Raw genomic sequence first — 230117 nt, 5'->3', positions numbered from 1 at the left:
ATTCTTCTACCAATTCGCCTCATTCTCCTCCTCATCCTTCTCGATCTTCTTTTCCCATTCCTCTCTACTCTCCTTCCTTTTTCTACCTATTCTTCTCCCCATTCTCCTATACCTTCTTCTTCCTCATCTCCTGTCCTTCTTCATCCTCCACATCAGTTGTTCCAGTAGTTCTCCCCTAGTGTTGTCTGATGGTTTGGTCACTGGCTACTGCTAGTTTTCCCCTGAGATTTAGCTTCCTCACTCCCTCTCTGGTCCCCTCCTCTGTCAATCTGTCATGGGGAACGGCAGGCAACACACGCTTGTCGCCGAAATCAATTGCGAATTGCGAGTCTGTTCGTACTAACTCGCAATAAAACTTGGCCATCACTCTTTCATCCTCTCCCCTCTCCTGCTCTTATAAACTCCCTCTCCTACTCTCTCTTATTCAGTCCTCCTACTATCCCACCATCCCCTTCTAGTGTCTTGCCGTATCTAGATACAAAATTCGGTAACTTAATATGAATTTTTATGTTGTATGAGCGTTATGGAAACATTAATCAAAAGTATTGGCTACTATAATATTGCTTTACGATTCATATCTAATGAATCATCGAATCTGAAATCGATATTATAAATTTAATGGAATTCAATGTATTATCAAAATTCTACTTCGTCATAGTCTATTACTTGATTGTTTTCTTGTTTTGTGAGCAATGAGTTTAGGAGATATCCGTTAATTGTCATTTATCGCCAACGTCTCGTCTGCAAAAATTCTTTAGTGTCACAAAACTCACAACAGTATTTGGAAATTAGTTGTAGAAATTGTTGAACAATAATAATTATTACATACATTGTAATTATATAATTACATACATTAATAATAAAATACACAAATGAATTGGTAAACATCCCTCAGCTTCTGTACCACAATCGCACTAAAGCTGCGTTTACACCAAAGTTATTAACAAAATGTTAATAGCTTAATCCTCATAAATTTCATACCGGAAAAACGGAAATGATTTAGATCTTCAAATTTTGCACATAGATTCTAAAAATATCAATCTCGTGCACCTCAGAGCCCAAATTTCAAGTTTCCTTCTGGATTTTTCAGAATTAATATTCAAATTTCATTCATGGGACATGAATACATACCAATGATACCATATGTCAATATAGAACTATAGGTAATCTAGATAGTCTACATCTTCGAAACAGATAGTTAAAGTTGGCAACTAAATTAATAACCAGTCCGATTTTTAAGTTGAAGTTTAAGTTGAAGTTTTTTAAAAAAGATTTGTGTTCTGTCACTTTATCAGGTTAGCAACAAGTTGAAGAAATTATCTATACTATAATAAAGTAAAGAACTGGCTTATACTCGCACAGGATAGGAAAATTATGTTTGATGCATCATCATGTATGAATTACTGGACTGATCAACTTGAAATTTTGCATATAGATTATTAATTAACCACGGATGGTTCTAGACCTATTTGAAACTCTTCAAGATTCCATTGAATCAAGATTTCAGTTTGTCAAGCTTTAAAATAGACCCTTGCGGAGCACGGGTTACCTGCTAGTGCTCAATATTGCTCAGCTAGAAGTAGTAGAAATTATGTCTGATTTTTGTTGAAGTCTGAAGTCTGTCGGTTGATTGGTTGTGGCTGGAGTTGGAGAGGGATTATTTTCGTGCGAGTCGATTGAGAAGTCTTCCGTGTTGTTGCTGCTTAATTGCAAAGCAAGTCACGTTTTGGGTCTCCCTTTTCTGCTGCAAGGGCACCCTCGCCATTAGAGGCACAGCCACCGTCACACCAAGTCCCCAAAATCCACCAGAGTACATCTCTTCTTCATTTCAACTGTCCTTCTATAGAAAGTTCAGTACTATCATAGATACCCTCTACGGTAGCAAAGAGGATATGTACTTACAATAAGAGAATATCTTCAACTACCCTTCTATAGAAAGTTTAGTACTATCATAGATCCCCTCTATGGTAGCAAAGAGGATAATGATATTCTCAATAAGAGAATATCTTCAACTGCCCTTCTATAAAAAGTTCAGTACTATTATAGATACCCTCCACGGTAGCAAAGAGGATATGTACTCCCAATAAGAGAATATCTTCAACAACCCTTCTATAGAAAGTTCTATCATAAAGTTAAAGTACTATCATAGATACCCTCTGTGGTAGCAAAGAGGATATGATACTCTCAATAATAGAATATGATACTTTTCCAAGATGGTAGTCAACTTAGTTTCACGAAAAGCAAGTGATAAAGTTGGTTCAACATTCATTTTATGGTTATAAGATCACAAGGCAAGTCGTACATGATGTCTATTGAATCATGTTAAAGTGGTTCAAAGTGTCTAAACTTAGCCACGTCATCTTATAAAAAAGTCATTTCGTTTTATTACATGATAAAGTTTATACAATCGAACAAATATACTAAAATTACATATCAAAATAATAGAAAAAATATTCGAGAATGCAAGAATGTACACATTGATTATTGCCAAAACGTACCGACAATAAATGAGAACTTTAGTTAGTTGAGAGATGGAAATCAATAAAAAGATACGATTATTAAGTACAATTTTTATTTTTAATTTTCAATTAAATTCCAAGATATCACTAGATCATTCACTTTATGCCTGATTTTGGAGTCATCAATAATAATTGATTGGTTTTTTCTGGATGCCAAACAAGGAACAACAACTATTTCATACAATATAGATAATTGAAAAGAAAGTGCCTACTGTAAATCCTTTAAATCCTGAAATAATACAATATTTTACTATCAGAAATACAATGGATTATTACGAATTCAAGTTCCACATTATGCTAAGAAGTACTATATATGCTAAAAGAAGAATATGTGCTAGAAGTAGTATATTATGCTAAGAAGAAGTATAGGCCAATTATTTTAAGAATAACTACTATATGCTGTTTTTTGTCAAGTAGCCTCATTTTACTCAGTTCTTGACAGTATAAATTCGCAATACGAATTAACATCACATCACTCACTTATTATCCGTGTATGTACATTACTTGAACGAAATATAATGGTTGTTATTGTGTGTGTGTGTGTGTGAGAGACGGGCGTCGCGCGTGCGTGCACCATGTCAATGCACTAAACCGGAAGTGCGTAGCGCTGATTGTCACGTCAAAAACCGATCGGTTAGTGCCGAAAAAACACCAACCTTCTGAAGCAAAATTATTTTTCTAAGGACAAGGTGGACCTTGTCCGCACTCAAGACTTTACTGCTTGACTGGCGACAACTCTCTCACATACCCTCTCTGGCTCTTTCTATCTCTCTCACACACATATATTATACATTGATCATCAGACAGCACGCGCGCACGCGAAATGATGCGAGCACGCACGTGACTTGTTAAAACGCATAATATAAACAAGGCGGCTGGCAAAAGGTCGGTGACCTTTGTTGAAAAGTGCGCGGAGTGTTTTGTGAGCTGCGGCGCGGTTCCCACAGTTGAGAGAGTAGTTGCAACTTGACTTGGCACTGGAGCAAAGTTGGACAGGTTTCGTTAAATTTGGTTTCGGCTGCTTTTCTTCTGATAACATGAGATACCGGCAGATGACGACGGACGTTCAAAAGTATGCCGCATATGTTTTACCATGAAGGAGACATACTCAATTCCTAAGCTTATTCTATGGGTTCAGCCGATAAGCATATCGGTTTCAATAGAAATTCTATTATAGATTTTTCAATTTTCTTTTACTAATAATATCAATATTGGAAAATTTCTTAATCATTTATCTATTTGTCTCCAGATTCTAAAAACTTACAAAGGCTAAAGGATATTATAATAATTCCTTTCAAATTAATAAAATATAAAACTGAAATATGACTTTATTGAATGAAGAATAAATTCCTTTCAAATTAATATATACACAACTAAAATATGACTTTATTGAATGAAGAAGAATAATAGATGAATCTCCAAACGAGAGATTGTTCAGTATCTCCTGTGATCAATTACAGAAGAAGGTGCTCTTGAATGTTGTTGAGCTGGCTGCATCTGAACGTGGGTTCGAATCCCGCATGGGATTACCAGGGCATGGTTGTCGTTTCATCATTTCGTAGAATGAGAGCTTTTCTCACGAATAATAAAGTTTTGTGGTTAATTGTAGGCAAATTTTTCCACTCGTATGCGTATGTTATATAAAAAATGAGAAGCAAGTTTATTCATTTTGACACATTCTAGGGAATAGTTTATTGGAAAGTGCCAGTACACAAATTCTCAAGACTAAACATAGAATTAGTATGTTCCTGGCAAGATACACAATCATGCATGTGTTAGCTAGCTTCTAGTTGGTAACCAACATGTTCAAACATTGACAAATCCAAGTAGCCATCCAGCAGCCTTCTCACTCTTACATCCACTACTTGGCCTGCACACTAGAGCAACTCAGGCCTCCACCCCTTTCTGCCTCCATTCCCGTGAGGCCGATAAGACTTGCAACCCCCGGTTGGCTGACAATCCGATAAGTTGTAAGTTGGTGTCCGCTTGCTTGCTCTTGACTCTCCTTGGCTTGAGAGCTGTCATCAGTCCTCTTACCACCCTCTCTCTCTCTCTCTTCCTTCCCCTCTTTGGCTCTTCTCTACCCTCGCTCTTTACTGAGCACTTCACTTCTGTCAGCCACTTTCTACCCTGTTGACTCTTAGCCTGATGAAAAGTTGAGTGCAGCCCATAAAAATGTTATGTGTATGTGTCAGACTAGGTAACCTCAAATTTGTCATTGTCTTTTATGTTTTATCGGCTGCAAAATATGATTCGCATTTTTTTTGTCACTGTTGGTTTGTAGGGGCTATGTTGGTTGAATAGAGCGATTGGAAATTGTTTCAACCATTGATGGAAAAATGAAAGGAAATATAATTTCTATTATGGTATTGAACAATTCATAACTTTCAGAATATTTTACTGCAGCAGCAATTTGCTATATACGTTCCTGGTTACTAGTTGGAAAATAGTTTTGACACTATTGTCACTTCCTGGTAAATTTATAGATTGTTCATCATTGAGCAGCAGAATACTGTGCATAGTGCAATGTTTTGTATCTGGTTGATGGTTTGACTTATCGTGATTTGTCTCGGACAATGGCTGACTTCAGCCTTGGTCTGTCAACTACCAATTATATTCTGAAAGCTGAAAGCTGATGGTTGTTGAATTGATGACACTGTTTTAAGGTAATTAGTTGTGTTAAAATAATCTGATCTGTTCTAATAGATAGAATGAGATCTTCATTTTTTGTCATGATATTATTAAATATTAAAATACTATTCAAAAATTTTTCATTCAACTGAGGATGATTCCCACTTGAGCTTTATTGAAAAGCTACACAATCATTGAAACAGATTTAGAATAACATTTGGGAATAGCACTTCCAATAATATATCATTTGTAGGAAAAATATTATTCAAAAAGTTTCCATTCAACTGAGGGTGATTCCCACTTGAGCTCTATGCTTAAGGGTGAGGAGTGGGAGGGATGTCGACGAGAGATTATCTTCTGTTTTAGGTAGGTTTCCAATCAACGAGAAATTATTTGTTTTCAGCTCATGTCAAGTATTACATTAGCAAGTAATTCGATTGAAAGATTAAGATAAAATAAGATTAGAACTGAGTAGATTGAGGAGTTGATCAGGAGGAGAAATCAAAGCTCAACTAGCCAGTACAACTTATCTACAGAATCAAAACGAATTTTTTTATCTACAGTACTAGATACGAATATTGATGTAACTTAAGCACGGTATCAATCTAATAAGAGCCTCAGGCCTCAGATATCAATATCATTTGGTTCCTTCTAAATCAAAACAACATGAATCCGAGCCAAATCAAGTCAAACTCTGAGTGGGCTAACCCAATGACATTTGACCTTTGCATTGAATAAATTTGCCTCGTGTTGCTTGTCTGGAATTTCAATTATTCCTTACTCCAAAATGATGTTGTGGGCGATTATTTTCCCATGAAAAATCCTGCTTCCCACTTCTATCTTTCCTCAAGTTTGATTGAAATATAAAAACTGATTGATTTGGGATTTGATCAATGAAAATTGAATCATCGATCCTCCTTTGAAAATTGAAATATACAGGGTTATTCTTAATTATGGTAAAATAATTCAATACGTTATAGTAGGGGTAAAAATAAGAAAAAAGTTCTTATAAACATATATCCATAAACGCTTCATTAGTGAGCTATACAGAGTGAAAGTTTTCGTCCGGAATTCAGTTCCTCTGGTGAAATACACCGATGCTGAATTGTTTGGGGACTAGTTTTTGAAAAACTTATGCTGGATTCATATGGAAAAATATCTGAAAAATTGAATAAAACTAGTCTGGAAGCTGTAGTGTGAGTAGTTTTTAGAAAAAAGTTGAAATATGCAAAAAATCTAAGTAGAAAGACACAGACTTCTACGTTTGATGCCCAATAACTTTCTTTAATGACCAGTAAACAAATAACGTAGAAGTCTGTGTTTTTCTACTTAGATTTTTTGCATTTTCAACTTATTATTGGTGCATACCTGTATTCATGACGAGCGTTTTAAGGATCAACTAGAAAAACTATAGTTGATTTTCATTATTCTCGATTGAATATATGGTTACTGATAATCAGTCACCAACTATCTTTTTGACTTCCTTATTGGTATTCTTCAATTTCTTCACGAAAGTAGCGGTAAGAATTATTGATCACCTGTTATTGAACCCAATGGTGATTCATTATATTTGGAATATTCATGCAACTACCACTGAGCTAGAGCTGTGGTCTGAACCCAGCATATTTGCGAGCCGGACGGCCTTAACTTTTTGCAAATTTATTTGCAATCTAGGGATCTTAACAACTGCTCCTGTATATATCAAATATACCGCACCACAATGTTTATAAGAACTTTTTTCTTATTTTTACCTCTACTATCACGTATTGAATTATTTTACCATAATCATGAATCACTCTGTATAATTGAAAAATTCGAATTACCAACAAGAGTGCTTGAATTAGGCTATTGTATCACTGTTTAGTGTTTTGGATAGCACGTATCACCAAAATAAATATTATCATCCATAATTCGGAAATTTATCCACTGATATACACTTTGGAACACCGATGGCTTGATGGATTACCCGATGGATTATGAGACTTGGAAGATAATTTATTGAATAATCATCATACATAATTGAATAAATATATGAATATTACCACCCTCACCCACTTATCGATTAATGTGATGGGGTACCCCCCCACAGTTTTAATGCTGCCGACGATAATGCTCCACATTAATCCCGTTTAGAATCATATTTATTGTAATATCTCTCTCATTTCTCATTAGAGAATGGCCTGAAAGTCACTTTTTTCCGATTAGGTTTCTTCAGCATGATGATATTCGTCTAGGAACATTTCAATTTTTCCAAGTGAAAAGTGAACACTTTTCACTCATGAGCTACTCTATATACCCTGTACATCAAGCAAGGTTAACCATTCCAATTACCATTCTAAAGTAAGTAGAATAATATGAATATTGCACTGACGTTTCCAAAATAGGTCGATCGATGAAGCAGAACTACTTCCTGTATGAGCCTTCAGTTCCCTTAACAGCCTCATATTCAGCACTTATTTACGTATTTTATTGGTCATGAAATGCATTTCTCAAAGGGTAGCGCTTGCAAGCGAACGATATCCAGTTGAAAAGGTATTATAAATAAGAGCAAGGACTGGCTGCAGCTTATTTCAAGGGGACAAATTCAAATTAATGCTTGCAAAGCCCCAGACACTACCACCGAGCTTTTTGCACGTTTTCTTATTACTTACTTCTCTTCAATTATCTTAATTGCAGCGGGAGATTCATAATTCAACGACTAAAGATTGTTCCCAGTCACAAATTCTGCTCCTGTCCCAGTAGTGTGATAATTATTATTGAGTAGCGTGAAACTCATCTCTGGAGATTATTATATTACGGTACTTGGTTGCTCTGTTGTATAGTACTGCTAACGTCTAAGTAACTGAACATGCAATACTGTAAGCTCTTAACTTAAATCCTGACATGCAAATTATTCTGACACTCGCAAATTATTTTGGATAGTGCTTTCTATTTAGCATTTAGTATTTTTTGGTTTAGTATTTTGGATTATTTTAACATTTTAAATTAGCTGATTCATAGATTAAGTTTTGAAAATAATAATAATACGTATTATTGTATATCAAATAAACCTTAAATCGTTCTAAGTAAATCTAAACTGAACAGAATGGTTAATAATTTTATGCTCAGGATGGCCGTAGGCGTTGACTTTTGAGTCGGTAATAGGAAAGATGATAATAAGAGATGAGTTGGGGATGGATTCCGCACCATAAAGCAGTTATTTTGAAACTGAATGTAATTTTTTATTGAAGGAGGCCAAAGAAACTGTTCAACTGTCCAACAGAAGTATCAATCACCTGTCACTCAACAAATTTAGTGACTTTAGGTGTCAGGTTTGTAAGAAAAAAGACTTGCATTGTAAGTTACAAGACAACTAAACCTGTATAAACCTAGCTTGAAAAAAACTCTTAAATATAAAATATTCTCATAAACTTTAAAGGCTGTTTTGGATTGGCATCTAATATTCGATTCACTCCAATTTATTTAGATCAGTTGTTTAAATTATATATAGTTAGTTTATGTTCTATAGCTATATAGTCCATTTTCCAAGTATGTAGTGAAATCTCACTTAACAACAATACATTACAAAACTTGTATTGAGATCCCTTATTCAAAAGTTTTAGCCCATTGAGTTTCTCTTAAGATGAAGATGCATTTTTATTTCAATTCAGATCCATTTTATAGAATTTTCAGCTTTCTCTATCGAAATCTGTAACCTGAGGATTGGAGGCTTCTTGTAAAATGTATTTTGTATCCACGTGAGTGTGCAATTTGCTATGTGATAGGAGGGAGCTTATAATAGCATGTATAAGCGTATAATGCCTTTCTTGTTTGTCAGGGGGTTTGCATAATCTTATGCAAATGAAATAGCAGAAAATCTCACGCCTAATGGGTGGTTGTTTGGTTTTGTGGTTGGTGTAACGTCGTTTTGCAAAATTTCAAGAAAACGTCCCACCGGTGAGCAAACATCCAAACGTGGCATAACATCCTTACGGTTATGAACTTAATATTACAAGCATTGAACCATTATTTCTTATCTCACTTTGTTTTTTCTTCAATCAAAAAACAATATGACAAGGTAGTATATCGGTTAGATGTCTAGAGTTACCTTTCAAAATTTCCCTTGTTTTCAACCTTTCTAGCCAATAGTTTCTGAATATAATTTAGAAAAATTGTACCTTTCTAGCCAATAGTTAATTGTACTTTTCTAGGCTATAGTCAATTGTAGCCTTTCTAGCCGATACTTAATTGAATCGTTTTTAAAAACGACATTCATAATTTCTTGAGAATGATGCAAATGATGAACATCTAATTTTACTTGAATCAAACCAAAAAGTAGTTTATAATGCTCTTATCAAAAGTTTTGGTTTTGATGTATGAACACATTTTTGTGAATGTAAGAAGAAAGTTTATTTGAGGGATGGATTTTGCAGTATTACATTGGTTAAAAAATAGCGTTGCGTGTAAGTCTGTACGCAGCTTAACAGCTGTATTTTTTTATACATTAAATAACTACTAAATTTTCAAATGATCTTTAAAACTGTACTCATCAAAATACGATCATTACAGTGTGAAGATTTATTTCCATGCTTTACTTCTTAGCTCGCACACACACATCAATAATGTGCCTGTTATCTTCAACTTTCCAAAATAAGTCACCCTGCCAAAACAATGGGATTCGCCCTCAATCTCATTGAAGAAGTTGAAGCTCCCCTTCTCTCTTTCAAATAACTGATGACTCATTGTCGTCATCTAATCATTTTCTCAAATTTATTACTAAAATACTTGTAACAAGAGAGTTCATTACTTGATAACAAGATATCTTATAGGGCTATACCTCATAGACCTTTAAACTTTATAGGGTACCTTATTAGGTTCAAGTGTGTATACAAGATGAAGATGCTTTAAAGTTTAAGGGTGGTTTCCTCGTAACGTAATTTGTCGCCTAAGGAAAAATAGACCGACAAATAATACTCGAGAGGGTAGTTTGGAGGCCTGAGTAGAAAACATATTATATATTTATCCTCCCTTAAGAGCACTGTGTCTTTTGGTTTTCATGCTAGAGCGTTTGAAAGTACGCTAAGATAGTCACAGCAGAACAATCCATTCACGTATCTCTGCTCCCACAGTGGTATCAGCTTTTTATTTAATTTGAATAGTGAGATCTTAATGAGTTAGTTCTCTATTTTTGAACTATTTCATGAATTTGAAAATTTAAAATGATTTATTCTAGGCTAAAATAATTATCGAAGGTAGGCCACTAAGCCTAATCTCACCTAAGACATAACCGTGTCTCAAATTTGCTCTAAATGATAATAATGTAATTTTTCTATAAAATTCTATACATGTATGGTATTAAAATAAATTCAATTCAATTCTTTATTGCCAGAATTTAACAATGCAACAAATAAATAGATAATGTATTGAATGATTCCATTCATTCTTCATAATTTGCCAAAATCAATTCAAACCCCGAAATTCATGTTTTCGATTTATTTGAATTTGATGGAGACCATCCCTCGATCTTGTCTAACTTCAAACAAAATCCATAGTTATCAATTAAAATATCTAACAGAAATTTAAGAGTGGAGGAATTCGTATGCTACCAAGATGAGAAATTCAATAATTGAAAAAATAATCTTTTTCTCAATAGTTGATGTATTGGCAAATATGAATTCATGAACCATTTTAAATTTACCGAAAATATCCAGTATCTTTTGCTTGAATACCGGTACATCCAGTTTTTATCGATATTTTTCCAATGGAAATTTAATTCATTGAATATTGTTTTGAAAAGTTTATCCTGATCTATCTATCTTCAACTGCTGAACCAGGATTTACCATTACTGGATACCAATCAATTGTAGAAAAACAAATTATACCAATAATCAATTTTGTGATTGATTATTTTGAATGATATTCAAGTATGGATATTAATCAAACACCAAATGGAATCGATAATTAGTCAAAAATAGTGTGAGCTCTGATAGGCTAATGCCCATTTAAATTTTTACTTAACAGTAGTTCGATACTTTTTAAAACTACTTATTTCGTGCAATCGTTTCAGGAGTAGTACAGCCCAAGTGGCGTGGGTAATGGTAGAGGGTAGAGGCTACGCAGCATCTGCTCAGCACCATTCTGCAGCTCGTGCCCATCTTTGCACCTGGTGCTCCATCCTTGATTATTGTGAGATGGAGTTCTACTGCTTCTGTTGTAGGTGGAGTAGTCCCCTTCCAAATCCCCTCACCCTGCAAAAGAGGATTCTGGTCTGTAGAACATCGAACGATTAAGAAGGGCAAAACAACAATGACGAAGTAAAAGAAGAAGAAGAAGAAGAAGAAGAAGAAGAAGAAGAAGAGAAGAAGAAGAAGAAGAAGAAGAAGAAGAAGAAGAAGAAGAAGGAGGAGGAGGAGAAAATAAGAAGGAGGAAGAAGATGGAAAACAAGGAAGTACAAAGGAGCAAGATGTGTAATCAGACTAATGTAGTGATGTCAGATCGTTTAGAGTTTAGAGAGTCGTCGGTTTGTGAGGGGGCTCACATCACGCACCCCCTCCTCTCCCCTCACACACCATCACATTGGATCAGTGGATTGCACAAGACTATTCAATTCCGATAAACCGAATAGTGGACTTTCTGAAAAATGGGCTGAAGTTTATTTTGTTGTAAAGACTATATAATTACTCCATAGTACTGGGAATGAGGTGACTGATTTTCAATAGATTGGTTGGTTCCAACCTAACCTAACAATACTATATTCAAAAGATTAACCTAACAATTATGTTTGAAAATTATGAAAAATTGTGGCTTTGATTACTTAAGAAATTAACAACAGAGCTCCCGGACGGATCAGCTAGAGTACAGACAAGTAGACTCCTGAAACTTAATTCAATTAAGTATGACTTCATTTCCACTTTTTCAGCAGCTCGGTTCAATACTGATCATTTGAGAACATTAGTTGTAAGGACTAACAAACATTGTAATATTTTACCATTTATTTGCATTCACATACATTGAATTGTATCATAGTTCACTTCTATTCTCTGACGATATTGGGTTAGGAAATAATACAGGATAGATTTTCTTATGGTTTCACCATCAAGCAAACTGGCGATACAGAGGAAGAAATAAAAATCAGTTTGTCACAGACAAGAAGTTGCATAAGACAGTTGCACCCCATATTATGGAGTCGAAATATCTATAAGAAAACTGAGCACAGATATTCAATACCATCGTGAGAAGTGTAATGACTTACGGTGCAGAAGTGTAGGTGACAAATAACGAAACCATAAGTAAAATAAAAGCTGTCGAATGGAGTTTTGGAGAAGATGCTGTGCGTTGACCAGAATGGTTGAAGGGAGGAATGAGATGATCAGGGACAGAATGAAGGTGGGGTATGATATAATGAAATTCATAGAAGACAAGAGGTTGATGTGGCATGGTCTGGTCAGTGGTCATGCCAGAAGAGCTAGTACCAGTAAGTGGATTGGAATAGTGATAGATTGGAGTCAAGCGGCGGAGAAGGAGAGGAAGACCAAGAATCTTGGAGAGATGAAGTGGATGACGAATGAGGAATTTGAGAGATGATGAATGGAAGGACAGACAAAAATGGAGGACTCGGCTAGAATAAGGAAGACAGTAAAGTACTGTAAAATCCTAAAATATTTATAAATTTTCTTAAGATTGATCTCAAGAGACTTCTTAAAAACTTCTTCAACTTCTGCTAGAGAATCTTCAAGCTAACCGCTAACTAAATAAATCTTTGAAATTTTCCAAATTTCATTATTTGTTATATTGTTGAAATTGATTGTTGGCTATTTTAATTTGGCTAGCACTCTTCTAAATTTCGCACCAAATTCAAAATTTAAGACATGTGGGTGAAGTGCCCAAATTACGACTTGGAATAGGAGTCGCCCAAAAATAATGAACTTTGGAAAAGTAAGGGTTGCTAGTTTTAAGATTGGAGTGTATGGGCAGATGAAAGTATCTAAAAGTTGCAAGTAGAGCAACTTTGATTTCAGTCCTGTGGCCAACTTGGAAAAGCTTTCAACATCTGTCCCATGGCTTCTCTTCATCACTGCTTCTCTCACTCTCAAACTTATTGAGCTCATCGATAATAATACTATAGCGGCTTCTCTCTCAAACATACTGTACTTGTCGATAATACTATAAAGAAACTAATTTAAAACTGTCAGCGTTTCTTATGAATAGCATCGGAGAATCCCAGTCTTTCACTACATAAATTCAATAAGAACCTAAAAATGCTGTTCCATGTTTCTATTTCCGTCTTGGTCCAAAGAGTAGCCCGTAATACGCGTATATTCCCTGTCTATGTCATTAGATTGAAATAATAATGCATTGTTCAAAAAATTGTTAATTCGTTATATTATGTGGACCAATAATATGAAGGTACAAAAATAAATAGAATAAGAGAATTAAGTTAAATTTAAACTATTATAATAAATCAAATTTGAGAATATTCTATTATTTGTTATGAGACAAAAAATGACATCTAGTAAGAATTTTCACAAGAATAGATGAATCAATAAAGTACCAATTGTCTTCCAATGCAGAGAAATTTCCCACTCAAAAAGAAGCTTTAGATCTTTGAGGCTGTTTCAAGATCTATAGTCTGCTACGGAGCCCAAATCTGGGCAGGAAGAATGATTGAGGATGAATAAAATAGAAAATATATTGAATAAATTCAATTTAATCAAATTTAATTATTGTAATAAATCACATTTTTAAGGAGGTGGGGGAAGGTGCAACGATTATTTCTTAGCTTGCCAGTGTGGGCACCAGACTACTGCTTGTTCATGGAGACAGGAGTGAGATCGCTGCTGCTTTAAACATTGAAGCTGCATCTCAACTACTTGCATCGATGCATGAGGCTGCCTGACCACAGATATCCCAACTTACAGCTGAGTGAAATCAATGAGAGAAGAGAATTCTTGCATAACAACTGGATGGATTTGCAAAGGGTGTATGGGGTTCCTGCCATAGGCCTAACGTGCGATACTCAGATCAGAACCTTAACAGATGTTCATGAGGGTCTACAGCGCATCTTCAATTCTAGGAAGATTGATGAGTAGTAATATATGCGCGATCTATCCACAACTTGCAGATTTCACCGAGTATGTACATCAACCGGTTGACTTTATACCGGTGAAGTGGTTTTTGAAGGCAAGGACAGATCTGCTCAACAACTATGGTAGACTACTCTTTTGGCGGGGAAGTGAGGATTTCTCTCTCTTCAATTTGAAGGAGGAAGATGTACCGCACTTGATTGCCAGATACCCTGTCTTCGCTGAGAGTCGGAGAAGGCACTTTGAGAAGAGTATCTACCTGAAGAGGAGCTGCTGCCCCATCGGACTGGCAGGTAGTGAGCCGCTACTGCAAGGATGCATGACAGTATACTCGTAGATTTTCCTGGTTCAGCAATTCAATTTCTAATCACACTTAATTTGAACTCTAATAAAAGTATAATGCTATATTTCTTCTTTATTTGTATACTAATTTGCTATTTCCAATCAACTCACCGGTACTTTGTCATGGGGAAAATGCCTACAATGAATTACTTTGTCTACACTCTACAGTTTTTATGGAATAATAGAATAGAAGAAATTCATTTATTTAATAAATTACGATTTTAAATCAATGAACAAATTATCGCAAAAATAGACAGACACAGATGACAGAATTGTATTTTGGGTTCAAGTTGTTTGTTGTAAGGAAATTTCTCGTTTTTACTTTCCTTGCCCTATTACCATAGGTAAGGAAAGTATTGCTTTCCGAAAAAAATTTAGGTACCCCAATTTCTAAATTTCTATACGTTTCAAGGTCCCCTGAGTCCAAAAAAGTGGTTTTTGTGTATTGGTCTGTATGTGTGTGTGTGTGTGTGTGTGTGTGTGTGTGTGTGTGTGTGTATGAGTATATGTGCGTCTGTGTACACGATATCTCATCTCCCAATTAACGGAATGACTTGAAATTTGGAACTTAAGGTCCTTACGATATAAGTATCCGACACGAACAATTTCGATCTGATGCAATTCAAAATGGCGACTAAAATGGCGAAAATGTTGTCAAAAACAGGGTTTTTTGCAATTTTCTCGAAAACGGCTCCAACGATTTTGATCAAATTCATACCTAAAATAGTCATCGATAAGCTCTATCAACTGCCACAAGTCCCATATCTGTAAAAATTTCAGGAGCTTCGCCCCATCAATGCAGATAGATTCCCAATTATCAGGCTTCAGATACAATTGAAACGAAAAAAATCAAGTGGAGTAGATTGAGCATGAAAATCTCTACAATTAATGTTCAGTAACATTTTCACCTAAAATTGAAAATAAGCTTTAAATTCGAGAAAATTTGATTATTCAATTGCAAATTATTGTTGATTCTATTAAATCATTCACTATGAAGAGATAGCAGACCTCATGTGTGTCTCCAGCGTTATTGCCCTGTCACCAGCTGGCTCGAATCTTTGAATAGTAGAATTGAGATGCGCGGGAACACTAGCGTCAGGTGATCAATTTTCATAACGGCAAGGAAAGTTGTGTGAGTGCGCCACACCAGATTTTTTCAATTCCGATTCTCCAAAACTTCATTTTCACATCCTTCTAATTTCATTTTACATTTTGATTTGTAGAAACAACGAAGTCACTTATATCAGAAATGTAAAGATTTTCTAAGAATAATGTCGAAAATATAGTTGAATTAATAAATTTATTCCCTTCGAATATGTCAGCAAATTAATCCTAGAAAATATCACGTCTTGTGGGGGACTTGATTGTTCCGAACAGATTTCCAATAGCTATTCTGCTTCTCATACTTGATTTTTATAGTGTCTTTTTTTCTTTAGGGCTACTCTTGAATATAAATAAAAATAGAAATCCAAGTACCCTTCTTATATTGTTTACTCACAACATGTTTCGGCTCTATGATGCCATTATCAAGTGATTTTCATAGTTCTGGCTTGGTAAGCCAACGAAAGTAGCAACAACAAAATTGAGCCTCAATGAGCAATTGAATGAACAAATGAAAGAATGTACATCTTTCATATAGAAAGTTACATTGTTGTCAGGAAAGTCCAATCCGAACATTTTTCACATGATTAAATTTTTCTTCTCTTGCCTTTTTTATTATTCAACCAATAAAAATAAGCCACACCTATTCAAATTGCAAGATTGTTTATTCAGAATAGTTAAAATCTCGAATAGGCTACGAAATTGCATTGTTTATATTAAAAAAAACCAGTCCTTCAATTTATTCATGTAATTTTTTTCTCCTCTTACATGTAATTTAATTTTTACTATTATCTCTCTTTTTACATGATTCGCCCACCAAAAACACACCACACACTACATTCTGAATCGCAAGATGGTTGATTGAGTCTAGTCAGCTGAACCAAGAATGAGGTCGCGGTGTGTGAAAGAGCGGGCGCTATGGAACTGGGTAGCCAGTCAGTGCTCAGTGTTGAGGGTGTAACACTGGTGTGCTAGTGTTGGCGTGTCGAGAGGCAGCGTCAGTGAAGTAGTATGTTGGTGTGTGACGTAAGATAGGTGTGAGGGGGTTGTGACGGAAGGGAGGGTTGTGACGAAAACGGGTTGTGACGGGTGGGGGGTTATTAGGTGGGTTGGGGGTTGTGACCAAGAGCCGCCGACGACGACAGTGTTTTGGCGAGAGATCGTTTTCGGATAGTACAGTTCCTTCTGGGGAACGGTAACGGGAACGGCGCTGCTCTGAATGGGAATGGGAACGCTGGCTGAAACAACCACACCCGTACCGCGCCTAGGTCGCCTCAAGTTGGAGTATACGCCAGTTAAACCCCCCCCCCACCCCCTCACACCACTGACATGGCAGCGTCGTTGCAAGGAAATTCGCGCCCTCAGTTTTGGGGTTGCTCACTACTTGCTCTCACACAATCTCTCTCTGCCACACTGTCTCCCACTCCCTCACTCCTTCTTAACAGTCTCTTTCTCTTTCTGTTATGTTTTTACAATCAAGAATATGTTTTTCGTTTATGCATTCTAATGCAATAGGATTCTCAAAGTACAGTATGTGAATGAATAAAACAAACAATCGATCTTTCATTCTCCCTTACGCTCTTCCTGTCTCTTTCTATAGTGTACTATCTCTATTCTTCTATCTTTCTATCTCAATCCCCCGTCAAGTGTTTCTGGGAAGGATATCAGTATATATATCATTTCCGTTGAATAGTCATCTCATTGGTATACGTTCGCACATCACGTTTTTTTAGTAAAACACAATATTACATCTTTGTTATTATCACCAAATAGCAAGTTATCTCCAAATCGTCCAATGAGATTGTTCAATAAATAAACACTTTTTTAAATTAATTGACTAGTTCGCGTATTGTTGTTTACCATAAACTAGACTCGAAGACAGCATCATTGTAATTTACCATTACATGAGTGATTAAAAATTTTATCCAATCTCTCTCTCACCTATAATTTCTCCCAAGTACTCCCTTTCTCTCACAAATATCCTCTCCCTCTCATATACACCCTCTCTCGCACATACCTCTCTCTCTCTCTCACACACATACATACACCCTCTCCTACACATTCACCCTCTCTCTTACATATATACACTCTCACACATACCATCTCTCTCAGATATATACACCCTCTCTCTTACACCCTAGCTCCATCAAATACACCCTCTAACTCTCTCCCTCAGACCCTCTCTTTCAAATTTAAACCCTCTCTCTCACATACACCCTCTGCCTCACACACACCCTCTCATCAACCCCCTCATTAATCTAATCTACTATGTGAGTGGGTGCTGTCGACGGCGGGCGTCGTGGCTATCCAGCATAGCACAGCACAGCAGAGCAGCGTCGCGACGCCAATCAATACTTGTGGTCTGGATAGGGATGCGCGCGCACATGTTATGCCCTGCTCTGGTCTCAGTGTGTCGTGACGTCGTGACGCTTCCTAGTCGCTCGACTCAGCGGCAGACGCCTTTTGCAATGCGATTGCACTGCAGATGCGACATGCCTCAAGCCTCATGCCTACACTACACTTCATCGCTTCATCACCCACCATCCCATCCCTATTCAATCAATCAAGCGATAATTTTATTCGATTCAATACTATATACACAAAGGAAATCAAAATACAAAACAACACTATCAAAAATTAAATTTCTAATAAAATCATTCATTTCAGGCTTCATATTGGGATGTGCAAAGGAAAGGAAAAAAGGTGGAAGAATAGCCAACTAGCCAACCTAGCCAACTAGCCAACCTAGCCAACTATGGTTTCCCATGCAATTTATTTATTCATTTTCTTTACATTTTATGTAATAGGCAGGTAGAGGGTATAAAAGTAAGAGATGAAGGGTGAAGAGGAGCGCAAAAGGGAAGAATTGGAGAAAAAGATAGGAAAAAGAGATATTGTAATTGACTTACGAAAACCTGTACAATAAAGTAAGTGAAATGTGATTGGAGGTACATACTCAATTCATTTCAATCCTCTATTTCCAAATTAAAAATACTTTACATTACAAAATAAAATACTATGGGCCGACATGAAACTGTCAAGTGCATGAAACTGTACAATTAAGGAACGTATGCACCATAAACGTTTAACCACAGACAACCAAGCTTTATCAGTAGTTTAAAGATAATTTACGATTAAATAAAGGCATGGTCGCAATCAATGTAATACAATCATGATGTTTCATTCCGTGCAGCAGCTGATATATCTTCGCTTGAATTGAAATGGTGCATATTATATGGGTTCTAAAGGTGCGTACAGAAATACGCGCCTCCAACACGCTCCGCGCACGTTCCGCACTCGCTCTGCAATCGCTCCACGCACGCTCCGCACTCGTTCCGCAATCGCTCCGATCATGAACGTTACGGGAGATGTTAGCTCTTCTCGCGTTCCACTGTTGCTCCCCGGTCGATCATCAATCGATCTGCTCGAGTGACGTTCGATTGCGGAGCAGAGCGAAAGTCTGTACGCACCTTAAGAATGAAAAAGATCAACTTATTGAAAAACTAACAGAATTCAAACTGAGATGGTGAATATGAGCCTAAGAATTAACAGAATTCCCGGCAGGTCCCTGTTGTATAAAACGGTCATCAGGTCAGAGATCCTAGAATTACGTGTGTAACTTTACGATCCTGACAATGTAAGCAGACCTGAGCCTGGTCATTAGAAATTTAGTCATTCTATTCATATAAATAGTACTCTTCAATAATAAAATGCATTACATTAGATATTATAAATCAATACATTAGGTATTATATTGTAGGTTATATTATTAGTCGTAGCAAATATATGTATAAGAGTTTCCCTACCACCTATCAATAAACAAATTTTAATCCATACCAGTTAAAACATTTCAATCATCTCAGTACATCCCTAAAGTATAGTTGTCAAGATTAATAAATACTTAATTGTTCGTTCCACTTTGGAGCAGAGAGCATGCATATCCTACTCAGCCTCCACAGGAAACCACATTCACTCTCCAATTTCCTCGTTAATTCAAAACTAATAATCATTTTCCAAATTTTCCTCTCCTCTTGAAGTCTACCTGCTATACTTCCACTCAATTTGTTTACCTTTGAAGGAAGAACTCCCCTATTTGTTAATTGGACGGGATCCGTATCTCAATTGGAAAGGAAACACCCTTTTATTAGTTAATTGCAGTAACCCCTTTGTTATTCTTTGTCTCTGCGCCACCTTTTGTTTTCCCATTATCTCCTTAGTTTTTTGAATGGGAAATCGCTTTTTCTCGTTAATGAACAGTTTTCCTTCATTTTCGAATTACAGAGGTCATTCACCTTCCATTTAGAGTTAGTTCCTCATTCTTTCTCAGCTATACTTCAACACATTCTCTCTATTCCACGAATTAAAATTTTTCCTGGTTCCTGTAATTAACTCTTGAATATCTTCTTCAGTAAAATACGTTCGCTTGCCCAACCCTGAACCATCTGACTGAATACTCAAGTTTCTTCATCTTTCTCTAAATATGAATAAATTAATTACAGAATAGCAAAACTCTCATAATTTGTACCTTTTTCCAGACTGATTATTGTGTGATTGTTTTTTAATAATTGATTATATTTGTACTCACTACATTTAAGCAACAAATGTTTTGTATTCATGTAAGCAACAGTTGTATTGATAGTACTATATCAAGTCAGCATTGAGAAGTTTATTATTATCACAGCATATAATCTTCATTATACTAATTCAAACTATCACGGGTAATAAATAATTGATTAATCAGTACATTATCGTAATGTACAAATAATAAACCCCTATTACACTTGTTCATTCATTATCATAAGTATTATTGTAATGGTTTTTTTTTTTTAATATTTGATGGCATTAAAACTGATTGTTTAATATATTTCCATTGTTTATATTGTGCTAGTTAATTGTAATCAACAACTTTAAATTCATTTATCTTAAACCTCTATAAATTGCAGAAATTTATATTTATATATTTGTCAATACTTGTACAAGCGATTTAATAAGTAATGTAATAGCAATGTCACTAACTATTCAATTTAATGATTACTATTACAATAAAATTACTTTTAATCATTGAATTAGATTACAAACATATTATTATCACCGTACTATTTTAATAATTTTAATAATACTGAGTAATAACCATAAACAAATTCCATCACTAATGAGCAGTAAATAGCTAATAACGTAAAATTGATAGCGGAAGTAAAAATGTAAGTTATAAAAGCCAACGCCCACAAGTATTGATAAACTCGCGTTTCTGTTTTATATTAAGGGTAGTAGAGCGCCGAAGATGCAATGAGCCAGTGGGAGAGAGAGAGAGCGAGAGGGCTCCGAGTGAGTGGAGAGGAAGAGCAGAGTACGACCATAATAATAATTGACTGCTATCCTTGTCCAACTCACCCCCCCCCCCCATTCACCGACACGAGTATACAAATCCGTCAACAGACGTGGATTTCCATTTTCCATGGCGATCGTAGCCGTAGCCGCCAAAATACGATCCGTAGCCAGACAAACATCCCCCCCCACTAACCCTTGGGGGTGCCCCAACCACAACATCCCCCTCCACCTCCCCAACGAGGCTGCACCCCTCGTGACTTGCGCACTAGGTCACCGGGATACTCACGTCGCTTGCCTGCAAACACATTTTCCTCTGCATCTGAATGTGCAAAATACTCGGCTTTTTCCCGGAAAATGGTTGAATGTTGTGTCCCATTTCTGTAAGCAAACTGGAACAAAAAAAAAATCCCTCAACCAATGTATTCTCTGTGCCATTCAAGGTTAATGTATATTGTAAATGTTTATTTCTGCCCAACTTACACAGAAGTAAGGCATATAAAGTATATCTTTCAGTAAAAGATTTAATATTGTTTCTCTATAGGGCTTCAGGATATCGAATCAGTATTACTGACTGATATTATCACTGTATTAATTGCCATATTGATGCTACAAAAAATAATAATCAACTGTATCCATGTACCGTTTCATAAATATAAAAACTGGTTTTAAATTTGCTTATCTTATTATCAGTGATAATCACATCACTGTTTCAGTAAAGTTCCATGTTGATGCTTTCGTACTCAAACTTAATGATTTATAAATATGATTGTCTTTTCAACTTTCTCCATACATTTCAACGTCACTGATTGAATTGGGTTTATTTGTAAAAGAGTAATCGAATATATTTGCATTTATTATAGAATACATTTATTACTCATTAATAAAACAATATTAAAACTTGAAGTACCCTATTATTACAACGACTAGTTTCGAACTCAGGTCATTTTCAAGTTGAAATGTGGAAAATAAAATCCAAATGTTGAAACTCCACATTTCAACTTGAAAATGACCTAAACTTGAAGTACCCTTTATTATTTAAAATATTACAACGACTAGTTTCGAACTCAGGTCATTTTCAAGTTGAAATGTGGAAAATAAATTCCAAATGTTGAAACTCCACATTTCAACTTGAAAATAACCTGAGTTCGAAACTAGTCGTTGTAATATTTTAAATAATAAAGGGTACTTCAAGTTTCAATATTGTTTTATTGATTTGTAATAGAAGCCCATTCAAGTGAAGTGTTTTTATTTATTACTCAAAATATTTTTTGAAATGAATATACCCAGAGAGCTCACTAGTTAAATAATTAAACAATGCAAACAGAAGATTCGAATCATTCACTGAACTAAATCAATCGAAAACACTAACTAATTTTGAAACTTTTCATTCCACTTGTCAAATCTATTTCGAAGTGTAAAGGATCTCAATATTAATTTAGGATTTCATTTGCCTCTTTGGTGAACCGGTCTAGAGAGAGAAGTGAAGAGACAGCGAATCAGGGACTCATAAAAGAGTAGTGCACACGGGCCAGCTTCCTCCTTCTCTTTCTCCTTCGTCACTTCCTCTCTCTCCTGTCCTATTTCTCCTTCCCATCCGCCTCCTCTCTTCTTGTCACTTCCTGTTTCCCATCCAGGTCTGTTCAGGAAACAGTTGCACGCGTGTCTGCTGCCAGCTACAAATAGATGCTGCATCTTTGACAACACGAAATCGTGTCATTCAATTATTTGGTCGTTCGAGAAAACACGTTTCAATGTTCAAATTCAGCGCAGAAGAAGATGTGAAACAACTATACTATATTAAATCATCGTTTCATTTTCAATTTAATTTCAAAATGAATGATTGAATGCTAAATGTTTAGCTCAGCCCAACTGACAGATATATTCAAATCATGATATGGAAATCATAATAATATGAAATTTTTCATTGTTTGTAACACTTCCATCCTTATTTTTTTTTCAAATACTAATGAAAGTTAGAAATAATCATAATCACACAAAACAAGTAACACAAAAACTTGATACTACGTACTTGTAGAAATTACCATTTTAAAATCGCGTAGAATTTAGAATTTTCCTTCAAGAATTGAATCGATTGAACCAATTCCAGGAGTAAATTTTGAATCCAACTTCAACGTTTCCAATATTGTTCTGTTTATGTATGGTTATTTCTTTTTTCAATTGAGATAACATTGGATTTAAATAAGATTACATATTCAATTGTTAATATTAAATAAAAATTACAAAGACATTGTCAAAAACAACAGATTTATTGATACTTAGAAAGACCGGTTTCGGTTGTCAATTCATTGTCAATCTCTGATCAGTTTATCAGAGATTGACAATGGTGTAACAACCGAAACCGGTCTTTCTAAGTATCAATAAATCTGTGGTTTTTGACAATTTCTTAGTAATTTTTATTTAATATCAATAATTACCACAATATCAACTTCTCAACTACACAAAAAGTGTAAAAATATTCAATTGTATTTAAGAGTAAGAAGTTAAGAGTTAAGATTTAAAATAGAAAAAATATTATTGTACTTGAGATACCATCAAATGTAAATTAGAAAATAGTAGAAGGAAGATCCTACTAAACAATAAAAACCAATTCATACGAAGCGTTTTTAGAGTCTGCAGGGCAAAAAGCTCTAAGAATGCCTGAAAAATTCTTCGTATGTCTTGGCCCTTGTTGTTATTATAACTTCTCGAATAAAATTGAACGATTTTTAAATATAGTATTTTTAATAGTATATTACGATTCACTTGAATTGCTCACTACTTATTCACGTTCAACTCCTTTACATTACACATAGATTTCCATGTCTCTGCCGACCGTCTCTCGCTCTCTCTCTCTCTCTTCTCTCTCTCTCTCTCTCTCTCTTTCTCAATCAATAAAAATAAAGTACTCAATCAATCAATCTCTCTCTTCAACAGTCACATTTTCACATCGATGTCATATGAGTTTGTGCAGTGAGCAGTGTTCATGTGAATATTGTGAGAATGCATCCATTGAAATGCGATTGTCAGCCTGTGAATTACAAATGCTTTACAATTTGTTTGGGTTGGCAGCCCTAGCAGTGCTTCTGTAGCCAATAAAAACACTTTTCCGTAGTGGCTGTTGTTGATGTTGTCATACTCCATTTCGTTAATCAAATCTCAGAGTTGCGCCATGTAACTTGTGATAAAGTTCCAATTTCCAATCTCTGAAACTCAGTGGACAAGAGTTGCAGTTCTTGTAATTTACGAAATAGTATATTTCGCACCTAGAGCAGAAAAACATTTTTGCCCGTGGTGCGAACGCTATTTTTCACAACACACAAAAATAAACAATATATATATATATATATATATATATATATATATATATATATATTATATATATATATATATATATATATATATATATATGAGAATAGTTGTTTACTAAGCACTTCCGAAAGCAGAAGTGGAAGGTGATAGCTCTAGCAAATCTGAGGTAATCTGAATATCAGGAAATTGTCCAAGTATTTTTATTTTTTATTCTGATTAGTCTAAATAACCTAAAAGATGATGTTCAATTATGTGGGAGGTTGAGTTTATACTTTTTTATTCTTTCAAATGACAATAAGATGATATTATTATAAATGTTTTAATTATTGAATAATGAAAACAAATAATGAAAAGTTTTTTGATCAGCTGTTTTTTGATCACCTTTCTTAGTTCCATGTTAGCGGCTGGAAAGGGTACTCTTTCCGGCCTAGGCCGGAAAGAAACCTGTTCTGACGTCAGACGAGAGTCGTCTGCAAACAATGTCTTTCAGATCTACGTAGGGACTGGAAAACAGCTGCTTTCTGTGCAGTGCGGCAAAAAAATACATTGAATACGTAAAACGATACATGTCCATCGGATATCGAAAAACATAAAACCATCGTAACATGAGCAACTTGCTCATGACCATCGGATATCATAAAGCATAAAGCATCGTAAGCACATTGCCAAATAACTATTCATTGATATCTTTGAAGGCACTCTACATAGAAAAGAACATTGATTGATACTATTAAGTCTAATCTCTTGAAACATCAAACATAAAATCCATTTGTAATGAGTCCCTGTACTAAGAGGACTGCAATAGCCCAGTCAGATAAGGCGATAGTACCGTTGATAGACTTTTAACTAAATCGACTATTGACTAAATCCCATGAAGCTATTTGATTCATTTCATTAACTCACTATTTGTACTTCATTACTCAAGTACAATCAAGTATACTTACCTATCTAGTAAAAAATGCAAATCATATATTTTAGGCTATTATTCCTTAGATATGTTCTAACTGGATGTCATCTAAAATTCAAAATCTACTCCTATCAGTGAGTTACAAATCCGGTATCATGCACGTTGAATATCTCTCATTTGTACGGTATTTATCATAAACCATATTCTGTCCCAGGCTATTTAAATTCCCCAATAGGGAAAACAGTGATAATTACTCTGAAGCGCAGTTTTGCCAGCGAAATAAAAGATCCGCGATGTTTGATATGCATGACCACTCCAATCAATTGAATTGCATTACCCTGCAGACCAATACGTATTCCACCCACCCCTCTGCAATTACTCGTTGTAATTCAATCCCAGGTGATTGGTGTTTGTCAAAATACATGCGCTACACACGTGTGCGTGTGCGTGCGTGTATGTACTTACGCAGTGCGTTTATTTGCGCTCATTGGCCAGTGCGTGCTGCACAGGGGAAAAGCTATACGTAGTTTCACTTCAAACTGTCAGTATCCATTGCATTAGAAGCGCCTGCGTTAGCTACTAGGAATGCTGATAGTTCAAAGTGCATTTCTCTATAGATTTGCACTATGATGACGTCATGCTGTTAATGGCAAATTTTAATTGAATAAATGGATGCGACTGATTGAGCGAAAATGTGCGTTTATGATTGACACGATCTAGCTGTTCAATAGAGGGGGAATTTCGGTGATTTCGCTCGTGCGGTTTCATGGAAAATTGAAATGGTGAATGAGTGATTGAATTGTGATGTATATATTTATATATACTTTGCAAACTGGTGTGTTATATTTGTTACAATTTTCCTGTAATAAATCTCTATCCCCATGTATGTTCATAAAATTCGAAGTAATCTTATCTCTATTTGTACCATACGGTGTTTATTCGAAATTTGTACATCTCTAGCTCATAACTGGGATGACCAAGTTACAAGAGTTTACCCTCTACCAATTCGGTCACTTCATTTCTAATTTTCAATTCATCACTTGAACGAAGATCGTAGATTAAAAAAGCGCTTGATTAAATTGCATATTAGCCCCGGGACGATTTCTACGAATAGTGCAGCAGAGCCAATCAAATGACTTCATTGAGTGGCCATTTAATGTCCGTTGGCTGCTTCATCCATTGACGGCCATTTAATATCCATTGGTTGCTTGATCCTTGACACCGATCACGGCAGAGTTTGGACTGCTGCTGCCACCTTGATTAATATTTATGGCGTTCGTAGTTGTTAATATGATGCCACATCGCTCCAGAAATCAGCAAATGTCTACCAAGACGAAATTGAAGTTGCTCGTGTCTCATGAAGTACCAAGGCCGGGAAAACCCGGCTAATATCGCAAGACAAATATAGTCAAGGCCATATTACGATTTTGTTTACTATTGATTTTCCTATTAAACCAATAAGAAATAAGGAACTAATTCCTGGAGTGTTAGTGTAATAGATTAGATGGAATATTGGCTCCCTACCAAAGACAGTTAAGTAGTCATGTAGCCTTGTAGAACATAGGGTATGATCCGAATTAAATGATAAGATTGGATAATGGAATAGAGTATTTCCAAATTTCATAGTAGAACTTTTATTGGAACTTTTCCAAATTTCATAGTAGATTGAAGATAATTGACTGAAACACTGTATTCACTTTCTACGGTTGCGTCTTGTCACAGAGGAGAGAACACTATTCTTTTTTCTGTGGTCTTGTTCTCCATCATCTTCATATGTCATTTTCGGTTTTTCAAATGTAGTCTACAATTTGAAGCATCAGACCGCTTTTCTTCAACAAGGTCTTTGAATCTAGGATTTCCTAATATTTTCCAAAGATCAACAGAGCTCATGAATACTAATTGGAACGTTTCCATTTACAGTCTTCAACTCCTGAACATATAGACAAAAAATTCCTAACTTTTTGTTATCGAAACTATCTACTATAGAGTATGATACTTTTTCTAGTCCTATTCACGAGTACAGTAGGTACATGGTATTTTTCCGAACATGTGTCTTACCATTACCCGTTTCAGCCTATATGATAACAGTATAGTAGTATAATAACCATAATTGTTTTCTCACCATTAGTGACAATCTATCAGCTACTATCGACACATAGTAGCAATACGTGTAAGCGAGCCACTAGGCTACAGACAGACTTCGATCAAAGAAAATAGAAATATCAAACTTGATTAAAAATTTAAATTAAATATCGTATTCTTATCCTCTTTGCTAAAATACATATATGTATTTACTACTATTAGCACATCATAATTATTTAAGATTCAAGACAAGCAAAAGTAAGTCAATCGAATTGTTGTTAGCATTTGAAGCAGCTCTATACAATAAACCTATTAATCAACTCACTCAATGTCAATGATGTAAATGCACTCCTACACTTTGATCATTGTACCAAAAATCTATGATGGTTTTTTATAATTCAATTCAACAAAATTATTGATGTGATTTAAAATGCAACATACAAAGAAACAAGAATTGTTTTCACCAACAGAAGGATTGCTGATCCACTATCCTGTTTGTTAAAAAAATCTAGTAGACTCTACAGCTGTACACTTCAGGTTACGAGAAAAACCTGCAATAATAAGATGATAAGAGTAGTCTATACTGTTATACTGGACCGAGAAGCTCAATTTTCTGTGTACTATTTCAATTGCAACGGGTTGAGATGTTATTATTGTTTTATTATCGATGCCAACACGGGCCGATCATATCACTACGTCACGTACAATCAGAGTGGCATGATTGTTTTTCTGATTGTTTGCCTGTGTGATTGTTTTCAAGTGTCGAACTTTGACCCGCAATATATTGGTGCTCTGGCTGGCTCACTATTGGCTGTGAATTAATATCAATTGCTTGACCGGGCAGACACCAGAGAGCAGCACCGCTGTTTCGCTCCCAATTGCCTCAATGAGTGAGGGCGCGACCTCCTCAATTGCCAGTCGATGCTTATTGTAATATACTTCACTGTATTTCGAGTTATTGGCATTCGTTGTCTGCTGCGTAGTCTCATTCAATTGGACAGACTGATTGACTAGATTTGATTGATGCTAGTGGTACTTCTCTGGCGGTAATTTTGAAGTCTTTCTTTTTTTTCTGCTTCTACATTATCATACTTTTTCTTCCTTTCATCCTTCATATTCTTCGGATTCAACTACATCTACATTTTCATCTTCTTCCTCTCCCCAATTTTCACTTCATCCATTTTCATCCTTCATCCTTCCTCTGTATTTTGATTTTCATATCCATCATTCAATCCTTCACCATCCTCCATCTTCATAATTCGCCTTCTACCATTCTCCACGTTTCTCCTTTGTTGTATTCTCTCATCTCTATTCTTATTCAATCTCCATATTATTTTTCAAACTCAAACTTGATTTTCATTTACAATCCTGAATATTTATCTGAATTATTCTATCTATTCTATTCCTCAAATTTCCTCTACGCCTCTTCTTCTTCTCAACTTTATTCTTCTCCATTGTCTTACCTTTACTATCTTCCAATTTTTTCGTATCGTTTTCCATCTCCATCTTCTTATCCTCCTCCTCCCCCTTCTCATATCCCTTCTTGTTCAGCTCCTCCTTCTTATTACATCATATTCTTCCTATTTCATCTTTATTTTGTTAGTTGTTCATATTAATCGATACTCGTCTCCCTTATTCCTCTTTCTTCGATATTCCCTCCTACTTCTTTCTTCCATCTTGATTCTTATTTTGTTTTCTTCTTCGTCCTTCCTTATTTATTCCCTCGGTCCCCTTTTGTCGCCATCTTCTTCCTTTTCCTTTTCCAGTTGAATTTGTTGAAAAAGATAGTTGAACAGCCAGATAAGTTGATTTTGTGCGTCTCTCACTCATATCGATAGATGACTAGATCACGATAATGTTGGCAGAACTGGTTTTGTTTTGACACACACCACAGAGATGATAGAGTAGATATTCCTTCTACTTTGTGCACACACTCACACACCAAATTGCGATACTTTGGCCCGAGGTAGATTCCACTGTTTGCTCATCCTCGTCATTATTTTCCTCCACTAATTTTACCTGTAATATTCATGAGTTGTAGTTTCTCTGCAGGAGACTTCCTTATGGTGGCTTTGAATATTATCTTAGCGCGAGAAATAGAAAAACCTCATTTGTGAGAAAGGAAAATGCATGAGATGCACACAATCATTACAGTGCATAGTATCAAGAGCTCATTATTTGTACAGTTTCAAATACTTTACAATAATAATTGAGTCTCGTGTACATAGAAAACGTTCATAAGAATAACCATCTCTCACGGTTTTCATTTGATTCATAAGCTTCAAATTTGCTTCCTTGTAGTTTGGGACTACCCTAAAAATTCAAATTTATCCATCAAGTTCATTATCCTCACCCAAAGTGCTTATATCGGTATCGTACTTAGCAAAAAGAAAAGCCGATTGCTTTTTGAACATTGGAAAGGTGAAAAAATAGGTTGAAGTTTCACAAATGAATTATAAAACTTTTTATAATTTAACAAATAAATTATAATAATATCAGAGTTGACAAATATTGTAGATTGACAAGTATTCTTTATACATTGTAAACGTAGAACGTTTTTTCACTTAATCTTTCTTTCTGCATTTGTTCGCAATCTGCTTTGAATTTTGCTGCGTTCTAGCTTCTTCACAATATAGTGAGAAACTACTCCCCTAAATCTGGAGATTTACTTCACAATTAGTTGGAGAAGGGTACAATAACAAAACAAATTTATTTAGTGCTCTACAATAACAATAATTCTCATCTCTTATTGAAACAGGCCAAGTCTCAAGAGACAAATGTGAAACCTATTTTTTTAATCACCGTGATTACCAACAGGTATTGTCGACTGTTAAAATCACTGATCTCGAGTCATCAGAAAGTATTTTTTGGTCTGTGACTGTAAATAATCCATTCAATTTTTCACTTGAATTATACTATGGAAGTCGCCAATGTATTTTCTTGTTTCAAATTTATCAAGTTTTTTAAATATTTTTCAATTTTTTAATGTATGTTTAAATGTGATAATTATTCCTTTCATCTTTCTGATCAACCCAGATACAAAACATGTTTAGTATAATGTATATTTGTACTGTGAATTTTTGTAATTTTCATAAAAGTGTTTACATAACCTCATTGGAATTTTTATCAAAATTAAGGAGAGAAACAGTTTTGGGTTTATCCTATTGATTCTCTCCCAATAATTTATTTTATATTGTGATTGTGAAATGAAATGAATAATAATTAAAATGATGCGTTTACAACTTGACATCCAGTCAATGTGGTCCATCCATGTACAGTATTTGAATAATTGTGGTCATTCTTAAAATAAATGGAATAATATTGATACTTTTATTTGGAATTCAGGAGTATAACTAAAATAAGTATAGATCGAGTCATCAGGTCATATTAATTGTGATCCATTGCATCACCAAGGATTCTCCCTTACAGAGAAACAACAATAACAATCGATTTGATTATCTTTAGTATATTGATTGTGCTGTATTGCATTTATGAAAACATTTTATAATTTAATAAATTTGGGAGTTGATATGGCAAGCATTGTTTTGGTGCGTGAGCGTGTGTGGGCTGTGGACACACGTGATCGTGAGTGTGTGAACGGAGATGAGAAGAGTTCGACGCAAAAGGAGATCACGCAAAGCAGAGGAAATAGGTAGGCGGACGCCTTACAGCCTCTCTCTCCCTCCCGGCGGCACAATAATTTCGTTTATTCGGCTCTGAAATAAGGAAAATTTTCGACGTAACTCTTGTTTTCGCTGTCGGTTATTGCTTTCATAACCTTCAGGACCTCCTCCTGTGTGTCATAATAACATCAACCAGCTTGTTCCGCTCGCAAAACATAGACAAAACTGCTCCTTTTACGCGCTAACTTTCGTTATAGATTTCCAGCAATTTCATGAAGTCAAAGAGAATCATGTTGACTAATGACTACTAGAAAATGAAAATATAATCCTACTTGAAAATATATCAAAATATAATGAAAATATATCAGAAGGACTTGAAAAAATACCAAAGAATTATCACGAGATATAAAAAGGAATGTGAAAAAAACAGCGTGAAAAAACCAAAAGGACTTTCTCAAGACGTAATCCTAGTATTTCGTCCAAGTAGTGGGGAAAGTTACATGATAAGATTTGTGAAACCTGCCTATATTATATTAGAATTGATAGAATCTAACAAAAAGGTAAAACACATTAAAGTTACGATAGTCTCTTATACAGTTATATAGTCGAAGTGATAAGTGATCAAGTTGAACTTTGAAGAATCAATAAAACTCGATAAAATAGTGTACATGAATTCATTAAATGTTATCAGTTACAAAAACACCAAGGGTAACCGGAAACTCCTGACTGGCATTTGGTTGTACAATTTACAACTGAACATACAATTAGACAAGCCATGAATTTCCCCTCCTGACTGATTCTGAGCACAAGCTCCTGTAGTAATTTCCATGTTTGAAATAATTGAATGCCAGCAAGTAGTAATCGGTTTGTGTATGTATGTGTGTGTGTTTGGACGAGCATGCGCGTTGGTTTGTTGTTTTTGGAGTTTAGTAAAATATGGAGGAACGTGAACGTGGGTTGGGCTTGGAGCTTGGACTGTACTTGTACCAAATTCCAATTTGGTGTAGCAGTCTGTGCTGGAGCCGACTTATTAGCCGGTGGAAGAGTTGATAGATCGTAAAATTTAACGACCAATAGAATAAATATCTGATAGATAGATTGACCTTGGAAATATTTGGCCCGGCCGCTGTGAAGGTGCACTGAACCAGGCATGCCCCGTGTGCAAGCGGCCAGTCACGCCTTGTGTGGCTGTACGGCTGTACACGTGTGTAACGAGTTGTGTAGCAAGCAATCTGTGTAATGGAGAAACAGGGGGGGGAGAAATAAAGATAATGGATCACAATTGATAGTGATTGAGTAGATGAGAAGACAGAAGGAGAAATATATCAGGATATTTGACTTGGTTGAATGAAATTATAGAGGAAGGATTCCAGATAATTTTAATACTCATTTATCGTAATCGTAATTGAAATTGAAGGTGCAGGATGCATGAGCAGAAGTATTTGAAGTTAAATTATTATATATTTGAAGAATACAATAATTTTATTAGAATTTATGACCACTGATGTGAAATTCTATTATTATTATCTTGTCTGTCTTTTGAAACTTCAAGTGTCAATATTGCAAATGAGATAATCTACTCCTACTGTATAAGTGGAAATGGATAGAACATAACACTACTACTGGAAAGTAGCCCACAGCACAACCCCCGTAGCCTACTTATGAATAAACCACAACCTCCTCTTCAATCTTCTTCTTGAACTGTGGAAGTTATCTTGGAAGTTCCACATAAAGTTGAGACGCTCGCGGTTTTTGAGCGTTTTCCTGCGTTTTCTAGGCCTTCTCCGCCTTCTCAAGCACTAATTGACCGATCATGTTGAAATTTCGTAAAGAATTTCAGCAATGGTCTAGAAATTTATTCTTGGACTCAGAACTACGCCAAAGATACTCCCAAGATACTCAGAACTGCGTTTTCCTAGAGTTCCCTATCAGTTTTTGTACGTTTTCTCACATTTTGCTGTCACTAATCAGAGAATATGTTCAAATTTGGTACACAGGCTCAGCTGAGGTATAAAAATGTTGTATTGGGAGGGTCTTGAATAACGCCCAAGTTCCACGGGTTTTGAGCGTTTTCTACGCCTCCTGAAAAACTAATCGACAGATCACATCCAGAATAAATTGATACAGTAGATCAGCAAGGGTCTAGCAATTTTGTCTTGAGAGGACTTCATAATTACGTCAAAGACACGTTCAAGATGGGTGGTTTTACTGCGTTTTCCTTGCGATCCCTTGCATTTTTTCTGAGTTTTCTCAATTTTTTCAAGAATCACTTGAGAGAAAATGTTCAAACTTGGTACAGATGTTCAGCTAGGGTCTAGAAATTTTGTCTTGAGAAGACTTCAAAATTACGCCAAAGATACGCCCAATATAGGCAGACGCTTTTTCAGCGTTTTCCAAACGTTCCCCAGCGTTTTTAAAAGGTTTTTTCAATGCATTTGTCTACATTTTTCTAGCAAATTCATACTTGAGAGAGTTAGATATGGATGTTTGTTAAGTTCTCCATATCATTCCTGTTTCAAATTTCAAAGAACTGTTAGACTGAAATGCGAAAATTCTCATATCCTAACCAAGTCTCTAAATGAGAAATAACTGAATATTTATTAATTCTGATGAAAATAAAGAGTTTTGCACCCTGCAATAGATAATTCAAAGAAAACTGGTGATTTAATCGAGTCTGAAAGTCTCTTTTGCCTTGAGCGAGCCTGCTGATCCTATTTCTAGATGATGAGGCGGAGCCCCCGGCCAGACAGGAGAGCGAAGCGAGCCTGCCGGCTGATAATTGATCATTTCAAAGGAAATGTTCAGTTATCCCCAGATTACATTTCTTGTGATAGTAATAATAATATAGTGACTAAACTCATACTGTTCCATATTGACAAATTCAAACTCTACCCTGTTACTCTCTTCCTCGGTCAGATTTCTCATACTCTGCTTTCTGGAAGCGAGTGGGCAGTGAATGTATGTGTGTTGATGGTTGTCTCAAATAATTTTGTCATTAATCAATAAGCGATTCACCAAGACTAAAAATAGAATATGGAAAAATAAGCAAATAATAATTAATTTCACTTGTAAAGCAGAACTTCCTGAACTGTCACATGTTGATACTGTCAAAATTGGAGCTTTGGTGTGAGGATCGATAACTTATTTTTATCCCAAATTTGATTGAAATCTAAAAATAGAAATTGTTTCAATCTCATATTCTACCTTGATAATAAATATGACGACGTGTGACGTGAACGCTTTCGACGTGAACAGAGTTGTTACATGGTAGGAAGTGTTTTTGAAAAATCACTTCACTTATATGGGCTTTATTCAAATTAATAAAAACAATATAAAACTTGTAGTACCCTTTTATTTATTTAAAACATTAAAGTTCTTAAAATGTTTTAAATAAATAAAAGGGTACTACAAGTTTTTGTTAGGTGTTTTGGAAATATAAAATTCTGTAGGTAAAAATATTAAGTATTCCATTTAATTTGGATTTCCGTTTAATAATAATTATTCCAATAGACTTGCTTGAAGATGCATTACAATATACTTGGTATATAGCCTACATTTATATCGATGCTTGATATTTGACCAACTCGGAGGGTGTATAAAGACTACATCAGCTTATGGTTCCAAAGTGCACAAAAAGTCAAAATACGATGGTCATTTTTTTCAACATCCGATAACATATTTATCTGAAGACACAGAAACGCCGTAGGGGAGTGATTTCCACAGAGGTGAACAGCTTGTCATTACCACCAAAAGCTTTGTGATCTGTGCGGCCAGATCGTCAATTTTCGAGTTATAGATCCTGGAACATGGCCGCCGGATCACTTGAGCCTCTCTCCCTCGCCAAGTGCTAGTTGCGTAGCGTAAATCGTTTTTGCAAACATAAGGCAAAACATTATTATTGATTATATTGTAAGTGAATGGTGTCGCAAAATTAAAGACGTCAGTTGAAATGACTTCCAGATTCGTTGTGATCCCTGACAACTCAGACTCTCAGTGCTGGTGCAACTAAACGGCTTCTCCTGCAAATCAAACGGGATATTTTCGATCTCCCATCATAACAAACCTGACTTGGCCACTAGTAACGTTAATATGACGTTGATTTTTGGACAATTTCTATCCATATTTGGGAAAGGAACAGTTTTGGGTTTTAAGCCTGTTGTTCCTTTCTCAATCATTCATAGTTGAGAATGATATTGACTGTATCTATCAATGTATAAATAAATAAATAATTATTTCTTGCTAAACTCATGACATAACTGCCAGCAGAACTCACAAGCTTACGAGAAGCTCCCAAACAATGTCGCATAGCCCATAAACTCATTTTGCGGCAGCATTTTATGATTAGAGTTTTGGTAGGCTAGCCCACTAGTATGAAAATTTCCTCAACTTTTAAGTAAGTGTAAGTAACTTGGTGAAAAAAAAAATTTATATACATTCATCTTCTATTTATTGCCGATCGGAGGTTGTAAAAAATGACCGTCGTCTAACAGTACTGTATTCCAATACTTTATTATAGGCGTGGACCCAGTTATTTGGCCTGTTATTTCAATTATTATTATTATTGAAATTTTAAACATCCATCTCTAAAGTGCGTGCATATTTTCACTTGATTCATATCATTTGATACGATCGTAAATTATTTTTGAATTACAAATCACTATAAATATAAAGTACATGCACATTTTTTCTTTATACTTGTTATTTGAATGAATTATTTTGAACATTTTAAAGAAAGTTTATCCTCAAAGTTGATGCACATTCGTACTTTATAATATATCCTCTACTTAAGGCTTATTTTTTACTTTTTCATGTTAATCTTTTTCCTCAAACCTATTTCATACCTCATACTATATCTTTTGACAAGACGATTGACGCTGGACATGTAGAGAGAGAGAAAGAGTGTGTGTGAGAGAGAAAGAGTGTGAGATGCGCACCGCAACTATTTCAGACAAGCCGGCCTGTTATTGTTTTCGTCGAAGATATATTTAATTTGGGACCTGTGTGAGATATTTCGGACGTGTATCCTGTCTAGACCAGACCCGCATTATAACCTAGAAATAATGACAGGTCATCGCACCCAGCATAGCAATGGGATGCACGCTCCAAGATAACAGGTCGTGGAAAAGTACTTCACCATCACCGTCTAGGATAGATTACTCGACTATCAGCTGCTAATTCCATTCCAAAAGTGACACAAAATGAAGAAATTGAATGTCATTACTAATTCTCATCATATTGTAGTTGGTTCATTTTGACATATTGATCAGAAATGAATGTTGTTGTCTTTGATTCCATATGAGAATAAAATTGATTTATTGATTACGAAAACTACATTACAGCAAAATGTCTACTGTGATAGTATATTATGTCACGAGACCGCGAAGTATAAGTTTACAGGACAAGCATGATGTTTCCAGTTGAGTTTTACCGAAACTGGAATTTCATGCGAGTCCGTCACAGAAATTCTTCACGGCAAGTCACGTACATTATTTTTCGCCACTCAACCTGTAACTAATATGAAAATAATTAAACAACAAAAACAAATAACAGTATAACATAATAAAATACTCAACTATTCAGAGCAATAGAAATGGCAGCCTTTAGACGTTTAGAACAAGTGAGACGAAAACTACCTAAGCGATAGGCTCCTCAAAAATTCTAGAATAGGCAAAAGATTATCATGGATACCAGTCAACAAGTTCCGAATGAACTTGATTCGTTCTAATCAAATTGTAGCAAGCAAGCTCTAGTAATAACTGTCAACTGAAACTACCGATCGCGAATGAACAAACAGCAAAACCGAAGTCCGCCTCTTACCCCTAAACATAAGTACACATACTAAAACATATCCTATATCCTCAATGTGTTTGAATTTGTGAATAAAAACAACTGATCAACTAGAAGTGATTGGTTGACTTTAGTAAGTACACGACAATAAGGTCTCTGATTTACTGGAAACTACGAATTGACATGAAATTTTAAACTTACGGTTCTTATACCATGAGGATTCGATCTGAAGAAATTTAATAATACTCGATAGAAGTGGATACTGAGTCACAAATTTTGTTTTTTCGGTTTTATCGAAAACGGCTCTAATTATTTGTTAAAATCATACCCTTAATTTGTATAAGTAATATTCAATATAATATAAATACGATATAAGTACTATAATAATGTGTCTTGATATTTGTAAGGCACTATCAACTGACATGAGTCTCGTTTCTGGCATTTGGAGTAGCACCTCATTATTCTCGAGGTCCAGAAAAATAGGTTTTCTCATATTTCTTTCAAAATCTCAAAAAAGACTTGATCGAATTTCTTAAAATTTATACCCTGGATAGTTGATTATTCTTGAGCTACATGAGCTGGCATGATTCTCGATCATGTGAAACTAGCAGTGAGCTCCGCCCATCTCTCATGATCGCTGATAGGCAACCTGCAATACAAATTCTTGTTACACACGTATATGGCTCCGTTCGGTACGGTTCGTTTTCGGCCAACTCCTACAAGTGTAAAACGGTAATTCGGTGTAGAATAGAAACCGAGCACCCTCTCGACATGAGCAGGTTTCATTAGGTTTGAATTCGTTTCCAGGGAACAGCAAACAAGTGAAGTCTTTCACACACACACACCCACACGGTTAAACCTGACATCAAGTGGATCTGTTCAAAACTCTTCCAAGTCAAAATCATTTTATCAATTAATTCTGGCAGTCTTTTTTAATTACAGTTAATCTATTGTATCAACTTTTTTACTTTAATGTAGTAGTCTGCCAGATGTTGATATGGATATGGATCGGTTGATTTCGTCAGTGCAATCAAAACAGTGCTGCGGGACAAAGCTTGTAAAAAATATAAAATGAATAATGTTGACAACCTGACTGCTCTCCATTGATGATCAATATTCACTATGAGAGGGGCGACTACTAAAGCATGTTTTTAAAAAGTACTTGTACACTACAAAATGCCTTTAAAATCCTTAGAAAAACCCTTTGATCGCTAATTTAGTGGGAAACGACTCAACTGGTTTTGTGAGAAAGTGAATGAATAGGAATATATTGAATATATTTATATATATATTATAATAGTTATTGAATACTAACTAAATTGTTCTGTTTACTTATATTGCTGATATTCGATCACTTGGTTTCATAAACCTGTTGGAATCTGAAATTTGTTGTCTAACTTACGGGAAAGAATATGTTCTGAAAATACTTTGGAACGACTATTCTGCCTCTATTGACGAATGGAACCGGATATAGAGCCAACTGGTTAGAAGTTAGACGGTACAGGCGAGCGAAACGAGCATGACAACTATTGGTAGGTAAACCACAGATTTCTATTGCTTTCTCTCAGTTCATCTATTTTCCTCAATGTTTATGACTAATTGATACTTTTCACACTGTGCTGCTCACTTGAACGTGATTCACTTTCTACACTAATTATTAGTTTTACATTTTACATTTAAGTATTTTTGCTGACAGGGCGTATACTCACTACCTCCGTAAACAGTGTAAAGTGTTCTATACCACTTCCTCCATAAATGTATACGTAAATTGTTTACGTCACTTTAGACTGTACTAAAAAAAGTAGTACAGTAGTTTTCTTATGATACACATGCTGATTTCAGTGAATTAGTTCATCCTTTCCTTATAAAAGTGTAGCATAATCTTAATAGAAGACTACTCACTCATCAAATGTTGATACTTTATATTATTCTCTAATCCAAGAAGTCGATAATCATTGGTTGTATTCTTCAAGTAAAAGTCAGAGAGGCTGAGTTCTTGTTCGCGGCAACTGCCGTTGCTTTAAAGTCATGTACACCGACAAAATTTTTGGCTGGCCTTGTGATACGTTGTCGTTCGTGTGTTGTTCGGGCATTCACCAATCCAATTTTCTCAAATTGGTTCATCACATTGCTCTCGGTAGGACGTTTATTTCGAACGTAAAATGGGTGAAGCTCTTGTAACATTTATTGCGCAGACGAATAATTATTTTGAATCATTTGTGTACTCGCTGTTGGACGCTGTAACTTTTCATAGTAATTTGCCATGACAATACATGTATTCTATATAGGTACATTAGGTAATTTGAAAAGACATACTGGATAAACAAACAAGAGTTAGCAAGATTATATTGAAAGTCTCGGACTCATAACATGATCCCTGGACCGTCAAGACGCTACTATGAGTAGCAAAGACTTTTGATTGCTGAGTTTTTCCAGCTATTTGAGTAAAGAGCTTAGCACGCCGTAATTTTATAATTTAGGAATACAGCAGTCAGACATACACAGTTGACTTATTTTAACTTCCGCCCGCCCCCGTAATAAACAACTAGGGATCTTCTTATTAGACCATATCTGTAGAGAGGACTAATTTGACACTAGACTTACAGCTTCATCTATAAGGCCGTAACCAGCTGTCAAAGGTTGGAAATGCAACCGACTTGAAAAACACAATATTACATCGTTTCCAGCTGGTTAGGTAACGTACATCCCATTGGAGATAGCTGTCTGCTGTAGTGCTACTCGCCTTGGGTAATTATTTTTTGGTATGTTATTGAATTTACGTCAAATTACTACAGTGTTTACTAAGTAGTAATAATAGTAGTGCATGTTGTAAAGGTAGCACAGTAGGCGTTGTAGTGAGTGATCTGATCTCGGTAAAGGGTTGTGCTTTGTCGTGAGGATGAGGAAGCAGGTGGATGAAGCAGTGGCAATAATAGTATAGTATTGAGTGAGTGAGTGAGTGAGAGAGTGTGAATGGGTGAAGAAGATGAATGACGCGTGTTGCCCTCCACCCGTCGCCTGACCCAATTTCAATGTTGTGACGGGCTACGTTGTTTGTCTCCGCGTTACGTCACGTTGCCATGGCAACGGGTTTTGGTGTGACGTCACAGTTGCGCAGAAGCGCTGCGCGCTGGCCGCCAATCGACGGCCGTCTCGACTTGGCCGCATAGCTGCAGTGTAGCCTGTAGTGGGAATTTTTCCTGCTGCGGGGAATTTCCGATTCAGAGTCGACTGCATGGTAGGAGGGGAAAAGGTGGTGATTTAAACTCCGTGGGGTATTTAACTGTGCTAGAAACAAGAAACTATCAAATCAATGATCAGTGAAAAACAATTATGCATATTCTCGTAAAAAATATATAAATGACTTTTTACTTTCATAAATATTCTTGAAAAACTTTTTGGGGGATGAACCCACTTTTTAATGTAATGAAGTGTTTTTAAAGTTCACTTTTCATCATGATGGTAGTATTCCATACAACCAAACTACTCGTAATTTCTCAAAATGTTTTAAGACTACTCGAATCTAAGGTCCAAAAACTATTGTCAAACAACCAATCCCCCCTCCTAGTCAAAAAATCTCCCTTTCATATATTAAAGAGGTCAAGTCTGCAATCTAATTCTTATATTAAAAATTATTTTTACATTGTCCTATTTACATGTGGGTTATAACAAAAGGTTAGCAAACTTATGCAGGTTTCATTTCCTTTTAAATTGTTCATTTTGTGTTGGCATTGTAACTGTTCTATTCTCATTTAGTTTTATATGCTTTATCATGTTTTGTAACTGAATTGAATTGATTGAATTGGATCAGAAATATAATTGGCCTATAATTATTAGCCTACGTGGGAAAACAGTTATGTATGAGAAAAAATACTGCTCATGACAACGAGCCTACAGTTTTCTAAAATCAGCTAAACAGCAGAGCTTATTATAACAAAACTAGCAGGGCACCCGTGCTTCGCTATGGGAATTAAAAGATAAAATTATTTTTGTGAAACATTTATAATCTAAATCCTACCAAAATTGTTATAATCGTTTTTGAGTTTAGGCCACAACTTGGCATGAAAATTATAAAGTCAAATCATTCAAATAATTAATTGATGTGTTGGAAGTGCTCTGTAGAAGAGTAGTCTAATTGCAGCGAATCTTGTAGGATATGGGGCGGGGCTTAAGAGTCGCCCTCGACTTTATTCATTGGCAATTAATATTTCCCATTGACAGTTATCAAATTAGCAGTGATCATGTTATTTTTGCTTTGGCAATTGAAGATTAAATTCCAAATTAGGTTGATTCGGAATTTAATGACTCTGGTATCCATGGATCTCCTGCTTATTATGGAATCTTTGGCATAGCCTGTTGCTTACTTTTCGTTTCACTCATCCAAAAGTCTAAGAGCAGCCAATCCATTGATTCTTTCTCCCATGGAAGTCCATTCATACATAAGAGTCCATTCATAATAGTATAACATTTATTGTGGCTGATTTCAGATGTCCTAAACTCTACAATCATAAGTATCGAAGTGGTATCATTTTAATGTGAATTTGCATAAATCTGAATAGAGTTTATTCAATCACTTTGATTATTGACTACCATTATATGATTTCTTTCTTTGATCTTAGCTTGAAACCAAAAGCTTAGGGATAAAGATTTGGATGAAAACTAACATGTAACTCAATTTAATTTCTATCTAAATTGACAACTTTAGAATTTACTTGTAATCTATCAATATCAATAGGGTTGTCTTGTGTCATAATAACATCATGAAAGGAGCAGCTGATGGAATATTATGCTTTTTTTTATTTAGTTTTTAGCTGATTTTGAAACATGAAAAAATCAGGTCCAGTAGCACAGAAGTATGTTCAATTTCAATCAGGATTAAATGTCATGAGAATTAATCAGAGCAGGGTTTTTTATTGAAGGCTTCTCTGATTGGTTCTTGTGGTATTTAGTCCACATTATGAATTAACAGACAGTGCAACTGTCTCTCTCAAGGCCATGTCTGTGTACAAACATAGAGCAACAGAGGAACCAATACAACAGAAGCTGAAGAAATTAGTCACATTTCTATCACCTCACAATGAACATTACATTTAACTACTACATGTTTGGAATGATCGATTTTGAATCTCTTTTGCTATCATTCGGTCACTTTCTGAACCTATTCTTCCAGATGTTCCATGAATACTGCAATGTTTTAAAAAAAGGTCGCCAAATTTGGTAACTCAACAACAGCTATTATAATGTTTTTTATTTGCTCACACTTTCTTACATTTTCAACAGACTATGGAAAACTTTTTTCTGATCAGCTGCTACTTGAGGGACCAATAATCCTTTCTCTTGACAATTCAACGAATTTTCCCAGAGTTGAGACCTGTTCCAAAATAATGTTTTTTGTCGCAAGCACAATATATTCCTGATTTAATCAAAATCGTTGGAGCCGTTTTGGAGATCCGTCCGACATAGATACATATATCCACAAACACACATATTCAAACAAATTGCTTTATTAGTATAATTATTGACTTCAATGATTGTGATTTCATTTAATGAGAGCTTATTTCACATAATAATAACAGCTGGCATCAAAAGCAGAAATGTCAAACATAATTTAAATTGAAACAGTAGTGATCATCAACATTATTTTCTTCATCTGATCTAAAGTAACCAGATTATAGTAAGATTCACATTAATGTGTCAGCATTGTTTGAAAGGAACAACAGGCTTGGCCCAAATCTATTCCATTCCCAAATTTTGATAAATTAATAAAATGTCCAAAAAATAGGTTATGTTTCTACTGTAAAACGTTCAAGTTCAATTTTCGTCCAAAAATATATATAAGCTAAACATTTTGAATTTAGAGAAATTAAAACACCAAACTATATTTAAATATAACACTTAATTATCACTTCATATTGAATTAATCAAATTATTTTATAAAATTTTGAACCCAAAAACACACACAATTTCTCTCACTAAGCACATGATTACAAAAACATGAATTTCCTCATTCTTTACAAACAGATTCCACAACGGACACTTCTGAAGTTTTTAAAATACCCCTTTAAGCAGTTTTCGCGATCTGTCGGATATACAAACAAAATTAGTCTTGAAATCTTGATAGAATATGATCAATTATTGATAGAAGCAACTCCCGTCATAAAAGTTTGTTTTATGAAAAACTAGCCGTCAGGCTCGCTTCGCTCGCCATATCCGTATAGCCAGGGGGCTCCGCCCCCTGGACCCCCGACTGGATCGTCCAAAAAAAAGATCAGTGGGCTCGCTTCGCTCGCCTGCATTTTCCATTTGAGCATGCTTCATTCCATCATAAAGTCAAAGTACTGAGAAAACGCAGAAAAGCTGTGGAAAAACGCTGATTTTGGGCGTATCTTTGATGAAATATCAAAGTCATCTTATTACAAAATTTTTAGACCCTAGCTAAACCTCTGTACCAAATTTGAACATTTTCTGTCTATTACTTGATGAAAGAACTGAGAAAACGCAAAAAACCGCTAATTTTGGGCGTATCTTTAGCGTTATTTCAATCAAATTCCTTCTAACGCAACATTATTACACCCTAGCTGAGCTAAATTTGAACATTTCCTGTTTATTTATTCTCGATAAAGCTGAGAGAAGAACGCTAAAAAAACTATGGAAAAACGCAGATTTTGGGCATATCTTTGGAAATTTTTCCAAATCCGTTCTTAGTGCGCCTCTAAAGGGCCAACTGAACATACCTTCCAAATTTGAAATTTTATGTCTAATTTTTATCATATATTAGGACGATCCATGTGAAAATGATGGAGATCTTGAGGAGCACAGGAATGGATGAGAAAGATCTTCAAATAATTCAAAGCCTGTATTGGAATCAGTCCTCTACTATAAGGATCAGTGCAGAGGAGCAGACCAATGCGGTTGACATTCTTCGAGGCGTTAGGCAGGGCTGCATCCTTTCACCATTGATATTTAATCTTTATTCAGAGGAAATCTTCAGGTAGGCCCTTGAGAATACTGAAATGGGAGTATTGTTAAATGGAGAACGCTTGAACAACATCCGATATGCAGATGATACTGTAATTTTCGCTGACAGCAGGAGCTTGTGAACAAGATAGGAGGCGTCAGTGAACAATATGGCTTGGAAATCAATGTAAACAAAACAAAGTTCATGGTGATAAGTAAGGGAGTAGTGGGAGGATGTGACTTGATGCTTAACACCAAGCCGATAGAGAGGGTGCAACAGTTCACGTATCTGGGAATCTTGATCGATGAGAAATGGGATCATTCTCAAGAGGTAAAATGCAGAATAGAAAAATCTGGTGTGGTACACTCACACAACTTTCCTTGCTCATTGATCTATAAGACTCATTCTTAAACAAGGATAATTTAGGGGAATAACATTATGCCGATTGGCGGCTAAATAACTACGATTATACTATTGTTATTGTGTTCAGAGTACATTTTCCTTTGTTTGAATTATGAAATTTCAGGATTTTTTGAAAGTTGTCAAAACAGACAGCTGTTCGACAAATAAAATATCGACATGTGTTCTTTTGAATAAACTGCTCTACCTACCTACCTCACGCACGAGAAAAAGGTTACAAAGTAAATTTCTCAGGGATGGGGTGGACCCCCTGTTAGTTTCTCAGGGAGGAGACTCATTCCAGTGAATAGCGCTGATATATAACTATACAGGGTATGCATTTGAAAAAAATCGGTCAAGTCATTTTCGAGAAAATCGTGATAGAAATTTAACAAAATTCATTCTTCTCAGGAATATTACGGAGCTCCTGCAATTTTCCCAGAAATGAGACTCATGTCAGTTGATAGGGCTTATAAATAGCTATCTATGGTATAAATTTGAAGAAAATCGTTAGAGACGTTTTCGAGAAAACCGTGAAAAACATGGTTTTTTAGTAATTATCCGCCATTTTTCTCAAGAATATTACGGAGCTCCTGCAATTTTCCCAGAGATGAGACACATGTCAGTTGATAGAGCTTTTAAATAGCTATCTATGGTATAAATTTGAAGAAAATCGTTAGAGACGTTTTCGAGAAAACCGTGAAAAACATGGTTTTTCAGTAATTATCCGCCAATTTTCTCATGAATATTATGGAGCTCCTGCAATTTTCCCAGAAATGAGACTCATGTCAGTTGATAGAACTTTTAAATAGCTATCTATGGTATAAATTTGAAGAAAATCGTTAGAGACGTTTTCGAGAAAACCGTGAAAAACATGGTTTTTTAGTAATTATCCGTCATTTTTCTCATGAATATTATGGAGCTCCTGCAATTTTCCCAAAAATGAGACTCATGTCAGTTCATAGGGCTTATAAATAGCTATCCATGGTATAAATTTGAAGAAAATCGTTAGGGCCGTTTTTGAAAAAATCGTGAAAAACATGGTTTTTTAGTAATTATCCGCCATTTTTTCCGCCATCTTGAATTTAATTTTATTGAATTTCTTATTGTCGTGTCCTCATGGTATAAGGACCTTAAGTTTAAAATTTCAAGTCAATCGGTTAATTAGAAATGGAGTTATCGTGTTCACAGACATACACACATACACACATACACACACACATACACACACACACACACACACACACACACACACACACACACACACACACACACACACACACAACACACACACACACACACACACACACACACACACACACACACACACACCACACACACACACACACACACACACACACACACACCACACACACACACACACACACACACACACACACACACACACACACACACACACACACACACACACACACACACACAGACCAACACCCAAAAATCATGTTTTTGGACTCAGGGGACCTTGAAACGTATAGAAAACTTGAAATTGGGGTACCTTAATTTTTTTTGGAAAGCAATACTTTCCTTACCTATGGTAGTAGGGCAAGGAAAGTAAAAAGCGAGGGCTGCATTCAATCAGATGGCAAAACTGTTCAAGAGTCACAACCTTAATATGCACATCAAAATCAAACTCCTCCACTGCTACATTTTCTCAATACTCTTCTATGGTATGAAAAAAGACTCGAGGCTTTTGAGATGTGGCTGTATAGAAGAGTGTTGAGAATTACATGGATGAACAGAGTGACCAACAAAGCTGTATTGTAGCGAATGGATAAGGATTTGGAAGTGATGAACATCATCAAGAGCAGGAAGCCTGCATATTTTGGCCATATCATGCGCAATGAAGAAAAATACGGCCTGCTGAAATCCGTTCTCCAAGGAAAGATCTATAGCAGAAGAGGACCAGGAAGAAGGAGAATATCATTGCTGAAAAACCTGCTTACCTGGTTCTCCAAAACTACAACAGAACTTTTCAGGATGGCTGTAAATAAGATATCCATAGTCAGGCTGATCGCCAATATTCCGAACGAATAGGCACTAGCAGAAGAAGAAGAACGATCCAGTCGGGGGTCCAGACTAAACGTCTGGCTAAACGGATATGGCAAGCGAAGCGAGCCTGACGGCTGGTAATATAATATAATATTCCCAGGAATAGCTCTGATTGAAGTAGCAGTGCCCAATCAATTTTTCCGCGATAAATGCATTTCAATCTTCAACTTGGTGCCAACCTAACAAAGTCAACACAACTTAATGCCAACCTCAACTGAGTTGTGGTCGATGTGTTTTTATTTCTTAATGCCAACCATTAAAATTATTAATTTAGTTACCAGTTAACAACTGTTTCGAAGAGGTACTCTCTCTCTAGATTATGGTTCTATATTATCATATGGTATGGACATTTCAATTATAATTAAGAGATTGGAATAAGAAGAATATACATGCTAAAAGACGAACTTTAAACCCTTAAAAACCACCCTTGGAGTTAAATTTTTTCCAAATCCGTTCTTAGTGCGCCTCTAAAGGGCCAACTGAACATACCTACCAAATTTGAACGTTTTTGGTCCGGTAGATTTTTAGTTCTGCGAGTGAGTGAGTGAGTGAGTAAGTGAGTGAGTGCCATTTCGCTTTTATATATATAGATAAAAATTATCTATACTCCCAGGAATAGCTCTGATTGAAGCAGCAGTGCCCAATTAATTTGTTCTCGATAAATGCATTTAAATTAATTCCTCAACTTGGTGCCAACCTAATGAAATAATCTCAACTTAATGCCAAACTGACAAAATTATTAATTGGTCGCCAGTTATCAACTGTTTCGAATAGGTACTCTCTCTAGATTATAGTTATAAAGTAACATATGATTTATGGACATTTTAATTATAATTAAGAGATTGGAAGAAGAAAAATATGCATGCTAAAAGACGAAATTTAAACCCTTAAAAACCACCCTTAGAGTTGAAATATCGCCAAAAGATTTCTTAGTGAGCACCTAGGACGTATGAGGAAGCTATATTCTAAGTTTTGTTGCAATCCATCCAGTAGTTTTCCAGAAATCGTGACCAGTGAGTCAGTCAGTGAGATAAGAATTTTATAAGTATAGAGAGAAGATACCGTATACTATCTTAGTAATTCTGTGAACAGTACATCTCGCGCAGTTATAAACCACAGCCTTCTCTAATAAAGTACATCAGAGTGAATTCTGTCCTGTCCTGTCGTGTAGGCGAGATCTCGGTTTGAAAACGGCCAATGGCTCATTTTGCTGTTTGGGTTGATGTATCGACAACATCTGCTGTAAACAAGTACTATCATCAAATGCTAATTTCCTATCATAGCTAATCAGAATCTCATCGAAAGCTAAGACATACTGGTAACTGTTCAGCCCGAGTTGAAAGCAAAGAAAGGTCGAGAGAAATTTCAAGTTTCTTTGACTCAACAGATGATTTATGAATGATTCTGTAGTCTGATTTTGGCGTATGAACAGAACTCCTTTTCTTTTCATAATTATTATCCTAAAAAATCTAAAATGTCAAAAAACCTTAATAGCAACGACACGCAATTTAAAAAGGATCATATCTGTCAAATTTCATGAAAATCTATTGCCGCGTTTCACCGTAAATGCGGAACATAAATATAAACATACTGGTTAAATGGGTTCTCTATATTTAATAATTAGACATGAGTTAATTTCATCTGGTCTATTTTATTTTGTGGGTTGTTTATTTGATCGTTTTAGTTCACGAAGTTTATTTTTAATAAAAGGTATAATGAAATACATGAAGAGAAATGCAAAACCGTCGACATGAATCTTAGACCGTAATTCGCTCGGTGAATTAGAATATTTCATTTTTAAATCAATACTTTGGATAGAAATGTTTTCAAACTGTATACAAGAAGAATACGGAAAGGCATTCTTGGCATTGGCTGGCATTTGACATCAAAAATATTTTATTTATCCTTAATAATAATAACAAAAGATAAAAAACCTAGACATTAGAGTAATAATCTACAGTACTAAAATTAAATAATACAATAAGGAATAAGGAATAAGGAATAATACAATAAGGTTAAAAACCTGTGCACAGAGGCCGAGTATCTAAAAAAATTGTTTACATTTTAAAAGGAATTAATTTTCTCTCATAAAACAAGCAAGCCGCGCTATGCGCTGTGCAGGGATTTGAAATTTGAATGTTTATCATTGAAAGGATAGTTGGAATACAGAATGAAGAAATTCTTGCTGAAGTAGGGAAATTTTCATTTGGTGGTGGGAATTATGAGCGACTGGTGTCTGGTAACACTGCAGTGAGCTGAGAAGTCCGTTGTCGAGAACAGGGCCGCTATTCTGTTGTGAACGCGGTCGATTTGTTGGTTCATTCTACGCCCAAGTGTTGTTGTGATATTCACTTTGACAACAGTGTTTCAGTGCAAAGTTTAAAATTATTCGATAACAAATAAATAGGTGCAGTGTTGTGTCAAGATCTTTGTGTGATTAAAGTGCTAATAGTGAGACGGTAGACGTCTGTTTTATGAATGGAAGCGTAGTATTTGGGAGTGGCTTACTACGTTTTCGGCCGCTATAGTGCGCTAGGCCCGCCATGCCTCTCTGGCTGTTGTAAACAATAACAGTCTGATGTGATATCCTGTTGTTGTGATATCCTCATGGAGGATTCGGCCTGTCCTGGCTGTTCACTTCGTCCCACTAACGGTAAGTACATTACTATTCACATTCACTTGAGTCAAATTATAACTTTTTCTCTCAAAACAAAATGCATTCAGTGAACGTAAATTCGATTGCCGCCATCTGCTTTGTTTGTGTCTGGTTTGTTTACGTCGGCTCGATCTGCCTACCGTCTGGCGCACCTATTCATTCAAAATTATATCTGTCATCGTCATGTAACGTGTAAATTATGACCGAATCACAACTCGAAATTGTTAGCTTGATTAGATTATGCTATTGTTGACTTCATCAGTATAGTCATGTATCGTAGAAATGTTGACTGAATTATTTTTCAATATTGTTTACATAATTATTGGTATGTCATCAGCTGTTGTAATAATGAATGAATCGCCTTTCAATATCGTCTGCTTGATGAAGTTTTGGTAATTTTCGGTGTACCTTGTCATCAAGGTATTAAAATTCTATAATAAATTATTAAAACTACCATTCGAATGGTGACTTCTGACTTGTCAATACTGTAACTTATTGTGTTTTTGATCAGTTTACAATGTGCCTGACTTGATCAAACATCATTTTAGAGAGATCTTGATATTGGATCAAACGTTGATATTGTATATCAGTTTTCATATTGTTAAATTCATTTTAATATTGTCATTAATTAGTTTTTAGTGTAAATGATTTGGTAACAATCAACAATAATCACCTCAAATTGTCAGTTACCAATATGGTTAAATTTGAATCTTGAATCAAAATATTGTTTATATTATTTGCTTTTGATATTGTTGAAATTATTTTAATTTTAATCAGTTGTCAATGTAGCCATAAATGATGCTGGTCAACTATCAATATTGTTAGGTATCTCTCTTTGTCAGTTACCGTATCTTTATTTTCATCTGTCAATATTGTTGAATATTGTTCAGCCATCAATTTCAACACAAAAGTTTTGCCTTGGCCTACTTTATTCAGCTTATAATTTTGTACACTTATAAAAAGACAGTATTAATCAGTCTGATAGGATTAGATCCTTTCAGGAATGGAATGAATATGATTTTTCAAGATTACAAAATTGTCAATAACTTTGACTCAACATTTCACATCCATATCTATTTTATTCTAGTCATTGTTATTGCTTGTCGTAATCTAATTTTGCTTCATTATTGAGCCTTCCTCATAAAACTAGTTAGACTCCTTGACAGATTTCAATCTCCTATCAGATCTGAATAAATTCCGATTCATGAGATAATACTTTGAGTATTTGGCAATGACTAAAACTCAAATATCATGTAAGTTACTTTATAGGAAGATTTAAAAAAAATTGTATTAAAAGCCACAGACATAAAAATTAATCCATTTCCTTAGATTCGAATATTTTGTACAGTAGAAAGTCGAGAACTTGAATTAATTAGGGATGGACTCAATTTAAATTACCGAAATAATCTTGAAAATGGGCTAGCACGCACTGTTTGGGTTGTTCATTCTCTATCATAAGCAGGTACAAAAAATGGTCTGAATGATAAATTGTAATGCTATAAATATTATTTTATACCAATTATAGACCTACCATCTCCTTCATTCATTAACATACCACACATCGATGGCGTCATCTTCATCTAGTAAGTTTTTAGTTTGGATTCGTATTGGAACATTGTATAGGCCTACTGTAAACTCTGTATAAGTCACTATTAAATTGACTTAATATTCCATACATACAAATGAAACAATTATATTACAAACTTATTGAATTTGGTTCTCGTTGAATTTCCATTACTTTGGTTTTGGCTATAGGATCTCTACATGAAAGTTTTCCAGTTGAACTGTTCCCTGAGAGGCGATATCAATGATAACAGTTTTTGTGGCAGATAGAGTTGTTTGTTGAATGGAAAATTTTGGCTGTCTATCTATCTAGCATTTAGTGAGTTTTCAGTTGTTGACTGTTATTCGAAACGATAGAAATTGTTTCTTATCCCTCGAATAGGATATTATTTGCAGATAAAAACTGTTTACCGCTTTCACCTGTTATCATAGCTGTCTACTGGCTGACACTATCACAACGCGTGTACACAGGTTCACTTCCTTTAACTGTTCCTTAATGTTCAAAACAACTTTCATATTATATGCTTTGTTACAATTAAAAAAATACAAAATTGCAGTGACAAAAATTGTCCTCGTAAAGTAAGTTCATTTTCGAATTCTTGCAAAAATACCTATTTATGTTATAATGTTGATCACTGATGCAAATACACCTTATTATTAGTTAGTTTCTATAATCAGGATCTATTTCATATACAGTTTCTAAAATTGAAATCTATTTCATATACAATAAGAGTTGACTAGGGAACTGGAGTGATGAGTCAAGTGGTGGCTGTAGTGTGCAATGCTATCAAATTTTTATGGTGGCGCTACCATGGAAGCTCCCGTGGAAGCGCTTCCATGGTAGCCCAGTGTGCAAAGGGCTTGAATGAAATCATACAAAATGAATTTAACCATTTGAAATTGTCACAGCCACTTGATTGAAACATTATTATATTATTCCAGTTGTTACATTATCAATCAGTAGAGAATTCCGAGCGTGTGACATAATAAAAATTTGAAACCAGTAGGCCTAGTTGATTACCTGTGTACTTGATTACAATAATACATTTCTACGTTATTAGTTGATCAATATGCTCAATAAGATTCACTTCAGAAAAGGTATAATTTGAAACTTTAATGTATTTAAAATGTTATTCTTTTTTGAAATATCCAATTTTAAATTAAAACAATTCTTTAATATTAGGCTATTTGTTCAGCTTCGTTAATTTGTATTTCATTGAAATTCAGAAGCCCATCAAACAATTTGTGAATAATTCAAGAACTATTATGATCAAAATAATCAATTTTTTTTCAACGTAACCTATTAATGGTATGATTTATTACAGAATTTGTATGCTGTACATTTGTATATATACTATTAAACGAGCAACTTCTGTTTATATGTTAATATGTTTGGATGTTTATATGTTTGTATTTCACCAGATCTCGAAAACGGCTCTTAACGATTCTCACGAAATTCATAACATAGTAGGTTTATAATATAAAGATTCGATTTCACCAGGTTTCATACATGGGAAAACTCGCTGAATGACATTAAAAGGATAATAATTATTATTCATCCTTGGAAAAACAGCTGATAATAATAATTTCGTCGTCTGTTGATGATTGAAGTGAGTGAGTTCATGTGTGTGGGACTGTGTCAAAATTATGACTCAGCTGTTGAACTTTTGTAATCATTCAATCAGGTACTTGGTGCCGGTTGCAAAAAGCCGGGCTATTTTTAATCCTGATTAAATCTGGTAGGTCCATCTTTTTGAAATGGTCTTCTCTGATTTGATTCACGTTAAGTTAATCAGGATTAAAATTTAACCGGCTTTTGTGCAACTGGGCCTTTGTGAGGGAAATTTTTTCATTCCTCTGGGAATTAGTCTCAATTTACTGTGATTGGATAGAACATTTCTGTATGAATGTTATTATAATTTCTTCTTTCCTAATACATTTTTTATGCTTTTGTACTCCAGAGCGAAGCTCGGTCCCCGATATATTTATAGGCTAATCACAGAGAAAACATGCACTATGCTTATACTATCGTATGATTCACAGTAGGACTACATTACATATTTTTGGATTACTTATCTTTATGTTTTTCTGATGATTCATTTATTCCAACAAATTTTCTCAAGTTTGAGAAATGTTTGAGAAATTGTCGGTTCCTTACTTTGAAACTAAATTCATATGTTAGCTTTTTTTAAATCATGATATTGGAGAATATAATTGCATTTTCTCTGTGGGCAAGCTTAAGCCTTCTTATATTTTATAAATTGTAATTATTTTGAGGATAGACTTCAAAATAAAACATAAAGTTTGTGAAATATGGCTCTCAGTACGCATGAGGTCCTGAAAATTTATTTCGCACATTATCCTCATTCCATCTTGCTTTATCACTACTCTTCTCACTCACTTCTTTCCAGTTTTTCCCAGCTTCTTTCTTTTTCTCGTCATACTTGTTTTGTACTGCTGTTTACGTAAAATCAGTTGAACTTTATCTCTAGGGAAGGCTTTGAACTTTGGTAGAAAATTTAAATGTTCAATGTGAAATCAACAGTCGAAGTGTTTCTACAAGCATTGCATATATGCATGTGTTTACCAGCAGCGTATGATGACAAACAACCCATGTCTACTGTAACTGACTTCAATTTTTCTTGGTACTATTTTTTATGCTTGATATTTGTATACCGTATTCGTGCTATGTTGGTGTCTGTTCAGTCTCTATGTGCAATGTTTGAAATACTGAGAACTGTTGTTTTCAATACGAGAATACTTATATTGAATTGTTTTCTAAGAAATGTTTTTTCAGAAAATCCTTTGAATACTGATAGTGCTTCCATGTATTAGGCTATAGCGTCCATATCAATAGAAACTGAGGCTAGTGCTTGAACATTAGGTGTTTGGTTTTCAATTTTGGTCGGCATAACTGAGTAATTCAGAAGTTTCATTTCTGAAAGCTCTTAATCAACATAGGTTCGAAATGGGTGGCCATAGAGAGTTCAAAATTTCTGTATTTTCTCATTTAGGGAATGATGTGGCCTTCACAAGCTTCTTCTGAAGCACTTTCGACCTGAATCATTACAGACAAGCTATTATTATCCTTGGTTGCTCGTTGCTCGTTCTATCTACGTAGCAATCTATTTATCTTGTATGTAATAAGTTTGAGTGGCTGATGCAATGATACAAATAATAAAGCCTTGTGTTTACCCCTGCGATTCGCCTGATTGAAGGCAACAGGAGCGAGAGAATTTTTAACCCGCGGTGAAAATTATGGTTGAAATACATTATGTACAAATACAACGGTACAGTACACATTCTCTAGATCTATCGTGACAATTTTTAGGTTGCATCTGATAGATGTTCTCAATTTTCTTATGTTGTTCACAGCTCACAGCAATGTTTTCTTGGCTTATGAGAGCAGGAGGGTGATTTTTTTTATCTTTGAAGGAATTTATTTGGGGAGGTCGTAGTTGAGAGTTCCGTGGTGCAAAAAATGCGGCCAAGTGATAAATGAGTGACAGAACCTTTTAATGGATTTGGTATCAGGATTAGTGCAACAAAAAATCCGCATTGTTCACCATTCCTTGGTGAGTGTTATTGTGTTGCTAGGGGATGTTCGCCATCTTTGGATATTTTTTCCAGTAGGCATTAGCTTTTTGCGGCCCTATTTTGACCCACCGGAGTGCTCCGGATAAAGTTCTCTGAGTTCTACAGTTGGACATTTGTATTTCCCGCCATTGAAACAATGGCGATGCAATTAACACAAATAATAATATTTCTCTATATATTCAGTTGCTGGATTTGAGGTACCCAATTGAATTTATTGTTTCAAGGTAACCCTCTATCTGAGTATCTATTTGGAGTATCTGAATTCTTCTATACGTTCAACAACACGGCAGTTACAGGTATCCGACCGCGGGTCACCTCACCACACATGCAAGCGCAGTTCTCAGTAGATAGATTGGTAGATGCCTATTGTATACTTCTTCCCAGGAATTCCCATGGGTGAATGGATATCGACAGATAATAATGGCCGGGAGACACAAATTTAGGCTCCAAAGAAATGTTGCACCGATCTAACAACCACACCTGCTCTATTCATGTCCAACTGGCTGAGAAAAAAGGGACAATGCATGTTTTTGCAGTGTCTTTTGAAGAGAGAAGTTTTTGTTGGGCGAAACTATCTCACGCTAGCTTCGGTGTCCCAAAATAAATCTCAACCACGTTGTCTGCTATTAGGGGACCACCCTACCAAACTTCACTGTGTATTTGCTATCGTTATTTGTTCAATTTTTCCATCGACATTCTCAATTCTCTATTAAATTATGTTTCATCACGCAAATAAGTGTGTAACTGTGTAAATTTTCGAAATTGCTTCCAAAAAATCAAAACAAATTTATTCTACAAATTCAGGATACAAAAGTAGAAAGATTCAATCCACTCGAGCTATTCCATTATTATTCCAATGTTTTGAACAACTATGATTTTTGAAAAATTGAAATTTAAAATATTATTGTTCAAGTTTACGTTTTTAAGAATTCCGGAATAATTAGAAACTTCAGGTCTAGGAGACTGAGTGTTCAGTCTGAAAGAAATGTGGAATTGAGGTAGATTAAAAATTTCCAAAATAGTGGTTTCAATTGATCAAAACCTGTAGCTTACTAGTGTTGAGATAACGTGGAATTGTGATTTCATTATAAATGTATGTCTCCGAATAATGACTCTTCACATTTATCCCCTGGTGATCTACGCACGTTTTTTTCATGATTACTAAAATACTGTATAGTATACCATGTAAACATAGCAATTTTTATATATGTATTTGATTTGAAGAAACGATTGAAATTCTATAGGATTACGTTACACGTGTGGATGATCTATTGAATATGCATCAAAAATTAATATTTATTGACACATGTCTCTTGACTGTTGTCATAAGTTAAGTTGTGCGTCAGTGTATCACCATGCGACAAAGTAGTCTGCATCTGCAACATGTATTCTTAGCTATTGAAACATTGCAGTGCGCCTGATGATTATCCAAATAACAGTTGTTTGAATGCAACTTGCATAATGCATTGTTAATTATTAATTGCAATAAAGCAATGTGTTGTATCCGGTATTATTTCATGTGATAGATACAGTAGTTACTATGTATTGCATTGTATACAAGTGTAAGCTGAAATAATGCATTCATTATTTTAATGCATTCAACTATGACTTCTTATCACTTTTACGACGATCATATTTTTTATTCGATATTTATTGGACTCTTTGACCCTTATAATAGACAGAAAGGTTCATATATATTGTATAATGTAAAGGTGATTACTGTGTGATATGAACTATATTATTATTTACTATTACTTTTAATTGGATGCTAGCCAATGAGCTAAATTTATATTATCGGGAGTTTCTTTTAACATACATTGAAATTTATGGTTCACAGTCATGCATTTTCTTTAAGTAGGTCGTATTTTTGCTATCATCTTACGTATTTATTTTTTATGGGAATTTCCCTCTTATTCTAGAATTAATTTTTTAATTGGTCCGATCATTTTGCTATGTTGTTGACAAATTATCATCTTGTTGATAATTTTCCCAATTTTCGCCGGGGCCACACCTGTCATGCAGCGTTCCGATCCGACTAATGTCTGATTTTTCTGTTTGGTGGTGGGACAGATCATATGACGGATATGTGTGACCTGCACCATTCCCAGTCGTTGTTTTCCGGATCGGAGTGGGATCGAAACGCTGCATGACAAGAAGTGTGTCTCCGGATTTATAGTCTGAAGTAAACTTTAATTCTCATTCTCAAAGCAATTACATCTGACTTTCACATTACATAGGCTAAAATCAACTTTAAAGTGAAAGGCACATTAGAAGAATTATATTCTTTTGAAAAAAGTAAAATGTTGAAAACTGGATAAAAACGACCATTCCCCTAATTTTTGGGAGCCCATGTAAAATAATTATTCTAGTGTCTAGTTAGATAATGGTTCCTATTAAATAACTTCTTGTTATGGACATAGCTGTGTAGCCTATCTCAGTATTCTCTAATGTGATTTGTGGAAATATTTTGAGTTGTCCCATAAACTACCGATAATTATCGTCCCGTTATGTTTGTCTCCTTGTTTTTCTTTCTGTAGCACCCAGCCTTCACTAGTTTTGACCGAAATTGCTCAATTTGTAGAACTGTAGAAGTAGTTGCAACCCTTGTGTTTGTCTGTCCTTCTATAAGTGAACTGTATACCGGTAGTTGTAAGGTCAAGTTAGCAGTTATTGTACGAGCTTTATTCCAAACATTTTACAAATGCTGTTTTTGTTTACAGTACCGGTAGGTTGTTTTCATGTTCAGTCGTGGTTTAGAACACTACCATCTATCTACCTAGATCTTTAGGGATATCATTGAAAATGAAGGTAAGGTAGTTTCAGAAATAGAGAAAATTTGAGAATTTAGATTTCAAGAGTTTTATTTCGTGTACGAGGTTTACTGAAAACATGTTACTAATGCTGTTCAGGTTGTGTTCATCTTAAAATTAGCTATGGCGTGGTAGTAGTCTACCTAGGTCTTGAGGGATATCATTGAAAATGAAGAGAGTTTCAAAAAGAGAGGGAATTTTAGGGAGAATGTTACGAGAAGAGAGTGTGCTACAGGAAGAGAGACTGTGCAGTTTGAGAGTGTGCTGGAAGCTACTGTATTTGCAATAAGTAACTTACAGTATCCATAATAATTTGTGATAAATATAGAGTCATAATTTTATGACAATATCGTCCTTGTAAATTAAATAGATTGGTAAAAATAGTGTTACAGTCTTAAAGTACACATTACTATGAAACAAGAATTTGAGTGATTTTAACAGTAGTATCGAGATAGAGTAAATAAGAATATAGGCTAAGAAGAGAAAATGATGAAAAAGAGAGAATGAGTTTTATTGATAGATTGGATTGGATGAGAGTGATCATTGAGGCAGACGCAATTTGAGAAGATGTGGTAAATGTGCATGATGGCCGGATCATATTGTGATGCAGTCGCGTCTTGTGTCATCCATCGGTGAATGAACGCTTCGTCGCGTCTGGCCGGCGTCTGTTTGTCTCTTTTTCTCAGTAATCTCTGCAATATTGCTGACTAATTAAGTATTGTCTTTGCCTATTCCGTATGAAATATTTAAAGTAGAATAAAATGATAGTTATATTTTGACAAATCTCCAATGTAGATGTTGTTTGTTTTTCAACTACTGTAAGTTATATAATAATCAGAGAGTATAGAATGTATGTAATGTTACACTCTATACTCTCTTTAAATGATTACACATAATTATAAGTTCAACTTATAAATTCGGCAGCTCAGGGTCCTTTGCTATTTATGCCAGTTTAAACCTTATCTGAAGTGAAGTGATGCAGGTGGATTTAATCAAGATAATATCTAGTAAATGATGCATCTTGATTTTGAGTTTGAATCATGAGCTGTATGCTGTATGTGTGTATTTTTCGGTTTCCTTCTAGTTCATATTCTTTGTGCGAACACAAACACTTTTCAGTTAGAACGCAAAACTAACTTAACCAGAAAATGATGTTCATGGTGTCTGAAGAATAAACACTCACATCAACCGGGTAGTTGAGCATGTGACAACTTGTTGGCCAGTTCTACAAGTATTACATATAAGTTCTACATAAAGTAGACAAGTAGAATAGTATACAAGTTCTACATAATAATATTGAAAACACTTACCTCAGGACAGGCATCTATAGTGAAGTAATCACCCTTTGTCTTGCTACGGCTCATCCAGGAGGAGATGAAACGTTTCTAATTCCAATGAAATATTTGCTTTCACAGTATTTAGAGGTTTTATGTTAGTGTGCACCGAGGTACCTAGAATACAATGTGTATTGCACCATTTTAAATATTGATAATAAACCAAGATTGATCAGCTGTTTGAAGTTTGAATGTAATTGATTATAATAGATGCAAAACATAGATTATCGTAAAACATAGATGGTGCATATTTCCCTTAAATACGTTTTCAATTTTATACAAACCATTTTAGTTATTTTCGTTACTCAATAATACCTATACCGAACAAAGTATTATTTTCTCGGAAGCCAATAATCACCATTGTAAAGAGCAGAATCTTGACTTGTTCGCTGGAAGCCCGTATAGTCTTTTGGTCTTTTTATCTTATTTTGGAATAAACTTTTTCGGCCAGTTGATGTGCGCGGGCCCGCTTCAAAATAACGGGTTTACACTTGATGAGGCACGACCTTTGCTTTGCTGTACGGCGGCAAGTAACAGTCTATAGTCTAGTCAGATTCACTTCACACTGTCAGCATCCTATTATGAATATCGTCGATGCTTCCTATTTGACCAATACTGAGTGAGTTTCACTATAGCAGGAAGTGTATCACGTGACCTTGGACCTTGGCATTGAGTGGAGTGTGGAGCATTTCTACGTGCAGTGAAAAAATGGTGGAGAATGTGAAGTGTGAATGGAACTGCCGCCATTATTGATTTGGTCGATATGAATGAGTGCTGAGAGTAGTAACCTACTACTACTAAGAGTATTACATTTTTTGTAGTTTATAAAATTACTTTCTTGATTTCTGGTGGCAAATACCGTTCAACGAAGAGTTTTTACTTATTTTTTAAGATTTTATTGAATGAAACTCGTTTATCAGTTTGGATACAAAAAACTGAGTGAAAATGTTCCGATACAAAATGACTGAGTAAATATTGGATACTAATGTTGAATACAATAGCATAAACTCAGTAAACAGATCTGTGGCAATATATATATCAGGATAATATATTATTTTGAATACAGTAGATTTTACGAAAAGTTACTTTTTCGGTTTTAATTCTTTAATAGAACATTTATTGACAGAAGGCAGATTAGTCATTAATTATTAATAGAATATTTATTGAATTCTTTTTTATTAATTTCTAAAGTAAATACTTTCTCCAGTCAGATGCACTTTAAACTGTCAGCATTTTTATCACATATCGATATCATCAGTTCATCATTTTGAAAACTTGTTCATATATGGGCTTCCTATGTCAAAAAATATATATTGCCCTAGTGAATATTGCTATTTCTATAAATTTTTATTGAATTTTGAATAAAAATACATGAAGAGGTTACTTCGATTTTCATCCAGTTAACTAAAAACTTTTGTTATTGATAAGGTTTAGTTTCGGTTTGGTATGCCATCCATTAGTAATTTACCAATCTGAATTGAACTCGGAGTACAACTTGAGCTGTACAGTAATGAACAATAATAACTATTACAGTTCTCAGTATTTCAAGTTTTCCTACCCAATATCGAAATCTACAACGTTACCTGCTCTACTACCCAGAAAGTTGAGGTAGTTGTAAAGATTAAAAAGTAATTCATTCAATAACTGATTTGTTTGTATTACCTAGATGGTAGATGATTAGATAATGAAAATTTTAATCTTGTTTTCATTGTAGAATATTTTTTTTATAAACTCTTCTACCTGACTGTTGTGCTCTGAGGTTTTTAGACATAATTCTGCTGTACATCACTTTCCTTATCTCTACTGGCGCCTACTGGCTTTTAATTTCATGGCCCGATAAGTTTTTCATATTTGCTTACGTAGGGTGCGTATTAATTTCATGCTTTGTATTGCACACAAGTGCTGCAAGTGGAAAAGTAGGCTACTGTTTATACGCAGTAGCTTTATTTTTATGCTCCACAACTCTTTGGCTTGAAAGCAATAATCACTTTTCCTATGACTTTTTAGATGACGGAGTTTACTCTTCAAAGTTAATAACTAACTGTGTTGTTTTCGGTGTTTATAGTTTGATTTTATGTGTGTTTTTATGGGTTTCATTGGATAGTTTATGAATTGTTTTTGATAACATTTGCTAAGTTTGTATTGTTGGGATGCTAGTACTACATGCAACATGCTCAAGACGGTTTTATATTGAAATGTTCTCGTATTGTGTTCTAGTCTTTCCTGCTAGTATTTCATGAAGAAGTCGTCTTCATAATGATTTTTTTTTATATAGTAACTGTTATGATCCTGTTATAAGAATCATCAATAATTTGCTACAGGAGGATAAAACTAAATAATACATACCTTTTTTATTGTACATATTCAAGCCTAAAGTTCCTTAAATGTGTCATTATATTATAAACTAAGTTAAGATAACTTGATAAATCTTAGTACTTGAATGAAATGATATTCATTAGATTAGGGTATGGGCATATTGAAGATTATATATATGGATTTCTATTCAAAGAGGTGTATCGTGTATGCCTAATGTAATGGATAAAATTTGATTCATCTGTGAAAAATTGATAAGTACAGTTGATCTGTAAACAAAAAAATTTACTTTTTAAACAAGGGTTTAAGAGCTATAACTCTTGAGATTCGAGTAAAACGTTGAAAACTAGCTTCAGTACTTGACTTTTCCCACCAGAGATTCTCCTCGAAAAACGCCATAAACCCAATGCATAATATTTGTATTAGAATCTATTATTATTGATATTTGAACATATTCCCAAATCCTGTAGGTTATTCCTTTTTTATCACAATATTGTTCAAGAAACAGAATATAGGCCTACAGATCTGAGAGAAAAGTTCAGGCGAAATATCATGGAATCATTATACAGTATACTTGATAGTATACTGAATTTAGTAATGTAGGTAATAAAAATGATAAGATATAATACGCGTGCATAGACAGTTTTTGTTGACAACATGAGAAAGTAAGCTATTTTAGTGATGAGCGTTGTACCATAATATTACGTAGCTGCACTGTCATTATCATCAATAATGAATGGATAGCCTACTCTGTCAATGACGGGCCGTAATCCTTCTTTGGACTTGGCTCACTATTTCTGATCCGCTCTTTTCTATTGAAGAATAAATTACGTGGAGTAGAGTCAACATTGTTAATTACGGTGTTCGGTGTATGAAAGGCTGCATGATTGAGGAGAGGAAACTAGCAATTGCCAAGTGAAACACGTAAAAAGAAGTAATTGAGAAGTGAAACATTCATACAAGAAGAGTAGTGTGAAGGATGAGAGTTTTCATCAAATTGAAGCGCTTTTCGACATGTATCGCACGCTCAGGGTTATTTAGCAAAATATACTTTTCCAAGGAACTTGACCTTTCTTCTCTAAAAATAGGCTCCACTACTAGATTTTCATTGTTGTGCCGATCATCGATCATCATCATCTTCATCAATCATATTGTCGAATTGGAGCATATTTCAAAACCCATAACAATGATGAGATGATTACGATGAGAGTAAACTAATAAAGTGTGTGGTGCGTTTTTTAACGGCTTCACACATGTAGAGAGATTTGCCAAATCATATAGTGCTGAATCTAAATGCCTCACGTTGGGCCGGCAAATCATGTGGTGCGTTTTTTGATGGCTTCACACATGTAGGGTGAATCTTGCACTGAGTCAATGGTGTAGCGGCTATAAATTTTGCAATGGCGTGTGAGGACGCTGAGTGAACACCAGACTGATTGACTCACTACAAGACTCAATACAATTGTCGGAATCGCGGGAGGCCTAAACGCTCGCTCACCCTTGATTCTTCTAATGACAAATTGTATAGTGATGAAATTTTTATAAGCAGTGTAGCGATCGCTAAACACTGAAGACGGATACCTTAAAATTATTACCTGTGAAGAATGAGCATACAAAATCATACAGGTCGAGCAAAAATCCCGATGTAGATAATTTACGGGACTGCGTCTCTAATAAGTTCTGAAGGATTAAAATACGGTATTTGAACCAATATCGTTCAGAATATATTTCGAGAACAGAGTCTTGTCGGGTTTTAAGCTCTATTGTAGGAATTTATATGATCTATGGCTGCATCTGCTGTACAATTGATGTGTTCGCTCCTAAGTCGAGGTAGGTAACAGATAAAAGCTGATATATGAGCAGGTAAGGACAAAGAATAAATATCTCGATCTGACCCCACTCGCTACATCCACTTAGACCTGTTCCAATATCCAGCTTGATTCAATTATTCCAATGATCGTATTCGATCGGTTCTTGATGATATAGAACGTATCAGACACAATAATTGACAGGCTTAAGAAATAATCGAACTCAGAAAGCGAATTAACAAAACTGAAATATATTACAATAAAATATGCAATCATACAGTGCAGGTTCAGAATTTGATTTACAGGTTGATAATAATTTGGCATTAACAGAATAGTTAAAAATTTTCTTGTGCTTGCATGATACCATGCGTGATTCAACAGAATTTTACGATTGATAAAATTGAACAATTTTGAAAAAATAGTGAAAAAATGAATTATAAAAAATATTTTTTAGAAAAATGCTCGGGTCGTGGTTCAGGCAGCGGAGGATAGTTAATCAACTACAAATTCTTATAAATTTAATATGAATAAATTCTAGACTCTTAAGTGCTAAAGCGCTTGTCGGCGTGGCCAATAATTTAACGAAGAAAAATTTATGTTTTTCTGCACTGAAATATTTTCCGAAGCGTAGATTGGGGCCCCTTTTAAAACTTATAACTCACGTGAATTTCCTTGGCGGTCGTGGTTTTCTTCTTTAGATCAAAAAATCGTTTGATCGGCAGCAATCCAGGCTTCGGTTTCAGCACGTGGGGAATTTTAGTTTAAAATATCTCCTTCACCGAATTAATTAAGGGATAATTTACTTTAAACTTTTAAATTTATCGATTGATGAAAACAGAAATTTACGAATAACAAATAAATTGGCCTAAAATATCGGCTCACAAATAGAACATTTAAAATCGAACAAGAAGTTTTCACAAATAGGTCTTTGGTAACTATAAAAAGAGATCTGCACGGTGAGGATTTCAAAAGGGAAGTGCTGCTCTTTTCTCTAAGCTTTTAGGCTAGACCTTGCTTCTCAGAATCTCGATGTAATAATTTGCATAAAAATTTGCCATTGGTAGAACGCTTGTGACGTAAACATGACGTCAGTGGCAAGCAGTAGAATACAATTCCTTTAATTACAATAATAATTTAATTTATGTAATTCTCAAAACTGCTTAATCTTATAGACATAGTTCTTCTCATACAATGTACATGTGCTAGCGTAAATGATAAGGCAGGGTTGGTGTCTGATAATAGATTAACATGTGTTGCTTTCAAACGATCACCTTCTTGGTGCTATTTCTATGCACTGTGATTGGCTTAGACCTGCCATAGAGATTTAATTACCATGTGGTTCAGTTGAATTAAATTATTAATAAATTAATATTCTTGTACAATTTTTATTAGGTTTGAGATTATTATAATTAATTTCTGCCATTTTATCAATAATATAATTTCATGCTATGACCTATTTAGTTACAATAAGACCTGACATATAATATAATTTCTTAAATAATAAATAATTTCAACGATAACACATACATTTTATTTTTTTATTTGAAATTCTTGATCCTTTATGGATAGTTTTGATTTTTAGAGATGGTATTATATCTTACGTGAAGCCAGTGTGACATTTGACGATACTTCGAATCAGTCAGCTGCGTTCGAACTGTTTTTAAAAACATCTGATCAATAGTAAACAAAGTGTAACCTCAAAATCAGTGAGCGATTCATAAACAATTTGTGCTTCCTTTGCAAAACAATTACGATTTTATTGAATAATTTTTCTAGAAAAATATTCAGTACAGAACGGTACTCTTATCAAATATACAGTTATTGATAAGTAAGCTTTATCGCTCGGTCGCTAACTATTCCTTTAGCAAATTCTTTCATTTTAAAAGGTAATCACAATTTTTCTCTCTTTTCATGAGATCTATTTGAAAGATTCATCACACAAAAGCCCCCAGGATATTTTAAATAGGTAATTGGGAGACGAGTCGAAACAATGACTATTTGAAAAATCCGATATTGTGATGAATACACTATTTCATCTCCTTACTTCTACGAAAACTCCACACTTAACACTAAAAACAATATATCGTGCACTTTTGGCTACGAGAAAATAAATAATTGATTGTTCCTTCCATTGGATACAATCGAAATACAATAATTAATGAGGTCTCTTAGGATCCTTCATTAAAAACAACTCCACAACTTCCATTCACGGGTGGCTTATGAGCAGACCCATAACTATAACAAATATACAAAATTTCACATATTACTTCTTAAGATTTGAATAGTATTTGCAACAAATATAGACTTTCATCATTTTTTCATGGTTATTACAAGTTTCGACTCTTTGGTTTGGCTTTTACATAGATTGGGTGAGAATGTGATTTTACTTCGGTGACTTGACAATCGTCTACCGTTTGACTCGAGCAATTTCTTATTTGCGCTTAGTACGTTGCGTACAAACGGGGTTACACTTGAAATGGCTTTCTTGATTTTTATCAATGTTGGTTACAAATATTAAGTCTTTAAGATTACATTTATCGATTTGAATTTCAATTCATGATCCTTTGATGCAACAGTGATAAATTTCACATTTGAAGGTAAGAATTTCATTTTCTTTTTAGCTTTTTTTTAGCAATACATTTATATGACATAGAACATGCGCATTTCGTGCAAATTAACATAAATATATATTTTTGGTTGCGTTTTTTACTTATAATTCCACATTAAATAACAGGTTACAATAATTAAATAACGATATTGCTTTGATTCTATACATTGACTCTATGATTTCGCACACATTGGTTGGTGTGACGAAGAAAATTATCGAACAGGCTTTGACTCTGAATAGATTTTCTTGATCGATTCTGTATTTCGAGGTTAGATTTACATATTTTTTCAAATAAACTTTGTTTATTTTCTTTCCTCCTATTCACTACTAATTTCATGTTATTTCTAATTTATAATTATTTTCTGTGGATAATTTAATTCTTGTTTCTGTTTTTCAGTTGTGCGGCTTGTACCAGGCGATTGTTTCTGTGATGATTGTAACATGAGGCGGATGGCTTGATTAGGTTGGTAATTTTTTAAAGTTGTTTCGTAGTTTTATTTTCTTCTGTTATTAAAGTTGATAATAATTTCTTCATTTGAAGTGGATTGTTGTTTATTAGATGAGATGCGGCGAAGTTTAGGTTATGTTGATTATGATTAGGCTGCAGTAAAAAGATGCTAGTCTGCAAAGTAAATGATTCGGTAGGTAGGCTGTGACCATGAAGTGTTTGATAACTGGTGTATTCCACAAATGCAATTTTTCAGTTAATCCGAAATTATTTTCTCCTCAAGCCCCCATCTAAATTTGATTTCTGATTTATTTCAAGGTTTCCGTTCCGATTTGCAACTATCCGTTTTATCAAACTTGGCTTAAAGCGGATGTGCCGGTGGTGTAAATCGATTCTTACAAACTCATTTCCTCTTTGTTGGCCGGTAACATGCAGTTTGATATCCTTAAATCTGACATGCCGGTGGTGTCTGTGTGTCTTTCCAAATGATATTTTCCTTTTTTGCATGCCGGTGTACAGTCTACTTGATTTTAACCGGACATGACTGCGGTGTGAATAGATTCTTCCTGAGACTATTTTTCTTTTTTCTTGCATGTTGGTACAATGTTTGATGTAGGATTTCAGCCTAACATGACGGCGATGTAGATAAAATTTTTCTTGAGACCATTTTTCTTTTTTGTGGAGCTGCTATTTTACTTGTGTGTGGTTTTGATTTAGAGGTTTTTATTTTCAGTTGTGATTTCAATTTGTTGTGGGTTTCTGTTTCATTTCTATTGTTTAGGTGACTATCTTCATGAATGCTGGGTTTATATGTTGCAGGCGCTGTCCTCGGTGGATGGACGGTGATGTGGGCGGTCGGCGGTCCGGGCTGCTCTTCTACGCGGCGGGCAACGTCCTTGGACTCCTGGTGTCCGGCGCGCGGTGGTACGGGCTGTCCCTCTACCTGATGGATGTCGTCCTCGGCCTGGCGGGTGATGTCGGCTGGTCCCTCTCGGCGTTCTGCGGGGTGCGGCGTGACTTCGGTATTAATACTCTCGGTAGGTTGGCCTTCCATACATGTGTCATGTTCGCTTGCTTGTTTGACTTTAACCACCTTTATTGTATCCGTCTCCACATGTATATGTTTTTTAATGCTGACTTCGACGTTGATTTTTCCCATATGCATATCTTCGGATATCCTATCCAATCGGTTATTTGTTTCTAAAATTGATTTATCCAGACACTCAGCTAATTTTTTGATGGTTTTATCTGTGTCACGGAATGCTCCATCCATCCGCTGACTCAATTTCTCCAAACCCTGTTCATTCGTCTTCTTTGCTTCTTGAACTTCTTTATTCAGCTTGTTTATTGCTTCATTGGTTTGTTTGTTGTCTTTCTTTACCTCTTGAATTTCCTTCTTTAATTCTTCCTTTGCTTGTTTATTGTCTTCTTTTAATTCTTCCTTTGTTTGTTTGTTGTCTTCTTTTAAGTTGTTTATTGCTTCATTTGTTTTCTCATTCATCTTGGTTATTGCTTTCAGGAGGGTGTCCATATCCATGGCGGGATCGGGTGTACATCTAACGGTCATCCGCTGGTTCTTCATCCGAGCAACGGTACGAGAAATGGGAGTTCCTGTCTCGGGGGCGTCGTCGTCCGTATGCTCTCCCGATGTTTCGTCCTCCGGCTCTTGGGCAGCCGATGGATCTTCCACCAGAATGCAGCTCTCCTCCACCTGCGTCGAAGATAAATCATCCAGTACATTGGGATGGAAATCGGCGGATGCGGTGGCAGATGCGGATGGCGGCGAACAATCGGGTGAGATGTCTTCGGTGTCCGACAGACTTGGATTGACCTGGTCGTTTCCTGCCATGGTTTGTGAGAAAGTAATGCGACGAACGTGTGCGGTGAATAAAAAGCGTGAAAGTGTTGACGTGATATATAAAATAATTAATAAGAAATCCAATAGAAATTGTTATAGCTTCGTAGTGAGTGAAATACAGAAAAAGTGGTTTAGCAATGTGTTCAGTGATAAAATGAGTCAAGTTAGCAATATCGTTAACATAAAAATGACACGAACATACAGGATACACAGTGAACACTTATGCGGTAATACAAGGTACGCCTCTTATAATTTATTATTACTACTATTATAAATATTTTATTCTTATAATTTCTTGCCGCAATTATATATAGGGCTAGTATTCTTCGCAAAATTTTATATAAAAGCAGTGATACTCTGCTTAAATTATTCCGCAATATATCCGTGATTTAATTTTACTTCCCTCTTTATGTTTTAAAAACTTTTAAAACTGTAAATAACTTCAATCCTCTTTTCTGTAAATATTTATAAATTGTTTCAATATAGACCTAATATTCTTCAAATAATATGACCTTTCTTATGATATCTCTTATACCTATGACTTATGGTATGACCAATTTTCGAATAACACGATAATAAAATTCTGAGTTCGATTTTTTCTCTAAAAATTCATCAATCGATAAATTTCTTTTCTGTTCAAAAATTGGGTATGGTACTTCTTGTTATTTTATATAACAGTGAACAGTCAATATCAAAATTCGAAAAAATTCACAACCATAAATTTTTCAAAAAATTTTCCCGTTGTCAGCGCTATAGTATACTGAGCAACTAAATAATCCTCGTAGTCGATTATCCACCTCTTCAATGCCTATCACTGTTGGGCGCCAAATCATGTGGTGCGTTTTTTTAACGGCTTCACACATGTAGAGAGATTTGCCAAATCATATAGTGCTGAATCTAAATGCCTCACGTTGGGCCGGCAAATCATGTGGTGCGTTTTTTGATGGCTTCACACATGTAGGGTGAATCTTGCACTGAGTCAATGGTGTAGCGGCTATAAATTTTGCAATGGCGTGTGAGGACGCTGAGTGAACACCAGACTGATTGACTCACTACAAGACTCAATACAATTGTCGGAATCGCGGGAGGCCTAAACGCTCGCTCACCCTTGATTCTTCTAATGACAAATTGTATAGTGATGAAATTTTTATAAGCAGTGTAGCGATCGCTAAACACTGAAGACGGATACCTTAAAATTATTACCTGTGAAGAATGAGCATACAAAATCATACAGGTCGAGCAAAAATCCCGATGTAGATAATTTACGGGACTGCGTCTCTAATAAGTTCTGAAGGATTAAAATACGGTATTTGAACCAAATATCGTTCAGAATATATTTCGAGAACAGAGTCTTGTCGGGTTTTAAGCTCTATTGTAGGAATTTATATGATCTATGGCTGCATCTGCTGTACAATTGATGTGTTCGCTCCTAAGTCGAGGTAGGTAACAGATAAAAGCTGATATATGAGCAGGTAAGGACAAAGAATAAATATCTCGATCTGACCCCACTCGCTACATCCACTTAGACCTGTTCCAATATCCAGCTTGATTCAATTATTCCAATGATCGTATTCGATCGGTTCTTGATGATATAGAACGTATCAGACACAATAATTGACAGGCTTAAGAAATAATCGAACTCAGAAAGCGAATTAACAAAACTGAAATATATTACAATAAAATATGCAATCATACAGTGCAGGTTCAGAATTTGATTTACAGGTTGATAATAATTTGGCATTAACAGAATAGTTAAAAATTTTCTTGTGCTTGCATGATACCATGCGTGATTCAACAGAATTTTACGATTGATAAAATTGAACAATTTTGAAAAAATAGTGAAAAAATGAATTATAAAAAATATTTTTTAGAAAAATGCTCGGGTCGTGGTTCAGGCAGCGGAGGATAGTTAATCAACTACAAATTCTTATAAATTTAATATGAATAAATTCTAGACTCTTAAGTGCTAAAGCGCTTGTCGGCGTGGCCAATAATTTAACGAAGAAAAATTTATGTTTTTCTGCACTGAAATATTTTCGAAGCGTAGATTGGGGCCCCTTTTAAAACTTATAACTCACGTGAATTTCCTTGGCGGTCGTGGTTTTCTTCTTTAGATCAAAAATCGTTTGATCGGCAGCAATCCAGGCTTCGGTTTCAGCACGTGGGGAATTTTAGTTTAAAATATCTCCTTCACCGAATTAATTAAGGGATAATTTACTTTAAACTTTTAAATTTATCGATTGATGAAAACAGAAATTTACGAATAACAAATAAATTGGCCTAAAATATCGGCTCACAAATAGAACATTTAAAATCGAACAAGAAGTTTTCACAAATAGGTCTTTGGTAACTATAAAAAGAGATCTGCACGGTGAGGATTTCAAAAGGGAAGTGCTGCTCTTTTCTCTAAGCTTTTAGGCTAGACCTTGCTTCTCAGAATCTCGATGTAATAATTTGCATAAAAATTTGCCATTGGTAGAACGCTTGTGACGTAAACATGACGTCAGTGGCAAGCAGTAGAATACAATTCCTTTAATTACAATAATAATTTAATTTATGTAATTCTTAAAACTGCTTAATCTTATAGACATAGTTCTTCTCATACAATGTACATGTGCTAGCGTAAATGATAAGGCAGGGTTGGTGTCTGATAATAGATTAACATGTGTTGCTTTCAAACGATCACCTTCTTGGTGCTATTTCTATGCACTGTGATTGGCTTAGACCTGCCATAGAGATTTAATTACCATGTGGTTCAGTTGAATTAAATTATTAATAAATTAATATTCTTGTACAATTTTTATTAGGTTTGAGATTATTATAATTAATTTCTGCCATTTTATCAATAATATAATTTCATGCTATGACCTATTTAGTTACAATAAGACCTGACATATAATATAATTTCTTAAATAATAAATAATTTCAACGATAACACATACATTTTATTTTTTATTTGAAATTCTTGATCCTTTATGGATAGTTTTGATTTTTAGAGATGGTATTATATCTTACGTGAAGCCAGTGTGACATTTGACGATACTTCGAATCAGTCAGCTGCGTTCGAACTGTTTTTAAAAACATCTGATCGATAGTAAACAAAGTGTAACCTCAAAATCAGTGAGCGATTCATAAACAATTTGTGCTTCCTTTGCAAAACAATTACGATTTTATTGAATAATTTTTCTAGAAAAATATTCAGTACAGAACGGTACTCTTATCAAATATACAGTTATTGATAAGTAAGCTTTATCGCTCGGTCGCTAACTATTCCTTTAGCAAATTCTTTCATTTTAAAAGGTAATCACAATTTTTCTCTCTTTTCATGAGATCTATTTGAAAGATTCATCACAAGTGTTATAATTATCTATCAATGAATACATGAGTTAATTTATTATTAAAAACCCTAAGGATACAACAGAATGACCTTTCAATAAATAATCTAGAGCTTGGGAAATGCACGAATGTGTGAGATAAATGGCATAAGGCATTTATAATATTTCTTAATTTTTGTAAGATTAAATTCAATGACTTGAAGATGTGAAATTCACAAACTGTCATTAGGAAAATAAGTGAATTAGAAATGGAAAAGTTGAAAAAACTATTAGTTCTTAACATTGTTTGAAAAGAGAAGTTAATATTTTTGGTAATATACAATATTATATTTTGATACAATATTTCACTAATACAGATTGAAAAATGAATTATGGTGATTTTTCATGAGAGGAGTTTCATATGTATGTATTGTTAAAAAAATTATTATGATGTATTTTTCTTTTAAAGAAAATCGTATATTCATTCATTAAATTTCAACAGAATTAAATTTCTTGAGTATAATAATGCTTTAGAACAGCTGTAGGAATATCCCGTGCATAGCCTACTTGCAATTCTCAAATCAGTATCTTAGCAGTTCTTGTAGAATCTCCAAATTTCCTCAAGATTTCCGCTTCTGCCGTTGAGGAAAGTAATGATGAAAATTCGCAGAACTTCATATACAATTCCTCAATAGCTCTCACTTCTTAAGAAATCTTAATATTTAACAATTTTGTTTCAACAAACTCTTCTGAAGATCTCGATGCACATTAGGCTATCCCAACATAAAGCGAAGATCTTTTCTGTGAATTGGACTGCATCTTTATGTTTTTCCTTGTAAAAAGCTTACAGTGACAGATGAAGTCATTTTGAATTTCAAATCAGCATTGAATTTTAAATTTCCAAGTAGTGAATGTGTTATTCATGTTGCCCCTTTTGAAGTTATGTCTAGTGTCTATACTGAAATTTACCCTTATAAATACTGTATTTGTCATCTTTCAAGAAGAGAAATTTGTGCCTTACCCTTGGTGAAATGATGGACTCCAATCCAAAGTAATCCGTCAACTCCTGGAATGATAATCAATGAAATTCTGAATTATAAGTATAGTTGAAAAAAATTTGGTAAGAGAATGCTTTATTCGACATAACACATCACTATAGGATCATTCTTGAAAAGTTCAAGCAGTTAAGATAAAGCATTTATTTACAGCTGTATAGGGTATTATAGTTCATTAGTAACTAGTGACACCCTGGGTTGAAGAACTCGCTCATGAAGTGTTGTATTCCTCTCTGAAATCCGCAACTTGTGATTATACAGAGTTGGTGAGAATTACTATGGAATCAGCTAAATATTTCTTTTGCAAGTTTGATATGACAGTAAGTTCCGTGAGGATCCTATTCCAATTGAAAAAAAATCTACTTTCTGTCGCTTCAAAACTTTTGCCCGTCATCTTGAAACCGTCATATGGATCCAACTCCATTTGTAATCCAGTTTCATTTTGAATCCAACTTAATTTTTTCAAATGGGAACGTGGTCATGTGATACATGATTTCGATACAGAATTTCAAAAGAAAAAAATTAATGGCGAAACCCGCACATCGATTTCTCAAACCGTTTCAATGATTTCAACATTTAAAGATACTAATAAGTGATACAAAAATATAATAAATGAGTACCTACATGGAATAATAGGTTCCTCAGTACAGCTGATGATGCGTTGGTTAACTACGTGAAACCATGGTTCTGTTTTAAAGTTTTTAATAAATTTTTAGTGAAATTTGACAATATCTTTGTTTTCTTATTATAATAGAGTGAGTGAAAAAACAAATATCATGACTAATCTTTCAATTTCATAGCAACTGTTATAACAAGTAGTATTATCACGTGTATTCTACAGGCAGACAGATGTTAACGGAAGCGAGTTAATAAATATAACTTATAAATTGAATATGTAGTGTATTATTCAGCTGAAATCATGTGTCGGCGCATAAAAAGGACAGTCTGTGTGATAACTCCCAAATAGCATCTTCTTTTTAAAGGAATGTAAACATTACAGAAATAGCATGCAAATAATTCCAGCTGACTAAATAATAAATCACAACAATTTTTCCTCATGCACTTTCAATTTTATTTTTAAATCCTGAAAAAGGACAAAGGAGTGAGTCAATTTTGTTGTCCAACGAACTTGACCAGTAAAAAAGTTTGTAGAATACGTGTTCAAAATCTGAAGCTGATTCTTTCTAGATCAATTCTTCCTAAAGTTATTGTAGAAGATACAAACAGACGGACAACGACTTTGGCCTTGAGTGAGTCAAAAGTGAGAACTCGCTAACGCTTGTTCAATTATTCTAGTTCACGTTAAATTTTTTAATTATGTTATGTTCTTGAAAATTTCCTGACTTTTGCATTCTTTTGTTTTTGAAATTTCAACTTTTTATTTGTATCAAAGCGTTCACATTGATAAATGATTACTACTTTTATTGGAAGGGATGGGGAAATTTTGATCTTCCAAGATGGAGACTGTGGTGATTGTTTGAATAGGTTTTACGCATCATCTTTTCCTTACATGTAGAATAAAATACATATTGATGAAAAAAATGATGATACATACTGTAATATGAAGCCATAATGTTAATACTCCAACTTGAATCACTTACATTTATCATTTTGTGCGTAGTATGTGAAGGGTGTTCCACTGGTAATATTATATTTGTGAGATTGTATAGAATTTCAAACTAGGGAAAACCATGATAAATTTCATAAAATAGTCCATTGTTTGAAATTCGGTTTCAAAATAACTGAAATGCAATGCGCGAATGCGATTAGTCAGTGTCTAGACGACTTCAACTGAAGCAACAGGAAACAACTGCCTGAAAAATTTGATATAAAATTGAAATTTATTGTAAGTTGTCTATCATTGGCAGGATTTATGAGTCTATTCAGCGTCTGGTCGCGCCAAGGTGCTCTCTGGTGATGTGATGAGATTCACTTATAATATCATAGATGCTTCTCCTTCAGCCAATGCTGACAGTTTTAAATGAAACTGAAAATCGATTTCCAGTGAGCATCATGACACTGGCGCCGTCTGTCTCGGTTTCAGTAATCTATGCCTATTTGTTTGTGAAATCATATCTGCTTGTTGACATAACTTAGCTTGAGTGCATTTGTTTTAATGCGTTTCACTCCTCGTTAATAATAACGGGGTTTTTAATGATGTAATGATTAGTATAGTGAAGCTTTGCATCCTCACAAGTTACGGTCAGAGAGTAATAATTACATTCTCTGCTCTGTGGTTATGGTTACTCCTCATCTTGTGGGCTTGACTAATAAACTGCAAAAAGCGACGAGTATGTGACAATTACTTGATAAAACATTGAATGATCTGCTAATAAGTTACATACTATATTACTGCAGTGTGTTTTGCATTGGACTGTCCTCGATTACTCCTCATGAAGACATCATGTTGAATAACGAAAAGCCAAAGAATCTACAGAACAATTCAATCAATCAATCAATCATATTTATTCATCAAATGTACAAGTACATTGAATATTGTCACATACACATGTTGTCACATAAAACAGAGAAAATTAAAAGAACATAACATCACACTAATACAGTCAATGTCAAAATAGCATAAAATTACTCCTGAACAAATTCCTGAAAGGAGTACAAAGACATTCCCACCAAATAGTCCTTCAGATGAGCTTTGAAACATCTTATATTTTCTATAGACTTCAAATTACTAGGCAGCATGCTAAAGTATCTATTACCCATATAAGTTGTCCTCTTCTTAAAGATTTCCAAGTTATGTCTTTGAACAATTCTTCCTGATCGTGTGTTATGACAATGTGATTTACTATTTCTGAGTTCAAAATCAGTAGATTTTCTATAGTACATTATAACATCATTAATATATTGCCCATAAATTGTTAATATGCCTAGCTGGGGGAAAATATGTTTAACAGAGTCATTCCTTTTGATTTTCATAATAATTCTTAGTGCTCGTTTTTGTTGAATTAGTATTTTATCGAGATTTCTCTTGGAAGTGCTGCCGTAGATACATAGACCGTAAGCTATATTCGAATGTATCAATAGCATGGTAAATTGATCGGTTAGGTTCACATTGGGGGAATTGATTATATTCGTTTTTTCAAACAGATTCTTTAGTTTATCATGTTATAGAAAATTCTACTTTGTCATTCCAATAAACACATTTTTTCGGTATTACAGTATGTGCAGTTGATCTTCACTTGACTTTGTACATTCTAAGGACGTTATTTTTTGGGACAGCTGAAAGAGATTGCAGTGTCCTGTTCTATTCCAGTACACAAGTTTCATTGGAATATGAAGTGGTGTTGCTCTAGCTACTTTGAAAATATACCCTGAAGCGTGACCACAAATCTGAGATGATATACGCTCGCATCAAATTTGAAATCAAAAACAAATAACACAATGAAGAAAAAATCATCTCGAAAATGGATAAAGCCTATTTTTTCTTAAGGTTTGCTGATTATGATAGAATTAAGGAAGTAAGCAAGAGGAAGAACACGTAGCATGGTGTGTATATAATCATATGTAGTCTACATAGTTATTTAGTTACTGTAGTTGAGTAGAGCAGATGCATGATACAAGACTGGCCCTGGTAGACGGCAGTGGCGATGGGACACGTGTCTAGCACCCAATTCCGAAACGGTCGACCAAAATGAAGCGAATAAATTAATGATCTGTACGCTGAGGCCACGGATGAAATACCACGTGAAATAAATAGCCCTGTTCCTGTTTGCGGGCGGAACACGACCCTAGAAGATAGGGGAGGAGAAAAAGTGGAATAGAGAGATAGAAGATGAATATTTAAGGAGAAAGGAAGAAAGAAAAAGAGGACAAGAGAAGAAAGAAAGTGAGGGTAGATGGCAGAGGAAGAGATTGAAAAGAAGAAGAGTTTGTAGAGAAATCAGAATAAAGAGGAGATAAATGAGGGTAAAGTGATGTAAGAAGAAGAGTTTGTAGAGAAATCAGAATAAAGAGGAGATAAATGAGGGTAAAGTGATGTAAGTGAGAGAAGAAGAATAGTTGAGAAAAGAGGAAAGAATAGGGAAAAGAAGAAAGAAAAAGCGTGAAAGTATTAAAAATATATATATCTGCATGTGGAGAAGGAATAGGAGAAGAGAAAGAAGAAACAGGATAATAGTGTGAAGAAATGTACATATCGTTTTGTGAAAGAGGAAATGAATGAACAGTAAGACAGAAAGGGAGGATACGTATATTGATTGATAAGGGAAGAATTATAGCAGTGTGATGGAAGAAAAGAGGAGAACAAATATTTTTGAGTGGAAAGTTGAATGTGTGTGAGTGTGACAGGACGAGTAATGTGCACCAGCTTGTGGTCTCGCTATTTAGAGGCAGAGTAATTAAAACACTTTCTGTTTCCCCTCCCCCCTTTCTTCCATCAAATCACCCATTTCATTTTCCACCACCACTTCCGGACAAAATTCCATGTGTGATTTCCAGAATAAAATCGAGATGGAAGAATGTCAAAATTCAGCTGCCCATTTGTAACCCTCTCAGGCATTAGAACGCTGTTCATCCGGAAGTGAATACAATAAAATAATTTCAAAACCGATCAAGGGTGTATCCTCCTCTCTCTTTTATCTTTTGTTTTATCATCATCATTATCATCTCTTTTTTTTGTTCTAGAAAGAGAAGAGCAAACCCATTTTTCATTGATTGTTTGACAATGAACGGATCGGTGACATGCTGCATTATTATTTTAACATTTTTATGGAATGGCATTGATCATCTTTCCATACTCCAATGTGAACACAGATTTGCTGTCAATTTCGATTTAGATAATGCCATTTTTGGCATTGATCATCTTTCCATACTCCAATGTGAACACAGATTTGCTGTCAATTTCGATTTAGATAATGCCATTTTTGGCATTGATCATCTTTCCATACTCCAATGTGAACACAGATTTGCTGTCAATTTCGATTTAGATAATGCAATTTTTGGCATTGATCATCTTTCCATACTCCAATGAGAACACAGATTTGCTGTCAATTTCGATTTAGATCCTAGCTGTAGATAGTGTGTAGCTGTGTACTGCATCAGTAACAACAAAAGTTTAATTAGAAGGTCGATCACCCTGAAGCTACCCTGGCCTTCTATATAGATATCTAATTGAATATCAGAATAATTGATATAATATCAAGTCGGCAGACTCGCTTCTTCAGCCTCAACTGTCAAACCAAGAGTCTCTGCTGTCGGCTGTCGGCTACCCACATGAGGTTCAAAACTATGAAGAGATTATCCGTCTTCCTTCACTCGCCTGTGTATTTCTTCCCAACATGTTTCTGCAGATTATCCAAACCCAAAGGATTATGTAGGATTGTCTGTCTTATTTTCCTCATATTTAAATGTCGAAGTGATTGTTATCTTTTTCACGATAGTTATCAGAATTACTTTAATGTCGAGTATTCTATTAAGGAAAACTCGTAGTTCTCCCTTGTATTGTTTCATGGTCCATCCAAATTAATAAAATACTCATTTTACCAATTACTGTATACGGACCAATTTATACAAACCTTCAAACTTATCAATGATGTTGATCCTTTCTGGTCAAGAACAGTCGGTAGATCGAAGAAAGCTATAACCACAGATGAGAGAAAAATTTGGCTTAGTTTAGTCACAGATGAAGGAACAGTTCGTATCGACTCTTTATAGAGATGCATGATATATAGTTCTATAGTTCTTTACTCCGTTAGTTTTAGTTTTACTTGACGATTCCTCGTTACTGGAAAGTACACGTTTTCTTTTTTCAACTTGAATATATAGGCTTTATTTCCCTTCTTGTCGTGAGTCATGGAATGGATGAACAGAGAGATGATTTACAATCTCAGGTGTGCTCTATCTCTGTAGCATTTGTGGCAGTGTTTGTAAAAGAAACTGTTATTTAGTAGTAGAACTAATTCAATGTTGATTGTTTGAAGTGGATAGTGTAGCAGCCAGCAACCTTGAGTTGTTTGTCACCAAAGTGAGACGTAGTGTAGACTGTCCGAATTTGGCCTGAAGAGTCGCCCCGAAATAAATAGCTATAGAGCAGAGCAGAGGCACTACTACTCTGGCAGCACATCAAACGTTGTGACGTAACATCTCGTCTCGCCGCTATTTGTTCCTCCTCATCGTATCCTTTTCCTTCCTCCTTCTTTTTTCTTCTTCTCCTTATACTCTTCCTCCTCCTTTCTCTTCTCCTTGTTTCTTTCTTCCTCCTCTTTTTTCCATTACTTCTTTCTTCTTATCTTTGCTCTCCTTTTCCTCCTACTCCTTCTCATCCTCTTTTTATGTTCTGTGTGCTCCTTGTTTTTACGTTCCTTCTTGATTGATTTTCCTCTTTTTTTGGCTTCTTCTCATTATGATCTATTTGTTTCTTCCTAAATTCAGTTCTTCGTCTTCTTCATTTTATGCTTTATATGCTTTATCATATTCTTCATTCGCCTTATTGTTCTTATAGTTGATGTTATTCCTTTTCGTTTTGTATTGTATTTCTCTTCCCATTTTCGTTTTTTTTTCATTTTTCTATCCATTATAGATCTTTTGCATATTCACCCTCATCTTTTCGCTTCTAGCTCCTATTCTCCATTTTCCATTTTCATGCTCCCAGCTTTCCTCCTCATTTTTATTCTTCTTCTTCTCCACCTCCTCCTCTTTCTCCTTCTTCTCCTCCTCCTTTATGCAAGATTTCCTATTCTTTCTTTCTCCTTCTCCTCCTCCTCCTCTTTCTCCTTCTTCTCCACCTCCTTTATGCAGGATTTCCTATTCTTTTTCATCTTCTCTTTCCACAGTTCTTCACCATTTCATATGCACAAGCTTCTTTTTACTTTTCATATTGATTTTTGTCGTTCATTAAAATTCTTTTCATCTTTCCCTTCTCTCTCCTGCTCTTATATATTCTTTTTCTCTCTTGTTTTCCTATTTGTAAGGTTCTCTTGTCTCAATTTTCTCTATTCCTTATCGTTCATTGTCACTCCCCAACTCTCCAGCACCAGCCGACAACTGGTGACGTTTTCATGATGGAACATGGGAGGGTGAGAATGTGGGAAGGTGATCATTGCTTGGCAATTTGGTCACACTTGCGACTTGCGTCGTATCGTCTACCTTTGATGCACTGTGCTGAGGCGGGAGGCGGGCGCCGGCTCACTTTTATTAGGACCATTCAAATTCGCCACGATCCCATGAATGAGTCGTGAAATTTTAATGACTTGTTCGAATCTCGTGTAACATATTCTAGAGCCGTAGTGCTTCATCAAATTCGTACGAGTCAGAGAAGCAGGACTATTTTTGTAGCTGCTGTTGTCTCACTTTTTGGTTGTGAAAGTAACTTTTGGCGTTTTTAAAACTGATAACTTAGAGAAACTTGACTTAACTTTTATTGATGTATTCCATAAAGTATCAGAAACGTATTTCATTTTTTATATATATAACTCCCAAGTTATAAAATTACTGGAATATTCTCATCTTATTCTCGAGCTGCAAACCTACTGTATGTTAATTTATTATCAATGACAAACTGTACACAATCTAGATCTACATTAATTATTGCTCTTTCCATTTTGACTTTGAAAGATACGCTAAACTCTATAATAATTTCTCTAATTCACGGTGATGTTTTTCATTTGTTATTTATCATCTTATTACTGTACTTAAATGGAACAGAATATTTCTTTTTGCGGACACTTCAATAGGTTACTGTGATGTGTGATCCTTCCATAGGTTAATGTTACAGGAACATACTCAATATTAATATTATGTTCTTCTATAATTATCAAGTTTGAGTGACCGGTATCAAGCTCATTGAAATATCGTTAGCACTTCAACTTCTCAGGGATAAGGATAAACACCAGATATAATTTTCACCTACCTACTATTTCAGTCCCGTATAAAATTACAAATTTATCGTCATCTATTTCTATCAATTCACACCGATTGATTGAAACATTTTATTATAAAAGTATACTTTGGATGATTATTGGAGCTGGATTGATTTTATGATTTAGCCACTAATAGTACCTACTGAAATAATTATTACCACTGTATCTGTGGTTTATTCACGTGTAGATATGCTAACTTTTAGTGGTAATTACAAGACAGTTGTAATGTAATGCTGGCTGCATGCACCCAGCACCCTGCAGTAATGCCAGTTGCCAAGCTTTTTTCCTAACATTCAATTCAATTAATGTTGTTGACTTTTGTTTAGTGCATTGAGCGAGCATTGCTGCATGTCTGCTTGTAGTGGTAGGTTGTTGTTGGTTGTTGTTTCTTGTGTGAATGTGTGTGTGTGTGTGTGTGTGTGTGTGTGTGTGTTGTGGGATGTATTTTTGTTCAACGTTGGAAATATGCTATTGAAGAGCGCTTACGGCATTCCAAAGAACGGGTTTGTTGGGCTTATAAAAACAAAATGGCGGCTTGCTTCCAGCATAGCCTCAAAGAGTATGGGGCTCAGTTTGTCAACATTTGAATAAATGTGTTTCCTTCCTATGTTATCGTGTGTCTGTGATCATAGGACAACAGAGAAAGTATTAATCTGTCATGTGCTTGTTTTAACAGGGACAAATTTGTATAAATTTGAGTCCTAACGATATGCAGTCAAAACATGAACAACAGACTGTTGGTCACCTCTGTGTAGATCCAATATACTGCATTAAATCATATTTTTTTCGTTGGGGCTACTCTTGAATAGAAATAAAAACTTAGAAACTAAAAATGGAAATCTTAGTACCTTCTCTTAAAATTGTTTGTTTCGACATGTTTTGGCCATGATGGCATTATCAAGTATTTGAATAAATTATTTTTTATAAACAAAATAAAAAGAAGAGCACATGGATTTTCATTTTTTATTTCTAGTATTAAATCGGTATTTTATTATTATATGATATTCACATTATATTTATGTCCTCTTGATTGCAATTGTATACCAAACCGTGACATGTAAATGATGTGATTTAATAAAATTCATAATATTCAAAGTTCATTACAGCACACTTAAGGTAGGCGCACACAGATCGTCATCGGACGGACGGGCGGATCGGACGATTAGATTTGATGCATTGTTTTCAATTAGGCGCATACCTATCCGCATCCAATAGGTTTGCGCACTCCAATTGAAAACAATCCATCAAATCTAATCGTCCGATGCGTGCCGTCCGTCCGATGACGATCTGTGTGCGCCTACCGGAGATAATTCATAATCTTTACTTATTATGTATTGATGGAATTAAAAATTTGATATTTAGTGGAAATTAAGGAAAATTTGTATACTTGAAGTAGTTCAACAACCGTATTTGGGCAACTATAAACAAAATGAGAGCTCAATATGTTTGTTGAAAATTTATTAGTGGTGTCAGCCTTGAAATAAGATGAAACGAGTACTAAGGGCCGTTTTCCGAGCTCAGGATTTGGCTAAGTTCTAGACTTCAAACAGCTGGAGTTGGAAAATTGGCTTTCCGAAACGGGGCGTAGTCATTGTCATAGTCACGTTTGAATTCAATTTCGAAAAACTAGAAAATTGAACACAAAATAAAGAGAAAATAGTGTAAAGTTTCAACTATTTTGAACTATTTAGCAAGGTCAATTTCGTCAAGTGAAACGTTTCCAATAAGAAATGAGAAAATAAAAACTGCGACTACGCCCCGTTTTGGAAAGCCAGTTTTCTGACTCCAGCTCTTTAAGTCTAGAACTTAGCTGAATCCCGAGCTCGGAAACCGGCCCTTTAAGTGTGATGGGGCGAAGTCTGATACATTCTTTCTCACATATCCAGTGTTTCATACTTGTTTGTCTCTATGGAGAAATATGAAGGAATATTTAAATTCAATATACATTCTCAAGTCCTAATGTATTCTCTCTCAATAGTCAGGGTCCATTTATTTATCATGTAGTAAATAAATAAAATAGTTATTGATGATTTATTTTATCGACTTTTTCGAAGCAACAAATATTTTCAATTTTACAACTATTTATTCTTTTTTTGCAGGTTAGTTGAATCTCACTATGATATTGGTGTACTACTTGTGGCTCAGACTGGCAAGTTCAAATAATTGTAAGTAGTCTACATTAATTTTTTAGTAGCTGTTTCTCAGAGTATCATTTTGATGAGAAGGACGCTTTGAGAGGAATCTTCTTACGTTACGGTTCAGAATCTTCTAAACCTTGGAAAAATTAAATCTTGGAGGGGCATGTCCATTATTATCAACTTAGTAGGCATTCTATGAGAAATATTATTTGTATTATTCTGAACTATATAGCACCTTTTTTATAATGTCAATGTTGTCTTCCGTTGAGGTGGCGGCAGTTTGGAAAGATTGTCGGCTAATGATAACATAAGAATCTAATTTTGAGATATTAGTTGATGGTATTTTCATCTCCAATATTTATTTTTAGAAATGACGAGAAGTCTTATTTACGATCGGTGTTGATGAAATTCTTCGAATACGAAATTCAAGCCACGTGATGAACTCGATAATGGATTTTTTATTCGGCTCTACCCTCTGCTTGCATCGCAACCCCTACTATTTTATTTGCAGTCACTTTTTATCTGTATTCCACTATTATCTTTCATCTTTGGTTTCCCCTTTTCTTTATCTTCTTCGTTCAGCTTCCGTTCTCATTCTCTTCCCTTTACTAGATATTTATCTTCCAGTTCCTACTTTATAACTCTCGTACAGTTTCTTCCTCTCTCCATCTTTCTCTTTTTGCTTCTACATTCTTCTACTCTTCTCTCTATTCCAGCTTCTTTCACTTATTCCTCCAGATTATTTCACTCCTACCTCCAGATTCTGATATTTAGGCTTTTCCTTCTGCAGCTTTTCAGTTTTCTTCTTTATCTCCTACTTCATCTATTACCTTCTTGTCATTCATCTATATCTTCCTTCTTCAGCTTCTTTTTCCTTCTTAATCATCGTATTTTTCTCCCAGCTTCACCAGTTCCTTTTCTACTATCTTCTCAGCCCTCTCCTGTATCTTACTCTTCATTTATTCACTCCTATTATTTACCAATCTTTTTCAATTTCTTCCTCTCTCCTCTTATCCACCTCCAATAGTAGTATATTTCCTGTACCTGCTTTATTTCTCGTTGCTTTCCTGAACCTCACCTCAATCTATACTATTCCCCCCTCATTTTTCATTGCTTCACCCCCTCCTGGTCCTCCACTCTACTTATTTTCGTCACAATTCTTCCTTCCGTCTCCATCTTCCTTCTTTTTTTATTTATTCTAGTTTTCTTCAATTTTTTCCTTTGTAATGTAATTTTTTTCCTTCTCATCTTCCACCTCGTATTCCTCTCCTTCATAGACTTGATCTTTTTTTTTAGTATATCATCCTTTTCTTCCGTACCTCTCTCTCTCTCTCTCACTTCTCTTGCACCGCTTTTCCGGCCGCTATAGACTTTATCGTTGTGGTCTGCTCTTGCTGTGGGGTTGGAGGCCCAGCCTTTTCAGCGGCTTCTCGCTTCTCCCGTCCTTAATCTCTTGATATTCTTTATTAAAAATTGTTTAGAATCTTCCCGTTTCTTTGCTGCCGCCTGAGCTTATCTTCTGCTGCTGGCTAGAGGTTAGAGGGGGGGATTTCGCCGTTCCACAACAATATCGATGGTATTGTGTTGGGGAGGGGGTATATTTTCTACTTTTCCCCTCTTCCATTTTTCCCTCCTGCCATTATTTTTAGTAAACTCTCCCATTCCATCAGATTCTACTCTACAACTTTCTGTACGCCACTCTTTCATTGTTACTACTCGGTCGTCGCTTTTTGTGTGTGTATTTTAATCTCTCAACTCTGTGGAAGAAAGAATGGAAAATGTTTGACTGTTTCCATGGCTCAGTTGGTTGCGGGAGGGTTAGGGGGTGCGCGCTCTTGGAGACTTTTCCAGTTGTTTTTTCTTCAAATGTTTTGCCGTAGCTTTATTATTTTGTCTCCACCTCCTCCTTTCCCTCCTCCTACTACTTCACCTTCTCCTCCTCTTCACTCTCTACTACTTTGTGTAGGCGAAACTCGTTTACATAGATGTAACGTTTATTGAGAGTGAAAGATGCGTTGACTTTACCCCATATGAGTGTTTTCTTTTCCCTATTTCTACAGAAGTTTGAATGTAACTGATTCCTTATTATTCAGCTTGACAAGTGTTACACTGTACTGGGAAAAACTTGGAATAATATTATCAGTTGAGGCACATATCTAATTTTGTTAGTATATAGTTTTCGGATCAAAAGATAGTTTTATCTGTGAATCGAAATCCAATGAAATTTAAATAATAGGTTTTAAACATTTTTCTATTTGTGAATCCGAATTGAAAAGTTATGAAAGTATGTTTTGAAAAGTTATTTGCATGATTATAGTGTGATAAGGTCAGCCGTCTTCTGGAGTAGGTTCACAGATTGTTAACTTTGAAATGACAATAATTGAGCAATAGTAGACAAAATTGATAATAATAGTTTTATTGTGAACAAAATATAAATGGAGGCTACTTCAAAACACGATTATTAGATGAAAGAATTCCAAACTTTACTTCTACATTGTTTTCTGAGAATATTTTCATTCATGGAACAATTCAGTTTTGAACCGTATTATATAAAAAAAACTAACCAAGTAGTACCAAGTTACTTGGTGGAAAGATATTGGATCTCTAATGAAAGAAACATAAAAAGGATAATAATTAGAAATATTTTCAAAGCAAACGATCATTTTTTAAAAATGTTTTTTCACAGAAAAGAAAATAAGATAAATGGCAGAGAAAAGTATTTTTGTTATATTTGTGAATGGTTATTTGATGTAATCTATCAATAAAATTCCTAATAGTTATATTTGTTGGAAAGAACGTTAATCAATGGAAATATACCAAATTTGAGTATGCTGTAATGCTGCATACAAAGAATTTTATACAATTATGCAGTTATACAACTGCAGATATGACTTGGTATTTCCGAAGTGCATCTAATGGGAAGTCCAATTCTAAAATGATATAAATTAACACTTTTGTAGCACTCTGTAGCGAGTTAGGTGAATGCCGATAACGGGAAAACACAGTATTTGTGTCGGTTTTGTTGGAAAATGGAAAGAATAGTTGCAAATTATGTCAATTATTTTGGCGATTAACGAGTAGACAAACGTCTTGAAACTATTCACAAAGCTAGGGAGTTCGGTTGAAATATTCATAAATAGTTTATTATCATTATTGATTATTATAATTATTTATTGGATGTGCAAGATGCAAGAGTTGAAAATAGATTATTCATATATTTATTTAAGATACAAATGACACTGATGTAATAACATTGGTAGATAAAATAATAAGGTGGTCCTTGTGCTAGTTTTATTCCAAATTTATAGGTGATGACACATTCCAAGATAAGGTTAGAATTTCACCTTTACAATTTCAGTCCAAAATAAACATGTTAATACAAAATTTGTATTTAGATTAAATTAATGAATCAATTAATTTTGTTTAGTTAGTTGTTCAATGGAGGAATAGACTAATAGAATCATATGAGGCAGCGTATTATTCGCAATAGAAAAGCGTTAACAATAGAAAATGAAACTTTTAGCATTCATGCACAAATCATGATCAAGGATACTTTTCTCAATCTAATTATTGATAGAAGCATGTATATCAACAATAAAATTCTTTAAAACACTAATGAATCACATACGTTGAACTTTTTAAATCAAACAAACTTGCTTGTAACACTTACATTATGGATTGATAATTAATTATCAATGTAATTAATTCAATATAATTGAATTATCATGTATTGAGAACTTCATCTTTAAAAATAGACTTCTGTATTACCATCACCACATGTTGCAGTTCTTCAGAAATTTCTGAACAATTCAACTTGAAGTTGATCTGTCTTAAATTTATAATTATTGACGTTTATTTTTGTAAAAACAGATTGTAGTATCTTCACATGCTGTCGCCACTCTTGAAAGCTGTAGGACAACTGTGCCGAGCAGAAAAATAACTGACAAAAATGAAAGTTCATGGCTCACAGTTTTATTTGTGGAGTTGCCCTGCCTCTGCCTCTGCCTCTGCCTTGGCTGCTTGTCATCAAGGGTCGTTTATGGACGCTGCAAACGTCCTTGGCTGTCCCTGCACCCCTCACCAACATTCTGACACTGTAAATAAATTGTTCACCACTGTTGAGTGAGGAGTGCTGGAGAGAGTACATTCGAGAGAGAGTGACTGTGGGGTGGTGAGAGACAGAGAGAAGCAGTATAGTGGTAAGAGAAGGAAGGCTTTGAAAGAGGCAGTTGTGATTGGTGAGAGTGGTTGAAGCAAGTGAGAAAAGGGGTAGGAAGATAGAGAATATCGGAGAGAAAAGGAGTTTTAAGAGAGAGAAAAATTGAGGTAAAAGATATTATGAGAGAAAGATGATAGATTAGATTACAGTACTTCTTCTATGTAGATTCAATTTTATAATAACAATGGATATATCGATATAGTTACTATAAAAGTTATAGTTAATAGTTGAATGAATTTCACAAAACATGAACTTGGGAACTTCATTGATCGATATGGAGATGAAATGCATGTTTTTAGTATTGTATTCATTTTTGAAGCAAAAAAAGCTGGGGAATCCTTTGATTCCTTCGAAAACCCGGGGAAACAATTGAATCTCCAATTATTTCTCTCCTGTATTCAGATTAATACAGTACGAGAAAAGTTTAAAAAGATAGTTTCATTGGTGTATGTTAGAGTGTTGTTAGATCAGTTTGATCTATTTAAACAGACTACAATATTATTCTGACTTGAATTCTACTGTATAAAATTTTGAAATAAAGCGAACTATTTTATGCAGTTCCAGTTTATAAACTGTGAAAGAGTAATGAAATAATTAGTAAAATGCAATTAGAAATAGAGTACAACTATGTGTAAGAGAGAGAGAGTGAGAGAGATGAAATGAATCGAGTTTTATGGGGGTAGAGATAGGAGAGAGAGCGCGGGAGCGTATGTAGAGTGATATAGAGAGAGACAGTGTATTAGAGAGTTTGAGATATAAGTGAGTTGGGAGAGAGAAGAGAGAAGTTGCCGGTTGAAGCATCGATTAGTTGTTTCCATCAGATTGGCGCTTATCAGTCTCCACGTGCTCTTCTTGTCAATTGCTTGTTTATTATTTGAGTGTGATTGTTGTTTGTGTGCTTCTGCATTGTGAGCTCGTTGCACCCAGTGACGTCACACTTGCCAAACATGCTGCACTCATTCTGTTTATTCACTTGAAATTGATCGATCATCCTCGGCTGAGAGAGTTGACCATTGCACACTATCACAAATATCAAAAGGGGAAACAAAACACTACCATGTTATTTCTTCCATGGTTTTTATCCTAACTTGAAGTTTTGGGCAATAATCCAATCTCTAATAAGTTGCTATTTTGTAGACTGTTATGTAGTTTGTAAGGAATACTTATCACTTGAAAAATAAGCTTTGAAATTTTGTTATAAAATTCATTTTTCCTACAGTTACCTTGGAGAGTGGCCATTCCTGCACTGATTACAGAACGCAAAGAATCACTTTTCCGCTCTAGTGCGGGAAAATTTTTTCTGCACTCCAGATTTGCAACATGACAACGCAAAATAGTTGGTGGGTCATATGGAGGATTAGTACACGAAAACAAAAATAAAGTTGATAACAATGACTGTGGTATAGTGAGGTCCACGTTATAATAATATCAAGGACACCGAGTTCGAGGACAGCCACCACCCACTCAGCAAACAGCCGCATTCAAACACTACTACTACATTATTCAATTTTATTAATTTATTAATATTAAAATCACACAGAAAAACATTTGATGCATTTCAGCGAATTTTACCCATAATTACTCACTTTTCTTATTCAATGGTAACTGTAGGAAAAATTGAGTGTGAAAAACGTGCGCAAAGTTCCTCTGCTGCACTCAAGAAGCCATTCCGCCTTCGCCTACGGCTCGGGCGTAAACGTTTCTTTCGGTGCAGCAAACTGTCACTTTGCGCACTAGTTGCACAAATAACTATTTCTAGTTTGTGAAGCTAATTTCACAATTTACGTTTCTAAAGGGTTTTATAAGCTATTTACGTTTCTAAATTTACGTTTACAATGAGTTCACAAGTTCACGTAGTACGGTATTCCAAAATCGTTTTTGAATCGTCTGGCTACCTATATTAATATCAGTGTACCCCAATCACTTTGGACTTGGCTGTATCCTGCCATGAAATTTCAACCAGCAACACGAGCAAAATGGTTGTTTCTCTTCCCCCTGATACTATTGTTGAAGTTGCGAATTGAATTGAGAGTCTTGTTTCCGCTGGATTTACGTCAGCGCTGACGTCAGAGTTCAGGTTAACTGGTCAAATGCACACAATTGTGTGACACTCGCCGTTTCTATTATTGTCGTCCCACTATGTTCTCGATAATGATACAACAGCTGATGGGTATTTTCGCAAGGTGCGAATCAGGTTTCGTTCATGTAAAATTATCACATTAAGCTAAATTGTTTGGCATGAAAAAGAAAACGAAAATTTGCAACATTACAGCACGGCCCTTAGCTGAAAGTACTCATCAATAACTGTTTTATTGTTATCAGCTGGTATCAAATTAACCAATAAATTGTTGGAGTAAATGTAGGTTTTCGTTTACGTGATCGCGGCCGATGTCCTAGAAAGATTCTTATGGGAGTGTTCTGTTATTTTTGCAGTCTCCCCATGTATGAACCAATTTAGCAATTCTCCTGAGAACAAATGGAAATATCGTTTCATTTTTTATGTCAAACAATTTATGTTAATGTGATAACAGCTGTTATCGATATAACAGGTAATGGATGTTTCCACCCATGGGGTATATAAAAGTGTTGCAAATTCATGATTATTTTCCTACTCCAACTATTTTTAGTGAAAGTGGGTGATGAGCTACCAATATTAGACTATTTCATTCTATTATCAGCGTAAGTGGGTGTTAATGGTTATTCGTTTTATTTCTAGAAAAATCATTAATACAGTAGAAGAATCCTATTATATCAGCACCGAGAGGTGTAAAAATGTGTGAATCTTTTGAAGTTTTTCATATTTTACAACTTTTCCACTTGATATTAGGTAGGCTGTCAGATATAAAGACAATAATGTCTTGAATATACTGTAGTTTCAATATAAATAATAGTTTCAAGACAGTTGTTGATAGTAGGCCTACTGTAATAGCTACTTAATTATGGTTCCCAGTTCTTTCAATAGTTCCACTATGAATAGTTGATTGATTGTAGGATACTCTGTTGTATTTTAGTTATAGTTTTTCTACTTTTAGTGTAAAAACGCTTCTAGAGACAGAAATAGAAGCGATTTACGTCACCACGTCAAATGTAGTTGAATCAATAGAATAGGAAAGTGCGAAATGGTTGAATGAACTTTACTGTGAATGAGTAAGATGTCAATTTTGATTACGTAGCTCAGTACAGCTATTATAGTAGCCTACATTCTTTCATCGACCCTAGTTCAGTTGTTGCCGCCAGTAGTAGGCCTATTGTACAATGTTTTTCTATCAAGAATCCTCGTGTGATATAGTTAGAAATTTCAGTAAATTCATTTATTTTGGTTTTTGTGTCGTCCGTTGCAAGGCTTTATTTATTTTCATTTCTATTGGGAGATTATAAATCAATTTACGAGCGACAATAATCAGAGAATGATAAATTTTATGGTTTTATTTGTTTTTGAAATACACCCACACTTATCCAAAAAAGTAAACACATAATTCAGTTATGATTCTCAGAAGAACAATGATTGTGAGGTGATGGCAAACCATCATGGTTATTATCTTCATTTATTCAAAACACAGACATTTAAAGGGCTATTATGGGTTTGAAAACTTTTTTTCTACACATGATCAGATCCTATACTTATTGAAACCACAAGAACAAACGAAGTAAAAACTGCATAATGAGAGAGCGTTTTTACTTCTCATTTTCCACCTTTCTGTTTTCATTTCTTCCTCTACTTCTTGTTGCTTCTCCTTATGTTCTGTAGCATTCCTTATATTTAGTGTTTATATTTTTCTTACTACTGCTTCAACTTTACTCTTCCTCACATTTCCTTTTAACTGCTGTGCTATTTTGTGTCCCTTCTTCTTTCCATTCTGATCTTCTATCCAATGATTAACTTCCCTGCTTTTCCCAACTTTTGTTATTTTCACTTCTCGATTTGTTGCTATTTTTATCCTACTTGCATCTTCCTTTTCATCTCTCTCTCTCTCTCCTCTCTCTCTCTCTCTCTCTCTCTCTCTCTCTCTCTCTCTCTCTCTCTCTGTCTGTCTCTGTCTGTCTCCTTTTTACTTGTGTTATTTTCTTATTCACTTCACTTTTTTTATTCTTTCTCTGCCTGCTCTAGTTTATCCCTCTCCACTTCCAATTTTCATTTCCTCCACCCGCCATTACTTCTCGTATGACTTTACTCCTCCTTCGTTTTATATTGTTTCTGTCCTGATTTCTCCTATTTATTCCGATATTGTTTATATTTGTTGCAATTTGTGTGCTTTCGCTTACATTTTTTCATATTCGTGAATTTCTCCTTTTACTTCTTCTTCTTCTTCTTCTTCTTCTTCATTATCATCTTCTTCTTCTTCTTCTTTTTCTTCTTCGTCTTCTTCTCCTTCTCCTCCTTCTCCTTCTTCTTCCTCCATCTCCGTGATCTTTTCTCCATATGTATTATTCTCCTTCTTCTTCTATCTATCTTTTACCTCGTCTTCTTCTTTCTTCGTCTACACTTCTCAGCGTCTTCTTTTTCCCAAGTGTAGCGAGTAGCAAAGAATGCCGCATCCGAAAATAAGAAGATATTGCTGCTGAATGATGTGCTGCTGATTGGTGCGCTGCGCAGTTAACCGCAAAACAATAAACTGCAATCAAAAACAAACAACTGCAACTGCCGTCTCACTCACACAGCTGAGTGGCCACACACTGTCAAATCCCAACAACAATAATAATAATTACAAAGCAAACATGCCGCTTTGTACTCAGTTATTGAAGGATAAGGTTTAAAATACAGGATAAGGATAACATTATCTTCTGATGGAAGAGTTCTTAGTTTTTGAGTTTCAAGTAGCTCTTATATTTCTTCAAGCAAAGATTAAGGTTGCACCCTCTGCTTCTGCATGTGGCAATGCGTTATTTGTTAGAATTGGAAAGAGCTACAATACCACAAGAAATAATTTAAATTCTCTATGCAAAATACTTTGACAACCTTGATGCCTCCTTAGTTTGGTTTTGATAGATTCATCCAATCGGTCACAATTGGCGATCTTGATCTTGGCCAATCATTGCGGATATAGTGATTAAAATATAGACTTATATGTCAACGTGAAGCATGTTGGTTGAAGCATCACATTTCTAGTAACAGAATCTGTTGACTTTTTCGTATCAATGATTATTGTACTGAGTTCATTATAGATCACGTTATATTCAAGAGCTCTCACTATTTGATTGAACTACTATGAAGCGCGGGCTACACGTATCATGCAGCGTTCTGATCCTCATGTCCGATATTTCTGTAGGGTTTTGGGTGATGGTATGGTGGTAGGGTCATGTGATCATATGTGATCGGATCGGAGTGGGATCGGCAAGCTGCATGATAAGTATGGCCCGAGCTCTACTGAATCAGATGTTGGCGGTTTGTAAGTGAAGAGGGGAAGAATACGTCTGAGTCAGACGTATTTGAAACCACGACTGAGTCAGACAGTTCCATTTGAAACTAATATTCTGATCTGTTCTAAATTATTGCTAAAATAGTAGGCTAGTAGAATCAACAAAAACTTGATACTTTTGAAAAACGTTAAGTACTAAATACCTGAAGAATTTCAATGCCTTCACGAATTTTATTGAGAACTTGTAGTTCAAGACTGTTAGGGCCGTTTGCACAGTCAAAGCTTAAACTCGATTTAATCAGCTGGTGGCTTAAACTCAAAATGAAACACATTATAACAAACTAGACGTGATACGGATTTAATCCAGTTTGAAATGAAATTTAGTTTAAACTGTCACACTGCAAACGGCCCTAAAAGTATCATTGCACATACATTCCATTTAACCGCTTATTAATGACGTCACAGCATTAGATGGCGTCTTTTAAATGATGTATGTTTAAATATATGTGTAGGTACAACAATAGAGGAAATAAAATGGATTGGTTAATCAATATTCTGTTATAAATAGATTGGTTCTTATATGGTCCAACCGAGTTTCAATCCAATTCAATTTATTCAAAAACTTTATACATTACATAGTAAGTAAAAACAAAGTAAAGGCGATACATTAGATTGTAACATTAATATGAAAAGAAGTAAAAAGTAAATAAATAACTCCATTCTTGGACGATAAGTCCGTTTGCATGGAGGAGTCTTCTGACAATCCATAAGAAAAAGAATAACTATACTTTATTGACACTAGATAAATAAAAATTCAGTTACCAAAAAAATTACTAATACATTAAGAGATTGAAAATTATAAGCAAAAATAGTAGTTTAACTAAGTAACTTGAACTAAAGTTGGAAAGCAGTTGAATTTCTAAATACACCTATTCGGAAACTGAAGGATTTCAATTATAATTCAGTTTAGAAGTGTAGTGATCCGTTTGGAGTGTGCTGCTGCTGCGTTGTAGACGACTGACGCCGGAAGTGAGTCCCCGTGTTGTGCTTGTGGTGGGTGGGAGCGGTGAAGGCGAGTTAAGGATCCGGAGAAGGAAATTATGAAGAAGCAGGATGACGGTCTTGGGTGGGGGTGGATAAGTGTAAGAAGAGATGGAATGACCCTCCCAAGGTCGTATTGCTCACTGTTGTGCTGCGGCTGGAGTGAGACAGACTGGCTGATAGACTGATGCTGAGTGAGAGAGAAGGTGGATCTGAGGAGGGATAGTGAGTGAGTGAGAGCGAGGAGTTTGTGTGTTGAGTTGAGTGTCAGCTGCCAATGACAATGTAACAACACTATAGTAGTGACACTGACACCCACCTGCCGATACAGACTCCTCGTGTTCACTTGAATCAGCTTCCCGCCAATAATTCCGCCTTTCTAACAACACACCGATTTCATCGCAAACAAATTATTTTCGTAGCAATATGGCTGCTGACGAAATTGGATTGAAATGACAATGTGCAATTCTCCAGACGTCTTTTTTACATATATTTTTGTATATCTTTGTAAAAACAGATCAACAAGTTACTACTCGATTGTGAACATATTTTTGTCGCAACTTAGGCCTATAAGGCTGTCGAAGAAATAAGAAAAGATTGTCGTTTGAAATTACAAAAAAGAAAATGAATAAATAAATATGAATTTATTCATTCACATGATTGAAATGTCATGTGGGCTGTTGCTGCAAATATATTTTAACCGCTCTCCACTCTGGTAGTCTGTAAAATAATGCACTGAAAATAGAAAGCTTAGAATACTGTATTGAATATTTTACTATCAGTTGTAAATCTTCTATTGGTTGTAAATCTTCGTGAACATCCCTTGTTTCCAGGCTTTGACTTTCACAATCTTTTCATCTTGAGTCATGCCTCTTATGAACAATTTATCTTATGTCTATCTACCTTTTTCGTCTATTATGTTTGCCTTTCTCCTTTCTTTCATCTCTTATGTGCCTTTTCATTTGGTTTCCATCTTCTTGACATTGTCTTTATTCTCTGCCTTTACATCTCAATTTAATCATTACTGAATTTTCCTTCGATTTGTTGCCTTTTTCCTTATTCCGCTCCCTCTTATCTTCTATGTGTTTTTGTTTCCTGTCATCTTTTCTGCCTTCGTGTTTTCTTTATTCTTCCAGCTTGTTATCATCATCGATGTTTTGTATTGTTTTTATTTCTTGTTTCTGTATCTATTTACCCTTACTCCTAAACCCTCTTCAAACGACTATTTCTTCCATTACTATTTTCTCTTAACTTCCACTATTACTCTTATTTCCCACGATCTTCTGGTTTACAAAACAATCTTGTCCATAAGAAACATGAAAATAAGAAAACATGGCTTTCAATAAATCACGTTCAACATGTTCTACAAAACAGTAGCTTTTCCACTAAACTCTATAGAAAACCATGTATAGTTGCCTTACTAATATCGCACTCGCACCACTAATAATTAACTTATTTCAGTACTTACTATAGGCCTACTCACCACACTTCCTACACTATTGCTTGCCTGGTCATTACTATATTCTTTATACCCGAATACTCTGTGTAACTGTACTACCAACTCAACTCTATACTCTACTTCAACACTTTCTATATTGCCAATAACAACGCAGAAAAACGAGTCCAAACATGAAAGAAGCTCTCTCATATTGTCTGTGGTCGGCCACTCTTTCCTGCTATGCATAGTTAGTAGACGGCACACAGTCCGGCGGTCTTCATAGGACGTAAGCGCCGGCAAGGTGATGATGAGGCTGAGGAAGAGGAGTGGGGGGAGGAGCAGCAACAACATCCTGTCTGAGAGAGCAGCCGGCGATTTCTATACTACGCAGCAGACGGAGGTCCATCGTGGAATTCACTACAATCTGTCAGCATTAGCTCGAACGGGAAGTATTGCTGGTATTCGTAAGGAGTGCTGACAATTTGAAGTAAATCTCCTCACTGTAGAGCCTGTGATACTGGGAATTCAGAGTCGGCGATGAAGGAGAAGTGACGTTGCCCCCCCTCTGCTCTGCTTTGCCCTGTTCAAGATCACCATGCAAACGACCTGATCGAAGGACGGCGCTTTACCCCTCACCCTCCTCTTCGGGCTCCCTCTTACATCCTACCCCTCCAGCCGACACCTTTTCATAAGTGTAACATGTACTTGTATACATTTAGTTACTGCGAGTACTTGAATAGTTCTTAAATGGAATTACACACAGTAATGTCTGCATGTATAAGTATAGCATCTATGTTGATGCACCCATGCTTCAAGTGTAGTTCTATGTACCTTTCTCCTCTTTACTTGTAATTCCTCTCCTCCCAACGAATATAGCTTATTTCCCGCCTCTTTCACATGCACATTTATCGTATCTCCTTCTTCTCTTCCTCTCTCACACACTTCCTTTCTATCTAGCTATATCATTTCATCCACTTGCCCTCCTTATTGGACCCAGACTATAAGCAAGACAACCATCACATGAAACACAATTGAATAGAAATTGGAGGTGTTTTAGGGTTTTCAGTTAGCTAAATATGGGGAGAATTATTGGAATGACATTTGTATAGTACTGTTTTAGTAGTTCTTGATTTTTGATTCAGGCCTTATGAAAAAGTATGAATCAACGAACATTGGAGAACCTTGTCTCATGCTTATGGTTCATGCACTTTGGATACATGCTCTTGCTAGTTAACTAGGGAAACATTATGTGTATCAAACTGTCCCAATTCAGAGTCCTGAATATGTCTGTGAAAAGCTTGCAAATATTCCGTCTCCCTTCAAATGTTTTTACGATTCCAATGTTTGAAATGTGTGGATGGTTTTAAACTTGACAATGGGCATTGCTAGAATGCTAGACTTTGACAAATCCATTTTGCTGCTGGCGTTGGTCGTTTTCCACGTGGAGTTCAATTGAAGTTATTTTGCTGCATTTTTAATTGAATAAAACTAGGTTAAATTACCTTCGGAAGCATTATCTGTTACAAGTTTGTCGCAAGTTAGCATTTAGTAGTTCTGAAAAGGTGATTCAGAAATTCGAGATTTTTTGCTTTTTGTGTAAATTACTACGATATCAGCGAACGCCTGTTGTTGTCTATGGTCTTCAAAAGTTCAACTTTCAATTGATTGATTTTATTACTACATGAATGAAATGAACTTTTTAAAGCTTTCTATTGAGAAGAACATAATAATGGCAAGTAATGTTGCCTTGCAGCAATTTGTTGTTTTTTAAACTTTGATTTTCTAGATGGAATAAAAGGTTTCAATTTAAATTCTCTCAGTACAGTTTTGTACTGTACATTGTGAACCGAATTGAACGTTGTTGTAGTTGGTGTTTTTCAATTAGTTGTAAGGTGAAGTTTGCTTCAACCTGTGAACGACTATTAGCATTATTGGAAGGTCAAGACCAACACAATGTGTTCGTGGATTGCTTTGTTTGTTTGCACTGTTTCAAATTTATTTGCCTGTGTAAATACTCTGCGTAATGGTGTCTTTATATGGATTATTAGCCAGCCTAAGAAGGTCTTTTTTAAATTTGATTGAATATATTTATTCTGTGTTAGATTTTTGTCTGCAGTTTCGAAATGATGTATTTGAATTCAATTAAAACTAAAATACATTTGTTCTCTGAATTCTGTTTCTTTTTTTTAGTTTCGCCTTTCTTCCGTCTGTTAACTTTATGCATGATTATTTTTCAAAATAACCCGTTCAGGATGTGCTTAATCCCATATATTTTTTATAAACTTGTAAGCTGAATTGGTATGAACCCTAATTATTCATGACCATTCATTAGTACGTGATAGAACATAATATAATTGATACGTAGTGTAATGATAATCACTCTGTATAATAGCATAGATGGTAAAGAAAAACATTATATAGAAATTGCATCGTGTATTTGAGTTTGAGGTTTTGTAGTTATTATTGTAGAATGTTCAGTTTTTTGTAGAGACTGTTGACCCCAATGCTAATACAGTATTTCGCTCATTAGTCTTCACAGGAATAATCATTGACTCTTCTTCCCCCACTTCAATAGGCGCCGCTAGTCTTATCATCACAATAATTATAGTTTATTGTAGGTTGCGGACTTCTAATGATGTATGGTTTGAGACGTCCCGTCATTATAGATGAGATACGCTTGATTTTATCAATGATAAGAAGTTACTGTTATGTTCTCCAAAGTGCCTGAACCTGTATATTTTTTAATTATCATTTCACTTTACAGGTATTGCACAGTAAAGTATATTATTCTTTACATGGAGTAGTAATAGTGTAAAGTAACTAATAGAACACTGGAATCTGACATTGTAGTCATTTAGACAATTTCATATTAACAGTACTCTGTTAAATAGTCATTCTTTGTGTTGATGTTATCAAAAAATGCATCATTGATAAATAATGAATATGCTCCAATTCATAATTATTACAATTATTATTGATTATTGATTACACTCGGAACATTCCTACAGAACTACTGAAGAGGGTGAAGTTTCATGTTAACAGTTCTAAATTCCATTAATCTATTAATATAATTCTATTATATTAAGCGAGCTATTTCTGTATATCTGTTTATATTTTTATATCTGGTTATTTATGTTCAACGGATCTCGAAAACGGCTCTAACGATTTTCACGAAATTTGGAACATAAAAATTCGATTGCACTAGGTCTCATCCTTGGGAAAACTCGCTGAACAACAAACTATGTAGTTTTATAGGTGTTAAAAGGATAATTCATCATTAGCTGAAACAGCTGAGACTTACGTCGTCTGTGGATAGTAAAAAGTAAGCGAGTGATTCTGTGGAAAATCAAAATATCTCCAAAATTCATAAGCTGACGTATAGCCAGCTGTAAAATATAAACACGATCATTTTAGAGAACTGTGTTCTGTTTATCAATAAATAAAAAAAACGAGCGAAGCTCGGTGCCCCGATATTTCAAGTTAAAACTAGGAGGTTTATCAAGCTCAATCAACGTTTGGAACCATATAAAGATTTTTTAGTTTAGTAGATTTGAATAATGGAATAGAAGTTTGTTGATTGGAATGTGGCTGGTTTGGTGCAGGGTCACTCTCACGATGACCACAACTGACCCGCATTCCTTCTCTATTAGTCACCTTGCTCACTCGCATCTTTTCCTCCACATCAATCTCCAACTCGATTACAACTGAAGACATCCATTGATGAGTTCTCTTGTCAAGGTTTACAATATTGGGGTATACTTTATTCATCATCCTCTTCGGCTTACTCTCTTATCTTTTTTCCTTTTTCTTTTCATCCAACCTGCTTTTTCTTCTTCATCTACTTCGTCTCCATTTTCAGCTGCTACAAAAGTTTTATCTCTATATTTGTGAATGCCTCTTATTCTTTTATGTTCCTTTTCCTTCTGTCATCATTAAGAATTCTATTTTTCATTTATTATACTGTTTGCAGCTGCTTCACCATCTTTTTTCCAGCAGTTGATCTTCTTCTTCAAACAACTTTTCCTTTCCTCCATACATGTTTGATTGCTTATTCCTTCTCCCATGTATTTTCAATGGTGATTTTTCTTAATTTTCCGTATTTCATTTTCCCCTTATTCTAATCTCAACATTTTCTCTCCTAGCTGTCTCTTCTCGTTTCCCTTTCTTGTATTGCTGCTTATTCTTCCTCTTCTTTTTTAATGGCCTTACTTTTATTCTCCATTTTCCTCTTATTCTCATTTTTCAATTATTATTTCTTCCTGCTCCCTTATTCCTCCTCATGGTTATATTTTCTCTTCTACTGCTCTTCTCATCATCTTCCTCGACAATCTTCTATTGTAGGTCCCTCATTATCACAATACATTGTTACAAGTTTGTAAATATAAATGAATGGATACCGCTAGGTCTCACTAAGATCTTGAAAAACGTGTCTAGTGCAGACTTGACAAGGCAGGCTCCAAGCTCTGACGCATTTGATGCGTGTGAAGTGAGCACACATCATCAGCTATGCGACATCAGCACATGTGAGCAGACGTGAGACTAGTATTCGTACCCTCTCACCCAGCTGCATCACCGTCATTACCAACTTACTTTGCAGTTGCACAAATAGAAAGAAGAAAAGAAATGTCGTGAGAGAGAGAAGAGAAGAAAGATAGCCAAAGAGTGAGTATAATGAGAGAAGCTTTGAATCACATGCCATTTGTCGCTTTTAAGGAGCGAGATAGGCACCAAGGATTACATACAATCAATCACACAGAAAAACACACATTGGTGCGTTATAAGGTTCTTACCGACTTATGCGCCACGAACATTTCGCGAATTTCAATTTCCATCAGCTGATGCTATGGAACAAATTGTTTATGCCATAAAAATATATGAACTTGCTTATTCCATACGTATCTTACTGCTTCTGTACAAATACAGATATGATAAGCTGAACATCAGCTGATGAAAGGGAAATAGCTTTCAAGGAACTAGATAGGCGCCAAGGACTACATACAATCACACAGAAAAACACACATTGGAGCGTTCAAAGGTGCAAACATATGTGCCACGAACATTTTGCGAATTTCGATTTCCATCAGCTGATGCTATGCTTATTCCATATGTATCTTACTGCTTCTGTACAAAATATACAGATACAATAAGCTGAAAATCAGCTGATGAAAAGCGAAATGCGCGTGTTCATGCCGCATGAGTCTGTACGCGTCTTGAATGTAATTATATTTTTAGAATGATGTGCAGAACATAGTGTTTCTAGTAGAATGATGGGTACTTGGAATGTAGTAACATATTTGCAATGCTAAATTTCTGCGTGCAGTGATTTTCAAGAATCTTCCAGATACTATATTTCAATTGATAGTAGGTCAATTCAAGATTCAAAAAGAATTTGATTGATTTTGGTTAGACAGTCTTCTGTCAACTCAACAATAATAGCAAAACCTGTCGTATTTTTCTTGTGAACTTATGTATTCGAAGAAGAGTATCAATGCACTTCAGTTGACTATAAATGTTGTAATTTGACATCAACATTTTGCGCTGGTCGACATTGACAGTGAAACGCTGGAATTTGATTGTGTAAGGACGATGATGAGGAGTAGATTGTGTTGGAGAAAGGAAAGCAGCCGATTTTGCGTTGCGATCTCGGTGAAATGGGCAGCCAAAAACGGGAAAGCGGCGTGCAACGGAACAACGAGAGAGAAGGACGGTGTAAGGGGGAGATCAATTGATAAACAAGGAGAGCGAACGAGATGTATGGGTGGATGTGGCGGTTGAACGACCTCAACCGCATTCCATGCGGCTCTCCACTCAACGGGGACTGTGCTGTGCTGTGCTGTGCACTCTGCAGTCTGCACTGCTATGCATTGCACTGAGTCTGACCTGCACTAACAACACACTTGGACAGCGCAGCTCGCAGCTCGCACGGCCAACTCGACATTCGACAGCTCTCACTATAACTGCATTCATGCCACCATGTGTAGCATATCTACTACATCCCACTATCAATGATTCTGATGGTGTCCTGTTTTACTAATTTGATTCTATCATAATGTACGATTATTATGAAGTTGTACAGCTCACTTCATGCTAATGCGAATCAATTATGCTGTAATGTTAAAACTTTTATTGATTGATACCTAATATTATTATTATTAGCGTATGGCAAACACATAGACACACATAAATTCACAAAAATATCCAGGTCTTTGACCTTTGTCAGCTTGATAAAAAAACAAAAAAAATACATAATGATAATAATATTGAGGCCATTTCCGGAAAAAGGGCACATAAGCGAAAATTGTGTTTCGAATAAACTCAATTCAAAGATTTTCCTCTAATACTGTTAAATATGTGTAGACTCATTCAAAACCTATCCAAAATTATGTCAATAGTTATAATTTAATGAATCTAAGTAAGCTTTCTAATACTGAGTTAGAATTTAGGAAGTTTATGAAAATATATGAAATATATGGACATGTTATGTGCCCTTCTTCCAAAAATCGAATTTTAACCACATAAGAAAGGAAAATAGAAGATATATAGTGAACAAATTTTATTTTTTCAAGTCATGTAATATTCATAAATATGATTATTGAATAATATTCTATATAACATCATTTCTCTCATTAATCATATCATCTATCCAGTCTGCATCTTCCTGTCTGATGTATTTGAACAAACTCCTAGTGTCCCTAATTTTGTTCTCACTCAATTCTGGAAAATTAACAGTGACAGGATGAACATTTTTGATAGTTTCAATATTTCTTCCAAGAAGAAAAGAAAATGGTAAGTAGCATGGTATGTAGTTTTGTGAACATGCAATGCTCCCATCTACATTGTACCTAATCATAACATACTTCATGATTTTGAATTCACAATTTGCTGAAGTTGGTTTAGCTTTAAATAGTGGTTTCAAGGCACTCTCCCAATCTTTTATAATAGATCTGTCCATGAGCAATTCGAAATTAGATGGATTTTTTCTGCACAAAACAATAGCCTCCAACCAAGGCTTACCAGAGCCAATAACTTCTTTATTTTTAACAAAATTTCGTACCATTCCAAAGTTCCTATCACACTGCGAAAAGGAATGTCCTCTTACAGGAAACAACTGTATCATATTGATATTATTCACTTTCGAAAACCATGAGCAGTATTTGAGAACCGTAGAATTTCTGTTCTGACCTCCTGCGGCATCAGACATCAAAACCACTGTTTTAACACCAGTAAACTTTTTAATGCATTTCTGCAAACAGTCGTGCAAAAATGAAACTACAGAGTTGGCGTTTTTACTGGCTTGGGTCTCCATAAAACAATAAAAATATGAGGAATCATCATTATAAATGTGAATATTGAAACAGTAGAGCCACAAAAGTCGTTTATAAAACTGACTGTTCACATTGATACGAGGCACTGCATAATTTTGTCCATAATCAAATTCTAGCACAAGAACTGATGAGGTTTCCTTAGCAATTTTGATGTAATCCTTTTTTAGAGCAAGGCGCTTTTGAAATTTTCTTTGATGTAACATATAGTCTGTTTTACAACTGTCATTTGGGTCCCTATGTAATTTTTCTTTACACTCAGTACAGTAGTCACAGATATCAGACTTGGGCCTTGAAAATGCGTAGTTGAAATTAGTTTTGAAGAGTCTAAAGTAGTGCTGGTATGACAATGTCAAAGGCTGACCGGTTTCTTCTCTGTAGAATTTTAGGAACAAATCATGAAGAATTTTTACACCAAGTTCAGAGTTCTCAAAATAAATTTGGGATGTTTTATGTTGACAATAATGGCTTTTATCTTGCGGAAAAGATTGAAGATGGACTTCCATCAATGGTAGAACATTCTCTTTTAGCTTATGAGGACGATTGCTATGTGACCCACGTTTCTCATTGAAGTTTTCACCAGACAAAATCTTTTTTTGAATAACTCTCAGTCTTTTACTCGACACTTGAAACAGATTTGAAAGTAATGTCTTGCAAACGTTTGTTTTCACTCCTTGGACACACACTGCATACTTCCAAGTATTCAAGCGTGCTTTCTTTTGATTCACTTTACAGTTTATATTGTCAGATGCTTCCATACAATTTGAAAGAAAACTGTCTTGTAAAGATTTGATGCTATTGTTATAAAAATTATCGTATAACTCAGTTTGTACCTCAAGTTGAATCTTTTCATAACACTTCTCTTTGCAGCACGAACTGACCAGGGTGAAGTTGGAATCGGCTCCAGACACTCTTCGTTTCTTCATGTTGTCTTTTTTCTCATTAATGTGAGAATAAATAATTCTTTTTTTCTTTCTTACACTATTTTCCATGATGTAAAACAATTGAAAAAACACGAAATAACTTCAAAAGTTAACCTCAAATTGCACAGTTTACTATAACTTTTAACCGCCAACTGACTAAGTGACTAATGCCAGGAAGAAGCTCCAAACAGCTGTGCATGCACAGACAAAAACACTCAGAAAATTTTGCGTAGTAGGGGATGGTTGTTAGTCTGATGTAGTGGAATGAAAAGAAAATGTATTCTCATTTTCTACTGTCCCACTCATCAAACGGTAAACGTTAAGAATTGGAATCATTCCCAATTTAAAAACCTATGAAATTTTTTTGGTGGTAAAATTCATAGTTGTTTTAGGTAAATAGTCATTAGAGACAGAACTCTGCTCTTCCCTCAGTTTCTATATTCAATTTTTGAGCAACTAAAAATTAATCTTTTCGTATTCAATAGAAAATAATTGACATGCCGGCCTGGAGTGTAGTGGACTGGAGCTTGCAACTCCAGCCTTCTCCACTCCCACTGGAAGTGGGTTCAAATCTCGCCTTGGAAATAAGCGAATGAAAATTTGATCATCATCATCTCAACCCATTAGCCCACGCTCAAGCTTTATGTGTGCATTTTCCACCAAAAAATAAGGAAGAACTTGACTCTTATATCGTTTACTTACTCTTACTTATCACTTACTTACTTAGTTGTATGTCACTTACTCACATTTGTATTACTCGTATAGCCAATTGTTTTGTGTTTAAGCCTTTGGTACTCTGCTTAAAGTTGTGTAATTCTGGATGATTTAATAATATGTACAAAAAAATGTATTATTCGACAATGTTCACCTTTCCTCTTTTCACGTTTTTGATGTTTGTTGTTTGATGATGTTGCAGTGGGACGGAGGACGCGGCGCGGAGGTGGTGGACTGAGAGGGGGCTACGGGGACGATGTGTCATGGGGGGTGGTGAGTGTGCTGGCGGCGGTTTGCTGCCTGCTGCTGTGCTTGGCCAATCCGGTGGAGGCGTTCGCCAGCCTCGGCACTGAGCTCAGGCCACGCACCGACCTCTCCACCGACCGATCGTCGCCCGACGCTAGAGGAGGTTGGTCATCATTCAAGTATTATTTATTCTTCATTTATTCTGAAACAATGATAGGGGGATGAAAAATAAGGTAACCGTGTGCTATTCCTTATCCTAATTTGGAAAAGCTTACATACATGGTCCGAAATAGGTTGTTTTTTATAAATATCGGGGACCGAGCTTCGCTCGAGTACAAAAGCATAAAAAAATTATTATGAAAGAAGAAATTATAATAACATTCATAGTTCATACAGAAAAATGTTCTATCTAATCACAGTAAATTGAGATCAATTCCCAGAGGAATGCAAAAAATTCCCTCACAAGGCCCGGTTGCACAAAAGTTAGATTTTAATCCTGATTAATTTCACGTGAACCAAATCAGAGAAGACAATTTCAAAGCTGTGAAGAAGCTGGGAAAAACTGGAAAGAAGTGAGTGATAAGAGTAGTGATAAAGCAAGATGGAATGAGGATAATGTGCGAAACAAATTTTCAGGACCTCATGCGTACTAAGAGCCATATTTCACAAACTTTATGTTTTATTTTGAAGTCTATCATCAAAATAATTAAAATTTATCAAATATAAGGAGGCTTAAGCTTGCCCACAGAGAAAATGCAATTATATTCTCCAATATCATGATTTAAAAAAAGCTAACATATAAATTTAGTTTCAAAGTGAGGAACCGACAATTTCTCAAACATTTCTCAAACTTGAGAAAATTTGTTGGAATAAAATGAATCATCAGAAAAACATAAAGATAAGTAATCCAAAAATATATGTACTGTAGTCCTACTGTGAATCATACGATAGTATAAGCATAATGCAAGTTTTCTCTGTGATTAGCCTATAAATATATCGGGGACCGAGCTTCGCTCTGGAGTACAAAAGCATAATAAATGTATTACGAAAGAAGAAATTATAATAACATTCATACAGAAATGTTCTATCTAATCACAGTAAATTGAGACTAATTCCCAGAGGAATGCAAAAATTTCCCTCACAAAGGCCCAGTTGCACAAAAGCCGGTTAAATTTTAATCCTGATTAACTTCACGTAAACCAAATCAGAGAAGACCATTTCAAAAAGATGGACCTACCGGAATTAATCAGGATTAAAAATAGCCCGGGCTTTTTGCAACTGGCACTAAGTACCTGATTGAATGATTACAAAAGTTCAACAGCTGAGTCATAATTTTGACACAGTCCCACACACATGAACTCACTCACTCACTTCAATCATCAACAGACGACGAAATTATTATTATCAGCTGTTTTTCCAAGGATGAATAATAATTATCCTTTTAATGTCATTCAGCGAGTTTTCCCATGTATGAAACCTGGTGAAATCGAATCTTTATATTATAAACCGGTGAAATACAAACATATAAGCATCTAAACATCGAAACATCCAAACATATAAACAGAAATTGCTCGTTCAATAGTATAGGATAATAATTGTCTATTGCCAAAATTAATACATATTAACACTTCATAGTAGATATAGTATAAAATCATTCTATTAATTATTCCTTAGAGATAATACGATAATGGAAAAACAAAATATAATATTTAAAACAAACAATTTAAATACACCCAGAAAAGGAAAAATCCTATCCGCTGAGTGACAGTATCAATTCGAAACGAAATCAAACTAGCATGAAAAAAAACAAGAAACCAAAGGAGTTAATAGTGAAAAAATAACTTACAATATATTACTGATTTCAAAGAAAAAGTTTTCAACGATCCAGTCAATGACTTCCATCCTTCGCCTCCCCACAGGGAAAAAATATCAATTCTGTTACCAGGGATGAGGGATGATGCTTATCCAATGATAGTTTATAGAAGATAATCCATTGATCGATCAACATCAATTCGTTTATCAGATTGATATTATGCTTAAAGAGAAACTCCCCGATACAGAGTGCTTCTAAACTTGATTTTTGCAAATTTTGATTTTGATGAATGTATAGAAAAGTATGGTGATGACCAAAAGCGTTCAATCGTCCACCCTGAGTATATGAGTATAGTCTACTGAATCTCATACATTTATGTGATGTGCTTAATTTGATCAGCTTGACCACTGACTATCTTAATTTGATTATTATTATTATTATCTAGAAGTTATTCAAAAAGTGTGAGAAAAATTTAAACTTTACTCAAATGAACACTAATTTTCATGAACGCAACTCCTTACTTTCCAAGTAATACTCCAATTTGCTCTTATTTAGTTGAATTGATCATACCTCGTGAAAGGTTTTCTCTCTTGATATGGTAAATGATTTATGCTGGAAGATCATGCTTCAACTGGATTTTTCCTTGGTAATCAAGTGGTTCTGCTTGACAAACCAGTAAATAATTCATGTTTCACAGTAAAATGTCCAGCGGCTCCAGCCACTTAATGAACTAAAAAAATCACTTATCAATCTACTCATCTTCATAAAGAATACATTATTCTTATTCACATGCTAACTCGGATTAAAAAACAGATGAAACCAGTTACTTGTCTTATCTTGGATGATTGACAATGAAAAGTAAGAGCATCCATCCTTGCTTGGGTGAGCTCATTTGTATCCAACTCCGGGAAAGTACGCTCCTTGCCAACAAAATCACTCGTACTAATGAGACACCGTTGCTTGATTCCATTTCATTTATTACAAAAATATATGTTTCTAACACAAAGTTGGACGGTTTTGGAAGATAATCAAATTACATTGATAGAAGGTTTTTATCTGAAGTGATTGATTCTAAAAAGAAGTACATAGTTGGTTTGAGCTGGTCATTTGGATCAGATGCCAGGAGAGAACGAACGATCTCACATCTCCGGAGATTATGATTGCTTCTTGCCATGCACTCATCTATTTTTCCCTCTTCTTCTTCCCACACTTCCAATCCCTCATCTTCATCTTCCTCTCCTCCTCCTCCTGTTCCTCCTCTCCTCCTCCTCACTTCCTCTTCATCTGCAAAGACCTTGTCGTCGCGCCACTTTCAGTCATATCGCAAATTAAAACGTGACTGTTTGCAACTTGGCGAAGACAGCTCAGCTCAGTGCAATAGATTCAATCGTATTCTCGTGTGAAAATTATATCCAGACGCCGGCAACTGGCGCTATAGTTACTTATAGTTAGTCAAGTTACACACAGTTAGTTTAGTTGAGTAAGTATAGTGATGTTGAGTTCACTGTACCCAGTAACTACGGTCATAGAACTCCATCTCTTGGTCTCGCACCCAATATTCCGAAACCTCTTTCTGTTCTCAATGACCTGACAAATGTCACTTTCTCCTCAACAGCCAACAGCGCACCTATAGTTTTAAAGCTTGTCATGATTTATCAGTACTTGCAAATACAGTTATAATAGTTGGTAGTGTAGGGTGTAGCTGCTGTGGGTGGTGCAAATGTTGTTCAACTTCAGATTTGTTTGAATAGTAGTTGAGTGTTAGTTTTTTCTTTGTTATCGACCAATTTAATCTAATTAATTAGACCATTTAATTTAATTTTTTCGACATACAATTGTTTTTAGAAATCAATACTAGTAAGTGGAATACCAGTTGAAAATCATTTCTATGTATTATGGTTGATCGCTAATTATTCTGCAAAAAGGGATTTTCTATTCTAATTAAAAATGGTGATCTAAGAAAATGGAGAAAGCTGGTTATTAAATACTGTATTTCTTTTGCAACACAGTTATTTCTAATAGCTGATTATTGAATTGATAAGGTGCGTACAGACTTATGCACCACGAACACGTGCATTTCGCTTTTCATCAGCTGATGCATCAGCTACGCTCATCATATCTGAATTAGTACGAAGTACTTGAATACAGATATAATAAGCTTTTTATACCTTTTTCACATTTTAGCATTTCGCATGCTTTTTTAGCATTTTTTATAGCTTTCATCAGCTGATGAAAAGTGAAATACGCGTGTTCGTGGTGCATAAGTCTGTACGCACCTCAAGACATATCATTTTCAAATTTTATAATTAGACCATTATATTACTTTATACATTATCTGTTTGATTAAATAATACAGCGTTCTTTATCTGTAGGAATATATCTATACCATAGAATAAGTATACAGGAATTCTTGTGTCTGCTTTCTCTATGCCTATACTGTAAGGTAAATGCCATACGAATATACTTTTTTAATGTCTTTATTTAATTTACCAATGAATAAAACTACTCATAATGTTGGTTTTTCACCAACAAAAGGGAAGTCAAAATTGACATTTTCTCTCAAATATACACAGTTTCATTGTTGAAAAAGTATTTCAAAAATCGATCCTTTGTCACTTTGACAAATTTATGTTGATAATTTTCCAAGAATTGAATGAATCGAGGGATGAGGGAACATATATATCATTCTGCAATTCACTCCTATTTTGTTGGAGAATTATTTATCTGAACAACGTTCATCGTTGACAGTAAGAATTTTCATTGAGACTAACATCTTCCCTAATAGAATTTCGAGTTCTAGTCGGTTTGGTGTTTTTCTGGGTTTTGGATCGGTGGGGGGGCTAAGGGAGTAATCTTATGTTATAAGGCAAGTGTTTTGTATTGGAGTGGCTTGCTGGTGGGGGGGGGGAGTAGGGGGGTGAAGTGAAGTGCCTATATGGGCTTGGAGCCAAAGTCGGACTGCAGGTTCAAAAACCTTGCAAATATTTCTAGCATTAGACGTTGTGGCTAGAGGTCGTCGGATAGGATTCGATTAGATATAATCGATGTATAGAACTGGCTATGTATATAGATAATAGAATGCGCTCTGTTCGTCGATAAAAGGTGGAAAGCGATGAAAGCGGGATGAAGTGAGAAAAGGAAGGAAAGGGGATGAGATAGAGAGCGAGTGAGAGTGATTGTTGTGAGAATGAGAGAGATAGAGGCACATGTTGAGAAAGTCTCCTCCGTTCACTTCACATTCTTCTCCAGATGCGACATTTGAATGCGCGAAAGAGGTCAAGCGTCGTCCATGTGCTGTGCTATACTGTGCTGCGGGTGCTGTCTGCCTGGTCGACACTCAACCAATCTCAAATTCACTAATCTTATCATTTTTTACTTAAATAGAACTTGACTTAATTTTGCCACGCAATTCATTTAGGTTTATATTTTTTGTAAATTGTTGAAACTTGCTCAACTGATCATTGTTTTTGCAAATAGTACTGAACTCTCAACTTTATGTCACAATATTATTGACAGCTACTTATTTGTGTAGATTACTGCTGCTCATATACTGGAAGCTGGCAGTTGTAGCTGGTCAGCTGAAGAGTCGCATTACATGTATAACAACAAGGTGATAATGTCGAATGTAATAATCTATATATATATATATAAAAGCGAAATGGCACTCACTCACTGACTGACTGACTCACTCACTCACTCACTCGCAGAACTAAGAATCTACCGGACCAAAAACGTTCAAATTTGGTAGGTGTGTTCAGTTGGCCCTTTAGAGGCGCACTAAGAAATCTTTTGGCAATATTTTAACTCTAAGGGTGGTTTTTAAGGGTTTAAAGTTCGTCTTTTAGCATGTATATTCTTCTTATTCTCTTAATTATAATTGAAAAATGTCCATACCATATGTTAATATAGAACTATAATCTAGAGAGAGTACCTCTTCGAAACAGTTGTTAACTGGTAAGTAAATTAATAATTTTGTCAGGTTGGCATTAAGTTGAGTTGACTTTGTTAGGTTGGCACCAAGTTGAAGATTGAAATGCATTTATCGCGGAAAAATTTATTGAGCACTGCTACTTCAATCAGAGTTATTCCTAGGAATATTATATTACTAGCCGTCAGGCTCGCTTCGCTCAGAACTATAGGCCGTATCGATCGTATAAAAAATTGTAGCTTAAGAACTGTTTATTTCGCAATCAGTAGAGGAAATATCAGTTGGTGACAGCATAATTATTGTTTGAAACCTGTGGATTGGCCACCACAATCGTGAAAGATCTGTCACTTCTGGACTGTTTTTAGTAGGTTTTACGGGAAAGCACTGGTCTACTAAGATATCCCAAGGACAATATTTATCACTCAGAAGACAACGCAAGCTTAGCTAGTGTAGAGCTCTATTTGAAGGCTTCACACATGTAGAGTGAATCTTGTACTGAGTCAATGGTGTAACGGCTATAAATTTTGCAATGGCGTGTGAGGACACTAAGTGAACACCAGACTGATTGACTCACTACAAGACTCGATATAATCGTCGGAATCGCGGGAGGCCTAAACGCTCGCTCACCCTTGATTCTTCTAATGACAGATTATATAATGATGAAATTTTTATAAGCAGTGTAGCGATCGCTAAACACTGAAGACGGATACCTTAAAATTATTACCTGTGAAGAATGAGCATACAAAATCATACAGGTCGAGCAAAAATCCCGATGTAGCTAATTTACGGGACTGCGTCTCTAATAAGTTCTGAAGGATTAAAAAATATGGTATTTGAACCAAATATCGTTCAGAATATATTTCGAGAACAGAGTCTTGTCGGGTTTTAAGCTCTATTGTAGGAATTTATATGATCTATGGCTGCATCTGCTGTACAATTGATGTGTTCGCTCCAAAGTCGAGGTAGGTAACAGATAAAAGCTGATATATGAGCAGGTAAGGACAAAGAATAAATATCTCGATCTGACCCCACTCGCTACATCCACTTAGACCTGCTCCAGTATCCAGCTTAATTCAATTATTCCAATGATCGTATTCGATCGGTTCTTGATGATGACAGAACGTATCAGACACAATAATTGACAGGCTTAAGAAATAATCGAACTCAGAAAGCGAATTAACAAAACTGAAATATATTACAATAAAATATGTAATCATACAGTGCAGGTTCAGAATTTGATTTACAGGTTGATAATAATTTGGCATTAACAGAATAGTTAAAAATTTTCTTGTGCTTGCATGATACCATGCGTGATTCAACAGAGTTTTACAATTGATAAAATTTAACAGTTTGAAAAATAGTGAAAAATGAATTATAAAATATTTTTTAAAAATGCTCGGGGTCGTGGTTCAGGCAGCGGAGGATAGTTAATCAACTACAAATTCTTATAAATTAAATATGAATAAATTTTAAGCTCTTAATAACTAAAAGCGCTTGTCGGCGTGGCCAATAATTTAACGAAGAAAAATTTATGTTTTTTCTGCACTGAAATATTTTTGAAGCGTAGATTGGGGCCCCTTATGACTTATAACTCACGTGAAATTCCTTGGCGGTCGTTTTTCTTCTTTAGATCAAAAAATCGTTTGATCGGCAGCAATCCAGGCTTCAATTTCAGCACGTGGGGAATTTTAGTTTAAATATCTCCTTCACCGAATTAATTAAGGGATAATTTACTTTAAGCTTCTAATTTATCGATTGATGAAAACAGAAATTTACAAATAACAAATAAATTGGCCTAAAATATCGGCTCAAATAGAACATTTACAATCGAACAAGAAATTTTCACAAATAGGTCTTTGGTAACTATAAAAAGAGATCTACACGGTAAGGATTTCAAAAGGGAAGTGCTCCTGTTTTCTCTAAGCTTTTAGGCTAGACCTTGCTTCTCGGAATCTCAATGTAATAATTTGCATAAAAATTTGCCATTGGTAGAACGCTTGTGACGTAAACATGACGTCAGTGGCAAGCAGTAGAATACAATTCCTTTAATTACAATAATAATTTAATTTATGTAATTCTTAAAACTGCTTAATCTTCTAGACATAGTCCTCTCATACAATGTACACGTGCTAGTGTAACTGATAAGGCAGGGTTGGTGTCTGATAATAGATTAACATGTGTTGCTTTCAAACGATCACCGTCTTGGTGCTATTTCTATGCACTGTGATTGGTTTAGACCTACCAAAGAGATTTAATTACCATGTGGTTCAGTTGAATTAAATTATTAATAAATTAATATTCTTGTACAATTTTTATTAGGTTTGAGATATTATAATTAATTTCTGCCATTTTATCAATAATAGAATTTCATGCTATGACCTATTTAGTTACAATAAGACCTGACGCATAATACAATTTCTTAAATAATAATAATTTCAACAATAATACATACATTTATTTTTTTATTTGAAATTCTTGATCTTTATTGATAGTTTTTAATTTTTAGAGATGATATTTTACCTTGCATGAAAACCGGCATGATATTTGACAATGCTTTGAATCAGTCAGCTGCGTTCGAACTGTTTTAAAAACATCTGATCGATAGTAAACAAAGTGTAACCTCAAAATCAGTGAGCAATTCGTAAATAATTTGTGCTTTATTCGCAAAATAATTATAATTTTATTGAATAATTTTCCTAGAAAAATATTCAGTACAGAACGGTACTCTTATCTAATACACAGTTACTGATAAGTAAGCTTTATCGCTCGGTCGCTAACTATTCCTTTAGCAAATTCCTTCATTTTAAAAGGTAATCACAATTTTTCTCTCTTCTCATGAGATCTATTTGAAAAATTCATCACACAAAAGCCCCCAGGATATTTTAAATAGGTAATTGGGAGACGAGTCGAAACAATGACTATTTGAAAAATCCGATATTGTGATGAATACACTATTTCATCTCCTTACTTCTACGAAAACTCAACACTTAACACTAAAAACAATATATCGTGCACTTTTGGCTACGAAAAATAAATAATTGATTGTTCCTTTCATTGGATACAATCGAAATACAATAATTAATGAGGTCTCTTTGGACCCTTCATTAAAACAACTCCACAACTTCCATTCACGGGTGGCTTATGAGCAGACCCATAACTATAACAACTATACAAGATTTCACATATTACTTCTTAAGATTTGAATAGTATTTGTAACAAATATAGACTTTCATCATTTTTTCATGGTTATTACAAGTTTCGACTCTTTGGTTTGGCTTTTACATAAATTGGGTGAGAGTGTGATTTTACTTCGGTGACTTGACAATCGTCTACCGTTTGACTCGAGCAATTCCTTATTGCGCTTAGTACGTTGCGTACAAACAGGATTACACTTGAAATGGCTTTCTTGATTTTTATCAATGTTGGTTACAAATATTAAGTTTTACATTTATCAATTTGAATTACAATTCATGATCTTTTGATGCAACAGTAATAAATTTCACATTTGAAGGTAAGAATTTCATTTTCTTTTTAGTTTTTTTAGCAATACATTTATATGACATAGAACATGCGCATTTCGTGCAAATTAACATAAATATATATTTTTGGTTGCGTTTTTGTTTATAATTTCACATTAAATAATATGTTACATTAATGATTGAATAACGATATTGCTTGGATTCTATTAACATTGACTCTAAGGATTTCGTACACATTGGTTGGTGGGACGAAGAAAATTATCGAACAGGCTTTGGTTCTGAGTAGATTTTTCTATTGATTCTGTATTTCGAGGTTAGATTTACACATTTTTTCAAATAAACTTTGTTTTATTTTCTTTCCTCCTATTCACTACTAATTTCATGTTATTTCTAATTTATAATTATTTTCTGTGGATAATATAATTCTTGTTTCTGTTTTTCAGTTGTGCAGATGATACCAGGCGATTGTTTCTGTGATGACCGTAACATGAGGCAGAAGGCTTGATCAGGTTGGTAAATTCTTAAAGTTGTTTTCAGTTTTAATTTCTTGACTTAAAGTTGATAATAATTTCTGCATTTGATGTGGATTTATAATATTTTCCTCATTAGCTGAGATACGGCGAAGTTAAGGTTATGTTGATTAGGCTGCAGTAAAAGATGCTAGTATGCAAAGATGTGATTCGATGTGTAGGCTGTGATTATGAAGAAGTTTGATAGTTGATGTATTCCACGAATGCAATTTTTTCAGTTAATCCGAAATTATTTTCTCCTCAAGCCCCCATCTAAATTTGATTTCTCTATTGTTCCAAGTTTCCAATCCAATTTGCAACTATCCGTTTTACTAAAACTCGGCTTAAAACGAATGTGCCGATGGTGTAAATCACTTCTTGCAAATTCATTTCCTCTTGGTCGGCCGGTAACATGCAGTTTGATCTTTTTAAACCTGACATGCCGGTGGTGTCTGTGTGTCTTTCCAAATGATATTTTCCTTTTTTGCATGCCGGTGTACAGTCTACTTGATTTTAACCGGACATGACTGCGGTGGTTGTAGGTTCTTCTGGATATCGTCTTCCTTTTTCCTTGCATGTCGGTAGGAATCGTGATGTAAGATTTTAGCCTAAACATGACGGCGGTGTAGATAAATTATCCTTGAGACCATTTTTCTTTTCCGTGGAGCTGCTATTTTACTTGTGTGTTGTTTTGATTTAGAGGTTTTTATTTTCAGTTGTGATTTTGATTTGTTGTGAATTTTTGTTTTATTTCTATTGTCTGGCGAACTATCTTCATGAGTGCTGGGTCTATCTGTTGTAGATGCTGTCTTCGGTGGATGGACGGTGATGTGGGCGGTCGGCGGTCCGGGCTGCTCTTCAACGTGGTCGGCAACGTCCTTGGACTCCTGGTGTCCGGCGCGCGGTGGTATGGGCTGTCCCTCTACCTGATGGATGTCGTCCTCGTCCTGGCGGGTGATGCCGGCTGGTCCCTCTCGGCGTTCTGCGGGGTGCGGCGCGACTTCAGTCCTGACATTCTCGGTAGGTTGGTCTCCCATACATGTGTCATGTTCACTTGCTTGTTTGACTTTCACCTCCTTCATTGCATCCTTCTCCACATGTACATGTTCCTTTAGGCTGACTTTGATGTTAATTGTTTTTGTATGCATATCTTGGGGATATCCTATCTAATCGATTATTGGTTTCCAAAATTGATTTATCCAGACACTCAGTTAATTTTTTGATGGTTTTATCTGTGTCACGGAATGCTCCATCCATCCGTTGACTCAACTTCTCTAAACCCTGTTCGTTTATCTTCTTTGCTTCTTGAACTTCCTTTTTTAATTCTTCCTTTGTTTGGTCGCTCTTTTCATTTAGATTGTTTATAGCTTCATTTGTTTTCTTCGATGCTTCTTTTATTTGTTTGTTGTCTTCCTTTAATTCTTCTTTTGTTTGGTCGCATTTTTTATTTAAATCGTCCATCATCTTGGTTATCGCTTTCAGGAGGGTGTCCGTATCCAGTGTGGGAGCGGGTGTACATCTAACGGTCATCCGCTGGTTCTTCATCCGAGCAACGGTACGAGAAATGGGAGTTCCTGACTCGGGGGCGTCGTCGTCCGTATGCTCTCCCGATGTTTCGTCCTCCGGCTCTTGGACGGCCGATGGATCTTCCACTAGAATGCAACTCTCCTCCACCTGCGTCGAAGATAAATCATCCAGTACATTGGGATGGAAATCGGCGGATGCGGTGACAGATGCGGATGGCGGCGTACAATCGGGTGAGATGTCCTCAGTGTCCGACAGACTTGGATTGACCTGGTCGTTTCCTGCCATGCTTTGTGAGAAAATAATGCGACGAACGTGTGCGGTGAATAAAAAACGTGAAAGTGTTGATGTGATATACAAAATAATTAACAAGAAATCCAATAGAAATTGCTATAGCTTCGTAGTGAGTGAAATACAGAAAAAGTGGTTTAGCAATGTGTTCAGTGATAAAATGAGTCAAGTTAGCAATATCGTTAACATAAAAATGACACGAACATACAGGATACACAGTGAACACTTATGCGGTAATACAGGTACGCTCTTATAATTTATTATTACTATTATTATAAATATTTTATTCTTAATTTCTTGCCGCAATTCTATATATAGGGCTAGTATTCTTTGCAAAATTTTATATAAAAGAACAGTATTCTGTTGAATTATTCCGCAATATATCCGTGATTTAATTTTACTTCCCTCTTTATGTTTTAAAAATTTAAAAATATAAATAACTTCAATCCTCTTTTCTGTAAATTTTATAAATTGTTTCAATATAGACCTATATTCTTCAAATAATATGACCTTTCTTATGATATCTCTTATACCTATGACTTATAGTATGACCAATTTTCAAATAACACAATAATAAAATTCTGAGTTCGATTTTTTCTCTAAAAATTCATCAATCGATAAATTTCTTTTCCGTTCAAAAATTGGGTATGGTACTTCTTGTTATTTTATATAACAGTGAACAGTCAATATTAAATTCGAAAGAATTCACAACCATGAATTTTTCACAAATTTTCCCGTTGTCAGCGCTATAGTATACTGAGCAACTAAATAATCCTCGTAGTCGATTATCCACCTCTTCAATGCCTATCACTGTTGGGCGCCAAATCATGTGGTGCGGTTTTTTAACGGCTTCACATATGTAGAGAGATTTGCCAAATCATGTAGTGCTGTATCCAAATGCCTCACGTTGGGCCGGCAAATCATGTGGAGCGTGCTTTGAAGGCTTCACACATGTAGAGTGAATCTTGTACTGAGTCAATGGTGTAACGGCTATAAATTTTGCAATGGCGTGTGAGGACACTAAGTGAACACCAGACTGATTGACTCACTACAAGACTCGATATAATCGTCGGAATCGCGGGAGGCCTAAACGCTCGCTCACCCTTGATTCTTCTAATGACAGATTATATAATGATGAAATTTTTATAAGCAGTGTAGCGATCGCTAAACACTGAAGACGGATACCTTAAAATTATTACCTGTGAAGAATGAGCATACAAAATCATACAGGTCGAGCAAAAATCCCGATGTAGATAATTTACGGGACTGCGTCTCTAATAAGTTCTGAAGGATTAAAATACGGTATTTGGACCAAATATCGTTCAGAATATATTTCGAGAACAGAGTCTTGTCGGGTTTTAAGCTCTATTGTAGGAATTTATATGATCTATGGCTGCATCTGCTGTACAATTGATGTGTTCGCTCCAAAGTCGAGGTAGGTAACAGATAAAAGCTGATATATGAGCAGGTAAGGACAAAGAATAAATATCTCGATCTGACCCCACTCGCTACATCCACTTAGACCTGTTCCAATATCCAGCTTAATTCAATTATTCCAATGATCGTATTCGATCGGTTCTTGATGATATAGAACGTATCAGACACAATAATTGACAGGCTTAAGAAATAATCGAACTCAGAAAGCGAATTAACAAAACTGAAATATATTACAATAAAATATGTAATCATACAGTGCAGGTTCAGAATTTGATTTACAGGTTGATAATAATTTAGCATTAACAGAATAGTTAAAAATTTTCTTGTGCTTGCATGATACCATGCGTGATTCAACAGAGTTTTACAATTGATAAAATTTAACAGTTTGAAAAATAGTGAAAAATGAATTATAAAATATTTTTTAAAAATGCTCGGGGTCGTGGTTCAGGCAGCGGAGGATAGTTAATCAACTACAAATTCTTATAAATTAAATATGAATAATTTTAGGCTCTTAATAACTAAAAGCGCTTGTCGGCGTGGCCAATAATTTAACGAAGAAAAATTTATGTTTTTTCTGCACTGAAATATTTTCGAAGCGTAGATTGGGGCCCCTTATGACTTATAACTCACGTGAAATTCCTTGGCGGTCGTTTTTCTTCTTTAGATCAAAAAATCGTTTGATCGGCAGCAATCCAGGCTTCGGTTTCAGCACGTGGGGAATTTTAATTTAAATATCTCCTTCACCGAATTAATTAAGGGATAATTTACTTTAAGCTTTTAATTTATCGATTGATGAAAACAGAAATTTACAAATAACAAATAAATTGGCCTAAAATATCGGCTCAAATAGAACATTTACAATCGAACAAGAAATTTTCACAATAGGTCTTTGGTAACTATAAAAGAGATCTACACGGTAAGGATTTCAAAAGGGAAGTGCTCCTGTTTTCTCTAAGCTTTTAGGCTAGACCTTGCTTCTCGGAATCTCAATGTAATAATTTGCATAAAAATTGCCATTGGTAGAACGCTTGTGACGTAAACATGACGTCAGTGGCAAGCAGTAGAATACAATTCCTTAATTACAATAATAATTTAATTTATGTAATTCTTAAAACTGCTTAATCTTCTAGACATAGTTCCTCTCATACAATGTACACGTGCTAGTGTAACTGATAAGGCAGGGTTGGTGTCTGATAATAGATTAACATGTGTTGCTTTCAAACGATCACCGTCTTGGTGCTATTTCTATGCACTGTGATTGGTTTAGACCTACCAAAGAGATTTAATTACCATGTGGTTCAGTTGAATTAAATTATTAATAAATTAATATTCTTGTACAATTTTTATTAGGTTTGAGATTATTATAATTAATTTCTGCCATTTTATCAATAATAGAATTTCATGCTATGACCTATTTAGTTACAATAAGACCTGACGCATAATACAATTTCTTAAATAATAAATAATTTCAACAATAATACATACATTTATTTTTTTATTTGAAATTCTTGATCTTTTATTGATAGTTTTATAATTTTTAGAGATGATATTTTACCTTGCATGAAAACCGGCATGATATTTGACAATGCTTTGAATCAGTCAGCTGCGTTCGAACTGTTTTAAAAACATCTGATCGATAGTAAACAAAGTGTAACCTCAAAATCAGTGAGCAATTCGTAAATAATTTGTGCTTTATTCGCAAAATAATTATAATTTTATTGAATAATTTTCCTAGAAAAATATTCAGTACAGAACGGTACTCTTATCTAATACACAGTTATTGATAAGTAAGCTTTATCGCTCGGTCGCTAACTATTCCTTTAGCAAATTCCTTCATTTTAAAAGGTAATCACAATTTTTCTCTCTTCTCATGAGATCTATTTGAAAAATTCATCACACTAGTTTACTGCTTTTGATGTTTTTCATTGGAACAAGAAAATTGTACTGAATTGAAATGGCACATGGATAATGAAAAGAGTAGTTGTTAAAATGTAAGCACTTTTCAGGAACAAGATAATAGTTTTTCAGTGTTATTTTCAAATTTGATTTTGCAATTAATATTGGCAGAAGGCGATAAAACTGATTTGGATGAAGGGAGTTGTATTACATTGTTTGTAACTTGTCTGATGATTCGTGATAGGTCGAAAGGGTGAATAACCTCCTGGCACCCCAAACTTGCAACTAAAATAATGTGGCAGCAGGCGAAGTCTTGCCACCCCTCTACAGTCTGATGGTTGCAGCACTCCTTCTTCATCCCTCTTCATCTTATTCTACTCTTCTTCTCATTCTCCATCACCTTTTTTCTATTCTATTTCATCCCACTAATTTTTCCCCTTCACTGTTTTTTCTATATTTTCTGTACTTTCAATTTTTATATACCTTTCCCCTGCTTCTCATTTACATAGTACCAATTCTCTCTCTCAATTCTTTACTCATCCGTATTTATCTTCATCTTCACACAATCCATCTTTTCATTCTTCCTCCTCCGTTAATACCCACTCCTCTTTATCATTTTCTTCAATCATTCCCTTTTCTTCATTTCCTCTCATTTCAGTTCTTTCTCGATTTTCTTCTTTTTTATCTGCCTTGCGTAAAATTTCTCCCTCTTCATTATCTTATCAATCTCTATTTCTTTTATTAGTACCCCGTCTCTTCCTCTCCTCTCATAATTGCTTGTTTTTCCTCTTTCTCACTCCATTCCTGCCTTTTTATTTCCAAATTTTCTGTTTGCCAGCTGTGTGCTAATTTTCATTTGACTCTTCTCTAATTTCTTCCTATATTTATTGTTGGCTTATGATATTATTGGCGTATGATAGGATTTAAACATTATTAGCGTTAGTTAATTTGTTCTTCATAATTAATCCATGCTAGATAAGCAGAATTATGTTTTATTATACTACATTCAGATTAATTCATGCTAGACCGAATATCGAATCAGCTTATTGACTAATTCAAGCTCCTACAACTAAGGTTGGTATGTTGGCTACTGCTGTAGTATGAATGCGTGTAAAAATTCAATGAGTGTACTCGGTCTTATCATACACATCAATACGCACGTAGTTATTGTGGTTCGAATTGTATTACCACTTACACTTTATCTGCTTCCTGCTTCTCCACCACTCCTTTCTCTGTCTCCCCTTCAATTGTCACACGCTCATTCATTTGCGTGAAATCAAGTAAAAGTTCAACAACAAAACAAATCACTAGAGAGCGCAATACGGTCACAACAACAGCTTTCATTCTGCTTCATGGACAGGTTTCAAACAGTTGATGGATTCAGGGATGATGAGGGTGGTTGTGGGATGGTGGACTGATGGTTAGGGGGGGCACAGGGGTGAAAAGGCTGGAAATAGACAACCCCAACTAGGGCAGCAGCTTACATACATTCCTGTTTTATCTTACCCTACCTACCAACATGCCGCCGACGTTTATAGATTGTAGATGCGTGTGTAACATAGGCCTACATCATAAGGCTCTATTGGTTCTCCTCATTCATTTTTCCTCTTGTTCTTCCTATTCTGTTTCTTCTTCTTCCTTTTCTACCTATTTTTCCTTTTCTCTTATCTAAATCGGATTTTCCTTCTCCCTCTTATTCTGATTATCCTCCTATTTTTTCTCTATTTACATTTCTCCATTTCTCTTATCTCAACTGGATTTTCCCCCTACCTTCGCCACTTCTTCGTTTCATCGTCTTTTCACTTTGGACATCAGTTCATCATGTTGTTACTGTTTTCTAACATTAATCATTTCCCACTTGGTCTTCTTCTTTCCTGCATAATTCTCCTCTGCCTTCTTTCCTCCTTCGTGAAGCTCAATTCAATTTTGTGTTCGTCTCCTTTTCCTTCCACTCCCTAAACTTTAATTGCCCACTATCGCTATATCTCTTCTCTAACTTTTTCCTATTCCAATTTCATTTCTTCTTTCTTTTTTTTACAAGTACTTATACCGCTATATTCTCTCTACATTTATATTCTTGTATGCCGCTATTTCTTTTTTCACTCCCTTTTCATCTTTTCCATTTTTTGGTCCCAGGTCCTTGTTATTTCTCATTGTTATCCTCTTTTTGTGACTTTTCCCACAACCCCTCTATTTTTTCACGTCTTCTTTTCCTTCAACTCTCTTTTTGACCTATTTTCCTTTTTTTCATCACCTTCTGTTGTATTTGCATGTTTTCGCCTTCTTAAGCTCAAAATTCACCAACACTGGTTGGTGCTGTGTTGTTTTAGTTAGTTGTGTATGTTGAAGTTCAAGTAAACGTTGTGAAGAAGAATGATGAGGGGAAGTTGAGCTGGAGGAAGAAGAAGAAGAAGAAGAAGAAGAAGAAGAAGAGCATGAGGAAGAAAAGGAACATGATGTTTTCGGACTGATACCAGTGTGAAGTCCGCTACAGTAGCTGTTGTCGAAGTTACTTACAACTTCCTTTACAAAGCAGCTGACTATTTTGGGGGTTTAGTAGGGCTTCGGCATCGTATTACTGCTCATGCTCAGTATACTCATCTTCATCATTCTGGAACAATATAACAGGTATGCCAGTACTTCTGATATTTAGATCCCCCTGCTGTAACAAGACAGTATAATATCATTTGTCTTGAGAAAAAGTTAGTGTCAAAACTTCAAACTGTTACTTGGACCCCATGTAGAATACTGTATTGAACTGGTAGTCGAATCGATGACATTAGTAAGTTTTGTAATCTGACAATCGGATAGTTTAATCGAAAAGCTAGTCTAAGGCCTCGTTGCTCAAAAGCCGAACCAATCAGAGAAGGCTTTTTTGAAAAGACGGCTTCTCTGATTGGGTTGTCGTGGAATTATTCATGTCGTGGAACTTCATGAAGTTCCTAATTTCATTCAACCTAATTTTATTCGTTTGTAACATTGAAGCCTTCACAACCACAAATCAAGTTGAATAAGCCCAGTGAAACATTTTCTTAGATATCCATAGCTTATCACTTGAAGCTGTCACAATCATTTATTCAAAAATTATATTAGAACTGTATCAATTTCTTATAACTCTACTAGTTCGAGAAGAAGTTTCGGCTTTTACTCTACTATCAAACTCTAGTAAACTCTTACAAGCTCGCTTCCCTGTGGTTCGGAACCCACCCAAAACTGTAAGTACATTCATCTCTCGTTATAATCCGCCTTATTACCCACGCTCAAGCCTAGAGCTCATGTGGGCACCACCCTCAGAAGAAAAAACAAACGACTGATTTTTAATTTAATTTTCAGACGGATTCAAGTTAAAACATTATTTTTTTGATTGCAATCGGTGTGACTGTCTACTAAGTCAACAGTGAGTCAAGTTTGAAAGAGTTTGTAAATTTCAAAATAGGGGTTGGTTGTTGATTGTTGGTGGTGGGTGGTGAGGGACGCATGCCAATGTTGGCACGCATGCGCGAGTGTGAATCAGCAGATGGAAAATCAGCACGACGTCCATTGAATAACGACAGAAAAGATAAAGCAACTAAATTACGGTTGTTATGTGCGGGGGGGGGTTCCATGCCAGAGGGCCAAGGGGCCGCTTTTTTAATTAGTAGTAAATTGCAAGAGGTTCAGGCGGTGGGGCGTGGTTATTCTCTTCTCTCTCATTCTCTCTTTCTCTATTTCTCCCTCTATCCATCCGTTTCCTTCCCTTTCCTTTCCGCTGTCTTCAACACCTCCTCCTTATTCCTCACTTTTCCTTTTATATTTCTCTTTTTTCTCCTCCACTCTTCCACACCAACCCTCTCTATATCTTTTAATCACTTAAATCTCCATTCATCTCCCCTTTATTCCCTCTCTTCCATCCTTAGTTTCTCTCTTCATTCCTCTTCCTCCCACTCTCTTCCTCTCCTGTCTCTCAATCACTCTCTCTATTTATGTCTCCTCCTTTTTTCTCCCTTTTCACCCTCCCTTCTCTCTTCATTTCTTCTTTTCCCACTTTATTCCTCTTCCTCTCCTCATTCTTCTATTTCTTTCCCAGTTCTCTTTTTCTCTCTACTCCTCTCTCATTTCACACACAATATCTTTATTCATTCTTCCCCTATTACTTTCCCTTTCCACCCTCTCTACACCGTTAATTTCTTCTTTTCTTCCTTTATTCCTTTCTAAACTTATCATTTATTTTTTCCTCTACTTCTATCTTCATAACTCACTAACTCTCTATTCCGTCCGCCATTGATCTCTTCCCCGAATTCTCTCTCCGTTTCTCCTCTCTCCACCCTTAATTTCTCTCTTTATTCCTGTTTTTTCTCTCACTCACTCATATTCTCCCTTCTTCTTCTCTCTATTCATCTCTCTTTTTGTTTTTCGTCATTTCGTTCTTCCATCCACTCTCTTATAACTTACGTTTTATACATTACCTCTCCCACTCTCTGTCTGTATCTCACTCACTCTCTCTCTCTCTCTCTCTCTCTCTCTCTCTCTCTCTCTCTCTCTCTCTGTCTCTCACCCTCTATTTATCTATATCTTTTTATGTGTTTGTGTGCTGGTAATTCTGGAAGACACATTTGATTGAGTGCTGCAGGATGCACGACATAATAACAAGTGGTCGGTTTTACGATGCGATGCGCTTTTCCATCAGCTCAGATCTCTCGATAACCTACGTAGGTCATCAACTGCATCAACTTCCATTTGCTTATTCAATTTTCTTCATTCGCCTGATATTATTAATATGCTTTTGCAGTGCCTGTAAAGTAGGTGATAAAATGTGCTTGATTTTAAAAGCTCAAACCACTTCTTGGTGAACTGATTAATAGAGTAATTGACCGAGCGAAGTGAGGTCTAAGATTCAAGTCGACGGTTTGTCATTTCTCTTTATGTTTAAATGTTTATATGTTGCGTATTTACGGCGAAACGCGGTAATAGATTTTCATGAAATTTGACAGTTATGTTCCTTTTTGAATTGCGCGACGACGTATATACAAGGTTTTTGGAAATTTTGCATTTCAAGGATAATAATAAAAGTAAAAAGGAGCCTCCTTCATACTCCAATATTGGAGTAAAAATCAGACTATAGAATTATTCATCATAAATCAGCTGTCGAGTGGATTTGGCCATGACGCATGCAATTCAATATTTCAATGTAACTTGGTTAAAAATCAGCAGCTGTGTAGACTATTAATTGCATGACTCATTGAATGCAATTTTTATGCACTATTAAATGAACTATTGATTGCGTGCAATAACGCATGCATTTAATATTAATAACTAAAATAACATAGTATTGTCTCTCGAACTTTCTCTGCTTTTGAGCTCGGGCTGTCCTGTTTCCAGTATGTCTTGAAGGAGATTAGCTCTTGATGTTAGCATTTTTGCTACACCAACCCCAACAGCCAATAGCCGTTTTCACACCGATATCTCGCCGACACGACATACAGACAGGATTTACTCTGATGGACAGTATAAGAGGAGGCTGCGGTTTATAACTGCGCGAGGTCCACTGTTCACAGAACTACTAGTAATATTAAGGCAATAAGACTGCTGGGAAAAGAAGGTATGAACAGAAGAAATGTTGAGGAAATAGGTGAAGTTAAATGGGGTAGAGAAAAATTTAACATTTCATGTAAAATGGTTTTTTGATACTTAATGAAATTGGAAAGTAGAATGGATCAGTGATGTTTTTCAAACTCCTTAATAATAATCCGAAATCATAATGTTATCACTTGAGCCAATTCTCAATAACAATAATTGATATTTTCTCAAATAAAGACGTGGTTTCCGTTCTGTCCGATGAAATTTCAGATTTTTTGTCAGAAAAAGACGGATCGGCGACAGACCAGTAGCTTTTCTTGGGTTCGACTGATACAATAATAATATAATAATATATAAATATAATAATAATAGAGACAAAAATGATTATTATACCCTTGTTCAGCTAGATCAAATCATTTCAACCAATTTTACCAGAAAGAACAGTAGAGTAGTAGAGCACTCTTGTAAAATTCAACGTTTTAGTCGTGATTAAATTAAAAATACAATGCATTTGTGGGTAAACTTGATGATTAGTTCACTGTAACATTTTTAAAAGTTCTTGTTCAAGTCGATTCTAAGTGCCAATTGTGTCCTTACAGATTAGCAGACTTCCTTGTTTGTTAATGTTTGATTAATGTATGTTATGTGAAATCTGTTGTGTTCTATTCACTGTTGTGTTGAAATATGAAGGATAGTATATTAGATTAAACTTTGACGTGTCATATACTGCGGGAGCGTTGCTCCCTTAATGCAGTTTAATAATTGTAACAAACAAGAAAAGTAAAGTTGAGTAATTTCACTCACCAATCAATAGCAAGTTTATGCTATAAGTAATATAAGAGAAAATGAAACAATTTTGTAAGTTTTAACGTATACGTTTTCTCTGGTAATGTGTACTGATATTGACTTGAATAGGGCGGTTATTGAAATAGGTATACAATAAGCTAGTAGGCTATAAGGAAGGAAACAGCGGTCGGCTGGCCTACTCGACACATCTATAAATTTCCAGCTAAATTTGAATTTTTATGGACGACCGTATTGAACGTCAACCCCTCTCCCCCCTCCTCCTGATGGTGACCATGAATTATTCAGCATTGTGGCACGGGGTAAACCCCTCCCCCACCATATCATATACGATACAGTACCGGGGGACAGTCCAGTCCAGTCGTACTACAGAATAACTAGAACCATTCTTATTATTCTTCATCTTTTTCTATTCCTCTCACTAATCTGCTTTCTCTCTTTTTTTCTCTCCCCCTTACTCTAGTTTTCCTTCTCGTCCTATTCTTTATCTTCTGTTTTCACTCTTACCTATTGGTATTTTGTTCTGCTCTATTCCCTCGTATTTGTTTTCTTGATTCTCTTACTATCGTCTTATTCTTGGACTATTATACTGTATAACGATCGTTTTCGCTTTTCTACATTATTCTAATCCTTCTAGTCGTCTAGTCCTTTCGCTTTTGACAAATCTTCTTCCTTATTTGCATCTCATTTTTATTCCATTACTTCTTCTTCATCTTGCTCTTGCACTATTTCTTCACTATTTCTCTGTCTTCTAATACTTTCTCTTTCCCTTGATCATTTTCTTCGTGTCTTACTGCCTCTTCGTGTTCCATTTTCTTAGTTAATCTCTTTATTATTCACTCTTAGTTAATCTTTCCCTATTAATTTCTAGTATTAAATAACTATGCTATATTCCTCTTTCCACGTGTTATTCCTCGTAATTCATGTGTTTTTTCTCGCTACTGATTTATTTTTTCTCTTGTTCCTCCTCCTCACCCCTCCCACCTTCCCTTCTCCCCCTTCATCCTCCTCCCCCTCCCACCACTGGTTTCCTTATCTCATCCTTCTCCTCCTAAACCCACTCTATTTCTATGATTTATTATCATATTCTCCCACTGTATTTATTTTACTGTCACACTCTTACTTCTTTCTTTTCTCTCTTCACATTTTTCCCTCTCCTCCACTTCTAGGTTTTTTTGCCCTTCTCGTTCTTTCTATTTTCCTCAGTCCGCTCTCATATCACTCTACCCCGCTCTTACCTGATTCAACCTCTCTCTCTCTCTCTTCCAAAAAGCTACTTCTGTCATGATGTGATGTACACCAACAATGCCACCTATGTTGTCTCATCTTATTTCCAATGTAAATGATCACCCCTCACTCGTACCTCTCATTCTCTCTCTCTCTTCCCTCCAAGAAGACGGTGTCTGGACATTTGGCGCATGCGCAGTTGCACACCCATCACTAAATATTGTCCATACAATTTGAATCCAATTTTTTACGTTACTGGAGACATTTTATTCCATTGCAAGGGTACTGACTATAGGTGGTATCCTCGTGAATTAATCCTAAGATATTGGCTATATGTATTACATTGCACAGTTCATTTCTGGAATGTCATTCTTTTGAGTAATTCCACTTCCATGTAGAGTCTGAAGACGTAGGCTATAGTATAGCCACAGAGTAATGAACAGCGTATTAGTATTGTTTCTTTTTTCTGTGCTATAACCAAAGAGGAAAAGAATGTCTTTTCTTTGGTATAAGCTGACTATTTGTTTTGGTTACATAAAAATTATAGATATTCTCCAATATTAGTATTCCGTTTCTCTATGTTTATGATAACTATAAATGTAGCTGTAATATAATCTTCCTAAACAGAGTTACAGAATACGAATAAATGGTAAATTTCTATGTATTCTCTATACTCTCATTTGTTCGCTTCAAGTAATATTGTATAGATATAAATCTGCAGGTTGTTTGCAAACGACAACCATTCTATTAATTGAATCACAAACATTACAATATATCGGGATTAAAAAACAAAAACGAATAATTGTTATTAAACAGTCGCAAGCCCAAATCTTCTTCTGTTTTTACATCATTCAAATAAATTTGCTAATTTTATCAGTTTATCTTGTGATTTAATTTGCGTTAGTTTCCGGTGAAAAAGCGTGCTAGACAATAAAGAAAGCACGAAAATGGAGGAGAAACTCAAAAATTATCGAATAAACGTATGGGGATAAAAAATGATAAAAACTAGTGAGAATGAGAAGAAGAAATTGAGTAAAAAGATATTAATAAGGTGTGTTTGAGAACAAGAGAGTGAATGAATAAAGTGAAAAGGTGAAATAGGAGTGCGGCGAAAACTAACGGAGTTACAATGTAGCAATTATTGTTTTCAAGAGCCGTAGCCTGCCGATAGCACGTCATCCAATGACGCAAATGTCATTAACTAGTGAATTTCAAACGCCACCAATAGTTTATGGAGTTTTTGAACTCGAAATTGCTTTTTTGTGGCATTGATTTGTTCATGGAAAGTTGAATGAGGTAGAGATTACTTGAATAACATTTTTTCTGGAAACATGAAATTATTTCAAGTGATATTGTAGATGGGAAATATAATTTTATGTTTCACCTTACTTTCATATCTACATCAAGATTCTTTGATACTCAAGACGTTACACAAAGCATGAAAAGCAATCGGAAAAATACTGCTCGTAGTTTGAATGAAATTCATTGAAAAAGAAAGAAAATGTTCCAATTAGGGGAATGACAATAACTAATATCCAATAGCTTACAATAAATAAGTGACATTCTTCCTCCTACTGGAATGGTGGTGCTTGGTCCACTGACAGATATATCACTTTCAGGTTTTTAGGATTCGAACTTGAACCACACATTCATCTATCAACATCAACCCTCCCATCAACTACGCAGCAGTCTAATGTTCATGTGGGCATCATCCTAATCCTTAGCAAAAAGTGAGCGTTCTTGGAATATCATGTTTTTCATTGGTGAAATCTGGTGGGAGTATTTCTAAGAATCAGACGGCACTGAGTCTGAATCAGTGTGGTCCAGCCTCATTTCTAAATTTTCTCGGAATCATTGTCTGAAGTCTTTGACAGCCGGAAATGGCGGCATCTATACTATTTTTACGACTTCCGGACGGCAAAAATCATCAACATCGAAAGCGATTGCCTACTTTTGCTATGTTGACTCAGTGCAGACTTCTATGCTGCTATGCTCAATGCTCAGCAAATTCCAAGCGTACCTTCAAGAAATTAGTAACCGTACTGAAAGAGGTTAGAGAAGGATCCGATTTCATTGATCTATTTTGCCAAATTTTATTCTGTCAATAACAACTGTTTTTTTTTCTTGTTTCAGGTAAGTTTTCCTGACATCCTTCTGGCTAGTGATGAGTAAATTATAAAATTAGTCAATTTCTTAATCATTTTAATTGGACGAGCGTTTGCGAGTTCTCACTTTTGACTTACTGAAGGCCAAAGTCGTTGACCGTCTGTTTGTATGTTCTACAATAACTTTAGAATGAATCGATCAATTAACTTCAAATCTTGTACACGTATTCTACGAACCTTTTTACAGGTCAAGTTCGCTGGACAACATAATTGACTCACTCCTTCGTCCTTTTTCAGGATATATAACAAATAACATTGAAAGTGCTTAAGAAAAAATTGGTTTTGATTTTATCATTTAGTCAGCTAAAGAATTCATTGCATGCAATTGCAACAGTTTTTCCATTCATTCATAACATCAACTGAGGCTATATTATATGGAAGCTATCACACAGACAGCGACCTTCATACACTGACACATCATTTCATCTGGTTTATATACAACATAATCTACAACCTTTTCATCAAAAAACTGATACGGTTTGAGATAATGTGCGGTTTTCGCTATTCATTTTCTATTGGAACTCTGTATCGAAATCATGTATCACATGACCACCTTCTCATTTAAAAAACGTAATTGGATTTATATGAGGGACAACGATTTTGAAGTGGCAGAGTAATTTTTCATTTCAAATAGAAATCCAATGAAACCTACAGTCAAATTATTCTTGTAAAAGAAATATTTAGCTGTTTTCATAACTTTCACAAACTATGTACTATTAAAAGTTGCTGGTTTCAAAGATTACAATACAACAGTTCTTGAGCGATTTCTCCAACCCAGAGGAAACTTGTTGTTATTTCTGATTTGAATGTAAGTGACTAAACAAAATGTTTCCAGTGTATTAGAAGAGTACATGTGAAAACTTTTGGTAGAGATATCAAAACTAAATATTCAACAATTATGAATTTTTCTAATATTGAAGAATTAAAAAAGGCCATAAAGCAAAATATTGAAGCTCCGCTTGAATTTGAGCTTCATTGGTAGAATTAGTCAGTACTGTAATACAGCAGTGAGAGAGCATAGTTACTAGGAATTTAAACTTGCCTCCTAGCCTTTTTTGCGTCTTGGCCTTCATTTGCTATTCTAGACTAGAGCATTCCATTCACCCGGATACTGAAAGCTTCAAATATCTGATAATAATCGAATGAATTTTATGTCTTCAACTTTCCTTGTTGGAGTTTTCTCCCATTTTCAGTCACTAGGCAACTTTCCTTGTTTCCACACGTTGTTTTTCATACATTTTCTTAGGTATTCATCTTACTTCTTTAATTTAAATTTTAAGTTGATCAATTACTTTAATTCACTTGAAATGCTGAATTTTACATTCTAAAAAAACTATGTAGGGAACAGAGTTGTAATTTTGACATAAAATTCATCACCTGGAAGTAGGTGTATCACCCGCCGGTCTGACAATAAAGTAATACAGTAGTCATAATTACCTGTAAGAATACTAAATCACTTATTTGAGTAATTGCTAACTCAAACTCCACAATAATATACAATTTTAGATGTAGCAAGATACTTTAGCGACTTGACCTCTTGTATTTATTTGGAAAATGATAAGCCAGAAACAGAATTCAATTTTCCTAGGACTGAAAATTCAAGCACTGAATTGGAAGTTCTGGTCATATCTTCGCCTGTAAATTAATGAGCCTCTTTTGTGAGATTGTGAGGTGAACGAGGTCGCTTGTTTTAATTAATTGTAGCTTTGGTAGGAGAAACGTGTTAGTTGGGGAGGGGGGTTGGAAAACAAGATGCGTGTGTCGTTCGTAAATCAGTGATGAGCAATAAAGCGTCTCCATTGGCCGCCCCTGTTAGCGGCGTCACCCGGCTATAAAACTTTTACTACTTCCACTACTTCTTTTTGACTTCAAAGTGCAACCAAAACAAACACGACCCAGACGTCTGCACCCCTCCTCCTACCAGACTGCCTACCAGAGACCATTTGTGGATGCACTCATGCACTGTTCTCCCACTCAGAGTGCATACACGCATTAACAGACCGTGTTTGTGTGAGTGTGAGAGCAACTTGTATCTGTGTGTAATAACTGGAATGTATTTTTTATGGTTCGGGTGCTTGCCTTGCGACAAAGGGCATTTGCGACGACAGACAGGGTGAAGGGTGGGGGTCTGGAAGAGTGGGTCGATTTGAAAAAGTGAGTGCTGTTCCAAGAGGTCGGCAGCATTCAGTTGAAAAGTAAAGAAATAAATCAATATTCATCGGCTTTGAGTGTTAACTGGCTGTCCTCTTTTACACAATTCCACAGGAGCAAAAGAAACTAAATTTTTTTGGAAGCCGACCATCTTGCAGTTTGACACACCACAATATTTGGAAACTAGATGTTATAGAATGAAATTAAAACACAATTACTTTATTGGCATTATAATACCTGTCTTACAAGCTTTCATAATATAACAATCGTTATATTGTTCCTCACACACAGGCTTTGCCCATGTGAGGAACCTTCTTCAAGTTTTGTATAAAATGTATATTGTTTATTGTTTGTACTTTCTAAGAAGAAGAATAAAGATAATCTATTTCAATTTCAATCAAGCAATCAATACTATAAGTTACCAGGCATTACAGTATTATTGACACAAGAATCTAATTCCTTCCTATACTTATTTTAACATGTCAGTTTCATGTTGAATCTATGTAAGTTTCACAACTTGAAAATGTTATTTTATCTTAACATACAACTAACGATGATACAGTAAAAATGAAACTGATCAAACAAAAATATAGGCCAGGTTGCACAAAAGCCTGTTAAATTTTAACCGTGATTAAATGCCACGAGAACCAATCAGAGAAGGTGTTTTTGAGAAGAAGGCTTCTCTGGTTGGATCTCGTGACCGGCTTTTTTGAAAAGAGGGCAACTCTGATTGGTTCTCGTGACATATAATTAACTTCAATTTCAATATGAAAAATAATAATTACCCTGGTGAACCTATGTGTAACACAGAGTATATGTAAATTATTAAGGAACAGAGGAACTACTTTTGAATGGACAATCATTAATATTCATCCATAGAGAAGAGATTTTTATAGCTCTTAATTCTTTCTAAGCTGTCCTTCAAGCTTACCTTTCCTCGTCCTAAAAAATCAAAATTTCGGAATAAACGTCCCCAGTGGGTACTAAACTAAACTTTTGAAATGAGTGCGCAATTCTCATAATTGAATAAATAATAAAAATTCAATCGAAAAGAGATAGCAGTAACAACTGACATCGATTGAAGAAAGTTGTTAAAAAGCATAGAAAATGATTGTGGGTTATCGCTGAAGGTGTTAATTATCTGGGCTGTACTATTGTATGGCTGCACAAGTTATTTGCGGCGCGGCGCATTGCATAGTCTCTTATTCGCTCACAACTTACTTTTACCTCCACTCTTTCTCTACTTTATCATCCTCTTCTTCACACTATTCCACACCTTCTTTTTTGTCACCCTATTACGTAAAAGCGATTAGCACCAGCGACACTTTGCTCATAGTCACGTCATTGCGATTATTTCAAATGAGTAAAATTGAAATGAAGTGTTAAAACATTGTTATGACAGTCTATGAAATATAAAAATTAAAATTGACGTCCTGGTGATAAATTATCCTTATTGAATGATCAATGAAATGATTTCCAGATAATTTTTGAATGATTTATTGCTGCTATAATATTTTGTTTTAGTATTTTTGGGTAGTAATATTTTGGTTGGGGGGTTTTCATTATAATTTAAGATAGATGAAAAATTGATGAAGAACCAGATTGAACTCTTTTTCATGTGTAATCACAGATTGTATGTTATTAATTCATTTATTTCATTCCACAATCACAACATCAAATTAGTGATTGCGAGAGAATCGACAAGATAAACCCAAAACTGTTTCTCTCCCTAATTTTGATAAAATGGTCTAAATGAGGTTAGGCTAACTCTTCTTATAATGATATAATGAACTAATAATCTCAGTTATGATTTGTGACTATACTTAATGAATACTTGTAGTCCAGTCAATATAGACATAAAAAAGGGGGTTTGCTGCAATTTATATTGTAGTTCTGATTTTTTAAATTATTTGGGTACATAAGAGAAGTCCAGAACCAATTTCTTCATGCAAAATTTCCTTGTGCTAGATACAGAGTGGCCCAAAAACGTCGTAATTTCGGCTCATTTTCTAGTTTTCAGCTATTTCTGCCAAATCTCGTAATCGGACAGTAAAATTTGCTCTCGCCTTTTCTCTAGAATATGAAATTCTGAATCGTATAAGATCATTCGGAACTCTCTATCTCCAATGAGTACTGAGTTATGATTTTTCAAAAATGAGTGAAATTTGAAGAGAAAATCAATTTTTGATGAATTTTAGATATTGATCAACAATATCTTCCGATTGTTACCATTTAGATGTATAATTCAAAATCCCTCTGTGCGTATTTTTGTGCTCTACAATCTGAGATTAGGTAGAGCGCTCTATCTCATATAGATTTCCAGGTACACCTGACAACAATGCTCCTTGTATTGTGAATAACACCTAATTGTGAAAAAATCACCTCCATAACTCATTGGAGATAGAGAGTTCCGAATGATCTTATTTGATTCAGAATTTCATATTCTAGAAAAAAGGCCTGAGCAAATTTTACTGTCCGATTACGAGATTTGGCAGAAATAGCTGAAAACTAGAAAATGAGCCGAAATTACGATGTTTTTGGGCCACTCTGTATCTAGCACAAGGAAATTTTGCATGAAGAAATTGGTTCTTTACTTCTCTTATGTACCCAAATAATATATTAAAAAATCAGAACTACAATATAAATTGCATGCACCAATGTATATATAGTGACTGGACTAATGAACCAATACCAAAACAGTAAAGCAGAATATTCTGAAATGTAGATGGATAAGAGCAAAGAAAAATTGCTTTGGTTTTAAATAATCAATTACCGCGGTACTTACTGGTAAGTATTACTCGACATTGATAAAATGTACTGTATTCGTTTACTGTATCTGAAGTTGAAGAGGATATCCAAGATGAAATTCCACTATACAGTAGTAATTACTCTCATGTTTTGGAAACTTGAGTCATCTTGTCAGTAATGCATTGATTAAAATCTTAATCGATGTGTTAGTATATTTGGGGACGTTCTTAAATGAAAATCGTTGAAGGGAATTATTCCTACTTCGATTTGGAGCTATGGAAAACTCTTGAATTTTTCATCAAAAACCCCTCCAACTAGTAGATAGTGATTATTGATGTGAGAAAATTCATTTGTAAATTAAAAAAAAAAATCATGCAAATGAAAGCCTAGAGAAGATAGGATAGATTTGAGGAAAGTAGATAAAGATTTGAGAGAATTTGATAGGATAATGTGGACTGAGGGAGACCCGTTGAAATGTAATCTAGGCATGTTTTTGTGCGCTGAGATATTAGAAGCTTGGAATGCGGCGCCTATTTATTAGATGAAAGATGAATAGCGTCAAGATTCGAACCCAGATCCATGTGTTTCGCCATTTTACTGCGTCACTTAAGCCGTTACAGACAGCTTTTTTTCCCCAATTTTCAAAACTCATCAACATTAAAATAACACCGAACGCTCACAATATCAAGCACAATCGCAGCGGGAATAAAACAGCAATCAGGTTTCTTGTTTGATTAACATTTTTTTTTGTTAGCATGGCATTTGAAACAGTAAGGTCGACAACCTCCACACACGTGTATCACAACAAAATGGACTGACACGATTCCTTGGAATCCAACCCAAATAATGTTCTAGTTTTGACGTTCCAATTTGACAGTTTTTCCAACAAGCAGCACATTTTCAGCGGTTTGTGACGTAGTTGTCTTACGTAGATACCAGTAGTACAAAACTTGAAGCCTCAACTATGAATTGAAACGCAAAATGCAGTGTTTGTTTTCAATGTTAACATTGTTAGTTCAGCTTGTTTTGTTATTTTATGCTAAATTTGCAAAATTTAGCCAAATCAATTTTTATGCTTAATTAGAATTGCATAGAGACTTCGACCCTCGGTCCATTCCACTTGGCGCACTCACACCACTCAACGTCATTTATGTATTGCCATGTCACGATTACTACCAATAGGCTAGTTAAAATATTATATAATATAAATATAAATAAAAATCTCAGTACCCTTTTTTTTAAATTATTTTGTCACATGTTTCAACATTCAACATGAATGTTATTATTTTATCTACAAATCTTATCACATTAGTGTCATTTGCATTGTAAGTGAATAAAATAGTAAATTTATTTATTTTACAAGAGAGATATTATATGATAGTACATAGTACAATACCTGGCTTTATTAATTATTTTATTGGGCTATACAGTTATACTATACTCCAGTCCTTGGGGAGTCCAGTCTTACAAGGTGTCAAAGTATCAACCCGATAAACTGAAAAACTTCAAAAAATAACAACAACCTTGGTGTTGGAATGCAGGATTAATAATGACGTTTTTGTTACATCGGTTTTATACTCTATATGGGAATCAAGAATTATCCCAAACAATCTAATAACACCTCATAATTAAAAATTCGACATAAATTTGATGACTCAAAAGCTGAAGAAAACTATCAAAACTTTCATAAAGATTTATGAAATGCTGAATAGAAAGATTTCTCAATGATGATTGACCTAGAATGATATTGTTGAACAAAAAACGAAAAACAAATGGAAAATAAACCAAATTGAAGTCCAAATTAAAATTAATCAACTGAATAATACACAGAATGAACCAATGTAAGTGCATGACATCATTGCCTTGTTCCGATTCGATTGACTGCTGTAAAGCGGATTGGTGAGGGGGAGTTATTGGTGGTTCGTCCTATTGGTGGGAGAATTATTAAGGCCTCGCCCTCAGCCAATAGCAGAGTAGCAATCCCTGTCTTCAGCCAATCGGCTAATCAGAGCCTCTCGCTTTTGCCAGTCAATAGTATCATTGCATGTAGCCTCTCTGTATTACTTTTCAAAAAGGCAGACATATTTTCGCGGTTTACTGTTGATTGAGTAAGACTTATACTACTTGGTTTAATTAAATCAGAATTTTTCAAATCTTCTTATGGTTTACTGGTAACAAAATACCACTAACTATTTAATGGTTCTGTAGTTACAATTAATTTATGTTTTACATTTAATTTAGTGGAAAAATTGATATTAGAACTGTTTGTTATTTTGGACGATTTGATGTTATCATTTTAAAATTCTCACGCAGTGATGTAATCTTTATTCTTACGCATTGTTGTTCTTTAATGCGATGTTAAAGTTTGAGTGGCGCCTCATCTTCATTCGAAAGTAAATATCAAATATTGGGAAAGACAACGCTAATCTAACTGATAAGGCAGTAAGCTTTACATTAGTCATAACATTACAGGAGTACTCATCTTGTTATGAAAATGACGATCAATCAAATTATTCAGTAGTAAAACAAAGAGAGATAGATATAACAGTTTGCCACTTTTCTTAGTTTTAAGAAAATAAATATTTATCTGGTTTCCTTACAACATTCCAAATTCCTTCCTTTTTATTTTTTTTTCAATTTACACTGGAAGAATGAAAACAATTAAGTTTTAGAATATAGACAAAAATAAATTTAAAGTTGATATTGATTATACTACGCATTGAATAACGTTTCTACCAATCAAGTTTTAGAATATGTGTACTTATTTCGTTCATCTCATAATCTTGTGGATAACGAAAACTTTGAAAATGATCCCATCCTCTTACTGTCAATACACTAGCCTAACTAAACATAAGAATAATCTTGATAACCTCAATAAGATGATGATGATCCATTAGCTGAGTAGCTTAATACTGTAATTATTTAGCGATGAATAGAAAACGATCCTGCATTTATACTGTGGTAGTAGTAGATATGATTGTTTCGAAATGTAAGTTAATACCGTAATTAAAGGTTTTACAAAATCTCTATTCCTACCAGTTGTTGAAAAAGAGCTTGAATAAACGGTTACACCTTCAAACTAAAAAAGCGGTCCGGTCTGTAAAGAGAAAAACGATTTCAGTAAATGGAATGACAGTAATTTATACAACCAGTCACTTTGAAAAACATATCAATCCAATTAAAATACTAAACAAATACAATATCAATCCGATTCTTGGACCTGATATTGTACAATTACTACCAGGAATGGAATAACTCCAAGTGTAATTGGTTCTCTTCGGAAATAAGTATAGTGCACTTCTGAATTGACCCTCACATAATAATAATCCAGAACCTGAATAAAAATCTACTCTCTATCTTTTTTATCTTATTTCACCTATAATAATGTAGGAAAACGTTTTTTTCAAATCAAATGAAAAATCAATACAACAATCATCAGGAACTGCACGTTAATTGGTTCAAATTGCAATCAGCTTTCTAAGCTAGAATAATGCTCAATACTTGGGTAGTTAATGCTGTTATATTATTAGAAAACAAATTGAATCGCTTTGTACTATAGAATGATATTTTCAGCTAAGTTCAACTTTTTCGAAGCAATATTAAATCTTAATTTGTCACATTTTGAGTATTTTATTTTCAGTCAGATGATAGTTTCTCTCTACATAGGCATTTATTTTAGTCAAATCAATTAATTCAGCAAAGGTAATGAGGATTGGAGTACTGTATGTAATTCATTAATTTGATGAAGTTTGCATCAGATGAGTTCTTTTTCATATGTTCTCTATTATATTCATTAAGTGCTACTAACTTCCAGAGAAAAATCATAGTTTGATAGCAACTGAATGTTGGCGGGTAAGTTAAAAGTTAGAAGCAAAAACTGAACAGTAGTTAGCTGTGCAGTAATGAGATTGCAGTGTACAAGCACTCAAATAAAATGGCAACTTCTCAAAGATGAGTCGACAGTGTCTGGCTCTCTAAATAGATTAGTCAGACTCCTCACCAAAGTACTCTACTACATGCAGTAGTAGTACCACTCTTGTATTGCCAAGGTGTTTGTGATGAACAATGCTACAATACTGTGTTCTCATTTAACCCAAATCTTATTGCAGTTTTCAATTTACAATACAGAATATCCTTTATTACTCATATGACTCCCATAATGTTTATTTATTTACAAAAAAATACATACAGGTATGGGAACAACAGGCATTATAGCCCAAAACTGTTCCCGATTCAACATAACAAAGTTCTTCATAATTATCAGGAGAAAAAAGTTAATGAAAAGTTGAAAATGATTAAAAATAAGAAATAAACCAATAGGAAATATTAAGAATATGAGTAAAAATAAGTACTAACTAATAAATAAGTAGATGTTATTCATCAATATTTTTTATGCATCACAGTATTAAGGCTAACATTGTCTTATAACAGACTTATCGCTATAAATTTGAAAAAAATACCTAGGATGGTAAATTGAATAGCTAATTATAATTATCACGATACACAGAGGTGTCCCCAAGGCTGAATTCAGCACCCAGACCGCAGAAATAGGTGTCATGTTAACAAGAATTTCAATGACGGACCCTATCCTCCTTTGAGTGGTTAACATATTTTGATTATTTTAATTTAGTTTGGAATTTTTATAATGTCTATGTAAGTGTTGCAATCGATAATTTGTTATGTGTTAGAAGCTTTAAAAATCAGTTTCAAAATTTTCCTCATTTCTTTCCTATTACTTTTCAATTTTTAATGAAAGTTTTGTTGATATTACTTGATGACTCCACCAATTAATGATTTGTCTGTTCCCAAATAGCATGTCTAAGCATTCCACTAAAATATATATAAATTGTTTTATCCAATTAATTACAGTCTCACATTATCTATTTCAAAACTTCAATAATAACCTAACTATCTACACTTGCTCTAAGCTTGTTTTCTTCCATTACCATTATCGTACTCTCGATGAAGATTGCCATATTTTCATCCAGGACATCAAAATACAACTTATCAAGTAGATTGTGTAGCGTTCGTCGAAATGTAACGATAACAATTTTTATTATTGGTGTTGTAATGTTTTCAATTTGATAAGGCATCGCATCCGTGACTGTGTTATCAGTCGGGTCCACTCGGGTGGACAGTGACGCTGCTACAGTCAGTGATAAGGGAGTTAGGGGTGATGATGTTGTTCTAGAGAGTGGTGATTTTTGCTTGTTTTTGCATGACGAGAAGAACAATTTGGTGGAAATTTGTTTCTTGTTCAAGAGCTAGAAAAGACGGCTGCAACAGCAAGATTTACTTTTATCTGTCAGAATTGGTTCATTGGAAAGCATTGATGCTATTAATAAGTACCATACTGACAGTGTGAAGTGAATCTCACTCTAGCTGCAACTTGGTTTGTTTGAAGAAGCACTTGAATGCCTGTTACTATGTATGTTGCAGAAGAGTAAACAATTTGAAACAGACTTCTCTTTCCAACCACTTGAATACGGCTACAATGTTGCAGCTGATTTATGATTGACTGAACAGTATTGAAAAAGCATCTCATCTCTACTTTTTTCTCTCTCACACACACTTCTCAGACCTCTCACCTCTCTCTGATCTTCTCTGTGCCTGGCAGATTGCACTTCAGAGCGTTTAAGTAGGTACTGCAGATGAAAGATCTTTACAGCTACATGTGTTTTGATACATTTTGAAAGCTGTGTGTAAAGTATAATATTTTTGAAAGATTATTGATTTATTTGAGATTTGTATCAATTCCCAATCATTGAGTAATCACTCAAGGACCGCTAAGTCGTATTTCTCGAGCCTTAGTGACTTTTAAGTTTGATTTTAAACAGTCTGATGCAGACATTGAAACATTTAATTTGAACATTTAAACATTTACTTACATTGATACATTGATACCTAGTAATTTTTGATGCTCTAAAAAATAATGTCCTTATAAGTTATCATTATTCTCAACAAATTTCGTCTTGTAATAATTCAAAAAAATACTCTGTTGTTACTAGAACGTTAAATCTGTACGCCAACAACTACGTATTAGTGTTTTTAGTTTGGCCTTCAAGTGTTAACCTTTGAAAATTTGAGATCTTTATTATGTGTGGTCTGTTCTACTGATGACAATCTATAATGTTCACAAAATTGTACGCTATCGTTCGGGTTAGCTTTGAATTATAATGTGAATCTATCAAATAACAAGATACTATCACAATTTATGTGCCCATTCACTTCATCGCAATCTAAATACTGCTTTTAGATACCGGTGGTAATAGATTATAGCTAAGTTATGTGTCTCACGTCTTGAAGTTTGGCCTTCCACCATGTTTTTCAGTAGTAATTTTTGCGGACAAAATAGATATTAGGGAATATAGATAGATTTATTTATTTGTAATTTAGTTTTTTGAAATTTATTTTACTGACTTGATTTAATAATTTTATTTCGACTTATTGGTGATTTGCATGCAATCATTGACTTTTTGCTTGAAAATTAGTAGTTTTATATTGCTCATGATTGTGTATTATCAAAGACATGATTTTCTCGAAAAAGTATTTTTGATATTATCTTATTCTTTTACATAACAGGTATTATGGATTTTGAAATTTGGATATCGTGATTTTCCTGGTTTTTCAAAGCATTTTATAATATTAAATTCTTTTTTTTGAGCATCGGAAAATTACATACATGTTAGCTATCCCTTGATAAAAGTAAAAGTTCAGTTGTTGAATAAAAAATGTAAAAAGTTGTCATACTTCTCGTCTTCCAGTTACTAGTACGATGTACTAGAATATAGTAGATGGAATTAAAAGAGATGCGAGTTGATCTTCAATTCGATTAGACTCTAGAGGCCGTCTGTTTCTGAGAAACAATTCAATTTGGCGACCTACAAATTGAGTGAATGATCACGCTAAAGTAAGATATATTGGTGTGTTTTCCAACTTTTAATTCCAGTGAGATGAATTTGCTTCACGGTGTGAAAGCACCGTAAATGTTGATATGGAACTCTGCGGATTAAAATAACACCCACATTCACAACATCGTATATATCTCTGTGCATAATGGTGGTACATTTGCAAAATTAGTGTTGTAAAAATATTATCATATTTACAATAAATTTATATACAATGTATATTGAATTCATGTGTAAAAAATGTATGTTCAGAATTCATTCAGGGTTGGGGAAAGTTTTGGAAACCGCTTAATATTTATTTTACAATTTATTTTAGGTTTCATTGGAATTGAAAAAAAATTACTCTGGCGGATCAAAATTTTGGTCCGCCATCTTGGAGCCGCCATTTTGAATCAAACTCATTTTTTAAGTGGGAAGATGGTCCATATAATACATGATTTCGATACAGAATTTTGAGACAAAATGAATAGTGAAAACCGTACATCGATATCTCGAACTGTTTCACAGTTATCCACATTCAATTATACCAATAAACCATAGAAAATGAAATAAATGAGTATATGAACATGTAAAAAACTGTAAAAATTCACTTTCCAAATGTTAGTAAACACTTATGGTCTATAAAGTTTATCTGTCAGCTTTTTATTGTACTCATTCATTGCATTTTTGTAAGATTTATTGATATCTTTTTAATTGTGAATAACTCTGAAACGGTTTGAGATATCGATGTGCTGTTTTCACAATTTATTTTCTTTAAAAATTCTGTATAGAAATCTTGTATCCTATTATGACCACCTTCCCATTCAAAATAATGAAGTTGGATTCAGAATGGAGGCTCCAAGATGGCAGGCGAAAATTTTGAAGCGACAGAAAATTAGATTTTTTAATTCAAATAGGATCTTCTACTGTCAAATTACTCTTGTAAAAGGAAAATTAAGCTGTTTCCATAATTTTATCCAACTCTGTATACAATCTAAAGTAATTGCAATTCATGTACAAAGTAAGTGCAGTGTACCTAGAGTTTAAATAAATATTAGTGTTGCACATAGATGTGGGTGTTGTTTTTCATCATTTTTTCATGTAAGTGCGGCGCAGTCATTTGAGCTTCACAAATGCAAAATGTAGTTGTCAGTTACTACTTCATAATGACGGATGAGACGTGGGCTTGCTGCCATGACCTTGCCAAATGCCGAATGAGAATAACAACATTGTTGCTAGGACAACAACTTATCACTTACCTCACAGCTCACAGCTCATAGCAGTGGAGCAGTGCAATGCAATCCGGTCCCACGTCTCAAAACAGATGCCATCACTCTTGGACTGTTCGTTTTCTAGAGTGCACACATTGTTGTACAGAAATGAGTAATGATTGAAATCTCGTCCATTGCCAAAATTTTCAACTTCTTTCGTGTATGCAGTTTCGTTCTCTGAAGAAATCTGTAGCTGTTGCTGATTGATAAACTTGAGAGATTTTTCAGTTCTACGTTTTCTATGCTCAATAATTATTGGTGCAAAACTGATCCAATTCATTTTCCAATTTCTATAGGGTTAATATGAGAGAATGAATTGCTCATTTACAATGCTAAATTCTCAAAGTAGTATTTTTCTGTGCTTATCTTACAATTGGAAGTTCTTCTTGAGAATACTGCAACATGTAGATTCTTGGAATTCTTGAGAAAATATTTTTTGTATCTGTAGGACAAGAATTCGAGTGATGATGACTAGATATTGTTGAGATTTCGTTAATTTGTTGTTGTTGAGGATGTTTCGATAATTTTGAAACCTAATAAGATAAATTGATGATTTTAATTCTTCTTTTTTGTATCTTACACTTTTCCCTGACCATCTCCTTAGTCTTTGGGGAGTCCAGCCCCGCAAGTTGTCAAGCTATCGATCCGATAACTGGAAACTAAATCTGATAACTTTTGTTTCTCTCCCAATCATTGATTTGATATTGTGATTGTGATATAATAAAAAAATATATAAAAATACGTTATATTAGTATTTCTATTTTATTATATTATATAAGTATTATATTCATCATCATGATCATCATTGGCTCGACAATCCAAAGCGGACCTTGGTTCGCCTTCAATTCCTGACCCCAACTCTTGCATCTCCGGCAACTGCAAACATACAATGTTCTAACATTCCATGTAAACATTCTAAAATCCATTTATAGTCGTTTTTTCTTTTGGCTACTATATCTATTATTATTATATCGATTATATTAGTCTTTCATATTCCGCTTTATATATACTTCTTTCCCTCACCTCTTTCCCCATTTTCTCCTTCTTCGTTCTTCTCTCCAATTTGCAATTCCAAAGTGATTCTGTACATTCGCCGCAAAGTTCAAACTTTTGAAAATTCTCCTCTTTTTAATCAGTTATTTCAAAAATTATTTATCCAACAAGGTTCAAGATTGAATCCAAGTATAGAACTTCTCACAGAAACCATTCTATAGTGAGGTCCACGTTATAATGGCAGTGTTTGATTAGCAATGGTATTGCTATCCTTGTACATATCATTCAACAAAGCGGATAGCGTTATCTCTTTCTCGCATTGCTCTGTTGCCAGATCGTATTTTGGCAATGTAGAATAAATAATTAATTAACGAAATATTCCATCTTAATTAGGTATGAAAAATATAATTTCTTGCTTAATAAAATATAATAAATTGATTATTTTGAACGAGAATGAATCGTTAATATTATATCAATAAACCAGTATCAGCTACCGTTTATAGACGGCATTGACAAGACAGAGGATCGGCAACGTCTTTCTCCTGTCTTTCTACACTGCCATTATAATGTGGACCTCACTCTAGCTGCATTCACAGAGCATAATAGGCTACTCGTATACTAGAGAGATTCACTTTAAACTGTCAGCATTCCCAATGTGGTAATAGTTTGAAGAGAATGTCATCACTAGAGCAGAATGCAGTTCCGCCATGGATGCATTTTGAAATGAATGAAGTGAGTGCAGTGTGGCAGTGCAATGGCAGTGAGTGGTAAATTTAGCCAGTTTACTATCAGTCGTAAAATACACGTGTTTGCCATAAACGCAGTACGCAGCAGCAGAGTGCCGACCACAGACCGCCTAAGCGCCTATATTGCCATTCCCACCGATATGATGAAGTTTACTCTCTTCTTTTATGGCTGGTGAATGAATTTCTCATACAGCTCACCGATTATATCATTGCAAATTGTGTTTTTATTTTAGCTTGATTGCTATTTTCAAATAACATACATTACATAAGTTGTTTAAAGCTATTTCCTGATGAGAATTGGTGAAAAAATGAATTTTTCAATTATTTATGAACATAATTTTTTAATACTCGTATTTTCAACGGAAATGCTGTTACACTGTTTCTCGATAAATACAGAAATAAGTCCAATTTGAATCTTATCAATATTGTACAAAGAGAATTATCAAATTTTAGACGATACATTTCAAAATATATATTCCATTTGAATTATCAATTGTCAATTCAGGATCGATTTGAAATACGATATGATGATTTGAATGGAATCGAATTCATGTTGTTGATCAATAGGTTATACTGTACCTGTTACCAGCAAATAACTCCAGGTTATATCTGGTTACAGTCGATATCTCAATTCTTTAGACGTGATAATGGAGGTTAAACTTGAAGATTGTTGAGGAATGTTTGTTCTTCGTAAGCTTCCAGTGATGCAGTATATTCTCACTCAATTTATTTGCTTTTCTTCTTATTTTCTTCATCTATGCTGATTCAACTTAATCCTTGAATCAGATCAAATCAATCACAATCAAATTGTTAAAAAATCAATTTCTACTCTCACTGTTTTACAAAAATCAAGTTTGGAAGATTCTTCTTGTTTTGGGGCATCCATCTTCCTATTCATTCATTAAACAATTATTGAAAGTCAGTATGAATGAATGAAATCATTTTATATTTTCAAAAACATATTTACAAACAGTTGAAATTTATGTACAATAATAAGTAGAATAATACTCATCATTTAGAAACTAGTTTGTGTGTGAGGAGGGTCGTGTACAATATAAGTGATCAGTAGAACCTTATTTGATCTAATTTCTACCCGTAAATCTTGAAACCTTCGAACTTAAAGAAACTTATAAACATGCCCGCCCCCTGCATAATAAGCTTCTATGTGTTAAAGTGTAAATAGTGTTCCATTTATGATTAAAAGTTAGTGTTCTCATTTAAAAATTAGTCACAATATCATAAAGATGAACAGGACAAATTCGAACTCAAAATCAAGTGGTTTTGTGGCATAAAGAGTAAGATAGAAATAGGGGTGTGGGCTTTTTTGTTTTTGGAATTCCTGACATGATTTTGAGCTGTTCGCTATCTGCCTCGTAATCCAGCTATTCCGAGAATCATTCATCAGCATTGAGGAATGCGGTTTTTGTTGCATATATTATACAGTGCTAAGTAACGGCTTCTTGGAATCTGATTAGTGACTTGTTTCCGATTTTAAAGATTACTAGAATCTCGCATAAATCTCAGGCTATTAGAATCTCCAGAATTGAATCTAATTGTATTGGAAACTATTATTAAAAAGTTGAATTTAACCTTTTGTTAAATAACTGAAAACCTGAATTTAACCTTTTGTTAGTCGTGTCCATTAGTTGTGTGTTCTACTTTTTACAACAGTTAGTTATTTTGATGACAGTTATATCTTTTGATCAGCGATATTTAATTTTCAGAAGTGTAATCTGTAATGACAATTATTTTGACATTATTTATAACAAATAAGTTGCATTCAAGTCGCATTCTTGAATATTAAATTTATCATTAAATAGTGTCATAATCTCATTTTCAATTAGTAGCCTGTTGGAATAAGGCGAGCAGTCCACTAGAAGTTAGCTTCAATATTATTTATAAGTTGATTATTGTTGTACTGTAGCTCCTTTCTCAAATACGCGTAACAAGTGGCGTCAAGTGAATGCATCCTTTGCCAAGAATTGTACTTACAAGTTTATGTATCTCGTTTGTGGTTTGAATTATTTTTATAACATTCTTTTCTAATATAAATATAGAAGCTGCTGCGTTTGTTGTTCAAGTTAGTTTTGTTTGCGCGTTAGTAATAAGCCGTTCACTCGTTTGGCTTTTGTGTGGTGAAGTTTGAATTCATTTGTCATTTCATGCTTTCTTTTAAATTACTTTGAAGCTTTTTTGTGTTGGTTTTTATGTGATTAGAATATAGCCATACCGGGTTTTTTCAATAGAGTATAAAGGAAACGAATATTCCTTTAAAATTCACTCTTGTACAACTTGCTGGAGTACTGAGGTTTCTTCCAAATTTGCTCGAAATATTTTTATGATTATAGCAATCACATTTTAATGATGCTCACAAAGTCCTTCATATATCAAATGACATAGTTCGCCACTATTATTAGCTTGCTTGAATAAAAATCAATCTTCAGTAAATTCTTCTCAAATATAGTCGGAGAAGTAACTAAATCTTTCAGGTAAAATATGAGTGTTATTGTTCAGTTCAGAAATTATAATCAAACTGGTTGATTCAGTATGTCTTATATACTTCATATACAGTACTAGTGTTCAACATACTCAAATTAATCAATAAGAATAAATTATTATTGTATTTGAAAATATGTGGCAGTATCAGCATTAACTTGTTATGAATGTGAAAGTATAACAAGTACCACATTATGAGTGAAATGTCTCTCGTCTCTTCTTTTGGTTTTCTTCGCCAAAGTACTAGAAAATAAATAATGATTTAAAATAGCAAAGCAAGTTCAAATCAATTACATTGAGTTTATATTAGAGCTCTATATTGTAATTGAGCTTTAGATTGTTCAAATATCATTTCAATATAATGATGATTGTGAAAACATAATCAGTCACTTGTGAGTCGGTTTCAAGGATGTGTCACATCAAGGGTATACTTAACACCCCAATTATCATTGCCGCAGTATTAAGATATCATTCGCCTACTGACATGGTTGTTTCTTTCAAACTGACAGCAGCCTCAGCTTTCTTGTATGTGTTGACGTATTTATAATAATGTGAGCAGAGCGGGATGTGTGATGCTTCTGCAACATGTGTGCTGATGGTGATTTGCATTATTCATATGTGATGTTATTTACGGGGATAAGTAGATATGGGGTGGATGATGAGGGGGAGGAGGAGGCTGTTTCCCGTTTCCTGTTTGTCCAGAATATGTTATCTGCCCAGCACGCTCCACTATCCATCCCTCTGGGAACTCGATTTACTTCTTTTCCTTAGTTTTTTTCTATTTCCTCTTCGGTTTTTGTTCTTATTCTTTTTCATATTCTGTTCTTCTTCTCCTCCTTATTGCTTCTTTTTCTAGTTTTCTTCTTCTTCTTCTTCTTCTTCTTCTTCTTCTTCTTATTCTTCCTCCTCCTCCTCCTCCTCCTCCTCCTCCTCCTCCTCCTCCTCCTCCTCCTCCTCCCCCTCATCCTCCTCCTTTACTTCCAGATTAGATAAAATCCCTTGATAATGTAGTTACTTCCTTGTCTTCTTCTCACTCCTCTTCCTTCTTTTTTCCTCTGTTTCCAATACGCTCTCTAGTACTCTCTTTTTCTCCTCTTTCTCCTTCTTTATTCACTTCTCCAAGTGTCCATTCTTATCATCTTCTGCTTTACCTATTCATTTGTCTTACCTTCATCTTCTTTACTCTCCTTTTTCTTCTATTTTCTTCTCCACCTGTGGATTTCTCTCATTATTTTTCGTCCTCCTTCTAGCCATCTCATTTGGTTTTCTTCTCCTCTTCCTCATTCCACTCCTCTGTTTTATTCTCTTCGCGTCTTCTCTCTCAGTCTTCCATTTAGCCTATTCACACTTTACTCCCTCATTCTAATTATAGTATTACTTCCTATACAATCAAACTCTATTTTTTATATGGATGATTTCAACTCGAATACAAACGTTGCAAGAATACTTCTTCTGTCCAGTAATTTAAATCTAATTTTCCAATTGTGTTGGTGCAAAGTTCACTGCTTCCCAACCGCAAATTTACTGTATGGATACAGTTTACACTTAACAGTAATCAATGATGCCGATTTGACGATGATTGAATAACATAATGAATACGGTATTTAAGTGATTCATTGGCTGATGATGGTCTCATTGTCATCAACCATCATATTTCATTACTTCAGTTGCCACGTGCTGAATAGCTCATTATGTAAGTCATTTATATGACCGTTGATTATTCGAAATTGCTAACGGCAGCGGGCGGGCATTGTTGGCTGTTCATTTAGTGCCAGTACAGTGTAGTATTCGTCGCTGTTGTGTTGAAGTACATTCACATTGTTTGTTAGCTAATTTGAATACTTTACTTTGTTGCAGGTAAGACTCGACTTGCGCAATAATCGGTTGGCTGCGTCATAACGAGACGCGGCGTCATCGCGGCGTATTGTAAGTTCAAAGTCATTGTCGTTGAAAAAGTTGAGAAGTACGCAGATTGGAGTGTTTTGCATTTTCTTCGCAACATTCAACTGTGTCGTTGCTTGTTGGTGTTTTGTCAGTTGGATTCAAGCAAATCACTTGAAGGAAGTACTACCCTAGTATGAATATTATCAATAGTGATAGTGGGATAAACAGATAGTAGGAGTTGCAGTAGAAGTAGAAACACATTAATTACCATTAGCTTACTCACTCTCAATTATAATGTATTTGTAGAATAAAAAGTGGATTTATTGTTGAAAAACAATAACAGGAATATTTCATTAGATTTCAATATCCATCAACTTTTTTAAAAAATTGTTCTACATTATATCAATAATAGTGAATTATTCAATACAGTCTATGGGAGGAATTATCTTGCATAAATAGATATTTCAAGGGCACAGGAATAAATTTTTGTTATCAATAATAGTGAATTATTCAATACAGTCTATGGAGGAATTATCTTGTTTAAAAAGATATTTCAAGGGCACAGGAATGAGTTTTTCTTCTATTTATAGGCTATCGTTAGTCTTTTTTTTATACACATGTATCTTATTAATCAGATTGGATAATTTATGTATACTCGGTACTCCTTGGGATAGGTGAATAGGTATACCAGCTCCACTTTTCAGCGTTCACTAAATGACATAAGTTTGAAAATCACTTTTCGGGTGAACTGACCTAAGAACTCATGTCGTATAATACTCCATCAAACTCGATTAACTGTGAGCAAGTCTCTTAGAGTGCTCGTGTGGATCAGTGTATGATATTGTAGTATATAAATAAGTATGGTTACGAGTTACGCGAAGCGTAGGCCTACTATTGTGAGCGTCAGTATATTACAAACATTTTTAGTTCCAGAAGCTGTTCACTTCAATGTACAGCATTCACTCCATTACTTTAAACTCTCCATGTTATTCTATCCCATTCTTATTCTCTTTGGTATTTCGGCATTCATTTGAATAGGAGCAATCGGATAATATTGGTGGTATTTTGTTGAAATGGAATTTGACCTTGACCTTGTGAGGAATTCCACACCTGATCGGTCACGTGGTCGCTGTGTTGGGTGAAAGGCGGCTCCAATAACAACTTGGCTCACTGGGGAAAGACTGGCTGGAAATGTTTTAGCTAAGAGTTCCCACAGAGAAGTTTGAGTTCTGTTACAAGTGGTAAGAGAGACCTACATTTTTGGAGTTTGCTAATAGAAGAGGCAAAAAGTAAAGTAAAGGGAATTAAAAATTGTAGGAGAGTTATATGAAGAGAAAGACAATCAATATGATTGAAGAAGGGAAATATGAAGGAGGGTGGAAAATATGAGAAGTAAAAATATAAATGAAGAGAGATTTTCAAATATCCTTGCTTGTACGAGTACAGTATAACATTACATATTTCAGTTAATCTTTAAGCGCAATGAATGATTGAAAGTAAGAGTAATTTTTTGATTGATCATATAAAATGGAATGGAACAAAGAATTTTCCAATTATATGAAGCTAATGTCTTATGAAAAAATCTGGTGTGGTACACTCACACAACTTTCCTTGCTCATTGATTTATAAGCCTCATTAACGAGTTTAATTTAGGGAATAACATTATGCCGATTGGCGGCTAAATAATTAAAACTACGATTATACTGTGATTGTGTTCAGAGTACATTTTCCTTTGTTTGAATTATATATGAAATTTGAGGATTTTTTAAAAGTTGTCAAAACAGCTGTTTTAAAAATAAAATATCGACATGTGTGTTCTTTTGAATAAACTCCTCTACCTACCTACCTCACGCACGAGAAGAAGGTTACAAAGTAAATTTCTCAAGTATGAGGTGAACCCCTTGTTGATTTCTCAAGGAGGAGACTCATGCTAGTTAATAGAGCTGATATATAACTATATAGTGTATGAAATTGAAAAAATCGGTCATTTTTGAGAAAATGGTGATAGAAATTTAACAAAATTCATTCTTCTCAGGAATATTACGGAGCTCCTGCAATTTTCTAAGAAATGAGACTCATGTCAGTTGATAGGGCTTATAAATAGCTATCTAGGGTATAAATTTGAAGAAAATCGTTGGAGCCGTTTTCGAGAAAACCGTGAAAAACATGGTTTTTCAGTAGTTATCCGCCATTTTTCTCATGAATATTATGGAGCTCCTGCAATTTTCCCAGAAATGAGACTCATATCTGTCCATAGGGCTTATAAATAGCTATCCATGGTATAAATTTGAAGAAAATCGTTGGAGCGTTTTTGAGAAAATCGTGAAAAACATGGTTTTTTAGTAATTATCCGCCATTTTCTCCGCCATCTTGAATTGAATTTTATTGAATTTATTATTGTCGTGTCCTCATGGTATAAGGACCTTAAGTTTAAAATTTCAAGTCAATCGGTTAATTAGAAATGGAGTTATCGTGTTCACAGACATACACACATATACACATACACACACACACACACACCACACAACACACACACCACACACACCACACACACACACACACACACACACACACACCACACACACACACACACACACCACACACACACACACACACACACACCACACACACACACACACACACACACACACACACACACACACCACACACACACACACACACCACACACACACACACACACACACACACACACCACACACACACACACACACACACACACACACAACACACACACACACACACACCACACACACACACACACACACACACACACACACACACACACACACACACACCACACACACACACACACACACACACACACACACACACACACACACACAACACACACACCACACCACACACACACACACACACCACACACACACACACACACACACACCACACCACACACACACACACACACAACACACACACACACACACCACACACACATTACCATTGAATATGAAAAGTGGGTAATTATGGGTAAAATTCCCTGAAATGCATCAAATGTTTTTCTGTGTAATTTTATTATTAATAAAAACCTTAATTTATTTAAAATTGAATAATGTATGTGTGTTTGAATGGCGGGGCGGCTGTGTGCTGAATGTGGCACTGTGCTGTCGCTGTCATCCACTGTTGTCCACCGCCTCAATATTCCTATAACGTGCACCACACTCACAGTTACCAACTTAATTTTGATTTTGCTGCACTGGTGCTCCATATAACCTACTAACTATTTTGCGTTGCCATGTTGCAAATCTGGAGTGCAGAAACAATTTTTTCGCCACACTGCACAGAAAGCAGCTGTTTTCCAGTCCCTACGTAGATCTGAAAGACCTTGTTTGCAGACGACGTCAGAAAAGGGTTTCTTTTCCGGTCTAGGCCAGAAAGTTGTCTCTTTCCAGCCGCTTATGGCTGGAAACAACGCGCTAATTATTATTAATAAGTCATCCGCTAGATCGGGCGAGTGTCCACTTTCATAATAAGCTGAAGTCGCCATGATTTTAGTTCCAGTTTCGAATCAAACTAATTCGCTTCGCAACCAGTTTTATTCAATTATTTATTGTTGATTAGTGCATTCCGAATTTTCAAAAATGCTTGAAGATGACTGTGGTATTCCAAGTGAAATTTTAAAAGAATCTGAAATCCTGACTGCAAATCTTCTACCACTAAAATCAAGAGATAGGTACGATAGCTTAACGAGTATTCTTTATTTTGTATTCTTTATTTATTTTGTCAGCAATACCTGTAGTGTGGCGAAAAATATCGTTCGCACCACGGGCAAAAATGTTTTTCCAGCTCTCAATCTTTTCTAGTCCTCGGCCTACGGCCTCGGACTTGAAAACCGATTTCGAGCTGGAAAAATCTCATTTTCTGCTCTAGGTGCGAAATATACTATTCCCGCACTAGAGCGGAAAAATGATTCTTTGCGTTCTGTAATCAGTGCAGCAATGGCCACTTTTCAACGTAACTGTAAGAAAAAGTAATTTTCCGATAACATTGAAAACTGAGGGAGTTTTTAGTGCAGCCACATAATTATTTATTATGTAATGTAGAACTGTCAAATTTTAACTCTTATAACAGTGTTTTTATTATTGTTTGTCAACTCTGGTGTGTTTCAAGACAATGAGTCCCATCATTAGAGTATGGATCTTTAGAGCATCTTCAAGTATCTGAATACACACCTACATTGAAGATTAGGTCAAGTGTCATGAAACGCGTCCTGATTCCACAAAACCAAAGTTTGATTCTTCATTAAACTATTGAACACCAGTTCATGAAGATTGTAAATAAATATCCTCAATATCGTTACCATCTCCTTCAATCCTAATAATTTTGTTAGCTTACTAGACAGCTTTCAAAAGTTGAGTGGGTCCCACTCAATAATGAGAAGGTCTATACAATCCACTATCCAATGGGTTCCACTATTGCTTTTAAGTTTTCGTTTAAATATTATATTTTATGATCTCTAATTTGTTCTCTAATCTTCCCGGTTCCCATTAAAATTAATTCAACTACAACTACTATACAATGTAACATAACAGCCAACTAGACTTGACAAAATAACAGCTAACTAGACTTAATAAAATAACAGCTAACTAGACTTAATAAAAATAACAGCTAACTAGACTTGAGAAAATAACAGCTAACTAGACTTACTAAAAATAACAGCTAAGTGAGATACACTTTAAATGTCAGCACTTCTCATAAATAACATAATGCTTCCCATTATATAATGCTGGCAGTTTCAGGTTTGAGAGATACAGTCATGAGTCATAGATTCAGTTTGCTCACAATACTCGAATAGCTAGTAGCTTACATGCAGTTTATTGCAAATCATTCATTGTATTGTGGTGCAATTCGTTGTAGGTGGTTGAAAGAACATTGCAAAAGCATAATTAGGAATTACCCACTGGAGGTGGGACTTCAGTAATGAGTTACGACTGTAACAACTAGAATCTTTATTGTTGCTATTATTTCGTTGTGTTATAGCCGCCTTACATAAATTTAGAAAGTAATGCAATGCAACTGCAGCTGTCTGCTGATTCCCATCGACAGCCATTTTGTTGCAACAATCAAATACACTACGCATATTTGAGTTGTTTAAAGTAGATTTCAGCTTCATGTACCTCTGAATTGGGTTTATCCACCAATGTAACTTAACAATGGCAGTATTTAGATGAACAATATAATTGAAGACTCAGCATATTTATGTCAAATTTTTGTTTTATGTACCATCAAATTGGAATTATCGAACTATCATGACATTATACGTTGCTGGACAAAAAACCTGGAATTTATTCTGAATTTGAACTTGAAAATCAAAACTTGGATGATAGGGGGGGGGGTTATCAGTTATCGCACGAGCGTGTGCCTCGTGAAAACCGTGCGTATTTCAGCGCTCCGGGTGGGCAGTTTGTCAACTACAATAATTACAGAATCTATTATTTGGAAATGATTGAATAATTTTGAATATTATCAGAATATTGTATTTTAAGAGCAAAATTCAACTTCTCAACCTTTCCCTAACCTAACCTCATCTAACTACATTCATATTGCGCATGCGTACGGTTTACGCAAGCACCCAGACCATTCATCACCACTAGGTTATTTGTATTAATTTGAAGAGAGGAAATCCGGATATTTCTCTCATAAATTCCTCTCAGAGACTCATAAATTTATCTAATGTTATGGCTCCACAACACAAATTGTAATCAAGATATGAAATTGAAACATCTTAATTGACAACAACAGCAATGGAACTACGTGGCGTGGAAGATCCTCTACTTGAGCTTTCATTGCTGGGAAAAAGAACAAAAGAAGTCGTCCTATCGCATACGGTACATCCTCCTCGTTAGCTTTCACGATAATTAGAAGAAAAACTCTAATTGGATGAGTAAGTTATTCATTTGAATTTTGTTTCATTCTTGACGTTTATTACTGCCATAACAAGAAGAAGACGAATAAAAAGAGATTGGGAGACGAGCATGTAAAAGAAGAAGAAGAAAAAAAGAGAGTAAAAGAGAATCTCAATATTGATGGATGTAAGTAAGATATGAGGTGGATGATAAAGGATTAGAATTCTTGTACAAAATTAGCCAGAAGCAAAATAAGGAGGATAAGGACAAGGAAAACTGTGAGAAGGAGAAACAAGTTATGAGAAGAAAATGAAAGACGGAAAGAGAGTTATGAAGACGAAAAAATGCATATCGGAAGAGAAGGGGAATTAGAAAAGAAGAAGCATCAAACAGGAGTGATTGAAAAAGAATCAAGGAGTGGTGACAAGGAATAGGAGGTCGACAAAAAGTAAAAGAAGGAACAAGAGAAGGGAAAATATGAAGAAGTTGGTGTCTAAGAAATAAGAACCTCATAGGAAAGGAAAATGGAATGGAGTGGAATAATAAGAGAAGAAGAAGAAGAAGAAGAAGAAGTAAAGACATTGCCTGAAATGAGATCATCAAATGAGTAAATGAGCAAAAGAAGATTAAGTAGATAAATATCAAATTGACAAGGGAAGAATACAAGAAACCAGTTGGGAAAGAATATGTTGAATACCTAATATTAAAGAAGTGGAAAATGAAAAATGGGGAGATTGATGAGAAATAGGTAAAGTAAACTGATTGAGAAAAAGAAAACTGAATGATTAGGAGAAACTTGATAAAAAAATGGAAGATCAATAAGCAAATGAAGATGTGAAGTGAGAAAACTACTCATTAGAAACTGGATGAGAAAAAAAGAACAATAATCAAATAAAACCAAATCCTTATTTGTCCCAAAAAACATAATTACAACGACAAAAATGGTTATAAAAGAAAAAAGTGCAATACAATTATTATAAAATGAAAAAAGAAAAATACCATTAAATACATAAAAGCAATTGAAGAAGCAGGATGTAGATGTGAAGTGAGAAAACTGCACGAGAAGTAAAAAACTGGACAAAGGGAGAGAAAACTGTACAAGGGAAAATAAAATGAAACTGAAAGAAGAAGAAAGAAATTGTATTTACAAAAGTAGTAGTAAGATGAGTGCAGCGGATTGACTCATTCACTTATTAGCAGACCAACATCGGCAAATGGCATTATTTTAATTTCATTGTTTTTGCGCATGCGCCCCACTGCCTTTGGCGATTCTCTCTTGCCGAACGGAGGGAGTTTGAATGACGGAACTAACGAGCTGATATTGTTTGCCGACTGCCGACTGCCGACTGCCCAGTGTCGTTTCGCCAATCGTTGAACCCGCCATAGACACACATTTACTTGAAATTGTCAGCATTGGTTTAATGGGTAGCATTGGTGTGATTGATGAGGCGTGCTGACAGTGTAAAGTGAATCTCAGTGAATAGTCGACTTGCCGTTAACGGAAAGCTGGCTGCAAGTGCGAGTTGATGCTTAGCTAAACTTAATTAGTGTGAAGTTACAATTTGAAGTTTTCTAGCTTGAGAATTCATGACAAGAAAAGATACTAATTAATTCTTAACACTTAATATCAATGAATTCACTTTTATTCCATATAATACCAAATCTATCCCAAAGAACAATTTCTTCTTCATCTAGACATGTAGAATCTATACCAATAAATTTCACAGACTTAATTAGGGTTGGAAGAATTGAGGATTTTTAATTTCACTAGTGATGATCAGTGGTGGCGGGGCGGCGGCTGTTCATCAAATTAACGGCAAAAAGTACTTTGAACTTCAGTAATGAGCCCAATTTTTTTCTAATTGCAGCAGCAATCAAATTGCTTTTCCGTGTTGCACCGTCATTTAACTTTAGATCGTCATTGCAGGAGGTCATTTTGAAACATTTTTCTCAATGAGTAGAATTTCTATGGTTTAAGCTTTTACTTTTTAGGAGTGTATTTTTAACTGTCATTCTAACTTTTTACATTCTGAAATATATGGTCGTTTAGAATGAGATTTTATTACAAATTGCCTCTTACAAAAATCAGCTAATACATTTACAAGTAATTTATATCAAATTTCCAATACTAAACTGTCGCTCAAACACTAGGAATCATTCTAAGAAGAAAACTTCGTATATGATATTCATCATTATTAGTGTGCAAGCTTTATATTATACAACTTGATAGTAAAAACACGTTATTGTAGGACGTACGGTAGGTATCGTATTATTGTATAACTGTGTTTAATAGAAATAAAATCAACTTTTTTTTTCTATTGCTCCCTAAAACCTACCTTGCTCAAGTTGAATTATAAAGAAATAAAGGAAGAATTATCTACTATTGGTTTTGATGTATTACATAATCGTATGTGTATTTAAGAAATGAATATCTTTTAAATCCAAATAACCAGGTGCATAATACAACTTGAAGTGTAAGGCTAGGAACACACACATCGATTTTTGTTCGTACGATATTTTTCCATCCTTATGAATTCTATCAGATTAAACGGAACTTGACAAACATCATCTGTTTGAAATCATCTGTTTAATTTAATAGAATTTAAAAGGACGGCAAAAAATCGAACGAAGAAAAATCGATGAGAGTGTTTCTAGACTAAATGATGAATGTGGGTGCAAAAGTCTACTTGTTATACATATTATATTTTCATACAACGTGTTTTAACACTACAATACAATAATAACACTAGGAAAAATAGAATATTTTCAATTGATAAGAGCAATGGGAAAGAATATGAGACAACAAACCCTTTAGGGTCAGGTAAAAGTCCCCGAGTTGCTAGAAAGTTTAAAAAAGATGACAGAGGAAAGCATGACAAAGTTGTCTGAAGTAACGAAGCCAGAAGAAATTAATTCACTGTGAGATGTTTCTGACGTTTGACGTTCTGAAGTTTTTGAAACGCCTGCTTTCATTGAAATGAATGAAGTGCTGGGGCCTCTCTCTCTATCTTGGGCGAAAGGTTATTTCTGTTTTGTTTTGTTGGTTTTTATTTTTTGCTCTCTCAACACCAGACTGATGCTGTTGGGTTCACAACCCTTTGCTGACATTTGAAGACGCGCTCTTTTTGGACAAAGGTTCAGTTTTTCCCCCTTCCACCCCTCGGACACGGTTACCTCTTTTTTTAGAAGTTCGAAGAACTTAACTTGTGCACTCCGCTAACAAGTACAAGTCTCCTCTTCTCCAAAAAGTTGGCTCGCTCGGATTTCATTGACGGAAAGTTTTTTCACTCCACTGATTAGGTGGGTCGTTTGACTGTGATCATCAGACGACGTCAACCCACAGCTACAAGCTACATAGCTTACCTTTCAAATACGACATCATATCTCAATATTCCAACATGCTTACATACATTAAACATTACAATCTTACATTACATGTCACATTACAATCTTCTGTTGAATGTCAAATTCCTACTCTTCGTGATAATATCATTTCTCCTTCCCTGAAATGCCGCTTCTCATTTAGAACAGCGAGGGAAAACTTATACAAGCAAAACTAAGAGTTTGTTTTATGTTTTTACGGAAGTTTTATTATTAATCTATATAAATTTAAAATTGTTTGTCTTATTCTGATTTGTATATTCAGATTGATGTTTTAGTGTATAAATTGAAATTTACATAACCTACATAATATTTTTGAACAATTTAAGACAAAATTAGTAAATTGTAAATGTTTTTTCTTTTGCGACTACTGTATTGTTTACTCTATCCAATAAATAAATTAAATAAAACTAAGAGATTCTTTTTTTCTATGATACTGCATTGGACAAAATTCTCAACAGTTTAATATGGAAAATCCTTCTTCTTTTCCAAGGGTATTACATAATTATTTGTTTAAAACACAATCAAGTACTTGATATCAAATCAAAGCTTATTCATAAAAAACAATTACAATACATAAGAGAATACTATAACAATTAATAACTGATTATTTAAAAAATCAGTTATCTGATCATCCCTAGTTACCAGTAGTTCCAGATAACGAGACCCTTTTCTCAGTAGAGTCTACTATTCTACTGCATCGCTTTCTCGTCGAGAATGGGAATCTACTATTCAAAAGTGCGAATCAAAATGTCTCAAGTGCGTTTGTTTTCAATCTATTCTTATCCTGCTACTAGATAGTATGGATGCAAGTGATGCAACCTGCATTCCTTAAAGTGAATCGCTATTTTTATCATCATCTCTGTCTTTTTCTTGTCTTACTCCCCATTTTTCAAATTCCTTTACTCTTCCTCCTACTCTTCCCTGTCTTATAATCGGTTCTTGTTTTTCTTCACCTTCCACTTTTCTTTTACCCTGTTCTTTCCTTCTCTTAATTTTTCTTCTTCTTTCTCTTCATCATCATGTATGACATTCCACTACTCCACATTAAAAACAAAGTCATACGGGAGTGTGTATACTACTATGTCACTGTATATTGTCTACAAAACTACTTAAACAGGCGTGAGTGTAGTGTTACTATACTAGTGAGCAAGCGGCCGAAATTAAAACAGACTTTGAATTGTAAACAACAATAAAAAAGTAGTCGTTGCTCGGTTGAGGAGACGGTTGGTCGGTCGGTCGGCATGGCATCGTAAATAGAATGACTGATGACGATTATGATGATGATGATGATGATGATCACGAGAGGGTGGTGGGGACGATGATGATGATGATGATAGCGATAACTAATGTTGTTGTTGTTTAATGCGCAGTAGTGCGTTCGTCCTATCGTGACTGTGGAAAGTTGAATGAAATGTGTGGTAGGATGATGCTGTGGGTGGGGGGGGGGGTTCAAACCAAGGACCACGTGTATCTCTAATCTGTCTGTCTAGTGTAGCCTCTAGCGGCTGGAGTACGGAGATGCTTGCTGCGTTGTCTTGGGATGGAAATAATGATACAGTTTATTTCAGTGACTGGGGCATGTTGCATAGATGTTTTCAAATTGAATTACTGACATTCAAGTTTGTACAATAAATTAATTGCTCTTTCACATAGTCCATTTGGAATTGAAAAGGTTTTGGGCAATGATAATGATTGCTGTAGCATGAAATTTGAATACATAATATACTGTCACATTGGAATACATTGCATTTCCTATGTGATTGCACCAATTCGCGGAGGTTTTAGGAATTAGAGTATTATATTGTAATGACTTTTCTAGTAGTGTTGACAACATTGTGTTTAGATTTAATTTTATAGCAGGTTCCGCAGGCTTCCAATAATTAACATGCTTTTGAAAGCAGACTAATTATTGTAAATTTCAATGTTTGAAAATGCTTCAGATTTTGCCATCTACTTCAACACAAAATCCTACACACTGATCATATTATAAATCTCAATAATTTCATTGGTAATTGCACTCACTTATATTGTCGTTGTTCTCTCTTGATGTTTTACTGTAGTTCAAATTTTGTTGCTTGTAATTATACCAATTGTGAATGCTTCAAAACGAATTCATCGAACTACATTTCTCCATTGAATATTGTTTCTCCATCTTGAAATATTGCATTTTGAAAATTATTTCATTAATTAATAATTTCAACACTCACCACTTCCACCATCATTATAAACAAAAAACATATCCCTTTAGTCACTCATTGTACTCCTGGTTGTAAAATAAAGTTAGTCATTCATTTTTATTCAATTTTAAACGCATCCCAAAAACTCAAAGAACAATAGTACTGTAGACAACTGCACGGTAATAGTCCGATGGAAATTGGAACAGATGGGTCAGTCCTCCCTCATCTCTCGCAACCATAGACGTTGCCAATTAGTCAGGTGTAGCCTACAATAAGAATATTAATTGATTCATTTATAATCAGCTGTGGACATCGTTGATGAACTCTTATTTGGCAACTCATCTGTTCCAATTTCCATCGGACTATTTTCGTTCGGTTGACTATAGTATTGTTTATTCAATCATTCAGAAACAACAACTTCTAGAAAAGTACCACAAGCTATATCGTAATAGTATACATTCATACAGTATTATGTTCTGTTATTCATACAATCATGACCACTCTATTTATATTCTTTCTCACTGCAGATGAGCAGTATGAAAGTTTTTCACAAACGCAAAGTTGATCAGGGGTTCTTGTTATTTAGGAATTAGTAGTAGTTCTGTTAACAGTAGACCTCGCGCTCAGTAAGTTACATTGACCTGTTGTTATGTTTTCTCAAAAATTAATAAATAATTTATCAATTTAAAATGTCTAGAAAAAATCCTAAATAAACATAGAGCTGTCTGTCCTATCGTACCGTGACGTGTCGTCCCGGAATGTGAGTGTGAGCGCTGTTATCAGGTCTGGCTGCAACAACTGTCTACAACCTTGATGGAAAGATACATTTTCAAGATATTCGATGTTTTTGAACGGGTAGTATTATAGTCAACTGTCTACTAACGTTGATGGAAAGATACATTTTCAAGATGTGCGATGTTTTTGAACGGGTAGTATTATAGTCCACTAAACAGCTGATTTATGACGAATAATTCTATAGTCTGATTTTTACTCCGATATTGGCGTATGAAGGAGGCTCCTTTTTCCTTTTATATTATCCTTGAAATGCAAAATTTCCAAAAACCTTGTATATACGTCGACGCGCAATTAAAAAAGGAACATACCTGTCAAATTTCATGAAAATCTGTTACCGCGTTTCGCCGTAAATGCGCAACATATAAACATTAAGAGAAATGCCAAACCGTCAACTTGAATCTTAGACCTCACTTCGTTCGGTCAATGATTCACGGTATATTTCATTGATTGCTTCTCTCTGTTGTGTACCTTATTGTGATGGGACGTGAGCGTGCTCTATCAGCAAGTAATCGCATTTGGCCAGATAAGAAGAGTGGTCAGGCGCCGGGCACTTCTCACCACACCCCTCCAGCCCATCACTGCTACACTCATGCTACCACTTCCTTCTCATCATCATCATCAGGCACCTTTTCCACCCTTTTCTCATTATTTTTCTTTTATCACACGTTCTCCTCTTCCGTGTTTATCAACTCTCCTTTTCTCCTCCTCTTTACTCATTCTTCTTTATTTTCCCTCTCCTTCTTCTTCTCCGCCAGTCTTTCTCCCTACTTATGTAGTCTAATGTTTGCTTTTTCTTATAACACTAATTATCACTTCTCTCCCCTTGTCTTTTCCATCCTTCTCCTCCGCCTCGTCATCATCATCAATCTCCTGATAATTCTCCAACTTCTTCCACATTTATATCTCCGCATTCCACTCCTGTTCATGGCTTATTCATTTCTCCTCTTTGCATATTCCTTATCTATACTAATCTTATCTATTCATTCCATGCGGGAAAAATTGTGATTGCAGAAGAATGCTATCATGATTTTTTTATATTTTCCCCCTCCTCCGTCCCCCGCCAATATTCTACTTCTCCTCCTCCTGGTCAACACCATTTTTCCTCATAATTTTCCAACTTCATCCTCATTTACTTTCCGCATCCCACTCCTGTTCGGCTGTTCTTGGCTTTTCATTTTCCCCTATACTGTCTTCACCTTTTCTGCTTCTTTTTTCCATCTTCTGTTTCTCCTCCACCCTTCTTCTTATTCTTCTCCTCCTCCTCCTCCTCCTCCTCCTCCTCCTCCTCCTCTTTCCTTTCGTTCCTTCTGCCTTTACTCCTTCCTCAACTATTTCCCTGCGTCTTGGTTTTCCACGTTCTTCTTTCACACTCTTCCTTCTTCTCCTCTTCACTCTCCGTCTTCTTTCGTTTTTTCTTCTCATCCATATCCTGCTCTTGGCTTCTTCTCTTCCTTTTCCTTGTTCTTTCTTTTAATTTCCTCCTCTTTGCTTCTTCTCCTACTTTTCTCTTAGGCCCAAGTGACGTGGCGCTGGCGGTCACTGACTTTTTGCCATTTTCACGCCACTCCTATATAACTATTTATTATTGTTCAGTGCAATCTGGAGTGGCGTTTCGCGCATGCCACTTCTGTTTGCATCGAAACACATGTTTATATGGAAGTTATAGAAGTCAGCGCCATGTCACTTCAGTGTGAATTGAGCCTTATTATCTTTCAATGTCAACAAATTCATGACCTGTAAAGTAAGAAAAATTAATCAATAGCACCGCTATTAATAGTGTTTGTTAGTTGAGTAATTCGTTGGAGTACCACCTATTCAAGATGAGTGGACATGGAGCTACGAATTGAAAAATTGTTGCAGATGTGCAATGTAAATAATAAAGTTGTATTTGAGCATTATTTTGTTGTTATTTCATACTCATTCGAGTGATATTCAATCAGTAGAAATAAGAATGGATCTTTATTAGTGAAGAGCAATAATAAAGTTGTAAATATTGCTTTGAAGACCTACCTGTATGTCGAGGGGACTCCACTTATGAGAGTTATTGTTTACAAGGTTCTATTTTAACACCGTTGTTGATAAAATTGGAATTTTCCAGAGAACTGCTTAGTGCTTAGCAAGAATTAGCCCTAGTCCACTTGCAAAAAGCTGTGACAAGGAAGGTTCTATATTGTGAAACAATGTAAGTTTTCAGGGATTGATGTGAAGTTGATAAGACATTGTAATGAATTCCAGCGTTCTCACAAACTTATACTCCAACAATATTTCATCTATATTGTTCGTTCCTTAACATCTTTCATTCTTTGTTGAAAGCAAAATTCTAGATTATCAGGGTGATAATGCAAACTTCTGTATTGTATAATCTCATAAATTTTACTGTGTACCAAAGTATAAAGACACTTTATTATGCTGCCAAGGGACTTGAGCAGGCGGGAAATAGGGGATGCTAATAAATTGAGAAGAAAAATAAAATAATTTTTGACAAAATTATAGAATTGACAAATAATTTTTAAAATTTAGTATTTTATTGAAATTGTAATTTCATGCTCAAGATCTTATTTAATTGGTAATTTATTTGCATATTTGAAATTGTAATGTTATGCCTGTAACCTGATTTATTAAGTAATTTGTGACACTATTCGAATGCATTTCGAATACACTTCATTTTCATGAGCCAGAATACTGAATGAATTAGAATGATATAGACCATAGTAAGAAGAGAAAAATCATTTCCATTTACTACTGACTATAAACTAATATTTGGTTGGAGCCTGAGTTGTAGAGTTCTAGTTTAATATTACTACTTGGCATGTTTTGAAGCTGTTCAATCAACTCGGGTGTTGCATAACAAACTAGTGACTAGTAGCAAGTCCTGTTATTTGGTTAAGATTACATCCAAACTCCCGATCTGCCTCCAAAACGGTTATTATGTAAGTGGGCCCCAATCTAAATCCATTGAAATGCATTTCATCGATATTAGGAACGTGAGAACTTCTGTCATCAAATATGTTGTCACTCTGATTGGTTGTAATTTTTGGTTTTGATTATTTAATGATTCTGCAGTAATTTGAAATAGTTGGCCTCCGGTGGGATTTCGGTGGAGTTTATAAGCTTGATGCTGTAATGATGTATGTCAAATAATAGTGTGGAATAAAATAATGATCGTACATAATTATATATTATACAATAATCAAGATAACAAGAGTCATTGGCGGTTTTGCTGATGAAATTACACAAAGTTTTGCTACATGGAAAATTTATATTTGATTTTTGGATGAACCATAAACCGAGCTTGGTTTGCCATTTAACAAAGCTTATATCAGAATGAATTTTATTTTAATTCAAATGATTCAACTGAAAAAATTAACTGCACAATTGAATTTTGTAGAGATTGAATTAATTATTGCTCTAGTTACTCGTATATGGGTATAACAAGGGAACTGGATATAGCAGAGAAGTGAAAATCCATTCTATAATTCTATGATTATGAAATTTATGATGGTTTAAATTGCATTTTTTTAATCTTTATACTTTAGAATGAAGCTCGATGCCCCAGATCTTTGTTATAATTTGGGATATTCTGAGTTAGAATATTACAAATTGTTGAAAAATATTTACTAATAGGGATGGAGAATTCCTCATAACATTTTAAACATCGTTGTATTCACTCTGCTGCATTTATGTTTTCATTATTTCCCTCTACTAATAATTCAGTCAAAAAATTAGAAAAAGCTAGTTTTGAATAACTTGATTTTTGTTGTGGTCACACATTCCGGTTTGTTAGAACAGCTCTGTGACTGAAATAGTAGAATAGTTGTACTCGACTACTAGGTCTATTCTTATTATTGGTAGAAAACTATAAATCGGGTTATCCTTGAGTGTGCTGCAACATCTGACTTGATTGCATAATAAAGATGGGATTCAGTCCATAAAAAATTATGACTGGTATTTTGTCGTTCATCATCCTGATTCACATCATCATATCCACATGATCGAGTCTATTCTATCCAATGTTGGTGTTGGAATTATTTGTAGACGAGGTAACACAGTTGAAAAAATATTTTAAAATCTTGTCGGTTTTCTAGCTAATCTACAAGTAGTATAATTGGTATAATTCAGCATTAGTGATTGTAGACGTATTGAAGGGTATCTGGAGAAGCTTATATACTTAATGCTGCAAGAAAGCATTTTCCTTGAAAATTTTGGTAACCCCCGGACTTCATTCTACTAGAAAGGCGACTACAGGTTATCAATCAATCAATTCTAATCTGGAAACATTTTGGGATAACCAACTTAGATGAATTTACTGGTTGTGCTAGTGTTATTCTATTAATTAAATGTATCAAATTAATATTCAATGTAACATCGTTGTATCGACACTATTTAATGCATTTTAATAGCGAATTGTATCACCTACAACTCCAAAAACCAACTGATATGTATCTCTTTCACCGTAGTCTTTCTAATTACCACCTCGTAGAATCCCATTACTCTTTTACGCACAGCTTACATATGAAAATTCAATGTTCAACTCATCTATTTGTTCAAACTTTTCAAATTCCTCAAAATATTTCTATTATGTAAAATGTTATTCAGCTCCTCAGCTCTTCATCTTTTCCTTTAATCAGGGCTCTTCATCATTAGCGTTTCGTATTAGGACTGGATATTGAACTACTTGTATTGTGAACACAAATGTACATAGAGTCTTAGTGCCATATGAACCATCCAAGTTTAATCTACGATTACATGAAGGTATGGTCACATTTATCTTAATGTGTTTCATTCTGGGTTCAAACCCACAGCTGATCTAGCTCAGTTTAAGCAATACCTACTATTACTACAGGCCTCACAACTAATTAATGACGTCATAACAGTCATGTAGATTGATTCTTCCTAGATCGTAGTAGTTTATACTAGCTTATCAATGTAACTTTTGTTACTGTATCAATTTTTTATTGGATGGAATACTACATAAATTTCAGATTAAAGAAATCTGTATTTTATTAAATATATATTTTATTGAAATAAAAACACTTTATTCCACAAATGCAATAATTTATCCATACTTTCAGCTTGATAGACATAGGCTTACTCGATTTAGTGATGCTATAGATAAATTCATCTCAACCAAAAATACTCAATGATAATTGAGTAGTAATAGTAGGTATTGGTTTAAGGCCCTTTGCACCCTGGGCCACCATGGAAGCGCTTCCACGGAAGCGCCACCATAAAAATTTGATAGCATTGCACACTACAGCCACCACTTGACTCATCACTCCAGTTCCCTAGTCAACTCATGATCAGTTGAAGAATGGACGTGGAAGAAGCACGACTATTGCTTAAGTAATATACCGTAACTAATATAACTTGCCAAATTCATTTTGTTCATTTTCTGAGAAAATTCATTTTCTTTTATTCTTCAATGAAAAGATTTACCAGCTCCCTCTAAGAATTTTTCTTTACATCCCGGTCTGCATATAATTTTGAAGACATGTCCCATATATAGCTGGTCTACTTTCAACTTCAAGAATGAGCCTTTCTGTATCAATTGTTCACTATTCATTACGACGACTTCAACAGACAACTGTATTGAACTTGATTTGAATTGAAACTGATCTGGATATGATTTTGTGGTGGCTGGTAGCTGGTGGCTGTAGTGGGCAATGACAGATAATACTCAATGGTATGACGTGGTGGCGCGACAGTCTGGTGGCTAACAAAATCGGCGGCTCGAGCCACCACATCCCTGGAAGCTCGGCTGGTGGCTGGTGGCTGTAGTGTGCAGTGACAGATAAGAGACAATGCTACCACGTGGTGGCGATTCCATGGTGGCTCAGTGTGCAAAGGGCCTAAACCAAGATAGTGCATATAGGCTTAAGCATCGAATAAACAATCTTAGCAATCTTGTACAGGTTTTCTCTGGCTAAGGACTAAGTGAATTTCAGGAATAAATTATTCTGCTAAATTTAGGAAACAGTTATTGATCGATTCTGTTTTGGTTCTCTTCTTACTAGGCCTCGTCATGTAATGACGATTGTAATGACGAATCATGATGAGAAAAGTGTAACAATGTAAGAATGTAAGATTACAATGTGATAATGAGTAAATATATTGAAAAGTGTTCCATTAGGAAAATATGTATTTTATAAAACTGTTAGTTGCGTGTATAAATTGGGCCTATGATTTCATTTTTGCTTTAAATATTAATTAATTTGGCGTAATTTGTGTGTGTGTTGTAGTATGCCAGAGCCTGGACATCCGGAACGCGGCGAGAGAGTTCCACCAGCTGCAGGGCTGCCAGGTGGTGGAGGGCTTTGTACAGATAGTGCTGATGGACAAGGCAGTCGAGTCGGAGTTCGCCAACTTCTCGTTCCCCGAGCTGCGGGAGATCACAGGCTACCTGCTGCTCTATCGCATCGACGGACTGCGCACCCTCAGTAATCTCTTCCCCAACCTGGCCGTCATCCGCGGCAACACGCTCTTCTTCAACTATGCGCTTGTCGTCTTCGAGATGCTGCATTTGCAGGTTGGTTGCTGCAAATAGGGACTAGTTGTGTGGGAGAATAGGAACTAATTGTTCAGGAGACTAGAAGCTGATTGTTTGGGAGACTAGGAGTTGAATGCACATGTAATACCAAACACCAAACTAGAAGCTATTTGTCCAGAGGAAGCCGATTTTGAGCGAAACTATGCTGGTTATGTCCACGAGACTAGCAGCTAGAGTAATGTAGAAACTATAGTTGAATAGGAGCGAGTTGTTTACGAGGCTAGGAGCTACATTCATGGTCTCACAACTTCATGCCTGGACCGATGCACCTCTTCCTCAGACTCAAGACGCTACGATGCATAGCACTAAGATTTGATCAACCAGCTGTTCAGTTAGCTTAGGGTCATATCCATGTTTAACGCTAAACAACGTTTACTTGTAAATATGGTTGCATTTATCATAATGTGTTTCATACGGGATTTAAATGAACAGCTTGCATTTCTCAGTTTAAACCGAGTATCTGCATACGGGTCGAGCTCTGGCTGGTATGTACCAGCTCCGCTTAAACGGAGAAAGATCAGCTGTTCGTTTAAGCCCGGAATGAAACACATAACAAATGATATCAAATATGTGTGATGGCACATATGGCCCTGTTCAGCTGTTGATCAGTTAGCTTATTTCAACTTCCGCTTGCCCTCGCACCGAAAAACTGGGGATCTTCTTATTAGACCACATTGATATGCTGACTATAATTATGCTATTTGAAATTGTAGAAAAGTAGATTCTAAGGGAACACAATAGATCTGAAAAAGGATTGAAGAAAATTATGGGGGAAAAGTATCTGCCTCCCAAATGGCGTCGTTTAAACCAATTTTCTGTGCTGCTAACTGAAATTTCTTGTTCTTAAAATATTCTAATATGTAATAATCAATTTGAATTAAAATTCTCCATTAGAGAATTTATTTGTTTAAATATTCAAACAAAAACTATTTTTAATCGATTAGTCTAATTGAATCATAACATATACAATCCCCTATTTTTTAAGCGATCACGTTGGTAGGTAGTAATTATTAATTGATTTTCCTTATGGTAGGCTACTGTCCCGTTAATAACAATGCTAATTCTGTAGTGCAACACTGCAGCCGTAATCTCTTTCATTACCCACTCACAAAGTGCAAGCCAAAAATGCAAATTGCACTGCAATTCATTGTTGGAGGAATTTCAAACTGCATTTAATAAACAAACCTCAGAATAAATAACGGCTAATTGTCGTAATTTTGTCGAATACTGTAATTTGATGATTATATTAATCCCAAGATTGTGTGTGGGTTTTGTTATGCAGCAATTGACCTCGATCCCACTAAATTTCTAGATCAGTGGGTGCTGTTTTTCTTACTGCTCTCTGCCTAATTCTGGCAGCCACTCAATAGTTTACATGCTTCAGAGTTTATTAATATTATTTATCTAAATCAACATAATAAATTTTAACAAGCATTTACTGAATTCCTTGGTTAGATTACTATGTATTTCGAGATATTTTAAATTATTGTTATGTTGTTGCAAACTCTTTATTCGCGTATTTGAATTAAAGCTTCGTGTATTTACATGGCGGAGAAGTGAGTGATATAATTTTTTAACCCGCAGTCTAAATGTTGAAATAGCCGCCGTCATGTCTTTGACACTGCGGTGTCTGATCAGGATCAGCAATCGCTTTGATATTTCAAAATTATTCATCATTTCTTGAAGAGTGATGTATACTTATTGTAATAAGCTTATTCGAAGATTGTTTTCACTGAATGTTGTAGAATCTTATATGATACTTTGTATTTTTAGGAAATGGGACTGAAATCTCTGACTGACATTGTACGTGGTGCCGTTCATATCAGCAAGAATCCGATGCTCTGCTACGTGGATACCATCGATTGGGACAAAATTGCCAGATCAAGTCAGGGTGGACATTTTATAACGGTGAGTCATCTATTTTGATGCAATTCCACTGAATTCGTTATCACCAACTTTAGTTTTATAGAGGATATTCTACAATGAACGTGACATTGATTTCGTAGAGGGATATTGGTTGGAAAACTTGATGGAAGCTCAAACATAATTGCAAAAATGTTGGAGGATATAGTTTTCATAGATAAATACGCAGGTACGATACTTGGATTGGAGTCAAATAAATACTAAATACGTTTTTATAGGCATATTAATTAATGTGTGGTTGAAAACCGTATGTAATTTAATTGTAATAGAAATATAGTGAAATCATTTTAACTTTATAAGGATAAAAAATGTTTAGGTTCAAATCTTTATTTTATCAAGACTTGGAATATTTAATGCTCCTTTGATCCTTTTTCCTATTCAACTCCAAAATTTGTGAAAAATATGTAAAAAAAAAACATTTTTTGGAAATATCCAATACCAAAATTTGTATTCTTAATTAAAACATAATATATTTTCTCCAGTTGAAATCGTTGGTGAAAATAACCTTTTTTGGAAATTATGTTTGACAATTTTGTTCAATTTCATATTTCAATGAGAGAAATGAAAAAATATATGAAAAATATGATAATTCTAGATACTAAAAAGTGAAACAGTTTTTAGATTTGAATTCTCACAGTTTTCAATTTATTTTTCAAAACTGTTCTCATTCTCTTCATAAACGGAGAAAGCTAGACATATTATTTTTGGGAGGGGGTGGGAATCAGGAAAACAGTATTATCAATTTTGTTTATTATTGCGTATTATTGCTTATTATTACTTATTATTATATGGATAAAAGAATCTTGTCGGTAAATATTTTTCATGCGTATTATTACCAGTTGGATAACAGAAACTTGTCGGTAAATATTTTTCAATGAATATTTTTAACATACATCAATATTATTTGACAGGTCATTAAACTTATATTTTATCTTTACTTTTCTATGAATATTTTTGACGGATTTTATGTTTGCTTGGGATAATAAATACTGTAATAGATTAGGATTAGAGGAATATTAGTTTTACAAATTGGATGGTCAATGTTTCTGTAGATTGGATAAGGCTGAATCAGTTCTATGAGAGAGAACTGATTCATCTGATACATATACTATATTTTTTCTATGGTTCTATGCTGTCAGTTATACAAAACTAAAAATTTAATAGAGATAAACAAGTAATAAAATGAATTGAGTATCTAGATGGAATTGCGATGAAACAATCAATTTGGATCTCAATTGGCTTCATGGAATTAATCAATTTGTTACTTCATGATGAATGAATCTGTCATTATTTTCGAGTATACAAACAAAGCTCTATTGTTAATAGTTGATGAACTTTGTAAAAAAGTAATATTATTTTCTTGTTAGATTATTCTTGATAACTATGTTTGAATATTTTCTTCTCCAGGGTAACAAAAAGAAGAACGAATGTCCGATTTGCCAAACAAATGCAGTTTGTCCAACCTCAGCCACCAATGATAACCTTTGCTGGAATACTCAACACTGTCAAAAATGTAAGTGCAATCATTACGTATTTTTCAAAAGTTAAACATCAAAAGTGTAAGTGCAATTATTTCAAACATATTTAAAAAAGTTTACATCCTAACTCTAAATTGTTCAGACTTTAAAAAAATAATTAACCAAATTCTAGACAATGAAGACCTCTTTCAACTAACTTGAATTAATTGGTGTTGAAAGTGACGACTTAAGAATTTGTGTCATTCATAGAAAACTTAAATTTAATTAAACCACTTCAAAAACAATGTCATCAGATTCGTTCATTGGTTCTGGTAGCATTGGTTCCTTAATCCAGTTACACACACATAGATTTTTTGGACGTTCGATTTTTTGCCGTCCTTATGAAATCTACCAGTTGAATGGAACCTGGCAAACACATCATCTGTTGTTTAATCTAATAGAATTTATAAGGACGGTAAAAAATTGTACGTCTAAGAATCGATGTGTGTGTAACTAGATTGAGATGACATCTTGTTACGGTTGTTAAGCTGGTCTAGAAAAACTAATTAACTTAATATGGTCTCCGATTTAACGTAATATGGTCTAGATATAATTTTATATTTGGACCTTCCTAGTAATCATAAGTTCAATTATTGTTGAACTGGTCTAGATATTATTTTACATTGGCACATTTCTAGTACAGGTTTAATTATTGGATGTTGATGTGTGTGTTTGATGTTGCAGTTTGTAGCAAATGTGAAGAAGGCACAGCGTGCATGGATGACGGGACGTGCTGCGACAAGAACTGCTTGGGAGGCTGCAACGGGACGGGGCCCACCAACTGCATCGCCTGCAGGGGCTACCTTTTCCAGGGCACTTGTGTCGCCACCTGTCCAGTACAAACGTACCAGGTAAAATTATCATTGCAACCTGCCAAACATTATAACTTCAAATGATGAATAAAGAACCGTGCAGTAACAAGATTGAATTTCCATCAATAGAAGGCATGGATCTTCAACCAGATCGCTTAACTGTGGTTTAAATAAATCATCAGACTGAAGATTCCGACCATGCTAGTCTCGGGATCTGATCGTTACAACGTCCAAAAAAAGTGGAAGAAAACTTATACGATTGCTTTATTATAAAGAACTTATAAAGATTGTTTTATTCTATACTTCAGTGTGTTAGCACCTTCTGCAGACTGTTCGTGGGTTTCAATCCTGCCGGTTGATATGTACGTTTGAACATCTAATCAATCAAGCAAGCACTTCCAGGCAACAAAGCTCATGTCGGCATCATCCGTTATAAGAGTCAGAATATTTAAAGAAATGTTGAATTTATTTGAAAATTCTAACAATAGTTCAGTTATAGATTTAAAAAATCTGCTTTCCAAACTAAACCTCTGGTCATTGGAATGTATATTTTGTTTGGGTTGATAAGTGATTGGCTAATTAGTCAATCTGATATCTAATCTCTCATATCACATCTCTGTACTGTTTCATATTGGGAAGCGATTGACGCAGAGACAATTTAGTTGAAGGGTATCTAATCGCTCAGATCAGGCAAGTGAAGAACGTCATAAATTCTCTTATTGACTGGGTGACAGCTTTTAGGCCAGCACCATTTACTTTTAGTATTATGATTCCAATTTCACTGTCTAATGGTTCGAATTATGCACATGAATTCCATATCATGAACACTATGGGTTACTATATAATTGTCGAATAAATTTTAATTTGATTTTCAATTCCTCCTCAAACTATTATCCATTCCTCTCATACACTATGTAACACTATGAGTTACTATATAATTGTCGAATAAATTTTAATTTGATTTTCAATTCCTCCTCAAACTATTATCCATTCCTCTCTAATCATTATAAATTGGTACATTAATTTATTCTATTTCTTACGTCGTTATGTCAACCTTCAAATATTCCTGGAACGAAAATTAAGCGGCGATGCAGTGATGAGTGATTTGTTAACCTAATAATTCTTTGGATAACGTTAACTTTTTATCAAAATTTGAGAGAGAAATGGTACAAGCTCAGCCTATTTTTTCCTCCAATTTCATAATAAGCTATTTTATTATGATTGTAGTGTTCTGTACAATGAATGAATAAATGCCTAACATCACCCACGTAATAATGAGGGGGGTCATGAATGTTTATGATGTCTTTGTGAACGTTAAGCATTTTCTTTGAATGGTTATTTTCAGTACCTGCAACGTCGCTGCGTGCTGGAGAAGGAATGCTATGACATGCCGAAACCGCGCGAAATCATGAGTGAGGAGGTGCGGCCGCAGCCGTGGAAGCCATTCATGAACCAGTGCCTCATCGACTGCCCGCCCAACTACGCAGAGGCGCCCATCGACAACTTCCGCGGCCTCGACCCCGACAGGACCTACTATCGATGCGAGCCGTGCAAGGGTAACTATTTCTATATTTTTTTATTTTTTTGTAAAATATAATACTTGAATTATAATATAAAAAATAATATTCCCAAAAGTATCAAAAACTGTCACATAGGGTTCTGGAATTCTTTATCTGTGCTTATAGTAATTATCGTACTATAAGCTTATATTTATTTTAAGGCTGTGCAAAGGCTAAAAATAAACTTTCTACAGGTGATATTTTTCAAAGTTTTTCGATTTGTATATCATCAAGCTAACAAAAATGAGAAAGTTTTCTCAGGAAAATATTTTTTTCCGATCATTACTTTTTGAGATATAAGCGCCTAAAGTTTAAATTTTTGTGACAGAACATACCAAAATCGGTAAGAGATAAATCCATGAGATTTAAAGGATAAATAATTCTTCATGGTATTTTTGATTGAATAAAACAATTTTTTTTTGAAAATATCAATTTTTGAGAAAGTTATTCAATTTACCAAAAATGACTCATCTAAAGTTATTTTTGGTCATTTTTAGTAAATTGAATAACTTTCTCAAAAATTGATATTTCATTTTTTTTATTCATTCAAAAATACCATGAAGAACTATTTATCCTTTAAATCTCATGGATTTATCTCTTGCCGATTTTGGTATGTTCTGTCACAAAAATTTAAACCTTAGGCGCTCATTCTCAAAAAGTAATGATCGGAAAAAAATATTTTCCTGAGAAAACTTTTTCATTTTTGTTAGCTTGATGATATATACAAATCGAAAAACTTTGAAAAATATCACCAGTAGAAAGTTTATTTTTAGCCTTTGCATTCCATCACGAACTCGATTGAATTATGGTTGGTTTCGTAATGGTTCATCATGTTTCGATTTTATTATGCTCTTTTATATTTGAATTCAATAGAAAAAATGATAAAAAAACATTGAATTGACTAGCAGTCTATTTTTGATAAGTTAAAGTTCATCACTTTACAACGAGATCTTTCTGATGGAAAACAATCTTCCAAATCTTTCAATCTTTAAGTTTTCTTAAATAACTTGATATTCTCAATAATGAAGATAATGTGGTATTCCATTTTTGTTTTTTATTTAATCTCAACAAATCTAAAATGTTTAGTATGAATATTTTGCACTTGGTTCTTATTTAAATTGTGAAGATCAAATGTAAAGGAAATTGTGAAAAAAGTAAAGATCAAACATTTATTCGGATCATGCTATCTTATCTAATTTTGGAAAAAATAGCTCATTTCACACATCATACCAAAGATGTATTTTACAAATGTGAAAATAAGGCTCTGAACCTCATTTCCATCGTATCTTGATATTTATCATCATATTCATACTTATTTCTATTTCCATTGAACAGTTTGTTCCAACCAACATACAATGAATAATTTGAGAATTCACTTACAAACTCAGATAACTCTAGGACTGCTAGCTCCCTGCTTCTTCCTTTTCTTAAAAAATGACTTGTTTTTCCTTCCAGGTTGCTCAATGATCTTAATTCAACTAGGTACATTATTTCTGTAATTTCCTAATTATTCCTCTTCAATAAATAGTACAGGTCTGAAATTAATTTACATTAATTTATCCACCGCTCTATACAGGCTCAATACATTTATTGTCTCTTTGCTTCATTTAAGAAGTTTTGAAAAGAATTCGTATGAAAAAATATTTTTTTTCAAAACTTCATCAAAAAAGAGCACAAGCTGTCGAAGAAAATTCTAGCCATAGTAGGCTACAGATTTAAGTAGAAAAGTTATTGAAAATTTTACTAGTGCTCACCGTCCTAAAAAACAAACATTGCTCATCACCTAACCAACTGTATATTATCAGAAACAAACAATTAGCTTATCCTTTCTCTATGATATTATTGTTATATAGTATAAAAATTTTTCTTTGCAATATTGGATACCATATTCACTGTACTTGAAGTCTAGTGAATGTCGATAATTATTTGTAATTAATGGTATTGTCTAGGACCATGCAAGAAGGAATGTGAAGGCTTGAATGTTGATAGCATCTCCTCCTCCCAACGACTGAGAGGCTGCACCTACATCAAAGGATCACTTGAAATCCAAATACGTGGTGGATGTAAGTAATCTACTTCAGCAATAACCGCATCAATTGGGTTTTAATAATGCTGTAATGAGATAGGGTTTCACAAGAAAAATGTTGTTTTGTTTCTCTATTCAAATTGAATGCATTCATTATAGATTAGTTTGGTGCTTTATTAAAATGATATTTTCTATAAGCTCTATATTCAATTGATAACATTCAGAAGCCTACCTACATCTGATTATCATTTACATTTCTATCTGATTGAATCAATAATGATAGGGATTCAATCAACTAGCGATATTATAGTTTCTTGAATCCAGTATATTCTTGGTTTCCATTTTCCAATATTATATTGTAATCTAAAATATAATACAGAAAATAATCGACTTACAAATGTACGGAATAGGAAATACACGAATGACGCATCATCACGTCTTAACTACTGAACTGATTAACTTGGAATTTGACATGAAGATTCTGAATTCACCTAGGATGGACATAGGCTTATTTTCATTGCTATTAATGTAATAATTCAAACAAATTTATTCAATTACTGATTCAAAGTTCACATTTCAATAACCCAACCAAACAGGGCTATCTAAAGGTGCGTACAGATATATGCGCCGCGAACATTAATTCACTTTTAATTATCTGACTATATCTGTATTTTTACAGAAACGGTAAGATATATTTATAAAAAGCTTGGCATCAGCTGATTAAAAGTGAATTGATCATGTTCGCGGCGCGTAAATCTGTACGCACCTTTAGAGTGACTCTATCTATAGCTTAGCTGGTAGCGAGCGCGGCTCATGAATCAGCGGTTGCGGGTTCGAGACCTATCAAACTCATTTTTTGCTGGAAAATTTCAACTCTTATATAGATTACCCACGTATTTTTGAACAAAATAATGAATAATTATTCTATTTTTTATTTTCCTGGACTCACGGCGATTGCATGCATTTTACAACACCAAATTTTATCCATTGCAAAGCACGGGTCACCTGCTAGTATTCAATGAAAGAAATACTTTTTACTCTATTAAATACATATTATTTAGAAATCGCACATCAATTAATTGAATCAACATATATTTATTATCAAGTCATATACTGTACTGTGTTATGTGGCTCGGTTGAGTCATCTTCATGACTCTTATTCGCAGCATAAACTCCAATATTCCTGAAGAGCATTAGTACTAATGTATCTTCACTATATCATTATTCTAAAACCAATTTAATTTATTTCGTTCTCGTTTTCCAGATAACGTTGTGAAGGAGCTAGAAAACAATTTGAATATGATCGAGGAAATAAACGGCTACTTGAAAATAGTACGCTCTTTTCCGCTGGTGTCTCTCAACTTTCTCAAGAAACTCAAAGTTATACACGGCGAGAAACTTGAGAGTGGAAAGTAAGTATATTTTTATTGGAATTTTTCAATTTCAGTCAATTTTCACACTCTTGAACTTGGGTGGGACACTTCTAAACCTTAAACCTCATATTTAGTATGTTTTTTGTCGTACTTTGAAATTTTGTGTTTTACCATCTTGAATGAAAATGTTCTCCAATTGTTTTTATAAATGAGTTTGGTTTTATGTGATTAACAGGTACGCTCTGGTTGTGCTTGATAACCAGAATCTAGTTGAGTTGTGGGACTTTGGCCCATCGAGAGAAGAAAGACTGAGAATAACTAGGGGAAAACTATTCTTCCACTTCAATCCTAAACTTTGCTACTTCAAAATCGACAACCTACGAAAGTATTTGGGGATGCCCGAATTCACTGACAACGAAGTGGCCAGGAATTCCAATGGAGATAAAGTTGCATGTGAGTTTTTAAACATTCAATTTAATTATTTTAAAAACTGCATCATGAAATAGTTTTTAAATTACCTGGAATTGAATAATATGTTCATCCATTATTCATGTTCCCGTATCTCTCCATAGTTGGAAAAATCTAGAATTAAAGCAATTCGAAAACAGTTAATGCATTCGGCCGTGAATTCGTCACAGACAAAAGACAAAATGCAAAACGATCGACCCACTTATGACGGTGGAGATCTCACTTTGTTCAGTTCATTAATTATATCTACTTCTATCGCATTAACCATTCAAGATTTGTCTAGTAAATCCATTAATTATCATACATTATTTCGAATATTCATTTGATTTAGTGCATTAACGTGCATGATATGTAAATTTTGTCATTCCCTCTTCAATGAAAAGTTTTTACTTTACATCAGATTTTTATTTCTCCTTTGATTCAATTTTACTGGTAAGTTGTTGTAAGTTGACATACGAATTCTAATACACACGCATTATTCATATTTTGTCCTCAATTGAAATAAATACACGTGGACTGATCGTGTTAACTTCTCAATCTTAATTGTTCGTTTTTCAATTTTCATGTCTGTATTATCGACATTAATTATTTCCCACTCAATAATACTTTACTGTTTCATGTATCATGTATAACATTTAAATAGCAAATCAGTAATTATTGATATTTTGTACTAAATTGAATTAGACTTGTTCGATCATTATCGCTAGTTTTTCTACTGTTCACTGTTTAGCTCTGTGGGGGTACGCGACTGGGTGTCTGGTTTAACTCTGTGATATTCAGATTTATTATCCAAATTCAACAGTTCTAAGTAAAAAAGGTTAGATAAGAAAACACTAATAAATAAAGTGGTGCTAAATTGTAAAATAATTTCTCGTTTCATTAATATCATTGCTGGTTTAACAGCATTTAATTTTAAAATTCTTGGAATTACCTTAATTTCTTCCTAGATTCAATATTATTGGTTTCTCGTATAGACTTGATAGTCAATCAATCATTGATTCTTAATAAAATTACTAAATTTTCTACAAAATTATAAATTAACAGATGAAGAGTATAAAAATTCATATTGTATCCATAGCTGGAAAAATCTTGGACCAGCCTTTTGTATTTATAATAGTAATAGGCAAATAGGCTATTACTAATTCTTTCATTAATAATGTTATTCAATAATAAATATTACCCTTTTATTCAATTAATTGTCGTTAAATGAATCCCTTGAATGTTTTGGCAGGTAATATATCGCTGCTTGACGCTAGAGTTGAGACGAGGTCTTCGAAAGGGGTAATAATTAAATGGAAGGAATTCGAGCACTACGACCCTCGCACCCTGCTCGGCTACATCATCTACTTCATTGAGGCGCCTTATCAGAACATCTCGCTCTATGATGGACGAGACGCATGCGGGGGTGATGGGTAAGTTCACTTCTCTATCATCCTATCCTACTAATAATATATGATTCTGAAAAATATTAATTCTAATAGAAATGCCATTATTAAACTCAAATATAAATAAAATTATATATCAATCAATATGTAGAATATTTATATATACACTCACTCTATGAATGATAATTAGTAAGCTTAAAACAATTTTCTTTACAAGAATGGAACATTCTCTGCAGTCTGTTTGATTGGATTTTCAAGCTCGGAAAATATAAACTTCATTGATATTTTCAATTGTTGAAGATTGTAGAGACTGATTCGGAAAATGGAATTGATATCACTCTGGTCAAACTTCATAATCCTGTTTGAAATGAGTTAAAAACTCTAGAACAGCGAAATCAGTAAGAATTAAAATTATTGAAGATTTGTTAAGTTTGATTGCGTTTCAATATATCTTAGTATCTTTATTAATCATAAAACTATTCTTAAGAACGTTCTTAGCCTAACACGCTTTGGTTGTCTAACTAATTCGTACCGGTTCTTGTAGCTGTTTGCTAGGCAAACATAACATGTTTGTTTAAGAAGGTCCTCAAAAATAGTATTCTGATAAAGCAATTCTAAAACGGCCCTTAATATTCATGTTTGGATTTTCTACAATCTCAAGAAATATAAAGTTTTTTCTTCCAATCAAGTTGGTACTCTCTATTAAGTTAGAATATGTCGTATATTTTTTAGAATAACTCAATAACAACTGCAGTATCACATTTCTAGTTACTTTCATTGAATTCCTCGAATTATTTCACATAAAATCCTATAATTTTGAGAAATGATGTGGATGGAATCATAAGAAATTAAATGCATGAAATTAGAATTGATTAGTTGAATGAAACCAAACATCCAAGATATTTTATAACTCATTATAGAAAATTGTCTCACTAAGAAAGCTTTGTAAATTCTAGATTAATAATCACTGAAAATATACTATTGCTGATTATCAAAATACTCACAGAATTTAGGAAAATATGTTATTACCTATCAAATAGATATTTCTTCCATTTGCCATAATGTGAATACAGGTCTACTAGAAACCTAATGGGAATTTTCAAATTTCTTGCTTTGTTATGTGGTTGTTTCGAGTCACTCTACACTGATCTTTTGGTAAAGATCATTTGTCTATTGATCGTCATCCATCCAACTATCTGATATGCATTGTTATTAATGATATAATTGTGTATTGTTTGATGCAGATGGCGCGTAATCGACGTGTCACCGTTGGAGAAAGACAACGAGACGACGACGCTGAACGAGGACAAGAACAAGACAAAGCACATGTCACAGCTGATCACGCAGCTCAAGCCCTACACTCAGTACGCGTTCTATGTGAAGACCTACACCATTGCATCGGAGAACAGCGGCGCACAGAGTCCCATCATCTACTTCCGCACTGAGCCTGACAGTCAGTATCCTACCCAACCTAACCAAACCCAACCTAACCTATTTTCCAATCCAACCAACGGCAAATCTAATCTAACCTAAACTATTCCAACCTAACCTAACCTCATTAGTGTTACATCACGATCAATATCATAATTTTGCAATGTACTAAAATACAGTGATCTGAAATCTATGCAACAGTTATCAAATCTTGTAATAAGTTTAAATTGTAATTAAGTTTTTGTCATAGTCATTCAATTTCAGCTGTTTTACATCCAAGAAATCAAGCCGGTAAACAGCTGGTTGTAGAACAAATAAACATATGATTCTCATTACAGCATACTATACTGTAATAAAATCATATGTTTTCTTCACAGTCGAGTATGTTTCCTAGTTCCGAATTTATTAGGAACAAGCAAAACTGGTACAAAAACCGTCTTTATATTTTTAATCGATATATTTTCTTCTTCTATTTTGGATTAATCAACGTGATGATTAATAGAGATAACTCTTATTACTTTGAGCAGCCTCTTCTCAATAATTGAATTTTAAGTATATTTTTTTCCAGAAATGGAACCACTGTAATTAAATTATGTATAGAGACTATTTAACATTACAAGCAGTGATGCCAATAAATCATTGAACAGTATATTATTATTTATAATTTCAAACACAGGTAACTTCATAACGTAGCACTACCTAGATTTCAATCAAATCAAATACATTCATAACATAAACATACATAAGTTTATCATAATCTTTTTATTGCAAATATTCAATTCAACATATACAATTCTATTTTTATAAAGACAGTCTTTGATCTGTAAAAATTGCTATTAAGTATAAGCATTCTCTTATTTATTCATTGATATTAAATGACTCATTTGTAGAGAAATAACAAGTTCACCCCAAAACTATTTCGAATTCGAAATCGAATTTCGATTAATAACGTATTCCACATAGAGCTTTTACTTGGATTTACTAGTGAAAGTATTTAGTAGCTATCAGGTTCAACTAACAATTTATTCAGTTTTACATAGTATAGTTATATATTATAAAGGTAATTCAAAGAGGACTTTACAAATTTGAAAATTCATATGAATCTTATTAAACAAGGTACAGAGCTGGTTTTGGTGTTGTTTTAAAGGAAAACACTCCAAGTTTTGACTCGCATAGTCCGCTAGTGCCTGGTCGCGCCGCACAAGCGCTAGCGGCAGTTACGTCAAAGATGGCTGCCTTCACTGGACCCGAGCGTGCTAGCTGTGTGTTTTGGTTTGAAAAACGGCATAGTGCACCTTGATATGTTGCAACAATTTTTGATACCACAGATCGATGAGGATGACCGAGAACAAAATGTTTTCTTTATGCAATATGTCGCACCACTATACTATCTGCCTGACGTCCGGGATTTTCTTAATGACCACTTTCAAAATCAGTGGATTGGCCGTAATGCGCCAATTGCATGGCCCGCTCGTTCCACCGCTCGACTAACACCGCTGGATCTTTTCTTGTGGGGTTTCATAGAAGATATGGTGTATGTACCTCCTTTGCCAGTCACTCTACCTGAACTTAGAGTAATGATTTGCTCTGCTGTTGAGCAAGTTACACCTGAAATGCTAGTGCGAGTCTGGGAAGAAATCGACTATCGATGGGATGTCTGCAGGATAACCAATGGAAGTCACATAGAAAATCTTTAGTTCAAGATAAAAAACTTTAAGTCTTTTCCTTTAAAACAACACCAAAACCAGCTCTGTACCTTGTTTCATAAGATTTATATTAATTTTCAAAGTTGTAAAGTCCTTTTTGAATTATCCGGTATAATAAACTGTTCTGTAGGATGATATTAGCAGTAGTGATGATTTGTTAATTGTGTGTGTGCAGTTCCATCGATGCCTCAGAACCTGGTGGCGAAAATCGAGTCGAGCTCGGAGATCAAGGTGGCCTGGCAGCCGCCGCTCAACCCCAACGGCAATGTCACGCATTACCTCATCACTGCCAAGTGGGAGCGCGACGACTCCGAGTTTCTTGCTCAACGCAACTATTGTGAAGAACGTGAGTGCAACGCATGCTTGCCTCTGCTTAGTTGTATAGATCTCATTCTTTTATTTATTGGCCTATTGAATCCAACACTCTACAATCATGGAATGAAAAAACAAAAATTGATGAAAATTCTAGATTTATCTCCTAATATCGGGGCACCGAGCTTCGCTCGTTATTTTTACTTATTGATAAACAGAACACAATTCTCTAAAATGATCGTCTTTATATATTTTACAGCTGGCTATACGTCAGCTTATGAATTTCGGGGATGCGATATTTTGATTTTCCACAGAATCACTCGCTCACTTTTTACTATCCACAGACGACGAAAGTCTCAGCTGTTTCAGCCAAGGATGAATTATCCTTTTAATGTCGTTCAGCGAGTTTTCCCAAGGATGAGACCTAGTGCAATCGCATTTTTATATCATAGACCTACTATGTTCCAAATTTCGTGAAATCGTTAGAGCCGTTTTTGAGATCCGTTAAACATAAATAACCACTTATAAATATACAGAAATTGCTCGCTTTATACCTATATATATATATATATATAATATATATATATATATATATATATATATATATATATATATATATATATATATATATATTATATATATATATATATATAATATATATATATATATCAAAATATATATAAAGTAACATATCTAAATGACATTTAACTTATACCAAAAGACTAAAGATGATGTTCAAATTGACCTCCGTTGTTCTGATTGCATATGTTCAGACGTCTTCTCATCGATTGTCGGACCCGTTCAAATATTCCAGGAGTCTGCTTTATCATTTCTATTCCGTTCAAAATCCTTAATCGGAGTTCTTCAATGGTATCAATCGGAGTATTGTATACCAAGGTTTTCAAGTGTCCCCAAGATAAAAATCCAAAGGATTCAAGTCTAGTGACCTAAAACGGTTGTTTAAAAGTTTCGGTAAACAAGTGTTTCTAAAAATCATCGGCAAATACCAGCACGGGGAATACAGTCTCGTGGCAATAGAGTATGAACTTTCTGGAGGTGGTATGGATGTAATTGTTGCTCTTTCAGTATCCTCCAAATAATAGATCGATTGACATTAAACTGCAATGACAAAAAACAAAAAACACAGCGCGGTTACAGTAGGCATAACTTACAGTTTGTTGTTTTGTTCAACAGTGAGCTTAAATATTTCTGAAAATAACTTTCAGCTGATGATTTCTTTTGAATATTATTTTCTTATTTAAAACAAAATAAATCAGCTGTTTTGGAACAGCTGATATTTAAATCCATGTTTTATTTGCAATCAGCTACAACCTATGAGTTATTAGTTCTCTCCTCATAAAACAGCAAAATTTTGTGGTGTAACGTACTACATAATAATACATTTCATTCAACTTTTATTCAAATTTAGTTCACACAGCTTACATGATTCTTTTCAGAATTAAATTCTCTACAATTTTTATTGCGAAAAATTATTTGTTTACTAGTCATTAAAGAAAGTTATTAGGCATCAAACGTAGAAGTCTGTGTTTTTCTACTTAGATTTTTTGCATATTTCAACTTTTTTCTCAAAAACTACTCAAACTACAGCTTCCAGACTAGTTTTATTCAATTTTTCAGATATTTTTCCATATGAATCCAGCATAAGTTTTCCAAGAACTAGTCCACAAACAATTCAGCATCGGTGTATTACATCAGAGGAACTGAATTCCGGGCGAAATCTTTCACCCTGTATAGCTCGCTTATGGAGCGTTTATGGATATATGTTTATAAGAACTTTTTTTCTTATTTTTACCGTACCTCTACTGTCACGTATTAATTATTTTACCATAATTAAGAATCACCCTGTATGTATATATATGGTAAAATAATTTAATACGTGATAGTAGAGGTAAAAATAAGAAAAAAAAATTACTTATAAACATATATCCATAAACGCTCCATAAGCATATGTTAACCTATAATCACTATGTAAAACAATTAACCTAATTATGTTAACCTATTAATCAATATGTTAGTACTGTACCTATAATTCATGTTAGCACCCAGCTATTGAATAATCATTTATTCAATTTTACCTAATTCATGTACAGGAAAGTGCCTATCTAAAAGTGGAAATATGTTAATCACTTCATAGTGTTTATCATTACTTCATACACGCACACACGCTTCATACATTTTATAATAATTTTCAACGGAAAGTTATATTGTGACTTGATGATTGACCACTTTTATGTATTATCGTTTTTGCATTTGGCTTTTTGATTAGGAATTTTATGTCTGATAGTCCAGGCAATGAATGCTCAAAAAAGGCTATAGAGGGAAATGTTTGGAAGACAATTTTTGACCCCACAGTTCTGTTGAGGGTAGTAAGGAGGCAAACATATCAAAAGTCCCCACCCCTACCCTCTGTGCTAAGGGTGTGGGGGTGGTTTAAAGGTATCGTTTTTTGGTTTCTCGCATAAAACACAAAAACGATGTGTCTTAAAGAATTGACCGTCATATAAAAAATTAAAGCTTACATAATTTCCTACAATATTCATTCTACAAATTGTTTTATATCTCCTCTAGTTTTCGAGATAATATCCGCTCTTGAAGGTGTGACATTTTTGAAAAAACACGTTGCCACCAATTTTTTCTATTTTTGCTTTTATAACTTTTTAAAAATCGATGGGAAAAATTCATGCTGATTATGAGCTTATAAGGCATTAAATTCTCTTCAATTTGATGTATGATTTCACACTTTTACGAATTTCCCTACACCTTTTGCAGCAGCTTTAGTGTTGATTGTGAAATCTTCATTTTTGCAACAATAGACCAATAATTATTGACAAAGGAATTCGGAGGGAATGTTTTAAACAAAATTTTCGACTTTGCAGCTTTGTTGAGACTAGTTGGGAGAAGAAAATATCAAAAGTCCCCATTCTTAACTCATGTGCTAAGGGGTTACCCTCCCGTATTTAATTAAAAATTGAGTTATTTGCAATATACTTTAACTTCTAATAAAGTATCTCAATAGGGATATTCGAATTGTTTGTCAATGAAGACATGATTTCATAGTACCTTTTTTCAAAACTTTTTATAAGCACTTATATAAAACACAACATCTAGTTTCGGCTTTCATGCAATTTTCAAGTTTTTTGAATGAGGAAAAAAGGCTATTATGAAATTATTTCTTCATTGATTAATACTTTAACTTGTATGTGAAAAATATCATAATTGAATGGAATGTAAATTTGTATATTTTTGTAGCGCTGACTTCAATAGTGGACGTGACGAATCAGGCGGGCAAGTGGACGCTGGTCAACGACGATGACGTCTACACGGGCGGCAAGCCGGATGACTGCGTCTGCATGGACGACAAGAAGGTCAACAAGAAGAAGCAGCAGGAAAAAGAAATACAATTTCAGATACAATTTGAGGACACCTTACAGAATCTTGTTTACATCAAAAGGTTAGTTTATTATCTTATTCAATGAGGAATTCATTACCCCTGTTATATTTGTGATTTCTTTTTTCTATGGCTTAGCATACTGATTTGTCAGCTTGATGAGGAAGTGATAAAAAACGTTCAACATTTTGGTTGTAAGGGTATATATATGGTCCAAAACTATTTCTTAGTTCTAAGGGTTTGAGAATCATGCACTATCATAAACGACCAAAATGCCTGCTTTCAAATGAATTTTTGCTCCAATCTGCTGGTTATAAAAATAATACTTATGATTCTTATGGGAGTGTTCACACATTTTAATTTTGTTTATGTGTTAACATTTTTATAATGGTATTCGGTATTTGCCCAGGAGAAAAAGGAGGTGAAGTAAGCTGAAATTTGGGTTTTGGCTAAATAGAAGAATTTTTCAAACCTTCGGTTTGAACTGGTATGTTATTTTAATCAAACAAAAGCTGGTATGTGAAATTCTTATATAATATGAAATTCTGAAATATAAGTTTGATTCTCTTTTTTAAATTGTTTAATTTATTATACTCATTCATGCTTTGGCCATAGTTCTAATTGGTTTTACTTATTCTGTTTTGCAGGTCGTCGCTACGAGATAAAAGAGAAATATCGCTTCGAGATGGGAAAACAATAACGGAAAATCATTTTGCCGAGTCTGACATGCGCATAAAAACAGTTCCGGTTTCAACCGACCTTGAGGTGCAGAGATTGGAGAACGGTGAGTATTCTCATATCTTTGCTATTGAATTATATTAAAGATGACGTTTGTTTTAAAATTTTTGCTTTTAATGCTGGAAACTATGTTGATGCTCACTAAGATACTGTTTGATGATATCTATGCTGATTGTTAACTATACCACTAGGAGCACAGGTGAAGATAGGACAACAGAATATTGTTTTGCATAATTACTCATGTTATCTAAAGAGACCGATCCTTAAATCACTGTTTCTCGTATTTACACGTCTTTAACTCAGTTTGAAATCTTCTGGTATCTATTGAATTGATTTTCAACTAAACTGATCATTAGCAATCAAATAATGTAGGTGGGCCTCCTGTTCTTTCAAAATACCAAAACTTAAAAATGATCATTTAAATAATGTTAGTTGATTATGAAACAATTATTATACATTCGCACTTAGTTGAGATAACTTAGATGTAAATCTACTTGGATTACTTATTTATCAAGGTATTGCTTATTTTGATTTAGTAATGCTCCATTGAGGCATTACTATAGTCTGTGCAAACCTTAGATTGCAGCATTGCTCTTATGGAGTACAATGCTGTCAAATTTCACAGAATCCAGAGAGCCTGTGAATTGATTGTGTGAGAGAAAGAGCGAAAAAGAGAGCGTATGCCATTTTGATAGGATCAGCATAAAAACGGCAATAGTGTGTTCCTTTTGTATTAAAATAACATTGGCCATAAAACCCCGTGCTGCAAAGTAAGGTTTGTACGGACTATATTAATCTTCATTTGCACTTGGAAATTTCACAATACATATAAAATATTGTGTAATCATAATCCTCTAAATGAAGTGATCTAATCAAATCTGGCTATATCTTGGCCAGTCTATTCAGACAATATTTTATTTTGTATAATGTTCGTTTGCTACAATTTTAAAATTTGGAACATGTCAATTTTCAGAACCTCAAGTGAAAATACTATTGCAAGGTAAGACGAGCTATGTGATCAAGGGACTGCACCACTTTGCTCAGTACACAATATCCGTGTCGGCCTGTCGCCAGAGAGACGAAACTGACAAGCTGATCATGACCAACAACTGTAGCACGCACTCAATCATTAGTGCCCGCACCAAAAAATTGGGTGAGTTGTGTTTCTCAAATTCATCCAACTGTTCATTTTCACTTCCTTGTCGTACACCACCAAGTGTTCACTACAAAAATGTGATAACATTATCCATTTATCTGATAAGAATTTACTACTTGAATAGACGAGAAAATAGCAATAGCCCTTGAAAAATGCAACCTATTTTGGAAATTCACTTGGAATCTTAATAATCTCAAAACATGTAATATTCTAGTTAATTCTAGATATTGTAGTTGATGATTTGATACTATTTTGATAAATATTCCTTATTAATTTGAATTATAATTTTATCATTTTATTCCATAACTTGATTATAAAATTATAATACAATATTCTATTTGTAGTTTATGATTGAAGGAATAATTTGTATGGTTTGTAATGTACGAGGGTGATCACATTGGATGTATATCATATGTGCAAGTGCACGTCGGATCATGCATGAGCTGAAAAACTAAATTTGAAAAGTCCATTGAAACACGTTGTGACTTGCATGTAGCTGCGCACACTGTACGCAACCAGCAAGTGCAAGCGTTCAGTGTGAGTGTTCCTATTGCTCTTTCCACATTTTGTTTCTCATCTGCACGCTAGGTCATGCATAACCAAGTTTGCACTTGCACATAAACGTATTTAACGTGATCACACCCTTACAGAATTTACACATGATATCAAGTGAATAATACTATTTTAGTATGTGGCATTTAATATTATTTTAATGACATTTCTTATTAAAAAGTATAAGCAGCATGAGTTCTGTCAACCCTTTTGCTCAATATTGAATTTATTGCTGATTAATGTTTTGACGATTGTCTTTGTTACAGCAAATGCTGATGTAGTATCAGAAATCTGGCACGAAGTAATAGAGAATCCGGTGAACCACACTCAGCCGATTGTGAAATTGTACTGGAAAGAGCCGCCCGCACCTAATGGTCTCATCGTCATGTATCAGATATCGCACTGGCTTGTTTTCGAGAATGTAAGTTGTCTTTTTGTTTGTGTTCGAGCCTAATCTTCTCATATAGATAGTAATTGATATTCTTTCTGTATGTTGCTTATAATTATCACACCGGTTTGTACAAAGGTCTGTTAACTTTAAATCCCGATTAAATGCCCTTTTTTTTAAAAATTAGCGTCAAACTCATATAACGAATACAACGATAAGTTCACCAGATATTCCTTCAAGTTCTTTCTAAATATTTGAGAATCTTCTAATACTCTTAAACTAGTTGGTAGCTTCAGAAAATATTTCTCTCCTCTGTAAATTGTTTTTTTCTCAAAGATATGTAATCTGTGTCTTTCTGTAATTCGACCGAAACGCGTATTATAATTGTGTGTATTATTCCTTAAGTTTGTACCAGCAATGTTCTTGAAGAAGATAATAACATCAAAAATGTATTGGCCATAAACTGTCAAGATTCCAAGTTGTGAGAACGCTACTTTTACTGAGTCAATTCTATCGAGGTTGAGCATGATTCTTATAGCTGTTTTCTGCTGTTTGAGGATTTTATCAAGATTATTCTTACTAGTACTGCCATAAATACATAGACCGTAAGCTAGATGCGCATGTATTACGGAGTGGTATATTGATTTCAGTGTCTGTATACTACATAAATTAGACATTCTACGCAAAGCATACAGACCTGGGGATATTTTTTTTATAACTTGGCAAACATGATTATCCCATGAAAGATTGCTATCTATTAACAAGCCTAGAAATTTTGTTCTCTCTTCTGACTCTAGAAGCTCGTTATTCACTGCTATGCTTGGGCATAATTCATTCCTACTTTGCCTAGTCATAAAAGGGACAACTATAGATTTACTTGAGTTCAATAATAGATTCCGGCTATTCAAATATTCATTAATCGAGGACAGGCCTATAGCAGATGAGAGCTCCACATCTTCCGTCGATTTTCCAGTAAAGATTATATTGGCATCATCCGCATATAGGCATACAGAGGCTTGCGGTGGAACCACATTGGGCATACCCCTGATATAGCACAGGAATAATAGCGGACCCAAAATTGACCCTTGGGGTACTCCATACTTTAAACTTTTCAGGTCAGAGCGATAGCTTCTCTTACATATATGGTTACTGTTCTCTTGAGTATGCTCTATTTCTACAAATTGCTGTCTACCAATTAAATAAGATGAGAACCAAGTAAGCTCCTTTCCATGTACTCCTAAATCCTCTAGCGAATGTAACAGAACAACGTGAAGTACACTGTCAAATGCACGAGTCATGTCCAGAAATGTGCCAACAACTTTCTCTCCTTTATCTATACTATTAATTATTGTATTTATGAAATCCACTCCTGCTGTAATTGTTGATTTTTTTGAACGAAAGCCATGTTGTTCTGTGTCCAATAAATTATTTATTTCTAAGTACTCCATCAATTGAATATAAACCACTCGTTCAATAATTTTTGAAAATACTGACAATAATGCTATCGGCCTATAACAACCAGGATCTGTGATACTACCTTTTTTAAATATTGGAAAGACTCTAGCTATCTTCAGTTTGTTAGAAAAATGGCCTGATATTAGGGAGGAATTTACAATATGTGCTAGTGGTTTGATTATTGCTGGTAAAACTTTTTTGACAACTGTTATTGGAATGTCATCCGGACCAGAAGAGTGTTTGTTTTCAAATGACATTACTATTTTTATTAATTGACTCTCGCTAATAGGATTGAATCTAAATCTTAAGGAAGTTTGACAACTTTGTAAAACTGGTACATATACAGGTATCGAACTTTTAGGAATATCCGGAATTACAAAATTGTCAACTGCTGTAACGAAAAAATCATTAAAAATATTGCTAACACAATGAGGGTCCGTTGAAAGTGCACCATTACTTATTACACCTAAATTAGAATTATTCTTTTTACTCTTACCCACCTCAGCATTAATAATTTTCCAAGCTATTTTGTTCTTGTTTTTGGAATCCATTATTTTTTTATCAAAGTATTTCTGTTTATTTTTTTGTATCATAAGTTTGAGAGCTTTTCTATTATTTTTTATTTGAATCTTTAAATCTTCTCTTTTAGTTCGTCTATGTAAATTTTCCAACTCTAATAATTCATTTTTTTTATCAATCACCTCAGTACTCATCCTAATCTTGCTGTTATTATCCTTTTTATATCTTAGTATCTTTGGGAAATGAATGTTGAAGTAATGTGAAAATACTGAGATGAAGACATCATATTTTTCATCAACTGGTGATTGATAAATCTCCATCCAATTCAGATTTGCTAATTCTCTATAAAATACTTCCAAATGACTTTCATCAAATCTACGATAAAATTTCCTAGTTGGTTTATCAAGAACGCCACCCACACCCCGGATCTCAAGCAGTTGCGCATCGTGATCCGATATGTGAGTGATGATGCTCGATGCATTTAAACTATCGTCAACAATGTTCGTAATAAAGTTATCTATTGCTGTTTCTGATGTGGTTGTTATTCTTGTTGGAAAATCAATCATGTAAATCATATTATGCATTTTGAGAACATTCATTAACTTATTATAAGTATTATTTTTCTCTAAAACATTGATATTTATGTCTCCTGCTAAAATAACTTTCTTATATTTTTTACATAAAATTTCAAGTAGAATTTCTAACTTCTCTAAGAATGGATCCAAAAAACAATGCTGTGGAGTTCTGTATAAGCAAGCCATTACAAAATTTAAACCATCAAGAGTGAACACAGCATTCAAACTCTTTTTCAGTTGTTATTGACAAAATAGCTGGTAACATTACAGATTTACACTTGGAAAATATTTTATTATGTACTAGGATCATGACCCCGCCTCCAGTACTTTCTAGTCTAGAAAAGCTTGAGCTTATCTGATATTTCGGAACATTGAGTATTTCTATTTCAGAATTTGACATTTTGTGTTCTGAAATGTCAGGCTACTATGTCAGGCTCTAACTCATCTAAATTGATATTTAACATTTCCAAGCGTGATGGTAGGTGTTGTACATTTTGATGTAATATGGAGACCTTATCAACATTTGTTCTATTTTTATTCATTGATAGATACAATATCATTCTCAACTATGAATGTTTGGGAAAGGATCAACAGGTTTAAAGCCAGAAACTGTTCCCTTCCAAAATTTGGAAAGAAATTGTTCAAAAACTATAGGTTATGTTGTAGGCTATTCTACTACAATATGAGGGAAATGGATCCTTGGTTGATGGCTTTGGATAGAGGCATTCTAGAATATGAGGAAAATCGATCATTGGATCGTGGTTATTTTCTTCTAAGTTTGTAGGTCTCATGAGAATCAGAGAAATCTGTTCAAACTTGAAATGTATTGAATTGTTATTGTAGCAACAGCACAAGAAGACGCACTGCATCTCGCGGCGTCAGTTCCTGGAGGAAGGCAACTCACACACCCTGACCAACCTGGCGCCGGGCAACTACAGCTACCAAGTGTGCGCCACCTCATTGGCCGGCCTGGCCAACTGTAGCCAATCGCCGTTGCGCTACTTTGAGATCCAGGGCTACTCGTCTGTCACCAGTCTGCAGATCATCTTCGCCACGTTCATGACGGCCGGCATGCTCATTCTGTTGGGCTTCGTTGTGTTTCTGCGCAACAAGTCCAACAAGCAAACGCCGCTTATCGCTGAGTGCAACCCGGAGTATGTCAGCACCGGTGAGTTTCACCCTAATTCACTCTACTCATGTAACACCTATAACATAGCGAGTAAAATGCGCTACAAGGAAAAAATGCGCTACATTTCTTCCTTAAACTACAAGGATTTCTTTCTTGCGCTACTCTTCATTGCGGTACAAAGAAAAAATGCGTTATAAAAATGATCAATGATAGATGATAGAAAACACTGAGGAAAACAAAAGGATCAGGGGCTCACTACATAGCTAACAGTAGGATAATATGAATACCAGCCTTGTAAGTCTAGTAACTTAAGATTTTTTCTATTATTAGACTAGTAATAGAGGTCTGCAGAACTTTTGGTATAAATCTCCTTGACTAGTCAGGGGCCTACTCCACAGCTAAAAGTAGCATAGAAACTCAGCAACGGTGAGTTTTGCACCTTTACTCTTTCGCTGTACCACGTATAAGATAGGGAATGAAATGCGTTCCAATTCGGAAGTTATAAAAAATAGAGTATAAACTATCTCGATTCTAATTTCAAATCATTCAGATAAAAAACCACTAAGGAAAACAAGTGGATCAGGGGCTCGCTCCACAGCTAAAAGTAGGATAGTATGAATACCAGTCTTGTAAGTCTGGTAACTTCAGTTTTGTATATTATTAGACTAGTAATAGAGGTCTCCAGAATTATTGGTATAAATCTGCTTGACCGTGAGCAAAATGTCCTGGTTCTTCAACATTACCAACATCTCAATAATTGTAGAGACCAGGAAGATGGCGGACCTGCCGAAAGATCTTGTTGTCACAGTAAGTGAATAAATTCATTTATTGAAGAAATTTGACTGCTAGTGATTCTTTTTACTAACAAAAAAGTGATTTAATAATAAGCAGTTTCTGATGGAAAACAACATTGAAAAACGGTAGAGAATTGATTGGCTGAATCAATTTCAGCTTTATTCTTATCTTGCTTGTATGCTTTGCTACTAATTCTCTTGCAGTTTTCCAACTATAAGCTAACAAGATAATTCAAAGTCTTCATCATATTTCTAAATATAAGCCAGCAACTTGAAAATCTTTACAACAGGAGAGATGTGTTTGTTTACAATCAGTTGATGAAATTTTAAGCGGTTGAGAAAGAAATAGACATAAACGGAGATTGATTCTTGTAATATCAATTTGTTGCAGCTCAAAGACCCATTTATTTATTTCAAGGGAACAGACTATAGTTAGATTTCCTTGTAATATTATTTGTACTGGTTTGTTTGGCTTGAATATGATTGTGACTTGTTTGTTGGAAAAGTGTACGTTCCGGACGACTGGGAGGTGCCTCGCAGCCAGATCGAGCTGGATGGGGAGCTGGGCCAGGGCTCGTTCGGCATGGTTTACGAGGGCATCGCCACCAACGTAGTGCCAGGGGAGCCGCGCAAGAAGTGTGCCATCAAGACTGTCAATGAGAACGCCTCGCTGCGCGAGCGAGTCGAGTTCCTCAACGAGGCCTCCGTTATGAAGTGAGTGCGCCACCAATTCATATTTATTTTATCAATTATGCACCATAAAATATGTACCTCCCTAATTCCGGCCACTAACGGTGGAACATGCATGATAGACATGTTACACATACACATGTTTATCATTAGCGAGAGGCTTATAAAATAAAATAGACGACCAATAACAATAAATAAACCTCTGGGAAATTTCAAATTATAATAATAGGAAAATAATTAACCTCAAATGGAACAGTGAAGAAAAAATAAACAAAAATCGGAAATTCAAACAACCTGACCTCAACAAATTTTGTTCGAAGCCTTTCCCTGTGATGTCACAACAATGCATGACGTCATGTGTATCATGCATGTTCTACCGTTAGTGGCTAGCCTAACGGGTAACTGACTTGAATGAAGTCATTCTTTTAATTCGTTCTATATTTATTGCTTATGTGTTATGTCACTAAGATATAAACTATATTATGTAGGCTACTTAGAAAACTTGTGCAATTAATGCATCTATTCATCTTGGGTGATTCAAATCAAATCAAATCCCATGTCAAACAAAAACAGGATCTATGTGTAATGCCTAGTCCACACTATCGCCAAGTCTCTGGCCAAGCTGACCAGCTTGGCCACGTTGGCCATCCACACTCCAATGTGATCATTTGTGGATGCTCTACTGACAACTCGCCTTCGCTCGACAAAAATCGGAGCGATGACCAGCGAAGGCCAGTGAAGGCAAGCGCTGGCAAAGCAGCAAACATCCATCCACACTCTCGTCGTCATTTGTACGCATTGGGCGAGACTGTGGGTGCGGAATAATTACCCAAATGCACATGCTACTGCTATCATAGTCTGTTCATCGAAAAGAGAGACAAAACATCAAACATCGAGTTTGTACTTGTGTAATTAAAAAAGTAAAGACTGGTATCAGCTTATTTTTCACTTATACTAATTGTAGCTATTTATAGCTGATATGATTAATTATTTTTATACTTACACAGGAGCAGACTTTACGTTTTGTCTGTTCTTTTGATGAACAGAGTTCAGTTTTTACTTCGGTCTGTGAAGCCTGCTACACACACATTGATTTTTGGACGTACAATTTTTTGCCGTCCTTATAAATTCTATCAGATTTGAATGGAAATTGACAAACACGTGATGTGATTATATGTTTGTCAAGTTATGTTCAATCTAATCGAATTTATAAGGACGTCAAAAACTCGATGTGTCTGTAATTTGACTTGGTGTTTTGCACTATTTTGGATTGCAATGCACTCAAATTTCGTCCAATATTCAGGAAAAAGTAATCAAACTTATTTAGATTCAAAGCCATGAACTCGTGTCGGCAACACAGGCAATAAATGAGTCAATAAAGAACTTGTTACTAGAATAAGTCTTTAATCTGCTCCATAAGTGTTCTACACTAATTTGAATTAGTGTGCTCAAATATTATTAATATCTCCTGTTCACCATGTTGATTTTCAGTACTAAAAAAATATATGCCATCAAAAGTATTTACTTTTATCAGATTCAGGTGTAGTAATCGACTTTAATGATTTTATTTAAAAATTTGATTGCATCTCTAAATTCAGCAAGCGGCAGCAGCTGAATTTGCAAATAAAAACAACAGTAAGATCATATGTATCTTCAAACATACAGGCTATAGGTGCAAGTTTTATTCGACCATCATTGTCGTTAAATTTGAATTCAATTATTGGTCTTTTTTTAATAGAGTTTATTGTTTATTGTTTATAGCGGAGTATAGTGGGTATCTTCTGCGATTTATCCAAGGCCTATGACAGGGTTAATCACAAAATTCTACTAAAAAAACTTGCTTATTATGGGGTCACAGCCAAAGCATTAGACTTTTTTGAATCTTACTTGACAGGGAGACGCCAAGCGGTAAGAGTTATTAACAATAAAGGGGTTATTATTGATTCGGACTGGTTGTTTCAATCCAATGGAATTCCCCAGGGAACAATACTGGGTCCAATACTTTTCAACATTTATGTGAATGATCTCCCAAAAAAACTAGATTCCAAGGTCATTCTTTTCGCCGATGATACAACAATTCTAGTTGAGGGCTCAAAAGGGGATATCCAAATCAAGACTCAAACGGCAATTTCAGACTTAAATCACTGGCTCAATGAGAATCACCTTAAACTAAATACCAACAAAACAAAAATTCTTCAATTTACAGCATCCCGTCGAACTTTAAACAACAATATACCTAACGTAGACCTATCAGGATACGATCAGTCAAAAGTGACGAGGTTTCTCGGGGTCGAGCTGCAGGATGACTTGAGGTGGGGTGATCAGGTGCAGCGTCTCTTGCATAGGATATCTGCTATTATGTTCTCGCTGAGGTGTGTGAGGGGAGCAGTAGGGTATAATTCCCTGCTTGCGATCTATCATGGCTATCTCATGTCTGTCATTCGTTACAGTTTGATATTCTGGGGTGGCTATGACACACACCTTGGGGTAATTTTCAGGAGGCAGAAAAGAGCTCTGAGAATAATCTTCAACCTCAGTTCCCGAACATCCTGTAGGCCTTATTTTGTGAGAGAGAGTATATTAACTTTGCCAGCCATGTACTTTCTGGAGATCATCACGTACGTTAGTAAAAATTGGAGGGCATTCTCATCCGTTCTACTTGATCATTCCCACAATACGAGGAGTGGTGGCTCAATCCTCGGTTACCCGGCACATAGACTAACCCTTCTGGAGAAAGGCCCACACTATTGCGCAATAAAAATTATAAATAGACTCCCCCATAACTTTAAAGATTTTTCCAACTTTTCAAAGATGACTGGAAGGATAAGGAAGGTTCTGTTAAAAAGAGCGCCATACACAGTGGATGAATGTGTGGATGTCTTGAGGGAAGAAAATTACATGTCATAGAATTATTACAGAATAAAAATTTCCTTTAAATCAACTGAAATTAATCGATTTCTTCCAGGGGGTGTTCTTTGAGACAGTGTTTTTCTTTGACGTCTCCTCTTTGCACTAATTGTATTTTTCTGTGTTTTTTTATTGATTGTGACGATTCAATGCTGTGAAGCTTGTCTTTTATATTCAACTACTTGAATAAATGAAATTTGATTGATTTGATTGTTGTTTTGATAATTTGAATGGATTACTGATTGGTGTATTGTTTGGCAGGGCATTCAACACTCATCACGTGGTGCGGCTGATCGGAGTGGTGTCGCAAGGCCAGCCGCCCTATGTGGTGATGGAGCTGATGGCCAACGGGGACCTCAAGTCCTACCTCAGGCTGCATCGGCCTGACGCCACTGTTGAGCCTCACAAACAGCCTCCAACCTTAAAGGTTAGACCTTCACCGTCGTTTCCACTGATGGATCAGATTCAGTTCGCACATGTAGGGTCGCTTTCCCAAAGTTTGTTTCAAGTATTAAACCCGTTAAATCAATGTATAGTCGCATTTATTCTAATTATATTTCAATTGAGTCAGCTGATTGTTTTAAACTAGAAATTTCAGTTCAACTTTCGAGAAAGCGATCCTTAGAACTGTTTGCACAGTTAAAGCTTAAACTGAATTTAATCAACTGGTGGCTTAAACTCAAAACTAAACAGAATTATGGCGAACAAGACTTGATATGGATTTAAGCCAGTTTAAAATTAAATTTTGTTTAAGCTGAAATTGTGTAAACGTTACTTAATCACACATTGAAAGTTTGTTCATTAATTATTCAATTTGAGTGTCTTTGTTCACTGGTGGTTTCTACTGAAATTGTGCTGCAATGTTTTGAGTTGGTATCTCATACAATTATCTGAAAACGTTTTTATTCATTAAGGGCCGGTTTCCGAGCTCGGGATTTAGCTAAGTTATAGACTTTGAACAGCTGGAGTCAGAAAATTGGTTTCAAAAATGGGGCGTAGTCGCAGTCCACGTTTAAATTAAATTTCGAAAAACTAGAAAATTGAACACAAAATAAAATAAAGAGAAAATAGTGTAAAGTTTCAGTTATCTTGAATTATTTAGGAAGGTTTCAATCCGTCAAGGAAAAACGTTTCCAATAGAATTGAAAAAATAAAGATTATCATAAAGCGACCACGCCCCGTTTCATAAAGCAATTCTCTGACTCCAGCTGTTTAAATTCTAGAACTTGGCTAAATCCCGAACTCGGAAACCGGCCCTTATTGATCTATGATAAGCTTTTTTAGTGGCTGAAATGCACAGAAAAAGAATATTTCAACATAGCTACAATTTTTGCTAGTAATAGATTTCTGGATGATTGAAAACTCTTTTGAAGCTAGAAAGAAATAAAATTCATAGTTGTGTCACTGAAAAAACTTTAGTCATGGTTGAAGATTCAAGAAAAAATTCGAGCTGCAGTTTTCAAGCTTCTACTGATACCGTTTTTTGCTCTCCTAATAAATGAAGTTGGCTAGTTAAGAAATTGATGAAAGTGTGTAAGACTTGAAAATTGAATGAGACTAAGTAGTAAAATTAAGATTTATTTTTTAGTCTTTCAAGACTGGTGACCGATTTTGTATTGTTAAGTTAAAATGTTCGTTCATTGACAATAACAAATTTAGGCCCAAAAGTACTTGAATATCAATTTCAAAACTATCTCATAATTGATTCAAACCAAAACTTTAAAATTTACATGAGTCAATAGTTTATGTAATAATTATAATAGTTTACATATCTGATATTCTTGGTGAAACTTACGGTTATAACCCGTATGAATTAAGTTTATAAATTATCAAAGCTGATCAAACTAATCATGGATTAAGTTTAACTGCTCAATAGCTGTACCGGTAGTCGATTTTATTTGAAAACATCAGATGATCCAACTTGGTTACGCATGATTAGCAGATGCGGCGCAGTTCATATTTTTAGTTAACTATTTAGGTAGTTACTTTTTTGTTATTTTTATGTTAACATTGTATTTTCTTATTTTCACAATTTTTTTTTCATATCTTATTAACATCTGATGGAAAATAGTGTTTTTTCCAGGAACAAAAGGGTTGCTTCCTGTGCGGTGGATGTCGCCGGAAAGCCTGAAAGACGGCGTGTTTACTAGTTCCTCGGATGTGTGGAGTTACGGTGTTGTCATCTGGGAAATGGCAACACTGGCGTCACAGCCTTATCAGGCAAGTAGTTGTACAACATTTCCAACAAGGCGGATCACCCTTATTTTATTGTTGTATAGCTGAATTGAACTGATTGTCTCTCGTTAGTCGTTGTACAGAGTTTCCATCGGAAGGTTTATCAGCTGAAAAACATAGATTCTACATGAAATTCACAATAAAAAAATGACCAGTAAAATTTTCCTATATCGTCCTCAGTTTTCGAGATCTATTTTTCGATTTTTCGATATTTTTGACGAATATAGTTTTCCAACTTTGAGCGCTCATAAAAAATAAAAAAAGTCAAACGAAGGATCAAATTATATGAATATTCCTGGAAATTTCTTTCTCTTTCCAACCATATCCAGAAAATTATATTTCGACTGATAGTTTGCTAGTTATTGAAGTTTTAATGACGGCAATAAGTGGGCCTATTTCAAGAATATTTTGAAAAAAATCTATAGATCTCGAAAACTGAGGTCGATATAGGAAAACTTTATTGGTCATTTTTTGTTGTGAATTTCATGTAGAATCCATCGTCTTGGGCTATTACACTTGTCATCTGGGACAACCTGTAGATGACCCACAACGAGCACAGCCACTACCTCCGTAAACAAAGCCATAGTGCATTTGTGTGACGTCAGCACAGGTTAGGCTCCTACACCAATAAAAACACTAGCTGATATAGATCAGCTGAAATCAATGAATTTTTATTGGTGTAGGAGCCCTACCTGTGCTGACGTCACATGAATGCACTACGGCTTTGTTTAAGGAGGTAGTGGCTGAGCTCTGGCCGACAGAATGCTTCAACAGGCAACAGGCTTGCCAACGATTGTACCAACAATATCCAAAAATTATTCTGATGAGCTGAGTTAAACGAAGTGCTGTGCTAAAGACTCACAGTTGACAACTCTGGTTTTACACTAAATATTCTATATCTGAGCATGCGCAGTTCTTCAAATTGTTACCTACAGCTCAGCTTGTGTTGAGCCATGACTTTGCTGATTTTTATTCCTCAAATTACAAAATAAATCAATAAACTAGACTATAAGCAATGCAATAATGCGCCTATTCCACAAAGTAAAACATTAAGAAGTACTTCCCCCAAAAGAGCAAACTCGAGCGAGCTTGAGAAGGAATGATCCTAGCTCGTAGTTTACCTTACTTTTTCTAGAGCTTTGATTGGATTGTTGTTGACTTGATTGCAGGGCTTGTCAAACGAACAAGTGCTGAACTACGTGAAGACTGGAGGCTGCATGGAGCGGCCGGACAACTGTCCCGATGTGCTCTATAATCTGATGCGTCAGTGCTGGCAACACAAGCCGGCTGACCGACCCACGTTCATGCAGCTGGTGCGTTGTCTGCTGCCGTTTGCGCATCCGTCGTTCGCCAGCCTCTCCTTCTACCACAGCGACGAGGGAGGCCAGGAGCGGCGGGCGTCGACCAGCACGCCACAGGCGACCGTCGAAGAGGAGACGCCGCTTCGTGTTACCCGCGACGTTGAAGACTTTTCGCTGAGTGATGACGAGGACGATTACGAGCCACATCTGCCCGCGCCTGCGCCTGCGCCCGCCACCGACACAAAGGTGAGCAACGGCAGTGCGACTGCGCCGACTCCCAACGGCTTCATTCGTCGGCCGCCGGCTGCCAACGGCAACAGTGTCAACGTCAAGACGACAAAGTGTTGACCACTAGTGACCGCGTAGTTGCCTGCCGCCGACAAACTAACTCTGTCAGGGGTTGACGTTGCCGCCGCCACTGCCGCTACTCCCACCTCCCACCTAGACAATGCTATGCTATGAGCTCTGCTAACAAGTATGTGTCTTTCACACACACTTTATTAAACATCTAAGTCTGATTCGATTCTAAGGCTATGTGGTCGTTGTGTTTGTTTGCTACATAAAATGAGACATACTTGATGTAACATATAAGTCTGATCCGATTCTAAGTTCACATTAAGGTATGTGGCTTTATGTGTTCTTGCCACATGCGACAACATCTACTTTATGAAACTGAGAGACCAGATGCTTTCAAAAGTGTGTGAGTCTTTTGCTACATGAAACTACAAATACTTGATGAAGTACAAACATTTTGATGAACGTTTAGAGAGCTTCATTAATTTCTGTTTCTAAAATCACGTTGTGCTTTCATGATTTGAATTTAAAACAACACTGTAATCCATGAAAAGTACCTATGTGATCTTTATGTTTGATAAATAATACTATACTAACAAACACGACACAAGCTTCATGAAATGCTTTACAGGATGTTTGGAACATATACAAGCAATGCGAGTAGTTTCATTCATTTTTGTTCATCCAGATCAGATGGATGGATTCTTTCAACTTTTTATACGTATAGAAGCAATGTTAAAATCTAGCAAATTCTTTTGTTCCATGAAAGCTGTTTATTTAACGTATTATAAAACAGAGATTAAGCTAGTAAATTCACTTATTTGAATACAATAATAATTGTTCATGTGATGTTGTATGAAACAGGAATTGATTAGGATCCTCTAATGAGAATAAGACTGGGATGTTGTATAGCATTGTCTATTAGCGTGAGGTGAGGCCTAATGTTGTGTTGCTGCCACAGTTGAGTGACTAGTGACAGTGTCGTCTCAATATTGTGTGTCAAAACTTTCTGTGACTCGCGATAGGGTGCGCTAGCTGTTTCATTCATGAATTCCTACTCACCAACAACGAGCTTCCTAGACAAGTTCCAATCATTATTCAGTGACATTGATTAATCGATCTGAATTGTTCATTTTGCAGATTGATTTCTCCGATCCATGTTTTTTGTGAGCTTAACCAAGGTCTAGAAATTTATTACCTGCAACAAGTCTAGAGCTGTAATAAAATCACTCCACTGAAAAAAAATCGCAAATTGCTGTTAGTTGTTAGCTTTAGTTGTTATAAATTTTGATTTTTTATTAAATTGTCTGTAAGGTGTCATAATAACCGATTAATTACATTTTATCAATTACAATAGATACTACCTTCAGTTGTTACACCAGAAACTATGAACTTGGACGTTAGCAGTAGGGAATCTAATTTTATTTTTAAATAATTGAAGTTTATCTGAGATTGTTTGATGAGTTAATCTGTTATTTTATGGTGTGGAAACCAAAACCAGCCCAAAGCTGTTCCAATTCAATGTGCGTTTTTACTTTCAAAATTAATATCTCCCCAATTATAGTTGAATTGTTCCATGTTGTTCATAGACAACCAAGTTATTTCAAAATACTATTTTCCTTAATAGTATTGGTGCAATGTGAAGCCTCCAATGATCCATAGAATCTAATAGCCATATATTATATTTAATTAGTGATCTAATCCACAGTACACTGCATGTTCTGTTGTACGATATTATTGCTATTTTCTATAAGAATCAAAAATTCTGTTAAAATATATTTTTAATTTTTTTTTCATTTGTTTTAAGCTGTCGTACAGTGCTCATTCTGTTTTGTTGTTTCTGCATATTTGTGGCATTTCTCTTATATAATTCACAGTTTTAAATCCGTAATTGTTTTTGATTTATATATTTATTCATTTGTTATGACTATCTTTCATATATTTAGGAAATTATGAATTAGAGCATTTATCGTTAAAGATGTTACAGTTTCAAAAACATGTTATTCATTTTTTTGCACTACCTCACCAATAATATTACTGTTATAAACAGAAATCGTAAAAAATAGTATTTTACCTTATTCACATCCACCCTAATGCTTTATATCAAGTTGACCAAGAATAATATAATTTTTATCCACCCATCACCCTATATAGTTTTATTTGGAATTGGTTTAAAAAACCATTGATTTTAGTTATTATTTATTTATGTGTTTTTGTACAGTATTTATTTTTGTGGCGTCCCTCTCTCTCTTTTATTCTATCTTCCTGTAGCAGTTTTTCACTTATAAATAGTAGCTTAAGAGCTATTAGGTTATTTTCCTGTTAATGTAATGTTGATGGGTCTTATCAAATCAAAGCATCATCTCAATCATCATAATCATTTTATCTTATCAAATCAGGTTCCTTGCCGGAGAATGTAATGTTGATCGCTCTTATCAAATCCACATATTATTGTATAATAGCTGTTGCATCATACACCAATGTTGGTAGCTTTCTTGGAAATGAAATATCAATTTTAGTAATGGCATCACAATCGTGCTTGTTGAATGCTCTGTATTGTACACTACATTGTTATACTTCAATTTAAATTCATTCATGTACACATACGCATTGAAATTCAATAAATAAATTGAGCATTAACTACATTCAAATATTGATAAAATTATTCAGAGTAAATAAAATTTTATAATTATAGTAAATATAATAATAAATTGAATACAGTGAATATAATTAGTTATTTTAATTTTGAATTGAGCTATGAAACTCTTGTGTTTAATTTCTTATTTCAAAATTAAATTTAATTTTTTTACACTTTGAACTTCAATTTAATTTTAGAATCACTGAATTAACTATTATCATGTTACTTGCAATGCACTAAACGAATACTGTATTTAAATAAAATTGAATCATGTAGAATTGTTCCCTAGTAGGTAATTACTTTCTAAAAACTTCGAGTTGTATGAAGTTACCGAATGAAGAAAATTTCATCTTGAGAAAATTATCAAAATGAATGTAGAAAACTTTGTTTCAAACCTTATCTGTTGTACAATGAATCTTTTTCACGTTACTGAAGACTACGATGAAGTGATTCATGCGATTTTTTTGGAGTGTTGAAAAAAGTTACTAAATATATTTGTTGGTTTTTCTAGAGGCAAGTGAGCCTACTTGTTGCAGGTAATAGGAATTGTTGCAATGAACTAGTGTTGCATGGCTGTGAGTCAGTCGGACATAGCATAGGCCTACTGTGTACTGAGCCCATTGAAAACTTCGACTCGTCAATAAGCGGCCTAAAACGCGCGGTCAGTTGAACTAGCATTAGCTTGTGAAAACCATTAAAGTGGCTTTACAATAATGATAGCAGTAGATTTAATACTGTTAGACATTTTTTATTAGATAATTATTATTACTTTTATGACTATTGTAATATTAACACTGGCCAAAGGTTTGTTCCAAAAATAGGAAATTCAATTTGTTTACTTTTTTACTAGAACTATTATAGTATTGTTGAGCTAGCTGTAGTAAACTTTCTTGTTTTCCTCTTTAGACAATGCAAATTTGAGAATAGCATAATGATTGAAGTATGTTATGACTAGCATTAATTACGAAGGAAACTAGAGCAATTTAAAGAAACAAGTAGTGTGAACTGCTACATTATTACCACATTGTTTTCCTCTTAAATTAATAGGATTAATATTGTTCACTTAGATACACTTTATTCCTTCTAAACGAATATCTATTAAGTATTATAATAGCATATAATATCTATAAAAACTCTCGATATGTTGATCTAAAATAATCAATTTGAAAATCTATTCCCAATCTTAGTTGAATTGGAAATAATGGGATTGTTGTTCCAAAGTTGAATATTTGAATTACTACGTAATAACTAAAAGATATATAAAACATTAAATCGAATTTGGGATGAGTTGAAAAAAGTAATGCAATTTTTGAAATGTATCATATATGTATACATGTATTTGACAATCGTAAGGTAATTTTGATTTTCAGTTAATGCGTTATTCTTGAAATCTTGATAATGCCAACTGAATCGTAAAATTTCCGGTTTTTTATTACAAATCATGATGAATTCTCAAGGAAGTAATTCCCTGTGTCCGTTTCCACTCAATTCAAAACCTACTTTTTGCAGTTTCAACGACTAGGCTATTTTATCCCATAATTTAATTATTTCAAAATGAAAAATATACAATCTTATAACTGAATTATTTTCCAAAAACTGGAATCAAAGAATAATACTTAAAATAATATTATAGTCAAATGGAAAATATGATTTAATAAATTTGCTGTTTTCCCAAAAATAGTTTCTGGATGAATTACGTTTCTCACTTAATATTATCAATTTCTTATTATTTCAAATCACCTCATTTCACATTTGTTGCAAAATAACTATTCAGGAAAATTCATCTCAATATATTAAATCCAACATCTTTGTTCTGATGTCAAGTACCATAATTATGCATTCTTAAAGATCAAAAGGTTCAAATTCTGTTATTTCTTTTGTTTTTTAAAAATAAAATGATTATTACAATATACATATCACATACTGAATAGAAATTATTTGTTGTTGATATTTACAGTAAGCCGTGAGTAAACAAGGCATGTAATATCTTTGTAGTAGATAATTAAATGTTTAATTTTTATGTTGCTTTCTCATTGCCGGATGATCTGATGGCAAAACTAGTTTCTAACAATATTTCTAACAAGATTCGTAAAAGATCATATATCTGCAGCATAAATTATTATTAGTTTGATCGTATGGCAACAGTATTGTAAATAAGTTTAGTATTGATGAATCTTTCAGTTACTTATCTGTGTATTTCATTTCTAAAGTAACTTCAAAAAAGCATAATCTGTGTTTTTTAAATTACTCTTCGTTGTAATATTATTATTATTATGGTAGTTTTATTATGTACTGCTTTCATTTACTATGATGTTATTTTTAATTGATTATTACACAGTCTTGGTTAAATTTCAAAAAAATAGTTAGTTCATGACCTACCTCTTAATAATTTTCATTAAGTTACTATTTTCAAGTAGAGAGCTTATTTTTATATGCCTGTTCGTTTTATTCCTATGAATTTAGTTCATATCGTATCATCAAGTTCAATTAATTTATAATTATTTTCATTGTATATTGTAGCGTGTTTTGAAAAATGCTAGCTTTTTAAGATATATTATTTACATACTTATTATCATAATCAACTACAACCTAATTTATATTATGCTTTTCTATTCACCTCAAATACAGCAGATTGACAATATTTTGGTTTGTTGTTAGTGATTTTCTTGTTTACAGTCAGATAGAAGAATATATTGTACAGATTTGTTTTAAGTCAGATGTTTATGAATACATTCTATTACCATTGTTAATTTTTACATTTATCAATAGCCATTATCCACGAATGCTTGAGCTACCTTCATTGTATCTAACCTTCAGAGTATTATATTCTATTCACATTTTCAAGTATTTCCCATTCTACCAAGTATTAGAAATAAATGTTAGATCCAAAAGTAGGGTCTAGCTTGTTTTTGATGTATTTTATGTTGATAAAACAATAATAAAGAAATCCAAACTAAAACCACTTATCATCCATTGTACAAAAAAGTTTGCAAATGATTTTCAAGATACTCGGAAGATAGTGAAAAATTTCCATTTTTGGAATCTAAAGGCACTTTACAATAATCATAATTCATAATCTATCATCACTATTCTGTTCCATGATCCTAATTACGCTATCAAAGATATTATGCTGTAAACTTATGTATTCTATGAAATATTTGATAAAAGAAATATCTTGATACGGTATCATATTATTATATTATATGACTAAAAGTCACGTTATTCTGATTTGAAAGTAGGGGCCCTCTCACGAATCCTCAGTTATTTCTTAATAAATCCAGAATCTCATAAGTGTAGTTTACTATTATTCCTTAGGAAAATCAGGAATATTATAATGTAATCCATCAAACAGTATTTATTTCTGAAAGGTAACTCAAGTATTCAACTAAGAAGTATTGACTATAAGTATTTGCAAGTGCACTGTATGTATGCTTGAACAGAATCTATTGACTCAGTGATGAACATTCAAAAAAGAATATTATCTTTAAAACATTCTCTCTCTTTGGTGAACAGCCGTTGGCTTCAAATGTGAATTAAAATTCCTGTAACAAAAATTAATTTAACGAAACGAATTAATGACATGTTATAGGCGTTTGTTATACATTTATTGACCAGTGAAACAGTAATTTTATTTTGATTTCATGTTTTCAATAAAGATGCGAAGAATATTACTGGAAAGTTTCATGTTAGAAGTATTAATATTCTGAAGTCTTGGAATTTTCACTTTATATAGATTCATATCTAGATTGTTAAGAGTTTATTAAGCTATTGATTGTTTACTGTAGTGATGGAATTCTTTTCAAGAATTGCATTGCACTCGACCATAGTTCATCATTGAAACGTGATATAGATTCAATACCATTGTTACTAGACAGTTACACCAAACTAGACTTGAAATTTGTTATCTTCTTGAACCTAGTAAATAGTTTTATTGATTGTATTTGAAATAGTTGTTGCCTTCGTTGGGCTAAAATTGCTGTAATGGAAATAAGTAGGAAACAAGCCTCGCATTAAACTGTAGTGGGATTCACTTTAAACTGTCAGCACTGTCGAATGAGAAGTTATCAATAAGGAATGCAACCAGTTCTGAGTGATTTTCACCGAACAACTCAGATAAATGGTTTCTTTCAAAGAAACGATAATAAATTATGTAAATTGATCATTTCCTTTAGGATTTTTTTTTCACTATCATAACAGCAAGCGATTCTAAGTGAAATTACGATTTTATTCGATTTTCTAATTTTATTTTCTTGACTCGACCTTTTATTTGTAATTTGATTTCCAGACAAAAATTCTATTAACAGAGCTTGAGTTAAAAAATATTATTTTATTTGATTCAATATTATCCTGTTCCTTTGTTGTATTATTGTAAAGAATGATATTTAAGTTCACCATTTAAGTTCTCAGTATTGTTGAATTTTTTTGGATCTCCTTGCAACATCATGAATAACTCAATTTTGATTTCTATTGTTTACTTCAAAAGGTGCCATGTTAATATAAAAGAAGACATCTTCAAATATCATAATCCTTGGTACTAATAATAATAAACTGTATTTAATAATGTTTTAAATACTTATATAACATATTTATAAATTCCTCTTATCATCAATAGTTTGATAACATACTAAAGTTGCAAAGATGCATACTCTTGACCTAAATTTACTAGAAAAAATGAACTATATTCAATAAAACCAATTGATTATTCATTTTGTAATTTGAATGGCTATCTACTCAGCTCCCTCTCGTAAAGTTTTCACAATATGAATAAATTACTCAATCATCGATAAAACAGTTTTATATAGGAAGGCCTAGAATTCACAAGAGCATTAAACAAATTAGCAAAACTGATCACAATTTGCTGCTTGGGAACAAATGGACGTAGAATATTTAAATACCGGTATATTTGGTATATAGACTTTGATTCGAAATACGTGTAAGAGTAAAATGTTAGCATCTAGTCATGAAACCGAATTTGAAGATTTAAATGCTGAAAAAGAGTAATCTACAATACTTATTTCAGATAATCGTAAAAATAAACTTGCTTACTAACTTCACACTTGATTCTATAAGTAGTTTCCTATTCAAGAAAATGATGAAAATTTGTTTTGCTTGAATTTCATATCCAACTTAGATCAAATGGCTTTGCTGGCTCAGATAAATTTTCAATGACTTAAAACCATATCTGAAAATTTCCCCTCGAAAGATAAAAATGCCTTTCAGCTTTTGTTCTTCCTAAAATATTGTATTATTTTATGGTTTGGATCTGTTCATTCTCTGTTATTTACTCATTCGTTTAGTTTTATTTTGTTTTCATTCAATTCTTGGTCATTCTTTACGTTTTTATATTGATTTAAATTTAGATTATTTATCATCGGCTACAGTATGTACATCATTTATAACGAAGATGAATCTACAGTGCTGATATTCTAAGATTGAACATTATTTTAAATTACTATCTTTTATTAGAAATTTAACACATAGGTGTTACCTTTGATTAGTGATGTTTGATTAATGAACAATATTGGATGAAAATGGATTGGAAATAAGTATTACAATAATAGTGTGAATGATTCATTTTCATTTTTCTTTTCTCAATAATATTATCAGTGGAAAGTACCTATGATTTGAATTATTATTGTCAATCATTCGCAATAATGTTAGAGTTTATTTTAGGTAATGTTTTTCACTGAATTTTATTGTAATTGATTGCGATTTATTAATCCTTAGAATAATTATATTGTAAATTTGCTAAGTCACTTTTTATATTAATATAAATTTCACCAAGATGTAGGCCTATTGATTGTGTAACTAGATTAGGACTTGTATCTTATCATCTCTTGTGAACATAATATATCTTCAGACATAGTACTAGCATAATTTTTTTTCAAGTTTAATGATTTTGTAAAATACGTAGCTTTGTAAAGAATAGTTTTTCTCTATTCTACTACTATCGAGTGTAATAGTTGAATTGATCATCATGTTGATTGACTGGGTGAATGAGTTAGTGTATGTGAGACTGGTTTGGGTGAGTTTGAGGAACCTATAACATGTCAAATATACTTCTCATAATACCTGGCTCGCGTTAATGGAGATTGCTAATTTGTGAACACTATGTAAATCATTTCAATTTATTTGATAGGCGAAAAGAATGATACTAACATTTTCAATTGCTTTTCAGAAGTTATCTTGGTTATACATTTTCCCAGTACACTTACAATATACTCTTATAGATACAATATGCTCTTACCTCGTATCCAGTAGATCGGAATCGGAACCCACCAAATCTTCTTATCCATCATCTTTACTATTACCATCACCAGATCTATTTTATTTCCTACGCACAAATGTCAGCATGATTCCCAAACAAATATAATGTAAAACTATCAACCAACCTACTATTTGTCTGGACTAATACATCCTAATATTTGAACAATTCTCCACAGATCCTACTACATTACAAAGTGAGTATAGCTTCTCCAATGTAAAATCATTCATTCCAATTACTGGAATATTAAAAATTGAATCTAAAAGCAGATAACCTGAATATTTTACCAGTCAAATCACATTTGTAGTTTTATACACATTATTGTCGTAAATATGATCTGTTGTTACTTTTTTAAAATTAATCAATACATTTTCATAAATATATTCAATCATAAATTTATCACTCAATAATCAACTTAACACCCAATAAAGTTGTAAAAACGATGAGAAGGTTCAAGAGAACAGTATACTTTTTTATGAAAAATTTCTCTGTATGTTTTTCAAACCAAAGCCTTTCTAACTTTAAATTGTATACAGTGTATCAAAAAATAAAAATTGAATATATCAATATAATAATAATTAATTTATCGATTTACATGATTGAATATTTCATACCTAATGATATCTTTTCACAAATTTGAGCTCTTACCGAACAAATCGCCTATCGATCAAACTTTCTTGAAGAATTCTTTTCTTTTATCAGAGTGAAATTCCCTTACATTTTTTTCAAATTTTTGATTTTCACTTTATTTCTATTGTCAATTGAGAATTTCTTCAATAAATTAGGTTTAAATATATCGCAATTTATTTTCCAGCTCTCTAAAATTCAGTTATTAATTTTTCCACTAATACCTACATCAACATTCTCTCATATAAAAGTTTCATGCTTTTCAAAAAAACGTAAAACGAAAAATATTAATAAAAAAACATAGTTTATACTACCTACACTGCTATGAGGGTGTTTAATAAATGTAATAAAAACATAAATAGTTTAATGCTTGACCCACCCTTGAAGTTACAAAAATGTGATTCATCATAAATGTTGCAACACAATTATATTTTCCTACAGTTACCATGAAAAGTGACCATTCCTGCACTGATTACAGAAGGCAAAGAATCACTTTTCCGCTCTAGTGCGCAAAGTATTACTTTGCGTACTCCAGATTTGCAACATGGCGATACAAAATAGTTGGTGGGTTATATGGAGGATTAGTGCACGAAAACAAAAATTAAGTTGGTAACAATGACTGTGGTTAGATTTAGATAAGAATCATTTCAATGGCTACTCTACATTTATGATAAAATCCCAATCTAGAAATCCAAAACAAGAATAATGTTCATCTAAATCATAATTAAATAATCATCATTTACGAATTCTCATCATTTAATAATAAATAATAGTTCTCTTCTATTGATAATTATTATTTCAACTGCAAGCAATAAGAAAAGTAGCAAATATACATTATAAAATTCGAATTTTGAGGTTAAATGATTACCGTTCGATATCCATTTAAATAAAAATAATAAAAAACATAAGAATACTACAATAAATATTCTCTGTTGTCTATGTTATTTTTATAAATATTTTTCAGTTTACTTCGAGCATTTTTCTCGGTAATTTAAGCAAAAGTCTAAATTTCTGAATCCTGTTTCAGTACTTACAGCCATCCCATCAGCTGTTGGCGTGTATTTTGAATGCGAATTTTTTGTTCTATCTGTATTTTTTCTGATTCTTGAATGATTAAAAATGAGAACTTTGGCTGAGAATTTTCAACTTCAATTAGATTATTAATTTTTAAATGAATTAAGGTTGTTATTAATAACAGCATCACACACACAAACATTTGATGGATTTCAGCCATCATTTTACCCATAATCAACCACTTCTCATATTCAATAGTAACTGTAGGAAAAGTTTAATGTGAAATACGTGTGCAAAGTTCCTCTACTGCACTCAAAAAGCCATTCCGCCCTCGCCTACGGCTCGGGTGTAAACGTTTCTTTCGGTGCAGCAAACTGTCACTTTGCGCACTAGTTGCACAAATAACTATTGTAACGGTAAATTTGTTTTCCAATAAAATAGTCAATATTTACTGTATTATGAAGTTGGAGTTGTTAATTTTATATCAATTGAAAACATTAATTCTAGTGCTTCATTTATATATGCTTCATATGCTATTCTCACTTGATTCATGAGTAGTTATTTGACATGATAGCGTTCTTCAAAAGGAAACATGAGTAACCTTTTCGAATAACTGTACTGTATTTGCTTCCAGTCATTTGTAAATTCATCACTATATCCTTTGTAAATTTTTAAAAGTTCCTAAGGCAGATTATAGATGATTCGCTGTTGTAAAATCTGTAAATAAAGTAATTTTAAGTTATTTATGTAAAAAAAATATAAAGTAATGAATGGCTTAGATGAGAATTTTGAAAACGTGTATTAGCTTGAAAACAGTTGGAAAGATTATAATAATAATATTAACTGGTTGCCTCCATTTCATTGTATTTGTATATACAGTTATGTAAAGTACCTGGTAATTGTCATTTGTTTGAAAATAATATTCTTATTTTTGATTTATTTTGATTTTGAGAATAAATATATACATTAATGGTGATATTCCTTTCTGTTGTTTTCCTTCAATCTACAACACCACTTATTTCAATTCTGTGGGTCAGTTGAACAAAAATCAGTTTGAATTTAACCACGGTGGAATGGCGCAATACCTTCAATTATTTACATCATTTCACGGCGGTTAAATTTGATCAAATCTTGTGTGCACCTGGTCGTCTATCTCGTTTAGCTTATGGTAATAATTATTTGTGTCAAAGTAATTCTTAGAGGGTGCTGTATTTCTGTACTTATTTAAACCATCTAGACTTGGTTTGTCGAGTGAATAAATTGATCTTTTCAAGGGTGTCTATACACAGACAACCTCACCGGTCAGGTGTTCCGAGTTTCGCTAACTGAAGTTAATTATTGAATGACGCTTATAATATTATTTAAATTCACACTGAAGATACAGATACCAACTAGCTCTCAGTGGTTGAATAGGAAATTTCAATCATAATAATACACAATCTGGCAATAAATTGTGGTTTGTTTGGTGATTCCATTCAGACTATAATTATTATTGAGTTGGTGAACAACCGGTAGAAATCGACTACCTCAGCCCACTAAAAATGCAACTTAAGCTCCAGCGGTTTTCAAATAATAGCTGTAACTACAGAGGGGTACAAAAAATATAGACTTATTGAAAGTGAATGTAAACTGAACAAAATAGCTTTAGCGTAGCTTGAGCAACGTCTTCGCCCTAAGTAACACGTATGCCAGCTTATTAATACCCAAGAAGAATATTGGATTATTCAGTTATTCCATGATTTCAGGATACTATCAGTTTATTTATAGCATAAATTCAATTCCAAGACATGATATTGTCAAAAACGATAGTTTTAATTTTGAGACGCTGACAGGTATGAGAATTCCATTCATGGTTTCGATTACCGGTCTGATTATAGGTTCGATTTCCACGAGAAAAGTTCTGGCTGGCTCCATATTTGGAAACCAGATTTGAGGATATTTTAGATTAAAGGTCACAATATATCTAATCTTATTGAAAAATGAATATATTATAGTATATTAGGCCTACTCATATCCCATGTCTACAGGGATACAGACAAGGATAGCAACCCAATTTTTAAACAGATAACGTTTTGTATAATATTAAGTTGACGTTATAACCTAAATATTTCACTATAGGTGGTGGGCTAGGTTCAAACCAACGGGTGGTGATCAAGAAGCATTTAATGAAGCATTCATCAAATATAATAATAGTCTTCAGGGTTTTCAGTAAGCTTACACCTACATGTAACATCAACTTGTAATATACATGCATGCAAATGCTGTAAGTAAGTTAACTTATTGTTTTTCTTTTTCTTTGTAATGTTTTTTGGAAATAAATTTAAAATTTCAGTCAACAAATTTTATTACAAATATAATATTCAACAACTTATCAGACTTGCTAATTTTTGAATAGTTCACTCCATTTGCATGTTGAGAGATGATGAATGGTGGGTGCGAGTCATCAGATGTGATAATGAGGCTCATATCTCCTGTCACTTCGACCATTATCAATTGTTAACAAAGCTTATTATGAAAATAGGTTTCCAACAGTTTATCAAAATCACTTTTCGAATAGTTTAGAGTTTTTGATTCGACCAAGGCACTTAGAACTAGACTCTCGCATTTCGCCACTCTCCATTCAGTCGTCCAATCACTTTCCGACTTTCGTTTCCGGTCCACCGAGGAGACAGGATTTTCACACCGGAAATGCTGCTGAGAAACGTTTTTCCGCGGAAACCCGCTTTCCCGGGAAACCAGCATAGAGTGTACAGCGTGACACACTAGACACTCAAAGTGCTGAATGTGAAAATCGCCTTCTGAGTCATCGCTGACTTTCCAAGCTCGTTGATGAAGTGCGTCCAACAAATGCGTATTGCTGATTTTAATTTTAGTATGGTTGTTTGCTAACTTGTGATCCAAGTATGAGTTGTAGGCTATGCGGTCTCCCATTATTTTGTAGAGATGATCAGCTAGTGACTGAGGATTGGCAAAATCCTTCACCAAAATCGCTGACTTCTTATTTGGTAACCAGTCCTGAAAACAAACAGATGGATGAATCAAATTAACCCGTTTATTGCCAAAATAATAAAAAAAAACATTTGAAATCTTATAACAACGTTAATATTATAATCTTACTTTGGCAATGTGTCTCAAATATATAATCAATATTACAAATAACAAATCTCAAATCCATGAACAATATCAACAAATATTAATTTAAGTTGAAACCATACACACAAGAACTAAAATTTCCAAAAATTCTTCAATTGCATGTAGACATTTTCTGATCAAAAAGCTCTTTAAATATCTTATAGGATGAGATATCCATTACTGTAACATAATCATCAGGTAGACAATTGAATAATCCTATGGACATTTGCTGCCAGCTCTGATGCGAAATTTTGTAAAAGCAGTGTCTGACCCACTTTGAATTTGCATCGTGAGTTTTCTAGTCATGAAAGTCAGCATTTACTTTATAATCTTGAATATTTTTCCTAATACAGGAAATAATGTTATTGTTCCCTACAGTTGAACCTCGATAATCCGCGTACACTAAGGGATGGGAGGCTTGGCTGGACCTCAAAAAAGACGCATATTTTCGGATAATTAGTTTATTAACATCAAAATCGAATGATATTAAGAAGCTAAAGGGGGAAAAGAAAAAGAAGAGCAAAAGAAAGAGGAAGAAGATGAAGGGAATGAAATTGAAAGATGATGGAGAAGAAAAACAACAAGAAAGGGGAAGAAGAAGACTAAGAAGAAGAGGAGTACGAAAAAGTAACGGAAACATATCCTAACGGTCAGATTAACCAATAAGTGCCGGTTGCACAAAAGCCGGTTGAATTTTAATTGTCATTAATGCCATAAGAACCAATCAGAGATGCCGTCTTATCAAAAATGCTTTCTCTGATTGGTTCTCGTGGAATTAATCACGGTTAAACGGATTTTTGTGCAACCGGGCCTAAGCCGGATTTTTGCGAGCCGAATAAGAAAGATTTCACTGTGCCTGCCAACTATCCGGTGGTTAGAAATTCACATGATAATTTATTCAACAAAAATTGATTTAATTTCTGGTCTGTTTACGTCAATAATATAAGGAAGAGGAAGAAAGAAAAAAGTGTTAGAAAAAGAAAAAACAACAATTTAGCTTAATTTAGGAGAATATATTTTAGACTGAAAAGAAGAAGGAGGAGGAGAAGAAGAAGGAGAAGACTCTACTCTAGAAACCTCTTTGACTGAAAAAACTGAGAACAGGAAAAACAGCTGGAAGGAAATTCGTTGAGAGCTACCAGCCTATCCAAAAATGATAAGACCGTGCGAGAAAGGAGCCCAGCAACTCATGTTTGCTGGACAGGCGAGCGACGCTACCCCTACACAAACTGGCAATCTCTGGAAAGCAGGCCTCATTTTATACTAAACTTTAAAGTGGAAGGAACATTAGGACTATCTAATTTTTGGAACAGTAGATGTATCAAAATTCGGGGAAGGAACAGTTTTAGGTTGTACCTGATATTGTTCTCTTTGTAGGTGATATTTTCAGTCGTAGGGGTTTTAAAATTTTGTGTTTCAAGTTTAATAGGCTAACAAAGAAGGAGAGGAAATTCTTCCGAGCTCTATTGTTACTGAAAAATCAACCAGCTATAAGCTGGATTATCATTGCATTCAATAATCAATAATGTATGCAATGATAATCAATAATGTATTGATTATTGAATGCAATGATAATCCAGCTTATAGCTGGTTGATTTTTCAGTAACAATAATTGTCAACTGATCAGCTCCAATTGAAAACAATGGAAACTCAAGTTGCATTGAGTTATCAATTGCATACATTATTGATTATTGAATGCAATGATAATCCAGCTTATAGCTGGTTGATTTTTCAGTAACAATAATTGTCAACTGATCAGCTCCAATTGAAAACAATGGAAACTCAAGTTGCATTGAGTTATCAATTGCATACATTATTGATTATTGAATGCAATGATAATCCAGCTTATAGCTGGTTGATTTTTCAGTAACAATAATTGTCAACTGATCAGCTCCAATTGAAAACAATGGAAACTCAAGTTGCATTGAGTTATCAATTGCATACATTATTGATTATTGAATGCAATGATAATCCAGCTTATAGCTGGTTGATTTTTCAGTAACAATAATTGTCAACTGATCAGCTCCAATTGAAAACAATGGAAACTCAAGTTGCATTGAGTTATCAATTGCATACATTATTGATTATTGAATGCAATGATAATCCAGCTTATAGCTGGTTGATTTTTCAGTAACAAAAATTGTCAACTGATCAGCTCCAATTGAAAACAATGGAAACTCAAGTTGCATTGAGTTATCAATTGCACACATAGTAGAATTATTCTACTTCGCAATGCAGCTATCCTCTTTAGGCTCCTAGTGCATGTCATTCTTTTAGAGGAGGCTGTGGCTTAATATAACCGTGGAGAATAATAGCATAGCTTATGCCATCTTTTCTGTATGATATAACTGTGCGAGGACTACTGTTCACAGAACTATTAGTTTAAATTTATTTAAAATAAAAAGAATTCATTTTGATTGTTTACTTATATGCTTATTTATAATTTAAATTACAACCTATACCTATTAACCAACCTAGTTCAACTCAAGTTATTACCTCAATACAATATTCCGATAATTATGATAAAAAAGGATAAATTGTCAATAGTGAAGATCAAGTAGTAGCATAAACACTTTGAATATATTTTCAAAAAGCATCTCTACAAATTAAATTTCAAATTCAACGAAAGTCAAATGGTAAACTGTAACATTTTTATGAATATGGTACGGCGCTCTCAGCTTGTAAAAAGTTCAAGATTTGATAAGAGTTTTCAAAAATTGCTTGCACAAAATCGTTCTTAGAATCGCTTGTCAGATTGGATATACCTTGGCCATTTTATAGATGACTATAAATGGCAATGAATTACCCAGTCATATTATGGCCTTGCATGGAAAGATTGAAATTTTGCACAATTTGGTAACAAAGATATTTCGACCAAGTTTCAAGTTGTTTTATTCAGAGATCAGAGTAAAGTTATACTAATAACTGATATTAGAAATAGTTTTTAAAACTTATGTATTGCAACAGGTAGGTGAATGGGGCCTTTTAATTTAATATACAGTTCCATCTAATAAAATTGTTTACTTTTTTGAGAATGATTCCAATGAGATTGATTCATAGAGAGAATAAAGAATACATTCTCTTTGATGGAATATACATGTAATTGTATAATGAAATATACATGATTAATTATTCTATTTAAACTTACCAGTATTGTTGGCGCGCCATAATATATTGGAATGGAACCCACAATTAAACTTCTCCAAAGTTTTTCTGTTATATAATCATCACAAATCGCGTTTTCAAAGGCAATTATAAATTTATAGCGTGCTATGAAATGAAGGAACTTGTTACTCATAAGATTTGTGGCTGGATCTTGAATGCTGGAAAAGAAATGAATTAAATAAAGTATTACCGTACTGAAAAATGTTGGAGATCTTAGTAAATTTTAGAAAAGTAATTAATTAATTAATTAGTTTTTGAAATTTTAAATTTAATTGGTGAGTAATTTTGGTATTAAAACAATTTAGACTCCTTGATGAAATACCAACAGGTACTTGGAATACATTACCGCTTCACAAAAAAATAAGTACTATGGGAATAAATGATGTTGCATTTATTCGAACGCTAATGAATAGCCTATACATTGTGATTAGAAGGTAAAAGGAGAATGCAAGTAAGTTGAAATGTGCTATCAAATACCTTGAAGAATGTTGTCTTCTACATCTGTAAATATTCATAACAAAGATATTTCGACCAAGTTTCAAGTTGTTTTATTCAGAGATCAGAGTAAAGTTATACTAATAACTGATATTAGAAATAGTTTTTAAAACTTATGTATTGCAACAGGTAGGTGAATGGGGCCTTTTAATTTAATATACAGTTCCATCTAATAAAATTGTTTACTTTTTTGAGAATGATTCCAATGAGATTGATTCATAGAGAGAATAAAGAATACATTCTCTTTGATGGAATATACATGTAATTGTATAATGAAATATACATGATTAATTATTCTATTTAAACTTACCAGTATTGTTGGCGCGCCATAATATATTGGAATGGAACCCACAATTAAACTTCTCCAAAGTTTTTCTGTTATATAATCATCACAAATCGCGTTTTCAAAGGCAATTATAAATTTATAGCGTGCTATGAAATGAAGGAACTTGTTACTCATAAGATTTGTGGCTGGATCTTGAATGCTGGAAAAGAAATGAATTAAATAAAGTATTACCGTACTGAAAAATGTTGGAGATCTTAGTAAATTTTAGAAAAGTAATTAATTAATTAATTAGTTTTTGAAATTTTAAATTTAATTGGTGAGTAATTTTGGTATTAAAACAATTTAGACTCCTTGATGAAATACCAACAGGTACTTGGAATACATTACCGCTTCACAAAAAAATAAGTACTATGGGAATAAATGATGTTGCATTTATTCGAACGCTAATGAATAGCCTATACATTGTGATTAGAAGGTAAAAGGAGAATGCAAGTAAGTTGAAATGTGCTATCAAATACCTTGAAGAATGTTGTCTTCTACATCTGTAAATATTCATAACAAAGAGAATACGAGTAGTTGAAAGAAAATTCTATGAGATACTGTACATAAATCGAACCCGGAATATCATGATTGCCTAGAATATAAGATTAATTTTTCCCAGTCATGAATAGTTGCTATTTTTACTAGAAAACTGTAAATTCCTTACAGCTTAGTAACAATTATTTGAACATAAAACACAATTTTCGCTTTAAAACGCTACTTTGTTACAAACCATCAGAATAAATTGTAAAAATGCGAATAGAAAATAAATTTACGTCGTTGATGATACAATTTTTAATACATTTCATAGGTACCACCCAGTTACCATAAAGCAAACAAAAGTTGAATTACTCACTCATAAGGTAACTTCTTGTTGTTGAGACATTCACCATAAGAATCAACCTTGATGTATTTCATGAGCTCCTTGATATAGCTGTCTCTGTCGGACGGTACTTCGCAGCTTGATTGGATGTAGAGCACTGGAGCTATTACTTGCGCGCTGAGCATGTCTTTCTCCTCGAAAGGAATGAAGTATTCCATAGCTGAAAACAGAAAGTTTTCAATAAGAATATAAGTTTGATGTACGTACATTCAGTGAAAATAAAACCTATTTTTTGAAAATTGAACTATTTATAGAATTTGGGAGCAGAGCAGTTTTGGTCTGTTGCTCTCGCCCAGTCATATCTATATTATGATTTGTCTTTGTATTGATGAATAAATGAATTATAAATGTACATTATTGAATAAATGTAGAGGTACAATAGTTATATAACCAGTTGGAGTAATGGACCCAGTTACACAATCTTAAGCAGTTAGTTCTCCCTTTTCATTGCATAGAATCGTTCTATGAATGAAGTTGTTTTGTTCGATTCAGACCAGTGAAAAAAAACAAAATGTTTATATTTAAGCTACGAAAATTAATATGTTGTGACGTGTGCTTGAACAAATTTTTATCGGTGAAAAATACGAGCTTATACAAATGAATTCAATTCTCATGCTTCCATAAATTTATATTACACTTAGGAGCAGAGCTGTACAATAAATTGTCAGTTGAATTACAGGCCTTATCAGATACAAATTTGAAAAGAAACATAATATTTTTCTTGTCGCTAGAGCAGTCTTAGAAGAGTTTGATAGTATTTAGCTTTCATACAATACAATATGATATTTATTATGTTGTTATCCTGTACTCTTTATAATTTTAAATTGCACCTTGTACTTCAAGCTTATTTTTATACATTTGATATACTCCATATTTTCTATCTAGCCAATTGATAGGGCTCAACTCAACATTAAGGGTTTTTAACAATAATCAAGGGCCGTATTACATCAAGGGCCGGTTGCACAATGGAAGCTTAAACTTAATTAAATCAGCTGGTTATTGATCTCAAAAGGACCATATTACAACAAACAAGACTTGATATGGACTTAATCCAGTTTAAATTGATATTCAGTTTAAACTGCACTGTGGAAACGACACTAAAGTACCGCACACCAATGCAAAACCATTTAAATTATAAATGCATGAAAATTAAAAATGAAAACATTTATTTACTGGATTTGTTGATAAAATTCTCTATTTAGAACCTAAAAACTAGAAAGAATACCTACTTTGAAGCTTTTCAGCATTTTCGAGGTATTGCAGTGTCAACGGCATATGACTGTGGCGACTAAACGTTGCAGTCAAATCGAACATGGACAATGTTTTCTCGTAGACTATTGGCAGGAAATTTCTAGGCGACTCTTCGTGAAAGAGAGCCCATATTATGTGGCCCCTGTTCCGTGGCAAGGGCAAGTCTAATACATGCATATCGCTGCCATAGAATATGATTGCCTGGAAACAGCAAAACATTTAAAAAAAAAAACTATACATTGATTATCCTAGTTGCTTAAACTAGCTAGATTCTAGATTATAGCATAGATTCTCCTAACTAGTGCTAGGAACTTTATTCACTTCACATTGATTAGATTGAAATTTTTATTCTTGACTATAGCCAACAGGACATTAGCGTCCTCTTCACTAGCCAAACCTAATCACGATCTTCAGAATTGTTGCTTACACTGAGATAACCCTAAAATAATTGAAAAGCTATGCTAAATTTCGAATGTATAAAAAATGAGCATATCCTAAGTAGAATAATTATTGAAGTGGATACAATATTTACTGATTAACTTATTGGTATAAAAAATGCGTGTGTAAGAGTAAACTAAAGTTACTAGAGTAAACTCTACTTACTTACTTATATTCTTATATTGCAGTTTGCAATAATTAATCAATAAATTCAAATTTTTTTCAAAATTTTCAGATTATAGTCTACTTCTTATTAGAGTTCCTGAAGGAAGAAATTGATAATGGAAGAACTAATTAACCTCTTAAAACTTGAAGATTGCAAGAACTTGAAGAAATAATCTTTAAAAACTGTACCTTTTGGAGAGGATGATCTTTGAACTTCCTGTTGTGCGTGAAAAAACATGACACATCTCCACATTTTGTGGGCTTTCCTCTTTCAGGTACCAATTCAGACCACCATAATAAAATCGGATCTTCTATTTCTGTAACAAAGTAAATATAAGTTTGAAGAATAAACTGAATGGAAAATGTAAAATATAACTTTATAACACATCTAAATTTGGAATTTTACATATAGTGTAATTGTAAATCTCTTTATTAAATTTCAATAATTTGAATTAAAGATACCTTTAGTTGGATTATATTGGAATATGTACCTACTCACCCCTAAGTAATGTATTGTAATCTTTGGTAGTATAGCTATACTCTTCAAACATTTGGTTATGATCATAGTTTTTCTCCAAATAAACCTATAACAAGTAGAAAACAATATTTGATGACAGAGAATAAAATGAGCCTGTTGGATGAATTTAAAGCAAGCTGTAATGTAAGCTTGAAGAAATTCTACAGTGCAACACAGTTTTAAAACAAAGAGTTAATGAACTGTAAACTGTAGTATTAACAAGAATAGAAAAGAGAAAATTTAAGAATAGGCTATGTGTGATTTCAGTTATGAAAACAATCAATACAAATATTTCGAATTCATTATTGAGTACATTCGGGGTAGCTTTTCAATTTTAAACGATTTCTTTCATCTGTAGAATATTGAGACCTAATAAAATAATATAAGTGAATATTATTCTTATAAATTAGTATAATACTAAAATAAATAAGTAATGACTCTTATTTAATATTATTAGAAAATCATAAAAACCATGACGTGTCTTTAGCTGTTCAAATATTAGAGTTCTATTAATTCAAGTGGACTTGGAATCAAGTTAACTATTGATCAAAATAATTATTGAAAAAACATAACACAGAATAATTTTAGTTAAGAAAGATGTAGCCTATTATTTTTTATCAAAATATTTATTCTTATTCATGGTAGTATGCGATGTTGTGCAACAAGAATTAAGTTTGAAAATAGTTACTCATTTCAATAATAGGTAGTAGGTTTATAATACATTTACATTTTCCTCAAAAAAGTCTGTATGTCCCTATACAGAGTTGAAAACTATAATGCTGAGATTTGTTTTAAAAAATATAAGAGTGTGAAAGAAAAGATAAAAAATAATACAATTACCTCAAAAATTATTTCAAAGATCACCACAACAATTATAACACAGATTGCAATCCAGGCAATTCTTACTAATAGCATTAGAGCAGATTATAAACAACCAACTCTATTTGAATTCTACCATTGATTGAAAATTGCTGAATGTTGCAGGTTTGGTATGGCATGCTATTTCCAGAATCTAGTATATTTAGAATCTTCAGTCAGGTCAATTGAATAATGCCTTCAATTTACATTCATCCACTTGTTGAAAACTAAAACAAATCTTGAATCTGTACAAATTAATTGTAAACATTTACTGAACAATAATTAATATTCAACATTTTCCTCATAAAAATAGTCTGTATGTCCCAATACAGAGTTGAAAACTATAATGCTGAGATTTGATGGGATATTGCAACTTGTAGAAATAATTATTTCAAGTAAAAATAGCATTACACACTATCACAAAAACATCGCAGCCTCTTAGACGTTGGAGTTTAGACTGTCAACAGGAGACAGAAGCAGTGTTACTGACACTATATAGTCATATTCACTGCAGACTGTCAGCATTGCTTCAGATTGGAAGCATTGATGTTATACACAAGGAATGCGGACAGTTTGAAGTTGAAATTGAATCGATAGTAATGCTAGCCAGCAGTGTTCTGAATTATTTATCACTATTGACTAAATGTCAAAACCCAGAAAAGTATCTCTCCAATTTGTTCAGAGTGTGATTCACTTAAACGTTCAGCATTGTTTGAATGGGAGGTGTTTGTGCTATTTATAAGAAGTACTGACAGTTTAAAGTGAATATAATTAAGGACAAGGACTGTTTGTTTACTAGCCACTCTATTTTATATGAATCAATGACAGATGAACATAGTAGTACTATTTTATAGTACGATAACACTAAAATAATAATATTAAAATTCACTATAATGTTATATTATAGTGAGATTTACGTTTCAAAGTCCATGGAAATAATAGGGACATTTGTTGTCACATTCACTTTCCCATCATCTTCTATAGTAAATTGCTGTGATTTAAGCCATCCAGGTATATTCCTTGACTATACCTGTTTAATCTATAGTGTTTAATCTATATAATATTAGTTATTGTTCAATCTTGTTGATAATGGTTGGTTGTTAATTAAGTATAATAGTTGAAATTCAATTTCAAATTATATTATTCGTCAAGAAAAAATATTTTTTCATGATTTATTAAAATAAAATCATAACAGAGATTAAGCATCTGGTACTTAGTTATATTTCTTCATGGACTACAAACGATTTGGCAAGAGTGGGGAGTTGGATGAGCAAAGAGCATTGTCTAATGAGAGACAAGGATAGTAAACCAATGTTAATCAGATTCTGACATTCAAACGTGAATCGAGAAATGTGAATAGTGTTCAATAACACTCATTAATAACACTCAAAAGTGTAATAGTACCGTATCATGACTTATGTGCATATCAGAAAAAACAAAATTTGAATCATTAAAATATCTTATTTTCATAATGTAAGTCAATATTGTAGGATAAAAGCAAACTAAAGAGATAAGAAATAAAAAATATATAATTAAAAAAGTATTAAAGCCGATTGATTTTATAAATTAGATTGATCTTAATCAATAGAGTTAATTAATTTTAGATAGATGTTTGGAACAAAAGTATTAAGATTTGAAAATGAGAAACAAGTTCAATAAAACGATGGCCAGCCAAGCTAAGACGCTCAGCCAGGTTGAAATGATTGCTATTTGCAAAAGTAATCCGGTATTGATGATGTAAGTGTTGCGGCGAAATTTGTTCTCCATGTAATCTGGTTCTGGCTGAATGTAATCAAGAAAATCATAAACTGTGCTGCAGCTCATTCTTTCTTGTACCATGGCTGCCAGGTTTCCAGTTGCCTGTAATTGATTAAAAAATATGAAATATGTTTTGTTCCAAAAATCATGAATGAGGTCCGTATCACAATATTAATACTACGATCGGACACCAGTGAGAAATGAGTGGTTTCTCACTATCCGAGTGCTGGCTACCCAAGTGAGATACTGGCCGGACACCAAAATCTTGGGTTTGTCCACACTATATCCTAGTGTGTTCCTTTCCAAGGGTGATGAAGGCATTAAGAAATTATGCCCCAGGGATTGCTCAGTGTCACATTGGTGTTTTTATGTCTTATTACGCTGGTGACGACTGTCAACAGTTGGAACATCGAGTTTTGGTGGTATGAAATCAGATGTTGGTGTTCGACGCGTGTTTATTGGTGTCTCACTTGAGTTACCAGCCCGAGCAGATCTGGGACACCATTACTGTCTACCTGGTGTCCCAGCTTGCTTTGTACACGGGCACCATGTAGTGTCCCAGCTTGTTTTCCTAAGTAGTACGGACCTAACTTCCTCAAACCTAAAAAACATAATTAGTTTAAAAAATATAATTTTGATCGTGCCGTACTTTTGGCAGTAACAGAACGCACAGCCTCTTTGCATTCGCAGACTATAGACTATACCTATAATACATGGCGTTTTGAAACGACAAAAATTCGGTTGCGTTTATTGGTCCACATAGATGGGGCCTAAGCTTATTAGTGTTCAAATCCAGCTTCCACTTAGAATTATAGAAACATACTTGTAGCCTTAAAAAAAGATGAGGCTAAAGTGAGTTATCACTATACATTAGGCCGATAGTAGTTTTAATTAATATACGCATGCATAGAAAATTAGTCTAAAATACAAACATAAAGATGGAATTATCATTAATAAACCAAACTTAATGAAAACTATCAAACAAAATATTGAGAAGATAAGAAAAAACACGGAGGACGGAACACGCAGACGGAAGAAAGTTTTTAGGTTATGTTTACATTTTTATTTTGAGCAACAAGTGGTGCACTCGAGTAGTCGATGGCGTAGTCTATCGACTACGTCAATACGAGATTGTATAGCGCGCAATTCAAACAAGCGGGTCACAAAAATACTCAGTGCCGGTTGCACAAAAGCCGGTTTAATTCTAATCGTGATTAGTTCCACGAGAACAAATAAGAGAAGGCCTTTTTGATAAGACGGCTTCTCCTCGTTCACGTTTTAATCGTGAAATTAATCACGGTTAAAATTTAACCGGCTTCTGTGCAACCGGGTCATAGTTTTAATTAATAGGAGATTACAAATTATTGCTCAATCTCACATTCTGGATTAATTTACCTTATTGGCGCCATATTAATGCACCTAAATACTGATGCCAGCCAGAGCTTATCAAATGAAAAACTATTTGGGCTGATAAAAACTATGATGAACGCATAGAAGCAAAATGTTATGAATGTATGACAGGTATTGTTTCTATTGTATTGTATTTGTATTATTCCATTTCTGACAAAACGGTAATAAGTATTGACGTATGACATTTTATGAACTTACCGAGAGTTGCTTGAGAACTGCTGTTCTGTAAGAAGCACACGTTGAATAATATCCGTAAGTTACTGTGATGGAGATTCCAATGCCAATAATTACAATAATTGAGGAAATTATAAATAGACACGAGTAGCCCAATGAATAATTCTTTTTGCTATGTAATCTGAAAATAAATAATAAACCAATTATAAAGAAAGGCTACCTCAAACCTTATTATATGAAGAAAAAGTGCCTTAAAAATGATCTACATTGAATTGCCAGGTTTTCAAACATATCATCCTCCTGTTATTTTGAATTCCAACAAAACTAGGCTATACTGCATGTAGTAAACTGGAGATTATAGTAATAATTGTCATGAATACAGCACACTCATTAGGAATATTAGGCCTATTTTTGTTCAATTAAATTGCTATAGAATTGCGAAACCTACAGAATCCAAAAGCTTATGAGCAGTGATTTGGTATCAGATTTGATACGTACAATAAATTAACTCAACATGACATTATAATATTCAAAATATTTTATGCTTCGATTCATTGTTATTTGATTCATAATACATGATATGCTGGTGCTTTACTATCGCCGAGTTACGGTAGTAAAAATGATCATGCGAGTGTGTGGATAGCTACTTATTCGCCGACCAGTCTCAATGCAATGTGAACGGCAAGACGAATGTGTTCCGCTCATGTCTGACATTCGATTGGCGAGCGACTTGGCAAGAGTAAAGCGCCGGCATTATAGAGACTGCATATTCAAGTCATTAATCATCATCACTATCTATCAAAAATGTGCACTTACCATAAGAAAAAAATTCTGCACCCAATGTAAGTGTTATTATTTTATTTTAAATTTTAACTGATTATGATTAGGTCCTAGATCGTTTTTATCCATATCCATATATTCATATTCACATTTATTTACTAGTCATGAACAGTAATGCATACTATACACATTATTAATCAATACCATTTACGTATTTCATTTCTGATTTGCATGGTACTGATTGATGTGAATATCTTCTGAACGGTTTGAGATATCGATGTGCGGTTTTCGCCATTCATTTTTTCTTGAAATTCCGAACCGAAATCATGTATCGCATGACCACCTTCCTATTTAAAAAATGGCATTCAATGGCCATTGGCCCATATGAATAAAACCAGAGCAAATACTCATGAGCAAGAGCATGGAGCATAAGGTTTTGCTCATGAGCAAAAGGTAGAAACAAAAGCATTTGCTCATTTTTATATGAATAAAGCTTTACCTTATACTCTTACCTTATGCTCCTGAACTCTGGAGCAAATGCTCACGTTTTTTGAAGATTTTTCATCAGCTGATTCGCTTTTGTAGCCTTACTTTGTTTTTATAGCTCACGGAAGCGCTAAATATGCAAGTAGGGGGCACCGCTTGTGTTTGTGTCGTCTGCGCTGTTATTCTATTATTTATGAATTGAGTTTTAAGTTAGTTGAGTTTAGAATTTTGAAATAATAGCTTGAAAAAATGTCATCTCTATAATAATCTTCAGCATATTCTTATAATATTAATAGCCTTCTTATAATCGTGTACACTCTTATGTTCATAAATGCCTATTTCCTATTTTGTGATGGCTATCTTTATATCAGGTAGCTAGCTATCTTTTGTATTTATTCTTTTGTAGGAATAATGGTGATATAATATAATATCATGGTTGAATTTAAAAAGAATTTTATAGTTCTCAACTATTGGTTGTGATCGTATCTGCTATAGTTTCCTCTTCCTCATACGAATTAGTTGAGCCATTTTACTATGAGCAAAAGGTGATAAGCTGCTCTAGACTAGACTCACCTTTTTTGAAGCATTTGCTTCAAACGTTGAGCAAATGCTCTATTTTATTCATACAATTTTGAGTATGAGCAAAAGGTTTTGCTCACGTTTATTCATAGAAAATGAAGCAAATGCTCCATATTCTAGAAGTACAAGCAAATGCTCAAATTTATTCATATGGCCCAATATGGCGGATCCAAGATGGCAGACCAGAATTTTAAAGTCATTGTAAAGTAGTTTTTTCAATTTGAGTAGGATCCCCAATCACAACCACCATCAAATTACCTTTGTATATGAGATATTAAGCCGTTCTCGGACTTTTCACCCACTCTGTATGGACAATTATTGTCATGGAGCAGGTATGTGATGAAAAACTCTTCTCTTAGAGCCACTCACCTATAAACAACCTGACTCCTTCCCTTCAAGTAAGACCAGACAAGACTCAATAAATTGTATTATTTACCTCTTTTCTGTATAGGGCTACTTGTAATATAAATATAAAGAAAATAAAAATCTCAGTACCCTTTTTTCGAAATATTTTATCACAACATGTTTTGGACACTTATGCCACTTTCAAGTGATATGAAGTAAATAAATAAATACTACTGGAAGATTCTTATTTTGATCATATGTTAGTGTATTCATATGTTTTTATGAACTATGTATTACTATGTTTTTATTGTATTATTTGTATCATAGGTGTTTCGAATTCATAATGTAATCCATCATATGAATCATAATGCAAGGAAGTAACTGTAATCGGTGAAAACTAGTGCCTCATTCATAATGATTGCAATTCAGGTTCAATTATAACAGATATAAGAAATATTAGATCAAAATGTAATGATTACCTTGCAGCTTCATTAACAAACATGGCAGACCTCCTTCTATTGGCTGAGTAGTTTGTCCGTCTTATACAAGCTCTATATCCATGGTAGGATCCCATAATAGTCGCCCAAATTGTTATTGGGACAGGTAAGAAAGCCACATACTTGCATATAGCTGTGTCGGATCCAATAACTGTATGCGAAAGTGCAGTTGCATATAGAATGCAGTTGCAATGTGCATCCATGCAAGTATTAAGTACATCTTTCCAGTATCTCCAGACAATTGTTACCAGAATGGAGAATGTGAGACTGGCCAGTCCCGTTCCAAAGTGCAGAATTGCCAGGAGGCTCTCGATTTGAGATCTGTTTCTTCTTCTCTTATTCGACATTGTTCAAGTTAGGTGTAGGTAGGTGTACCCTACATGTCCACTTGATTCTCAGATGAGTTTTCACAATTTTTCGGGTGATACTGGTTCATATTTTGATTGTAGGTGATTTGTATATATCTGTAAATAATTATATATTAGCGGCTATGTGGATTTTTTGAGATTCATAGTTTCAACCAATGTACCTAAAATACTAATGTACCAATACTGAAATGTATTCTCTAGGTACCTTGGTTTCAACTGTAACTTAATCATAACTGTAATTAATATTAAAATCAGCAGATTGTACGTTGCAAGAGTGACTTTAGAAAACATTTTAATTTGAATCGGAATTGGGCTGCAAAAGTTCTCCCATGTCCGAAAGTGGTCACTTGATTAAGGCGTAATGGACAATGATTCATATAAATAAACTACATTTACTGGGCTAAATGAATGAATGGAATATAGTCAATTTCCCAAATGAATGTAATGTTATGTTTGTGGAAATAATTCACTCACAAATATAATATGTCCAATGAATGGAATTTATTGTCACTTGTAAGATCGACGAAATCGGTTCCATTCATACCTACACATCTCAGTATGAAGAAGTTGTACATTTTCTGATTGAATAGCATGTTAACTTACATTATGAACTAGCTGAAGCTTCTTGAACTATGACCATTGCTTATTGTACTCGTAATACTATCATTAAATGCTGAAAATGATTGAGATTTATATTGAATGACAGTTTGCTAGAGCCAGCAAATAATCTTTTATTAAAATATTTCTGTGTAGGCTACAGGTGCTAAAAGTGAAATAATTTGATACTTGAATATACTTAGAACGTTGTCAAAAATCCACTTTAATTAAATAAGTCTAAGTTCTAAGTCTATTCAATTATGGAAAAGTTCCACAAAATCAACATTCACACTACAAACTTAATTTGATACTGTTTTAGGAGATCATTGATGATATTTTAGAGTTGCAATACGACTGTAATAAATTTGAGAATGTCGAATAAAATTCAAATTGCTCAGTTTGACAGGTGAAAACGCACTTTCACCTGAACAACAAATAATATATTATAAACAGTACTCACAGTAACGGTATTCAGAGGAAAACAAATCAACCATCATGTTTCACTGACTCACTATGGAATTATCTTTGTCACTAACTTGCCTCAATAGTAAATTCTCATATAAAATCAACGAACATTCGTCTAGTTTGAATAAATAGGTGATCAATTCATTCAATCAGCACCAAGTTAACCAACAAAAAAGCTGAAGACTGTCATTATTTTCAGCAGAATGATAGCGCAAGATTAACACTGAATTTGTGTTGGAAAATGTGCTGATAGTGGTTACCATACATTAGTGATAATCAACGCAAAGGTGTGGCATTATCTTATCTCAGAGACAAAACCGTAATAAAAGCGCAGGTTGAACTCAAGTTTTAGTACATCCGATTTTCAAGTGGATTGTAGGCTATATCTATTGATAACATGATGCATTGCAACAAGTTTACTTTGACAAAATTCTGTAGTCTATAGGCCTACTTCCACCATGAACTTAGATAGAATCCTGAATACTGGAATCTTGGAAAAATAATTTTATTCCTCCGATTCAACAGCAACATCCATTTAACAGCAATGATATAGGTAAGTTACTTTAAATCAAGATAATTTCATAGTTACTCTCACAAAAATATTTTAAATTTAGGCAATTATTCAGAAGGAAAGTCACTTAAATGTCCTTGGACAATCAATAAGAAATATTGAAATAGGTAGTATAATATATTTTTATTATTATTATTATTTTACAAAGGCGACTTTCTAGAAGTATTTTAAGCCTCGGTGATGATGATGATGTGATGAATGATAATACAATGAAGGTAGAGTTATGAGTGAATAAAAATAAAAATAATGAATACTACGGTAGCCTCCTCCAGATGTAACAATAGCCTACATATATATATATATATATATATATATATATATATATTATATATATATATATATTATATATATATATATATTATATATATTCGACTATTATATATGTATATTGTGTATATTATATATATGTATTATATCTATATATATTAAAAAGTGTTTAAAACACTTTTTTAAGTGCTTTTGATCTATACATGTCGTGTATATCCTGTTTATATTTATATTATAAAACTTTAAAGTGTTTTCTGTTAAGTGCTATATATATATATATATATATATATATTATATATATATATATATATATATATTATATGTAAAAGAATTAACCGGGTACATCCGTTTGTTTTGACTTACTTGAGTCTGACGTTTCGTCGCCATCGCAGACGACATCTTCTGAGGGTGGCGTCGAAATCCACACTGAGTCCTAGGTATTCTTTCGGGGTCGGAGAGCATACCTCCTACCCCCTCCCTCCACTTGCTTGTGCTGGCGCTGTTGGGTGAGTGAAATTCCAGGAATGTTGTCTTGTTTTGGTGACAATGGTGCTGTAGCGGGTTTCATTGTACCAGGTACTGGGCGTTTGGTATTCAAAATTAACTTCCATAAGGGAGACACGTTGAGGCTGTCGTCTCTTTTATTTAGAGAGCCTTGCTTTTCGATTTCCAACGCCTCTCTCACAATCCTGACTTGAAAATTTCGAATGCTGGCTATTTGTTTGGAATTCGCGAAATTTATTGAATGACCAGTATTTTTCACATGGTTATATAGGGCTGAGGTTGATTGTTGATTTTTTATGCTTAATTTATGTTCATCTATTCTAGCAGAGATTCTCCTATTTGTTTGGCCTACATATTGCTTGTCACAGTTCAGGCAGGGAATACTGTAGACTCCTTGGTTTTCTAGCTCCAGTCTGTTGATGGGTTTTTTTAAGATTTGGGAAATGAGTAGATGGGGTTTGAATAATGGTTTGATTTTGTGGGTTTTTAATACTCTTCCAATTCTGTCTGTGGTGCCCTTGATGTATGGGAGGAGTACTGTTTTTTCAAAATATTCTTCTTTTTCTTGTTGATTCCCTTTTTTAAGTGGAGACAGATTATTTACTATTGATTTTTGAATGATTGTAGTTGGGTAGCCATTGGATTTGAGAATGTTAGTCACTGTCTTTATTTCTTCTTCTCTCCTTTTTTCATTGGTGAGATGAAGAGATCTGAAGATTAAGCTGTTTATAACTGAGGAGGATTGAGCCGGGTGGAGATGTGATTGGAAATGTAAGTACCTGTTAGTGTGGGTGGGCTTTCTGTATACTGAATAGTTCAAACTTCCATCGGTTTGTCTTATCAATAGAACGTCTAAAAAGGGTAAAGATGACTCTTTTTCTATTTCTAGTGTGAATTGGATTTTAGGGTGTATTTCATTTAGCTGCTGTAGAAATTCCAATAGTTTTTCTTCACCATGAGGCCAAATTATGAAAATATCATCAACATATCTTTTCCAGATGCTCGGTTTGAAAAAAGCTTTGTTCAAGGCTTCTTCTTCAAAATGTGTCATGAAAAGGTTTGCTATGGCTGGAGAGAGAGATGATCCCATTGGTGCTCCTTCAATTTGCCTGTAATATTGATTTTTGTGTATGAAATATGTGTTTTTCAAGCAGTGGCTAGTCAACTCTACTGTTGATCTAGAGAAGTGTTTGTTCTGTTCCATGATGGAGAGGGCTTCGTCGACTGGGATGTTGGGGTATAGAGAGATAACGTCCAAGCTGGCTAGTATATCCCCCGAGTTGAGAGTTATATTTTCCACCTGGCTGATAAAATCGTATGAATTCTTCACATAGGATTGGGATTTTTCTATTATGGGCTGGATAAGGCCGGCTAAGTATCTTTCTAATTTTTGAGTGGGAGAGTAATTGCACTGACGATCGGTCTCAAGGGTGTGTTTTCCTTATGGACTTTAGGAAGACCATAGATTTTTGGGGATCTGCTGGATTTTTCTCTTGGAATTAATTTCAATTGGCTGTCTACATCTATGTCTGAGGCTTTGA

The 230117-nt window shown here is 34.4% G+C and overlaps 3 protein-coding genes and 1 long non-coding RNA gene across 7 annotated transcripts; 1 reads left to right on the top strand and 3 right to left on the bottom strand.

The window, feature by feature from the left end:
- Positions 1 to 10798: 10798 nt before the first annotated feature.
- Positions 10799 to 27777, bottom strand: LOC120349852. Its single transcript, XR_005570462.1, has 3 exons — positions 27608 to 27777; positions 21271 to 21373; positions 10799 to 11377 (listed from the first exon to the last, which is right to left on the bottom strand). It is a non-coding gene; the product is annotated as an uncharacterized LOC120349852 (long non-coding RNA).
- A 20588-nt stretch (positions 27778 to 48365) lies between these two features.
- On the top strand, positions 48366 to 199614 carry LOC111056107 (insulin receptor). The gene is made up of 22 exons (XM_039420054.1): positions 48366 to 48772; positions 102712 to 102918; positions 165041 to 165327; positions 167122 to 167256; positions 168679 to 168784; positions 169473 to 169639; positions 170946 to 171156; positions 173109 to 173222; positions 174450 to 174597; positions 174794 to 175011; positions 176258 to 176438; positions 177656 to 177864; positions 179724 to 179894; positions 183131 to 183332; positions 183917 to 184053; positions 184981 to 185160; positions 185982 to 186136; positions 189496 to 189820; positions 191082 to 191289; positions 194434 to 194749; positions 196240 to 196392; positions 197577 to 199614. The coding sequence occupies exons 1-22, from the start codon at positions 48727 to 48729 to the stop codon at positions 198054 to 198056; spliced, it is 4356 nt and encodes a 1451-aa protein (XP_039275988.1). The 5' UTR covers positions 48366 to 48726; the 3' UTR covers positions 198057 to 199614.
- An 11258-nt stretch (positions 199615 to 210872) lies between these two features.
- LOC111056108 (alpha-(1,3)-fucosyltransferase 10) lies at positions 210873 to 222599 on the bottom strand. 3 transcript variants are annotated; one of them, XM_022343431.2, is made up of 8 exons: positions 222466 to 222599; positions 219758 to 220002; positions 218900 to 218984; positions 218590 to 218717; positions 217776 to 217998; positions 216520 to 216706; positions 215649 to 215823; positions 210873 to 211561 (listed from the first exon to the last, which is right to left on the bottom strand). In XM_022343431.2, exons 2-8 carry the CDS (start codon positions 219830 to 219832, stop codon positions 211043 to 211045), a joined length of 1392 nt encoding a protein of 463 aa, XP_022199123.2. In that variant the 5' UTR covers positions 219833 to 220002; positions 222466 to 222599; the 3' UTR covers positions 210873 to 211042. The 3 variants fall into 3 exon arrangements, with proteins under 3 accessions (XP_022199123.2, XP_039276965.1, XP_039276966.1); XM_039421031.1 differs by having other exon boundaries at positions 219758 to 220013; positions 222466 to 222588; XM_039421032.1 differs by lacking the exon at positions 219758 to 220002 and having other exon boundaries at positions 222466 to 222591.
- Positions 220934 to 227518, bottom strand: LOC111056109. Of its 2 annotated transcripts, XM_039421033.1 has the most exons (5): positions 227230 to 227503; positions 226776 to 226845; positions 225787 to 226268; positions 223142 to 223298; positions 220934 to 221635 (listed from the first exon to the last, which is right to left on the bottom strand). In XM_039421033.1, exons 3-5 carry the CDS (start codon positions 226149 to 226151, stop codon positions 221402 to 221404), a joined length of 756 nt encoding a protein of 251 aa, XP_039276967.1. In that variant the 5' UTR covers positions 226152 to 226268; positions 226776 to 226845; positions 227230 to 227503; the 3' UTR covers positions 220934 to 221401. The 2 variants fall into 2 exon arrangements, with proteins under 2 accessions (XP_039276967.1, XP_022199124.2); XM_022343432.2 differs by lacking the exon at positions 226776 to 226845 and having other exon boundaries at positions 227230 to 227518.
- Between the last annotated feature and the right edge of the window lie 2599 nt (positions 227519 to 230117).

This window comes from Nilaparvata lugens, chromosome 2, assembly GCF_014356525.2.
Source record: "Nilaparvata lugens isolate BPH chromosome 2, ASM1435652v1, whole genome shotgun sequence".
NCBI lineage: Eukaryota > Metazoa > Arthropoda > Insecta > Hemiptera > Delphacidae > Nilaparvata > Nilaparvata lugens.
This window is presented reverse-complemented; position numbering and strand designations above follow the sequence as displayed.

Bases quoted from the DNA above. Each gene is read 5' to 3' on its own strand.
- LOC111056107 (XM_039420054.1), top strand. From the start codon at position 48,727: ATGGAGGATTCGGCCTGTCCTGGCTGTTCACTTCGTCCCACTAACG. The intron at 185,161-185,981 runs GTGAGTTGTGTT...TCTTTGTTACAG, and splicing joins TGCCCGCACCAAAAAATTGG to CAAATGCTGATGTAGTATCA. The intron at 186,137-189,495 runs GTAAGTTGTCTT...TTGTTATTGTAG, and splicing joins ACTGGCTTGTTTTCGAGAAT to CAACAGCACAAGAAGACGCA.
- LOC111056108 (XM_022343431.2), bottom strand. From the start codon at position 219,832: ATGCTATTAGTAAGAATTGCCTGGATTGCAATCTGTGTTATAATTGTT. The intron at 216,707-217,775 runs GTAGGTATTCTT...TTCTGTTTTCAG, and splicing joins AAATGCTGAAAAGCTTCAAA to CTATGGAATACTTCATTCCT. The intron at 211,562-215,648 runs GTAAGTTTAAAT...GTTTGTTTTCAG, and splicing joins ATGGCGCGCCAACAATACTG to GACTGGTTACCAAATAAGAA.
- LOC111056109 (XM_022343432.2), bottom strand. From the start codon at position 226,151: ATGTCGAATAAGAGAAGAAGAAACAGATCTCAAATCGAGAGCCTCCTG. The intron at 223,299-225,786 runs GTAATCATTACA...ATTTATTTTCAG, and splicing joins TTTGTTAATGAAGCTGCAAG to ATTACATAGCAAAAAGAATT. The intron at 221,636-223,141 runs GTAAGTTCATAA...AATCAATTACAG, and splicing joins CAGTTCTCAAGCAACTCTCG to GCAACTGGAAACCTGGCAGC.